This window comes from Falco rusticolus, chromosome 5 (assembly GCF_015220075.1).
Source record: "Falco rusticolus isolate bFalRus1 chromosome 5, bFalRus1.pri, whole genome shotgun sequence".
NCBI lineage: Eukaryota > Metazoa > Chordata > Aves > Falconiformes > Falconidae > Falco > Falco rusticolus.
The window spans coordinates 54,394,490-54,682,847 of NC_051191.1; the positions used below are offsets into that span (position 1 = coordinate 54,394,490).

At 44.6% G+C, this 288,358-nt stretch overlaps 2 protein-coding genes across 2 annotated transcripts; both read right to left on the reverse strand.

The window, feature by feature from the left end:
• Positions 1-19,504: 19,504 nt before the first annotated feature.
• Positions 19,505-34,291, reverse strand: LOC119148381 (glutamate receptor ionotropic, NMDA 2B-like). The gene is made up of 5 exons (XM_037388456.1): positions 34,130-34,291; positions 27,640-27,800; positions 25,273-25,460; positions 23,253-23,491; positions 19,505-21,412 (listed from the first exon to the last, which is right to left on the reverse strand). The coding sequence occupies exons 1-5, from the start codon at positions 34,289-34,291 to the stop codon at positions 19,505-19,507; spliced, it is 2,658 nt and encodes an 885-aa protein (XP_037244353.1).
• A 9,374-nt stretch (positions 34,292-43,665) lies between these two features.
• Positions 43,666-223,805, reverse strand: LOC119148382 (glutamate receptor ionotropic, NMDA 2B). Its single transcript, XM_037388457.1, has 10 exons — positions 223,120-223,805; positions 186,730-187,158; positions 136,889-137,487; positions 95,711-95,825; positions 50,260-50,468; positions 49,769-49,940; positions 48,948-49,101; positions 47,289-47,414; positions 44,022-44,251; positions 43,666-43,704 (listed from the first exon to the last, which is right to left on the reverse strand). Exons 2-10 carry the CDS (start codon positions 187,138-187,140, stop codon positions 43,666-43,668), a joined length of 2,055 nt encoding a protein of 684 aa, XP_037244354.1. The 5' UTR covers positions 187,141-187,158; positions 223,120-223,805.
• Positions 223,806-288,358: the final 64,553 nt, after the last annotated feature.

Genomic DNA, 288,358 nt, shown 5'->3' on the forward strand with positions numbered 1-288,358 from the left:
CATGGCTGCAGGGTATCGGCAAGTAACGGGTGCTAAGAAAAGACCACAAATCCACCTCTGATCCCTGTTCCTCCTTGGTTTTGTTTTCCTGCTGTATCCTGACTTCAACTGCAACCTGCTGGAAAAGTTCTGCTAGACAAGTCAAATATTACATTGCACAAAATGAAGTTTATGCTGCAGATGTGACCCTGCAATTTACACATTATTTGTGTGTATTATAATGTATTAATCAGGAAACACTATGTAAATGTGTGTAAATGCAAACCACGATCTTAAATCAGTTTTGCATAATGAAAGCAAACAAATTAGTCTCCCAATGTACTTGTAAACGTTAATAAAAAATTGACATTAATCATTAAGTTTAGATAATGTTACTGGGTGAGAAAGCAGTGTTGCATGTCATATGTGCCCTTGAAATGCAAATGAGTAAAATTTACATGTCCTAGACATACATGTTCTTGAGAACTCAAATTGCTGTTTGCTGCTAGTCATGTAAGCTTTACTTTTTCTGCCAGCAATTTCATTTTCAAAAACTGCCTCCTCCCTGAAGAGAGTAAACCATCCAAAATTAAATGCATGGAACCCTTGAATATTTGAAGAGTGGCAGCGATGCTGTAAGCAGGAGTATGCATAATTTAAAGGGGTACTTGCAAGGCAGAACTAAAATTTTGGAGCAATTATGAGACTGGAACTTGAATTAAGCTGAACTGTAACCCTAGGATGATTTTATCATCCTAGCTTTTTGAAGACAAAAGGAAGCTAGGTCAGCCTCTGTCCGCTTGCATGTTTGTTTGCACTACAAAGCATCCTGCAAGGTTTGGAAGCAAAGCCCAAGAAGAAGCTGGCCAGGAAGCTCAGTCACTATTCAAACAGATCAGGAGGTCTTGGATGAACTTCATCAAGAGATGCCAAGTTGGATGAGCACTTTGCGTGGTACAAAGAGGCTCTTGATGAAGCCTCTCCAATGTGATAGCCTGAGGTGTTACTGCACACTGGTGGAACCAAAAAAGGAAATTATTTTCTATACAATGTTTTGACAGCCTCCCTGTAAAAGCTGAAAGTTTATAGCAGGCTGACAAAAGCAGCAGAGGAATGTTCAAGACTACTTGTGAGGAGTACACTAAGACCTTGATGTGCAAGTTTCCAAGGAAGGGAAATGAGTTGTATTTTAAATCCTAGCAGAGCCTCCATGATAAGCTCAGAAGAGTCAGGTCAGTGTGGCAGCAGAGGCTGAGGCCCATGCACTGCACACACCCTCAGAGAGCCTGTACAGCCCAGCACCTCTCTGGATCAGATCCCAAGTACTTCTTCATGCTACCTGTAAAAGTGGAACTAATTAAAAATGCACAGAGAAAACTGCCACTATTTGTGGTTCATATTCTCTTTTTCCAAGGCTGGGATGAGGTAGGCTCTGCCCAGTGGAAGAAGTGAAATGAAGCTGGCAAACCAGAGCATTGTCAAAATAGCAAAATTTCTCACCAAACTCACCTGAAGCAAAAGCTGATTGCCCTGGGCATAGCTTTGCCAACAGTTTTCAACCCTTCATGACCTCCAGAGGAGTAAGAAGAAGACAACAACCTGCCAGGTATTGAAGTGGTGACAGGCAAGTCTGGGGTCTGGTGGCCTGCTCCTATATGGATCACAGACTTGCCTCCTCACTGTTCCCTGCCTGTGTAGGAAAATCTTGTCCACTTACCAGATCGGGGGAGCTCAACTGAGTGGTGTTTACACAGTGCTGCAAAGAGGGAGTGTTTCTCAAATCTCAAAAAAAAAAAACCCAGGCTGAGACCCTGACTAGCCCTTCAGGTTGAAGACTCAACATCCCAAATCATGTCTCCCAGCACGAGCTTCCTGCACTACTTCTGACCATATCCCAGAGAGATTCCTACACTACTTTCTCCAAACAGCAACCATAAACACAATATTTTTATGTATGAAAGTGTTGATGCCCTTTTCCTCTGCCCCTGGGCTTTACCACAGTTCAAACAAGCCACATCAAGTCACCTAGCTTCTCATATGTCTGGACGCCTCAATTATTTCCCCTATAAAGTGTACATCTCATTTAATCTCAAGAAAATCAGATGCAAATGCATGCGAGATTTCAGGATATTTGCATAATATATGTAAACTATGGCATCTGTCAATTTACTTGTTAATGTAAATGCTAATATTAACGTATTTCAGTTTAGCATCAAAATTGCAAACTCTTTGAAGTAAGGACTATGGCAGCGCAAAGCTTCAAATGGACAAATCTTGTTTGAAAACAGAACCTAAATGGTTTTGATCAATTTTATGTCAGGGTTTCACCCTGCTGGCAAAGCATTTCACTTTACATGCTGCTTCCCAGATTAATGACTGATACTGACACTGTCCAACTCCACAGCAATAGTGTTGTTTGTTATTAGGAGAGATGGAGTCATTTTGACCAACACAGAATTACCCCTAAAGTCACCAATCACTTCTTGCATTCAATGTGCATCCCCAAGCGTATCTTTCTGATGAAATCCTGCCCAATGTGCTACCTACTCCTGCTTCCTGCTCTGTGGCAGGTGCTATTAAGGAAGGAGCTCCTGCACCCTCTGAAGGTAGCTTTGTATCCTCCGTTCAATCCAGGGCATCTTCCAGGAGTAGTTGCTAGTTAAGATTACTATCACAATATTTTAGGCTCAGGAGAGCTCAACTGGTTTACCTCACTATTAAATAATCTAGACCCTTCATAAAGAGATTTTAAAAAAGAATAAACATTCTTAGCTTTTGTAGCAGAAATTTCTAAAAGCACCTGAGCAGCTAAGCACTACTGGCTTTCAGTGAGATAGGGTTTGTTTTAATAAATCTCTCAGGTGCTTCTAAAAATCCTCTACTTGACGCAAACATGGTACAAGCATTTACTAATTATTTCTTCCTAACACTCAGTGCTGCTGACCCACAGGCATGTCCAGCTATCCAGGGCGTGTAGTAGGGTGACTTGAACAGAACCATGCAAGCACCAAGTGCTTGAGGCTCTGGACTCATGGCTCATCCCTTGAGACCAAGGTGGCCCTGCCCTTTGTAACAGAAACTATGCTATTCCCTCAAGATAGAGGATGTAGAAACACAACCAGAGCCTGTGTCCAGGCACCAGCCAAAGACCTGTCTTATTCTAGCATTGTAAGACAGTACTCTACATGGAGAGACAATAGTCTGAGTTTCAGGGGAGGGAAGAACCTCCCCTTTCCCCTTTTTCAGGAAGTTTTCCCTTGGAACCAGAGGAAATAGACAAGGAGAAAACCAATCTCTTCTTTTCTGCTAGATGCAAGTCTACACACCAGTCATGAAAGAGTGGTGAGTGCATGGTGTAAGTCACTTAGCATTCCAGTGCACATCCCATCTGCTAACAGCGCAGCAGCAACCTGCAGCTGAAGGGTGATTGCTTACCCAAAGCCTAACCTTGTGGCTGGCAGGCCTTGGTCTCTTGCCTCCTCAGTGAGGATAACTAATCAGAGAGCCACAGAGGCAGGTCCAAAACGTCATGCTTCTCCAATTTTAATCTAATGCCTCAGATAAGAAAGCAGCCACAAAGCCCTTACTCTCTGCATATAGAGAAGAGGAAGGTCAGCAGGGACAGCAAACTGGGCTGCCACTGCAGCACAGGGAGAGACCAAAAGTGGCTTGAGGAGCAAAGAGAACATCTGAGCAGTTAGTCTCTAAGCAATATGAAGCTGCAAAGTTGGGAGAAGGGGCTGGTTCATTACAGCTAGCTCTCTTTGGTAACAAAAGGGGTGCTTCCATCTGTATCCTAGTACAGCGAAGTTAAGCTCCCAGAGCTGAAAAGGGAGCATCTGTGTGCAGACAAGGGTCGTAAGAGGTGGTGGAAGTGCTTGTATCACTTGGGAAAGTCCCTATGTGTGGGAGGTCAAAGCCCTGCAGTTGTTTGCTCCAAGAAGTGAAGTCAGCTAATATCCCCTAGGTAGGGGGTATTCATCTTTGCAAATGCCTTGTTCTGTAACTACAATCCTAGTACCTTGTTCAAATGTCAAAAAGCCATATTGAATAGCCCTTCTTCACTGACAGAATCTTGTCTTCCTGATGCACCATGCAAACCATCTGTGAGGGCAAACCAACCCAGTGGCATTCACGTTAACAAAGACACAGAGATGTTTCAAGGAGAGCATCTAGGGCTTGTGTGCTCAAAACCCCCAGACTCCTGCCCTTGCTGTACACATGTACTGGAAGGACTTCTGCCCTTGCTCTGGCCTGGTTGAATGTCTGCCTTGAAAGATCTGAGCACTGAAGTGCAGAGACAAGGTGGGCAAAATGCAAGCTGTTCCACTTCATTGTTAGCTCCCTCTGGCTATGATGAGGCATGATGGCTATGATCTGCTATGATGGCAGATGAGCCTGCCCCTTCACTCCAGGGAAGGGAAGGTGAGTAAGTGCAGAGGATGGAGTAGGAGTAGAAGATTTGCTTCTGGCTAAACTTCCAGATAGCATAAAACATGGCCAAAGCCCCAGTTTGAGACATTATGCTTGGAAATCTGAATTTTCAGAGCATTTGCTAAGTTTCTGCTTTAGCTCTGTTCCCCTCTACTTCCAGGGAGTTGTTTTCAAAATGTACTCCACCCAGACCCATATTTCCAGGCCATGATTTTCCTCCTCCTAACATCCTGTGCAGCAAGGGTATCTGTTCTTCTTGACTACATTCATTCCTCTGCAGACATTTCCTGATGAAAGGTAAAGCCCCCAGAGCTGAGGTTTTAATTGTGACTTTTCTTTGCCTGCTGCCAGAGGCAGCACTTGTGCTGCCAGGTCAGCAGCCTGGGCTCTGATGTGCACCATGCAATTTCAGCACCGAAGCTGAGGTCCCTGCATATGCTCAGACCCTTGCGCTGTCCCCTGCCTCACATCCTCCATGGGGCAACCTGCTGCCCAGGGAAGAGAATGGTGGAGGAGACAAGAATACCTGGGAGTCATAAAGTCACAGTAGTGAGAGCAGCACTGCATTACATGGCCACCCCCATATCACCCTCTCCCTGATTACTTTTCCTACCCTATCTTGCTGCTACTGCTATGATCCTTGACTCTGCTAAAGAGTCACATATAAATAGGAAGCTGCTGGTAGAGCACCAGTCACAGGATGATTGTCCAGGCTAAAGATAAGAGGCTCTTTTTGATTCTCCTTATTGTCTTGAGTGAGCAAAAGCCAACTGGTAACACAAACACAGACCTAGTCCACAGTGGTCACAGATGTGAGATACCATGTTCTTTGTAAGGAAGGGAACTGGAATGTCCAAGTCACTGGAGGAAAGAAAGGTAAGCAATGCCCCTAAGCTGCATGTAGTGAATTTGCAGCCCTCATGGTTCATTGAAGGACACAGAACAGTACTAGCTTCCTCCCATAGGAGAGAAAGGGCCCCTTTTCTTAACATGCAAGGACAGGAGGCCACAGAGAAATACTGTTCCTCACAGCAAGACAATCTTGCTGTCAAGATTTGATGGCAAGACAATGGAACTAGGAGACGGAGCAAGTGGGAAGAAGGATAAATAGCCAGATACTCACTGGAGGAACAACATGGATTTGTAATTAATAATGGCAAAAGCTTTACAAGGCAGAGGAAAGTCACTCTCTGCTTTCCTGTAGGAATCAAAAAGCAATAAAAGATAGTGCATTGTATAGAGATTGGCAACAGCCAGAGACAGGCTAACTCAGACCTGGATAAGCCAAGAAGTTGCTTCAGGATTTGGACTCTCCTATGCTAAAAGGACCCCGTCTCTCTTTCCTCAACCAAGAGGTAATGCTCCCATGGATCTTCTTTCATACCTATATCTGGTGGTCAGAATTCAAGAACCCACCAGTCAAGTTGGTCTACACCACCGCTGCCTCCTGGTCCTCCCTGTCTACTGTACCCAAGCCTATCCTGACTTGAGCAGGAGATAAGACTTTGACCCAGGTGACTTTCTCTGCACACTGTCAGAGAAGTAGTGTAGGCTAATATTGAGTCTTTACTGATTTTCATTCTTCTCAGTCAGTGCTGAACCCATACTTCAAGCTACATAGTGTGCTATCTGTCACCTCCCTTTCAGCCTATGATGTAGAAGACACTCGGATGGCAAGGACAGGAGCAACAGAGAAAGTCCCCTGCTAGCTGATGGGACAGTGTTTTAATGATTGTGTGGGAGATGAGAGCATGAGGGAGGAAAGATGAAGTTCATATGTAGGAGGTCTGATTCACTCAGGCACAAGGAATATTTTCAAGACAGAATGGACAGAGCAACCTACCAGCTTCCCTGGGACACTCCAGAAATAAGCATCTCCTTTCCTCTGACAATTCAAAGGAGGAACACCTTGATCCACAGCAGGGTGGGTCGGGTGCTACCGCCTCCTCAAAGGCAATCTAGTGCTCCAGCACCTAAAGTCAGAGCCCCCAAAAGAAGCAAAGAGCAATGAAACCCCACTTCCTTCGGGGGAGCAGAGAATCACCATCTCTCCAGAGGGTCTGGAGTGCTGAGAGGATATTTTGTCTGAAATTGGGAGAGGCAGTCTGCTTCCTTTAAGAAACCTGTAATTTTCTTTTCTTTCTTTCTTTCTTTCTTTTTTTTTTTTTAAGGAAGAGTGATGCCAATATACCCTGCAAAAGGACACTACCTTGTTCCCTTACTCATGAGGAAATATGAAGAGACCCTGGTTTAACTCCTGTGCCTCACGTAACAAAACACAGAACTTTGTCAGCCCTTTGTTAATGTCTTACCTCCTTCACACCTGCCTCCCCTATACTGCAACTTCAATTACTCAAAAATCATAAATCAGGTAGAAAAAATTCATGATAGCTGTTATCGTTTAAAAGCAATTCATGGCCATTTTCAGTTTGCCTTTTATTTTTTGAATCTTTGGGATTAATTTTGTTCTTATTTTCAAGGTTTTCTCCACAGCAATCAGAGATAAAAACATCTTTTCGTAGAAGATGAAAATGAGTTGTGTTATTTTCCTTTTTTTTTTTTTAACATAATCACAAGAATCCAGTTACCAAGACTGAAGAAAAACATAATGTATTGTAAAACTCACAGTAAAAGCCATGGCAATAGCATCCCTCTCTCATACATCACTGCTTCTCTGTTCCTTCTTTTTCCTCAACAACTAAACAAAAACACCCTCTGCACAGCTTTTATTCTTGATCATTTTATTTTGGTGGTTTTCATGCTACATAAAAATTAGGTTTTATATCAAAAAATTATTCACAATATTTCCAAAATAGTTCAAGGGTTTTTTTTTCTTTTTTGTGTTTTTTAAATATTTTTAATGTATTTTTATTTATTTTTTTTTTTTACTGCAGCTAGGGTTACAAAACATCCCATTTCCTCTCGCCACCACCAATTCACTGTCGGTTCCCGTTTACATTTGCATATGTAAAAAAAAAAAAAAAAGAAAAAGAACAAAACTTTTTTATCATTTACTTGAGAAATAAAAAGTCGTTTGGCACTCATGTCTCTGTGGCTCTGATTTTCACCAGTGGAGTGGCTGGAGGTGGGCACATGTGTGTGTGTGTGCATAAAGGGAATGATGAGGAGGCAAAATTTAGGCAAAGATGGTTTCAGAAGCAGATAGGATATATCTGCTGTGTGCAACAGCCTGATGGGTGGCCAGGTTCACCACAAGATACCAACAGCTCAAGAGAAGAGGAGGTAGCAGTGTTGGGCAGTAGAAGACTTGCACGAGAGGTGAGTATTTCTTTTTCTTTTGGTTGATAGATTGAGCCCATCAAACATGCTCTTCAAAGTAAATGTACATTAGTTAGAAAGCAAATACAGCTGAAGCTGACCTGTGCCAGCTCTAGAGATGCTACCTGCCCCAACCCTAGTAGACACGACAGTCCTCCACTACTACTCTCAGCCACTTCCAAGTGCCAAAGGATGAAGGTATTGGGCTTTCCCTTGTGTGTCATGACATTAAGAGCTGGCCAGATACCCATGCACCACCCTTAACCCCTACTTCATGGTCTGTGAGGCTCTGCTCAGCCTTGAATGACATTGTCAGAGTCGAGGGTCAGCCCTACTCACTGGCAAATAGCTCAGGAGAGGCAAGGCTGAACCCCTCTGGCCTGTTTAGGGTCATTCATTTGTCCCTGTTGCGAACCGATGTGCCCTGCTCCTGCTCCCGCATGGGAAGGGCTGAGCAAGGGTCAGTGAGCCATCTTCCCCTGCTTGTCCTCCAGCCTGATCCATGTGCTGATCCTTAGCACAAGCCAGAGGAGATCTCCTGAGGATGCTCATTCTCTTTGGGTCAGGTCCCTCAGCAGCCACAGGGTCCCTGTCCCACGAATGGCCATGGAAACTGCCAAAAAGGACCTTTCTCCTTCCTCTCCCAGGCAATCCTGCATGGCTTCAGGAAGGCAGGACCCAGGGGTCAGACACCCTTCCCTGCCTCCTACCCACCTCACAGAAGCCTTTGGGGCAACGGCCAAAACTTGCTGGAGAATCTTTTTTTTCTTTTTTTTTTACAGGGAAAAAAGAGAGAAACAAAAAAAAAGGAAGGAAAAGACGGGGAGTACCAAAAAAAACAACCCCAAAACCCACCAGTGCAACAGTTAAATAGTTTGCTTTCTGTGACTTCGCAGAGAAGTCGGTGGAAAGCTACTTCCCAAAAGGCTGCTGCCTCCTCTATATACTAGCCCTTGCCTCCAGTTACAGATGGTGCTTTGGTCACTGGCAAAGAGACGTTTCAAGATAGCCCTGCCATTCAGGAAAAACACATACAAAGGAAAGACCCCAAACACAGCTAAACCGTACAAACAGTAACTGCACAGAACTGAGGTCTCGGAAAGTTGTATTGCTGAAAACACCTCCCTGCTCCCACTAAAAGGACTGTATAAACAAACAAACAAACAAACTAAATCAACAAACATTTTTCCCCCCATGTTAGAAATTTTGAAAATGCAAAGCTAAAAAGAGCAGTTTGCTGCATTTCTGAACACATGTGAGAGAGAGCCTGCTCCAAATATAAGAAAAGCAACCAGACAGGCAAAGAGGCCTCCAAAGCTAGCAGCTTTCTGTGCTAACCTCCTCACTAGCTGCTGTCTAGTGGGAAGGTCATTTCCTACAGCACCTCTTGAAGGCTCCAGCTGGCTAGGAGCTTTTAGGTGTCTAGCATGTTGATAATAGTAATAATACTTAACATACACACACATGTGTACACGCACTCACACACATATATCTTCTCTTCCATAAAAGACAAGCCTGGCAGAGCACAGGATACAATTTGATGGAAAGGAAAGAGCAGCTGAACATGGAAGAAAGCAGAGGAGGTGGATGGATGTGGTCTGATAGGAGTTGTCACTGGAGGCCACAGATTATTCTGTTACATTTTATATATATATAAAAAAAGAAACCATCAAACAGGTCCAGTGACATCAGCACTAAAGGGCTGGTTAAGCAGACTTGGTATAGATGATGAGGGCCCTAGCCCCCGAGTGTTGCTCCTTCCTTATCTGACTAGTCATGGCATCTCTTCATCAGGTCCTGATTGTCTTTTCTGGCTACTGATAGACAACATCAGTGTCTTGTTCAGCAGTTTGCCCAGTTAAAGTGCTGTGCTGGCTGGCACTGTAAGGCCTTCCCAGCAGGTCATCCTCTCTGGTGCTAACAGTGTAATGATCTCTCCCAGAAATGAATGGGACAGAGAACAGCTGCAGAAAGTTCACTCCCTCCCACCCCTGACTGATCTCTCCCTGACCTCCCTTTTACTAATCCCTCTGAAGACACTGGACCACTCCAAATCTTGGGATTTGCAAGCTCTGTACCCAGCTCCAAGCAACAATGGTGAGGTTCTTCCAAATAGCAGGAATAGGAGATCAGTGCACCACAGCTCAGCTTTTGCCAGTGTCTATCTCACACAGGAGCAAGGAAGGACAGGCTAGTGTTCGCTTGCAAGTGGAATTTTGGTGCTTGCATTGCCCTAGGAGGCAGTGGAAAGAAAAGCAAGGGAGCCTCTTGTTTTAATCACAGGACAGATTGACCAGATCTCTCCCAAAAGATCTTAACAATCAGTGCGCGATTGTCTTCCTGCTCCACCTACTAGTTAAGGCCAAACTAGGCAACGAGTGTCACCCAATGGTTTGTAAATATGGCACAGCAGATTCAGCACAGAAGTGAATGAACGCATGGAATGGGTTTCTGGTGCTGTATTCAAACCATCTCCAGGAGAAGCCTGTGTCCCAGCCTTGTCATTGATTCAGAGCTGGTCCCCCAGAGTCCAAACAAAGCAGCCATGCCAGGGCTTACCAGGTAAGCAAAAGCAACAACAGGGTTGCCAAGGTACCTACAGGTACTTATCACCTGGCTTTAGCAGCATACAGCTTCAAAGACTTTTCTCTCCGCTCAAACACATGCGTACAAACACCTCAGCACACATACAGACTATGGCACCACATGTACAAATGTGTGCAGGCTGCATAAATACACATACCAATATGAGCCCACCCCTGCCCCCCACAAGTAGACACGTGCAAGAAATACAGACAAGTAGCAACAGGCATGCAACATACAATGGTGATCCCAAGCAGAGGGAGCCCCTTTAAGCTATTTTCAGGCACGGTGAGTTCCTGGGAGATGAATCCTGGCAAAATGCATTGCAGGAAGAGGCCCACCCAAAGAAAAGAATCCATAAAAGGCATTCTAGGCATCTGAAACCCCTAAGCAGCTGTTTCAAAAGGTCCTTGAATGTCACAGTTTAGCTGCCTGTGTCAATGGATCTGGTTTCAAGTCCTGGAAGGAAAGCAGAGGGAGAAAGCACAAAACTTTCATCTCACCCCGTAACTGGTTTTGACTGTTCAGGGACAGGTGCAATCTTTCCCCAGCTGAGATGGGACTTAGCAGCCAGTGCCCATGGGCCTAGATAGAAGTCTCGTGTGAGAGACATGTTCTCTCTGGACACCCTGAAATGTTGCCTGTATGTTGTGCTTATGGCACATTGAATAAGCAAAGGAAACACAGTAAGGACGCTGGTAATGCTGAAAAGGTAACTCACTATTTTGGCCAAAAGCTAATCTATGGCATCTGCTCCCAAGGAGTACAATGCCCACATCTTTGGGGTAGCACCAAATGGGCCAGCAGTTTCCAACTTCACTTATTTTTGGAGTTCTGCCAGGAGTCACTCAAATGCACATACACCTCCTCCCACACTAACATGTATCTGCAGCCAGGTATTCACAAGTACACAGGCCACTGTGGACCACTCTGGGACAGCCATGTCAAGGTCATAGCTAAGGTACATGAGAGGGATGTCTACCCTGCTCACGCCTTTGAGCAGAGCTCCATTCCCATGTGGCTGTAGTGGTTTATCCCACCCAGAAGTCATAGATGCAGGCCTGCAATGGCAGGTTGAGCAAGAGTTAGCTGCAGCTGTGGGAAGACTGCTGCTCTAGAAGACTTCTAGTCATGCTGACCCCTTCCATTGCTCCCTGCACTGCCCATATGCTTTCATACAGTACAACTCAAACCTTCAAAGACCATGGCACATGGCAACACACATGCACACTGTGTTTCTCAGGCTGTTACCAGCAGACCCAGATGTCTTCAGGGATGAGCAGCCAGTGCCATGGCTGTGGAGGATGGTAGGTTGATGGGTTCATTAAGGAGCAATGCAAGTTGTCCAAAAGGGAAGGAGGGAGGTGTCTTAGCATCTGCCTAGAGCCCCCATCAGTTTTGCACTGGCTCTGTCTTTGCTTATCCACCATGTCAGACCCTGTCACTCTTCTCCCTTACTGACTTGACACTAGACCACAAACCCTAGGCAGCTAGTGCCTAGCACAGGTTATAATGACTTGTCAGACAGAAAGGGACCAAGTACTACCAGGCATTCACTCCCAGGTTTGCAACACAACAGAACATCATGTAGGTGTTTACAAGCCAATGGCCTTTAGGCAATAAAGGAAGCTAGCCCTGTGCTTCTAAAAGACAGCATACTTCTCTCCAGCAGCCTTGCCTTATCCACATAGAATAAAAGCAAAGAAACTCTGCCAACCCTGATGCAAGTCAACCTAGACTGGATAAAAACTGTATCTGCCCCTGCTCTAAATTCATCAGTCAAACACCAAGAATGAAAAATATGTTCTTTCTCTTGACTTTCTCAGAAAAGACAATTTCGCTGCTTCCTTGCACTGGCTAATTTGCCAGACTGATCATTCCTTATTTCTTGCCCATTGATGAGTGGGCAAGAGCAGATCACCTCAGTGAAAGTGACGCAGAAGTCAAAAAAGGCTACCAAGTATGATCTAAAAATCTGGTCAATGCTAGAATTTTCCAGGAGAAGAGAAGTAGAGGCCTGCCTTTCACTGATTTTCTGCACAGCATTGCACAGTTTGATGAAGACAACAGAGCAACAAGACAGTAATAAGAGGAGCAGAGTGGGCAAACAGCCAGTGTAAGTCATTCTGAGGGAAGAGGCGTAGAGATGAAATTGAAGAACTAGTGTGAGTAAGATGGGAAATAAGTAGATAGGAGGCCAGGGAGATGAGGCAGTAAACTGCTGGAGAGATCAAAACACCTGAAAATGAGTTTCTTCTTAGAGGATGGAGAAAGAGGGTCTAAAGGAGAGGAAGCAAAGTAGACAAGAATGGCACAGAGGGTCTGAGACTATGCCGCCTCCTCCCACACTGGTACTGGGAAGGCCACAAAAAGAGGGAGATGGAAGAGCTGGTCAGGAGATAAAGGCCCAGAGAGAGATCCCTGTAATCCACAGTAACAAATGTACTCTGCTGACGTCCCAGGGAGAAGACAATGGGGACCAGGGAACAGAAAGTCATCAAAGAGCAAAGCACATAGAGAAGGAAACAGCCCTGTGCCTCACACAAACAGTCCCTAGCAATCAACACGGCTTTTATTACAGGAAATTATTAACACCCTCTGCTACCCACCACCCCTTACCAATCCCAAACCTCCCCTGTTTGGGGACCCTTTCTTGGCACACACATATAACATCCAGATAAACTTTCCGAACCAGCAAAAGCAACCACTGAAACAACTTCAAACACCACAGACCAATAAAACCACAATTTAGAAGTTAACTTTCCCAGCCCCCCCCATGCCATTATTTAATAAGGAAATACTGTACAGATATAAAACCCACCCTTTTCCCAACCTGAATATAATTGCTTGAGTTAGTCTCTGTACATATATACACACATATTTACACAGTAATGCTGCAGTCAAGAAAGCAGATGATGTAAAAGTCACAAAATGAATACATAAATTAAATATCTACCAGCAGAACATTAGGAAAGGTCACGTTGTTCCTACTTGGCAAAAATGCATTGTGGGACAGAGTCATTAAGCGTACTGCAATGTACTGTGTGTGTCTGTGTGTGTGTGCGTGCGTGCAGGCACGCAAGCCTCACAGCTTCCTGCTGTGTCAGGTTTGTACATGTGTGTTTCACTTCCCCAGTATGTCTCATGTGTGTGTGTGTGCCCAGAGGAACCCCGTTCCACAGTGTGGAATATTTTTCTGACCTGTTGGAGTGTATATCGGTGCTTGCTGTGAACCTTTAACGGCAGGAGGCCAGCAGGTTAAGAGATCTGTAACGCATCACAGAGATCCTCCTTTACATCAGCACCCAGGCGACTGTACCCTTGGCATTGGCCGACATGAGTCCTGCTCTCTGTATTACGGCTTCATTGCCTTATTCTATACACAAGCAGATTCATGCCGTGTCAGTTTTGTTGTCAGCAATGACAGAAGGGTGCCAGAATTCACTCAAATGGCATGGCTAGGAAAGGAATTTGGGGATGCTGAAGAAATTAAGAAAGAACTCAAAGCCAATTGCAAAGTGGGTTTTGTTGTTGCTGTTGTTGCCATTCTAAAGGCAGACACCCAGGTCTGTCTGCAGTCAGCCACAGGGAGGTCCAGAGAGCCCATGGTGAAGATGAAGCAATAGTATTCATATTGCCAGTGAGAAAGTCAGCGCCCCAGTTTGCCTTTGACAGGGGAGGAGGGAGGGAGCCACAGGAAAGTGTAGGTGGGTGAATGCAGCGAGGGTCTATGGCTTGGAAATCTATTTGGCTGCAAATTGAAAATAAGCCCTTGTGGGGACAACAATCAGGTCCCACTAGTTACTATCTCAATGTGCCCTGCAGCATCCAGCAGCATGGTAGGTGTGTTCCAGGTGGACACGCCAGGTGTGTTCAGCAGCAGGGAAGCACTTATGGGAAAGAGTGGGTGCAGACGGGGATCGTGGCATAGAGTCCGTCCCCATTTGTTGCCAGTAATCCAGTTCCTTTCTTGCACATGGCTGCCAAGGGCTCCTGTGGTGAGCCAGGCACACACCAAGGAGAGGCAGTATAATTGGACCCTACTCTTTGCCAGCTTGCATTAAGCAGACAGGGTGAAGTGTAATTCCTTAGAGCAATGGTGCAGAGTCAGCACAAAGTCCCTTCAACACTCCTCATCTTTATCCCCTCTCCTTTTTCTTTTCTTCTTGGCAACCATAAATATGTGGGGAAATGCAACCTCCCACCCTTCTCCATGGGAAGGGCTCATCAAAGGTTGCTTGACTGGAGTGGAGGATGTGTGAAAGGCCTAAGTCTGATCATTGGCTGTGTTCCCAGGCTTGCTTCCATCTGTTGATAAGCAATGGAGGCGGGAGGATATGCCACATTTGATAGAAAGCTCTAAAGCAAAGACTTGCCTATAAAGATCCCTGAGGTATCTCTGATCACTCTAACCTGTCACCACCATCATATTCATTCTCTGTCTCCCCCTCTCTCTTTTGCTGGCAATGATGCTGTGAGAAACAACCCTGATTTGAAGGTAAAAGGGGCTTTATTCAAGATGGATGTTAGTGTCTTCTTGGAGTGAGGAGTTCAACATCAGCATGCATTGCTGCAAAGTCAGAAACAAAGAGGCCCATCCTGGCAACTCTTAACTCTTCCACCAAGTCCTTCAGGACATAACAAAGGAACCTTCCTCCCACCATGCACTGGAAATTGAAATATCAATTCCCTAAAGGGCAAAGTTCATACTTGCATATTGCTGAGCATTTTGAACCCACTAGGGTTCTTGCCTGGAGAGTTCTGACAACATGTGCTGGATTTCAGAGAGAACAGGATGGTTTTTTGCTGAGGAGATGGGGCCAGTGTGCTTCACTGTCTCAACTGACAAGTCCTGACTGCAGCTTTTCTTTCCTGTTTCTGATGTGACACGGCAAGTTCTGACACTGCCCTCACTGGGAGGAGTGATGGGAGACAGAGAACTGCTGCACCAGCCTGTGTTGTGTTGCACTACAGTATAAAGCTAGTGTGAATACTCCAACAAGGTTTATGATGTGATCCACAGCTGCAAGTTCTACCTGCCAGCTGCTTTCCACTGTGCATGGCACATCTCTGATATTTTTTGAATATTCCCTCCATCTCCTTCATACATATCCTCCTTCAGCTGAGTACATACTTCAGTACCACTTCAGAAGATCATGGCACATGAAAATACCTCTCAGAGAGACATGCCTGGGGCTAGAGTGAGGAGACAAATGTCAGAAACATTGCCAAAGGCGCCTAATCTTTCCCTGGAGGCTGGCTGCAATTATGTACAGTAGAGGTCACCAAACTGTAGAGGACACAATGGTTTTTGCTTGGTATTCTTGGGTGCAGAAACTTTCAGAAAGGGGAAATGTTCCCAGACACTGCCCCAGAAAATTCTGGTGTTCCTACAGGAGAGAGAGAGAAATGGCAAGGGAGGGGATGTGGAGTTTTGTCAGGCTCTGGTATGAAATCCCGTTCTTTTCTGGACAGGTAATAAACAGCACAGTGGTGGTTTTCTAGTATAGGCAACACCTGCTGCTAACATTACCTGATTGATTCACTTGAATACTTAGAATGAAAATACACCAAATCTAAAATTCTAAATATATAATCAGAGTTTAATAACATCATTGATTTATTTTCTGGATTATGAATTATGCCCTCCCACCTCCCACCCCCTCCCCTTCATCTCTGTCCCAAAACTTGTTGACCTGTCAGAACTAAAATAAAACAAAGCAACCAGAAAAGATCGCTTATAGGAGAAAGGATTAACCTGATGGACACGTGGCCTAATCTATTATGGGAGAAGGCAAAATACCAGGCTCCTGTGGTTAGACCAGTGGTTCAGTCCAGAATTTCCAGTTCTTCTTTTCTGGTTGCCCTAGAGCATTCATTTGAGTGGTTTGTGGCACAGTTAATATTTGCAGAGCACTCAGAGTGTTAACAGTGCTACAACAGTATCAACACTAGATAATGATATTGGCAAACTATCATTTGCCAATCAGTGGAACAAGGGACAGACCAGTTCAGAGAAAATACGAACCAACTTTCACCCCAGAACACAAAAATCAGAACCTTTAAGAAGAGATTTGAAAAAAGTTCCATTAACTTCTTTTTGGTTTGTTTTCGTCTTAATTTCCCTGCAGAGCCACCCTCCAGGTTTCCTCGTTCCAGGTGGGGAGGGACGGAAAAGTACTGAGATAACCACCAAAGAGATTAGCTGCCCTCTCCAGCTGTCAAGCTGCCCCCCAAGCCCTTAGGAAATACCAGAAATTATCACGAGCTTTCCCAGGTCCAAGATTTCTAAACCAAAGTAGCATTGGAGAAGTCTCTTAACGTCAAAGTGATGGTCCAACCTGAGCAGCCAACTTGATGGTTCACCCCACCACTATCAAGACAGCGTAGTGCCTTGAGGCCCAAACTCCACAGAGAGATGCTGGTACAGAGAGTTTATATGCAAAAAGGAATTGGGGGTGTTCCCATCAAAACATGAAACCCTGCTGGCAAGGCTTGAAGTGACGTTCCGGCGTCTTCCATTCATGAAGATAAAGGTGACAGGGCAATACGGGGGGCCTCAGGGGAACACAACACACATGGGTTTCTCTTTCTCTCTCTCTCTCTCTCTCTCTCTCTCCCTCATTCATACGGCCTCGACCCGCGTAAACCGCTTCCAAAAACACAGCCTGAAAAGTTGTAAAAAACAAACAGAACGGAAACAAACTTCCCAACCCTCCCACCCCACGACCTGAATATCACGAGAAGAGAAACACCAATTTATACAAAAACGCAATAAAAAAGAAATATTTACAAATGAAAGGAACGTCTTCTCAGTGGCTGCTGTCAGAGGCATCTGACAAGCTGCTATGTGTTCTGGATTGCAGATCGCTCTGTTAATTTGTTTGGTTTCTTTTTTTTTTTTTCTTTTCCTTTTTGTCCTTGTAATGAGATAAGAAGGAAAGAGTAAGAAGCTCCCTTACCCTGAAGACTAAGGGGTGGCATTACAAAGACTCTCCCCATCTTCCCTCCTTAATTTCCTCAGTGAAATGTAAGAAAATAATTCCCCTCACCAACCCTGCTCACCCTCTCCTCACATTCTTTGTTTTTACAGGCAACTCCCACCCTCCCCCCACCCCAGCTTTAAAAAATAAATAAAATAAATAGGCAAATAAATAAAAGGCCTTCTGTTGGCTTAAAAAGAGAAAGATAAAATCAACCAGGGTGTGGTGAGGAATGTGAGAGGTGGCTTTCAGCTCCAAGAAATGTGGCTCATAAAGATGGGGCTGCCATCCCCTTCCCAAGTCAGTCCCCAGCAGTGTCCCCATGCCCTAAGCACAAGGCTCTCTCAACCCTTCCCCTGGTGAGCCACAGTCATCAAGACACTGTCACAGACCCAGGATAAGCAGGAGAGACTTTGCCATATCTCTCAGGACAGTAAAGGTTGGCCCACACACCCACCTCAGGGGAAAGAAGACATATGAAAGGGGAAAGCTTCTCACTTCTACCATTGCTCCCTTCACTTTAGTTTAACTTGCATCTAAAATGAGACAATGGAAAAAAACACCCCACTTTTATCGATACTAGTTGCACCAGGAAAGCTGTCACTACAACTGCAGGGATGGGAAACCCTAGGCTATTCCAGCTTTGCACCTGTGCTAGTATCAATCTCTCTTGCACACAGAGGCACACGTACATGTACACACACATCTCAGCCTTGCACATTCTTGTCTTCAGCCCTCAGCACATGTTTCTGTGCTCTCTGGCATTTATTCAAGCACACCCTTTCCCAGGAAGACAAGCTGTGTACTTCCCCTGTACATTCAATAGTAAATATACATATGTGTTTCCCATGGGTGCATACACACTCCTCCCATTTCCACACGTGCAAGGAGGCATTGAAACAGTCCACCAGAACCACCACCACCACACACACCCTTTCAAGGCATTTTTTTTCCTCTCCAGCACCATGCCACCATTGGCAGAGGACACCCTATTCTGTTTGTTCCAACCTGCTGGCCAAGGGTAGGGAGGACAGAAGGACAAAAACCCTTTTTCCCCTGCCCTCCTTGCTGAAAGGAGATGCCAAAACAGGCTTGTTGTCCCCTGAAGTGACAGTGACAAAACTCCCCACTTTTTCTTATTCTTTAGTTCTGTTCCACTGTGTCTGTTTCCAGACACTTTATAGGATTGTGGGTTCATTTTGCTTTCTCCACAGATATTTCAAGTATAAAGTTATTGTATATACTCGCATATAGGCTAACCCATACTACACACTGCTCCCACCCTTGAAGTATGTCACAATTAGTAAGCAATTCACAGCTAATGAACCAACCCTGTGCCCCTTCCCCCAAACTCCTCTCATTTCAGTGCAAACCAGCATCCTCTGTCAGAGATCCCAGCAAGCCTCCCTGACTCCAGGGCTGCTTTCCCAAACTCAGACCCTGCTTCCTTTCCATCTCTTCCACTGGTCTGCCACAGATTCAATGGCTGTAATAGCCATAGTGAAACCATTAGCCAGACCTGCAGACAAGCCTTCTCTCCCTCCCCCCACAACCCCCAGCAGACAATCCAAAATTTTAGCATAAAATCTCTCAGCATATACGCAAATATATATATATATATTTCAGCCCTAAACCCCCATAGTCTTCACAAAATAATGTAACGAGAACCTCAGTATAACTAACATATAAGTGCATCGTCAAGTTAGTTGTGTTATTCCCCCTTCCCTTTCTCCACATCTTCAAACACTACTCTTTGCTAGGCAGTTTTAGGAAGAGTTGCCTGAGCAAGCGTATTTTCCTGCATGTCCATTACACTGCTTCTGCTGTCTTCTCCTGCCATGTGTGTGTGCACATGCCTTTCTCTGCCAGGAGCCAGCAAAAGTGAAACAGTAGAGTCACTGCCACTCTCCCTCAACCCACCCCTTCCCTGCCTTTTTCTCCACTTCCTGAAATCACGAGCAAGGATATCCAACTCCAACGTCACTGTAAAGTGCAATGGCCAGGAATGGAGGAGAATGGAAGGAGCGAGAACATGGAAAAAAGATAAAAGGGGAGGGGTGGGAAAGAGGAGGAGGAAGAGGGGAAACCAAAGAGGTGGCACTTGTCACCAGTGCTGCACTACTCAGAACTCCAGTATCCCACTAACTAAGGATGACCCAGGAGAGTAGCCAACGGGATTGATCCCACCCCACCCTCCCACACTCCACATACACCCCCAGTCCCTCCCCGCGTTCTTCCCCTCTCACTCAAACGTCAGACTCAATACTGGAGAGTTTCTCATAAACATGCCCGTTGCTGGAGCCATTGAAAGCCCTGGGGTTTTTGTTGTTAGGCACACAGGGGTTGGACTGGTTCCCTATACAGATGTCCTTCTGGAAACGGGCTGGCACAGCCCCGTGAAGGGCTGAGACCACCGGCTTGTTGGTGGTGACAATGGCTCGGAAGTCTGGCCTGGCTTTGGGCCCTCCTGCCACCACAGGCTGCCTGAAGAAATAAGATTTGCTGCCGTGGAGCAAGCATTGGTCATCCCCAAAAGTGGGGATGAAAGGGTTTTGGGTGACCCGGTCGGGGTAGAGCGACTTGCTGAGCATGTAGCCCCCGCTGCTGCCGGGGTTGTTGTGGTGGTGGTAGCTGGTGGCGGGCACTGAGGACTTGTTGTTGGCAAAGGTGGTCTCACTGGCTGGCATCTCAAACATGTGGGCGTAGGGGCTACCCTCCAAAAAGCGGCCCTTGTCCTTGAGGCTGACGCTGCGGGGGGCCAGGGCTGAGTCATCCTTCTGCAGGTCCACAAAAGTGTCATAGGAGTGCTGCCGGCGGAGCTTGTTGCGGTTCTTCTTCTGTACCTTGGAGGCAGAATTGGAAGGGCTCTGAGGATATTTGGAGGAGGAAGTGGCGCTGGTGGCCATGGGCACGGGGGCAGGTGGCTGATCCAGCTCTTGGAGAGAGTTGTCCTCACTGATGTCATACAAGTTGCCTGCTTTCTTGCAGGCCTCACAGCGGATGCAGGCCTGGCGGGTGGAGTTCTGCCCCACCACTGATGGCGTGTAGTTGTGCAGCTTAGAAGGGCAACCACGGCAGAAATTAGCCCCAGGCCGGTCCTCCCAGTCTAGATTGGTCAGGTTCTTCTCCCACGGTGCTGGGACCCCACTCACAACGCCATGCTTGTGCTCGTTGCCTCCACCAAACTCGCCTGAGCTGTGCTTGTGGTGGGCCCTGTTGGTGCAGGATCCACCTCCACCTCCTCCTGTGTCACGCTTAAAATCATCTCCCCGTTCTTTGTAGATATCCGTCAGATCCACATGTTCCCAGTGCGGTGAGTTCTCTTTTGCCCGAAACTGGTCTAGGTAGAAGTCCCGTAGCCCTTCCTTGTCCCTGAAGTAGCGCTTGTGGTCGGGTGAGCGGGGCGGACGCCGGCGGTAGGCCAGCTCTATCTCATCAAACTCCCTCCGGGACTTGGCGGAAGCCGGGCGCTTCTTCAGGCTGTCCTTGTACTGCTGCTTCCGCCGCTTGGCTGCATTGCCTTCAATGTTGCCATAGGTGACCGTGTGAGTGGAAATGTCAGAGACATCTGAGCGGATCAGGTCGTCGTGGGCCCCACTGCCCCCATAGCGGTCACTCTTGAAGGAGAACTTGCCATAAAGGTCACCCAACTGGCTGTGCTTGGCAGGGGGTAACCCCAGGTCCAAGGGTTTCTTCCCAATGGACCGTGACTGGGCATTGAAGGGTGGATTGTCACAATCATAAAGCCCGTCGATGGAGCTGGTGCTGCCAATGCTGTGAGGGCGGTGGTGGTGGTGGTAGTGGTCCTGATACACATTGCTGTCCTTCAGCTGGAGGTTGCCAAAGGTCCTTTCCACCTCACTAATATAATCACTAAAGAGGTTCTCCTCACAGGGGGGGTTGTTGTAGGACTTGCAGTCTGAGTGAGTGAAGCTACGGCGGTGCTCAGAGATATCATAGACCGATGACTCACGGCGGATAAAGTCCAGGGCACTCTGTGGTGAGCCATTGACCCCTGACAGGTTGGCCATGTTCTTGGCTGTCCGAAGCAGGCGGAGGATGTTGGAATGGGTGTTGTTCATAGTCGCCGTGGGGGAGTTCATAGCTGACTGGCGTTCCTCGATGGCCACGCCATGGATGCAGCTGTAGATACCCTGAAATTAGAAAAAGCAGGAAGGTGAGTGGTCCTGCAAAGAATACATGAAAGAGGACCTGGCCTGGAAGCCAGGAAGCACCCTGTGCAGCAGTAGCATGTTCCTCTAGGACAGAAGGCCTGTCAGCCTTCCATCATGATGTACAATCAAATCAAATTAAATCAGACCTGCCCTACAAACCCTTGCTGTTTTGCCCCTCTTTCTCACCTGTCACACATTTCCTTCCCCCTCATTCCTCTTCCTCTGCTTTGCCTCATGTTATATCTGTAGGATGCAGGAATACCTGTTTGCATCTCTAAGAGTTACTCAGATCTAGTAGGTGTAACAGAATTGCTAATGGGGACAATAATATCCTTGGGAAGAAAAGCATCAAGACAGATGATTCTGTGTGGATGAGAGGAAGAAAGTCTGTTTTGGCCCTTGAAATTCATCTGGACATCAGTGAATCAACAAGACAGGAGCTATCTTAAAAAGGGAACAGCTTCATTTGTCATAAACCGAGTTACATTAATCACCAGTACAGATTAGAAAGGGAAACAGAGAAAGAGCAAGACTGCCGAATAGGTATTTAGGTCTTTTGCATCTGGTTGAGTGAGGTACAATAGAATTTTTAATTGCATGCTGTTAAATTTAACAGTGATAACAGCCTCCAAATTGACATCCCAGATGAAAGCGTAAAGTCCTCTATTCAACCTCAAATCAGCCAGCAGAAGTGCTTGGTTCCTTCACATTCTCCACTAGCTCATTTCATCCATGACACAGACTGTTTGCGAGGGCTACCCCTAGGAGCAGAAGGAAAGGGGCTCGTTCATTCCCTGGCCTGCTGAATGGCGCCTGCTTAATAATGTCAATTGTAAAATGAACACCATCACATCATGTTACCATGGTTTCTCAGCAGCTAGAAGATGATTAACACTTTTCATACTTTTCACCAACCTGGTCCAGGTCTAACATAACCCTAGCTGAGGATCACCAACCACAATTCCGCACTGCATCTCCAGAATAAACCAGGTTAGAAATTAACAATATAGAAGAGAGGCTGTGCCCCTGCCTTCAAAAGGCTTTGTCATTTCTCTTCAACGATATGATATGTGACAATTATATACTCCTTTCATAATCAAAGTTAATTCTGTTACGTTGGACACTGAAGTAAAAAATGCTGAGATTTGACCTCACTTCAGAATGGATCAGGGGAAGGGACCAGTGGCTTAAAAGAAGATAAAAAACCTCCAAATGGAATACTGTTACAATAATATCAGAAAGATGACTCAGAAATGACTAGAACCTGCTTTAAATGTAAATATTATACCCTAAGGCAGATGTGCATAAAGCAATTGCTAAGTTTATGCGGTCATCCTCTCTGGAAGGATTTCTGCATGGTTTAGGGTATGGCTTTTGGTTAGGGACTTATGACTGTCCATAACAGCACACTTTTAGTTAACATAAGGTCAAGTGAAAAGCTGGAATACAGAGGACAATGAAAAACTCCTGAATTTCTAACCATGTTATCCACCGTTACTTGACTTACTCTCCCCAAATCTGGCCTTCTTGCAACTCACTTTGGAGGAGCAGACAGTTACACTTTACTTCTCTTTATACTGCATTTTCATTTCCATGGTAAATTTTCATTTACATGACCATAATCCAGCAGAAACCAAAGGTGTCACAGAAAACCATCAGATGTTCTTGCAACATTAATGGTGAAAAGACACCAGCCTTTATCGTGCAGACCACTACTCTATGCTGTGTGTTAGACAGTCTTGGTGGATTTCCCCTTCTCCAGTACCTAGGACTGTCTGAATAAAGCCTCTGTTCATCCCCACTAGCCAATGACACTCACCCTGCTGATGGAGAAGACTACACCGGGCTTGCCAGAGCAGACGCCCATGAAGCAGTGGCGGAATTGCCAGTAGAAGAGATGCTCACAGATGAAGGTGATGAGACTGAGAGCCATGGCTGCTCCCAGCATGTAGAAGACACCTGCCATGTTATCTATATCCAGCTGGCTGCTCATAACCTCGTTCTTCTCATTGTGACAAATCCCAGTGAGCCACAGTGCTTCCAGCTCCTCCATCTCCCCTAGAAAGACAGAAAGAAGGAAAGAAACAGGTTAGATAGACAGCTCTGCAATGGTTAAAGAACTCAAGCCAGGGCAGACTGAAAGCAAGAAGCTGATCTAAGGTCATTTCCAGTGGCCATGCTTTTTTTCCACTTCTATTACATCCATGAAATACCCTGACTGCCCTTCTGATAGGGGCAAGTGCAATTTGTCACAGGGAAGGCAACAGTATTTTTCCACAGCCACAAAACCCGTACCACAGGACACAGCTATCACATTTGCCAAATGTCTACAGTGAGATCCTGAAAAAGTTATCCACCAGATGACTGAAAACTTGGCCTCAGAAATTTCCACTTTCATATTAGGTCAATGAAGGGGAAAATCAGTGACTGATACTGGTAGACAAAAATTAATCACCTCTAAATAAAAACATTGTATGTTTCCAATTCAAAATTCAAAATGTTCATTTTTTTAAATGATTTTGAATTTGTTCCCATCATATCCATAGCTCATTAAAACTAGGTGCAATACTCCCAAAATATTTGTGCATTTTTACATGGTTTTCTTCCCTTCAATTTTGTTCAAATTCAACACTTCCAAGCCCTTTGACCAATCAAAAATATTACTAATCTGTATCAGTGCAGAACAAATGTTCTGTAGTCTAATTTCATACCCCACTTACTCCCATTATATTATTTTCATGAGGAGGGAGAGAGATAAACACTCTCACACACACACACAGAGACATACACTGAGATATTCAGAAACAAACTAATTTTGCAGGTTGGCAATTCTTTTCATGTTGTTAGGAAATCTAGTTTTTCACTTTTTCAACTTCCAATCCAATGACAAGGAGGAAAAAATCTGTATATTTATGTGGTGCTATAGCACAGTCTTTAAAACTTTATGGAGAACTTACGTTTCTTTCTGAAATAATACATATTAGGCTGTTTAGATGACAGAACGCCCTATCCATCAGGTGGCCAATTTTCTGCTGAAGTATGTCAGAGCTACGTTCTTTTCATATTTCTTATACCATATGTTATTTTCAGATTTCAGATAAAAAGAAATACTTATAAATAAAATAGCCTGTGAATTTTATGTATTCAGAAAAAGGGCACAGCAAGATATAATATGGAATGGAAAGGGAAAGCCAGGAAAATATTTTCTAAAAAGGAATCCCTTATCCCATGAATAATTTTTTTAATAATAGCAATTTCTCTGTGAAGGCTAATATTGAACTAGGTAACTATAATGTTCTGATTAAAAACTCACTTCCAAATATGTTTCTGAGTCTCAAGTGTTTCCTTGGGGGTTTTTTTTTATGTTTTGGGAAATCTGTGTTAACTTTTTCATACATAAATATTTATTCTTTAAGTCTGTAAACTCTGCATGACTTGATCCTGGCTAGAACTCTAACACATGTGATGACCACAGAAAGTCCAGTGTAATTAGTGGGTTTGGTCATAGCAAAACCTCAAAGGTAGTGCAAGTTCACAACAGAAATCTTGTTTTTACAAGACATTCTTCGCACAAGATATTTTTCAAACACACGTGAGCTGGTCCTATGAAACCTTTAGTGCTTTTGACATTGCCTTTGATGATACTTCTACCCTGCATCAACAACATAAAACAAGTGACACCCTTACATTTTTGGTGTAATGTCTCTAATGAACCCTTCTTAATAATTTCCTGTTCTCAACTGAAATCTGACATGCCAATGCCAGGAACTTCTATTTCATACATGCAAAACTTGGAATTTCTTAGGAAAACCCCAACTCCTCTTTTTCTTGTCACTTACCATCTCCAAAAAGCTGTAGAATGGCAAGATCCACCTGGCGCTTCCAGCCTGAGTCCTTTTGGATGGCAATGCCATAGCCAGTGGAAGCAAACACTTTCCCACTCCCAATCGTCACCAGCTTGCAGCCTTCATCTCTGCCAGCCATGTAGTTTAGCACTGCTGCATCATAAATGAAAGCATCCAACTTCCTGCACAGGTGCAAGAAACAAGAGGGGTATAGTACAGAAAAGACAGAATCTGTATAAGTTCAATGGTGTTCTTGGGTAATTAAGGCAGAAACAAACTTCCTTCAGACAGACAATAGGTTGCACCTTCACCTTTATCAGTTAACTAAAATCTGAGCCTAGAACCTGTTTATAGGTAAAGTTAGATTATAAATGAGAACTATTTCTTTCTGACTCTTTGATAATCATAATTTCTGATCTGAAAGAAAATTTGGAATACAAACATACTGCAAGATAAAGATGAATGAAGAGGAAGTCAAGGGGATCTATAGTCCTAAGAATAGCCTGTATTTCTGTACTGACTTTCTTCTCAAAGGAATCTAAAGATGCTTTATAAAATCATAGAATCGTTTAGGTTGGAAAAGACCTTTAAGATCATTATGGAGTCTGACTGTTAAGCCAACACTGCCAACGTATCAATATTAGATAGTAAAGTAGGGGCTGAAGTAAGGAAAATATCTCAAATTCAAACTGCTGGCATGACTTAGCTGAGCAAAATGCAATTGTTTTCAAATTAATATAGTCAGGGCGTCGTGTTTAACACCTCAGTTACTGTGAAAAGCACTACTGGATCTTTCCCAGTGTTCAAGGGGACATGACAGCAGTTTCATGGTTTACCATGCTGAGTAGCTCTTTGGTAAAGAGTGCTTAGAGGAAAACCAGAAGAAAAAATCTTTTTCAACACAGAGAAATCTCCATTATTGGCTGGGATGGGTAGACAGCACAACAGACTAATGAAAGCCTTCCTCTCAATGCAACAAATTGATTTGGATGTGGGGGACAGTCTCAGGGGGCTGCATCTTCCACATAACCAAAGACAGCGGATGAGTAAATCTTCCCACTAGATCTGAAAAGAAGCACTTTCCGATAAAAGACTGAAGACCTTCCACCTTGCACATTCTCACACCCACGCTATCTTTTCAATCCACCTCCTGCACATGTATTTCCAGTACGGTGATTATCTCAGTTCAAGTGTGTATCTGTGGGGAAGTCTGTCCAAGGGTGGATTTGAAGCCAGGATGACATCTACCACAAGTGATGAGCTCTATTTCATCCATATATTTCCAGGACAGAGCATATTTATTTCCTGGATTATGACTATCCTGGCAAACGTACCTTCCCAGGATACCATCCAACAATGGTACAATCATTTATAATGGGCTGTGTGCCTTTGAACCTGGCAATCAGGTTTAGGAATATTCAGTCAATCTAGTAATTAAATTGGCTGAACATCTTCATTCGTGCTTTGGAATGAACTTTCTCGTAAGGATGCAATAGGAGTGTAAGCAAGCGTGTTTTTTTTTCACTGGGCCTGGGCTATGACAATCAAAATGGTCAGCTCTGGGGCAAGGTCTTTACCTGGGAAGATAAAGGACAAAAGCTTGCAATATGGTGTTTTAAGTTAGCTCCTCTGCAGATTCACTGATATTAAAATAGGATGAGCTGTTCAAACATACATTTTGCTAATGATTTTTCCCACATTTCCCAAATTACCCAAATAAATGCTCCCATTTTATATACTTCTTTATTATTCAAACATTTTTTTCAGTCCTTGACACTAAAACATTCCAGAGAGAAGGGCTACTTCCAAACTATTTGCTTCAAGCACGCCTTCCATAACAGTATATTAGCTGGTGATACACTGGGGTGGGATTGGTCTGGCAAGGATTGTTTCAGCTTCCTGATTAACGTAATCTTTTATAACCAGAAACAACAGCAACAAAGGGAAAACAAAGGAATTTCGAGGTGACAGTATAAATGCTCTGAAAAAAAAACTTTGTCTACAGAGGTCTGTGAGCTTTTCCTGCGTATGCATAAGGACCCATCAGCATGAAACACCTTGATGAAGCAAGGACTAATATACACTAATACATACTAATATACACAAGGCTAGCATACACAAGGATATGGAAGATCCTCTTTCTCTTAAATAGTCTTATAAACACAGCAAAACCAGAAACTCTTATACAGATGTCAATAGAAAAACCTAGCTAAGAGAACCACAGAATTATTCTCTTGTGCTGTTTGTGGTCTTAATCATGGAACGATAATGGAGGCTCATTTTCCAAACCCTACAAAAAATTTTTCAGACAAACATGCAAAGAAAGTTTCTGTGGTGAGCAAGCATGAAAGAAAGCCTTACCCAGTCTTCAGTGAGAACAGTGCATCATCCACCCCCCTCTGATTGAATTTCACCATGTAGCTGTGCATTTCAGGGTAGTTGTTGCGAATGTTCCTTTCTGTGCTGCCATTGGGAACTGTCCCGAAGCGGAAAGGAGGTGAGAAGTCATTGGGTTTCTGGAACTGGAGAGACAGAAAAAGAACATTTCTCACAATCTTTCAGCAAGAAGCAGTCATCTGAATGGAAGAACACGTTCTCCTCAGAAGATAGTTCTGATTTTATTTTACTATCATGTAGAAAATAATACTGAGAAGATACTATATTTCACCGTTTTCAAACACAAACATCTCCTGTTAGTACCTAAGAACCAAGAAGTGAATCTGAGCAATGTGGTCTTTCTGTCCCCTCTGGATTAAGTGCAAAAAATAGCCAGTGATCAAAGATTAACAGGAGGATAGATAAAAAGAAAAAGGAAAAAGGGAAGGGAAAATGTAACGGCAGCTTTGGAACACAATCAAGAGAAGATTTTCAATAAAATCTATGTGCATTTTATCTACAAAGTGTCATTTATTTTCTAAGAAGTATCTTTTTCAGCTCTGTGGATGTCTTTGCACTTCCTGATTCTGTCTGAAGTGGAAAAGTAATTAATGGTGAGAGATGCCTCTCAGAACACCTCACACCGACTTCACCAAAGGAATGATCACCTTTCAAACTTTTGGGCAAATGTCCCAAATGAAATGCTGTTAGTGGCTCAAGTCACTAGTAACATTTGATGCCCTGAACAGAGCTGGCAGAATACTCCAAACCTTTTGCTGCTCCCAAGAAATACATTCATCATAACATTCCCCTACGGCTGAAAGGCTGTGAGATTTTATATGCCACTTGCTTAACTCAAGTCATAATCAATGCTCTCTGGTGTTTTATGAGCAGTAAAATTTAGACTGTAAATTATCGAGACTGCTTAAAACCCCTAGAACTAGCAGACAGGAAGGAGCACGGAATTGTAAGCCAGGAACTGAATAAGCAGTAAAGAAAAAGGTGCAAAAGTAGGTTAAATGGAGAGAAGCTTCCTCCTCTCTCGATTTATCAAGCAGTAGCTTGCCTGGTGTTAATTCTTGACTCCCACCTGTGACTGTTTATTTGGATGATCCCGAGAAGCATGCTAAGAACATGCTAACCATCAAACCAAACCCATTTAACAGCAACAGTTCACCTGTACATGAACATATGCAGTCATATACTGCGACCTTCTATAGTAGAAATGTGGCTGCAGTCTACAGCTATAGCTTAAAAAATATGCAGATGAGCCTTGTTCTTGAGTTCTGCTCAAAGCCAGTTTGGAACCCGGTCAACTCAGCTGAGGAGGCCAAAGCCACTAAAGCAGTGTATCTCATTCACATCATCTCAGCAATAAGGCCAACCAGGAGTTCTGTCTGTGGATGGGTGAATACACCGTTTACATCACCCGTTTCTACATACTAGTCAACACATCCAGCTGTGCAAGAAAACATCTCTCCAGTTTGGATGGTGAGATGGGCTGCCTTGTATGTGCACACATGAGTGTGTGAGAGAGAACACGTTCTACTGCTTTAAGCCAATAGAAAACAGCAGGCCTGTTTTTTGAAACACAGGTTAGCACATCACCAAAAAGAAGAGGTTTCACACAGGATGAAACAAGCAGTAAGGTGGCTCTTAGAACCCCGTCACACACCCTAGGGAGGAAGACAAACTCATAGCTATCAAAACCTGTAATGAAAGAAAACTTTAATGGGAGAAAGATCACTGCAACATGCTAAAATTATGCTTTTTCTCCAAGCTGACTGTAGCAGCAACTTAGGGGACCCATCACAGGAGTCTGCAAAGTGGACAGCTTGTTTTCCCAGCCTTGAGGCCGAGGCACCCTCCATCCCCAATAGAACCCTCCAACAGAGTAAAGTTAGCAGAGCAAACAGCAGCAGGCCTGACCAGCATCGGTGTGACCTCAGCTTCAGCATGTCCTTTGGAGAAGCAGCAGCTATGAGACCCTCTCTGGGCCCAAAGAGTGTTAAGAGAAAAAAAGACCCATCCAATGTCTATTTTACACTTCCACTCTCCATTTGCAGTGACACAATTTCTAATTTTGTCTGCTTCCATCACTGCACCTATGAACCAGAGCAAGAAGGATTACAGAGTTAAGCAGCGCTGTGATAACCACCCACCTCTGAACTATCTACTGTCCCCACTGTGTTCAAGGGACCATCTTAGCAGTCAGAGATAAAAGGTTCCATATTTAATTTTTATTTTATTTTATTAATTGAATTTTTAACCTCCTGAGAAATCAACAAATAAATGAAAACATTCCTCCAGAAGGAAATTATTGTTTTCAGCAACTGGAGGAGCATGTTTCTAGAGAAGGAAGCCAGGCTGATGCCTTCTACAAAACCACATACTGCACATTCACTCATCATCCCTTACCCCCTGCTCATTCCTCAGTCAGAACAGATCTGTAAATGCAAATTGTTCTCCACACACCCACATGTGCACACACTTCAACCACAGTCTGGTGGACAACAAGATGAGAAACAGTCTGAAAGGATCCATAAGGGACTCACACCAGAGATCCTTAGATTGAATGCCTAAGAGGAACATGCATCCCCAGCCACCTGGTTTGGTGTTTGCAAAGCTGGAGCCAGAGATAAGCAGCTAACTTCTCCACATTTTAGAAATAACAGGGGTACACAGACACAGCCTTCTTACAGGAGATGGCATCTGAAACCCCCCTGTGTTTGTTACTTGGCAGTATATGAGCATAGCTCAGTCCAGGGATGAAGGGATACCTAAAGAGCTCTCCAGAGCCAAAACCAGCTGCACCTTTATGAGCTCACTTCTGTCCTACACAGTTCATACTGAAGGAACAAGAAGACATACAAGCCTTCCCAGAAAATATATGGGACAGATGGGGAGAGTGTGTCCTCTCCTGGCAACGTGGTGGAGGAACATGCGTGGAGAAACTGGACAAGATCTATAAGAAGCAAAGTTAATTGACACTGTCATGTTTAACCCCAGCCAGCAACTAAGTACCCCAAAGCCACTTGCTCACTCCCCCCTGCCCTGTGGGATGGGGAGGAGAATTGGGAAAAGGTAAAACCTGTGGGTTGAGCTAAGAACAGTTTAATAATTGAAATAAAGTAAATATTAATAACAACAACAACAACAATAATGGAAAAGAGAGAAAGGAATAAAACCCAAGAAAGACAAGTGATGCACAATACAATTACTCACTGCCTGCTGACCAATGCCCAGCCAGTCCCTGAGCAGTGATCAGCCCCTCCTGGCCAACATTCCCCAGTGTATATACCAAGCATGACATTCTATGGTATGGAATATCCCCTTGGCTAGTTCAGGCCAGCTGTCCCTGCCAGGCTCCCTCCTGGCTTCTTGTGCACCTGCTCACTGGTAGAGCATGGGAAACTGAAAAGTCCTTGGTTCAGAGTAAGCAACAACTAAACCATCAGTGTGCTATCAACATTATTTTCATATTCAATCCAAAACACAGCACTGTACTAGCTATGAGGAAGAAAATTAACTCTATCCCAGCCAAAACCAGAACAGACAAAGAGTTCAGTAAGGAAAGGCAGTTGTTTGGCTTTTGCCAAATGCTGGAAGACTGGTCCTGGATCAGAATTGTCAGTCTCAGGGGAACAAGGCACTCTGGCAGGCTTGTCTAGAAGGAGTCTGAGAGACATGTGGCAGGAGCTGAGGCACAGTGCAGGGGCCATTACATGGAGGCAGCCTGCACAAAGATAATCTCGATGCCTCAGTAAATATCGACAAAGTAATTAACCACAGATATTGACAGAAATGGTCAAAATTTAGATTAATGAGAGAACTGTCCCACCATTTCATGTAAATGTTTCTCCTGTCAGAGCCCCAAGTCACTACTCTACCCCAAGCATGTGCCAAGAGGAGCCTTGTGAGGCTTTGGCAAAATGTATGGTGATAACAGGGGAAGGGAAGATTAACAACTGCACCGGTTGCTGAGCAAACCCAGCTGCAAAGTCACAGGGAGCCGAGCCACAAACAGGGCTGTACAGGGTCCGCACTTGCAGCAGGCCCATCTCACATTTCCCTGCATCAGGATCCCTCTCCTGCTGCCCAGCTCTGCCTAACTCGAGGGGTGCCTGGGAGGGAACCCACAGTGCATGGCTACAACCCAGCACCCAAAGAGCCCTGGGCAGAGGTGTAGCCCATCTGCGGTGTCATACTTGCTCACCATGGGGCTTCAGCCATGAGAAGGTCCCCTTGTACCCAAAGTGATGTGACATGCTCTCACCCATGAAAGAAATCCCTTACGGAGCTGGCTTCACATCAAATGTAGGGAGGAGGTGGATGCTAGAGATGGGGGTAGAAGCAAACACCAAGAAGCATGCCTGAAGGGCTGGGGTAGCTTTGGGACATGAGATGTCTGTGCTCAGAGCCCAGCGGCTGCCCACTTCTTCAACCCCTTACTTCACAAATTAAAATCAAGAAACATTAGGTTGAAATCAGACCATGGCTTTGGGAAAGTAACCTCTCAGAATCAGACAGCAGAAATCTTCCTGCTCTGGAGAGCGATAAACACACAGGCTGGAAGCTATTAGCACATTCAGAGTGGAGAGACCCTTTCCCACTCCCCCCTGCAACTCACCATGAGAGCTGTCAGCAGCAGCAGCAAGAGAGGGTTTAAGTGACTTGTCTGGCAGAGCTGTTTCATTAGCAATTTGGAGCCCTGCCGTGCAGAAAGCAGCATTGTTCTCAGATGTTCGAATATCAATCTGCATAATGAAACAGGTGATAGGAGCTCTTCCCATTCAGGCAGTTGCTGTTGGAGGGGATTCAGGGATGAGGGAAGGGGTTGTGTCTAATTGGCCACAATTAATTTGATGAGATTTTTTTTTTCAATATATTGTCTATCACCAAATGGTTCCTGCAGAAAAGCACATCTGCACTTATTTATCTGCCTGATGTAGGCCCTGTTTACACTGTAAAGTGTTTGCCAGTAGCATTGAAAGCGGTTTCCCAAGCTCAGCAAGCTCTCACAACAAAAAGGCTCTTTTATCAGTCAATCTACTTTTACATTGCTTTTAAAAAAATAATCCCCTGCTGGATAACATAATGAGCTGGCAAAACTTGGTGTGTGTGTGTGTACGTGTGTACATGTGTAGTACCTTACCCTTACACAGATTCTCTGGGAGGGCTCCTTTCACTTTGTAAGGCCCAGACACTCAGTTTAAATTTTCTATCGCAGGAAGCGCCACAGTCCTGACCCACCAAAATAAAGTCCACATGTACAGCTCCTCTGTTAGCTGCAAGTCCAAAAAAAGCTTAAGACCATGTTAGATACTCTGGGTTCAATTCATTTGCCCAAGTGTTAAGTGTCAAGTTGAGATGCTGAGGGAATTTCACCCTGGCAACAGTTGTCTCCTAGGCCCTGTGTCAGATTTGCCAGCCACCCAAGTATCTTCGATATACTAGTGCACCTAAATTGGCTCTAGACATCTACATTTGTACAGCTGAATCTAGCCACTGGACCATTTGGCCCTCAGGACAGTTTCTCCCACCAAAAGCACAGGAAGCCAGCTGCTGTGGGTAGCAGACAGCCCAAAGTGCCCACCACTCTCTTGAACTTGCCCATTAGGGCATCAGTCACAACCTTTCGCGTAGGCACCTATAAGCAGCACTCTGCCTGCTCTTTGGCAACCATACAACCCACAGATAGCTGTTGCGGCACGGGCCAAATATCTCTAAAAAAGATGGCATCTATGAGTGAGCTGCAATGTAAGATTTAGTGATATCAGGCTAGAAAAGTGAAGTCCATGCTCAGGTGCACAATTTTAGCACAACCTCTCTGCATTGCCCAAACATCTTTGATTATCCCCTCTTGCTCTGATTCAATTGCATGTCACTACAGCCAGCTTGCACCTTCCTTCATTGCCTGAGAATCCAGTCAGGCTGTTTGCACAGAAACTTCATCCAGAACTTGTAAAAAATTGTAGAGCAGATCAGTGGTTTTCAGGTCTAACTCTGAGGTAGTTCTATCCCTACACTTAAGCCTTGATAGACTACACATGTCCATAGCAACATGGCTTGCCCTAGTTGCCTTGCTTTTGTATCCTCTGCTTCATCCAGGAAATTAACTCCTTCACAGCTAATAGATAGCTTTCAAAGAGAAGAGGCTTGTCCTTTTCATACCACCAAAAATTATGCCATTTTTGTCCCCAAGTTGCACCATGAACTATGCCACAGAATCATAAACCTGGATCTGGCCCCAGTAAGATATCTGCTCTGCCCCTCTCTCCCTGGTGGGTGTCTGCTAGACATCACTGTTCCTGACAGCTCTTCATTCAGACGGCTGTGGAAGATGCCAGGTGCTAGAGATCCCCCCCATTCCCTGAATAATCAAGACCAGGGCTTTACTATTGGAAAGTTCCTCCAAGTGTCTGAACTAAAGCCTTCCTGTTGCAATCCAACTACAATAATTTGTTATCTTCACCATGGACATGGGAATCAGAATAGTTTCTTCTTCTCTGAAAGTGCATTTTATGTTTTTGAAGACCGCCAAGCTGTTGCTTCTCCGTGTTATTGCATTGGGGATAAAGAGGCCCAGTTTCCTCGGTCTTTCTTTGCAAGCTGTATTATCTAAACCTGTAACCATTCTTGCTGCTGTCCTTTGGCTGTATCCAGTAGGTCCTTCCTTGACTTGCCTTTGGTTTGTAGACATGCTTTCTACCATACCAAGAACAATCTGATCAGGACCCCAAGATGCTGAGAGAACAACACATTAAAAAAGCCTTCAGCAAGACAATAAAAACATTGCTAGTGAGAGTAATGCTCATTATTACTTTCCTCAGTGCCTATGTTATATCTTTTTCCCCTCTGTCCTTTAGTCTTGCAAGTTCTTCAAAGCTGTAACTCTGTCCTGATTTGCATTCAGGTGGTGACCAGTTTGTTTCAGGAATGTCAATTGTCACTCCCAGCACTGTCTTAGGGCTTTTACTGTATTCTTTTCTTCATCCAGCTTGATTATGCACATAGGCACATCCACACCACTGTGCCTCATCACTGGTTCTGGTAGAGGAAGTGCACTACAGATTCCCAGTGTACAGCCTGCTTTATTGGTATGTTGGTTCAGGGCATTTTTACATTGCTACAATAGCATCCCAGCTAGAGGCATGCCAGCCCAACAGTACAGGTAGAAAATCGTGCTGCAAATCTAAATCATAGCACTGATACAATAATCTGTGAGGAGAGAAGACTAAAGAGACTGTGCTTGTCATTCCTCTATTACTCATGAATCTCTTGTACAAATACTTCTCAAGCTTCATTCCTAAAGCATCTTTCTCCCCTCTGCACCAGCACCTAGTTTTGACATTTCAGACATTTTTTTCTTCCAAAGTGGAACTCATACCATTTCTAAGTGACTACAGGTTTTCAGACCCTCCTTTTACCCTAGTTCAAATTTCCTCTCTTCTTCTGTATTCTTTCATAACATCATCCTCCCCCTCCCCAGCAGTGGCTGGGACTCTTCACAGCTCAGAATGGAGTCACCACATCGATTCTTCCTGATTGTTGGGCCCAGTCACAGAGATCAGCCCTAAGATTGCAGTGGCAAAAACCTAGTTTCTTGTCTTCACCAGTCAAACAATACATTGCTTGCTTTATTTAACAATAAAATAAAAAAAAAAAGAGGGGGTTGGGGGTGGGTAATGAACAACATCAAATCCAATATAAAGTCAGTTCTGGAGGAGCATAAAAATACCTTGTGCTCTCTCAGACTTTGACTTTGTGGTTAATCTTATTATTCAATACCCAGTGATGTTTCAAATTCTCTGGTCTTGCTTTGCATACTGCTTTCACCCATGAATTCCTCTAGATAAGTCTGAGAAAGGAGTTATCAGTTAGTGCAGCTGACTGCAGTAAAGTTGGCAAAGAATTAGATTAAAGTCACTTTTAAAGGAAAATGTAGGGTGGGTCAGACCCACAAACAAGAAAAATATCTATGTATGTCTGGTGGTGAAACAGGGACATGTGTGGGTCAGGGAAGGGAACAGAGCAACCTAGTGACAATGCAGAGGTGAGGGGGGGGGAGGTGAAAGCAAAAGAAAGAAGTTCAAATATAGCAACTTCAAAAATAGTTGCCCTTGTAAAATAACAGATTAAAGCAGAGATCCAATTGGTGGAAGAAGCTGCCATCACATGCAGTTACTGCCAGAGCAATGCACACAGTAGGGCTGTGCAGCCTCTTTGCAAGCTGGATTGCTATGTGCAAACTGCTCTGTGCCACTTCTGCACAGAGCAGAAAACCGAAAACCTTAAGCAGCACAGCATTGCCCCAGACAGATGGCATTTCAGGGGTCCCACATCTTCCATAGCCAGACCTACATGTGCATGCTGGGACCACACTGCCTTTCTGCTGACCCAGGCGTTATGGATACACCAGGCCTGTGGGCCACTCCAGGATGAGACCATCACATGTGGAAAGATTCCAGCCACCACGAACAAACCAGGTGTCTTCTGGGCCTGCCAAATATGTAAGCATTATGGACTCAGTGCAGCTTCTCCACCCAAAAGGTAACACTAAAGCTTTGAAACTTCCTTGGGACACATTTGGCAGGCTATTAGGTTCAAGTCAGTCACACTGCTAGGTTGTCTCTCAAACTTGATCAGAGAATAATGTCTGCAGTGGAATCACTGAGCTTCACCAGTCAGAGACAAAAGCTCCTTGCACAGCCCTCGTATTAGTAGGTGTGGTATCAGATGAATACAGTATATCTATTGCAATTGAGCTATGCGATCTTAGCTACAGCGCATTCAACTTTTGCTTGCATGCATGTAGAGGATGGAGATCATCTGTTTATCTCAGTATCAAATCATGCCATGTATTCCATCCTGGGAAGTCAGCTTCATTGGGGCAAAAGGCACCTACTGAATAATCCCAGGCAAGCAGAAAACAGAAATTAGTGAGGCACAAAGACGCCAGTTAGTACACTCATGTTAATATCATTAGCAGTGTAGATGTTCATTCAGAGGGAGAAAATTAACTGATGAAAAAGAACTTGAGAGAAGAAGTGGCAGCTGAGTACTGAGGAGTTTGAAATCTACTTTTTTTGCACATGAAGCAGGTAGTTAACAAATCACGAAACACTGAGAAATTCAGAAGATATAGTTTGGTGGAGGAGCAATTCTATTTTTCATCCATTTTCACTAAAAAAGGCAGCTCAGAGCCTCCTGTCTTCAGAACACTAATAGTAGCCAACCTGCTTCAGCACCTTGTATGTGGATACCAGCCACTGGGCAGTAGGGTGAGATGCTGCACACGTCTGACAAACCTCCCAAAGACTTCACTGGGGCCAGAATATTCATTCAAGTAATTAGAAAATACTAGTCATCGCATTAGTGCAACTTCTTAGGCACCCCTGTAGGCAGGGAGGCAAAGCAAAAAGCAGGGCACTTGAGGCAGGGCAGCTGGGGCATCCCAGCACCATCCCAGAGGTGGGAAATAATGTCTTCCTTTGGCTTACTGCAGAAAGCTGCCTCCCATCTGCAAGTGCATGATAGCGCAGGAAGGAAAATCGTATCATTCCCTTGTGAGTACTAGTGCACTGGAACAGGTAGACCCAAGCAAGCCTTCTGGACCACCAAGACTCAGGAGAAGCCTGACCTTGAGTAGCCAAAGGCCTGGGAGAAGCAGAGCTCCTTTCCAACAGGTGAAGTGAAAATGTCTCTGAAAATACAACCTGCCAAATATTTATCAGACATATATATGTATATGTAACTTCAAATGTCACAGTCACTAGGCAGAAGCAGTGAAGGGGGGGGAGGTGCAGGGGGCAGGCTGTTGTTTAGGCTTTTTTAATCTTGTAGATCTCATCCTCCCGTTTCCTTTCCACTAGTAATTCAGCCCTGATCATTCAGATGAAGGAGTCCAGCTCTCACCTCTTAGGCTGCCAAATCCTGGTGGCAGGGCCATAGTCTTTTATTTGATTCCAGAGTGCCAAGTACATTTATGGCACCATATAAATAATACATAAAAATATTCATTGCTTGCCTCTCCACTGACTTAAAGTGATGTGAGAAGCAGGACAATCCTTTGCTCCCCCTCTCCCTTTCCTCTTATGTAACTCTGTGAAGATGGCTTTTTCCAGACGGCCAAGCAATTAGCATGGAAGCGACCAAACTTGCCCAGAGCCTCCAAAGGGTCAGCTCCAAGAGCTAGTTAAAAGGAAGATTAAAAGGAAGGGTCAGTGGTGGCCAAGGCCTGGGAAAAGCCAGGATGGCGCAGCAAGGGGAATGCAAAAGCTGCAAGCCAAGAATTGTGCCACAGTCCCATCGCTGACATCTCTCCTTCAGTGACTCCCATCCATGCTGCCAGCAAAGCCCTAGGGATTGCATCTCTCCTTTTCCAGCAAGGATTAATTAAGCCTATGGTCTGACTCATGAGTATCCCCTTCCCTTGTATCTTACCTGCTTAAGTTCCCAACTAAACTGACTTTTAACTGGCACTAATCTTGAAGAGTCCCATTACAAGTTTTTAACTGCCATTAAATCCCTCCAAATCAACAGAAAAGAGAGAATCCTGAGAGTCAAGGCTAAAGCATATCACAGCCTCCTCACCACTATGCAGCACTGAGCTTAAAAAAAGAGGGTGAATGACAAAGAAACTAGGACTGAAGTGGAGGGAGAAAAAGCATGCTTGAAAACCCACTGACTTTAAACATTTATAGCCTTAAAACTACTGAATCACTTTTTAGCACACAGACGCAGAGGTTTGTTCCAAGAATCTCAGAAAGCACAAAAATTGTGCCAATCCAAAGAGTGCAGAATGACTAAATATACAATAAATGTACCCATTTACAACTGCAAAAAATTATCTGAGATCATATTTATGTACACAATAAAATGTAAGTCACCAGTTAGATCTATTACTAACATACGATATGCTGTAGCTGTTTTAATAGCTATTTGTTAATATGAAGACTTTAGCATAATATATAATTACACAGATATGTACTGCACTATGTAGTATTTGTAAATAGTTCATACTATACTAACATAATTTACAAAGAGGTCCAGAGAAATCATCAGATTATAAGGCATAAAATTTCAGATTATCAGGGCTCTGAGTTTTCCACACTTCACTATGAATTAATGTTTGTTATATTAAACACCAGTTAGTAGTACTAAGTTTATATATAAAGGTCATATTTAAGCAAAAAACCTGAACACAGTTCAATTTATTTACAGGAGGATGTCCCCCCAGAGAAGAACAGTGGAAAGAAATTTAATTCCACCCCACGACATAAGGTTTGGGGGTTTGGGGACTTCCTTATTTTTTTTGTTGTTTGGTCGAGGAAGGTACACCAGACTACACATTTTGGAAAAGGTTGTGATTTATCACAAGAGGACAGAGTTGGAAGTAGCATGGTCTAACTTCTGTCTAGCTAGCTCATATCTCCACAAAGGTCTCCTGACATTAAACATCACACTGCTGATGAAAGGACTGCATATTTTCTGCTTCTGGACATGACCATATAAAACTTATTTTGTACCATGCAGAAACATGTGGAAGTACCACAAATATCTGTTGACAGTAAATGCACAGTCCCGTGGAAGTTCTGTACTGCCTCCAAGCCATCCAGTTAGAAAATCTTCCCCTTACAGATCTTACAAGGTACAAGACTGACCCTGTTGTTTTTCCCTTGGAAAATCTGTAGCTGACAGATACGCTCTGAATTTTTCCTGGACTTCTCCAAAACAGATATTTGTTGTACAAAAGCTGCAAGTTCAGAAAAGCATTTAACTTCTATTATGCCCATTGACTTTAATGTTGCCACTCATGAGTGCAAAGTTAAGCACATGCTTAAGTGTTCTGCATATCTGGGATCCTTGTATAATTTAAATTTAATGTGCCGCACAGTGCAATGTGGGAAATAATAATTCATTTTTCAGTTTCATGGCCAAGCATCTATTACTGCAGAAACACAGCAGATACTTTTCTGCAGGTTTTTCAGTGAAACTTTTGCTTCATATCAACCTGAAATGTTTCATTCACCTCAGAATAACATGTGCTGTTTTGTCTTCCAGTTATCTCCTTCTGTCCCCTTCCTTTGTTACAGAAAAAAATCTTTATTTTCCTTTTTTTTTTTTAATGTAGGTCAATTTTATGAGTAGCGCCTTTAGAAAATGAAAAGTCAAAAAAAAATAATACATGTCAGAAATATCAAACCAAGTATTTTGTTTCAAGTAAATTAAAAGGAGCTACTTTGGCAAATACCAGAATTTCATTCTGCCTTCTTGCCCTCTCCTCACATTCCTTTACATTAAAAATATTGGCCAGTTTTAACTCCAAAACTTAATTTTTTTGGAAAAAAAAGCATATCTATTGAAAAAAAAAAATAGCTGACCCCTGATGCATACAAACAGGACTTTTGTCTCAACATTTCATTAACATCTTAAAAAGCAAGTCAGTCAAATATGTGTGAAATTTCAGCAATCTGTATTAATTTGCAGGCATGCAGAAATCCATTTCTCTCCCTTTTATGTCAATTACAAAATTACCATTTTGATACTTTATTAGCTTCTTTGGCATTTCCAACTAATTTATAGGCATGGATACTATTTTTTTTATTATTATTAACCTACTGCATTCTAAATTATTTTATTTAAATGCCCTGCTGGCTGTCCACATTTGGTTTTATTCTATTACTACTGTACATGAATGGAAATTACATATAGCTATTAGATTATTTCACACATTAGTTCATTTTATATAATCTTTCCTGTATTTATTGCCTTCGTTAGTCTGAAATACCTCAGGCACTTGTTTCTTTAATGTGTCTGAAGCTCTCCTGTTAATGGAAATTGGATTATATCTCCTGATTACAGTCAGATGAAATCCAGACCCAGGAGTCGCATGCAGTATTCTGTGACAGGCCATCTTACCGGCAAGGTTTTCACAAGGGGCTGGGGCCGTAGCAGCCCCCTACATGGACCCCAGACAGATGCAGCCCAGAGGCATGTGCAAGGATGCTCCAGCTGGGCTTGCCAGCGCTGCTGCCACCGAGCAGAGCTCCAGCCAGGGAGCTGACCCAGCCAGAATGGCTCTGCCCCCACAGGTCCACATCCAGCTGCTCCACTGCACAAGGTAGACCAGCAGAGACAGCAGGTGCTGGTTTGGCATCTGTGCAGGAGGAGAGCAGCTTGGCATGCTGCAAGCACAGGGAGCTGAAAGGGAGTTGTCAGAGCAGCTCTTTACCTGCAGGACTCACAAAGCCAACACTGCTCTCAGGAAGGAGCAGATCTCTCCTCCCTCAAACTGCCCACAGCTGCACCAGATTTAAGAGTCACAGCTTGACATATGATTTAGCAGCTGCAAGGGTTAACATGGGGGAATTAACAGGCATGGTGAGCTGGGTTCCTGTGTCAGCTCTGGCACCAATTTTGGGCCAGCTGAGCACAGAGGGGTGGCACTCAGCAGGGTGAGTATCACCTGGCTCAGAGAGAGAGTGACAGAGGTCACTAAGCTCAATACAGGGAGCCTCCAGCTGCCCTCAGTCCAACCTAGTACTCTGGCACAGAAGTATCCAACTCAGCCCAGCTCAGACAGCCCTGCTTAAGCATCCACACAGCACAGCAGGGATATGACATTAGTCACTGTCTTGCATGTTATTAGGGAGTAAGTACTGGGGCACAGCCAAGGCACCATCTAAGTCCTTAGACAGCTGGAGCATTTCAGCCCACTTTTCCAGAGAAGCAGCGGGTCAGCAGCTGGAGGCATCTCTTGGAACAGGTCTTTCAAGGTAAAGTCCAAGGAAGAGGGTCCAAGGAGACCCTCAGGGTGGCTCTCGCAGGGTGTAGCCAACCTGACCTTGACTAGCATTCCCCAGCCAGGCACGGTAATGGATTTTGTGAGTGCATCTGGCATTTTGGCTGCTGTACAGTGCCAGTGGGGACACCTTCCCCAGGTACTGTCATGCTACAAAGACATTTGCAAGCATATCTAGGTCTAGGCTAGTAGGAACAATATCACTCGAAATAACTAGCCCTTTGCCTACTGGCTTGGATTACATCCTCTGCCGACTCCTTCTGCTGGACACAGCTGCCCTTGACAGCTGAAGTAGCAAGGCCTGGAGGTTAATGTGCCTCACTTCTGCTGTGGACACCAGATCACACATTGGAGATAAAAGAGACTGGAAGCTATAGTTCGTCCTCTTGGCCACCTGGCATTGGTCAGTGACTGCCTCCCTTGAAAGTCTTAACCAGCTAATTTAAGTAGGCAGGAAAAGGGAGGTACAGCACAGCACACCTCCATCTGCCCTGGATGTGGCTGCTCCTTGCACCCCGGCCAAGTGGGGGATTGCGGGGGTGAGTGAGTTGCAAGCAGTATGTGGGTTTTGGAAGAGGGAAAAGAGGAGATTCAGAAGAGTGAATTCATCCCAAACAAGGGCATCTTGAAGCAGCATGACATATGCCTGAATGGCTGCTCCCAAATTCTGCAGGGCTCTCTGCACATTCAGAAAATGGAAATCCATGAGCCCAGTAGATCAAGCTTATTTACTCACATCTTTTGGATGGAGTTAGTCCCACCTGTCTTTATTCTCCAGCGGCAGCAGCTGGCCTTCAGTTTTTACCAGCCAATTTTCATCTGATTCCAAATGCTCTGGTAGATCATAATTTTACCCAAATGCTGTACTTGCACTAGCAGCTGTGTTTGAGGCACACCACAATGATGTGAGTACGTACTATGGCCTTTCTCTTCCCCAAGAAACAAAGCACATATGTGTTAGGACGGCAAAAGCAAACACAGGTATGTTGGCAAAGAAAAGTAGAAGAAAATTACTGCAATCCAATACACACCGGTGGCCCTACAGAGAAATTGATGAAAATAGGCCCAGAAACTTGTACCCAAAGGCTCTGTGAAGCTCCAGGAGTTACCGCTTTCAACTGATATTTCATGCACATATCTCTGCAGGTATGAAGAATATCTTGAAAAACGTGAGAATGAAAGCCTGGCTCTCTCCATGAGCCTAGGCACAGCCTGAAACAATAGATCACAGGTATGAACTATCCCATTTAGCTCAGACAGCTGAAAACCTAATGATGACAAACTAATGTTAACTTTGATAGGGCTGGCTGGTTTTGAACAGTGTCTTTCAGTCTGAGGGAGTCCACAGCTTTGAAGGAGTCTCCACAATAACCTCCACCTACCAGAAAAGCATCCTCCCCTCCACCCCCTCCTCAACACAGCACACTGAAAATATGGAGACAGCATGAAACAAATTGATGTTGAAATTAAAACAAATAACAGGAGTACTTTGCATGGTTTACATTATTCTGTGTCCTATTTCATTCCAGGAAAAAACAACTAAAGGGAAAAAAAAAACCTTTTAAAAATTAATCCACCACAGAATTTCTAGCCTGCTGCACAGGACACAGTATACACAGGGGGCCTGGCCACAATTTATTTCTGGACTGTTATGGGGGACACAAGAGGCAGTAACTATAACCAATTCAGCAGCAGCAAACTGACATTTGCAGTCCTCTTCTTGCTGCTATCCCCGATAGCAATGTACACGACCTATTGCTATTTGGTTGCCCTGCAATGGCATGATCCCTTAAGCAGCCTCAGTGATTGAGTAACAAATTCAACATGGGCAACCGAGACTGACAACACTTAATTCCTTGTGAGTAACCTTGCCACAAAACAAAAATAAAGCAGTATACAAAGCTTCAGACCCTCATGAACCAGACAGTGCTACCCTGTATGCATGAGAAATCTCCTCAAAATCTTCAGTGCCTAGATCTGAGTAAAAGGAAATGTTCTGCGAGGACAAAATGCAGTGCATGTAAACAAGGCAGCGAAACACATTCTGAACAGGAAACAATTCCTTGTGCTAAGCTTCCAAAGGCCTCAAAAAAATGAAAATATAACTTCAAATGCAAGCAATAGTAAATCCTCAAAGCCATGCTGATTTACCCCCATGGGCAGAACTTGTCCCCAGAATAAACTAACAGATCATATTTGCTAGCCTAATGGCCAGCATTCCCACACAGATAAATTATTTCATCCTGAAAAAACAGGTTACAGCCATTATACACATTGTCTCCAAAGCTCCGTTAATTCATTTCTTGCTGACAATCAAGGTGTGCTTTGGGATCATGCAAGCAAGCACAGTTCAGTTCTGTTTCTAATTCATCCCCGAAATGCTTAAAGCATGTAAAAATGCAACTGAATACCAATTAAGCGCAGTTGTGCTATTTAAACTGGGGGCTAAAGCTATGGCATGACTGCAAAATGCTGAACTCTTTCCCAATAAACGAAAAGAGAGGGTAGAGCAGCCTCTTTGTGGAAAAGGCTGCTTTGGGGGGTTGGGTGGATCCATTACCTTTTTGTCGCTCAAGCCAGACACCTGGTCCACGTATTCCTCTTGGATCATGAAGGCAGCCAGGTTGGCAGTGTAGCTGGCCAGAAAGATGACAGCGAAGAAGGCCCACACTGACACCATGATCTTGCTAGTGGTACCCTTGGGATTCTGCACTGGCACAGAGTTGTTGAACACCAGCCCCCACAGCAACCAGATAGCTTTGCCAATGGTGAAAGAGGGACCTCCTGGCTCTAGAGTGATTGAGAAACATGATCCCACAGTAAGCATCTTAGAGTAAGTGGTCTGCATTTCTCTTCACATATGCATCTTGACTTCAGAGTTAAAAGCAGTACCTATTCCCACATTTGAGATGAATATCCACAGCTGTGCTTCCCTATGCTCATGACAATATATCTCAGCAAAGTGCAAACCAGAAAAATTATTTTTTTAAAACGTCCTCAGACTTCAATATTTATTTTGTCTCAAAGATTTCTGCTGAAACCTTATACAAAGGTGTTTTGTTTTTTGGTTTTTTTTTTTTTTTTTAATCTGATTGGAGCATCTAAAAGCCCAAACATTCCACTTTGGTTCAAGTGTTGCCACCAAAAATAGTTTGCTCAAAGAAATTCTATCCTAATTTCTAGCTGTTCAACAGTGATGATGTCCTTGAACTCCCAGCATACACCTGTGCAAAAAAATGGCCTTCACTGTAGTTGTGCAGGTGTAAGGAAGAGCACCATCTGAAATAACAGGGCTCTAACAAATACTTCTGCAAGAGGGTTTAATTACCCAGTCTGCTGAAGACACACAAGCCAGCGAAAATGACAACTCCCTCTCCCCATGTTCTGTGTCTAAGGTACATAACAGTGACATATATTCTGGTCTATCTTGGGAAAATCAGCAGTTCTGCCCCAGACAGTACAGAAGCAGATCCAATGTTTTAAAAGCTGCTATTTTCCTCTTATTCACTTTTCAGTGTGGAAGCTCACACATACCCCAAAAGTCATGTGTGCTCATGAAGCACTAGGCCTGAAAACTTGTGAAATCCTGCCTTGTCTCCCAGCAGTCTCATATCCCTGGCATATGCTTGTTCCATTAGTGGGAACCCAAATGAAAATTTGCTCAACTTGAGCACAAGAGCAGCTGTCAGGGAGACTGCAAATGCAATTACTCCAAGGATCCTGCTTCAGACACCAGGAAGACCCTCTTAGGATGAGAGCACTCTGGCACAGTTCAGGGGTCTGTCTCTTTTCCAATGGTGCCAGCCTGCTTTGCAACCTTTTGGGTTAGTATCTTGTGTTTTATCTCCTCCCTTGGGTATGCTGACTAGTGCCCAGTGCTGCTGCCTGTGGTTAAGGTTGGCTCCAGCTCCAGAGGAACAAAAGGGAAGAAAGTTTTGATGCTCCTCTCCAAGCCCCTGAGCAGCAAATATCATAGATCATCTGAAGGCACTGTGTTACTGTAAATACAACTGAAAGGTGCAAGGGCTCATTTTGCACTCTGGGAACTACACACCAAATTCAAAGCAGAATCATCATCTGGCAAAACTGGAGCCTTTAGATGCCAGGGAGACAAAGCTGCTATAAGAAACATGATTTGGCAGTCCTTGTCTTTTTACATTCTGGAGTGGTAGCTTTATATCCCTCTCTATCTAACATGCCCTAAGACACACAGGTGCAAGGCCTGCAAATCATCAGTGGGAAACGTAAGGTGTAAGGAAATTTTGAGAAGTTCCCTCCTAAAGCCTTCCTTTCTCCACTGATCACCCCATGTGCTTTCACAGTTACTTTGTCAGCCACAAACCAAGACAGCAATGAGAGCCTCTGATCCAAACCAGGGACCCAGAATCCTTCTGAGATCTCCAACTTGAGTGCCCCAACAACAGCGCAACGTCATTTAGGGGCCAGATTAGGGCATGCCCACCTGACCCTGGAGAGAAAAACTTGATATCCGTAAAGAGAAAATAGAGGGGTGGGAGGCAGGAGTATACTGTCGTAGACTAGTTCAAATGCAGCCAAAGTAACATTAGCCAGAGTGTTCATTACCAAACATTACCAAACAAGCATTGCAGTCTCTGCAGCAGATTTCTACATCTTCACATTACATCTGTCAGGGATAATATCTGCCTGATCATGCAGTACCGTTCATAATTGCTCAGAAATATTGATACTTGCAGCTGTAGTTCAGCTAAATTAATAACTGCACAACTGCACACCTGTACTAAGAACTGCTTCTAGTTCTACATCTGTATTAATATATCTCAAGGGACTCACAGGTTTAACAGTATTTACTTGTGTACACAGATGCATGTGGTTACAATCAGTCGCCATATAAAGGCCCTCCACAGCTCCATGTTAAGAGATAAGTTCTCCACTTCTCTGTATTTGTGGCTCTGCTGCGTTCTCATTAACACATATTTTTTTTTTTTTACTCTTCTCTATTTTGATAGCATAAATTTACTCAGAGTACTAGATCGGGGAGTGAGTGCATTTACCAATAACTGTGTCTCTCCCACTATCCTGAATGGACCAATAAACCCAGAAAGGTCTGAAGGGCTGATTCATCAGGAGATGAAGATAAGGAGATGATGGAAGGCTCGACTTGCTAACTTGCTAACTGTCATGACAATAAGAAAAAAAGGATGTCTCTTAGGCTGCTGTGCATCTTCTCTTTAACTCATTGGGCTGTCTTCTGAAGATTAGAACCACAACAATGTGTCCTCACTTGTTCCCATCTTTCCTGCTGCCCTTGCAAAACTTCCATCACCCACTACCAGGAAAATGAGCTTCCCACTTTCTCAGTCAGCCTTAGCAAGTCGAAGAGCCACGTGGGGGAGGGACATGCCCAGCTGACAGATGTGGAGTCTGGAGGACACAGCAGTGTGCAGGGAGGCCAGCAGAGTGGCTTGCTCTTTGGGAAGATGCATCACTGAAGGATGGATAGACAGCGCTGAGCACTCTGATTGCCTCAGAGAGTGCAGCACTATAGGCACTGCCAGCACTGGCTACCAGGACCCATTTTCCCTCAGTGAGAAACGAGTGGGAGCTGGTGCATGCTTTAGAGATGAAAGGCGACACAGCTCCGTCTCCCAAGCCAAGCAAATTACCCATTATACACATTTGCTCTCTTCAGAGCCTTTTTTCTGCCTCCATCCCTGCTCTTTTTAGGCTGAACACAGACCTCAGAGCAGGCTAGACCCATATTGTGTTCAAGGCAAAGGAGACACCCTGACAAAGGAGCTCGGATTGGAAGCAAGAGAGGATCATAGCAAGGAGGGACTCCCCTTACCTCTGCCATCAGCAAGGCACCGATTATAGCCCACAGGGCTGAAGTACTCAAAGACGAAGACAGCCACCGCAGAGATGATAAGCAGCATCACAAACATCATCACCCATACATCAGCACTGAAAGGCTCTGGAGAGGAAAACAAAAGCATGGTGAAAGACCTGATACACCACCTCACACCTCCTTCACCTCCTTTGCTCTCCAGAACACCCCAGTGAGAGTGTGGGGCAAACTGGGCTGGGGAAAAATAGAGTTACAACAAAGCCTCCAGCCCCAGTCTGAAAAACATCTTGAATTGAGACAAATGTTTCTGTCTCTGTAATGACTGCATTCCTTCTTACTGTTATATTTCTGACACATGGCTCCATCTGGAACTAAATGTAGCCATTGTGGCATGCATTGATAAAATAAAATGCATTGATAAAATACTGTTCCCAGGAAGTCCTCCAGCACCATCTGGAGAGAGTGGGGAAAATCAAGCAGAACTGGCAGAGTTTCAGACAAGCATTCCACTTTCAAGATGCTATCGAGCCAAAGAGCATCTCCAAATTTCTGAGGTTCAGCCATAATGATAGTAGTTTTTTCAGCTATTCCTTTCCTGTAGCAATGGGAACGCTGGCTCATTCTAGAAACGTTACTGTTCATGTTCTGTAAGTGTTTGATCTCTGCCAGGTTTTCTATTTCTCCAAGCCTGAACACATAAAGATGGGACTGAACAGATCAAAGAAGCTTAGAACTTTGCTCCAGACTATAGCCTGTTTTAAATTGCAATTTAAAATCTTGGAGTAAACTTTATCATTGCTTTTACATACCCCAGCAATATTGATGGACTTGGCCAAAGGCAAAAACTCCTGAAGAGTGAGTAGTCATGAAACTCCTACTTAAAGAGGTTTAGAAAATATTTTTTACCCATATAAAGTTATTTCTGTTTGTAAATATTCTCAGGGTACTGGCAAAGACCAGACAGTAATTATATAAAACATACACTGCATTTGCTGCATCATAAAACATTTCATGAAGCCAAATAGTAGATACTAGGAAGACATGGAAGTCTTAGGGAAATGCAGTATCATTTCTGCATTCTCTGATCACCCTCCACCACCAAAGGACATTAGAAATCACTTTACTGGAAGACAGTGTCAGCACAGAACCGATGGCTCTACTCTTCTTGAAAAGCTCTATTAGATCTCTAACTTCTACCAGTTGTTCTGTCAAGGGAAGGCAAGTTAATACCTTCTTTACAGAAAATTTCTCGCAAAGTGCAACAATTTATTGCTAATTGTTATTACTAAGTACTATGGCATACCAGCTACAAGGTTTGAATCATTTTTCTTCTGGCCTACACTCCTAAAACATGCTATTAGCTGAGTCACTGGGAAACCATGTGCTGCAGAGTAGATGACAACTCTAAGTGAACCCAGACTTTGCTGGGATTAGGCACACAATTGCTGAGGCATGCCTTGGACCTCCTAACAGTGCCTGTTAGCATTTACCTGGATTTTGCTTGCTTGGGATTTAGAACTAAAACATCAGAGTTTATTTTTATACCCCTGTCCCACAGGTACTCCCAAAAAGGAACTTTCAGGCTAAGAATCACGAGCAACCTTCACCTAATTTTTGATGAACACTAGGTGAAATGTTAATTTTAGATTAAAATGATACCTAAGAAGGCAGAAGGTGAGACAGTTCCATTGCTACGTGACACCATGACGCTGATTCCTGTCTCAATGAAGGGCACAGAGAAATCTACTACTTCTGAACGCTCCTCATTAATGGTGAGGGATCCTACAGCCATATAGGCCCGTTTGGTGACAACCTGGAGGAAGGAAAGGAAGAGATCACACACAGACCTGAGGCACCTCTCAAGCATCACAGCCAAACCCCTTCTCACTTTTCTGCCTTTCCGTACAATCCTTTTATTCTTGTAATCCCATTCCCTATATTGTTTCTATCATCCCTCCTTTCTAATCTTTCATCAGGACACCTTCTTTCAGGAAATCAACAGACATTAATCTTCCCCTCAAAGCTGGTATGTGTATAAAAAATAAATCTGCAGAGGTCTTAGGATAAACACATCATCCATTGAGAAGACGTCTTATCTCATTTTTCTGTCCTTGCTTTCTCCTCCCTCTAACACTGCAAAGTCTTATTTCATTCTTTATGCACCTTATATATGATCTAAGCATAATACAGGTTGCAGCCTCTCTGGTGCATGGATATCACCCTCTTTCTTTGACTGTGAAGGCCAAATATGTGACACTATAGAGAATAATAATTAATCGTCACATAGGAAAGGTAGACAAGGTCAGAGTGTCAGAGCCGATTAATTCACCTGGTGCCCAGAAAGAATCCAGGTCAATCATTTCTATGGAGCCACCTCTGTCCCTGCCATGGAAGGTGACCCAATAATGACAGCAGACCAGACCTGACCCATGTCACCCAGCAGAGGGATGAAGCCCACCATGCCCCCCTTTGTTGCTGACCTCTCCAATCATTCCATTCCATGTCCCATTGATCTTTTTCCCATGCTTGCCATTAGTCACCAAGTAGAGGTCATAGGTGAACTTGACAGACTTTGAGATTTTCTTGAGGATGTCAATGCAGAACCCCTTGCAACATTTCTTCATGTAATCTGGCTCCTCATCAGTTTTGTTCCTGAACCATCACAACAACAAGGGGTTAAAACACTAGGGAAAACTCCCTTAATTCCCTTCTTGTGTCAATATGCCCTCCCCCTTACATAATCAGATGTGGAGAATTTAACTTGTGCAGTCTGTGCTGGAGGGTGAGGGGGCATACTACAATGATTTGCCGAAAGGAGCCGGTCATGAATGGACACAGGCTAGGTGGGGCAAAGAGAAGTGGCTTTTCTAGGAAGGATTATCAGGGTATGATGGTATTGGTCTAAGAGACTTTCTACATTCTGCTGTGAAGGGAAAGCCCAATAGGAGCAGAAAAACTCAGGGGTGCATACTCAGTCACTATGCGTTTCTGGCAAGGGACGGTGTTCCTCATGCATGTGCCACTTAGGGGGTCCACATTTTCCACAATGACGAACGGTGCCTCTTCCAAGGTCACGATACTCAGGTGATCATCCTCGCGTTCCTCAGAGTCGGGATACAGCTCAAAGCGGGGCCACACATAATACTTCATCTGCAACTTTTTTTCCTTCCATTTCCCCACCTGTGGAGACATAAACCACAGAATACAGACTTTTAGGTGCCCCATCCCTCTGCATTAACCACAGCTCACACAGGCCTGGGCAGGAGGACCACTCTGGAGTACCCAAGCTCATGGCTCAGTTAAATTAAGGACATTCCTGGGGAGAAGGCTCTGAGTAAGTGGGTTCAAACCAGAGGGATGTAGAGAACAAGAAAGATGTCTGGGTTGTCTCATCTCTGTGATACTTTCACCCTCTGGGAGAATGAGTGGATGACCAGGGGGACACCACTACTATGGTCAAACAGACATGGTGTCTTTCAATTTTCTCAGCCAAAAAACAGAAACAGAGCTTGTTTGTCTCCTTGAAATGTTGACTTCAGCCTAGCCACAATAATAATTCTTTCCTGCTAAAAAAGAGGAAAAATATATTTAAATGGTGAAAAAAATGTAATTTTGAAACAGAAATTGAAATACTTCACTTGAAAAAGTCAAAACAGAACTTCTTTATTTTGTAAAAAATTTTGTCTTTATTTGTTTTCAGTGAAATTCATTAAACAGATTCATTTTAGTCAAACTTCATTTTGTCCAGCAATAACTCTTTGTTCTAGAAAAAGGTTGCCCATTCCTAGTCAGGACTGAGTTCTTCCAAGGGAGGCAACTGAAGAGGGAGATGTTTTACATTTTCAGGACAGTCTTCAAATGTGAAGAACACCGACAGAGATGCTTGCTAGCTGTAGTTCTTGCTATCCCCTGCTAAGGCCTTACTGAAATAACGGCTCTTGTCATTTCACAATGACTTGGTTACGTACCTTTACTGGAAACAAGGAAATGCTCTGTGTCTCTGACATACGAAAAATAAAGTCAAAAAGCATCTATGATTTTTCACTCTTGCTGTTTTTGCTTAATTATATATTGCAATTTTAGACCTTCTTGGTTTCCATTTTTTAAGCAAAGAGAGATCATATCTTCAGTGGTCAGAAAAGGGGGTTGGGATTCAGTTGCCTTATACCTACTGCCACAAATAAGAGCTGTTTTGAAGCCACTCCAGTCCCTGAAGAAATGATACGTGTAGCACAGCCACTGCCCATGGTAAACCATTCCTTGCAAATATTCCAGGAAAAGAAAAAAACTCTGAACATCAACTATGCTTTCAACTATCAAAGTCTTGCCTTTGTTCTCAATTTCCCCCATCACAGTTGACACTAATTAGCACCTTGGCTGGCAGCTGAAGCTGAGAGGGCAAGAAACTAAATGGGCTTTAGAAGGAATTTTCCTGCACAATCCTCAAAGAAAGCCCTCCAAGCCAGGGCTGAGATACGCTGACTTGATGGCAGAGGCAGTGTGAGTGTGTGGGAAGCTTGCACGATTGCTCTTAGTGGTGTACCTGCTTGGTGGGTAAATAGAAAAGCTTCATTCCACTGCAATCCAACACCCCTCCCACCACCCCCAAATTTCAGTAATTTATTTATTTAAATGACAGGAAGGGAGGGAGAAGCACTTATTAGAGGCTCATTAGGTGTCAGCGGTTATTCTGTGAAACTCAAAGCCCAGCTGGGGTTTGGCATTTGAGACCAGCTAGAATTCACATAAAACACTTGTCACCTTCAAAACAAACAAGCAAATGCTTCATCTGGCCATGAAAGAAAAATCCACTCTGGAGGCTTGTGGACAGAGAGGAAAGGCAGAAGAACTCACCCAGAGACGGTAGATTCCCCATCCATCCCTACAGTGTAAACACAGCACCCTCATACTGCTTGGACCAGCAAGCAGGGTACATAGCTATTTTCTCCTTTCTCTATTTTTTTGTTTTGTTTTGTTTTTTTGTTTAGTTGGGTTGGGTTTTTTTTGAGGGAGGTGTCTGTTTTTGTTGTATTGTTGTTACTTGAGTGGGCAGGTAGAAGTTGTTTTAATTTTAAAATACCTTTTGAGCAGCAGGTGAAAGCTGGCTGGCTGGGAGCCCCGTGAACTGGTGGCCCCTTTTGTCTGCAGAAGACAGGCAGTGCTGTCTGGGGCAGCAGATGGCCTGTACTCATGCTAATATCTAAGCCTGGATGTGAAGAGTGCATTTCTGAGGGAATAAAGAGCATACACTCACATGCCTACCCAGGGTCTGCTCAGACCTAGATTTCCCACTCGTTGACCAAGCAGGTCAATTTATCATCATCTGAGCCAGAGATTTCTGCAGTACAACTTTAGCCCTCAAGTAACTGACCTTAAATCCCCAAAACCAGTTCAGTGAAGCCACCAGACAAGCAGAATAACTGCACACATGGAGCTCAGTAGGGACCAGTGATTAAGATGCTGCACAGAACAGCCCAGACTTCAGCTCAGTAACATTAACTTATCATAGAAATAAGTGGTTGATGAAAGAGACATCTTGCAGAATCTCAGCAGCACTTAGATATCACAGTAATAGGCATGATATAAACCCCTAAGTGATAAATTAGATCAGATAGGCAAACCCAATTCATAATTACCCAGAAGTTCTCTGGGACAGAAAGGGGAGTTCATAAGGCTGCGTGCCAGGCACGTTTCACAGTGTTGTACTACATGGCCAACATTATGAAATTAGGATAACAATGACAGTCTTGCCACAGCCTCCCTCGTCCTGAAGGACTTAACCTGCAAATACAGTTGTCCATATAAAATCATTCTAAATTGCCCATAAGGAAGAAAAACAGGATGTAAGGGAATGTTCTGACCTAAATTTTCAAATTAACTATGGAGTGTCTCAAAAATACGTGCAAATACTATGTTTCATTGCTAACCTGAACAATCAGGCATGCCATATACCTGCAGACATGTACAGATATGAATAAGCAAAGTCAGAAAAGGTTTGTGAATTAAGAGGTGGCAGACTTCTTTAGATGCTCATGGAAGCAAAGGTCAAATGTGTATGCACTTAGTTAGAAGAGCAGGCTTAAGCAGCATGTGGGCAAGGACAGTAAGGATAATAAGAAACACCACATGTGCAGAGGATGGAGGCAATGCAAGAGTGAGAAAATACAAATGTGCATCATATGCTAGATAATCTGCCATGAGAGGAAAGGAGCAATTCGCTGTGGGGACAGAGGTTAGCCACAACAGAATTAAATGTCACAGATTTGTCCAGGTAATGAAGCCTACTCTTAAAGAATATAACCTGTCAAGCTGTGCAGAGCAGAGCAAGGCACTCCTGAAGTCTCAGGGTATTTGGTATTAACAGCTTGTGAACTGTTATTACTTAGGTTTTGCCCAGTGCTTGCCTCAGCAAAAAGAAGAAAAATAAACCATCCCAGGCATCCTACGTATTGGTCACCCTGCAGTTTCAAGATCCACTGGGTGTTCTCCAGTCAGAGTCGTCATCCAGACTCCCACCGGGAGCCCTGGAGGGTCACAGAATCAGCAAAAGTAAGGATGCTAGGGATATTTAAAATCCCCTTTCTAATCATATTCTCCAGTCTCTAGGTATGCTCCTGTATGGCAGGGCAGGTCTACTAAGAGTCAGATTTTCACCTTAACTTCCCTTTGCTCTGTACCACATGTGATCTGGAAAGCTATTTCAGTTGGGATTAATTTGGAGGTGTTGAGAGAGGATAGCAGCTAACTTTTACCTTAAATATAAGATCCTACTTTGGAAAACAAGCTGTTGGAAGTAGAAGTCCAGTAAATTTGCAAAGTATGAAAGTGAGAGCTATTGTAGAACAAAATGTTAATCATATACACTATTGGTTTGCCAAAGTATATAAGCTATCCAATGCAGACAAAAGGTAAGATTGCCTATGCCAGGGGAAAATGAGAGCCTTTCAAAAGCCTTCCAGCAGGCTGGTAAATTGCCTTAACCATGGTATAATGCACCCAGAATAAGTGTTCTGCAGTATGTTAACGTGCATCTTTAATGAAAGGTATATCATATTAGTTCCCTGAAACTAATTCTTAACAGAGGCTTTTCTCTCCTCCCAAGGGAAGCTAAGGCTTGTAACAGCCATTTGTGGCAGATGTTTGTCTAACCTGTCCTTACACTGACAGAGAGCCCAGAGTCTCCACGGGCAGTCTATTCCAGTGCTTAACTATCCTTCCCATTAAAAAGTTGGTGTTTTTTTTTCCTGATGTCTAACCTAAATCTTCTTGCTGCAATTTATACCAGGAGAGTGTATTTCCTTATTCTTCTACATGTGCTCTTTTCAGTGTTATCAGGTCAATAAGATATTTATAACACAGAGGAGCTGGTAGTCTCATTCAGTGGATAACTTACATCCTACACTGGCAAAAGCAACTGCGTGTTCAAATGACCAGCACCCAGTCTCACCATTTACAAAATCCTTACCCAGATGGGTAGTACAGACAAGTGCAAGCTGCTCACATGAACTTCCAAAATTGTATGTTCCAGCCAGAGCAGAAGCCAGTCTCTAAGCTCCTCCTAGCATGCAGGACTTCAAAGCACAGGAGCATCTGGAGAAACCTCTAACTAATGTCAACAGATGGAAAACCAAAACCTCCTAGAAATTTGGCTTTCAAGGACTAGGCCACAGAAGACAGTTCTGGATAAAACCAGAAATGTTCAGATATATTTCTCAGGCAAGATGCTCAGAAGCATTACATTCATATTTGGGGTGAAGATTCAGGGGAAGGCCTGACCCTTCAGGTGCTTGCTTTTCACCAGGCTGCAGGAGAACTATGTCTGGGCAAAGTCTTTTGATAGTTTTTATTTCATTCAGGCTCCCATTTGCACCATGCCCTGAGCTACAATCTTTTAATTTAAAATCTTCTCTCAATTCCTGCCATTCCGGGTATAGAAGAAATACAAAAGGAACAAAAAGGATTTGGTTTCATTTACAGAATAAAAGAAAGACCATCCCAAACTCTCTTAGGACCTGAACTGCTTTCTACATTTCCCCAAAAGTTCTATGTTTCCTCCCTTATTACGTGTTTTTTTTTCCAGAAGCTGAGGGGCTTGTTCATTCTAGTGGGGAAACACTAAGGCAACAACACAGAGCATGGATTAGAAGGCAGAAATTCCCTATTCCACCAAGGACCTTTGGAATCTGATCTGCACCCTTGTGCCTCCACTCCACATTATGTAAAATGGAGATAGTGGTATTTTTTCACCTCTGGGGTGCACTGGGGACATAAACACAGAAAAGGCCATGGGGCTTACAGATAGTATGGAAATGAGGAGACACACACATGTGTCTAGAGCTAGATGAGAGAACATATACAGCATGTATCTGTGAATGGTGTAAATATGAAACTTCCTGTCTTTTATATTTGCTGTCAGATAGTTAATTGGGAAAAACTTACATAACTTTTACACCTGATTTTAATACATGAAAAAGGGAAGATCAAATATAGAAAAAGTAAAGGTAAGATGCTGGGCAGCAGGCAGAAAATAGCAGTGTTATTGGTAATGAAGCTGATGGAAAAGCATACTTAACCCCTCTGGGAAGCAGGGAGAGTCCAGGGAGAAATAAGAGTCTTGTCAGTACAATTCGTACAGGTCCTGAATGAGGACATGGGAAAACCAGAACAACTGGGCAGGACCAGAAAAGGGCTACTGTAGGAATAATAGCACCATAGAAATAGCAATTATAACTGGGACACTGCCAATGGAAGTATGCACTGCTCAGGGTACATAAAAGTAAAGGTAAACCTGGGCAATGCTGTTTTAACCTTAATGTTGCAGTAGACTGTGAAGAAATAAATCATGCATGAATAAAGTGGAATCATTTGGGACTGAGATAAGTTTTTGGAAGGCTGGTGCAAGATATTCCACCAGGACTGAACTACAGAGATCTACTGTAGCTCCACAAGCTTGACTTTCAGTCTGGATAGAGATGATGTCATTAATGTTATTAAAGAGAAATTATATCAGGAACTAAGTCATTATGGGAGACTAGCTTTAAAGAGAAAAGGCGGAGAACAAATGCAAATTTTAACAGCAGTACCCTGATGTCTTTTTCTCTGGATTTGATAGCTGACATACTTCTTCAACCCAAAATTACTCAACAGGTAATAGGTCATGCTGGTTTACACTAGGTTTAGGCAAAGCAGTGAGGAACCTTACAGAAAAGCTAGTTATCGGAAATAACCTTGGATTGAGCGATTAGGGGAACAGAGAGCCTGCCTTAAAAAAGAAGATTAAAAAACTTGTTTAACCTAGATAAATGAAAGCCAAGAGGGAATATGACTGCTCCTTATAAATAAAGGGGAGACAGATAGACAAGCGAGGAAGAAAGGGGGGTTTTAAGAAGAAAAACGCTGTTGGTACAAGAACAACTGGTTGTGAGGAAATTTGCCTTGAAAATAAGATGTATTTTAACCATCAAAGAAGGGAAGTTCTGGAACAGCTGTCCAAAAGGAGCTGTGAAAACAACTAAAATGGAGTCAAGAATAAACACAACTGGTTTGTGTAGGGCTATATGATATTGCTGTCTAGAGCAGCAGGGATGGGACCAGATGAGCCTTTCCAGTTCAGTGGCCTTGAGTAAACAGAAGCAAGAGGAGGAGTTCTTCTATGGATAACCTCTTTTCCTTGACTTTTCAGCCTGCAGATGTCAAAACTCAGGCTTAATCATTATATCTCTGTCCCTCAGGTAATCTACATGAATACAAAGATTCTTGGTATCTCCACCTCCTAGGATCATACTTCTCTCATTCAGCAGCAAAAATTTCTCCAGTGCCCTGAGAATAGAATATTCCTCTTAGCCTTCACCCAAGCTGGTTGAGTCTTGACTCTCACATGTACAGTGCTGACATCACAGCCATTACCAAAAGTATAATTCCTGTGATGCTACAGGTCTGTATCCTCACATAGGCTGGTCTACAGCAGGTGGAGAAGGGATGCCACAGAGAGCAAAAATCTCCTGTTTACAGACACTTAAGGTGATTAATTAGCCACATCAGCCAAAGCAGACAAGAAATAGTTGTAAATGCTCCACATGCAAAATTAATTAACGCAGAAACAACATTCCTTCCTGAACCTCAAGTTCACCTTCCACAACCACCTGGGGAAGGCTGCTTTCTTCACTGCACCTGCAGAAGCAGGAATTGCTTCAAACAGCCTGTCAATTACATGTGTAGGCTGCAGGAGATGGTGGAATTTTCTTCCTTCTATATTTATACAGCACCTAGCATATGCTGGAGAGAGGTTCTGCTTAGAATACAGGCAGGGTGAAGTACTTGCTTTTGCCTTGCAACTCATTCTGGGAATAAAAGCTCTTTGCAGAAACACAGTCAACCAGCTCACTGAGGTCTGGCATTTACACAGCTCTTGCCATTTTTGCTGAAACATTTCTTTCCTGGTGCATTTATGTTTTTCGTAATTGCTGAGGTCCTGTCCCCTGCCATGATTAGCCTGAGAAGGTTAATGAGATATACTTTGAGTGCTTCTGACTTCTGCAAAATCAGTGAACTATGGAGCTCCACTGGTGTCACAGAAAGGTCAGAGCTGTGAGAATGCCAGAGTGTTTGTCTTGGTAATCATTCTTCCAAACCAGAAGGTACCAAGAGCTCACTACAGGCATAAAACCAGTGAGGATCACCTGATAGCTCTCTCTGGGAGATGGTGTTGTTCTTGGTAGTAGTGTTAACTTGGTAGTCCAGGAAGTGGTTCATCCAGGCAAAGCTGACTCATGCAGAAGCAGCATGGTTTCCAGAGGGACATACTTGTTTGAGGTCCTCAGTGCTATCTGATGTACACATAACCGTGATTTATGGAAATGCAGGCTGCAATCAGCACAGGCATAATTAGGAGACATGAGGGAGAGGTTACAGGAAGATGTTGATGGCAGTGTGGGTAGTGATCTGAGTAGGCTGGAGGATGTAACTCAGCAAAGCCATAGCTTCTAGAGGGGGGCAGATCAGGTGTTAGGATTTTGGAAGAAGAATTAGGAAAAAATGCATATCTTAACAAACACTGCAGATTGACTGTACCATCCAACATAACCCACCTCCAGCTAACAGGCAGTGACAGCACCTGACTCAGGCTCTTCAATAATGTTGCATCCTTTAGAGCTGTCATGCCCTTCTGAAATTACTCTGAGGAAAGGTAAGTTTAGTACAATGTCCTAAACACCAGCAAGATCAGTCTATTCTGATTCTGGTCTGAGAAATAAAATCCAAAGACAGGGAGCTCACACTGCCCCTAACATTTCTCATCTAAGGTGAAAGAAGATTTCACTTTGAGCATCTCTACTGCTCTGCTCTGCAGAACCATGGAGCAGGGGAAAATATTTCAGGGATACTGGTAAGCTTGCAGTTTTTCTGTCACGGGGGGGTTCAGAAATCACAAAGGTTTAAAAACCCCTGTATTTTTATGTGCATGTAGAGACATCTGAATGGTTTATGAAAGCATTTCACGGTCTCTAGGAGTGCTTCCGCATTGTGCAGGTGTGTGTCTGCATCCAGTACGTGTCCATGCATGTAATGCCCTATCTAATGATTTTTCCCCTTGGCTTTCCCTGTTGAGCGCTGGGCTTGGGTTTGCATTTTGCTGAGCTTTCATTTCTTTCACTCAGACTTTTTTTTCTTAAAACATGTTACACAGAGGGAGGGATGGGCTTGCCGATTCACACTGTAGCCTGGGAGATGGTTTAGAGCTTCAGCTGGTAAGTGGGTCCCATACAGCAGTGTACAAAACCCCAACATGTGTTCCCCTGTGCAGTGACACCTACTTTTTACACAGAGTATCTCTCCCAGCATCTCTTGTGATCTGAGGCTGAAGGAATGTTTGAAAATGCAGATCTAGAGGAAGGACAAAAACATTTCCTTGTGATGAGAAAAGCTTAATGTTGAAACAGGACCTGGCACGGTTAGGAGAGGAGGCAACATGAAGAGAGGGGGTGGGTTGTCTAAAACTCATGGTTTTCTGAGTTGTGCAAGCCAGACCAAGGGCACCAATTTGAAAAGCATCTCCAAGAATATCAGCAAGATCCTTTAACCTTCACTGGGGGATGCTGCAGCAGGTGAAACCTCCCCATCCTGAATACACCAGCCAGAGCACCTGCCTTCTGCACAGCAGCCCCACATTGCCCCCATATAGAGATGCACACCTGTGGAGGGAGGCACAGGCAGGCACGGCTGCATGCACACTCCTGCACAGAGAGACACAAGGTGCTTAGCTCCTCTCTTGCTGGTGAAAAGGGTTGGAACATGCCTCCTCTGGAGGAATTACTGCATATGTGAGGAGCAAGACTCAGAAGAGGCAGCTACAGAACTGCATGTCCCTGTTTCTTTCCTCTCCCACCAAGAGCTCGGGCAGCTGATTGCAAATGCTGTCCCTGCCTGCCGCACACCCTCTGTCTGGATCCTGGCCCTGCATTCACACTGGCATAGCCACTAGCAAGCCCCACACCTCCACACCTTAGAGTGCATGTCTGCATGCCCCCCCACCCCCAAACTGGCACATGGTGGGGACCCTCATGCACTGCACTGGGGCCATCCCAAGGGACAGCCAACTAAGCTGCTGCTCAAAGTTGCCAGTGGATCTCCAAATTGAGTTCTGCTCTGCACTCTGGTTCTCTGCCAGGTCTCTTCACTCAGCTTTGCAAAGGCACCAGATGGGAAGCAAGGCTGTGGGATAGGGGCAACCAGGGACACTCTTGCTCAGGGGTCCTCAAACTTTTTAACCAGGGGGCCGGCACGCAGATGCAGTGGCAGGCAGTCATCTGCGGCTGCTTGGTTCCCCCCCCCCCAACCCCCGGCGGGGGAGGGGTGGGGGGGTTCTCTAAATATCGGGGGCGGACTGAGGACCCTGGGGGGCTGTATCCAGCCCGCGGGCCATAGTTTGAGGACCCCTGCTGAGTCTTGCTGCTTTCCTTCTATGCCATGTGTGGTTAAGGGGGCTGCTCTCTGGCATCCTTGCACCTTTTCTTAACTACAGTCTCCTTTGCCTGTCTCTACGGAGAAGGCATGGAATAACCTCATGCTCTGACTCAGTTTCTTCCTCCCTCCTTCTTTCTTTTATTCATTCAGGTGCTCCCCAACAAACACAGGAGATAGGGGATGCGAGTGGGGGAAGTAGAGGCAACAGACATCCCATGTCTCACCTGTGTGAGCAGAAAGGGACGGTGGTCCCTCATGCCCAGGCTCATCAGCACCCTTGTTCCCACCTACCCACAGTCCTGTTCCCCATCATTGCTGTGCACCCATGGACATTGTCCCCACTGCACAGACCTGTCTCCTCATGTGCTGACTTCATCATATCTTCAGTCTGCTACCCTGATGCCCCCATGGCAGGATTTGCCACAAGAACGAGACCAGTGCAAGCAGTAGAGAAACCTGCAGGGATGAGATGTTATTTCCCCCCGCTGGCTTAGCTCCCAGTGACTTAGACCTGGGCTGGGTGGTTTGTCCCCGCCCCAGCAGTGCCCAAACCATAGCCTCACCTTTGTCTTGAAATGAAGTGCTGGCCCAAACCACACCAGTGCCAGTACTGCACATTTCTGCCAGCAGTGAGCATTGCCAGGGTACTTCTGTCCATGCTGCTGCAGACCAACCCCTCGTGCAGGAGAGGCTGCCAGGCCAGTCAGGGCTCCCAGGAGTTGGTGTGGGCTCTGCTCCCCATCTGGAAACTCCTTCTTTAGGAGCACATGTTTCAGCCTCTCTGGTGGAAGAGGACTCCAGAAGCAGAGCCCATGAGCTGCAGGACCCCCACCTGACCCACTGCTACAGCCAAGCACTGGGCTTTGCTTGAAAACCGTGGCACTCTGCCAAGTTTCAGCAGAGCATTAGACAAGACCCGCCAGCTCTACCTACACCCTACAGAGAAGACCTGATCCTTGGATGGAGCCCATCAGTGGGACATCTGGTTCACTGCACACGTGTGTATTACTGTCATGCTGGCTGGAGCCACTGAGCGCTCTATGAGCAGCAGGGAGCAGATCTGCCAAAGATCTTGCTGCTTCCCCATTTTATACACAGGTGCAGACACACACACAGAGGTACCCCCAGAAGCAGTTATCCTAAGCCGATCTGGGCTTGGAGTCCAGGCAGAACTGCCAAGGGCCCAGCTGAGGCCATCTGGGCTGCGAGTTATCTCTGTGCAAAAGGAGTACCATCAGACCTGAGTATGGACAGAAAGAGAGGTAACCTTGAAATCAGCAATTTGGGAAGGAGAGAGAAAGCTGTGTATTTGCCAACCCCATCTAGCAAAGACGGGTTAAGCCAAGGACTGCTTTCCTGGGAACACGGCTTTAGGAAGATAAAATCTTCCCTTCTCTTAGCCCCTGTGGACCTCAGGTGCACGTGCTTTTCAAAGATTTGTCTGTCATTTTGTGCCTAAACATGTCAACACAAAGCAGATCTTGTGCCATTCCCTTTCTGCAGCCTAAAAGTAGAAGAACAGGCATGACAGAGGCAGTCTTGGAGGCACAAGATAAATCTAAGGCTCTCAGCAGGTTGCAAAAGGTCTTTTGTGGCACATGTAAGTCCACACATGGAATGACTTCTTGCAGTCTGGAGTTAGCTGGATGACTTCAAATGCGTATTTAAATGTGTATGTACTGTATAGTTACCTCTGTTATAAGGGGAGCAAGTAGTAAGCCTGCAATTAGGTTCTCTGACACTTTCCATTACAAGAGTCTTCAGGCCAGTTCCCTGAGAAAAGCCAACATGTCCACGTTTTACAACAGGCATTTGAAAGTCAGCAGGGGAAAAGCCCTGAGGCTAAGGACATGATTTTTACTTTGGCCCATCAAATTCACTCTGGACTGCATTGTAAACTGTTAAATAATCATAATTTCTTTTCTGTCATTTTCTTACAGAAATCCTGGCAGACAGCCCAAACAGCATCTGAGCATAAACATTTTAAGAGCTAAGTCCATCAACCCGGTAAATCAGTGGGGACATCCCCACCAGTATCACAGCCAGTACAAGGAACACCTCAGCTTTGGCAGAGCAAGGGAGAGGCAAAAGCCTGATCAGGCTGCCCACTAAATGTGGACAAACCATCCAGGTTCTCCTCTCTCTTTTAAATGCACCTCACTGTCAAAAGGTCACTTGGACTCCACCACTTAGGATGCAGAAGAAAGGAAAACCAGTCTGAGCAGCCATGACTCTCTGTGGAACAAGTACAGGTTAGTCACTAGGCTGAAAAGTCAGACTCAGTGCCAAAGGCTCAGTATGCATGAGAATGAACAATACATTTCTACAGAAAATATTTTGGGTTTTCCCCTTAAAAACAAAACAAAACACACACACACAAAAAACATAAAGCAAACTACACTAAAGGAACCTTACTGAGGTTGAAATATTAGGAAATGACAGGTTTACAGTTTCTTTTTCAGCCTTTCTTTCATCCCACTTGTGTGTGGACATTTTGATTCAAGTTTTAATTAATAAGTGCATGAAACTCCCTCCATGGGATCCCTGCCTCAATCATTGTACTGCTCCTTCAAGTTTCTTTGCAGAATTAAGGTGGCCTGGGAAACAAGACTGGCATTTCCTAGCTTGAAATCACAACCTAAAAATGAAATCACTGTTCTTTCATTTTCTATATGTAATTGCTTATACAGCTTGAATGTGCAAAAGCTCTTACAAAACCAATAAACAGGCCAAGAAAGTATCAGTGAAGATGAAGAAAGAGCTGTCCATGAATCACCAAGCAGTGGCAGAGGAGAGAGGAATAGAGACGGTGGTGGACAGCAAACCAATCAACCACTGTAGAGATTATGCAATCCCGTTTTATGACAATATAAGCAGCACTGACCTTGCCGAGGGGTTGAACAAGGCAAAGAAAGTAGAAGCCAATTGAAAAGGAGCACTGGAGAGAGGTAGAAGAGGGTGAAGCTGGCAGGTCCCTCATGGTCATGGTGCCCAGAAGGTGAGAGGAAAGGAAGGCACTAATCAGGCAGATTATGCTGCAGGCAGGTTTCTCATGTTGCAGCACTATGCTTGTAACAGGCTAAAGGAGAGAGAGGGCTGGTCTGCACGGCAGGTATGGACAGGACCAAGCTGGTCTAGCCTGTGTAACCTTCGAGTAGAGGCATGAGGGTGGGGGTATATGGCACAGAGACACCAAGCCACTTACTGTCCAGATGCTGTCTAGCTATGTTAGCTCAGCAGGGCTAAATTGAGAGCCGAGGCATCTTGCCAGGCTCACGCAGCTGCCTTGCACCATGCCGAGCTGCTGCGTCCCTGTGGCGCTGCTCTGCATGTTGTGGATTTACTATCGCAACCCTATGCCAGCACAGGCATCGCGTAGCTGAGTTTCACAGGGCAAACTTGCCCTAAGCAGCTGCAGCAGCTGTGCAGAGCACAGATGCTTTCTCCCCAAATGCCCAGGAGTGAAGGGACCCAAGTGCTGGCTGTAATCTTGTCCTGTGCTTACTCTGTGACCTTAAGCAAGCCACTGAAGCTTTCTGAAACTCAATTTTCCCTCTATTAAAGGGTTTTAATAATCCAGCCCACATTGCAAGGGGCATGAACAGGGTCCTAACAGCTGGGAGCAATGACAGAAGTCAGTATAGTAAGGAGATGCCTCAGCTTATCCATCCCGCAGGAAACTGTGCAGCTCAGGGCTGCACCTACAACACCCTCATGCCCCACACCAGAGGAAGGAGCTTTGCCATAGAAGAGTAATAGTTACTGTAGAGCAGGTGACCACAAGGCAGTCAGCAGTGGAAATCTTGCTGGTTAATGACAGAGCAGCAGTACAGCAGGTCAAGCATGTGGATCAACAGCTGTAAAAGGAACAGCGGGATTATATATGGTACTTGCTAAGGACTAGTTTGGGATCACGAGATTAACTAAAGCTCAAGAGCACATTCTTGGTCCTCTCCAGCTGCCCTGAAAGCTGAAATGGCACAAGTGACCAGGCAGTTGTCTTTCCTGGCTCTCTCAAGATACCTTTCCTGGAAGAAAGAGCACAGCAACATTTGAGCTAGCACAGCATCACACATCCCTGCCCCTTCCAGCCTCCAGGAAGCAGAGCCATCTCACCACCTACGCTCAACACATAAAGCTCTATCAGCTGAGGGCCCAGGCCACAGCTCTACCTCGTGGTTCTGAGGCAGCCTCTCTATCTTGGGATAGACCCCATGCAGTAGGTCTCCACACACATAGGTGAGATGTGGGTGGGAAGGAGGCTGCAACCTCTTCAGAGGGCAGAATCACTTCTCCTGTCCTGCCCTCCTCAGACCCTTACTCCAGGGATGTTCCCCAGCTGTGGCTCACAGCTGTGGTTCACCAATGCAGTGCTGTCTTGTACAAGGAAATGGAGGTAGGCTCCAAGACCTGGGCAGGAGAAATGTCCTTAAGAGAAGGACCAACTGATCAGCAGTTCTCAGTGATGAGACAGGCACTGTGGTGGGGTGGCCTGCCAGGTGCAGAGCAGCGCCATGGCCAGGCTGAGGCACATACAAGTGCAGATTTGCCTCAGTGCCAACTTTAGCCCTGCCTGCTTTTGTGCTGTGTCAAGAATATCCAGCAAGCCAGGCCTTACCGTTCTTGCAACAGAAAAGATCGTGCTTACGACTGAACATTTATCCCTTCCAGTCTGCTGAGTATTTCACCAGGCAACCTTAACATTCCATTAATATCAGTCTTTGTGGAGCTAAATATATACACTAAGCACATATACAAATACATATAAATACATCTCTATCTAGCAGAGAATCCAATTAAGTGAATATGTTACGCCTTTGCAATTAATGAATTCAACAAGCTGAGCTTCCTCTTGCATATGATTAAAGTTCAAGCAATATCAATGACAACAGCAAAAATATTCCCAATTTTCCTATGTGCTATCTACAAAGTGATTGTTAACACTTGAATCAATGGGCAAATTCAAATGTGTTTGCAAACCTGCGAAACTCATCTTTCCAATGAGATACAGCCTGTCCTTCAACTCATGGTAGCCTTCTTGCATGCAGCATCTCACACTATTCCTACCCTTTCATATATCTTTCTGCAGCATTTTCTGGATGGCAGGTCTGTAAAAATGCTGGTGTCCTATGGGTCAAAAGAACGCAGATTCCATGACTGAACGGGGCTGTCTCTAACCATTTGACTGGTGGAAATGCTTGCTTTCTCTTGTGTTCAGTGAATTTTTTTTGGTGTTTATATGTTCGTAAGTTTGTGCTTTTGTGCACACGTGTGTGTTCTTTTGTACATCGATCTTTTTGCAAGACAAGGGGGTTTTGTGCAGTTTCTGCCTCAGCCATGGACAATACTAAGCCCTCTAGGGACTGCTCATTCCCTCCTTCTCTCACAGTACCCCTCCTCTACATTCGTAAGACATTCTTCAGGGGCAAATTCGACATAAACAAATATTTAAGTAGCCACTAAACCACAGAAGATGCAGAAAAGCACAAGGAACTTGGCTGCAGTATTCAAGGCACAGAGGGGAAAGAAGAGAGGCATGGCTTGGAGGACTAGGAGAAGACAAATGATGATGAGAGTTTGAACTGGAAACACAACAACCCCTTCTCTTCCCTGACCCAGCCAGCACAGGAGGTTGTTTTCACCCTGAGATCAGAGCTGATAATAATACAGGTCTGTGTTAGTACAGTTGCACAAATCCAAACACCAAGAAGGTGACTTATTGGGAGGCTAGTAGAGGAAAGAGCCTTGAACTGAAACACCAAAGACACAGCTAAATAACTGTACTAATGCTGAGTCTTTTTTATTTTAGCAGCTCCATTGTTCTCCTTGTTTGATGTCACGCTCCAGAAAGAGGCCTTGAATGCTCAGGAGCAGGCTGAAGTGTCCTTTCTGGGGAATGACTGGTTCTGTCACAGATAAAGACCAGGCCTGAGATCCAGTCCTGGTTGCTCCTTTGCCCCCCTAAGCTGGGTACCAGGGGAGACAGCTGGCCACACTCCAAAACCCTACAGTCACTCACCCACCTTCATCTCTGCTATGTGGCTAGGCAGAGGCTGTTACCATATTGATGGCTTCTTCCAGGCTCACCAGCTTGTAGACCCTATACTCATGCAGAATTATTTGTGTCTACGCCCACAGCACTACAGATTTCACAAGTCTCTATGAGATATCAAAGAATAAAGTTTGGATCTTTTCTAGACCACTTGAGAAACACTGGTTTGAAATTGGGTATTATAGGTAATAGGATATAAAATTGGCCACTTATGTCATCCATGTAAGATGGGTTTGAGGGGTAATAGCCATATAAAATATGCCATACCCCAGGAAACCACACACTATTTGTATACTTCCCAACATATCCAGAAGAGCTAAAAAACCCTCAGAAAATCCAGTCAAAAGCCAGTTTCTGGCAGAGCTGTGGGAGCACACTCTGGCATACACAAAGAGCCCACAGCAGGAACCGGCAGAGTTGAAGGACCACTTATATGGTCAGAGTAGGACATTTTTTGTGCACTGGCATGCAGCTATCAGAGGGTGATGCTTCAGAGCGATTTGGAGATCTTTCCTTCAGGAGTATGTCCCAGATTTTTCACTTCCCCAGAGCCAAAAAGGTCAAGGAAGGCCCCCTTTCAAGTTCACTAATTTTATTTTCTCCTCTAGGTACAAAGATGCTGGCTACTATTCGAGTTGTGGTAGGAAGCAAGCTGTCACTGAGAGATTTGGGTCCAAAGTGAATGCAACCCGCCAAACCCACTTCTTCCCTGTTTCAGCAAGTTCTGCAACTTTTCCTCTGCCTCAGCAGAGTGTTTTTATCACTATTTTACCCTGTTGCACATCAGTGTCCTTTGGGGAAGGGAGACACTTTGGGGAAAAAGTTCCTTATTGATAATGAGAAAATAACATACTCACTCTGCACATAGACATCAAAAAACCCAGCCTTTGCACATACACAAAAAAATGTGTCCAACAGGAATGAGAGAGGGGATGGGGCCTGAACTCTATGTAATAAGTACAATGAAATGTACCTCCACCCCTGGGCAGACTTCTTGCATTACAGGGAGAAGCACCCTGTCTTAGAAATTTGAAGAGTGAGAAGGGCCGCCAGTATCCACCAGAACAGGAGATGGAGGTGCTCTGTCAGTGTGGTGTGTACCACTGAACATGAGAGACTGGTCTGTTCCTTCCACCTATTCCCTATTCTCTGTAAGCAGAGTGGAAAATAAAAACACCCTTCCCACAAATAGTCATCCACATGTCAAAGCATAACTGCAGTTGCGCAGTTGGGATCCCTTGGGATTTTTCACCCCACACAGCCATCACAGCTGATGGTTCCCCAGAGTGGCTGCTGTATTGTCAAGCTCCTTGCAGTCTGCTTTCTCTGTGGCATCAAGCCCTTTCCACCCATCACGTTCCCCCTGTTCATGATTACCACTGCCTGTCAGCACTGCAGTAAATATGTGTATATTTCCGGGCCTCTAATTTCTCACTTTACAGAGATCTGTCTCCTAAAAAACGCAGACTTTCTGATCAGAGCAGACACTAACACAGAGAACAAACAGGAATTTTTGACAAGCTCACCTGCTCCACTCACTATGCATGAAATTACCTGCATCATTTTTCTGCTTCCTGCAGGAGGTTACTGCACTTCTGCAACTGGTGACATTGTAAAGCTGTTGTCATAGGTGTCCATGATCATATAGGTTAAGAAAAAGTCAGGTTTCGTATGACAGCTGGACAAGATATCTCCAAAAAACAGAAGTCTGATGATATTCAGCAAGCAGTGCAGCAGGACTGAGTGAAGAGGAGCTATGTGCTCCAACTCCTGGGTGTGGGAAAGCAAACCCTGCTGCTGGACAGACTGATTCCTTGGAGGGGAACACGGCCAGGTTCCTGACTCCTCTTTGTTATCAGCAATGCAGGTCTGAGGTATGGCATTAAGACCCGGGACTGTTGACCTTTGCAGACTATCATGGTCCTGCTCTCTCCCTTACCCTAACATTTTTGTTAGGGTAACTCTCAGACCCCCACACCCTGCACATCCACTCAAAAGGTTGTTTCAGAGATCATTTACCTGACATCATTTTTCCTCATTATTTTCAGTTTTCCCTTGCCTCCCTTCTCAGCTGCAAGTGCCTCTTTTCCAAGCCACTTGATGCCTCTAATCCCTCAGTCAATAACAAGATGTGAATGCTGACCTTCACTTTCTTCAGTAGCTTTTCAGAGACCCATGTAGCTTTCTTCAATTTTGGCCACCTTCTTGAGGGAGGTACCATGAATACCAGTGATGTCATTGCTTTTCTTTACACCCTACCCTACGTCTCTCTTTTGCCCAGATAGCTGGAGATAATTTGCAGCAGTCAGGCTGCTGATATGCTAGGTTTATAGTCCACAAAGCTTAGAAATCCTCACCCATTTTTCCCCTCATACCGCACTAGCAGATCAATGCAAAAATGTTCACTGCTATCAGTGGGTAAAATATGCTATCCCTTTACAGACTTTCCCTAAAGTATGCACAGCAAGAAAATCCCAGATATTTACTTCTGTTCTTAACTTATCTGCACTCCCTGTGCGTTGACTCTCTCATCTGTCTATGTGAGCATGTTTTCTCAGCTGATACTTACACAGTAAGTGTCTAGTGGCTACAGCCATCATCTTGGTCTCTCTGTGCAGCTCCCAGCACAATGGGGCACTGGTTAATGGCAGGCCTTGTCAGAGACTACAGTAATACAAATAATCAAAATAATCATAATCTTGTTCTGCAAGTTCATGAATCAAACTAACCAGGGCCACTTTTTTGCAAGACAGAGAATGATAGCCATATTGCAGCCCGAGTGCTATTCATTACAGTCTTTGTCTCTCTAATTACCCCTCCATTTTCACCTGTTTCCTAAACTGCCAGTTAGAATGGCTTTGCACAAACAGCTGCTGCATCTCATCCCAAGGAGGTACGGCTGCATATCTACAGAGGGCAAAGCATCTCTGCGGACAGAGCTCATTCACAGAGAGCTCAGGGACCCCCCTAGGCTAAGGGAAAACAGGAGGTCTGCAGTGTCACAGATTTGCCTTTGCCTGAACACTGCAAGATCATAGAGATGTGGAAAGTCCATCTTGAATTTATGCAAGTTATTTATATGTATTTAAACACAAAAGTAAAAATGGCAGAAACTCAAGAAATGGATTTCTATTTTCTCCACTTATACCTCAAAAGCCTCTATCCCCACCCCTCCTTCCCCCTATCCCAGCACAAAACACACCCATTAAGCCACTAGCTGCTCACTCCATGCATTTGACAGACTCTGATTAAACTCCCAAATAATAACCTTGCAAGGCAGAGCCAAACTTGCGGCAGTACAGGGTGTACTCATCACTGGCTCCCAAAAATAGTTCCTTGCCAATAAAAGTCAATCGGTTCAGGCTTTGCCAACCTGCACTTCTACTGTCTCCCCCCATCCCAGGGGCTGCTGACACAACTTGTCTCCTCCAGAAGGGTTGTGAGGCTCTAAATACAGCCAAGAGTTGTGTACTGGTTGCTGAAAATACCTCAGGTTTGCAGTATGAATGTAAACCAGGCTTCCACGGGGCCTCCCTGTCTCCACTCCCCTCCACAAAGGAGATACAGGAGTCCTGGATTGCAATAGCTGTGAGACAGCACTTACGGACTTTGGTCTACATCTTCTACAACCTCCTAAGACCTAGGAGCAATGATTACCCTAGGATAGCTATTTTAACTTTGTCTCAACAACACTGGCTGCAAGGACTCAGCACAACTGGCTGCAAAGAGGGAGCAGAGGGTTGGGAACGTGCAACTTAAGGGAGTGTGCAGGTGCAGACAAATATATCTAAACAGATTTGAAAGGAAGATGACGGGCAGGAGAGAAGAAGGTCCCAGGACAGCAGCAAACAGAAAAGGGGGCTGTTAATATGCAAGGATGGAGTGCAGCACTGTCAATAAGCCAAATCGAGCCCAAGAATGGGTCATTTTGGGGACAAAAACTACTCCATTATGCCTTAGTATTTTGATATCTACACTGAAAAAAATTTTACCCCTGTTGTCAAGCAGTGAACCTACTCTGAAGTCAATGGAATTGCAGCCACTTATGCCAGAGGTGAATTTGGCTGCCAAAGGACTTTTCTATGCAACAATATAGATAATGACCCTTCAAAGCTTATGTTGCAGCCATAGCATGAGAGAGGGAGAAAAAGGGCCAAGAAAGGCTGCAACAGAATAGCTATCTGTCATACCCAAGTCTAGAGCTCAGCTAACCCGGAGGGCATAAAATCAGGGCAATAAATAGTGGAAGTTAATGAGCACTCCTGGAGGAAATCTTACACCCATCTTACACCCAGTATGAAACAGTACAAATGTTTCATACAGGTGCCTTCATGGAAACTGCATCCCAGAATATTTTGCGAAGTTAAATACAAGCCAGCAAATGGCATGCGGCATAAAGAATAGCTGGTGCACTGAGCAATCAAGAGGCAGTGCAAATGGCCATATAATTTTGCCTTTTAAAAGCAACTGCATAAAAGCTCATTCATCCATAAAAATGCTGCGTTTCTGTTTTCTGCCTTCTTAGGAGCTTTCTTGCCTGTACCCTTTATCGCCAACTATAGACTTCAGATCTTCTCAAAAGAGTAAGAACAAACACCTGTCCTTCCATGCCCAAATATTGCCTCCACATTTCAAGGCTGTTTTATATAGCTCCTAAGTATTATGAGACAGGGCTAGTCAAAGAGTTCACAGAGCCTTAGACTCCTAAATTTTAAAAGTACTGCACATGACAACATGCTATGAATATACCCAACAAAAAAAGTGCATGTCAAGGCGCTACATGGTGAATACATTTGGAATTTAAAAATCAGGAATCAGTGGGATATGGTTTCAGGTATGGAAGGATAAATCTGTTTCCCAGTTCCTTTGAGAAGGCAGAATCTGGCACTCTGGTCTCCAATGAAATCTAGACACCATTTTAAACACGATGAGATTCAGCCTTCAAACTTTCTTCAGCCATGATGTCTGCAAGAATTGCCATCCCAGTTTACAGCAAGCTAGTCAGACAGCAAGTTACAAGCACCATTCATTATGCTGTAAATACAGGTATTTCACTTCCTCATTGCCCCCAAAATCTCCCACTCTCCATATGCATGTTTAGTTTATCTACTCATCATGTGCAACATCTCCTTTAAACACTTGGAGAGACTGACCACTGGAAAGTGTTCTTTCAGTGCCTAATACAAGACACCGTAATACTAATATGGAAGATGAGAGAGTTGAGATCTGGAAGTCCAAGGGGATTACAGTACCCCAGATGGAAGAAGACGGAAGACATATACAAGAACTCCAGGAGAGGGGGAGCTGGGGCAGTATCCCAGACAGACAAACTAAATCACTGTGGATGTACACTGGTGATAGACAGGCAGATAGATAGACAGGCAGATGTATACATATAGAAGGTGCAAATGAAAGAAAAAAGCAAGATCAGTGATAAGGCCAAGTAAGGCAATAAAGAGCAAAGCCTGTCTTAAGGAAAGAAATAGAAGAGATAATATGAAGCCTGTATCCCTCTTCCAGGGTTACAGATGCTGTGCAGAAGATGGCCTGCCAAACTTTCAACCTCACCTTGAAGAGTTCAGCTGGCATGCAGCACACATTGTGAATGGTTCTAACAACACTTGGGCCCAAGTGACCCCTTGGCTTAGGGGCACCCACTTGTTTCAAGGGGGAGAGATTCCTTGTGAGCCTTGCTCACTTGCTCCTTTCCCCCTTCTCTCCCAGGACAGCCTCCAGTGCCATTGTGTTGATCATGGTCCAAAGGAACGGTTCAAACAGACGGGAAACACCTGAACTTCCAACCACACAAATCCCATCACAGAAATGCTTCCTCCACCAGGGACCAGGTAAGAGCACTGACACAATCACTGATGCTGTCACTTGGTGCTGTCAAAGCGATTGCTGCAAATAGGGAAGTTCCGAGATACAAAGTTCATTGCCTGTTGTCCAGTCTCTCCCTCTTTCTCCCAGCCCTCTCGGTTTACAACTAAACAATCCCAATACATCAAATCACTGCTTGTATGTCTTTGTTTTCTGCACCCCTGATTATTCTTACTGCTTCCCCTGGACTAGTTCCAGATTATCCAGATCTTTCTTGAAGTGCTATCCATAGAACTGCACAGAGTTTTTCTGGTTTACCATCACCCAGCAGAGCAGAGAGATTACATCATGCGCCTTGCAGGCTAAACTCCTATTTATATATCCAAGTACAGCATTTGCCTCTTTCTCAACAACACACAATCATGTTCAGCTTGTGATCCTCTTATCCTCCCCCCAATCCTTTTCTGCAGAACTGTGATCTAGTTGATCTTTCTCTGCATTGTATTTATGTAGTCCATTATTCCTGCCAAGGTACAATAGTTTGTGCTTGTCTTTATTGAATTACATCCCACTTTGCCAAGATCATTATGAATTCTAACCCTGTTCTGCAACAAATTCACAGTCCCCCCAGCTTTCTGTCATCTTCAGATCTGATATGCAAATTTTCCACCCATCACCAAGTCTGTTAAAGAAAACATTGAACTGAACTGAGCACAGGACAGACCCTCACAGAACCCCAGTCCATGCTCCCTTCCATTGTGACATTCTTACTCATTTTGCATGCATTTGTTATTAGCTCTTCTTGAGACCTTTCTCCTCTAGACTGCTAACAAAGTGTGATGAGAGAGATGGTAAAAACCTTACTGGAGTCAAAACAGATGACACCTTCAGTTTCACCTCTGTCCACAATGCCTGTTACCCTGTCACAGAAAGATATGAGATTGGTCTGACATGACTTGTTCTCAACAAATACTGGTGGACTTTTACACGTCCCCTGTTATAGTCCACGTGCTGACAAGAAGTTTGGTTGATAATTAATTTGGGGTTTTTTTTCTGAGGATCAGGGTTAAACAACAGTAATTCCATAAATCTGCAATTCCCAAGCTCTTTTCCCCTCTGCCCCCACCCAGCTCTTTTTTTAAAGGCAGGCATTCATGTTTCTCTGGTATCTGGCAGATACTACCTGGGTCAGCTTTACCAGTTACAGATCCAATGCAGTGCATTCACAAAACACTCTTACTGTAAACTTCCTTCAGAAAAAGGGACAGGCTGGGTATGTAATGTGTTGCTGCAACAGGAGAAAGGACGTTGTTACCTTGTCTGGGGAGACATGCACCCTTGCCCTTGTGCAAGTCCCCCTTGTCACACTGACAGCAGAATAGAGATTGGTATTAACATGCACCAGATTGTCACTCCTACAGCTCTGGCCTGTGGCACATCCTGCCATTTCCACTGTTGACAGCAATAAGCAGTTCAGCCAGTGCACCTTAGACCCCATCCATAGCACCTCAACTGTTTTAGTCCTTCCTCCCATTCCACACTTAGTTTTGTCAACTCTGTCCTGCTCAGCAGCAGCCCCAGCTACTCAGTCCTGCTTAGCCTATCCTGCCCATGTGCACAGCAGACTGATGTTAAGCTAATGGCCTGCACCTTCCCTGACATGACAGTTCTCACCCACTTTTCCTCCTTCTCCAACTCCCCTGAGACATTTCAACCCTGACTTCACACTCCCTCCTGCACCTGCAGCTGTGGCAGTGCATCTTCCATCTCAATAAACAGCAGTTAATCCCAGGCAGGCAACAGCTTGTGCAAGGTTTCAGGATGATAATCCAGGCCATGGAAACCCAGGAGATGACGTGAGGCCTGCTGCACTTGTTTCATTTGTAGCAGAGGACAGTCTAGACAGCAGTGGTCAAAAATTAACCCACTGGAGGAAGAAGGAGTCTGAACCATGCCAAGTGGAAGTCAACAGCCATGATAGGACCACGCACAAGCTCTAGGCTGGAAGAAGTCAAGCAGCTGAGACCATTGGAGAAAGGAATTTCCTCTACAACTACTGAAAGAACAATTAACTGGTGTCCTGGGGAAACGGTGCTGTTCCAGAGATGAGCTCTGATGGGCAAAATTGCTTTTCCATGTACTAAATGCCATGTGCACTCTCCAGTGCAGACGAGGACCCAGGTGCTCATCAATTATTGAGCTTACTTGAACAAGCATTTAGGAGAGTGTGCAAGAGGCCAGTCTGCAACTCTACCTCAGTCCCAGCTGGTCTGCTCTTAGAAACTCAGCCAGTGAGAAGGGAAGAGAAAGAGGGGATTGGAAAAAAAAAAAGAAAAAAAAAAGGAGGAAATTGCAGGGCAGGGGGGAAAGAGAGAGAAAGGAAAACTCAAGTAGAGACTTCCCCTTGCGAAAGGAAATAATTAATGGTACAGGAAAAGCCTCCTTGCTGCCTTGTAATATCATTCCTGCAGTATCACCCTCACCCTCTTCCTTCCTACTTTCTGGGATGAACACAGCATGTCCTTTTTTCCTCAGGGTGCAGCCCACACCCTCTGAGGCCAGCTCTTAGACTGCACAGAAGACCTTGCATCCAAGTCTGGTCAAGACAAGAATGCACTGCTGCTCCAGCAGCACTGTTACCATTTCCTGACCACTCTACTGCTTCAGACCTCAACGAACTTTACTGCTTTATTAAGAGCTGCCATATTTACCCAGTTCAATGGACTATGAAACAACCTAGGCTTTTCTGTGTCCACTCCCACTTAGGGAAAAATCCAGCTCACCCCGAATCAGCTGCCAACATTCAAACTCCCACCTATCAACACACATCTTCACATGGATCTGCAACAGAAGACTGTCTCCTGAACAGAACAAGTCCATGCATTCACTGCGATTCACCACGTTATGTTTGCCATAGCCAGCATTTTAATCTTCATTATTGCTTTGGAGATGAAACATAACTTTCCAGAAAATCACATGGGTAGGTGCAACTCTCTCAGGAGACCCACAGCTGAAATGCATTCAAAATGAGAAAATGAGAAGAAATCTCAAGGAGCAGCTGCAATCTCAAGGAATATTCACTCACAATCACTCCTAACTTTTCTATTTCTGAGCTAGATTCCCTCAGATGTGAAAAGTCATTTATGCCATTGAACAAGCATGAAGCTAAAATCTGACCAACCATAGAGTTCTCCTAGGACTAAAAAATGTGTCTTCTTATTAAAAAGAGGTAGGTTTATTCTTCACAATAATACAACTTGAAAAATACTTAGTAAGGACAAATTCTAAGCGCTTTTTTGTTTGAGATTTTTGTTCTAACTTTGAGCTTTTGAAGAAACCTTAGGCTAAGCACATAACAAAATAAGAGTATCACGATCCCCAGAAGGCAGAGCTTTCTAAACTACAGACTTGTGCAGGACTAGGTACAATTACAGCAGGCAATATAAAATGTCTGCAGAGTCAAATTGCTTACAATCCCAGAAAGAAAGAAAGTCTTATTTTTTTTAATCCAGAGCCTTTAAAAAGTAGCTAGAAGTTTCTTTTTTTCATTAGTGCCTTTCATTTAGGATCATATGCATATGCTTTTGGGACCTAGGAAATACTTTTCCACACTCTGGAGCATCAGGTTATGGAACTTGCTGTCATAGCACAACAGTGGGGGCTATGGCTTGATGCCAATGAAGTAAGGACTGAGCATTCCCAGAATCAGGAACCATTCACAAAGTTGCAATGGCGATAAATTAGAAAGAAGCAAACATGAAGAAACGTGGAGTTATGGGAGTGGTAAAAACTCTCATGATATGAGCTATAAATCAAGACTGAAAGACAAGAAGGTGACAATAGGGAGTGCACACACACACATAGAGAAGGAGGCAGAGCTCCACACACACTGCAAGGACCAGTATCTCTAACTCCCATGTAGAAATACATGCAGGACCAGTACATGTCCACAAGTACCCTGTTAAGCACAAGTACCCATATGCACATCTACAGCTTTCTGCAGGCACCAAACACCACTCACCTGTCTCTGTCACTGAATAATATGTGCAAAGTTTTGTCTGCCCTGCAGGCACTTCACTGAAGCATGCATCTCCTGGAAACACTGGGGAAACAAGTCTAGATTCCCACCCAGTACCACCTGCTGTGTGGTCACAGTTATGTTGAGGGGTTTTTCTGTTTCTGGGCTTATATTTGATGTATTGGGTGCAGCAGGACACAAAAGCTAGAGGCTAAGCTGCATGGTGAGAAGAGTCAAGTAGGACACAAGATTGCTGCATCAGACTTTGAGACCTGATGTTTTGGTTGCCTGAGATCTTTGGACATTGAACAGAAGTCCCAGACAGCAGCCAAAACCAGATAATAAAGAGGCTGGAAAAAAGCACCACCCCAAAACTAAAAATTTGGTCTATTTTCCCTAAAGACAGAATATTAATGGGAGGCTAGCCTATATAACTATGTGTAAGCAATTCCACAAGTAAATCTGCCTCTGCTGACTGTCCTGGCCTAAGGGAAACTCTGAAAGAAGAGAGCTTTCACCACAAAATTCTGCCAGAAAACTGCTTGCCTCTAGCAAAGTTTTCTTTCTTTTCCTGGTCCCCAGGGGATCACACACTTAAAATATCCAAGGGACAAGGCCTTATCCTCTGAGTCCAAATCACTGGGCACTTAAATAACTCCACCAGCATTTTTAACTGTTCTCAGCATCTGTGGAGGAGCCTGGAATGACAGCCTGGAGATCAAATTCACTTTGCTTTCCAGAGAGCATAAGCAAAAGTAGTCCTACCTTGTTACTGAGAAAATGGAACATTATGTCTTGAACCACTCTGGAGTCTCCCACATCATTTACTATCAATATTAAAACACAATTAACTCAACCTGCTATGGAGATGCTACACTCCTAGCCATGGACAGAAAAGCCTGTAGCACAGAGCTAAGGTTTCTTAGCAGCTGCAAAAAAACCCCACTATTTCTGATCACCAGTGAAAGCCTCCTGATCTGTGTTCAGCATGAAATTAAGTGGCAGAGGTGCTGGACTGAAGCAGATCTTTAGGATTTAACATGTTCTTTTGAAAAGTACTTCTCTTTACCACCTCCTTCTACTGACACAGTTAAATTTCAGCTTCCATTTCTCCAAGTGCCTCTTTCTCAGCAGCCAGGAAAGCTGGCTTCTGGGTCCCATGTAAAGGGGATGGAAAGGAAATTGTCACAAGGACAGCTCCACCTCTCCTCCCTCAGCTTCTCATGAGGAGTTTGTGCACAGATTAAAGATGAAGGAGGAGTGAATTGATCTGTTCCACATGCCACCCATCACAGACTGCAGGGGTACTACCAGAAGGACCTAGAGCAATGAAGCATCATCTTTGCAGAGGCAGCTGCACCTTACAATGTTGCATTAAAAACCGCTGCTGCAAAACACATAACAAGCAAAGGACACTTGCCCAAGGCCACAGGTCAGAAGGTCATTGATACCATGGCTTCAGGACAGATAACTACAAAATGTCAAGGCTTGCCTTTTCTCAAGTAAATAAATTTGTTGGGAATGGGGTACGAAGGAAATTTTCATCTTGAACAATAAATCTTGAACTGTTTTATCCCAGAAATACAACCCTTTATAAACTGTATTGTCAAAAGACTGAGGGTGGAAATCAAAGTAAATAAAATTTTGTCCCCTTCAGGTGGATTTATAAAAAGGATCATCAAAGAAAGTTTTAGTGAACTGCATCAAAACAATTTAGGGACTTCCTCAGGATATGGCAAACTGCAAGAAGGTAAGGGACATCATTGTGAGCTTTGGTCCAAACTCTTCTTCCATAGCCATGGCTACACAACTGCAAGTATCTCCAGATTACTATAACATAAACAAGAAGGAACGTGTTGTCTCCACAACATGAAGCACTCCTTTCAACAAGTGCTTATAAAAGCACTCTGTGTAGATCAGTCCATCCACAAGCAGAAGGTTCCTCTTTCTGCATCTGCACCAGCAGAAAGAGGAAACATGACCTCATGCACTGCTGCAGTGCAAGGGCTTGAGGACCTACCTAGGCTTCTCCCTTATTGATCAAGTCCCATGTCATGGGACTTCTGGAATAAGCTGTCCACAGACCATCAATCACCATGCTAAGGAAATTAGAGGCATTGTCCTAACCCAGATGAAGGTCAGTTTTTCTGATTGAGCTCCCCTCTTTTGACTTCCTGATTAACAAAGGAGTCAACAAATCTCTCAACTTTGATCTGTCACTTCATACATTCCACATTTCACAGTTCCCTACCTCATTGCATTCCCTCCAGTCAATCTCCCCTGTTCAGTGCCCTGCCTCTGCTGCTCACTATGTGCAGGAGAGATATCCTGTGAGAACACTTTCTCCAGAAGATAAGCCAGAGAAAGAAGGACAAATAGTTTATTAGCCAACTAGGAGGCTCCAGGCATCACAGACGTAAGATTTGCCAAACCCCATAAGATCATTGGTTTTATTTATTTCCCTTTCCGTATTGTATATTATTTCAATCTCTCCAAGTGCAATAGCAATAAAATTGAAAAACATCCCTGGAAACACTTCCAATTAACACAAGGTCAGAAAATGACATTAGAGACCTCCACAGCCCATAAAGAAGAAATACACCCAACACCTCCCTATACTACCATTCTCCTCAGAAACAGCCTTAAACAGGAAGGCAGTGCAACTTGTCTTAAAGGTCATCAACCTTCACCTGCATTTTAACAAGGGCATGGAAGAGAGTATCAGTATGTAGCACCCTGTGCCAAGATCACACCACTGGTAAGCTACATGTACAAATCCACAGATTTTTAGCTCAATTAACCTAGCTCATTTCAATCCAGGCTGAAGCATAAAGCGACAAAATACTCAGGATGCAATCTCACAGAGGGTTCCGAAGAACAAATTCAGTACCTTCAGCTGCACCACAAATACAAAAAAAAGTAGGCCCACCACTGAAAAAGATGTATTGTAGGACCAGTGCATAAGCATTATTCAATTAAATGTCTTAACCTCACTATGACTTAGTCACAGGCTCCTGTACAGTGCTCTGTGGCACCCAGTAGCAGGAGAGATGACTGCAGCAAGAAGGGCACAAAACACAATAAGTAAAACCAAAACATATATTTTTAAACAGCTAGGGTACTATTCCTTGTCCACATGTCCAACTCAAAATAGATGGACACGCTGGTACCTGGAGGTCAGCTGTCCAGGCTCCATTCATAGGCAAATTGTAACATTGTCTAGTGCTTTTCTGAGCCCTTGTGGCCTCTTCCAGCCAAGTTTCAGCCTCCAAAATTACCAAAAAGATGCCTCTCACACTCACACAGAGGTCTTATTCCCCAGACCAAGACCCCTTGTGTAGATAAGCAATTACCTCAAACTACCCTGTAGCTGAAGGGAGCAGAATGGAGGTGTTAATAGAAGGCATGTCTGACTCAGCAACTGAATACTCATTATTACAGCCTTCACTGACTCCTTATTCCCAGACTAGGCTGAAAAGGTGAAGAAAAGAAGAGGTCTTCAGATCTGCTTCTGGACAGGCAACTCAGGAACAACCTTCCCCTGCAAGGAAGTCCTCTGGCAGGCACGCAGACAGGAAGAGCTCATCTACTTTGAAAGATAGCTGTTTACAGTATCTTAGAGTTGCTCACAGAAGGCTGGTAACCTGTCTCCTCCTCTTTCTACAGAGGTCAGGGTGATGAGAAAATCCTTGAAGCTGGTTCTGGTTTCCAGCGCTGTCAGTATTAGGCTGCAGGTAAGATAGTTGCCTGGCCATGTATGCACACCTCACTTGAAGAATAAGGCATGGTCTGCCATCCCAATCCACCAGAGTACAAATGCTGCTCAGGTCCCAGAAAGAGGGGCTGGGTCAGGAACTGCAGTACCATTTTCACAGTATCAATATAACTCAGAATAGTCTGGTTTGCAGCAACAGAGCAGCTTCTGGAGTAAGGAAGTTGGGAGAGGGAGAGGGTTCAAGGCAGCAAGGAAAAGACACAGCTTTCCATGACGCTATAGAAGATGCTGTCTAGGTGGCCTGTGAGAAAGGCCTTTTAAGAACAGAACATCTATTTTTTGCTTTAATTTGTAGAAACCATCTTGCAAATTTGTGATGCTGTCTAAATATCATTAATTCTTATACCTCATTCCAATACTTTCTGTGGTTTTCCTGCCACACATCTGTGCCCATGCTCACCATACTCTTCATAAGCCCTCAACAGGGAAAGAGATCACAGCTTCAGATTTGTCCGGAATCTTGACCTTCAACTAGTATCCATCCCTAGCTGTTTCCTCAGAGATCAAGGTTCGGTTATTCCCTCAGTATCTGCACAGCTTTGCATTTATCATTGCAGAACTTTCTGGAGCAGAGAGAGATGCTAATTTCCTCTGAAGGAGGTACACTGGCTAAGAGTATGTTCTTTTTTTAATACCAGAATCATCTGGTTTGTGTTTCTGGCTTCCTGAAACACACAGAAATATCCATTTGAATATCAATGAGAGGAGGTCCCTGACATTGCTTCTTTTGCTAAAAAATTTGAAATAGTATTCAAAATTTGAGAACAAAAAGCCAAAATCAATTTGTACTCATTTGTAGTAGTAGAAGACTCTGGAGTGTCTCTTTTCAAACTTCCCAGCCTTCTCACAACAAGTTGAAGTGTCTCAAGGAAAACAAGCACCTCATATGAAAAAAAGTATTTTAACTGAAATAATTTTCCACCAAAAAAACCCAGAGTATTTTCTGCAAGTTAACTCAGCATTACATGTTTTTAGGCAGTCACTCAAACTGGTATGTTTGTATATGAAGGCCTTCCCCAAGGCCTACACTAAAGTATTGTAACATGTCAGTACCAACAGCTCTTCAGATTGCGTATCACTGAGACAATCCCCAATGAGCATGATAGACAAATGAGTCTTAATCAGTGTTTCTTCTAGGATAAGTCACAATTTCATAATATGAATATCTTCATTATATCCCTTTTGGTGCATTTCTCTAAATGAAATTATACAAAGAGCTTGCCTTCAGGGGACAACTTACCAGTAGAGGCTATACCAATTGACAAGTCCTCAGCTTGAAGTCTCTTGCTGACCTTCCATCCTCCCTTTAGGAGGGAAATCTCCACTGCCCTTCAATTCACCTTTGCACAGCTGTAATTGTCTCAGAGCCAGCAACTGAGGTGGGACACAGCACCCAGCACAAGGGAAGAAAGGTAGCATGCCAACATCTCTGGGGCTTGAGACATGGACTTCATCATCTCTTTGCATCCTTGTCTATCTACTGTGACACTGGCTGCATTGCAGGCCAAATCAAACACCAACCCTCCATAACATCCTTCTGCTGTTGGGCTCTACAGAAAGGCTCAATAGTCCCCAAAGCTCCCTATCCTGAGTGCCTCCTCCCTGATGCTAGAACTGACATCTAATGTCCCCAAAACCTATTTTTGCCCACTGCTCCCCAGTTCTGCCCTGTGTGGTTCTCACTGTGCTCCTTCACATGTGCCACTTAGCCTCTCAGGGCTTCTCCTAAACCATGTTCTGACCTCCACGTGGGTCCTACTACCTGCAGGGCCCTTGAGCCTTTTCTTAAGGCCCCCCTGTGGTGCCCTCTCCACTGCCCCCAAGGAATGTGCTCACTTCTTGGGGGACAGGTCATCACTGCAGCTGGCTCTGTGCAGCCCAGGAGGAGTCTTGCCTGTGAAGACACACAGCATACGCAGGACCTCTGGACTGCAGTGCCAACAGAGCGACAGCACTTCTGAAGCAGAGGGAACCTGCTGGGATCCAGGCTTGTCATCACTTAAGCCAGCTGAGGTTAGTCTTTGCAGGCTCCCTCTGTATCAGAGGAAGCACAGGTGCTCTTGAGCAGGGGTCTGACTTTCAGTCACTCTGGATTGCCTCCTGGAACAGTCAGTCTCACCACTGGTCACAGATCCAACCTTATCTATTCCCCCTCCCTTTCCCCTGTGGTCCCAGGCTCTGAGCCTGCTCAACAGAATTAGGGCCAAGGAACACCCCAGCTGCCAGTGAGACTTTGTGCTAAGCTCCCCCTATCCTGTGAGTCTCTGCTTGGAGGTCCTGTCTTCCCTAGCTTCCCTCATCATCCTCCACATCCTCTTCCTCCTCCTACAGCCAATGCACAAAAAAAGGAAAGGTCCCCCTTTCTGGAGCAGGACTTGAAAACACTTAACCCTCCATTCACATTTCCTTAATTTCAGATCCTAAATGAAATCACAGAGGACTTTTTTCTCTCTTACCTACCCCTCTCAGTGCTCTCTGTCAGAATTATTCAGCTTTCTGAAGCATTACCAGATACACTCTAAAGGAAAGACACAGCAGAAGCAATTAAATAGCGTTGTTAGGTATCTATAATTACTCCAAGTAATTTTTTCCACAGTGCAGCAATTCCAAATCTCTACAACACTCTCTTTGGAAACCAGATGTTGACCATGTCAGCTGTGTGCTAAGAATGCATTTTCATGAGTTGCGTTTCTTGGAGTTTGCAAAGTAATGATGGTAGTGGAAGGGGATGCTCCTGGAAAATTCCACCCATACAGGTGCAGGGTGGGCAGCACAGAGACCTGCTGGGGTCCTCAGGGTGCAGGGGGCTTCTCAGCCCTCTCCCTTGGCCACAGTATAAACTGAACACCCTCCCCTCACACAGAAGGCAAGGGAACTTTCTTCCACACTCTTGCTCATAGGAAGGTAGACAGGGCCGGTGGGGGGAGAGCATATCTGGGAAAGGAAGAATTTGTCCTGGGAGTGCTGTGCTGCTCACCTTCCACAGCAACACACAGACAGACATGGAACAATGGAAATAAAACATTTGGTTGATGCTTCTCCAGTCAGTTCCTCTCCACTTCCCCCCAAATTGGTCTGTCTCATCCCATAGTCAACAGCTGCAGCAACCAAGCTCCCAGCATGTTCATCAGACAACTGTTTTGCAACTTCTAAAAGAATCCACTGATCTATGATATTCAATGTAAACGCACTTTTGCTCTACCTCCTGCCTCCCCATTACTCTTCCATTGCACTCACTTGGATTGTCCTAAAGAACTCCTTCCTTTCCTTATTGATTACTTCCTTCAAACACATGCAGAAAATTATTATACTCCCTATCTGTCAAAAGATAGATATTTGGGGAAAATCTATCCTCAGCAACCAGGCAAAGGTCCGGTAAGACACAGGCTAAGCAGAGAAAGCAGGTTTTAACTAAAGTTCAAGTAACATTGCACAGTGAACCCTGGGAATACTTCAAAGTGTTTATTTGAGACAGGGGACTTCTTAATGGAGAAAGTCCTCAGTGCAGATTTCACTAGACTGTACTCTTTTAATCTTTATTTGTAAGACAGTGTCTCCATTAGTCCCAGGCTGGAGCAAGGTGTCTGGGCAATGAGCAGGAAAATATATACACACACAGGACTTACTCTGGGACCAAACACAGAAGACAGAGCATAGATGAGAACAACTGTTCAAATACAGACACACACAGCTCTCTATGGGTCTGTTTCTCAGCCATCCTGAAAGCCAAGACCTCAAATAGCAGTCATCTATAAGAAAAGGGACAAGGCATGAAGCTGGTGGAAATTACAAATGCAGGCTGATCTATACACGGGAGAGCTCAAGGAAAGCAGCTATCCACAGGTAGCCCCTGACAGAGACAGAAAAGCTACAGGAATGAGATGCTGCCATAATCCCAGCAGTCTTCACAAAGCAAATATAATTAAATGCAGCAATATAAAGAACTCTGGCCTTGGTGAAAATGAGCACACATCTAAGAAAGAAAGCAAATAGATCCCACTTCTAAAAAACAAAAGTATAGCACTGGCCTGAAAGAAGTGACCTGAACAATCCTGAATTCTTAAAACACCCTGATGATTCGTGGAGGAAACACTGAAACTCGGCATGCAGGAGCTGTTCTCAGGCAGCAGACTGCAGAAAAAAGGACTCTTTCTATTATTCCCAGATCTCCCAACCTGGATGGTGAGACTGTTGTATGAAACTGCTTAGACTGGAAAACTTGCAGCACAACTCTGCTGTCCAGTGCTGCACCCAATGCAAGTTGATTTACCAGCAAACACAATTTCTTCTCAAAACCCACAGGATTACATAATACCAGAGTGGATCTACTGGGAGAACAAAAGGATCTGCAGCACCTATTAGTATTAACATTGCAGTGTGCACCCTGTGTCAGGTGGTGGGTGGCAAGCTGCCCTGTTGCAGAGTTTCCCCAGTCTTGTAAGGACTGGCCCTGAATGCTCCAACACTAACCAAAATGGTGTTCTGATTAAGCTGAGCAAAAAATGATATTTCAAAGCAAGGTCTGAACAATACAGGAAAAAAAAAATCAATCTAAATCCAGGTCAGTTTGCTTTTTTGAATTTTCTGCTAATCAAACTCATCCATTCAACACACACACAAAAATCATGTTCTTTATCAGACATGATTAATAAAAGTGATGGAAATTTGGATCCAAACAAACAACTGCAAAGACACTTTAGGTACTCACTGGCAAAGGAGTTTCAAATAACACACACACAAAAACAAAAAAACACCAAACCAAACCAAAAATTTTAAAAAATCCTAGTCTCAAGGGCCAGACCTCTCTCCTGAGGGGTGATGGATACTGCAGTTTAAACCTCCATTCTGAGTCAGGCAGAAGGGATTTATTAGAATACAGTTTTCCCATTGTCTAGGAATCTGTCCTCACTTTCTGGCTAACAAGGCTCTGGGATCTGGGGGAAGATGCTGCCATTTCCTCCTCCACTTTTGTGAATGGTATCTAAAGGCTTTTGCGAGTCTACACCAAAATGAAAACACCAAAATGTCAGTTTTAATTTACAACACTAAAACTTCTAAAATCAATCCTCCATATCTGACCAAAATTAATTAGTATTTTCATTGATCCCAAACTATGTTTTTTCACAAACTTGCTTGTTGCTCCCAACATATTTCTGGGGGTAAGGCATTATCATCTGGAAAGGGAAGGACAGAGGACTTGTAACTCCTGGTAATTAATGAACCATGTTATTTTTCCCCAAAAACAGACTTTGGGGACAAAATTGGCCAGAGCCCAGTTAAAAATTCCTCACCTCCTTCTGTTTAAGACTTTTCTTTCTTACCCTACATGGCTGTGCAGTGCTGTTTTGCATCATTAAACAGCCTAACCCCATTTCACCACACGAGCAGCTGAACGTTACTCATAGTGAAATGTTGCCTGTATGTTAATTTTGCAAAGTGCTTAGGATCCTTCTCGAAGGAAGGAACAATAGAAATGTAAGTCATTATCATGTACAGGAACCGAGGAAATAAACCTAAGGGAAACAAGCACCAGAAACTGTCACACAAAATGCAGACCAAGTTGAAAACTTAAACAGGAACAAGAAAAAGGCTGTCAAACAATCTTCCAGGCTTGGCATGGTGGAAGACATTGCAGAATGCAGCTAGCCTGGCAGAAGGAAATTAAATAAGCCTGGAAAACTGTTGACTCAGCAGAAGACAGCACAACCCCCAGCACATTTCAGAAATAAACCCAGGTCAGTAAATGCCAGAGCCTTTCACAAGGAAGAAACGCCAAAGGATAGTGGCAGAAACTCAAGACACCACTACGAGGCAATGAAAGAGTGAGTGCCAGGATATAACATTACCAAAGGCAGTCTGAAAAAATTACAGACTCGGGAAAAACACAGTTCAGGCACAGGGAAAACAAACGATGCTGAACATATTGTACACTCAAATCAATGACACTAAACGCATGCCAGAGTTCATGAGCAGTGAAAGTAACTCAAGCACACAGTATCTCCACTGATAACCACAGTTTTAACACTGAGGTACCTCTGAAAAGCAGCAGAGAAGTTAACACATAACAGTGCAGAGAAAACCACAGGGGAAAAGATTGTCCTGGTCCAGTAGAAAATACTGCCAAGATGCAGGTCAGCATCAAGCCAAGTCAACCACACACAATCAGGATTTAAACCCAAAGCATGAGAGCCAAGCACAGAAACACTGGCCAGAACCAACACCAGAGAAGAGAAACGAAGCCAAAGACACAACAAACAAGCTACACATTACTGAAAAATAGTCAGAGCAATTTCATATTAAGAAAAGTTCATTTCAAATGCATTCAGAAGCAAATGTGGCCAGCATTCTACTCCAGGAAAAGCAAACTGCTAAAACCCTAGCAAAAAAAAAAAAAGGGGGGGGGGGAAGAGGAGAAGGAAGAAAAAGAAAACCAAAAACAACTGGAAAAGGTAAAAGAAAGAAAAATATAGGGTCCTATGAATATGCAGATGAGGGCAAATCATCACCTCCCTTCCTTCTCTCAAGCTCCATGGAAGGAAAACAGAGCCTCCAGTTAATAACATTCAGGAAATGTAAAAGCAGAAAAAGCAAAGGATTCACAGGCCAAGCAAAGACATTGTTGTCATGAGACAGAGTCTCAAGCAAATGCAACCGAACAGATGAAAACACACCCTCAGGCACCAGGGGCATGTTCACTCATTGTAAGCCTCCTTCAGCAGAAGCTATGCTAGCACTTTTTCCAGACTTAGTTTGGTTGGCTGCTTCATCTCTGCCCTCATCTCTTCGGGAATCTCAAATCTTAAAGCCGCCAAAATTCCCCTGCTTTCCTCAGCCATCTTCATGTTGCATAGTCTGGCCCCCAAAAGCAACAGGAAATAAACTACCTCTTCTAACGTCACTGGTGCAACCTGTGTGGTTTCTGCCCTCTGCAGACTCCCTGAAGTGATTTCCAGTATGTGGCTGGAGACAAAGCAGGGCAAAGGGAAGCTTGCTGTGCTGTGCTGTGTATCCATCCAGTATTGCAGGACACACAACCTGCCCATGTCACTCCCGAGTGGGGTACAGCTGGAGCAATTACTGTTGGGTTGATAAACAGTCATTTCACTCATAAATGCAGTTTGGGGAAAAAGTAATTCCTTTTTTTTTTTAATCCTCAGATTGAAATTAGAGAAGAGTGTTGGCCTGAAGAGAGGGCAAGGCAGGAGATTCTTAGAATGTCAGCATACATCACTTAGAGGTTTCACAATTACATGCTTTCCTTAAAAAGTGGCAATGCACAAAATGAAAGCTTTAGAACATTTCCTTTTCACATGGCATTTTTTTATCAAAACTGCTCAAATTTACAAAATGTTTTTACTACATTTATATGACCTGAAATTTTTCTTTGAGTGGACTCAAGAAGAAACATGAATTTGTTTTCATTCACCAAAAAAATACAAAACAACAGCTATGTATTTTCCTTTCATTTATAACCAAATCAAACCCCCCTTCCTTTTTTTGAGGATGATTCTTTTTTTTTGAAGATTGATCAGGGGTGATAGGATGGATCCTTGATACTGTGTTGTGATAAGTATTTAATTACTGTAACCATGCTTGAAAGCTCATCTTCCCACAGCAGCTCAGCTATCACCTGAACGAAGATATGGCTGTTTATTGTCAATACGCTGGGATAACACATACCCACAATCAATGAAATGCTCACAGTTAAAGGGACACAGATACACAGCAGCACCTGACATGCTGTGGAAACCTCCAAGCTGGTGGCAAACGGGGTTTTTGACTAGAAGCAATGTGGCTCTGGCACTAGCATACCAGCCCTGCACTGAGAGGTCATGCTGCATTGTAAGACATAGCCTTACCACAAATTGTTTTGGTTCTCTGTAAAGTTAGGATTATCCCCTTGGATGTTAAGAAGACTGGAAATTTTCCAGCAGCACCAGGTATTTTTGAGTTGTTGCACCTTCTCAGATGCAGCTTTCCAAGTATGCAAAAGCACCTTTACTGATTTTTTCCATCTGCCCTTCACACTCTCAATAAGGCCTCCATAAGTCTGCACAAAGCCAGTTATAATTCTTTGCTGCCTATCAAAGCCTTCACTAGAGCTAGGCAGTTGGTGTGTAAAGACTGCTGCCTACCATGCTGACTAATGTTGTCTGATTGTTCCCTTGTACTCCCCCGTTGGTCCATCTGTACCCATCTGTTGCCTTTTGTCTTCTAATTAAAGTGTAACTACTTTGGGGTAGAAGCCACCTTTCTCGTTAGCATTCATACAGGTCCCTGCAGAGCAGAGTCCCAAGTCCATAACTGGGTGCTGGGGACAGCCATAATGACATGCAAAAGGTGACTGCCCATACACGTGGCAAGGGGGAACAGTGACTTCCCTCACTGTGTGGCATGGGCAAGTCAGCTGGAAGAAAGCCCCAGAATACAGCTTTTATCCAGAATGCAACCAAGGCAAAAGCAGTCTTCTCCTGTGCCTGGACAGTGTTACCCCATTAGTACACTAGACACAGTCCTCAGGGTTGCCCTGTCCAAGCAGTCAGGTTGGCAACCCCAGTAAAGGTCAGATGGCTACTATCACCCTCATCAGCTACACCAGCATGGAAATGGTAGGAGGCATTCTAACTACAGCCTGAGCTTAATAAAGATCTCCAGATTTTCCAATATCTGATTTGCATTAGAGGACAAGGTCTCTCCAAGAAGCTGTCATTGTTTCAATGTAAGAATTCCCTCCAGTAGCCAAGGATTAGGGCCTGGTGGAGAAGAGCCAGAATATTTTTCTGCAGGCTCATGAATCATACAAATATACTCCAAAATTCAAGCAAAGTCAGGAACCACTTCAGCAAGAGGCAAAGAGAGCAAACAGCTTATACTGCCATAATACACGGCGGTTAGGAGGAGATACCAACTAATGTCCTCTTTGGTAGAAGAGATGGACTAGCTCATTATGGCAGGATGCAGTAATCTAATCTAATGGTCTGATATGATCAGTCAGCAAAGATACCATTTGATCAGTGTGTCCACAAGATCTATGTAGGAGGTTTTTTCAGAAAGATTGTTCCATTTATCATCTGATAAGGAAAGCTTCGTGTGGCACTTGCATCTGCCCTTCTCCTTAGGAGTCAATGTACGATTAACATGGCCATAATTAGCTGCACATACATACAGTTACATCCTGGACAACTGTGAGAAGCAAGGCCAAATCCTGGCAGTGTGTGCAGCATAGGTGCACAAATAAAGCCATCTGGTTGTCTGATTGAATCAGGGTCATCAACAGACTATCAGATGTGACCTAGATCAGGTATCTAAGGGATACTCACTTGGGAGTGGGGTATCCATAAAATATGTATTCTTTGATGCAAGTCTGCTGTCTAATGAGAAGCAAGGGATTCAGCAAATTGCAGTCACTTAGAGAAATGTCCAGAAAGAACACATTACAAATAAGGGGGGAGATGTACATACAGACTCCCTTTCTCGTTTCAGCCACATGTGCTTAAATCCAGAAGTGTCCATCCACCCTAATTGAAGCTATATCCTTCTAAACACAGGTTCTATGGGAACAAAATCAGTCACTAACTCTGGGTAGGTTTAAACAAACTCCTATGCCATTTATCCTCAGGGACAATGAGTCATAAATCCCCATGTACACAGGGAAATTAGCAAAACAAGACTGATTGGTAAAAATAATCCAATCTTGTCTCACCATAAAAGGAGTCAGTGGAATAAAAAACATTTCCTCTCTGAAGTCCCTGGACATGCTGGCAAGATGCCAAAACTTCACACACAGAGCAGAACCTGACCCAGGGAGGCAAGCATACCTGTGTAAGTGATCAGAAAGGCTTGCTCAGGTGGGCACCAGACAACACAAGGAGGAAACTGTCTCAAACAATCTAGTCATCTTTCCAAAGGCAAAGGAGAGCCTTCAGAGGCAATGCTTGGATTTGTACAGCTGCAATTCTCACCTTACAACCCTACGTTCTTGTTCCTCTCTAATTTTTAAAGAGCCTTCTTCAGAAAATAAAATTAAAAAATCTAAATAATTTCTTCTGCTAGGCAACATAACAATTACATGATTCATATTGGTTCTTCATGGAGTGGCCAGTACCATCAGACCCTTACTAAAAGCCAAGAACACTGATCAGATTTTCCGTTCTCTTCCCCTCTCACCTGTTATTTCTGCCACTGGGACATTGAAGCACACAAAGAAATGACAGTGAATATTTCTTTTAATGCACTGAAAGACTTGAGACCAGGCCTGAAGGCTGCATCATCATCAAAAGCTACAGCCTCTTCAGCGTCTCTGTGGTTCATCAGCTCTTCAAAGCTGCAGACTGCAGGAGGTGACAAGTGCCTCCATAAGGGCTTTTGTTTGCAGTCACCTACAATAGCCTTCACACGCCAACTGCCTGCTCATACAAAAGGTACATGGTAGAAGCTTGCAGGAATGATGTCTTCACTGGACCACACTTGAAGTTTTTGCTGATCAGCTTGTCCATAACCCAGTTTTTCTTTCCTATCAAATAAGTGGCCTCTTGTGAGACACTCTTCAGATTCATCTTGTTAATCTAATCACAGAAATGTAGGCTGGCAGAGAACCACAAGAGATCACTTACTGCATCCACCAGCTCTGAGGCAGGACAAGATAGATTCAGACCCTGTGCTGTTGGATATTTTTCTATGTGTCCTCCAGCAAATGAGCCTCACCAGCAAATGAGCCTCACCATGTCAACAATTGGACTGTTCCTACATATCTAGCTGAAATGTTTCTGCTTGAAAATTTAGCAAGATGTCATCTTTTTTCTGCTTACTGTGGACATGAAAAGCAACTGACCATAATGTTCTTTTTTCAACTAATTTGGGTATCCAAAGGCTTATTTTGTTCTCCTTCCTCTTTTTTTTTTTCATAAAACAAAAATGGTTTTCCCATTTTCTTTTCTAAATCCTTCTTTTTTTTTTTTTTCTGTATCTCCCTCCCACACTCCAAAGGAACCCTTCCTAAGAATAGATGGGCACAGCACTGCTCTGTCCCAAGCAGGGTACAGGGTCACACAAGTTCACAAACTCACCTTACGTGGACTGTGATTGAGGCTGAACATGACTCTGGAAAGCCCATTCAGCAGAGAGTTGTGGGAGCGTTTTTCAACCTATTGCAGCATTAGGAAATACTGGAAGTCCACAGTCACTGAGGCAGCTGACAGCATGTCACAGCAAATGGCCCTGTGCCCACGGAGCACTAATGTATGCAATGGTGTAGAGGAACAAGCTAAGAGCAGCCTGTCCATGAATTTGTAGTCATGGGCACACGGGTGGCTAAAGGAAGCAGAACAGTTGCTGCTAATTGATTTTCAAGAGTTCAAAAGTCAAACACTGATAATTATAGAAGCAGCAGCAGCCAAACATTTTATCTGCTGAGGGGGGTGAGGGTTGACAGGGGCAGAGGATTAGCACATGCAGCGGAGAGAATGAATCTTTTAGCTTAAGTTTCTTCTTTGTCCTTCTCTAAAATGTCCTGTAGTGGCACCTTGACCCAGCCCATCACCTGGGGCTTTGCTCATCCAGCTAGAAGCAGGAGTTACTGAAGCATGCATGGTAAGAGATGCCCCAGGGAGCCTGCGAATCAAAGGACTCTGCAGGGTTGCACAAGAGGTTGCTGTCATGAGCTGCATGGAAAGGTGCTCTGAACCCCTGGTGACACACCTAAGGAAAGAGGCGAGAAGCATCAGCAAAAGGGAGAGGCTGAGAACAACCTAGTGATACAAGTGATGCAAAAGTCACTAGAAATTAGAGAAAGAATCCCAAAGATGGCCCCAGAGACAGTAACTGTGCCATCCCCAGGTTCGTTGGGGGAAGTGAGGCAGCAAACAGGAGCACAGAGCTGATGGGGCAGGACTGCTGTGCCCTGCCTCAGCAGTGAAGGGGATGTGATCAAGAGCTGGACAGCAGCACTTGCCAGCTCTCACAAAGGTATCATGAATCCAGAAATAAGTCCTGATCAGATGTGGGATTATATGAGAGCAGAGGAGAAAGGCCACTAGATAAAATATCTGGGTGAAAACTTTCCACACAAAACATCACAACCTACAGACACAAGCCCTAGTGTAGTACTGAGCCTGTGGCTCACCTTGCAAGACCTCTGGCACCAGCTCATGGCTACATTGAGGCAGGGCCTTTCATGGGGTGTAAGGGTGGACCTCCTTCATCACCTCCATCTGCATACCTACCCCTCTATAATACATACAACAGGGGCATCTAGGCACCCAAAACACATCTAGGCTGTCTGGCCTGTGAAGCAAAGATCTCCACTAACTAGCTACTTAAAAGGTAGTGAAGGAAGACATTCAGCCTTGTCCCCCTAAGGAGCAGAGAACAGAGAAGTGAACGAAATGCAGCACATTTGCTTATTACAAAAGCAATTGGTACTCATGGCTACAAGAACAGAAGAGCTCAGGTTACTTCCCCTTTCCAGAAACTGGTTGCTCTGCATGTTCTTTCATGTCAGCCCTATGAGGCTTCAGTCTGTCTGAAGAACGTAGGAGGAGATTTATCATCATCAGAGTCTGGGGACAGCTGTAGCTCTTCTGGAAAATTAATTCCTGTTCTGAAATAACTGGTGAGGGTTTGAAGATATTTCTTCCCAAATTGGGATGAAAAATCAAAATCTCAAAAAATTTCACAGAGCTGAAATCCTGAAACAGTTTAGTCACTGTCTGCATCTTTGCTGCTCAGAAAATGGAAGGCTTCACACCTGTTTTTAAAACATTTCTTTATATATGTATACCCTAAGACACATACTCCTTATAATCTATTTGCCATCTTTCAAGAATCAACTGCACCAAGCTGTACCAAGCAGCAAACTGTTACTAAATCCAGAGGAGAGTAATGAAAATGATCAGAAGACTAGAAAACATGACCTACCACCAGGAGAGACTGAACAAATTCTTGTTTAATCTACAGCAGAGGTGACTGGGAGAAAACATGATAGAAGCCTTCAAACATACATAGGGAAGATAAAAAAAGGAAGAGAATAAACAATTCTCTGTGTCCACTAGGGAGATGCCAAGTAGTAATGGGCTTAAACTGCAGTCAGGGAAATCTAGGTTAGACATTAGAAAAACTTTCTAGAGTAAGGAGAAAGAAGCTGTGGGAAGAGGTTGCCTCAGGATTTCATGGAGTTTCTAGCATGGAAGGACTCTCAGAACAGGTGAGACAAACATCTGTCAGGAATAACTTCCATCTAGTTGATCCCTCCCTTGGGCACAGGAAGGGACTAAATGACCTTTTGATGTTCCTTCCAGGCACAGCATCTGATCATGCATAAAAGTGCAGAGATGTAGTTAAAGACTGAGCTATAATGAACGCACACAAGTGGACTGAATCAGTGTTTCCCATGCAGTCTTCCATCTTCCATCTCCTACTGCCCGAGTGTTTGACTTGGAAACCCTCCTGTGCTATGTGCAGATTCTTCTAGAAGTTGCCTAGAAGTTGGGAGGTCAAAGCATGTTGCTAATTTAGCAAAAATTATTGAGAGTTTGGATGATTTTACACTGCAAAGCAATGCACTTACAAAGGTATTGGGATTCTGTACTAATAATATATTAATAATTTCTGGCCTGCCTGGTAGCTCTGTTAAGGGCCAGCACTCTGCTTTGCCTGACCCTCTGCAAACACAGAACAAAACTATGATCTTTGTCACAAACAGCTCTGTTTCACCCTTACATTTTAATGTTTGCATTTCAACTGAATGGAGAAAATTAAGAAAAAGACTATGAGGTTCCAGGTATGAAAGGTATTTGTCTGTGATCAGAGCATGTTGGAGATGACATCTGTTTTTTCCAGGAAGAACCTGCCAGCATAAAATTCGAACGGCTCAGAGTTTGATTATAATAATCTGAGCAAGACACCCACTTCAGGGTAAAACATTTGTGTTGAGGAAGCACTATGGGCTTTTCATACTACTAATACCATAGTTCTTCATAGTCACATTTCAATCCAGCCCCAGGTCTTATGAACTGAAGAACTGTTCTGGTTTAATGGACGCCAAGTAGTCACCACAGTCAGCAAGGCTTGGCAAGTCCCAGGTTTAATCCCAACAGTTCAGCTCACCAGTATCCCTTCCACTATTTGTCTGGTTCATCTGAGAGACCATGGATATACCCTCAGAGACTGAACAACCTCTCTTACCACTCATAGAAGCCCCCCCATCTCTCACAGAGGATGCAATAGGGATAATGCATGTGGCAAGCAGGAAAAAACAGACCTGCATTTAGCTGTGCCTCCCGAGAGCCTACAAAGCATTCCAGCAACAGATTCCCCCAACCAGCCCTGCTAATAATCCCTAGCAGGATTCACACTGCTCCTGCCTCGTTTTCCTGCTCTGACAATGGAGTTATCCTCTGTGAGAACAAATTTAATGCCAGCTAGGAATCTTCCTGCACTTTGCCTGGTGGGCTTTAGTGAAGCTGTGTGATGGACAGAGCCTGACGTGAGGTCTCTGCAGGCTGAGCCTTGCCTGCCCACCCCCTGTGCAATATCCAGCCAGCCTGCCTCCAAACATGTCCAAGAATTGTCCACATGCTGATGCCATGCCATATGTTTCCTCACACTCCTGTTTCACTGAGACCTCTGCTGTCTCTCCCAGACCATACCTTCCCATCTGGTCTACACAGTGCCAAGACTATGAGACAGAAGGTCTTCCTGGAAGTCATGCACAAGCTGGGGCCTTTCACCCTCTTCCCAAACTGCAACTACTGGGAGAGCTTAGTGCCTGCCAGGCAATAATGAGGTGGCACTCCTGCCTCCTTCAAAAGTTGTTCCTCCAGCCCTCTTCTGAATGCATCGCTCCTGACAGCTCCCTATTTCATTCTCGTTTCCCCATTAATTTCTTCCTGAGTTTCACCACAGAGGCCACTTGCAAGTCCATGCAGACCATGCAGAGAACAAGCAGCTGAGGAAAAAAGGCTTTCTGTGCCTGGTGGGGCAAAGGGGCATTTTTCTAAGCCATACACATGATCACATCCAGACCAAGCTCTGCTTCATACCTATTGAGTGTCCTGCTAAATTCTCCTTGCTTTCATTCTGCCTTCTCAACCCCATCACTTTTTTATACCTTATTTTCTTAGCCATCAAACTACCCCCTCTACTTCAATTCAAACCCTTTGGGAGTGCTTGTTTCAAGCCTGGACCACTGACATTTATGTGGGAGGTGAAATGAACCAAACCTTTGCACTAACACAGAAATCCACACCATTTCTAAAATGCTGCTTTGGGTTACATGCAAATTAGTCAGAAGTATGTAAATTTGGATCTTTGAACAACTTGATATGATTTCACTTACACATCCTACTTAAGGCACCATCCCATTGCAAATGACACTGGCCAGATATATCAAGCACAGTTAACACTGGCGTATATTACTAAGTGTAGCTGTAGCTCATTCACAGCAATTTAGCGTACAGAACTTGACTGCCTCCAAGCCATGCAGGGAAATACTTTTTGTCTCTGCCATTGAAACCCATGGCACTGAGGAGGTCTCTTCTCTGAAAGGCAGGAAAACTTGTATTCAGAGGTTACAGAAGGGAAGCTGATGAATTTTTTATGCACGCTAATGGAAGAATGTAATGGCATCCTGCATGGAAAAGACAGCAGCCTGTGTATCGGAGATACCCGTGGTCCAGGATGCAAGGAGGAGACTGCCAGCCCTTGATAAGAAGTACAGAAAGGCCTGGGAGGTTATTTGCCTAGAGCCTTCCTCCATCCTCCTCCCTGATGCAGTTTGAGAATTACCAAACATTTCCTACCCTCTCCCACTTCCTCTCCTTGGTCAGAAGGATGATCACCAGCTTGGGATGCATCTGATATCCGTCCTCACTGAACGACAAATTCCTGCCTTCAAATGTAACATTGATCAGGTACCTGCAGGAGAGAGAAAAGAGCAACGAGAATGTTAACACTGGGGAACCAAACCCAAACCCCAAAAAGCCTGCCTCTCCCCTGCAACTTACACCAGAAGGGTAGGAGCACAATGCAAACAATGGAAAATCTAAGAGGAAGGGAGTGGGAGAAAGAACAATTACTCCAGGAACTGGGGCAATCAGGCAAGGCAAGACAATTGCCCCCTTTTTGTGACTGGGATAGGGAAGCAATGTCCTATGTTGGCTCTCAATGAATTTCTGAAAACACACCTAAGAGTCGCATGCACACATGTGTGCCCACAGTCCCTGATTTCCCCTTACCACAAAGAGCAAAAAGATCCATAGCAATTAGCCATGTAAACATACTCCACAGCCTACACTTTGCTCACTCTTCAAAAGGGATTTCACATGTCATTTGAGGACAGTGATGGCCTACAGGTGAAACAGTGGAGATAGCCTCCCTCCAGCCCAAACATCAAGACAATGATACAGGAACCTACAGAGAGCCGAGGAAGGAGCAACACACCTGCAAGAAGCTCCATCCCCATCAGAGTCAGCACACCTCGTGGGGCCCAAATGATCCTCTGAAGCAGCTTAGGAAAAGGGACAGGGGATGCTGAGATAGCCCAGTGAAAGTCCTTTTCCCTAGAGACATAGTCATACTTTGTACCTGGCAAGATCAAACTAAAGGGTGATCAGCCCTGCAAATCCACGCAGCCAACATTATTGATTCTCTTTGTCTGGAAAGGCCCCATCACTTCTGTGTGAGGCACTCCCCTCAGGGGCATCTCATGTCAGCTGTACAAATGGACTATTAAACAGCCCAGGCTTCGATCTTATTTATCCTAAGGCCTCTTTGCTCAGCTCTGGCAAGGTCTGGGAAGACCTTTAAGTGGGCTGAGATTATAGCTACACTCATTTCAAGGCCTTGCTGCATTGTGAGAGCATGTTAAAGTGGTGTTGCTGTAAATGAGAATTAGGTCTATTGTTTTCTTAACTGTCAGACCATCCAGAATGAGCCTGTGGGGAAGAGGAGGAGGCAAATATACATTTCACAGTTCAGTGGCTTATATGACTTCTTTGTGGCTCTCTGACAGTTTCTCCTGTTCATATATTTCACTTCAATTCACAATCCTGTTGCATGAAGTAGATTTTGCCTTTATACACCTGCTCTGTCACAGTAGCACCACACCACCGTGAGAGGCAGAGGTGACCAAGCTGCCTGCCAGGCTAGCCCCAGGACTCTGCCCTCCCGTGTTCTGCCCAGTTCTCCTATAAATTACACAAGCAACATTTCCATAACAAACATGAGAGGTTCTTCTGCTCTATTACACCATGACAGCAGGAAACATTTCCTGATATTTAGCTTCTGTTTATCCCTTCCGAACTCAATTTGAACCAATGTCAAGAAAAAAAGAGGGAAAAAAAATATTTTCTTTCAGTGGGTTCAGGCTTTCCCACTACCTGCACACAGGGAAGTGTCTGCTAATCTAATGAAAGCATTGGTAACAGGGAAACTTCTTCAAATAAATAAAAAAGCAAGTCATGATTTCACCTTCTTCCATTCCCAAACTTTTTTGTCTTAAATCAACTAAATTCATCCACTAATTCCCCATTACCAAGTGCAATCAGCAGTTATGTTTATTTCTAAAGGAAATTCCAGACTTGCTCCATGTTGTGACCTTCAAGGGATGCGCACAGAGTAGGAAACACAGCCATAAGGGAGCCCAGCATGAAACATTTGCAGCAGGATGATTTTCAAAGGCAAACTATTGGTTATTTTCTGAAAGGCAGACCCATTCAGCACCCAAACACTGACAGAACCCCAGAACACCAGCCACATGGAAAATCTTAGCCATGCCATTGTTTGTAATGGTGTAAAATATCCCATGTCAGGACCAAATATGCTCTTTTTCTGGCATTTATTTTCCAGCTCTTTGCATTGCTCTGATACCGAGGGATGCCAGGCACAGACCGTCACCAGGTTTGTGCAACCTACCAGACCTAGTTGAGGCTCTGGTTGTGGGAAAAACCCTCCAGTGGACCAAGATTACAATTTCATGACTTCTCTGCACTGGCCACCAGAGTAAACACAAAGCAAGTCTCTGAGAAGATGAAGATGCCATTAGCCTGATGGGAGTTGTAGCTTTATATGTCAGTAGTTAGAAAGAAGTGCCAATATCTAATTAAACAAACAGCAATATTAAACAGTTCGTAGCCCTCTTTCCCCTCCCATCTGAGAATGATGCCATTATGGGAATCTCCCTTGCACAGCCTGACAAGAAGATTTCACAGAAATCAGCAACAGGTATGACACAAGAGGGTGTAATTTCTCTTCATTTTCCACCAGAAAGATTAAACCAAATAATAATAATCAAGGAGGGACCATCAGTGATTCTGATCCTTGGAGCTGCCTTGAGATTCACACTTAAAACAGTACTAAAATCCCTCACTTCACACCTTAATGACTGAAATTAGTCTCCAAATTTGGCACAATAACTCTTCAGAGGATTTTCTTTTGAACCCATTAGCAACATGTTTACAAAAGTTTTCAGGAGGAGTGCAGAAGGAGCAGCTACTCCCCCCCCCCCCTCCCCAGCTTTCCCTGCACTTCTGTGGCTTGCTGGGTCCTGTCACCTACACAGGGATGCAGGGTAAAAGCAGCACACAGGGAGCTGCAGGGCTTGCTCGGGTGTGCTGAGCAAGGGGATGCCTGCGTGACAAAGCATCAGGGCTTGAAGGACTCCCTGGCAGGCCAAGTCAGCAGTGTGGTGCAAGGCAGCCACACTCGACTGGCTCTGCCCTCCATCACTACTGCAGCAAGAGTCATCCCCTTCAGCAGCAGTGCTGCCCAGGTATGCCAGCACTACTGCTGCCTGCTCTGGCCAGGGGGATTTCTTTCCTCCCTACAGCCTACACTCACTCCAGTACCCCACAGGCAATCAAGGGGCTGGGAGACTCCCTGGCATGTCTGCACTGAGCCACCAGCTGCAATGCGAGGGCAGCAGGCTGTGCATACAGGTAAGGCAACCTAAGATGAAACTGTGCCTGTAAAGGGTTTAATCCATAATTCCCTGGATGTTTTGGACTCCAGGATGAAGAAAAAGGAGGGCGTAGGGGGGAAGACACAAGCAATTTAATTCAATTTAATTTGCTAGAAACATCTTTCAGCAAACAATTTTGCTTATATGTGCATTTCTGGAGCTGCTTGATGCCAGCATGGAAGGGTCAAGCCCTTCCCCAGTCCAGTGGAGATGCAGTGGCTGCAATGCCCAAACTCATCTGGTAGGAGCGAAATACACACAACACTGTGGAAACAGTCTGACATTGTGAGCCCCGTGGTATGGACAAGCAGGCAGGAACAAAGAAGGAAGGGATGTGTCCTTGGGCACAAAGCAAATCAGTCTCAGGGGGACCTGACTTCCCATCCCGTGCTCTGACCATTAGGTGACATCACCCACCCTAGATGTGTGGCTGTCAGCCCTGAGGCTAATGGAGAGTGTTTCAAAGGCTGCTTGACACAGGAAATAGAGCATTAAAACCACATCAGATGACCAATTTAGGACCAGCAGAGAGATGATACTTTAAACGGTTTGAGCTGGTGATGGAGAAAGCCTGGAGAGACAAGTGTGGCAGGCAGAGGGGGCTTGGGGGTAGACAGGGAGGGTGTTAACTAATTTTTTCTCTGCTCTAGAGACAGCTCTGAAGGAGATGCATTTGAAATCAGCATTAACCACTCCTACTCCTGCTTCCAAGTGCCTTGGCGGGAATCGGCTCCTCCTGAACCTGCTGGCTGGGTGGGAAAATTTGGACATTGCCTTGCTTTTCAGTCCATCACACTCCCTGCCTCACACATAAGTGCGTGCATGCACACACACACACACACCCTTGTGCCCTGTCAGTGCTTGTTACGCTCCAATGAGACACACAGTCTGTTTGAAATTGCATGATTATTCTAACATCGACCACTTCCCTGAATAAGACAGGCCATATAAATAAAACAGCCTCTCCAACATTAGCATCTGGGAGTCATCTCAGCAGTCCAACACACAAGGGAAAAACAGCATGTAGGTGGAGGGTGGGGAAAGAAAGGCTATGTGATACCTCTGACAGAGACAATTTGTAGAGTAAAAGGCAGGTGGAATGCGATGCAGACAAGGGGATGGGGATGCAGACCACCATCAGCCTCTTTGGAAACTCACTGTAATGTGAAAACACCAAGGCCAAACATAACAGCAGTGAGGTGAAGACAGTGAAAGGCCTTTACCCTGCAGAATCTGCATGATGAAATAGCCTTTCTCCTTCCACTAGAGACAACACCAAAAACCCATCAGCCAGAGGTACCAGGGACAGGCATAGCTGCCTGCCCAGACGTACTTCGTGCCCAGGAAAGAGCAAAGACGAGCTCAATACTGCATTTCAGCACAAGGTCCACAGCTCCAAACCATGTTCCCTTGCTCAGCACTAGCAAGACCTACCCAGCCTGGGTTGATGCAAAAAGCTTTGGCAGAGTGCATTAGTCCCTTCCCTGCAGCAGGTCCTGCCCGCTCTGCACGCCTGCTCCTGGATGAGGATGGACAGACAGAAAGGTGGGCGGACTCAAAGGACAGGGAAAAGGGAGTTTAGGATCAGTTCATTTATCTACAAATAAGAATTCTGACCTTCAAGTGGCAAGTGATTGACAAAGATTTAACCAGCACTAACTATGCTGTTAATAGCTTCTGCTCTCATCTGAGAGACTGAAATAGTGTAGGTTGGGTTTTTTTTTAATGAGAAAACTGCAACTGACCCCTTCGACTTCTGATTTAAACCATGATTCTCCATGGATTCTCCAAACCCATGGAAAGCTTAAAATAATACAGATTTTTTTTCTTCATATCATCGCTCAACATTTCTGTGGCTGACTCTGCCTCAGAGGACAGTCAATACATGCACAACAGCCACCCAGATCCAGCTATGAGTGCATGAGGTGTTCTTGAGATAAAGCAGTCTCCACAGGATATCAAACCCAACTGCTCATCCCCAAGAACATGAGAATGGGTTCTGCCTAGGCCAATGATCTTAAAGGTCTTTTCCAACCTAAACAACTCTATGATTCGATCAAAATTCCCATGGCTGGTACTGACCCTGGCTGAGCGTTTCAGAGGCTCTCCCATCGCTCACTGCCCTGCGCTGTCCCAGTCACCTGCACTGCTTCCCACTGCTGTGGTGCCCGTGGCTTGTGGAGTTGTGAAAGGCAGACACATCTGGCTGTGTCTGTGTAACATCTGTCTGGTGTCAGGTACAATTTACAGTGAAGGGATTTCACATAAAGGGCACGAGCACAGCTGATTTTATGTAACAAGGGGCATGGACTCTTCTTTCTGCTATTACGAAGAACCAAAACAAGATAGGAAAAAAACAGAAGCAACCATTTGCTAGAAAAAATAAATCTTAAAGTAACAGTATCTCACTTTTCCTCATTTGCTCCTTTCTGTCTCACTGTCAGTGTTACCATTGAATCCAGGGAGATGCACTGCAGGAAAGAAAGCAAGTGTAGAAAAGAGACCAACCAAATTCCAAATTGTGCAGGCATCCTGCACCAGAAAATCTGTCCAGGCTACAGCCATTTTATACTATTGAGAACCATCCTGTCCAGCAGACTTAGAGAAATGCCCAGAGCTCAAGACTGTTTTCATTAAGCAAAGAGGTTAGGAGAGCATCTAGATTAGTAAATATCCCTAGGGCTACAAGATAACAGAGATATAAGAGATTAATTTGGTTTCTCCCTGCTGTCCACACCTTTTTAAAAGACAAGGAGGCAGATACTGGGCTGGAATAAATCAGTGATATTCAGCTGACATCTAGGGAGTGATGCTGTTGATCTGCTGAGATTCTAGCCCCTCACCTCTAGGAAGATGGATTTTCTTGGTGTTTGATCTGACCTGTGAAATCACCATTTCCAGTGGAAGACCAATTTCTACTGCTCTATCCTTGCTGCTTCTCCATCATACTCAGCAAAGTTGTTTTGAAAACGAGGTACCTGTGCTTAGACTTCCAAGTGACAGCTCCTATATACAGTGGAAGAATGAATCTTTTCCACCACTTCCTGTCTTAATCATAAAAAAAATAGTACTTCCACATTATTTCCCATTTCTTTTATTTATCTACCATGAATTTGTCATTTGAAAAAGACTCAACTGACAGTTCCTGGGGATCAAGGATATATCTATCCTTAGAGTACACAGGGAGCCAGAGCAATGGCAGGGCTGCTTTGCTACATGCATTGCTTAATCCTAATGAGACGGGACCATTCTTGAGAAAGAGAAGCGAAGCTCACTTTACACAGTCTGTGCAGTCTCCAGCCTCCCTCCTGAAAATGCAAGAGGAGGCTCAGGCACAGCAGCACAGCGTTTTGCAGAATGCACCAATGTCCATCAGGAAACGAACAGAGCAGGGACTCTGTGCAGGGTCACCAAGTTACTTCCCAATGGGGAACATGGGGTCAGCTCCAACCTGGAGCAGAAATGATAGTAATGAAACCTAGGTGAAAGGCTGTTTGTCCAACTACTTCAGTGAACTTCAGAGTTTCCACAGTATTTTTTTCTTCCATGTACCTAATACCATCTAGGGCCTGATCTCCCATTTGCTTTTCATCCTATGCAGTCATTGCCTTTGATAGAAAGGGAGAAAGAGATGGTGCCATTCAGGTCTAGTGGCATTTCACACTCCCTTTGCCAGGGTGCTGCTGACAGTACCAAGCCCAGACTGTGAGAGCTAGGTCATTTGTAGGAAACACAGGCATACATTACGATAAGGTGACCTGTTTATGTAAAAAAAGGCAAGATAAATCTTCATTTTGCCCCATCTACTATGTCGGTCACAGCAATGTTTTGAAACCTAACCAAAGCCAAATTTTTCTCACACACATCCTGACTGACCTATTTTCACAAATGCCAGAGCCAGAAAAAATCACCTATCAAAACCACTTTTTAAATGGGAAAGGGGGATAAGAACTTGGCAACAACATTTTCTCATGAGGAGATCAACATTTTGTCAGAAAGAAAGAGAACCGTAAGATCTGAAAACTGTAATAACATTGGACAGAAAATGAAGCTTCTGGCACAGTTATGCTCCCACACAGTCTGGTCCATTGCATGACACCTTCTGCCCTTTCTTTTATGGACAAGAGCCCCAGTTAAAACACATCTGTAATGTGCCATCCTGAAAGAGTCCTACAAGGAACGGCATCACCTCAACGGGGGAAGGGATATCACTGGAGATTTATTCTGTCCAAGTTTCATGAAGGGGAAAGAGGAATATAAGATTCCCATGCTCCTCACAAGAGACAGCAAACAGGATTTACATGTCAAAATATTTCATTTTAAACTCAAAATATTTAATTTACAACTCTTCTTCCGAAATTATCTTTTTTTGCTGGGAAAATGACACAGTCCTCAGTAGCTTGAGAATATACCTCTACACCTTCTGGCCTCACTGGAAATAAGACAGGAATAAAGAAAAATGTTTTAAGAGCATGCTCTGGTTAAAGTTGGAAATATATATAAATCTCATAGGAAATCAGTCTATTCTCAGAAAGATTTTTTTATCCAAAATGCTTTGATAAAAACAAATATACTTCTGAATTGATTCACCAAACCTTTAAGTAACAGAAAATAGCTAATAGAAAAATAGCTTTAAGGTCAAAATTGTTACAGTGACTGGATCAAATAAAAACTAAATGTTCAGCCCAAAATTGGAACAAGCTGCAAAGCTTTACTGAGTCAATAAATTCCTGCCAATTACTTTTTTGAAGTATTATTTATTACTGCTACGTCTTTCCATGCTTCCTTATTCATTAGGAACAGATAACATCACTTTTCTCCCAAGTAAAATAAGTCTTCAAGGTATTTCTCCCATTTGAAAGGACTAAAAATCTGTTTATATGGGGCAGTAAAAACACAGAAAATTACATTTGTCAGAACAGCCAACCGTGGGTCATAATTATGTCTTGGCATCTACCTAACAGGTCACTGACAGAAGCTATACCATAGGAACAGACAAATACTGAAAGGTTAAGTGATGTCCTTCAGATCTGTTTATCTGTCTTAGGACACAGTTATACAAACATTGATAGGACAAGCAGTCAGAACTTGCTTGTCCTATCAGACAAGAGAACAGAAGTCAAATGAGGCTTTCCACAATGATTTTTCACCCAGGATGATGTTTTTCAAGCTTTGTCAATTTGCAGAGCCGTAAAAAATATTCCAGTTGAACTCTGTCCTCGTACAGTGAATTTAATCCCACTGACAGCAGCCCTACTTTTCTTTATCATTTTAGCATGTCCCTAGAGAATCTCCCATAGACCCACATGGCTGTGGACCACAGCTTAAAACAACTGGCCAAGTAGATGTGCATGTCAACAGCCCCTTTGGTCTTCTGAAGGTGGCCAGTGTGCTGGGAATCAATCATCAGGGTATCTTGGTATTTACCCAGAGCTCATCCCAGTTTCTGTTCAGGGAGTCAAGACCAGAAAGCAGGTGTGCACATCAACTTTCCTCTAGAGCTTTTGGGACTTTCTGGCTTGCGGAAAACCACTCAAATCTGCCAGAGTAGTCCTCGTCACTGCTGCCAGAAGCCAGACAAGGCTAAACTAGCTGGAGAGATTGAAATAAACCCCTTCTTTACATTCTCTGAAACAGCAGACTAACTTGACTTCTTTGACCCACTAAGAAAGCACAAGTGATTGGGGGGGTAGGGGGTTGTTCAACGTTTATCAAGTGTTGAAAGCATTCACACATTTGCAATGGCAGCAAATTCACAGCGTTTGCAGAAGCAGAGTCATTGCCCACAAGGAGGCTGAGTCCAAAAAGTGTGACTGGATTTTCCTGGGTCTGTAGCAGTTCGGTGAAGATGGCACCCTATCACTTTCTTCCCTATCACATCTCTAAGGAGGAATCGATTAAAACAAACAAACAAATAATCACTCCTGTCAGTGACTGTGTGGAGGTCTGGAGACTGCTCATCCTTTGCCAGAAGAGTTACTCTCTCTCCAGTGCGGCTCCCTCTCCCTTCTCCCTCTTTTCTCCCTCCGTGGGTTGATGTTTCCATGGAAACTTGTTCTTTAGTGCCGCTGAAATTACATTGCATTTAAAGCATTAACCCTTCCCTGGGCTGAGGAAGGTCTCAGAACAATTAGGGGGTTTGAGGTTGGTTTGGTGGGGGTTTTTTTTGTTCTCCCCCCGCCCCCCCCCCTCACCCACCCCACCCACCCCACCCACCCCAATTTCCTTGTGATTTTTTTCTTTGTAGCATTAGGACAACCTCATTCTTCCTGAGAAGACCTCCGAGCTAGCATTTGCCTGACAAGGGGCAGAGGATGCATCACCAGTGGGGTGGTGTCTAAGATTTCCTTTTTTTTCTTTTTCTTTTCTTTTTTTTTTTTTTCTACACAAAAACATAATGCATTTTTTTCCACGCTACATGCAAACAGGGAAAATGCTGCAGTAGCAAAGAAAGTGAAGAGACAGAAGGGGAAGCAAGCAAGCCACAAGCTGGCATATGTGGAGAATGCAGCTTCAGTTAATACCAGAGCTGAACCCCTTGTAGCTCTGCACTGAGCAGCAGCTTCTCCATAACAAAATGCCAAAATCACAGGCTTCATCACTTCTCCTTGAGCCTCCCTCCTCTTCCTCTTCATTATCATGCCTGTAATTAGCCACCCTTGTCTTCACTTGCGATTAGCACTCCAATGCTACTGTAACACTTGCTGCAATCAGTACCCTCCTCACCACCAGCACCCTTCCCTGTGCCACAGCTTCTCCACCCAAACTGCCACCTATGCCATCCTTCCCATAGGCTCTCTACTGCCAGCCATCACCTTCATCAGCACTTCCAACACAGCCATTGCTGGGGCACTGCTCAAAAATTACCCTGCAAATCCTCAGCCCCCAGCCTTTGCTCATCCCCACTCTGATCACAGCCGGAACACCTCTGTGCCCTTCTTCCACTGACATCATCCTTTTTTCAAACATTGGGAAAACATAAAAGGGAGATAAATATCAAGAATCTCCTTCCAGTCTTTTGCCTGAGTTCCTACAATCAGGCAAGCCTCCTTTCTGTCCCAAAGTCCCATGAGTTGACAGCTTGCAAACCTTTTTTATTACTTCTACCTGCATAGCTGCAGTGTCCATATTCTCTCGCACCATCTATTTTGGGTTTCCCAACACACACTGAATGTGAATAGGCTTCAAACCTATCTTACCATTCTCAACTACTGCCCCAAAAGTCAGAGTGTGAAGCCTCCTGCTTTGAGTTGAGTGCATACGTAGTGCCATGAGGATGGATCAGTGTGGGAGGAAGATGCTATTCTGAAATGAATGATAAATATGGATAATAAACTCAACCTAAGTCTTTTTTGCCTGTCTCTAGTGGGTTCCCAATATGGGAGATAGAAATATCATGGGTACATTTTGAACACAGCTGGGAACACTGCCAAAGTCCTACTCAGTGTTCACACATTTACATCATTTATATCACATCCGACTTCTGCCTTGTATTATTAACTTTGTAGAGTGTTTTGTGATGTAGTTTGTAGTCCAGGCTTTGTTAAATGAAGTTACACGCCCTCTCTCTCTTCCTTTCGGCAAGAGAGTGGTGTCCGGGGCTACACAAGGTCTTGAGAAGCACAAGGAAGGTGACTGTATCTGTTGATACGGTCAGTGCACTTCAGCATTCTCACACAGTGCTCCAGAAAACCTTTTGGGATCCATTCCTAGGGCCTGAAAGGTGCAAAAAGAAAATAAGTATTTGCCTTCTGGTCAACAGTTCAACGCCTAGACCCGATTGGTAGTGACTGAAGATTTTTTTCTCTGCTGCTGGATGTTCAGGAGCCTCTGTGAAACATACAAATGGGGTCCACCTAGGAGGTGCCCAATATGGCACTGCAACTACTCAGGCTTATTCCTCAGCAGTGTTGGCAATGAGGTTGAAGACAGAAGGAGAAAAACAACCCAGGGCATGGCACTGAAGAAATTATGTTTCTCTAGAACAGAGTAAAGGCATATCAACAAGGGAAGAGGTAGAGCATTGCTGATAGATCAGGCTTTTTGCTTTCTGTGGGACAGACTGAAGCATGCAGCAGCTGAAAAACCATCACTTTCCAGGAATTAATGCAAAAGAAGTGGAGCTACAATGACCCAGCACTGTGACTTTATGGTTTTGTAAATCAGTAATTTCTCCAACAGCCTGAGAAGACTCCGGGTTATACTCCATCACTTACTCCACATGCCCAATTTAGACACTGACTATTATGGCATCTGAGGCCAGGCAAGCGGCAAGTGACTCAGATGTCTGATATACACAGACAATGGGGAGAGGTAACCATAATGCATAGGTTAGGTCCCTGCAGCAGGCCACTGGAAGGTAGTTGCCTATATAAAAAAGAAATAAAATTTGTACCCTCAGTGTTTCCTGAACAAGAAAAGTGAGAGAAAGAGTGAGCTTCAGCCTGTGTTGCTGCATCTCCAGTGAAGTAAATGTGTCATTTTACTCTAGACCTGCATTTGATCTTGAATTACTCCTCTGCTTCTTCTCAGAGAAAAGGTCAGTTTAAAAAAGCCTCAGGCATGATGCTAACATCATGCCCAATAAAAGAGTGTCAGGAGGTCTGAAATAAGTACAAGGTCCAAATTTGGGATATATTATATGAATCCTTTCCCTTCTCTCTCCTGAAGAGAGTGGGAAATCTCCCAAGAATATTTCTTCCCTCAGGAGACTTCCAGGACTCCTTGGACCTAGAAATACTGTGAATAAGGTTTTCCAACATGCGTCTGAGGATCCCAGGCCACAGTGCCCACTGCAGGAAGCCTGAACATAGCACAGATGGAAACAGCAAGCGTGCTGGGAGTGAGACCATTTCCATGGAGAGTGCAGCAGAAGATCAATTCCCACATCTATTACCATATCACAGCTCCCTCCAGTTCAACCAGCTCTGCTACCCAGAGCCGCAAGGCTTTTCAGATAAGACCTAGGCAAGTTTATTTAATTTGAGCAGAAACTTAACTGATTTCACCTTTAATTGGTGCTTAAGCTAACAAACTAAAACATAACGTAAAAACCTCACACACAAGTCCTGATAGAGTGCAGACACACCCTGAAAGCTTGGGAATTAGCATGAGCACCAGGTGGGATAATGTGGGCTCTAGTTCTGGTCTCATTCAGTACCTTCAGCTGCATCATTTCCGCAGCTCTTGCTGTGCACATATTGTGGCAGCATATGAGTTGTCTGCACCCTTTTCTGTTGGCAGCAGTCACTATGATCACTTCAGAAAAAGCAGCCTCCAGAGAAGGCACCTTTCAGAAATCTCTCACTCCTCCTTTTTCTCCAACACATCTTGGGTGCTTAAACGTCATTGACTCAGACTCCAGACACCAAATGACACAGTCCCTTCAAAAAAAAAAGTCATAACCTCCAGTGTCACATAAGCACTTTTCAAAGCCATAACCCTTCTGGGATGCCTATCAGCTGGAGCTCCCCTCTGCAACTTCCCATCACCTTCCCTCAAGGAGAACCTTCAAGTGCAAGAGAGAGACTTCACTCTTGCCCAAGGACAAGGTTTCAAAGAGGCAGATGGGCCTCCCCTACCCACACATTAAACTGAAAAGCAAACTTTTAACACCAAAAAAAAAAACCCACCAACGGGTAGGGGGGGATTTGAAATTCTTTGTGGATTGTGACTTTTCCATGGCAACAGGATTGAGAAACAGGAGGGCTGGGGAGGGGGGCGAGGAGAGGGAGAGGGAGGGAAAGGAAGGCAGAGAGCCGAGGAGGGAGCAAGCAGCACTGGTACATTGCCATGGAAACCCTCTTGCATTGGCAGCCAACTGCCAAAGTCAGTCAGGATCCCAGAAATGGGCTTGGATGGGGGGCTGGGGTTGGGAGCCATCACTGGCCAGTCCCGAGGGCACCCCATCCTTGCAATCCCCAGCCCCACTCCCCTCCCACCATGACATTCTGGTGCCCTCTCCTCTGCCAGACAGAGCCAAATTTGGCCCATCTGAAGAGTGGGAGGAAATAAGGATTGGCAAATGAAACAACTGGGGTGGGCAGGAAGGAGTAAGGCAGAGAGGGATAGTTTTTCTAATAGCCATTGCTTCGCTTTCCACCTTTCTGGATCGATTTGGACCACACAAATATATTTGTTTTCACACTCCAGATGGCTGTAGAAAGAGAATGTCACTCCTAATCACTGAAATAAAGATGGAAATGTTACTTTCCTGCAGACTTAGCTACTGATGCAAGAAGGGCTGTGTCTGACTAAAAGTTGCTGGGTCCACATCTGCATAGGGCCACATCCCTTTCGACTGTGTCTATCCCACTCAGTGCAGCAAATGTCCCAACCTATCTCTAAGATATGACAGATCGTGTCATGTTACAGCCAAGTGAAAAACTAGAGGAAATTCTGCTAATGGAAATGAAGCATACTGTGAAAATGGGTTAATACTGCCTTCTGACCCTCTCCTGCAACACTCAGAAGGCAGGCAGCTCAGAGAAATGAACGATCAGCTATTCACATCCCTTTGCGTGCTGTATTTCATCAGAAGCCTTTTACTGCTGTAAGAAGCGGTCAAAGACAGATTTTGGAGAAAGAACTTTAAAAAGGATGGCAAATTCTGTGAACCCTTGCTAGTATTTATAGTTGTACCCCTAGGACGGTAAGGAATGGATGAGTCGTTTCAGGCTGCAGACGGCTGCAGACGGCAGGAAGGAATTGACTCCTACTCCAACCACACAACTGGCTAAGCAAATTGTGGAGGAAGATTCCCTTCTCCTGAAGCATCTGTTATCACCCATCTGATTGCACAATGAATCAGTAGTATAAGGACAGGCTGCTGTGAGGGTGGGGGAAGAAGGAAAGAAAGACTGCAAATCAGACAGTTATAAAGCAAGAAAATGTCAGTTTCTACCTTGCCACAGGAAAGGACATGGACCTAACAGAAAGGGCCTGGTTTGTATACTTTTAAGCTATGTGTTCGGATTACTACTGATAGTGCAGCACCGATGGAGTAGCTTAACTTCTAATACAATAGTAGCTTAGTTTTCCCACATACCTTTCAGAGCAGGGGATTCTGAAGTGCTCTGCATTCTGACCATTCACATCTCTAAATTATCTGCACTGATGAAGTTAAGCAGCCAGCCTGCACTGACAATGCTGCAGCAGAAGCAAAATCCTTACCCATGTGCTCCATGCACAGAGCCCAACCACAGCTCTGCTGGACCACCAACTGATTCATTGCACTGCTCTGTCTATTGTTGAGATTGGAGCCCAAGCCCAGACCACTTTTAAGATATTCTCACCACTAGTCATGTTACCTGGGATAAAGGGAATGAGCATAGGTAGTGGCAGAATTTTTCCCAGCTTTCCTGATGAGGGAAGAGCAGCTGACTGGCTCTTCTTTGCTCCATAACTTCCTAGATGACTGACAGAAAGCTACCCCAATGATGCCTTCATGAGCTCAGCATCAGGGGGAAAATTGTCAGGCTTCTGCCTGGACTCTTAGTGGGACCTGAAACCAGTCTGCATTTTGGAGGAAGAAAAAAAGAAATTATAATAATGACCTGTTATGGACTTAAGCAGTAAACTGGTCAATGTGGAAAAGTCAGCACACGATTGTTTTTTTCACATGGATTTTGCTTGGGCAGCAACCAATAAATTAAGTCCAACTCAGTGCTGATTTCCAGATCTGACGAGATCTGATAAAAAGCTTAACATGACCTAGCAATATATGCTTGCAGCCCAGAAAGCCAACCATATCCTGGGCTGCATCAAAAGAAGCGTAAGACCTCACCTGGAGTACACCATTCAGCTCTGGGGCTCCTTATATAAGAAGTACATGAACCTGTTAGAGCAGGTCCAGAGGAGGCCACAGAGATGATCAGAGGGCTGGAGCACCTCTCCTATGAAAACAGGCTGAGAGTTGGCCTTGTTCAGCCTGGAGAAGAGAAGACTCTGGGGAGACCTTATAGCAGCCTTCCAGTACCTAAAGGGGGCTTATAAAAAAGAAGGGGACAAACTTCTTAGCAGGGCCTGTTGTGACAGGACAAGGAGTAATGGCTTTAAACTGTAAGAGGGTAGATATTAGATAGAAAGAACAAACTCTTTACTGTGAGGGTGAGACATAGGAACAGGCTGCCCAGAGAAGCTGTGGATGCCCCATCTCTGGCAGTGTTCAAGGCCAGGTGGGATGGGGCTTTGAGCAACCTGGTCTAGTGGAAGGTATCCCTACCCATGGCAGAGGGGGTTGGAACTAGATGATCTTTAAAGGTTCCTTCTAAGCCAAACCATTCTATTATTCTATGAATCCAACCCAAACCACTCTATGAGTCTATGATACCATGATCTATATTGAGAAGATCCTGGTAAGCCTGTTCAGTTGGGATCAGCTTCCAACAGGTGAGCTCACAAGGGATGTTTCTATTCAGGCTGGGCCCCTTTAAAATCTTGAAGTAAGTTGATGGGTGTCATTCTGTAGGCCAATATGAGGGATGATACAGGGCAAGTTAGTAGGCCCAGACGATTTCAAGTTTGGGTCACAGCGAGATGAGGTCTGATTCAGAGCCTTGACAAGCTACCATGCCCCATGGGCAGGAGAAAGCTGTGAGGACTCCCTGTCTGCCCTAATTCTGACCCACTAGTTGAGACAACACTGTGATCCCGACCCCAAGGGCACAAGTTCCCTTCTGCAGCAAAGCTACACCTTCAGCTTCATCAAAGGTGAGGGCAGTACCCAAAGGACTCTGCCCTCCTGAAAGAACAGATCTCAGCCCAGACCCCTTCACTGTGCATTCAGCTAACCATGCACCAATGAAAGGAGTGAATTTCCAATTTTTCTTCCTAACCTCATTATCACAATTACTCTTCAGTCCTCTGCAATACAGGATGCATGAGTCAAAAGGGGAAAGAATGATTTCTTGTGGCCTCAAGTCTGGTTCTCAAAAGTTCAAGAGAACTTCTACTTCTGAGCTCAGTGGGGGCTCTCTGCCAGCCCACCCCCAATTATTTACTGGTTAGAGACAGCACTAAACAGGAGCCTGCCCCTGGAAGCTGGATTCCTATGGGCTACTTTGTGCGTGGCACTGAATCTTTTTTATCCCTGTACCCCCTGCACCTGCAGCTGCCTTCACAGAAATGGATAGGCTATTAAATATGGACTTGTATCACTTACAAGAGCTTTGCTGCCCATCTGTAAAATTGCTCTCTGTCTCTTGAAGGCATGAGCAAGAGGCGTTCTCTTTCCCCCCACCTCATCCTCCATCGACAGATCGGGTCTGTCAGCTTGTCAGCTCTCATTGGGCACTGGTTGACATCAGTCCACACTGGGGCAGTGAAAATCTGTTTGCAGTCAGCTCTTCCAATAGCTTGTGTGGAAGAGGGGAGGCTGACCCACTCCAAAACATGCTGCTTCAGCTGGCTACGAAACGGCCACGGATGTTAGTGGTGTTAGAAAATAGCTTGAGCCAGGGTGGCAGTGCTACAGGTTTCTTTAGGGTCTGCTGGGCAGGGCAGGCTGAGAGCTGGGATGGGAACTTCAGGGCTCCTGGATCCCACACGCAAACATTGCCACCATGACCAGTAGCTGGTGACTGAAGAGGAAGTTTGCATGGTGGAGGTTGTGCAGGGATGCAGCTCAGTGGCATGGGCCCTGGAATAATGTTCTGAGCACCCCTGGCCTCTTGAGTTGCAAATGTCACCTGTCAATTCCAGGCTCAGTCCTTACAGAGCAGTTCTGACAGAGGTAGCTGAGAAGGGACATAAGAAACTAGCTAGGCCTCCAGTGCCTCCAGAGGGCCAGTTGCCATGGTATATCAAGTAGCCAGTCATTCAAGCAGGATTTCTTGACCCTGCTTTCTTAACGTCTAAAAAAATTACAGTGTTTGATATCCCTCAAAGTCCTTCTCAAGAGTCGTTATGGAAAACCAGAATCAAGTCTACTGTGGCTATCACAGTGTCTTGGAAGGAAAATATTAAATCATTAGGAACAATGAAGTTGCCATCACAAACCCCTTCTCTCAGATTCATTTTATTCTGACATGGGAAAAACCATGTGAGAATAGCTGGGTTTCTAGGAAAAAGCTGAGGTGCTATGATAGGCAGTTCAGAGCCCATCTTCTTTAGTAAGAAGACCGAGTGAAGCCCACAGAGATTCTCAAAGTAAACCATTCTGACAGGAAAAGAGGGAACTCTGCTGAAAGATGAACTTATGGGTCCAGTTTCAGCCTTGCAGTTTCAATTCCAGCTGCAAGCCATCATTTAGCAAACACTCCAAAAAGGTAAAGACTTTGACCCCATTTGGCATTGCAGCCTTTGATTGGCGCAACACTTCTACAGATGAGCTCTTCAAATTGTTTGTGCTCTCCTGCAAAGTAAGATTTGTTTAGGCTGTAAAAGGAGAAACACTTGATTGGATTTCTGTGCCTAGACAACAAGATTCTAGATACTGTCCAGTTCCACCATGTCATGCACTGTAAGACAAACAAATAAAAACACACCTCAGGATGAAAATACCACTACAGCAAACAAGATTTTTAGACTTACAGAGAAATTCAGGTTAGAAGGAACCTCTGGAGGTGACCTGGTACAGTCCTCCACTCAAAGGACAGACAGCTTAGGTAATTTTTGCACATCTATTTTCCGATGAAATAACCAAACATCAAACTACGATCTATTGTTTCATGTCACAGTCACCCATTCTTACACACCTGCACAACACACAGTTTTTCAGTTCCACCTTCAAATAAGTGTGAACAGAAGCAGTAGGTCTTTCCAGTTACTCTAACAAATAGCATAATAGAAAACAACTAAACAAAAACATTAAATCACCCTGCCATCAGGTATGACAGGTAAAGAGTAGGAAGGAGGCTGGACAAAGGAAGGAAAGAGTAAAGGGCAAAAAATGTGGCTGTAGAAAGGGGTGGATGGAGAGGTAGTGTCGTGGCAAGGTGAAACTCTGGATCTGTTTTAGCAGTAGTGAGAAACATTAACAATCTCACAAGCAAGGTTTAGTTTTTCTGATTTTTCTAGCCCAGCACTTCAGAGCCAATGCATATGGACAGTTGAGCTAAGTAGCCATGTTTTAGATACTGAAGAGAACCTTCTTGCTTCAGAGTCTCCTTCCCACAGAGTGCCAGCTGTCCGTTGTAGTCCCTGACCACAGTATTTGCTCTCTCACCACTTCAGTCAGGAGCTATCCTAGGTGTAGGCAGAAGGACCCATGGTAGAAATGGCTCAGGTGCACAACTATAGGGTGAAAGAAAGCTGATGATGACATTGGAGAGGGAGCTGCAGTTCCCTTTCTTGCACCACAATACACAGTAGAAAACAAAGAGGAATGAAAGTCCCAGAGTGAGCGGTAAGCATATGGCCAGGCTGAGTCACTTAAAGATGAGCCTGCTCTCCATCCTGCAGCCCTGCCCTGTGCCTCAGTTTCATCATTATCCATTACAATGGTGACAGAGGATTCCCACCCTGGAACAGAGCTATGAAAGCATCTACATGTCCCTCCCATCACTGACCAAATGAACTTCTTCCTGTCCCTGCAGAATTGATGCATGAGCCTTTATTGCTCCTACCAAGCCCTGTGTAATAGCTGGGGCTAGTCCTAATTTAGAAAGCTGGCTAATCCATTCTGGTATCTTTTTAAGCTATCTTCCATAATATTCCCTTAAAGCAGCTATTTCCATACTTTAATTAGACACTGTAGTTTTAAGTCTTCTCCTTTTAGCCTTTTACCTTTCACGCATTTTACATTTGATGTATCTTAACCCCAGGAAAGACTATTTGTTCTTGAAATATTGAAGAAGGTATAGGAGGGTCACGCAAGGAAGTCTCAAGAAATTAGTACTGAGATGGAAGAAATATGAGCAATCTCTCTCGAAGATAAAGATGGAGGCAGCTGAAGGACTTCAAAATACATGTCAGAGAAACAACACCTTGAGAGCACCCTGCAAAAGGCATCATTGGGGGGGGGGGGGAGTGGAATAGGTGAAAGAAAGGATGCATCTCTTGGTGCATGCTCTGGTCAGTGTCACATGACAGGGAGACACATTCCCAATGCACCCATGACAGTCCTGGGCTAGGCTTGGCAGGGGTGTGGTTTTCCCAATTCCCTTTAGTAACAGGGCCCTCTTACCCATGAATTTTTGCGAGGTTCTTCTAGAGTCATCAGTATGGCAGCTGACTACCTGAAGGAATTTCCTATAAACCACAAATGCAGAGTTTGCTTTTTACTCCTGCCTTCCAGTCATTGATGATGATGTTGAATAAAGGGAGCTGGGGTGGGAGCGGGCTGTGAGACCCCATGCACAATGCAGGGTACCCCAACTCCAACTGGCTCTTCAGGGGTGAGCAGCATGCCTGAAGAGCCAGCTTGCTATTTCAGACAAGAGCTCCAGGCAACAGCAAGCCCTGCAGTGAAGGGCTTGGCACTCACTTGGGACTAAAAACAGAGCACTTCTTATTAAGGAGGCTGATCTAAAGCCCAGAGCAGGGGGGGCCGGGAGGGATGATGCACGAAGGGAGGGCATGTGATATTCATTCAGTAAAAGAAACCCAACAGCTAAAGAATGCACAAGGTTAGTATCAGCTGGGTTTCCTGACTTAGAGCCTCTTGGTGCTTGGAAGCCCAATTGTCTGTGGTCTTTTCTTCACACCCACACCCATCCCCCAGAAACACCACACACTCCATTAGTCGTAGCCTCTCACAGCTGGAAAGAGGAGCACATATCCAAACCATAGACTAAGGAGAAGAGCTTTTCAGGGAGAACACTTAACTCAGAGCCTAAATGGTCTTAGCCCAGAAATCATCACCCCCTCTAGCTGCAGGGCTGGAGGCAGCTTTCCTAATGGCAACCATCTCCAGCCCCTGAGCAAGCATGCAACCCACTGCAAGCTGGAGAGAAGCCACAGCCCCCATGGGAAGCACATACAGGGCAGAAACACCCACATCTTCCCCATCTCTCTCTCTCTCTCTCCTTGTTATTCCCCCTCTAACCTTCTGGCTTTCCCACTCTCTCTTGGTGCTGGAGGCTCTTCCACTACAACAGCCTCTGTGATTCAAGAGACTGAGGATGGCACAGCCTCTAGCTCCTGTGGTCCAGCACAGCAACCTCACTCATGACAAGGGCCAAAAGAAGAACACTCTCCAGTTCAGGACAGCTGCAAATCTCCACCCTGTGTAGCTCTGAGTCTGGTCACCAGCATGCATGCTTGGAGCTATCTCCACTGCTTTCTGCCTGGTTTATACCCTGCTTTCAGGTGCTTCTTGTTATAAATTGGTCCTGCTCTGCCTTTCCCTCTCCCCAAGGAACAGGGCAGCCTCTTTGCATGGTCGTACATGGCCCAGAATCCAAGATCACTGTTAACCACATTTGAAAGGAAGAATCAATAGGGGAAACAAGAAAGTCCATTTTAGCTTCAAGTGACAGCCAGGGAGAGCTAACGAAGACAAAGCAGCAAGGGTGGCCAAATAAGACAGGTGGACAGACAAGGAAGAGGGTGCAAAATTTATATTTTCTATTACCCAGATGTAAATGGATTTGTTGCCCTGCAGCAATTTACAATAGCTGGAAACTGGTCCACAAAGCCCCAGAGGGAATTAGAGTGCTGTATTGTTTCAGAAAGCTGAAAAGGTGGATTCAATGCTGAGCTATTGCTCACTGGGAGTTCTAGATTCACAGTCCAGTCAAAACACTGGTCTCATACCATGACCAGAAGGGCAGAAGAAATCTGATCCACTGACCACCTTCTTCTCACAACCTGACTCAGCCACGTGCACAGCAGACTAATAATTCAGTCATGCATGTTCACCACGCCCTCATTGTAGCCCACATGCTCACCCACCTGCTGCCAGAATAGGCACCCCTCCATTGCCAGAGTCAGTCAGGCATGCTTCTTCTCCCACTCATGCAGTCCCACTCAGCTCCATCCACACCCCGACTGCCTGCCTTGAACAACCATCTCCAGCTCTAGGAAGGAGCACTGCAGATTTCCATCCCAGCTTTCCCTCTGACTGCTCATTTGTTGCATCACAGAACATGCCCTGAGCTGGAATGAAATTTTGCCCTTTGCATATCCTTGCTTATTTACACTTGCTGCCCATGCTGGTTGCCTAAGGGCTGGGAAGGAGGCAGGAGGCTATTAACAAGCTCTTTAACATGATACCTCTTAGAAATAGAATTGCTGCTGCTATCTGTATCACTATCTTTCGCTTGAATGAAAATCAGGCAACGGACCTACTCAGGACTCCAGTCCTGGCTATTTTTCCATGCCCACATGGTGCCATATGGCACAGCAGGAATTTGGGCTCAGCTGCTGGCCCATAATTTCTAAAAGCTAATGCTCACACACTAGGCTCAATTTTTATAAGGTGTGAGACAGAAAGTGGCTTCAGACACTCTTGAGAGCTCAAGAGAAGGTGATGCTCTTGTTGAGACAGAGCCTTTTACAATTCACATCCATTCTTTCACATCATTATTCACAGGGTTTTGGATGCAAATGTCCTCTGCCCTTTCCACTGCCTTCCTCAAGTCAGTCACCAAGATCTTCCTTTCCCGTCCAAAGAGCCCAGTGGTTAAGGCACAGGGACCTCAAGTCCTAAATGCCTGATTGTTCAGATAAGAATGTCAACCGAAGTCTCCCTGGGAAGGCCCCCTAAATTTGAAGTTGTCATATATATTGATATAGAAGAATTTCTCTAAATACCATCTTCTGAAGTAATTTTATATCATAGAAAATACTTAGATCTTCTTTGAAACCTGACTGTGGTATGCAGAGTACCCTCGCTGTGGGGCATAGTGCCAGCCCCAGCCTCACAAAGGATGTATGTATCTGTACTAATAATGAAATACATGTGCCACACCTACAGCGGTTGCTCCTTGAGGTCACAGAAATACCAAGTAGGAATTCTTCCCTAATGCAAGCATTTTATGTGCATAAGTAATACCAGTCAGTGGGAACAAATAAATCTCTTCTCCCCCAAGCTCTTCAATCCTTTTTCACTGGTGTGCAGCCCGGGCTACTCAGGAAAGGGGGGGGGGGGGGGGGGGAACAACAACCCAACCAAAAAAAACCATGCTCCAGCTTTTTTTTTCCCTGGGTGCTGGTTCATGACTGTCATACTGAGGAACCAGCCAGCTCACTGAGTTCCTCTTTCCCCTGCTAAAGCCATAGAGCCAGGTTTTATCTCAGCTGTGCAGGTAAACTACTGTGACTCCATTCAGTTTTCTCTGCTAGCCAGTTCTTCTGTGGCACTCAGTCTTCCTCATTTTGGACACTGGTATTACAGATTTATATCATGATAATTAAGGGTAGAGCCTGAGTCTGACTCCACTAAGACAGGTTTGCTGTAAAAGTGCACAGGGAATTGTACTTCATAGGGCAAATAGATTCTGCGTCCCTGAAGGATTCCACCTGAGACAGAAGCTGTGTTTCCAATTCATCTGATTGCTATAGTTAAATGTTCATATCACTCCATCACACACATCTTAATTAATCCACTGATTGTTCCCATACTCTCTCAGATTAGGATAACCTCTCCTAGAAAACATTAGCTTGTTAACCCCAGTCACTCCTTCTAAAGTAGTCCCAGAACAGAACGTTGCCTCCTCACTAAATGCCAAGGTATTCATAATGTTCTGATTTACCAAGAGGCATTGCAAAATCTCTCAGAAGTATTTGAGTGGAGGAATAACACACAGGCTCTTTCAAAAGCATCATTAAAACCAGACAAACCTTTCAATCCATTTAGCGGAGTGCCTGAAGGTTGCCTTTTCAGAGAAGGGAAACAGAAGTAAATACAGCACACTGAAATTGAATACATGCAGTGCCACAGGCACCAGCCTTCTCGCACATCATTTGAGATGCTGATTTTTTTTTTTATTTCCTCCTTTTCTGCAATCTGTACTCAGTACATTTCAGGCTCATGTGAGGAGGGCATCATAATAGCCCTGGAGACTTTTATTTATCCCTGAGAAAGGTATAAAGTGGGCAGCAGCCAGGGAAGCTCCCTGCGCTGTCTGCTGAATGCCAGCCAGGATCACTTACCTGCCCGGAGAAGGAAGTTCATAATTCAGCCCCACTCAAGCCCCTGCCCTTCTGCTGCAGATGACACTCACAAGAACTATCTGACAAGGGGACCGGCTCAGGAGAGCAATATGGCTCTGAACCTTGTTCATCTCACAGTTTCTACCACGTTGCCGTTAGTGGGCATGAATATTAGTCGGCACTGGTGATGAGGTTCATGGCTGTGCCACCCAGTCTGAAATCCCCTCCCCAGAGCATGGAATGCCTGTCCTGGAGTCCACAGAAGTGATGCTTTCCACTAGGCTTTCTCCAAGGAGAGGCCAAGGGAGGATGCATCAAGTGTCAGAAGATGCTTGGCTGTTGAAACAAATTGCCAAATCTCTCTCAGCATCCTGATCCAAACTTGTCCCCTCTTCCAGTCTGCCATGCTCTGTAGCACATAGCCAGAGCTCTCAAGGGGAACCTGTAACCTCACGGTGCCATTAGGCTCCTAGAAATTTTGTACAAAGAGTCTGGCATTGGTTTCTTCCCATCAAGACTTCCCATGTTTGGGGACAATTAATGAGCTGCATGAGTTAACACACTTTGGTGAAGTCAGGACTGCAAAATACAGCCTCGTAGCTGAACACCCGTGGCTGAAGCAAGGAGGGAGAGAGAGGAGAAGAACGAGAAAGATGGCCTGTGGAGGACTGGATTTTTTCCACTCTTTTGCTTGTTTGTTCTAACTGCTTGGCTGGTTGGTTTTAGTTCCACGCTGGGGACTGGCACGGATTTTCCTTCATTGTGTGACATGCATTTTTAAATAAGTCTTAAAGGTGCTGAAAGCCTGGGCTAGGCACAGTTTTTTTAAGAAACATTGTTTTTAATTCAAATGGAAATAAAGCAAATCATTTCTCTGCTTGCTGACAGAGCCCTAGGTTTAAGCCCCTACAAGGACATGTTCAGCCAGTGAACAGACCTTCCCTGATCTAAAAGTGCTCCAGAAGCCCACAGATAGAGGTGATCTGCACTGCTGGAGCTAGTACCACTGTCTCTTCAGGCTGCCCTCTGCTTCCTACCATAAAGCCTTCCTTGCACGTTCCTCTAGCTACACCAAATTTTATCTTTCAGATTGACATTTTCCATACCATATGCTTATGCCAGGTTTGATATTTGAGGAAAGTGGAAGCAAAAGTGGTCCATTCATTTCCAAAACCAGGCTAGAGGAAAGAAACTATTTCACCGACATTAAGAAAAAAATAGTGATCTTTTTAAAAAGCTCCAGCAAGTTCTCTGCTTTCAAGGGACTTGAATTTTGAAATTCAGGTTTCAAAGGGAAGAAAAGGTTCCTTTCATGTTTGTGCTGATTTTTTGTCGTACTTGTGAAAACCTAGACAGGTCACAAGCCTCTGGAAAAACTGCAATTTACACTTCTTCAACAGAGACTTAATAGACCTTTAAAAAAAACCCTCTTTCTAAAATCCTCTCCTCACTGGGCCTTCTGTAGTTTACAGAACTTTCTCTGTGCATGAGCTCAAGGAAAGCCTATCTCTGAACTGGGGAAGCAAGAGGAGGAGGACTGCACCTCTTCGGTTTGCATCTCCCGTGATCCTGCCTGCTCCCTGCACACAGGGATTGCTGGAAAAGGAGGCTGACTAACTCCAAAGCAGTGGGAAAGAGCCAGGAAGGTGATCAGGATACACTGACTTGCAACACTGGGAGAAGTATGGGACTGAAACGTTACATGGGGGAGGAAAACTGGGACATGCAACACCTGGACCATTTGGGCAAAGAGACGGGGACTTCTCGGAGCTGAGGGTAGGGGACGACAGATGGGGCAAGAAGCCAGAACATGAGATAAGTGGAAATGGATAGAAACAAGGGCTACAGAGTACAGAAGTGGAAGCTGGATTTTTCTAGATCCAGGGTCCAGAGCTTAGATTAGACATCCGTAAGGCAGATCCTAGCTTTGCTAGGTAAGAACCAGACTGGAACTAGGAGCCAGAAGGAGAGAAAAGACAAGGCAAGCTGGAGGGGACAAGACAAAAGAGGTCAGTGGTAGAGAGAAAAGCTGAAAAGTTCATGACCACTAAAACATGCACATTGGCAAGGTCTGGGCTTACTCATTACACAAAGTGAAGCACTGCAAAATGGGGAAACATCAGCATTACAGTTGTTCAGGCAACCTGAATGCAGCCTGTTTTGCATAACCACTACAAATCAGTCCTGAATGATATAATCAACAACAATTTTTCTTGTAGAACCCCTGTTTCATTCAGTGCATCAGATGGATTAAACTGGGAATCAAACTCAGCTGTTTGGAAAGTGGGCAGTAATCGGGGGGTAAAGAATGGCTGGGATAAACAAGACAATCATATGGCTAAGCCAACTGAAAGCTGTACAGCAAGGCTGGATTTGTCCCTACCTCTGCACATGGGTTGTGGTGATGCCAGTAGAATAGCATAGCATAGCATAGCATAGCGTATTTCAGTTGGAAGTAACCTACAATGACAATTTTGTGCAACTGCCTGACCTATTCAGGGCTGATCAAAAGCCTCTTAAACACTGACAGGTTTGGGACGTCAACCACCTCTCTAGGAAGCATGTTCCAGTGTTTGACCACCCTCCCAGTGAAGAAATGCTTCTTAATGCCCAGTCTAAACCTCCCTGGCTCAGCTTTGAACCATTCCTATGCATCCTACCACTGGATACCAGGGAGAAGAGGTCAGTAAAATTCTTTTAAAGCAGATTTTTTGCAAGCAGTCATTAAATCTGTGCACCTTATTTTCTGGATGCTTGACAAAAGCTGGACAAACCCTCTGGCTCTTTTTTTGGTCTGGTGGCAATTTCAAACAAAAATAAGTACTGTGTTGAGAGCCCAATTTTGGCAAATCAGTAAGTATATAGAGTCTTGACTTTGTGGAAACAAAACACAGTTCAGCCTGCCCTCTTCTGAATCTGAACATTTTCAAATATTTTTTCAAATAAAAGACACATATTGAAATTATAAACTAATTTGAATAAGAAATTAAATGTTTAATCTAAAATATATTGAAAGAAATAATTCAAATTAAAATTAGAAAAGGAAAACAGTTTGGAGACTGTTTTGTTTTTCTCCTGGGTTCAAGTTGATTTCCGCAAAGCAAACAATTAAACAGGGTACAAACAAACAGCCCATATAACTTGCATGTCACCAATTCCATTTCTACATTAATAAAAAATCACTGAAAAATGGTTCTCAGTCCTAGTCAAGATTTGGCAGGGGGCAATTTAAGGAACTTCTGAGTTGAAGCCAAAGAGAAATTTGCTTTGAACACAGAAAGCATTCTGTAATGATCAGTGCTTTGAATAACAAGATTCTAGGTGTCTCAGATGGGCCATGAAAAATTAATAGACATTTTTGACCTTAATCTTGCTGCATCTCAGTTCTCCACTATACAATGGATTTACATAAAGCAGCTTGTATCCTCTCATCTCACAGGAGTAGGATGAAAATCCATGAACTTCATGATGCACTGCGATACTGTCCTAACGGGTGCCACAGATAGCACCTTGAGACAAAGAATCGTCACTTCTCAGCAGCCTGTGAAAGCAGTCACAATGCAAAGCTTAAAGATACACATTAAACAAAGCAAAGAAACAAAATACTGAATCACTGCTCAGTTAGGAAATGTCATCCATCCTGCATACCGAAGCAGGCAGGGGTCCTGTCCTGAAAGATAGCATGCAGTCTTGAAACCACTGCTCTATAATGCAGAGACACAAGAGTGCCGTATTAAAATTGCAGACTTAATTCTGGCAACTTCTTCTGTTTGAAGTGCTTGCCTTTGCAACCTAAATAATATTCGTCTGACACAGTTGTGTGTATGTAATATATGAAAGGCTCTTGGCTCAGGGGCCTTGGACTTCACAGAACATTGCAGCAGTCCCCCTGAGTTTTCCTCCCCAGTTATTTTGCTTCCAGCTCATACCGGTTTAGCAGCACTGTATTAGAGCCTGTCTTTTCCTGTCTTCCTCCTTTACCATGTGCCCTTCCTCAGACCTGCTTTCTCACCTCCAGCCACCCACCCAGCCAACTCCCCTACATTGACTTTCATTGCTGCATTGTTAATTATTTGCTTGGGCAATGATGATTATAGAACTCCAAGCACAGACAGAGGTCTTGCTATGTTAGATATACAGCAGCAAATACAATAGTTAGAGGTTTCCTAATTTCAGGGCAGAATTGCAATAGTGCTGCCTTTCTGCAGCCTTCCCGGACCTGGTCCATGCTGCAGAGGTGCCTGCCTCCATCGCTCCTTTGCAACCTTCCACCTCATCACTGTGCTGGTGGGAGGCAAAAAGAAATCCTTGACTCATCACACCTGTCTATAATTGCAGTTCTTATGCTCCTTCTGGCCCCAGATTCCTTAACATTTTCACTGTTATATAGCTTCTGTGCTCTTATAATCTTTATCCATATCTCTTTATGTGAACAGAAGCTGAACTTCTCTGCTGAAGAAGACAAAAACTCTGTAAACTTCTGTTGGGTAAAACCCCCTTCAGAGAACTTCTGGTATGGTTTTGTTCATCCTGCAAGATGTGCCCAAAGCCTTATGTAAAGACTATGCAGGCAATGTGTTTGCATCAGGTGAAACAAAACGCACCATATTAGGGTGAGAGGAAGGGCTGATGTTTAAAAAAATTCTATGCAGAGGGAAAAATAATTTGGAAATTGCTAAAAAGGAACTACTTAAAACCCCCAACATTTAGGCCTTTTTTATTTTGAACTTCTTTTTCTATTAGGAATATGTTTCAGAAGTTGAAAATATCAAAACAATAGAAAAAGACCAATCCAGTCCAAAGCGTGGATAATCCTCCCTGGCATCATGATACCAGTTAGTGCAAGATTCCTCCTCCACTGGCATCCCTTGTCCTGTCCTGTTGTAAATTAACTATCCTCCTCCATTTTCTTATTCCCTCTCTCTCTCCCTCTGCCCTGGCTCTCCCTGGTGAACAGTGAGTGCAAGAAGCATTCCTGGGCTAGAAATTAACATATTAATGAACAAAGAGCCTTGAAGAAGGGTTGAGAGATGGGGAGAAAACAGAGAGACAAGGCAGGCAGAACAAAATAACAAAGGGAAGATATAACGAAGAAGGGACACAGAGCCAAAGCACAAAGGGAGAAAAAAACCCCTCCCTTCTCAGGAACTTGTGCTACTTCAAACACTTCCATGGGAGGAAAAGATGAAAGAGAAGAAAGAAAGGGGGTGGGGAAAATGGAGTGGTTCTTCTGTTTTAAACCAAGATTTAATAATTCTATAGAAAAGAATCACTTATTGCAGGAAGGATGAAAAAGATGGAGGATGAGAGCAAGGGAAGGACACAGGGGACATGACAAGAACAGTGGGTAGATGCCTGGCTGTTTGCAGATCACCATGAACATGGAGGTATGGATATGTCAGTGCAATTTTAGGGTTTTGCCTACGGGTTATTGCCTCCCCTGCAACCCTCCTGTTCTCTCCTTCCTCAAAGTACTCCCGCGAGCCTGCCCCAAAATTATGTCAAAGCAGGAGAAAATGTCAATTAGCAAAGACTACTGTTGATCTGGCAAGCTCACAAGAGTCCCACTCCCAACCCCTCTCAGCACTGTCTCAGGCAAACAGTGGGAAACCCATTAGGATCAGTGGGTTGAGGAGGAAGTAAAAAAATTGTTAGTTCAAACATCTATGTACTTGTTCAATCTTCTGTTCCTTTATTTGACTGCCCACCATTTACGTCCTTGGTTAGATGCACTGCAGAAGAACATATTCTGAAGACTGCAGAAGAATATATCCTAAATTTACACTTGCACCCACTGGCCAAAATAAGCCCATCACTCCCATGTCTACTAACAAGACCAAAGATTCCTGGTCTGAAGAAGAAACATAAAGAAACAGCATCTTTAGTGGTGAAATACACAGCAGACATTGCAAAACTAAGAGCCATAAGGACTTGACTAGGAAAATGAGCTTTTTGCCATAGGTCTACATCTATGAAGGTGCAAGTTGTTACCAGAGGGCTACTCCTGTACAACAGACCTCCCTTAGTTTATCACCATCTTTCACAGTCCCACCATCATGTGCTACCAGAAAAGAACTTGTTCAACAGCACCCTGCTGGTACCAAACTGGCCCCCTGGCACCTCACCAGAGCACTGCTGTACCGACAGCACCCGCAACACCTTGAATGCTGAGGGCTCATGGTCTTCTGCAGCACCCTGCTGGAGGTGTAACAATTAAGTAAATAGCCACAGGCACAACAGCATTTGTCTCCTTGAAGAACCCCACATCTCCTTTCTTCTGTAATGGTGAGGGAAGTGGACTGAGGACTGTTTCTCACTCAGCCATCTCCAAATGAGACCTCTAGGTGCTACCACACAGCTTTCTTTTCCGAGTCATAAAAAAACTTCCAGCATGAGCCTCTGTCACAAATGTGACAAATTTATATGGCTGCTTTCCCTTGACTTCTTAGACGACAACAGAAGGCTGTGGGAATTCACTGGTGTAGGAGTCCCTGCTGCCCAGCTTCAGCAAAATGGCCACAACCAAGGTCACAGCAACCATGCAGCTTTCCAGCTTTCAGCACTGCTGTTCTGACCTGTGACAACCGAAAAGGTAAGCTATGAACCACATGGAGAAATAAAGGTCAGTGCTACCCAAGGCCCTCCCACTTGGGGAACTGGCTGTGTGCCGAGCTCAGCAGTAGCCTGCATGCCTTTCACAGCGACTGCTGTAAAATCAAGCCCAGTGATGCTTTTTATTTCCCCAAGTGCTCCTCCTTCTGCACCGCATCCCCATGCTCCTTCGCTGCCTTTCTGTCAGTGCCGTTCTCTGGGGACCTGTTTTCACACTGCCAACTGACGGCTGTGACAAAAGTTTCAAAGCTGCCACAGCTGAGCACCAAGAGCAGGACCCCTTCTCCAGGCTTCATGAAGATCCAGAAGTGGGTGGCAAAAAAAGAAGCAACCAGCAACAGCACAAACCAGCCTGATCCCCAATGGAAAGTGGTGGATGCTTCTTACCTGAGCAGGTCTCCACTCCCCTGTGGCTAATTCTACCCCTCTGTACTGGCCTACATGTTATGTCCAGCGCCACCCACTATTGGGAGTGCCATGCTCTTCTCATTTGGCTTCTTTGCTCTGCCAAACTTTCTTGTTAAGCAATTTCATGGAACTATAATAAACTATTCCAAATCAATTTCACACCATTGCTAAGCTTGTGCCTTCATCAATTCAAACCTGAGCTTTCCATGAAAAATTGCTTGGAGAAAAAAATGCAAATCAGTAAATGGAGCAAACTTCTCACTCCAGCCAGTCAAACTGGGGCCTCTTCTAGAACTAGCATCTTTCCAGAGCCACCAGAGAAACTGTGACTTGGCACCATCTCCAAGGTACTTGTTTGATCTGACCAGTAGTCTCACACTGGCAAAAAACAAGACCTCCTCCTCCTCGTCACAACTACATTAAAACCAAAATAGATCTGCAAGTAGAGCTCTCCCAGTATCTCAACTACATGCCTGCAAGGAAAGAGAAGGAAAAGGAAACTGAGATGAGGAGAGCAGAACATGCAGAACCCTGAAAGATCGGTCCTGCTATACCTCCTGGATCTCACCAAGTCAAATGCTGAAAAGCCCAACATCCCACACTCCCTCCCAGAACAGCTATTTGACATGAATACAAATACATACTAGCCATACTGAAGAGCAACTGCTAGATGTTCAGATTTATTCAGAGGCTGCAAGCATCTGTACTTTGCACCTCAAAGTCTTCACAGTCCCTTGGTGATGCTGAAGAGCATTTTGTCATGGCCTAAGTTCCAGCTTTTCTAAGATCTCACCATGCCACACATCACCACTCAGATGCAGAAGGGCAGTGTCAGCATCTTGGAAAGCATTTCTTGCAGCAGTCTGTGTTTGAGGTACCTCATGTCACTCATAGGGCTTAATCTGCCAATAATGCATTATTTTAAAGGGGAAGAAAGCTATGAAAAACATCCTTTTAGGGGGACCATCTTTTATTGATGTCCTATTACCCGTGTGGCTGCAACCTCCCAGAGCTTCATTGTAATTAACCCTTTTGTTCCCCATCCAGTTCTGGTTTTCACTTGTCTATACCCAGTGGCGGGTATACAGCAGTCTTGTTGGACGTCTTCCCCTGCCCAGGGCTGAGTTTCCAGGGGAAATAAGCACATAATGAGTGTAAAATCTAGATACATCTGCCCAAAACATGTCATGGTCTTGTGATGAAAGAGGTCTCAGAAAGCAGGTGTCATCTGCTGGTGAAGTCTGCATGCTGGAAAAGCTGCCAACCTCCCTCCTGAAATTACTTCTGGAACTGCTGGCTGCCTGCTTCACACAAGCACATGAGAGGCATGTGTGGCACTGCCACTAATCTCTTGTGCTTGTTAAACAGCCCCAATGTCTTGGCAAAAATCCACCTCTAGCAATTTCATTCTGCCAGCTGAAATTCCTTGTGCAGCTCCAGTGAGGTGTGGCATTCATCTCTGCTTCGTACTATGTGCTGTTAAACAGTTGCTCTATTTCACCCCAGAGATGGCTGAATTTTACCGGTGAATTAAGCCATCCTTTTTTACTTTGTAAAGTGCTTTGGAATTACAGATAAAAGATACTACAGCCTGTCATAAATAAATGTAAGATGCTGACACTGCTACTGGAGGTAGCCATCTTGCTGAAAAATGATTTCATTTGTGACACTAATAATACAGGGAAGAACGCTGGGCAAGACACTGAAAACTCATTTCCATCTCGTTTTAATACAGCTTCAAACACCAGAAAAAAAGTCAGTGTCGAGTCAGCATTTGTGCGTTTTTAACCACTGTCAGGCCACAAAAATTCACAGGTTTTCAGTCGAGTGTGGCAGCTCTCTTTCACCCTGACCATACCAGCAGTGGGTGAATTCTTCATTCGATTACCTGCTGTCTCTCCAGATCCTTCACAAAGACCAACCGTAAGTTCACAAAATCTGTTTTTCAAGTATTTCTCACGGTGGGTTACTGCAGAGGGGAGCTCTAATCACTTTGCAGTCTTTACTCAATCAAGACAGGTGTGGAGACCTGTTTATACTGTGATACAGCAAGCTCGGAAATCTCTCCACAGGGGTGGAAAGGAGCTTTCTTTGTAAGAAGACAGCTGGCAGCATTGAGTCTGATTGATTATTTCGAGTGTGTGATGGTTACATTTTAATATTCATTTTATATTAAGGTGCTTGCAGGCTCGAGTAGGGACATTTTTGTTACCTAAATCAGAAGAGAATACACTGCAGGAATGATAGAGCAGGTAGTGGACTGGACAAGATGACAGCTCTCTGCCATTTCTATTTTCCTTGTTATTATTTCACTCACATTTAAGCATTTTAAACACCACATTTCTAAATTATCTATCATTCAAATACTTCAAGAAATATAGTGCCCAGTGAATATACAATAAAAATTTAAAAAGACACTAAAGTAACAGATACCACCTTCAAATGTTCGTATTCAGTTCAAAAATTCTCTAACCTTAACAAAGTAAGCATCCCTTGTCTAACACTGTAAACCAATTTTTGAAGTTTGAAGTGAAGCTAGCTTTGAGTTGTTTGACCACACCAACAGAAACCCCCCTGCTGGATAATTATTTGAAAGCAGAACAAATGCATTCATTTCACACTCTCATAACTCAAAATTGGATGAACAGGATTTTTTGCTCAGGTTTTTCCAAAATGTTCACCTTTGCTCTGAGAATGAAAATAAAGTTTGCAACATGAAACAAAATGTACTTTAAAAATCATAGTTATTTAAAAATAGGCCAGTGGAGAGGTCTGTGAGCTGCAGAGGGAGGTCTGGATTCTGCACAGGTAACAGGTGTTCAAAGCCGCAGTACGGTTTGGTCCCTTTGAGGTAAGTATTCAGCTGCCCCACAGATATGCAGATCCACATTTTCCCAAAATTTGAATGCAAGACTTGAGTACACTCTTAAAGCAATGACTTTGAGGGAATTTCATTAGCAGCATCTAATCAGGAGTGCTCTAAGCAAAGCACTTAACCATGAGCTTAGCCTGAAATGTGCACCACAGCCTCTTAGACGAAGCATATATGGAAAAGACCACTGAATGGCAGGTGCCTCTGGAGGGAAACAGACCAGCGTTTGGCAGGGCTCAGATTCATCACACGTGGGTGTAGAACAGAAAATGGAAAAGAACATCCTATCAAAAGTTAAACTACAGAAACGGCATTAAGACTGCAGAACGTAACAAAAAAGCCTCATGCTGGATGCACCAGGGTTAATGCCTCGACTCTTTGCCAAGAAAGGCCATCTGATCGTTTGGGCTTTTTTTTTTTTTTCTTTTTATTCATGAATTTCTGTCAACGGTGAAGGCTGCCGCGGTCCCCCCGCCCCCCCGGGAGGGAGCCACTAGGCGGCGAGCTGGGCTGGTGTCTTGTCAAACCGCATCGTGAACCTGAATTGCATCAAAGAGAAGAGAAAGCTGCTCCAGAGTAGCACAGGGAGCCATAGCAACGCAGCATTCCTATTTTTAAAAACTTGAAAGATAGTAAGAACATTAAGTCTGAGGGGAGGGGGAAAAAAAAAACAAACCAAACCACACCACATTTCTATCAGGGAAAAAAAAAAAAATAAAGCACGTGTTCCTTACAGGCTCTAGTGATCAAATCTTATATGGCTAACCATTGATTAGCAGGTGTGCAAGTCACAAAGTATCTACAGCCCCATCAAGCCAGTCCCTGAAGGAAAGAAGCTATTTCTCACCTTCCCTCTGCTGATCTGTTAAAGCAAGTTTTGAAATTCCACAGGGCACCTTAAAACCCACAGGACCCCAACTGTATTTTGTGATCAGGGAAAGATGCCGCTGTAGCCAATGCTAAACTGTAGCCAGAGCTGGGTTTGCAATTTCACACTGCTTCCTTCAGCTCCACCACAGAAGGAGGATTTTGATTCGCTTTTCATGAAGAGTGGAGTGAGCCTGAATGCACAAGTTAAAGCATATTGTCACCAGCAATTGAAGTTGCCACAGTATTAGCACTAATTGGACTTGGCGGTGGAGCAGGAGGTGTCTCAGAGGGCTGGAAGCAGAACATGGACATTTTCCCATCTGGAAACTGATGGTGCATACCAAAATTCATTCCCAGCTGGTATATTTTGGAGGCCTTTATGAAAGGGTCTGTCCTCTAATCAGAAGATAACCCTTGCCAAAAATCCATCCTTCACTTGAACCCTCCCATCCTATTTTAATTGCAAAGAGGATGAAAAATGCAGCTGTCCACACAGAGCAGTGCCTCCTCTCCCCCTCTGACAAAGCCCTGCTCTGCAGCACCAAGGCATCCCATGGCACCTGCTGAGGAACCAAGACTTTTGCTGTCCCCCTATATATGCTCCCTTTGAGAAGCCAGGGGTCTGCAGTATCCTACCAGCGTGCTGAGCTGGTTTGCTGTTAGACCTTCACCTGCAAGACAGCGGTGCCTCCCGCTGCCCAAGCAGCACTGCTTAAGGGCTGGGCAAAGTAAGGAGGACAGCCAGGCACAGACAACGCCCTTTTGCATTAGGCACCCTTAGCAGCCCACCTGTATGGGGGAGGTTTGGGTCCAGAGCATGTTACAAAGCCGCTTTCAGCGTCCCCTTCCAGGACAGAGAAAAAAGAAGTGAGAGGAAGCCAACACTGGCCCTGAGATGTGGTGGCACACGGATAAATGCTGCCCCCCACCCCACCCCCCTCCCCATCCCCCTCCTGAGCCGTTGGTGTGACTAATCAGTAGTCCAGGGTAAGGAACACAGCACCTTTCACCAGCAGTGAACCACCAGACAGTGAACAATGTGTGCAGGGCAAATGAAATGCAACAAGAGATGCAAGGCACACAGGTAAAAAAAAAGAAAGCAATGGCTGTATGCAAGCAGCAGAGTTAGGTGATGTACAGCAAGGGGTGCAGGAAGGCAGAGGGACCCCGACAAAGGCAGGAGGTGTGGGCCAGCCCTGACCTCCAGCTGCTGCTGGAGCGGTGACAGGAACAAGCAGATTTCAGCAGCAGGCATCTCTAATCCATCAGCAGCGCTCATGCCACGTGCTGCCAGCTAGCACCAGCCTGACAGTGGCTGGACACACCGATCAGTGGGAACATAACGAGCCGCTAACAAGACACCAGCTTAAAGCTCCAAAAGGTCAAAACTTACATATGCTCCCTTACCCTCCAAGTATCTGAAAAGGGCAATCTCTGCATCCGTGGGAACATGCCACTTACACCTTCTCCCCCCTCCTCCCTGGAGTTAAGAAGCAAGTCCCAGCACTGCACCTTCCTCGGCTGGAGCAGCGCTGGATTTAAGTGTTGGCGTAGGGCTTTCCAGCCAGCTGCCAAGCAGATAGATGCAGCCCCACTGAAGCCAGTGAGACCTCAGTGCTGACCAATGCTCCTGTCTCTTAGCACAAGATTAACTCAACCGTTGTATGAATGGAGAAAGGGCAACAGAAATGGTCCTTTCTCTGTTCCTGCTCTCAAATCCCTCGCTGCCCTGTGTGAAGGTGTGTGGCTCACTTGGCTAGGAGACAACACCGAGTGATTCCATGGCAGTACCTGGAAATGACACATGCCTGTGTCCAACATGGCAGACGATAGCTGCCATGACTGGAGATGAGAGGGAAGGAGGGTGGGTTGGGAGAGGCCCAGGAAACAAGCAAAGGTGCTGCCTGGGCACTGTCCTTGGCACTGACCTGGGGAACGAAGGTTCAGGATGCTATGGGCACAACACCCTGAAGGGGTACTGCACCTTCCCAGGGATACACATAGCACCTATGGTCTTGAACCTCAAGGGGACTGATATATTTGTACAATCCTATTGCAAGTACTTTCTATGCTCACTGACTCACTGTTCAGCCATCTAAGCCCCAGTAATTCCTAGTTCTCACTAGGGGAATGTAGCCATGTGAGAACAGAGCTTGCCCTGGGTGTTCCAGGGAAAATAGTCTCCAACCATTCATCAAGGGCTCTTTTGCATTTCTCAACTGGTTGGCAAGGAGAGCTCCAGATGAAAGTTAGTATTTCCCCCTAAGTGGAAGTATCATGTCCAAACAATGCACCAAGCTAGCTTGCCAGCTGTTTTCATATTTGAGGAATCTGAGGCACAGAATCAAGCCTACCTTTGTTCCCCTCTTAAAGTATTTATTTGTAAAGGCAGTATAATTCCACATTTGTATTTTCACTCCAAAGCAAATGCTTCACTGCACTTTTTATTAAAATGAAATCTGGTGTGTGCAGCCTGGTGTTAAATGAGAGACTATTAAAGACAATCAGTGGAGAACTCATTAGTAACCCTACAACAACAAACTAGTAGTTATGGCCCAGCATTCACAAGCAGCCATGACAACCAGTAGGAAGAACCCAGGTCCCATTGAAGGCTATAATAAAAACACAACTTATGTAGCCCAACGACTGTGAATATCTATGCAGAACAGCTGAGCTTCTATTCCTCAAATATGTGCCAGAAATCATATCCTTTTCTCATGACTCATACCTGAATTCCACTCCCAAGAATGCTCCTGTCATTTAGTTATTTCTTCCCATTTCTAAAATGTAATGAGAAGCACCAATCCCAAATTCAAGGAAATCTGTTCCATCAATTAAAATAATGAAATAAGCAGGAGGCTGTCTATAAACACATCCACCTCTGCCCACTCACTCCTTAGCAGTCATGGTGAAGGGAGAATAAATGAGCTTTGCAGAATGCCTAGAAGGTTAGCAACTCTCCTTGGAAGGGCCAAGAGAGAACTCCACATTTGAGCATCTCTCCAGAGGAAAACCCTGTTAGAAACTCCTTCCCAACCTTTGTAATCTCATCCAGTACAAGAGAGCAGAGCACACAGTGGTTTCCTGGGTGTCCAGCAGAAGACCAGCCATAGAGATAACTATAAACTTGGTAGACTGAAATACTCAAACCAGATTTCTTTCTGTGACAAAGAACGAATAAATTAGCAGGTGCTTATTACAAACCAAACAAAGAATGAAAGAGTGTAATAGAACTGGAAAACAGCATTTGGATATTTGGATCTAAGCCTATTATCAGCATAAATTGAGATAAATCCCTCACTACAGAAAAACTTCCTCAAGAATCATTCAAAAGGAAAACTAACAATTTTTTTCTTAAGGTATCATTTTTCTACTAGTTAGTGGAGTTAGCTCACCAGTGGGCTCATTTTTTGGACAGAATCTGCAATGTTCAATGGTAGTGAACTTCTGCAGTTCCAGTCTAATACAAAGGAGAAGCGGTTTCAAGACAGACAAGAAACTGTTGCTATGAGACCATTATTAATAAAAGAAGTTGCAGAACAAACACCTACATTGGCAAGAAATGGCATTTAGATAACAGTCCATCTTGTTTCTCTTTATGCTTGCAGCATACTTCAAACAAAACTTTGTTTGGACAAGCTCTTGCAAAAACGAACAACTGTCAATATAAGAAGGGGGAAAGACATGGAGAAACTGAGCTTTCTTTCTAAATCTGAGCAAAATTCAGTTCATTTCCTCCTTACTCTGTTATACGCCCAGATCAACCACCAAGACCACGCTGAGCAAGACCATTTTATTTTAGCTGCATTCAGAACTACTGCACTTTCAGAAAGGGGGGGGGGGGGGGGGGGGCGGGGGGGGAAGTAAGAAATGATCAGAGTTCAAAGGCAGATCTCGGGAAATGACTAATTCACAGTCTTAGTGTATAATGTGCCCCAGCTGAACTAAATTATCACATTTTTTTAGTTTGATGTGTCACTCTCCAAAGAATAAAATGGGAAAATTCCTTTATCACACTGCCTCCCAGCTATGGGTTTGAAGCAAATTGGACCACTTTGGATTAGCTTCAAGAGTTTCTGAAACACCAGCTACATGGTGATGTATTTATCTGAGGTCACATACACATTGCAATCTCCCCAGACATCAAGCCCACGTACATACATTTCTCTATTCTGTGTAGGCATGCACAGTGGGAACTGTAAGTTGCAGGTGGCTGAATATAGTATTGCTGGGTCCAGGGCAAGACTAAAATTAAGTTTTCCAGAACCTTCAGTCCAGTCCAAAGTGAGCCAGACCACATCTCAGACATGCAGATATTGTTGCTGCCTGGTGCACACTGCACAAGTGCTACAGGATCTTAGGTGGAAGGGGTTACGGAAGGTATGAAGCAGCCAGGTCTGTAGAATCTGTAATACCCCAGACAGACAAAGCACTTCAGGAGAGATGTAAAGACCTCAGATAGACAAAATATATCAGGAGAGGTTTAAAGCTTAGCACAGAATAAATTCTAACAAATTTAATGGGACTTGAAGGTACAAACACAGATTACAGCCATTAATCTCTGTGGGCTTTTGTTCAGTGAAGTGAACTCGTATCTCCACATCTGCTTCTTTCCACATCTTGTCCCTCTCCTCTACCTTTCCTCCTGCCCAGAGGTCCATGCCCAGGCCATGAGGCTGAGCTTGAAGCTATCACATTTCTATTGAACCTCTGGATTTGTTAAAGCAATGGCTTATTTTGGACACTACTAGCATTTAGACATCGAAAGATGCCTGAAATTAATTTCACTTGAACAGAAAACTAAGCACCCAACTCACTGAAGTCAAACTCTTTAACCACCTCACTTGGAAGCACAGAGAGGATGGAAACATTTGCAGGGGGCAGAACCCTCAGACTGGCAGAGCACAGGCCAGCACCGTGTGAGGCAAAGCAAATATTTGCACTGTGATCACAGAAGCAAACACGGTGTAATTATTTCTGAGCTAGCTCAGGTGCCTGCAGCAATTTAGGCAGTGGCAGAACAGAGCTTGGCATGGACTAATTGACTCAGCTTCTCAGCGAGAGTGATACCAGTACCCAAACTAAGCTGGGTATATCTACATGTATCTGCAGTCACTCCTGTGAATGTGGTGCCCAAAGCAGACAAGGGAGAAAGAACAGCATAATTTGGACCATGAAGGCAAGAAGAAAGCTAGTATCTTCAAAAATGACAGGAACTGATTTCATGTGGGGTGCCCAGGCTCCAGGGCATATCTATACTGCACAACAGTACTGTCATATGAAGATAGTCAAGACTCAAGAGTCTCTGAGCTGGTGAATTCTATGCAATGCAAAGAAGTGCTATGCAGAGAGATTATGTTGGGTATTCAAAGCAGTGTAGCTATAAGGGTATGATGTTATGCACCGGCTAATATAATGTCAACAGAACTAATTAGCAGAAGGTCTCTGCAGAGCAGAGGACAATGTTTTGTTTTCTTGAAAACTGCTGAAAAGACACAATACAGTTCCCCCCCAAAATCCCTATTCATTTGGAAAGGTAGAACAATAGCCTGCCTTGATGTTACTTCTGATGACTTTGTACATATTAAATATATTTCCCTGCTATCTCATTTCAGGGATCATTCAAAAAAGCAGCACAAAATACCTCTTACCCCTAATCCTAGCTGGGAGGGAAACTGACAAAAGCTTTGGGCACCTTTGCTGGTCTCCAAGCCTTGCAAACAGCAAAAAGCCAGTATAGGGAAGAAGCAAAGGCAGTAAGACCTGGTAATATTCCAATGGAACACAGAGACAAACAACAAATAGTAGATAACATTATGGATAATACAATGGGCCAAAGAATAGACATTTCTTTCAGTCCCCAACTTTCAGGCAAAACAAAATCTGCTTTCTTGTCCACCAGTCCCTCTATCTGCCTAGTACAGTTGACAGTGAGGGGTCACAGCATGCAAACCAATCCATCACATTTACACTGTTCCATGATTCATTGTGACAAATGAACAAAGATGTAGAGCTCTGTGTGGCCACCCCTCCTGATAGCCACTGCCTGGATTCCCCTTGTCCTACCACAAAGGTACCAAACCTGCCCAAGGACTTCATATGTGAAACACTGGAGAATGACAGCTGAGCAGGTCAGGGGGCATCTGGCTAATTGCAGATCCCATGTATAATTATCTGGGTTGCTTAGCGACACACTAAAACTCCAGCTGGGACAAAAAGCAAGATCTAGTAATGAGTGCTGTTCTAGAGGTTGTTCCACCACAGGCTTCCTCTATGACCTTAAACAGGCATCTTGGCACAGTTTCTTAAGAAAATCTAAATCTGGATCAAAAGAAGATACTTATTCAGGTATTCAGATAGGGTTTTCCATATTTTTAAATGCCTTTTTCCATCTAGAAATACTTGCTGTTCTGATGGAGGTGCCTAGGCTCTCTGCATAATGTGCACAAGACAGAATAGGACCCAAAAGACCCAGCAGACAATGGCTAATAAGGTGCCAATGAGCAGGGTGATAGCACAAGTCTTTCTGTTTGAGGTAAATTCTATCCTTAAGACACCCAAATGCTTTAAAGGATTTGAGCATAAAGCAGGAGCTAAGCAGCGTTGTTGACTCTTAACTTTTTTTTTTTTTTGCAGCTCTCATTGTCCACGTCTCTCTGCACTTTCTTCTCTCCTTTATTTCAGGGCTCATGGACAGCAGGACACTTAGTCCTCAGATAACAGGTGCCATGAAACTATTCCAGGCAGGTTATACATCCATCACCTATAAAGGGCACCTGTTTGCATACTGCTGATGCCTGAAACAGAACCTGGTGCCTTCTAGATTTCGATACAAACACCACCACTGCCTGCAGCAAGAACCCACCTGGGAGTTACAGACCTATTCGTGCGAAGACACTCCAAGTGAAGTTCGGTGCTGTTATAAAAGCAAAAATTTGTGCATTGAGAGGCACACTCAGATTTTTGCCCTGTGCCTTCATTATTCCTTTTTCTTATGCTGGCTTGTCCCCTGTGTTGTGTGGAGGCTTTCTAAAGCAGTGGCAGTACTAACATTCATGACGCACAACACAGGTCTCACCATCAGCACACCTCCCCTTGTCCAGGTTCTGGACAGCACTGCCCACTGCCCCAAAGCACCACGTGCCCTAGCAGAATTATTCTGGTCTCAGAGGTCCTCTCTGACCCCCTCTTTTGTAAGGCTGGTCCACTCCCTTCCCTTACCTGTTGAGCATGTTGGACTGGTAAATCCTTTTCTCCTGGGTGTTGTAACAGCTGCTCTTGGGCTCAGGGATGAAGCTGTGTTCAGACAGCATATCAGAAGCAGCCGTGGTGATTATGGCTATTCCATCCCTCACTCTGGCAGGAAGACCATAGTCCCATTCATCATATGAGACAGAGATGAGCCCAGTGGGGAACTCGGATGGCACTGTGTCTGTATCCCCTGCCACCAGGCTGGGCACGATCCACGTGTAACCATAGCCTGTCAGACCCACAGAGTTGGCCACCTCAAAAATGTAGGTGGCCTCTTCCTTTGTGCAGTAGAGGAGGATAACAGGGCTTTGGAGCTTCTTGAGCTGGTTCTGGATCTTTGAGTCCCCATCGTCCAGGGACATGTCCAACAGGAGGACCTCCTCCAGTTCCCAACCCACAAAGCTGTGCTCAATGGTACTGCGGATCTTGTTCACAAAGTCCTGGTAACCAGGGAAGTAAGTAGTGACAATGGAGAAGATGTACCAGTCATATTCTTCCATGATGTTGAGCATGACAGAGGCTTGCTGTTCTATTGATGGGCCAAACTGGAAAAACATGGATGACTCATCCTAGAATAAAAAGTCAAAGAGAAGAAGAGAGAGAAAAAGAAAACAAGAATAGGTCAAAGGAAATAAACAGCATTTCTAGTCAACCCATTGAGCATGGAGCGGGAGGCACACAGTCAGAACCTTACTCCATGTCTTGGCCAAAGGTTAAGGATTTATAACTTTTAAAAATTTAAAATTTAAGTGAAGCATGGGAGAAGAAAGTAAAAGCCTTCTTATGACCAGCTGTCCTTACTTAAATTTTAAAGGCAGGTTGCTGAAATTACTTAAAATTTTCAAGTGTCAGGCATGATTCTAACAGACAGGGGAACAAGTGGTACACAAGTGGGGACACAGAAAAAGAATAGGTACAAAATATTCCATGGCTGCAGAAATTAAGAGCTTTAATCCTGGGATTATCATAACCTTATATGTAGTATAAACAGGATACACAACAGCTTTGATATTGACTTAGTTTGGGACAGTCACTCTAGTTTGAGTATCCACACTGAAGTACTAGAGCAGGCAAAACCATTAGACACAAATAACTATGAGAACCTCCACTGCAAGTTCCTTTCAAATCAAGCAGTAGCAGAGTGCTACAACTGTGAAGCCTCAGTCTCAGACATACTAAAATAATATGTCTTATGACATACTAAAATGGAAAAACTAAAATTCTAAACTATTATGGGTTTTGTTTATACCATGCTTTAGAGAAATGTCAGCTCAATATGTCTCTTGGTGTTGCTTCCATATCCTTCTACCATACCAAATTCATCTTCACAAGAATCAGAACTTGCACTGTTTTATAACCTCCAAGACTCCAAGGGAGTTTTGTATGGATCTCAGTTCTCCAATGGTGTAGTGCAAGCCTTTTTCATCCTGGGATTTCATAAGATACCAGGCTTTCAATTTGTGACAGAACCAGTAAAATCCAAATCCCTGCTTTTGCCCAATTCAGGATGCAAAGGAGTGGAAAAAGCATTTGCCAATATGCTCTCTTATGATCTTATATATTTTAAAATCAACTGCAAACTCCCACTGACTTGTAGAGCAGGATTAGACCGCAAACAAACAAAAAGCAGAATTAAATTATATCTCTCTGCAGAGATTCCTATTACAATAAGAAAGTTTTCCAAATCCAGTCCACTTTTAGGAATAAGATGGCAGTTCCACCTTGTTTCAACAAGCCAGAAGAACTGAACCAGAGATACAAAAGGAGGTAGCCAGGAGTTTTGGACCTGGGGAAATTTATTGTGCAAATACCTTAAGACACTACCTCAGGATACTCACATTTAGAACAGCTTTCTACCAAATTCACTCTCCTACAGCCTGGCAGGTAAAGCTGTTTTTCAGCAAGGATGCTAGTTAATCATCTATCCATCCATCCCTTCCTTAGTCATGGTTTTGATTACTTGTAGCCGTTTTCTCTATTGGCAAAATATGCCATAGCTCAGCAACTCCAGAAAAAAAAAAGCTCTGATACTGCATCCAGCCTTAAGCTGTTTGTTTGTCTTTTCTGAAGTCCCTATGGGTCACATCCTATACAAAAGAGTCCCTCCTCCCAGATCCCCATGCCTCTCCTGTGAGGTTTGGTGATTAAACTCTGTTCACTTCCTCCACACAGCTCACCACCCACTTGTGAAAGTACTCTTAGGGCTGCTCTTTGCTCACTGGAAAACTAAAGGTACACAAAAAGAAAGAGGAGAAGAAGGCAGCAACAAATTGGAGGCAAGTTAAAAAAACAGGAGCAGCAACTGAGCCTCTCAGTCTGTGGAAAACAGCTCATACTTTCTATCACTAAAATATCACTTTCACTCCCTTCTCCCAGAACTGTGGGAAAAGAACTTACTCCTCCAATAAAAAGATATTTTTTGTCTTTGAAGTTTATGGAGAAAATCATTAAAGACAGAGGAAAGATTAAACTATTGTCACAGCATTTGCCAGAGTTTGAAGAAAGCCTGAACAAGCATCTCCAATACCCTTCATTGCACTGTGCCTTTGAAAGCCACCTTATAGCAAACTGAATGCTGGAGCGCAGACTCAGCCTTAGTGTGACATGAGAAGGCAAAACAGCTACACTGATGACTAGTATTTCTTTTTATATTAATTTCAACAAAAGCTTTTCTATACTTTCACATAAGAAGATCTGAACTGACTGCAAATTTCCACAGTTTCTAGCAGAGTCTAAGATCTGAAGACTTGGCTATTACAGAAACATTTGACACACAGCATCTTGAAGACTTGTCTAAAAAAATACTGGGTCCTTTCCTCAGTGAGAAATAGGGGATGTGAGATGGTAAACCCATTAGTATTTCAAGACTGCATACACATACACAGAGAAGTTAGCAGGCCTGATAGCAAGGTACAGGAGGTACTGCCCTCCCAGTGATTTTAAACGGGGTCAGATGCTCCAGCTAAAGTGCCCACTGACAGTTCATTCCACACAAGTGCGCAGCTCAACTGTTGAAGGGAATTCAGCCCCAAAGACTCAGGGAGAAAATTCAGAGCTCCTCACTAACCAGAGTGTATCAGAACATCAAAAATCAATACACCAAATAGCTTTATCATAACCCAGCTAAACAATTCCTCTCCTCTGAGAAATGTAAGCACTGATCCTTAAATCAAACAGCACAGACCACTTGGCTGTGCACGTAATAATTGCTCTTGAGCAACTGCTTGCATTTTTATTACAGAAGCAGCACGAAGAGGCAACTTCCATTCAAAATGAGAGCATTAAGCAGGTGCAAAAGCCAGTCCAGCTCTTGGCTTGCCAGGCTGTCTCTTGGCACTTGATCACCCCAATACCTGGGCTAGCCAAATGTTCTTCATTCTCTAACCGACTCAGCACTCAGGAAAGAGAGAAGTGATGGAGGAAGGACAGACAATAGCACAAAAGAATATGTCCCCCTCATAACAAATCAGGAGAATTGCTTATAGAACTGGATGGGAATCTCAGTGAGTGCCTTTTGGGAAATAAAAAGCAAAATAAGAAAACTGCCTGAGAGCCACAATTTCCTTCCTGTCCTTATTTTTGACCACACCTGATGGAATATCAGGGAAAAAAAGAGAAGGAGCTGAACTGAGAGAGACCCACAGGCTATCAGATAGAGCAGGAATTTGACCTCACTGTGGTGTTACAGTGATAGCTTTTAAATTTGGAGATAGATCTAAAGGGGTGGGTGGGTGGATGGGTGTTACCATTTTTATATACATATAACCCCATAGAATCATTATTGATTTATTACAATCTAAAACCAAAAATTAAAATTTTACCTCTCCAGACATCAGAAGTTTGTACAGAACACTACAAGTTCCTGTTTTTCTCCTGCAGAAACTTCACCCCTCTCTACATCCTTTTTTTTACTTTGTAACAGCCAAAATATGGTTTAACATTGCCACTGGGAGACAAATTTAAGTTTGGGATAGGGATAGGTTGAATTCAGAGCAGAAGTCCCTTACACTGCACATCATCCGGGTGAAATACAATCCCCTAGCTACAGGAAAAAGCTTGTCTTTCTCCTACAGCTCTTTCACCTGCAAGCTCAGCCTTCCCATACCTAACTGCTGCAAGAGACAGCAAGATGCTGCAGAGTGTCCCTTACCCAGTCTGAAAAGAGTAGAAGCTCCATTACAGGATCTCAATGCCTCCAGAGATCCTAGTACTCCCCCACCATCACCCTGCAAGGTCAAGGATCTGTAGTTTGCAGAGCTGAGCTGGAGGTGGAGCTGATCAATTGACACAGCACCACTCCCCAGCTGACAGATGGCTTCCCACAGAAAATCTGCTCTGCATTTACTGCTGCTGGGACAAGTATTGCCTCCTCCTCCTGCACGTTTAACCCCTCAGCTAAGGAGGCTGGATTGCACATGGTGAAGGCACAAAAGCACTCACCATGAAGCCTCCCCTTGGAGATTGGTGGCTGGTGAGTTTCTACATGGATGGAAGAGAGTTTGTGGAGGTGGCACAAGATTTAGAGAGCAACCAAGTATTATTGCCACTACTTCTAAGTTGCCCAGTGCCTCCTGTCCTTCAAGGGCAGGCTCATGCAGATATTGCACAAAGAGAAGGCCCAACCCACACCTTGGCCAAGATGCAGGCCCTTAGCAAGGCTGCAGGTGACTCTCCAAGGAGCCCTCCTGCAGCTGCACCATTTGAAACCAATCACTGCCATTTAATGAACCATTTACCTCAGATGTGGCAGGAGAGGTCCCTGGAGTGCTTTTCTCACAAGTTCCTTCCTAACAGCCTCTCTGGATTCCCTAGGCGAGCAAAAGTAATTACCCTTACAAACAACATCTTACTATCCAGAGCAAAACTGCTTCTCGGCATGGGACAGACTAGAGAGGAATGCAAGATCCTCAAAAACAGTTGCTCTGGGCCAGTCATCTTGAGGAACTAGAGAGCCTTCAACTAAGCCATAGTATAACTGCTGACTTGGGGAGTGAGGAGATCAGCATGCTGCATTTCCTCCATACAGCCTATTTGAATGCAACCTGGTTCTGTGCACCATAGTCTGGTGGCTGGGTCAAGAACAGATTTTTGCTACTGTAGGCAAGTTCCTTTAGCTCCAGTCCAAGTGGAGACCCCACAAGGGCCAGGTACGTCAGGTTATGGACAAGGAATTTAAGTCAAGAGCACATAATTGTTTTGTCAATTTGGAGAAATAAACCATGTTTTTGCAAAACACCCTAGACTGCTATCTCCACATAGGTGCAGGAGAAACACAATCTGTGCTGGTCTGGGAGTAGCCCCTTTTTATTGTGCTTTTGGGAACATCAGTATATCTAACATCATTTGCTGCTTCATTAAGCTTCCTGTGCAGCCATAATTTAACTGGGGTCTGCCCTTCCCTTGCTTTCCAGTTTGCAAAGGGAATCCTAAAATATCCTAAGAACTCAGGCCACTATTACTTTCCAAAGCCCTCTTGTCATTTTCCTGATTTAGAAGAAAAGCTGTTGGTGTGTCTTTAGTACAGTCCTAATTTGCAAAATTCCTCTATAACTTGCAGATAAATCACATAGGGCTGCCTCTTGTTTAGACTTTGGCCCTGCCTACCATGCATTTTGTGGGGGCTAACAGAGGTGAGCAAGCACCAAATAACTTCTGGGAAAACACAGACCTTCATTTCCCTACCTATGTATTTCTTTTCTTCAAAATTGAGACTCTGCTGTGTACCCATTTGTCACAGTCCTGGTGGGAAACCTGATTCACTGGGAGTTTTATTGTTCATGATGGAAAATGCTGCAACAGTTCAAAGTCTTATAATTAAATTTTCTGTATCCATGAGTCCCGTTTTTTACGACAGATCTGACAGGAAATCAGGATCTTTATTGCTTAAGTGTTCATTTACTCCTGTTTACTCTTACCACAAATGCATTGCTGCCTCAGGCTAGCCTGCAGTCAGGATCTTCTGCCTGTTTGTTTTTTCTCCCCGCATTTCATTTTTTTATTTAGTTTTCAACAACTCAATACAATAAAACTTTGTTTTTAATATTGCATGATGTATCATCCAGTGTGAGTCCTTTCCTTGAGTGCTTGCAGTAGGGACTATGAGAACACAGTGATACTACAGCCCTAGCAAAATGTCCTCATGGTGGGACTAGCATCTAGAACAGCATCTCTGCATCTGTCACACATATACATGCACACATTTCCACAAATGCATATTCACAGCAAAACCTACTCAAAGTAAGGTTGGAGCACGTTGGACTGCGTCATTTCTTAATGGCTCTGCCTAATTGATACTATTTAGTAGGGTTTCAAAACTTTCCTGTCTTACTGGAACAGGTTCCCTGGGTTATTACTGATTTTGGCTTGCAGAGCAGATGGAACAGATGACCACTGCAACCCTTTCCCAGAGCTCTGATTCACTGATGAGTGGATCATTCTTGGTGAAAATCCTCTGAGCGGCCCTGGGAACGTGCTGTCGGTGGGAAGTTCAAACTCATTAGATGCAGAAATGTGGCTTATATAACTATATCATTTATAAGTTCCCTCCCTCATTCTCATGACTACTGAACACACTGGCCTTATTTGACAGAAGGATACACAGCTCAGAGATGATCACAGAGTCACAGAATTGTTTAGGTTGGAAAAGAACTTTAAGATGATGGTTACAGAGAAGTGATTACAGAAACTCGTGGATGAGTGAAAGGCAGAGGCCCAGTTCAGTGTATCCACTGATGGAAAGGCAGGCAGGACATAACTGTGATAAATTAGTGGAGGCCTTTAAGAGCCCTCTCTTACAGGAGAGAGCATTGCTGTTCTTCTGGCCCCTTCTAGGCAGAGCATGCAAGTGGCCAACAAAGAAGGCCTTTGGCAATTAGGAGAATAGCTGTTGACTCTCTGGTCTTCTCTGGAAGCCATGATCCTTGTTGGCTACAGAGAATAATTGCAATAACGAATCTAGAGTTGCTAGTGTAGCTCAGTTTTGTTACCCTGGTAAACAGCAACAAATGTACCAAGATTCACATGTATATTAGTCACATTAATTATACACATAAGTATCATCATATACACAGAGTCCAGTCATGGCTTGGACATTACTGCCTCTGTAGCAGTGGAAACATCTGCTGCAGAGCCCTATCCCAGGGGCAACTGTGTAAGTGTTCCAGCACCAAGGAGTTCTTGAGACCTGCAATAGAAAGGTCTCTGATTAAAGATGACTCAAGGGCTGAAAACAGCTAAGTGATTTCCACTTTCCACATAAAGGTCTATAGAAATCATTCGTTCATAACATTTTGTAACAGAGGAAACACAAGATACCTTAGATTCTATGATCTTGCTCTTGGGATTTTTTCATTCCATATCACATGCAGTTAATAAAAAAGATGAGAGTCAAACATACCAGGGCCATTATGTGATGTATACAACTCACAGAAAAACCTCAAAAGTTGTTTGGCTAAGGAGAGGGTGCACCATTTGTGAATTTTATACAAAATTACTAGCCAAAGCAGGCTAGCATATGATGGTATGCCATATCAGCTTCTCAGAGCACCACATATGGATGCCAATGCGTTTCCATGGAAAAAAATGGCAGGTAACAAGCTGCCAGTATAAACAGTTTTCACACTAGGCTTGTTGCATTTCCATTTTCACCTCTGTATGTGGGTGTTCCCTTGTTTGATGAGCTTGGATGGATGGATTGAACCACTGGTCACTCTGGGTACACGAGGTGCCATGCTGGCAATCTGGACAGCCCAGGCCTAGCTCCCCTGTCCCAGCTCAGACAAGCCCTCTAGGCTGGCTTAATATCCTGACATTGCCAGTCCCAAAACAGTTAGAGGAAAGTCAGGCTGCCCCATTACTCATCCATCCAATTACATCATGGTGTTTGCCTGGGGCTTCTTTTCTGGCTGTCTTACCCTCCAGACTAAGGACTGAATTTTGACTGTAAGCTGAGTGGGATGTCATTGGTATAGCCATATTAATCAATAGCAGCAATAAAACTATCCAGCGCTCTTAAAAAAGTCCAGTCACAGTATTTGGCAAGATGTCACTGAATAAATCTCTCAACTGTCCAGGGTAAAATACTATTTCTTTTTATCATTTCTAAATGAACTGCTCCTCCATTTCATCAAGTATGCCTTTGGTCTCTTATTATGAGCAAACCTAATTATGAGCTGAGCCTCCAAAGGTTCAAAGAATCTATTTAGATAAGCCCTGGAAGTTCAGCATTGCATCCAATGTCCTCTGAGCCCCTCAGGAGCTGAAGATCTCCTCCCACTGTGGCCCAGCTGTGGACAGGTCAGAGTATGTATGTGAAGGCCTCTATCTCATGAAGTATTGATACCACTTTCTCTCAAACTCTGCATTGCTTATTTAAGCATTAACCTTCTGCAGGCAAGGCTGTTAGTTGCTCTACATCGTAAGACATGGCACCTGCAGTCCTGGTGATGCCAAGGTCTACTCAGCCTGTATGGACACAGTGCGGCTGGCTGTGCCTATGCTCTGAGCTGGCCAGACCACAGCTGAAGCAAAGTAGTCGTTTTAAGATACTATTGTGCCAGGACTTAATCTTTTCTTAGATGCTGGTCTTATTAACCAGTTTAAGTAATTTTCAGCGCATTGACATAGCTTACATACCCTTTGGATCACAGCTAGCTTCCTTCAGAGTGCAAGCGAGCAAGCAGATGAAAGCAAAGCCTGTGCAGATGCCCTCCACTTTCCTTAAGGCAAGGAGCAATAAAAGGCTTCAGCCTCATCCATTCTGTCTGGCAGTAAATAGGCAATTCTCTTCCTCAAAAGAAAAAAAACTAAAAAAAGCAAAAACCCCACTTACAATGGGAGAGGTCTTGAGCAAGGGGACAAAACCAAGAGCTGAGAACTGACTAGACTGCACAGACCCCAGATTTCCTGCTGCCCCGTACCCGGCTGCCTCTCCTCTAAAACGGTTATAACTGAAGCTCGGCGGGGGCGGCAGGAAGGGAAAAAAAGGTCCGGCCACCGCCGCTGTGGGCCCAGTTCAGCAGCGGTGTTCCCTGGCAACATGTGCACATACAGCAGCCCTGGCCGTAAGCTCCCCGCGCCCGCCGCGGGGCAGGGCCCGCCGCGCTCCCCGCCGCGCAGCGCTCCCCGGCCCGGCCCAGCGCGGCCGCGGGGCTCGGCAGGCGGGGGCCGGCCGGCACTCCCCGCGCACCAGCGGGGGCTGCAGGTGTGCTTGGGAAGAGGCGGGGGGCAGCCAGGCCATCTGCCTGGGCCTGTTGTGCCAAGTAACTAGGGGCAGGCTAGAGTAAAGTCAAGATTTCCCCTCATCCTGCCCGGCCAGGCCTGCTTCTCTAGGGCTGGTTCCTGGCTGCCTCTGTGGCCTGGCGCTGCTTTCCTCTGTGGGGTGAGAGGAAGGTGTGGACCGTTTGTGCTGCTGTCTCTGCTTCTGGCCGTTCATGCACCACTCTTACCTGGGGATTCAGTCCCACAAATACAGCCAGGTTTATTCGGTTAGCCCAGGCCACTGGCTTCCTGTTATGAGGCTGCCCCAAAGCTCATAAAGAAGTGAGCCCACCTTTCCTCCTCCTGAGCCTGGGAGCAAACATTCTGCCATTTCATACTCACAGCTTTCTGAGACCATGAGGATCCACACTACCCTGCGCTGCACCCTCTAAAAGAGAACCTACCACTCTGGAAAGGAGGTGCTGCTTGCTCAGGGTACACCTCCTCCCTGCCCCTAGCTCTCCCAGACCCGACTCCCCCCAGCTCAATCCAACCTGTATTTTACAGCATGGGCTGGGACAGCAGCAATGTCGAATCCTCACTGTGTACCAGGCAAGAAGGCAGCTCTGCATGTTGCATTTTTAAAAGGGATTTTACCACCTTCTTTATGTACCAGAATAGTATAAAATAGCCCAGACATAAAATGAAGAAACAGTACCCTGGTCGATTTGTGTTTGGACACACTGCTGGCAAGCAGCTGCCACATTAGCTCATAATGTGTGTGTCTCCACCAGGCAACAGCAGGCACAGAAACCATGAACTGGCCCTAAAGCATCCATGCATTAGCACTGTGTGGAAACTCCAGCTCGTGTCCAGTAGAGCTGCTGTGTCAGGAAAGCTCACTACTTCAAATCCTACCTGTACTGTCCAGGAGACACTCCTTCTGGTTTCAGATCTAATTGGAGCTCTCTAAGCCTGAGGAGAAGAACCAGAGATGGATTCCTGAACCATTGGACCTAAACTCTGGATTCAGCCCCTGCTTTGGAAAACAATTGTATGACCAAAGTGTGTTACAAGAGTCCTTGACTGGAACAAGCAATAAGGATTTCAATATGCACCCTTGTTTGTCATGCTTGAAAACCTGGTCCCCATCAGAGCTGGCTTTGGTCATAGCTAGTTACCTTTTGTGCTCCAGGATGGATAAAAGCATGGCAGCACCTACCTTCTCTCTATGCAGCTCTCCTTCCTAAACAAACAGTGAGCAGTGCCTCTGTTGGGAAGCTGCTGTCATGCCTGTCTTGCTCATCTAATTGATTCACAAAGTTTTAAATGATTATTGATTCTCCTCTTCCCCACAGTGGAGACTTTGAGACCAATAAAGCACATGGAGTTATTTACACAGATATTAGAAAGGAAAGAAGCTCCCTCCACAAACGTTCTTCTTGAGCTCCCATCTATTAAGTCTTAAAAACTCAATAGGAGATTTCCTACAGCTTTACAGACAAAAACACTCGCAAATATATGAAGTTCCCTGCACACACACATGCCCATCCATTGGCAGGATGTTCTGCCAAATCCACACCTGCTGAATTATTGCTCCCTATTATTTTGTATTGGGATTATAGCTCTTTAGTTCCTTTTTTTTGCCCTGCTGATTAACAGCCATTTGCCGTATCCCTTGCTGCTATGAGACTGAGGCAGAAATTGTGGCAAACTTCCTATTTAAGGAAAAGCCATTCCTGAACTTCAATGAATTGGAAATTGTTCTTGGTAAAAGACTGGACCATAGGAGACTTGCAGAGCTAGAGCTTGCAATCTTCCCTACAGTTCTTGAAATACTTCACATTCATGGTTGCTACAGTGACTGGTGCTGTAAGGACCATTATATCCATCTCCATGATCTAAGCACATGAACATTTACACTCCTCAGGGTTTGATGAAGAGGATTTGGGAGACGAAATCAGTCCATCTGACTTTGCAATAAGGATGCTATGAGTTTCAGTTCTGTACTTCTTTTTGCCTGGGCGATGAAAGTCAACAGGCTCATTTCTAGTCAGCTTAACTCTGTGCCAGAGCACACATAATTGAATTCACTTATTTTTCTATACTTACCTGCACATTAATGGAAGGTGCCATCTATATATTCAATATGCCCTTGACATAACTTAAAAGCAGCAGCATAATAAATAAGATGCTCTTTTTGTACTTGAATTCAAATTTTTCTATCTATATTAGGCTTCGTACTTTTTTAAACAAAACCTGAGGCTGGGACTGAACTGCCATATCTTTTTCAAGATAACACACATACATGAGGCATTGAGGTTTCTATCGAGGATCAGCACAGCAGAGAAAGGAATTGATGGAGCAGCAGAAGAATTCACCTCTGCTGACCATTAATAATAAGAGTAACAAAAGCATCTATGAGAATAAAAACCACAGTGAGGTGTGTAAGGTATAGAAATAGCTCTTCGACTGACTCAAAGGCAAAGCCAAAGTATCTTGTTTTCCTGCATCTCCCATTGTCTGTCCTTTTTCTTAACCACACACTCCAGCACAACAGGGGAGTGGGAGGTAGATGGAAGCATCAGCAGGAGCTACAGCAAGCTGGGGAGAAACGAGCTATTCAGTCTGAACATTGCATAGCCAGGACCCATGACACAAGATGAACAAACAACCATATGAGAGGGGAAAGAAAAAGCCACGTTCAACACTGCACCCCTGCAAGGAAAGAGCCGTTGGCTGTGATGTTTTGTCTTTTCCTTCCACTTTGTATCACTCTGTCTCATTATTTTCTGTCTTCCTGCACATAGATGCCTCCAGGTTCTTCAGTGCATGCAGGTGTGTGTATATATATATATACACATGGGCACATGTATGTGGGCTACTCTACATGCAGGATGGCTCAAAATAGGCAAATTGCCTCATGTCCAATATGCCAGTTCCATTCTAACTCAAGTTGTCAGCACCTAAAGTAGATTAGCATCTGACGATGATCCCTATGAAATGAGGTGATGGTGCTGTCCAGCCTTACTGAATATTAGTGTCTACATCACCACACATGCATTCAGAGCTAATTAAGCCTCTGGTTAGTGCTCTCGGAGAGAAGCCAAGGATTACACAGCCTGCTTCACTACACAGCCCTGGTCACAGCCCAGAGGAAGAGAGCTTGCATGCGTTCAAATTGTGGGTGAAAGCACTGGAGACATAGTTTTAATAGATTTTATTCTTCCTGACAAAGTACAGTCCTTCAGGACTCATCTTTCATGGAGGCAAGCAGTCATCTAATCAATATACACCAAGAGGATCTGGGTTAAAAAAAAACACAAACCAAAATTGTCTTTCTTTTAGGCAGTCAGAAGAAGCAATACTTGTAGAAAGGGAATAGCCACAGAAAGGTTTTTTTCAAGGTGCAGCTAAGGAGAACTAGAGGCTGAGGCAAAAGTCATCGCTCTGGTCATCTAAGCTTCACAATACTTTCTTCTGACAGTAAGAAGTGCCTTTTCTCCTTTTTATGCAAAATTGCTGAATATCTGCCTCCTGAGAAGTACTGGGCTGAAAAAACTTTCCTTCAAGTCTGGTGGCTAGTGCAAGAAGCTTGACCTTTTCTTTATGTCAATGGATGCAGGATGTGTACATTCCCACACTATGCATCCATCTGCACTGCGTAGGAGCCTGCAGCAGTAGCTGTGCACCCTTCATCTCAGAGGATGTTCTTCTCTGTGCTAAGAGTAGAAGAAACAGAGGTTAAGAACTATGTGTGTTCATTAGCTTGGTATCAGTGCTCTTCAAGGCATGCAGCCTTGCAGAGTGGACATGCTTACTGAATGAAGCACACTGCCTGGAAGGTACCAACCCAGTGCTCTGCAGCTCATTTGGTGTCCAGCTGCTCTTGTTATGTTACCCAGTAATTTCTAAGGACTGATAGTAGACAGCTTTCTCCTTTTACTCATCAGGTTAATCCCACTAACTTTAAAGTCACACCATAGTCTTTAGGTGGAAGTGAGAATGTGGTCAGGTTCCTTGTGCATTCAGCAGTAGGCTATGGACACAACCTCTCTATTAATCAGTGGAAAACATGGCCTTTACAGATATCCCTCACTAGTCTTCCTTCCCATGGAATATCTCTTTATAATGGAGCTCTAGGATATCCAAGGAAGGAAAATTATGCAGTATTTTCACATATCTGCACGTTTTACAATGTACGTACTTCATACATACATAAAGGGCTGAGGGATCCTAAATCTCCTTTTTACAGGGAGCTTTCTGAGGGCCATGAGCTCCCCTTCAGATGTCTGCTGTGGGGAATTTTGCACAGCTCATTGATAATTTCTGAATTTCATTGCTATGCAACAAGTAAATTGTTGGGTCCCCAGATTTTCATTGTACTCCATAAGCACCAGCATGTCTGTTTCAGCAGAGATTAATCATACAAGCCCTCCCGGCCTTGGACTCAAACCTTCTCAGGGCTCCTCTAAACAGGGCAGTTTACTTCCTTATACAAGGTCAATTGTGTGTCTTGGACTTCGACAAAGGAAGCCCTCAGTCCTCTGGGCACACCAACAGCAACATTTTAACAGTGCACAGTAATGCTGCCCAGCAGTTTACAGTCTAAACTGAAGATGAACAGCATTTCAGACAGAAACGGCAGGAGGACTTTAAGCAGGCTGGTCATAATCCCTCCTGCTGGGAAGTGGACAGTAGACATAAACTGGTCTCATTCCTGGTGAGTCTTGGTAGGGGATTTTTCAGGACTGAAGTGGGCAACAGCTTCCATCCTACAGCTTGCACCAGACCTCCTCTGCAGAGTTTAACAGCATCTTGCAGTCTTTATGGACTCAAAAGGGAGATTACTGCCTCTTGAAGTGCCAAGAGCTTTTTGCTACAGTTTCTAGGTTTTCCTGAAGTGCTCCCCTCCAGGTACTGAATGAGCTAGGTATTAAAACTGAAAAGATTTTCATTTAGCAAATTTTTCTTCTCAGCTGATGCACTCAGTGCAGAGGGAATACTACAGAGATGTCTTTGTGCACCCGTATCTGCATAAGCTTGTTTTAAGCACAAGGTATATTTGCTTCAGCTTCCCAACAACAGCCTCATTACATCTCCAGGCCTCTCAAAACCATGCCTGGATTGTGTAACGCCACAGCCCATCAGAGATGCCAGAGCTCACCTGGACAACCTAGTAAGCCCACAAGGCGCAAAAACACCTTGCAGCATAATTAGTTTGGATCCCTGAAGCTGAAGAGTGGTTCCGGTACGGTCCCTGAGCTAAATCTGTGATGACACGATTGTACCACTTCTGGAGTGAGCCTGCTGGGTGCTACCTAAGGGTCTACACATCATGCAACGCAGTTATGACCTCCTCAAGACTCACTCCCTTCTGGCAGTGCCTAGGCACCCCAATATCTCAGGGTGCTTCCCATCACAGCTGCCACGAGAGACTTACTCATGCTGTCCGTTCTTTGGGATCCCTTTGTCCCAACTGCCTCAGCAGAGGTTGTTCTCTGCTCCCCAGGGCCGAGGGAACACCTTAAACCTTTTCTTTCAGGCCCACCTTGGACCCTTCTCCTGCACCCCCCAGCCCCACAGGGTCCCTCTGCATGTGCTACCCTCCCACCCACTGGGCACAGGGTGGCCACGACCGTGCTGGGACTGGGGGAGCAGGAGGTGAGGCCAAAAGGACAGCAGACGGTGGCTTCACGTCCACATACACGCGCATCCCGATTAAGGATCCAGCTTTGTTTCCATGGCAACGTGCAGAGCCGCAGCAGCACCACGGTCCCTTCCCGTGCAGCAGTGGCGACCGACTGTGTTCTGCACCGCTAAATCCTCCTGCTGCTCCCAGTGTCTGTCGGCAGTGACCCCTGATGTGCTTTACAAAGCCCAGCAGATTAGGGCTCACAGATTTCCCACTTGTGATGTGCTGCGCAGAAACAGGCAAATAAGGATGCACCAACTAATAGCAGTAACAGAAATAACACCACCCATCACAGTCGAGCTGTAAACTCCTTATAACAGCATTACAGAGAAGTGACTTTTCTTTCCTGGAAGCTGGCAATGATGATCAATGGAGTGCAGTTCACGATTTAAAAGGTGGCATTTTTTTCTTACGTGCAGGTCGCTCCTTAGCACACAGCCAAGCAGCCAGCACTCCCCTGGATCTACTGCCAAATGCTGCTTGCAACCAAAGCCAACTCCACCTTTTGGGACAGGTTGTCCCACGCAGTCCACCTTCCCATGGGACAGTACTAATACTCCTTCCAAACAAGGATGAGCCTGGGCTGTTCAGCCGCTCTGTTCAGCCCCCACAGTAGGGAGGTGAAACACAAGAAGACAGCCAAGACACTAGTTCTGGGAGGTCGTACCCTTCTCAGCCCCTTTCAAGGGAGAGGCGTGCTAGACATGGCCACATGGTTTCCTCAGGCCTTCTGCAGTCAGAAAATCTACTTGCCAGTTAGGAACTGAATCACAAGGAAGACTGAAGTGCTCATGATTTATTGGCCATTTCTACTACATGTCTTAAGGGTTGTCTGCTGAGGAACAATTGGGAAAATTAATCCAAATTAACTAAAGTTGTGAGTTTAGCATGAATTCATTAAATCACATTAGCCTTGAATGGACACAGTTCTTCCAAATTAAAGCAACCCTTAGAAGAAAATTGAACTAAACTGAATTAAGGTCCTTTTAATTCTGAAGAACAGAGTGCCTACATGGGGTTTGATGTAATTAAGGAACAGCAGTCTGAAAGTGATGTCCCAGCCCTGGTCTCCCAGAAAACCTCTCCATATTAGTCTTCTCAGGAACCTATCATGCTCTCACTGAAGAGAGGTTAGGTTTCTTGCTTTCCATGTGGGTTTGGAAGCTGGGGCAGAACCTCACTGTACCAATGCCTTTCTGCTGAAGCCCGTTCCTGGCCTAGTTGCTTTTTACCTTGAAGAGCTCTCCTATTGCTAGGGTATTTTCCCCTCACTCTTGTTTTAATGGAGGGCAGCCTTTCACATTCTCTCAGCCTGCATTTTGCCAAGTTAAATAAGCTACACTGTCTTAGTCTCCTCTTGTAAAATGTGTTCTCCCCTCTCTCTACCAGCCAGATACTTTTCTGACTCCATTTTGCTTTAATTAGCATAACTGGAACTATACACAGAATTGTACACAGAGGAAATTACAGTAGAGCCTTCTACAATGGTACTGATACTTCCCTGCCTTGGCAGGGAATATCCTGCCTGGCACCTAGGAACATAATTGCCTTTTATGCTGATGTCTCATATCAAAGGCTCAGTCATCACATCAGTAAATAATACTCCCACTTTTTCTCTTTTCCATTTGCTTTTAACTGATAATCGTATTGTTTTTAGGATCGATTAGTAGGAGTAACAAAGAACAAAGAATCTTCCCATACAAGCCAGCAGACTGTGCAAAGTCACTCAGACCAGCTAAAAGAAATAGAAATAAGTTAGTGCTGCACTCCCCAAACAATTCCTGCTGCTCAAGTCCTTCAGATTTAGTGTGGGTTCTATGATACGACTCCAAACCAGGTGCTGTTGACTTGTCTATGGACTTCACACTGGTTCAATACACCCTCTTTCTGTACTGCAGTGCTCAAGACTGTCCAGTTGTTTCTGCTTGTTCCCTACTCTACTCTGTGTTGATCACACTACTCACAAGTGTGCACAAATGTCCTCATGAACATGATCCCTCACACTCCTACACCATATACCAGAGCCAGACATTTGGAAACATTTACAGTTCTGTCATCTAAAAAGTTTCAGATTAGCCACACTACATCTCATTTCTGATGTGGGAGGAGGGAGTGAGGTAGACAGGTTAGAAATTAATCACTAGTGGAAGCGAGACAATTGGGTTTCCCATTCAGACAAGCACTACCCATTGCAGGACACAAGTATATTTGCAGCGAATGTCACATGAATACAGCCAGTTTTAAAAAAAGAAAAAAAAGTCTTCATACAATATGTATCCAAACTGGGGACTATATTACTATATGAAATCATTGTAGTGAACAGCAGAAGAAGGCGAAGAGGTAAATTATTAGGTTCTGATTCAACATACTATTATTGCCATTCAAGATGCCATTTACTGAGGACCAGGGTACTTCACTGTAAAATTAGACTTTGTCCTGGTAATTTAGACCCTTTAAAAATTTTAATTCACATTTTTAATGCAAAATCACTTAGACTTTGTCTGCTGTCAATGCACCCGTATAGAGTTCTATCGCCTATTAATGTACGGAAATGTACAAAAACTTGCAGAAGTGTACATCTTCCGTGTTCATATGCAAGTATTCAAGCCAGAAGTTCTTGTGTGCTCATTCAACAAAGGAATAGAAACAATACCAAATAGATCTCTCTGACCAACCATAATTAAGTAATGCAGCCTGTATCAATCCATAGAGTAAATATTTTCCAAGAAGTTCACTGAATAAATTCAAATAAATTTGAGGAAATTATGATCCGCACAATTGATATTCCATGAGTAGAAAAGGAAGCTAAATTCACTGAATAAATTATGTGTTGTGAATTAGTCCCCCAGCTCTAGCAATTACTATGGCTAGATTATAAAAATGGATAATTTAGCATCAATAGTACTATTTTTTGTTCTGGGTACTTGGATAATAATACTTAGGTTTTCTACAGCACTGCTCAAAATAAATTAAATGACAGTCCCTTTTTTTCTTTTTACAGAGGAGGAAAATAAAGTAGAGAAACAACCGTCTTGGTGTCAGTGTGTACCAAACTTCCTGGTATGTACCAGCTCAGCAGACCAGAGGAAACACAACCCATGTCCCTGAACAGCCAGCTAGATCCTCCCTCCAACAGCAGCACAAGACCTAGTTAGGGCACAATCCCTCATGCACAGCCCTCATCCCTCTCTATGAGGAGATGGCTGAATTCCGGATGCAGGAAGAGTAGGGATCCTATTAGCCTAAAGTAACAGGCAACAGTTATGTTTGAAAGTGTCTCACCACATTTAATGGCCTAGTGAGCACTAAATTTGCCCTTTTAGAACAGGTCCTTTGGGAAAATCCATTATTAATTGTGATGTCTTCTGTAGTGTCACTGAACTATGATGTTCAGCAAACCATACACCAGTCTGAGGGGTAAATGACATATTTGGAGAGCTAGAAATAAGGTTGAAATCAGCCTGTTACCACAAAATGATTTTGGAAGTAATCTGCAGAATCTCTGCCTAGATCCCCACCGGTCTCTGTGAAACACCTCCTTCAGCATGACATGAACAACCGCTACTCTGTTGCAGGAAGGCAAAGGGTGGAGGAGGTCTTGAGCTGCCCACTGCCTCCCAGGGGAGCTTTCCTGGAGCAGGGGTAAGAGATGCCCAAACCAGGGGAGATGGGAGGGCTGGCTATGGGGCAGCCTTCCTTTATGCTGTGCCTGAGATGGCAACTAAGAAAATAATTTTGTGCTGCAAAAATCATCAGTTTGGCACCTTGCACCAGCCTCAGAGCTATTCTGGTTAAAAGAAACAGGGCAATTTCCTGATTGTTTCACTAAAAAGAAAATCCTGAGCCCTCCCAGCCCTGATGTAAAGCCATGGGTTAGCGCTTGTCCATTCCTCCCTTCCCCAGGTGCTGTGATGCTGCCACACGCGAGATTAACAAGGAGGTTATATTTAAACTTCCAAGAGGAGCTGCTGTGCGATTATGGGTCTATTTAAAATCCTCCGGGCAGCTGCAGTACATAATAACAAGTCAGCGGGAGGGAGAGAGAGAGGGGAAGGGGGGGGGGGGGGGGGGGGGGGAATGTCAGGAACATCTCGGATTGTCTCCAAAAAATTGATTGCCAGAAGAAGGCAGGGGGTGCAGTGAAGTTAAAAATGCTCCCCGCAGGGAGTGAAAGGGAGAGGGGGGATGTGCAAGAATGGTGCCAGCACCGGAGGAGTGCACTGATGGTGGCAGGGGGATTGGAGAGGCCAGCATGGAAAGCTGCCAGACCTGAAACCTCACTGCCTCGGGCAAGGACGTCATCCCTTAAACCCACTCCGCTTTCTCCGGAGGGTTCTGTCACACGCCACTGGGTGCCTGTCCAGGCTTCCTCAGATCACAGACATTTGAATGAGTAAATAGCTATTATTAGACTGTCCTCTCCAGCCTGCCCACACACACACACCTTACCCTTAGGCCAGTACAAAACTACCCCCAAGAAAACACCCTCCCAGGGCTTTACCCGGTCCTAAGCTTCATTATATCCCTTGGGAATCTGTTCTGCTGTCTAAATTGCAACTAAAGAAGGGTTTCCTCATGAGATCAGAGCAGGGACCCAGCTATTCCTGCCTCACCATAAATCACATTTTATGGGGTTTTTGCCAACCCTTTCACCAGCTGCCTCAACCATCTTTTGTCATCAGGGAACAGACAAGATGGGCTGAGGACCCCTAGGTGCTCATCAACAAATGTTCTCAGCTCACCATGACATTAGAGTTCAGCGACATCATGTCTAGCAAAGTCCTGTGGGCAGAACTGGGGCAGGTGAGGCAATAGCAGCAGTGGCTGGGCAGATGGACAAGAGCCAGGTCCCAGTGCTGCAGGAGGCTGTGCTGGTGCTACCAGCCCTGAGCTGAGCTGAGGAAAGGGGCTCCCAGAACTCCACATCACTGAAGGATGAAGGCTAATTCATTCTTAATCGCAGGAGTGAGACCTTTCAGCCACTGGTGTGTTTTAGTTAAGTCCCACCTGATCAACCACAGACTCCCATCTAATGATTTCCCTTTGGTGGTATCTTAGCCTCCCACCTGCCTGCCCTCTCCTAACCAGTCAAATTTCCATGCCCTTTCAAAGACTCCCTGCAATCCAGCCAAGATGACTGCATTTCAGTGCTGACTGGAGCCTTTGCAATGCAGTCTATAAAACACTTTGGGAGCTTTCCAGAGGAAAGATGCGCGAGAAACATCAGTCATAGCCATCCACACACTTTCTCTGATTCCGTCCTTTGTGACCCTTTCCTAGCCTTCTTTCTTTCCCATCCTTCCATCCCTACACAACCATTTTCAGTACTGAAGCATGGTGCTACCAGGCATGGAAGGAGTGTCTCTCCAGAATGAGATTTGCCTCAATTTCCATCAGCGACAGAGGAGAAAAAAAATGTCCAAATTAAGCTGCTTGATTACTGAAATTAATCTTGTCACTTAGCATCTCTGTTCCACAAAACAGGGCCTTTGATTATCCTCCTTGTTTCAGAATATTACAAGCAGACGTTTATTAAGCAGAAGGCAATTCCTCCACAAGGGGAGAGGGGCAGCTGATTCCCAAGGGAAGGCTGCTCTCAGGATAAGAGATGGCCCCAGCTTCACCGGCATCCCTGGCAAATGAGGGGGTGCTGCTCTGACAACAGAGCCAGTGGTCCCCAAGGATTCTCCAAGATCCTCCCCCCAGCATATGATTAAGGACCATCCTGTGGTTACTGTCATAGGCCTGGTATTTATAAGGCTGACAGCTCTTGTAGCAAGTAATCACTTATTATTACCATCATCCTGACATCCCTGAAAGGTTGTGAGGTGCTATGTCCCCCCTACTGGCTCTTTCTGAGCTCTAAGGAAATGCAGCTGCGTGGGGAGCACTCCCCAGTGCGACCAGCAGAGCAGTGGACCTGCACGTAGGACCTTCTGCACCTGCACTTCTTTCTCCACTTCCTCTCTGGCTCCGTGCAGCACCACAAACTGCACGGCTGTGACTTTGCATGCCCGTGCATCACAGGTGGCTATGTGCTTTTCCACTCCATAGGCCACATGCCCAGAAACCAGTGCCTCACTGTAGGTATGCACTACTATCTCTGACCCCATGTGGTGTGCCATACTTGCTGGGATGGCTGAAGGGAGAGCTTAAAGAGGGTGGTGGGATGCCTCAGGGATGCTCTTACAGCACCCAGGGAATTTCAGGGCCTACCGGGAAGGTGATGCTATCCAGGAGCTCTGGAGCCCAAAACTGCCACTGCTGGTACAGAAGTGGGGTGAGAAAGGGTAGAAGCATCCCAGGCAAATCACTGGCAAATTTTAAGTAGGCTAAATTGATTGCTGGCTTTCAAACTACACTGGTCAAAGTCAGCCAGCACTGAAAGGTTGTAACATCAAAGATCAACCTTTATGCTGTCTTCCTTTTTGTTCCTATGCAAGGGATGTTTTTCGTCCTGCAGGCCTAATGCTCCCAATATTGCTACTGAAATTACTGTGTTCCAGTCTCTGTGCTCTGCTGCATCACAGTGCCAGTGCTCCATCCTGCAGGAGAAATACAGATCAGAGGGAACATGATGGTGAGACCTTTATAAGCTTTAAATACAATTTTCACAGGTTGTTGATCTGGAAGCTGAAAAAAGTAGTTTTCAAACCACTTTCATGAGGGGACCTCGAATTACTTTCCAAACATTAACTAAGCAAGTTTCACAGTAGCCCAAATGCTCCAAGTACTTGCTTGCACTGACTGGTGAAGTCAAACTTGCCCAGCCTATGGCGAAGTATCATTATCATCTCTGTTCTACAGATGGGGAAACTGAGGCCCAGGGAATCCAAGTGATTCAGAGAACGTCGTAAAGATGAACCATGAGCAAAAGATAGGTTTTCTAGCTTTGGGTCTTCCTTAGCCTTCTGCATCCCCACTCTTTGCAATACAACCACTCAGCTTCCAAACTGCATTCAGCAGCCCACATAGAATATCAAAGATCTTAGAGCTAGTCAAACTTGTCTGAACCTCCAAAACTGTTCTGAGGGGCCTAGATGGAGGTGCAGATACAGGTGTATAACAAACTCTAATTTTAGCTGATTTGGGCTTGTTCATCCTTTCCTCCCCTAGGGTGGCAGGCAGGGCATACCAGCTGAATGAGAAACCGTGCTCTGACGAGGCATCTACAGGTTTGGTGTGGTTTTGTTTGTGGGTTTGCTGTTTCTTGGGTACCAAGGCTGCATGAAGCATTGAAATTCCACCCCGAGCAGCAGTGAGCAGCAGAACCTGGTTTCCATAGCACTGCCATGGAAACCGTGCTCTGTGAATCTGTGCCTTCAGGCCCCTCTGCAGCTGAAATATCTCTCTGCTCCTCCCCAGCACCCACCTCCACACTACAAGCCCCCAGACCTCCTTGTATGTCTGGGATGATTAAAGGGTGCAGTACATAGGAAAAGCAGGACCCTGTTTGGCTCCTCCCTGGATAATAATGTGTAAAAGTGTCCTTTGAAGAAAAATACTAATAGCATTCTTCCTTCCCCCTCTTCCATACATAAAAGTAGAAAAACCCACATTTAAAATTCCTCAACTTGAAATTGCACAAGTAAAATTTCATCTGGTGATATATTAAGATGCCAATGCAATATTCTCATGCAATGGGTTCATCTTCCTTTGTCTACCTGGAACACCAGCTTCCAAAAGTGAAGGATTTAATTAACTCTTAGAATGTGGAATAGGCTCCGCTTAATCTTCTCCTGTGGTTTTGTGGGGGTTTTTTGCTTCCCAACCCACGGCTTATGCTAAGAAAACTCATGACAAGGGCTCCATAAAATGGAGGAAGAAGTCAGACAACAAGTGCATTCAAGGTATACCTGAAGTGCACACTACAATGCACATGGAGCTGACATTTTAGCATCTCAAAGAGATACAGCCTATGAGCATTAGCAAGCCATCTCCATCAGCTTGAAGACCACAGGTCCACCTGACATCTTGATAGGTCAGTCCATAACAGCCTTTGTCATCATGAGGAGTTTGAATTGTAGTGCTTAGACCTTTTACCCCAGGAAGAGGGCAGGAAAATGAAGGTCTAAATTTCAGACAGCACCAGAGAAGCAAGTGAGAGTCAAGACCTAACTGACAGGAAGCAAAGAGCAAAAGCTTCTTCTTATGACTCTCCACCACAGGTCTTGAGGGAAGAACCGTATCCAGAGTGAGAGAGAAACCTAGTCTCTCTGCTTTACCCACACCCTTGTCTCTGGTACACTTCTGGAAAATGATATTGTGTTGCCAGAATAGGCCAGAAAATTTTGTTCCAAGTGGGCTGGAAATCACCCACAGCCAATGATCCAGAGATGGCACTTTCATCTGACATGCACGGAGTAAAGTGAGCCCCTGAACGGGAGAAGGACCGGTTCTGACTGGCTTAGGTCAGAGTCCATCAAGGTCACAGACCCTCACATATTCCTTTCCCAAGTAAGTGTCAGAATAACAGCAATCAACAAATATCAACATAATACCAAATTTTGCATATTTATAACCTGTCCACTACCTACTCAAGCAAGCACATTGTGCTACTCTTTGAGGTGACCTGTGCTGTCATGTGAACCACCTCTCCTCCACTTGCAGAACAGTGTTGAGTCTATCAGTTGCGTCGTGACCAGGGCCACATCTCTCACCTGCTGTGACTGTAACTCATCTGCAGCGTTGCTGAGCAAAATGACTGATTCGTTGCATTCCCTTACAGAGTGTGAAGAAGATCACCTCTCTTCCATTATATGTGTCCACCTGACCTGACAGTCTCCTACAAAAATATTTTCCTGTGTCACCAGGCCCACCCTTAGCTTTTCTTTTCCAGTATGTATGTGCATAATATCATTTCAAGAAGAAAGGAAGCTTCTCAGACCCCAAATGTTTTGAGCTTTTTGGTTTGCCTTACTAAGTTAGTTCCTTCATATAACTAACTACAAATCCCAAGTCACTTTGACCCCACTTCTGGACTCCCGTTTTCTGTTAAACAAAAAGCCTGCAGGAGACAACTCTCACTCCACTGATGCCATGCTGTGATTTAAAAGAGCTTAATACAGATCAAACTGTAACTCCTGTCCTTGCCACTCTGTTCTTTATTATTTTAATGAGGTTTTCAACCCATCTGTTAAATCATGGGTGAAGAAAACTAGCAGTTACATGTCAAAATCCACGCAAACTACTTAAAATTTATGCCTACCAAACTGGCCTGTAGTCAGATGTTACTAAGTCAGGTGTACCGTGTCTGGAAAAACAAATTTGGTATGCATGATCACCTACTTAGCCAGAGTGTCTTCTAATAAGGTTAACTCGAGAAAGTGAGAGTAATAGCTTAGGACAAGTACATACTGATTTTTTTTGTCTTTCTATTGTTTTGTTTGTGGTTTTTTTCCAGGCAGCAAGAAAAGACCAGTAGCTACTTTGCTGTAAGGGGCCAGTTTTCCTTGTACCACTAACTCCTTCACTTGAGATGGCCTACATTTTTGGTATATGTGTGAAAAGCTTTGACAGCCTCTTCAATATCACTGCTCTTCTGAGCTCAGGATAAAAACCTCTTTGGCCCCTCTCAAGTTCCTTTTAAATCCCTAAATTACCTTCATATAATCTTCAGTCTCTCATCTCATATTCACTGGAAATCTTGCACAGAAGTGCTGTCAAGACCAGGGCTGCTGAAACTAAATGAGACACTGGTATTTCTTACAAAGATTGTGGTACTTTTTCCTTGTCTGTGGGGCAGTATTGATGATACTGTGATCTACCTGCATTAACAAATCTTCAGAGTATGTCATTTACACTACACTGGTACTGGATCCTCACAAAGCTTCTCAAATCATCTGGTAATTGCTTTATGGTGTTCTAATGCAGCTCAGAATCTCCACTATCTGAATGTTCATGCCTTCAATATCAGAATTCCTCCCCTCACAGTAGCAGAAATGGATCTATTTTTAAAAACTTATTTACTTTTTTAGATCCTTTGCATCCAGCTTTACACACTTCACTTCATCACCTGATGATTTCCAGAGGAGTAAAATCTTTGATTTACTCTAATCTCCACTTATGACCAAAAAGGAATTTTCTAGGGTCATGAATCATGGGATGACTTGGATCATACCACTGTACCCTGTAGCCAGACAGCTTCCTTCACCCCAGGAAAACATCCTTAAATGGTACCTTGAGGAGACCTCAGCTTAGCTGATTTTGAACCCGACAATTCATTACGAATCATTCCTTCTCAAGTTTGTTGGGCTTTTAGCCATATTTTTTATTCAACCACTTCCCTGCAACAGACCAACTCACCCCCATACATTCTGAATTTCCCTACTTTATCTCTTCCTTCCATTAGTTTTTCTTTCAAGGCTAATGCCATTTTTTCTGGCATCAGACTAAATATACTCCCATGCAACTTCAAGAAGTATCCCACTTGCTTTGATGCTGACAACAAAATCATCTGCTATTGCAAAACTGTCCTTTGCAGCTACAAAGAGCTGCCTGGTTTTAATGATGATGTTGGCATCTTCTTTAACTATATTGGGAATGCATTTGCAAAATAAAGCACAGCACTGCAGTTCTTACACCCTTTTCTCAAATGTCGGCACTGTGTTGGTTATTGCTGTTTGCTGCAACATCAGTAGTTCCCTGTGTCATTTTTGGTTGATGCTGACTTTGAAGCAGGAAGGTGGCCAGACCACTTTTTGCAGATTTCTCCTTTTGCAGCATATCAGATTCCTTACCAAACCCAGACTTGCTCTGGAATCAGTGATTCCTCCCCTTGGGAAATTCAGAGTACTCTTCCAGGGTTTACCATAGCAAGCTTTGTGCTCATGTTCTCTTTCTGGCGACCCTTGATGAGTTTTGCCCCCTCCTACCAGCATCCAGTCTTTTATCAGGGACTGGGTTAACCTCTAAGAATTGCCAGATGGTATCTTCATCCTTTCTGCTTTCACAAGCCCTCTCAAGTTTCTTGCCTTCTTTTTAATACTCTGGTTCAAAACCATAGGTTGAGTTTGCAGTGACTGCAGGTTCACTTCATTTACATGCTCCCATTTCAAATGAAACCTTATTTGGCTGAAATCCCCTGAGAAAAGCCCATGCTCCCAGCTACTCATGCTTTTCATTTTGTTTGTAGGTTTAGGGTCAGCTACCATACAAGTGTTCCCATGCATCACCTGCATTTCCAGAGAGATTCAGCTCTGGCAAGGCTTTTGTCTGCTCTGTTCTCTACTCAGCATGTTTTCTTAGCTCATTTTACTCCTGATGCCATGTGCTTTCCAGCAGTCACTCAGCGCCAAGGAGCCAGCTTCATTCAGCATCCATTCACAGGCTGCTCCACAGGGGTAAGGAGAACATCCCTGTAACACAACAGCTGGCTACAGCTGGCTCCTGCCAAAGCATTTTAAAGTTGCATGTCCTCACAAGCCCTGGAAAACGTGTCCTCTGTGCAAGGGCTTGCTCAGACAGCTCAGAAACATCTAGTTAAAAGCCATAAAAATTAAGCACACATTACAAATCAGCATTACTCTTATGTGTGAGATTTGCCCATACATGGCCTGTTTTAAAACACATTTCTGGTGATGGCCAAGACCTTCTTGGAAAGGCCTTGTGATTACTCCATTTTCCAAAGTCTTCTGGTCATGCAGAAACACAAGCAGATGCTATTGGTGAGCAATTGGCCATCCTCGTTACAAACTTTGGAAGCAGATTCAGTGACCCATGCACAGCTGCAGAGTGGACTCACTTTAACAGGCATCTCTGGCTCAGTTATTTTATCAGCCATGCCACTCACAGAGCTGTTATTTCTGCACTCCCATAATCCCTGAGTATTATCCATAGTAATGTAGTTTAGGCTGACATTGCTTTGCAGAATGACCAAGAAGATCTGCAAAGGTCACCCTGCTCACAGATACACAATGCGTCAAATTGCAGATAAGTCCAATTGCAGAAGGTAAAATTATAAGCACCCCAGACAATCACCATACAGAGTTCAAGCAGAGCACCTCTCCTACCCACCATGCTACTCATCAGGACTTGGAAAGAAGCACACAGACAAATATGGGAAAAGGATATAACTCTTTCATAGGTGTGGTTTAGATATCCAGGCCCAGAGAGCAGCATGTCGTAGCAAAGTCAGAAAGCATCCTTTTTTTTATCTAGACTCTCCTGGACATGTATTTGCAGGCACAAGTATACAGACATGACATCTTGGACACACACAAGCTCCCACTGAATGCAGCAGAATAGTATGTTATACGTCAGCACTGAACACTGAGTGCAGCCCCTCCCTGACATACCACGAGCATGTCCTCAGAATGGAAATCTCTTGCTTCTCTGCCTGTTCTGCCCCTTTGTCCTGTCTGCCTTCTCCAGATCTCCAACAGCTTCAGCTTAATGTTTTCTCATTGCCTGTAGCAAACACAGCCTCCTTCTCCCCAATATTGCTTCACAGACTGTATCATCCTGCATTTACAGATCCCTACTGCCACCTCTCCTCCCCTCCCCCGACAAGCCCCACAGACCACCACTAGCCCTCAGAAGAAAGGATACAGGTCCTCAGCAAGGGACGTTGAAATTGATTCAGATGAGCCCCAGACCAAAGGGGGAACTTCCAACAGAGAAAGAAACACCAGGGGAATCATACATACTAATTTCCTGCCACTCCACCCTCCATGCTTTCTGTAGGTAGCGAGCTCTTCTGCTTTGTCCCATCTTACCCTATACCCTACAGGATTGGGAAGCATCGGGGGGGGGGGGGGGGGGGGGGGGGGGGGGGGCGGCGGGGGGAAGGAGGGGGTGGAGTGAGGCCAGGAAGGCTGCAGGCTACCAGGATCGAGAGAGTTTTGATGGTGATGGACCCTGTGTGTTTGGGGGTTTTGCTGATGAGAAAGGCACCAGAGCAACTTAAGGGGCATTCTTAAGTTTTTGTCTGAAGGGGCACATGTGGGTAATTGCACTGCATTTCTTGAGCTGGCAGGAAAACAGAATTGGTAGTTTGTAGCCAGAGGGCAAAAAGTTCTCCCATCATCATGTGCAAAAAGTCAAATATTTGGCATAATTTACAAGAGAAAAACCTGACAAACTCCTTTTTAGGACATCACAAAAAAAAAGATTATTAGGTTTTGTAGACTGTTGCCTACTCAGCTGTTAGGTGAGGGATCTGGAATATCCACACAGCCTCTCTGCAGACCGACCAACCTGCCTCATTTCCATCCACAGCTGTGACAGGCTTGACACATTCCCAGGGGACATTTCAATACTGTGGAATCAACGTTTTCCAGCAGAAAATTGTCCCATTGGAAAACCTTTCAGGCAGTTCTACTATACATTTAGACACATTTCATATATACCAGTATTCTGAACATATATTCACACACTATATACATTCTGTCATCTTCAGATACTTTAAGTGCCCATCCCCAAAGAAAGAACAAAGTAGAACATGCCCCTTAAAAGGCCAATCACAACTCAAATGACAAATGATTAGCATGAGCTTTTGAAAGAGGAACTCATAAGTGGTCTCTAATTTTCATTCTTTCCCAGCATCTCCATCCAAAGGCTCTGGTTCCTTCCTCAGTTTTGGTTAGCAGCATTTAGCTGCTTTGGGCTCTGGTCCCACTGCTGACTGCATAGCAGTTTCTGCCGTGCCTGTGAAGAGCCTCAGTGGAGTTCATAAAGGTCTGCTGAGGAGCTGGAGACATATGCATTATATCAGCACTCAGAATCCAAGTGTGCCATCCCTTTACACTTTCAGCTGTACAGAAGTGTGTGATTATTGCACACACGTACTGGATTGCAGTCTCAGCTTCATCATTTTTTGAAAGCTCTCCTCATCCCCACAAGCTCCCTCCTGTGGGACTCCATGGCTGGGAAAATTAAAATTTTGTTTCCTTCAAATGCTACGTCTCTGTTTTTCCTAGAGGCGGCTACAATTCTTTCTCTGTGATCTGAAATTGCAGCACTAATTATATTTCCTATTTTGTTCACTGTAGTTGACTGTTTTGGCAGTCATCCTGTAGCAGTAATCCACACATAAAGAATCATCTTGCATTTTTCAATTCAATTTAAAGGGAATTGTTTCTCAAGGAAAGCAAGGGGTTGAAAATGTTCCCCTCTGGCACAAACTTGAAGTACTTGGGTATTGCATGCAAAAAATTTACCTACTTGTCCTATTCATCATTGCATTTCACAAGCACTGGTTTAAATCTTTTTGCGCATCTAGGGAGGCCTGAGAGTTTCTTCATGTTGTGTTTCCCTTAGTCCTCCCTCAGTTCTCCCAGCCACTCAGAGTGAGAACATTAGTTCGTTCTTTCCAGGTGATGCTCAGAGCACCAAGTGCTCCTGTTTTGTTCCTGTTTTTTTCTGGGGGTATTTGTTTGTTCTAGACCAGGAGAAAGGATGCAATAGAAATTAAGGCAGAGGTGCAGCAGAAGGCAAGGGAATAATTATTCATTCTTGCCATTAGCTCATTCTCTTGGACTGATTTACACAAGATGCACCAAAGTTTTGCTTCTAATTATTTTTGCTGAAATACCCAGGAGCCTTTAATAATGGCATTTACATGTATAATGTAGCATTATTAATGTTAAACAAAGCTTTTGAAATCCCCTCCATTCTGCAAGCCCCATACCCTTTCAGAACAAATTATTTTCACAGTAACCTCTCCCAGATACAAAACCACACCACGACTATTTTGTTAAGTCCAGATACATTTTCCTGTTCCCCATTCATTTTCAATCTTACTATTCTCTAAGTCATGAACATACAAGAGCAGAACAACAATTAAGATGCTGGGGCCAGAAACAGCTAAGGTCAGGGCAGAAATAAAACAAGGTGACTAGAAATTCAGCCTTCAAATCCTGCACATTCCAACTGCTGAAGCTATCTCTGCATTCCAGACAGGGCAAGCACCTGAAATAATAGCATCACAAGAAAGAAAAGTTTCAGAGTATCTCAGGTACAACTAGAAGAAAGTGTGAAAAGCTTAGGAAGCAGAACTAGTGTTTGGGAAGCATCCCACCTCCACATCCCAGCACATCTGAGTTTTCAGCCATCTTTCCAGCTTGCACCACCAAAACCTGCTCATCACCTGAGGAAGCTTCAGATACATCTGTTGCAATTATAGGAAGTCTTAGGAGTTTTGTTCTGGTTTTTCCAATTGCTGTGTTAATTGGCTTTTCCCTCTCCCAGGCATGCAATGATTCAGGCATCAGTTGTTTCTACATCTCCCCCTGTGACCCAGCCGCTGCTCTGCTCAGCAAACCAAGCTCTCTCCAAGCCATGCCCCACACCCTGCTCTCTGCTAGCGGGGCCCTGCTCAAACATCCCTGTGCAGCTGGGCTGGCAGTGCTGGCATGCCACAGACAGGAGGCTGACAGTAACATCAGCTATTCAGCACGTCACAGCTTCCCAGGGATACAGGATCTGCTCCTGGGTCAGAGCGTGCTAAACACCTACCTGCTCAGCATCACAGCTCAAAAGCTTGCAGTGTGCTTGCTAGAGGAACGCAGCAAAGGGACAAGAACCTAATAGATCAATGCCAATATAAACTGAGAGCTCAGGGGAAAAAAAGGAGTCACAAAGAGTTTTTGTACCATAAAGGCAGTTCTAGAAAGTTTTTGCACCTCAGACTCACAGATCACTTCTGCAGCATCTTAATGCCACTTCATGGCATCACAGAAATGCTGGCAGGACAGGGTCTTGAAGGATCCCCTCGGAATGAGACCATCACCAACACTAAATCTAATCAGCTGTGGCTGACCCTGGGGCCCTCATTCCAGCACTGCACTACCCTCATACTGGAAAATTTTCTTCTAAAGTCCAAAGAGCTACCATGGCCTCTCATTACACTGTCTGACACTACCAAGAACAGTTTGGCTCCATCAGCTTAGTAACTGCCTTTCAAACAGTGATGGGCACTTACACCTCTTACCCAAATCTCAGAGGGCAGAGCCAAAACGATCCCTTGGGACAGCACAGGGTATGTTGTATCCGTGTCAGGGCCAGCTCAGTTAGACGCTGCAAGTAATACCTATGGTACACAGATTTTCCTTGTTTCCACTGAAGAGTGTTTGTTGAATTCCTTCCCCAAAGGGATGCAGAAAAGGCAAAAAAGGTATGAGGCTGGATGACACAACTGGAAAGGTCTTCCTGAGAACCAACTAAATAAATTGCAGTTCTCCTGCAGAAAAGTGACATCTGGGGGGAGTATGGTGAAGACTTCTAAGACTTTTGTTCCGGTAAAAGTATGAGGGGTTATCAAAAGAATGCCAGGTGGCAAATTTCCAACAAAGAAGAACTAATTCAACCCATAAGCCTTTAAATGGTGAAACTCCTTGTCTTTTGGATGCTAAAAATGTGTATAGGTTTGCAAATGCCAAGAATTTGCACATGGGTAAGTGTATGGAAGAAAAACCCCATCCAGTGGTACTAAATACAAAGATACACTGACTAGCTTATAAAGCCCTGAACCATAACTCACAGGGTGCTTGAAGAATATTTGGAGGAAGTATCAGCAACTGATCCTCTTTCAGTTGCTGTTGGATGCAGAACACTGGGCTAAATCAGCTTTTGATCTAAACCAGTTCACACATTGCAAAAAAGTTTCTAAATTAACATTTACTGGACAGCTTTAAGTCTACTGGGACAGTATAGCAAAGTCCCTACCACCATGGGTCAAACCAATTTACAAGTCCACCCACCTCTTTTTATTTAAACAGTGCATCATTAAACAGAATCAAGACTTTTGTCTTCCTGAAGAAAAGGAGTGTGCCTGATCACCCAGTCAGTCCAGCAGGACATTACTGATGTCCCACGGCAGCCAAAAGTGCAGAGCACCTGGGATTGAGCCCAAGGACTTCAGCCATGGCATATCACTCTGCTGTGCTCTTCACTTCACAGCCAACTGCCCCCAGCTCCAGAGCATCTTTTATGAAAAACAGCAATGCCAGGACAGAACAGGCTTTGAGGCCAATCATCTTCTCAAGCAAAATTTACACTTTCATCTCCACTCCAAACATTCACAATACATTATTTTTGCCCTCCCCTGATTTTCTGCCTTCTGCTATACATGAAAGTCCCAAAGTATACCACAAGGCTAAAAACTGGTCTTGGGGTAGTAGCCCGTTTGTCCAGGGGAAGAACGAGCAAGGAAACTTCATCACATCACCTTTTCATTTCTGCCCTGATGTGTAGAAAACACTGGACCATACTGCTCTGCCATGCATCGCCTCACACTGTCATGATGACACTCCTCTGGGACAGCAGATCTGCTCCCAGCCACCGACATTACTCAGCCACCCAGACCTGCCCACTATGGGCATGTCTCCATTTCTGTGAATTTTCTACTGCTTTCTATGCCAAGTCCTTTCTCTTCCTGCTCCCTTGGGTCAGAGGCATAGCCCAGGGAAGACAGTTTGGCTGGGGGCATCCCTGTGTCATACTAATCCCAGCTGCCACAGAGGCCCTGGGAGTCTGACAACAGACAGAATAAACCGAGGTGGGTCTGACTCACGCCAAATCCCAAGCCAGCAAGGGGAATATACAGGTGCAAAAGTGGTATATAGCCACTTGTCTGCTTCAGCACACTGACACGTACCAGGCACAGCTCAGTGTATCCAGGGGACAAGGCCCAGCAGCACAACACCCCAAAGAGACAGATGACTCTTATGGTCTCACTGCAGGTGCCCGCTCCATAGAGGATGGGACCTTGGGGAACCAAGGCTGTCGGACAGATTTGTGCATGACAGCTCATTTATGTTCACCCCAGGTTTATTCCACTACCTTTTCTGGTTCTAAGATATATTTTAAGCTAAGCAGCTCTCACCCCAGCACCCAGCTCCAGACAGCCCCAGCAGCACCCAGGCAGAGATGAGGCAGTGGTGTACGGAGCAGGGTATAAACACGCCATGGTCACACACTGCTGTTGCCCGCTAACCTCACCACCTTTACACCTCTCCTAGCCCTTCCTACCCTGATCCTGCAGCAGGTTCATTGAGGAGCATAAAGTTGGTCCTTGCAGAGGCGGCACACGCCAAGCTGGCACGGGCTTCAGAGGAATTAATTCAGACGGGCAAAGTCTGATCCCTTTCAGGGAGCGAGTGAGAGAGGAGGCAGCACTCAGCACTTCAGACATCAAGGGAGAGTAAGAGAAAAAGAGATGAGAGAAAGCCTCGCATAGAAAAGGCAGCAGGAAAAATGTCCTAATTTGGAGAGACAGGCCTCATTGCCATGGCAACCCAGAATCGCCCCAGAGCGGCCAGATCTGACTGTGTATGTGGTGTTAAACGATTCAACCATTAAGGGAAAATACTAAGGGGAAAATAATAATGGGGCTGTGGAAGGGAAAGTATTTGGCAACAAAGAGTTCCTCTGGGGGTACTTGGGCAACCAAAGTGAACCTTTTGAGTCTTAAGTTGTATTTCCTTCCCCGCCCACCCCCCCACCCCCACCCCCCCATCTTTAGGTGCAGACACATTTTTGTGCATTTGCTTCGTTTCTGGAGAATGAGTCACTCCTCATATGCTGTACTGCCTTCCCTCTCCTGCCTCACCAGCAGTGGGGCCAGATCCTGCCTCTTGGGCAACAGGGGGAGAAAAGGAGAAAAGGCAACTAGAGCCCCCATTCCTTTCTTTAAAGCCCCCTACAAAAACCTCCCAGGACAAGGCAGAAACTGGGAATGCATGGCAAACCACATGGTGACAGCGCAGGGTGGCAGCACATGTCACCAAGGAGGTGGCAACATAATACAGGGTGACAGTAGCCACCAGCAGCTCCAGCCTCTGGTGCATGGGCCTTGAGAAGGCACATACAGGATGTCTGCAAGAGAGCTGAGGGCTGCTGAGCACATCTGGCCATGGGGTAAGTGAGAGAAGTGGCAGGAGAGATACACTCACTGGAAGTTACACAATGCACATATTGCAGGCTGAGAGAGTAAGATGCATCCCTCCAGTCGTTAATTAATTATCTGATTTCACCCTGAGACCTTTCTGCCTACTTCGGTCTACGAATTACTCTGAACATCATGTCAAACCTCCTCTTCCCACACCCTCTTCTCCTTCCACTCTCACTCTTAGGGTACCCTAATTCCTTCCTCCACACTGCTGCCTCTTGTCGAACACCCACATTCAACAGGCCACCTCATCCTTTTCTTACCCTGGCACAGTTCTGCCACCTTTTCTCAGCCCCAAGGAGAAGTCCCACCCATTCTGCAGGGGCTACCCCTCAAAGGATGCAAACACATGGAGGCAGACCAGTATGAAGAATAATAAGGCCACTTAAGTGGCAAGGAAGGAATATCAGAATATGACTTTATCCTCTGGAGGTTCCCTCCTTGTTACTGAAGGAACAAATTCCAGGGGATGAGTTCCCAGAGGACCATGCCCTACAGATTCCTAAGTGCAGATGTAGATTGATTGTCACAACATGATCTTTGCCCCCTCATGTCTAACCTACTCATGTCAGCTCATTTCCCTGTCCAATTTATTCATCAAATGGCAGCAAAACATTTGGCCAAAAGGATTCCTTGATTGCAGGGATGCATGCAGTGTGGAGGAAGACAGGACATGCTTCTGCACGGGCATGTTTACAGAGACACAGCCATACATCTTCCACATGCTGTTGCCCGTTCCCATACAAAAACACTTCTCCCTGGCCACAGAAACCCAAATATGCCAAGCAAGAAAATCCTTTTCCTAGTATTGCAGTCTAGGCTAGACCAGGAGAGGGAGAAATGGAAAAACTAAGCTTACTTCTCTACTACCAAACAAAAAAGCCATCAATGTATGATTCAAGAGATTTGTGTATTTTATAGCAGCAGCATGGCAGGAGCTGCTGGCTGGCTACTGGCACTCTGGAGGCACAAAATGCTTCCCCTCAGCTTGCACTGTATATTACTGAGTATCATTACAGGCACATCTCAAGACATAGAGCAACACACTGCTTGGACCAGTACAGTAACAGGTGAGCAACACTGTCAGATAGAAATGTGGCCCTAAGCGCAGCAGGAGACAAATACCACCCTCAGCCTCCTTTTCTCCTCCTGGTGGTCAGTATCACAGCATGTTTTTGCCAGCCTATTTTGCCTCTGGCAAGAAAGCTGTCAGCCACAGCTTCAGTTTGTAAAAATTAAGCAGATGAAATCTAAAATCCGCATGTGCACGTAAAATCTTCCAAGGGAGCTCAAGCAAGGGCAGAGGGATCAGACAGAAAGAATGGCTGGGACAAGCCCTGGTGAAGATGAGCCCTGTGGCCTCACGCCAGGACATGGAGACAGCGAAGGTTAACGGCAGCATGGCTCATTGCGGGAGAATGGACCATGGGCACAAGGAATGGTGCAGCCCAGTGAGGTCTCCAGCCATTCCCTAAATGAAACTGTTCCACCATCTGCAAGCAAACACACTTTGGTATTAAACATTTTGTATGAAGGCCTAATTAATGGAGCACAAAATGACTTATTAAATCTAAATTAAGGAACCAAATGACTAGCAAAATAATCTGCATCTCTGGCCAGGTAATGACTGCATCAAATACTTGGATGTGCCCAAAGCCCAGCAAAACTCACCTGGCAGATTCCAAATAAGCAAAAGTTTACCAAAAGATAATCAGAGACTTAAAACAAAAGAGAGGGAGGCCACATGACTTTGGGGAGTCTGTCACATGACCAAAAACAGCAGAAAGAGAAGGCTGGCTCGTTCATCCTCTGTCCAGTTCCTCCCTACCTCCTTCCACCTCAGCAGTGCTGTCTCCGGCAGGCATGCGTGTACTCCAAAACTTTGTCAGTCACATCATAAATTATTTTTGTGCTCAAACTGCAACTGCAGGAGATTAGCCCATAGAACCAAGGAGAATTTGCTGCTCAGAGACATGTCGAAAGTTTGCTGTGCACTTCCCTACCCTGCATTAATTTAATAACACCTCTCAGATTTTCACATCTCTCCTCTTCCTAGGGGTTCAGCCCTTTCAGCACACCCCCTCCTCTAGAACAATGGATATTTCATTATTTTCACCTTCAGGGTGGCTCCCTCTTAGCCCACCCAAGGCACCTGCTGGTTAGAGCATGCCCTGATTTCCTTCAGTGCCACCTGAGGAACCCAAACCACTATAACTGGCTGTAGCCTTGCCACAAGTCTAGCCCATAAGGCTAGACAGAAAGATCAGCCAGCCCAAAAGCAGAAAGAAGTGGGGCAGAAAACAGAGAAAACCAAGGTGCAATTCACATTTTAAGTGCAATTTTTAAGACTCTGCATTGAAAATATAGTTAAAGTCATATGCCCTCCTCTTCCACAGAGGATACTAACGGAATAATCCAATTACTGCTACTGTCATCAGGCTAATTTCTTTTCTCAAGAGGTCTGGTTTTGGATAGAAATATTAAAATCTCCAAGCCTTGCACCATGTTCTCCTTCAAAAGCTAAGGATAGGAGTACACAACACTGAGCAAGTGCCTGTTCATGACTATGTCTCATTTGCTGCTGCAATCCAAGCCACCGTGGTGCAGTAGTGTGAGTCACAGAGCGCACACATGTGTGCTGAACACAAGCGTGAACCAAATGTCCAACCTCAAGAGACAGCACCACTTGCATTACATGCTTGTCTATGCGAATCACAGAGCAGGACTACACTGGGGTGAATCAGAGTGAGTCACTGTGGAAGCATGTGGCAGGGAGGGCGAGCACCCTACAAGCATGCTTGGGATGCACTGTGCATGGGTCACTTGTGCGGAAATCACAGCTCCTGAGACAATTCTGATGCAGGGCTTTGCTTACCTTCTGTGTGCATTTTTATCTTGTTTTCTATAGGAAATAAGACTTCTGCAAACCTGGTGTGTGTTTGTTTGTGCATGTGTCAGTCAGGCTTCCCAGTAACTCTTGAACTGGCTGGCCAGTTCCTACCTGGTTTGACAAAGGGGCAGAGGAGTCAAGGAGAATTAAATCCTTAAAGTGCTGTGCAACATACAGCCTGCAACCGCATGTGGTCCTGCATCCTTTGTCTGCCCCCACAGCAGTGCACATGATTCACCCACTCAACTCAAAGGCTCACTAGGCAATCAAACAAACTTCATCCTGACCTGGCAGCATGCCTGCAGTGGGCAGCCCCTATACCCAGAACCCCCGGGGCACCACAGTACATTGCTCTTTTGCCCAGCCAGCAGGTATAAAAGACACAGTGGAAACTGGGAGAAAAGTAACAGAAGACCTGGGGGAATGAGATTATTGTAGGGAGGAGGTGTAGACAGCTCTTGAAAAAATGAAACTGCTATGGGCACACCCACTTATTTGGACTGGACATCAATTGAAACAGGGCAGCAGGTGGAGAAATTAGATCCTTTTAATGCCCCTGGTCCTCACCATTGGGGGAAGGATGAGTTGAGCTCTTCTGAAGTCTCTTTACCCAGCTCAAGTTCTCTCCTCTGTGGACTCTCTGGTGTCTACTAAGGGCTGAGCTCACATTAGTTTTAGTATATAATTGCATTAAAGAGTCAATTAACCATGGGATGTGAATCCACTGAAAACAGGATTCATTCATTTGGGAGCTGACAAAATTACTTGTTCCATTGCCTTTCCACTCACTCTGTCTTCTCAACAAGCTGTTCCAATGTCAGGTCATAAAATTGACTTTCAAGCTTGCCAAATGCTGGGGGGGGGGGGGAGGTGGCGGGGGGGGGGTGGGGGTGGGGAAGGTGGGGTGAAAAAGCCTCTCATGTGGATTTGCAAAAGCAATGAGCAACTCTGGATGTCCATTCAGAGATACAACCTGAAAGGCCCAACTTTCAGAAGATGGAGATGCCCACTATTTTTTCACATTTGGGCTGCCTTAACCTGTCTCATGCTGGATGTCAAAAAAAAAAAAAAAAAGCACCTATAATCACTGTTCGCACTCAAAACGCTTTAACCTACTTCTTCGATTGCCATCGCTTCCTGGGAAGTGGGCAGAGCCCATTCAGATACCAGGTGTCTTGCGCCTGGCAGCTTGGCACTCCACTCTACCAGCCCCGATGCCACCTGTTCCCAACCCTCCCACCACCCACCCAGCCCTGCCATGCCGAGGAACAGGCTGAGCCTGGCCCACAGCCCAGGCCAAGAAGGAGCCCAAATGGAACCACACAGCTTGGAGACACAGAAGGCAGACACTTCTGAGAGATGCTCTCTCCATACACCATTATCTGACAAATGTGCCATTATCCAACAAGAGTCTCTCTCTCCACCTCCCAAGCGACTGACTCCTTTGTTAAGAGTCCATTGACCACTCATTTTTATCTACAGTACCTTCAGACGAGGATTGTCCTCCTTATGTTTCTCCTCAGCTCACTAGGTGGTGGTTTATGGTTTTATTTTTAACAGTCTTTAGTAGATAACTAAAAGGTATCAGTAACCATTGGCTCAGTGTGTCCCCTGAAGCAAAGTACATGCTCCCCTCTCTCAACCTCCTTCCATACTACACCAGCAACAGGAGGTTCCCTACTCCCCACAAGCCTTTGTGAACTGGAAGCAGTGGCAACACTGTATTTCTAATGGGGAGAGTCTCAGAAAGAGGTGGCCATCCCTTTCAGAGGGAAAATTCATTTATTTCAAGAGGGTGAGAGCTACATGCATCCATGTGCAAGCAAGAACATTTCTGGTGATAGTAATTTTACCTCGCACTCAGCCCCATGCAGGGTGGGTGACCTCTATGATTTGGTAGGCTTTAATGGAAGTTAAGACAATAAAACCCTCCTGGATCTCTGACCTTTGATAAATGTGAAGAGCTCATTAATGCAGCACACCAAATATTGAACCTTCAGATCAAGTAGGTTTGTGTTGGAGGCAGCCCCCATCAGCTGGCAGCCATAAACCCTCACCGCACACCACCTCACAGGCAGCTCTGCCCCAGCTGAGGTGACGCCACACAGTTGCCCCTGGCCAGGTCCTCATCCCTTAGCCCAGGGGGAGTAACCAGCAACACACAAGGCTGTCACAAACCTTTCCCAAGCTTCACCTCTCCTTACCCGCTCATCCGTGATGTGGTATAGACAATGCTAGACTGCATGTTCAGCTGCAGTGAGAGGATCACCAGCTCGTCAAGCTGGTGATGTGGAGATCGGTATTAACTGAGTAATTAAATCATTTCTGTAATTACTCTCACACAGCTATAAATAATGTAAGCCCACACGTTCTCTCTGGAAGCCACAATAGTGAGAGAAGAGAGGGTGAGGGATGCAAATGAAAAAGGAGAAATAATAATAAAACCACTTAACATTTGTACAGCACACTGCATTTTGAAAGGACAGTGCAAACAATAATTAAGAAATGGGTAGAGTGACAGGAGAGGGTGAGGGGAAGGGAAGCAAGAGAAGGGAGAGGAGGAGAAGGGTGGCAGGTGTGGAGCAGGATTTGAGACCCAGGAAGGCTGGCAGCTGGGTGGACATGCTGCACAGCCCCACGGCAGGGCTACACCATGTGGCTCTTCAACCCACACCTTTGTACTGCTGCAGCAAGCGAGGACGGGAGGGTAAGGACACAGCTCTGCTTCTGCAGAAAGCAAGCAGCAAAGCAAGCACCCAAGCAGGAGCTGGGACAAAGCACTGCACTGCACAAGCACACACCTGAAGCAGCCAGCAGCTCCATCACAGAGCATCTTCCTAATGATTCCCATCTGGCCCCTCCAGCGCAGAGGCTTGGCAGTGACTACACTGGCCCCAAACCAGGCAGCTAGAAAGGCTGCAGGGGGCCTTCCCCCTCCCCACCAGGCCTGGGGCCCCGGCACAGGGTGTGCTGGTAAGGGGAGGCACAGATGAGCCAGCCCCAGGCATGCTTTGGGAGACCCACTGGCCTTCCCCCGGGAGGAGCACTGATGCCAGTGTCCCCATCCCCCTCAAGGAACCATTTCTGATTCCCTTTGTGGCTCGGTGCAGAGCAGGGAGGGAATATTTCTGTCCAGGTGGAGGGGGAGGCAGTGCTCACAGGTGAAGCTGCCCAGTACCACTACCCTGTGCCCTGCCACAGCCCAGGCCTGCTCTCCTTACCGCATTTCCACCTGACAGGTTTCCCCTCCTGTTTCATGCCCCACATCCTGTTTGCTCAGCAGTTCTGCCACCCCCTGATCCCCAGCTCTTGCTCCCATAGCAAGCCAAGCAGCATCACCTGTGCAGGCATGTCTCCTCCTCTTTCCTCTCTGCCTTTTCCTATGCCATCCCCTGCTTCCCACCTTTTCCCAGCTCCCCACCCATGTCCTTGTTTCAGCATCTCTTCCAGATGCTCTGCCTCTGCATTGCTCCTCATCACACCCTGCATACCCTGCCCACCACCTCACCCACGTGCCAGCCCAGAGCCCCTGCTGCACAGTGCATTTATCCTGCCTAGACCCAACCAGGACCCCAGAGGAGAACTGCAGCCCCAGCATGGCCTGTGCAGCCCCCAGGTCTAGCTGCAGTTCTGAGGCACAGTTTGCAAGACAAGATCTTTTCAAGATGCATAGCAAACAGCTAAAAAGAGTCTGCTGCACATACGCAGTTTCTCATGCTCGTAACAATGCCAGCCTTGGGGCAGCCTGTGCAGTGGTAGCATAAGTACATTTCTAGTTGAAAGTCCTCCCCTGAAAGACACCCCTCCAGGCCTGTGCCTTTGCTCTGAGGACCTGTGGTGGTCAGGCAGAACCTTCGGAGGAAAACATGTCAGTACTTGCAACATGGGTAAATCACATATCTTCCCATGCCCCATTTTCAGAGAGCTGATTTATTTTCCAAATAAATAACGAAATAAATCAATCAGCTTGAGGCATACACCTGGCATAGGAAACTTTGCTCAAACAGTCATAGTCTGGCAAAGTTACAGGAAACCCCCAAGAGGATCTTATAATGGGGAATGCTGGGCAAGCTTACAATAGACAGCACTATCAGCCCTGCATACAATAAGCTCTCCTGCATGCCGCAGCTATTCAGCCACCTCTAATGGGGGTTACAGCTTCTCCTCCTGGAGTCCAGATTCTTACATGAAACATTGTATTTACTTCAGCTAGACAAATCCATTAATTGCTCCCCAGCAATTAGGTAGCCTTTGCCTTTTGTACAGCTCAAAGCACTTTACAAAAGCATTGTTATGGTCTCCTCGCAAAGGGCAAATTGCTGTAGACAGAAGTTGAGTAACTGTCTTAAAGTTATGTTTTATACCAAGCTTCAGTGAGAACTCGGGTCTGCTAGACCTGCTTGATTCTGCCGGCACCCTTTAGATCAGTCCTCCTGACTGTGTCTGCCTGCCTTTTTTGCTTTTTTCCTGCCTGCCGTTAGACTCTCCATGCTCTTCGTTCCTTCTTCCCACCTTCCTCTGAAATGTACATTTATTATTATTATCAGGCACTTCATAGATACACAGCTAGAAGCTACTGCCAAAGCACACAAGAAAAATTGCCTTGACAGAGCCTTTAGGGTATTTTTTTTCAGTCACTCTCAGAACTTACTCCTTTTTCTCTCCTTCTCCCTGCCCTCCCCCCCCAATCCTAGATTCCGAAGACGTTTTCCTGTCTGTCTCTCATCTCGTTCATCTTCTTTCTCCTCCGCTTTAGCTATATAACATTCCCCAGCATTTAGTTCAGTCCCGCTTGAAAACACCTGAAGCAACATGGTTTCTGTGCTCTTCCCTAAGGAGACCAGAGCACATCCTAATAAAATTCAGTGTCTGAACTTTTTTCTTGATACACATATAGATCATTTAATATTATCATTTAACATATCATAATATATAATTTAATATCTTTTTTCAACTTTATCCTGTCGCTCCGACTTACACTTCTGGCAGCTACACCAGACATTATTTTCTCTAATCTTAGTCTACCTCCATTCACTGCATATATAAATCATATCCTGACTCACTGTTCAGCCAATTTACAATACGCACATATAGCTGTTTCAGTCTTTCTTCATACATCAGTTCCTCCAGACCCTTAACAGAGTCACAGGCGACAATTTTATCTTTTTCTGTACCTTGTTTTTTTCCAGCCTGTGTATATGCAATTCCCTTAACTTCCTTCACAATCCACCCTCTCCAAACTTGGTTAATAAGGCAAATAAAAGGCAAAGAGAATAAGAGATTCCCTGGAAAGGATTGTTTCTCTGTGTCCCATGGTTACTGGGGGATGACATGCGGATCTAAAGCAGAAGCATCAGACAATTTCACACTCCATGTTTTCAATTTCGTTTTGAGGCCGGTTTAGGGTAGGGACAAATTTGAGTGTAATTAATTTAGATTTTGTGAGACAAGTAACCGCTTGGGGTTGTAATAAAGGACTGCCTGCTCCAGAATGAAAAAAACTAATCTCCTTGTCCAGCTGGGGATGGCACAAATTGATTTAATACTTTTGTGTTGAGTTTTTGTTTTGAAGAAAAGGGTTATAATAATGATTATAAATAACTGTGGGTCAGATCTCATCAAACTCCCAGATTTTCTCTAAATAAGTGCTCACAGATTTGGAGATCTACCCAAACATCATCACTATGAAAGTCAAGGTTAGAAAGCTAGCAAGGAAGACCTTTTCCACAAAAGCCCTGTCACTTGCCAGGTGCAAGCTGGGTGGAAATCAACCTTTTCCCCACAGATATTTCAATATTTCTATTTCTAGGCAAACAATGGCAACACTGCATTTAAACATTAGTAGGAAAGAGGCTAATTCAGCTTCTCTTTCCCTCAGGTAAGTTGCAGCGGTTACATTTGGAGCTAGGCAAGGAAAGGTCTTCTGTCACTCAAAAAAACCCCATCACTATAACAACAGAAGAAAACAAACACTCAGTACTCCTGGAAGAAGAATTCTATGACCCAAAATAAAGCAGCTTATAAATAGCTACAAGAGGCTGATGTAAAGGAACCAGACTTCAGTATTGCTTGGCATTTGTTGTCTGGGACAACTTTTTCCGAGGGAGTGCACCCGTGCTTCTGTGTAGTTGTCTTCTCCTTCAGCATCCTACCCCTGCCCCAGCACTGCCGCCGCCCAAAAGCACCTTGGCAGGGCATGAGCCTCACCAGAGTCCCTCCAGGTTTTCTTCTTCACAACTCTGTGACACTCAAGCTCAGATGGTTCCTTCAGGCTTCAGGTATCCAAGGCATTGCACTTCCAAGGCTTAGGGCAGATATGAAGTGCATCAGTAGAAATTATTAGGGGGGGAAAAAGCTATGGGGATATTTCAGGGAAAGTTATGTTTATATAACATTTTATATATATATATATATATACACACATATATTATATATATATTTAAGATTTTTTTAATTTAAAATTCTGTAAGATTTAAAAAAAAAAATCTTGCTGGCCTTTTTTTTTTTTAAGTGACACCCTCCATCCCCACCCCCCAAAAAAATAATTACCAAACTCATGGGTTTTTCTTGTGACTCTTGAAAACTATACCCAAAAAAACCTGAAGGCCTTGAAATGGAGTTCCTCCCAAGCAAATGGGAGATAAAGTAGAGGGAAACTTGTAAAATTAAAAAAAGCAGACTGTTTAAATAGGATATTTAGTAAAAGAAACAATACATTTCTTTGAAAAGTCTTTTTTTTTCATTGAAATAATATTGGCAAGAGTACTTGAGGGTCTTGTTTAGAAAATGAGAGTTAACATTGAAGGATTTAATGGCCCTGGGGAGAGGTTAAAGCTCTTAAAAGTTCATTTCCAGGGTTCCTAATATCTAAGGGATTTTAAGTGCTGTAATTCATTTGTAAAGTAATAAAAATTGTTCTAGGGAAATTCTCAGATGCTAATTAAACTCCACAGAAATACACTACCTATATTCCCTTTCATTATATGAAAAAATGTCATTTTGTATGGATGGATTATACACAGATGTAAACATAAATTACAGAACCACCTGGCCTGTTATTACATGTGTATGCTCAAGGGAAAACCAACACTGGCATACCATACCAGCTTTTATTGTTTATAGCTCTGTGACCTACCTTTCTTCTCCCTCTCCAACTTTTGCAGCAGGCTCATAGTTTGAGGACACACAATATTTAGTTCATTATTTGTGAACTACACAGAGCTTTCGTTTGGCAGCAAGAGGAAACAGAGTACCAAAAGCAGAAGTAGTGTATTAATCATGTCCTAAATAAAATTATTAAAAGCTTGAAAGGAAACCACTGGTTATTTCATTTTATTTTTTAAGATTAAACTCATCTTTGCCACTCACTAGATTAGTCTAAGAAATATTTAAACTATTGCTATAATCAAATAGAGTTTCAGAGAAACAAAAATACTTTGTGAAATTACATGAACTGCATATAATTTTCCTTTGGAAGGAAAAAAGGGTTAGAAATCTTCTATCAACATTGAACCATACTCTTTCAATGTCTGCAGATCAAAATATGTCTTTTATCTCCCCCCCTTTCCAAGCAGCATTTTGTTCGGAATTTATTTCACTCCTGTTCATATAATCCATTCAAAGTGAACTTTTTATTTTGGTTTGGTTTTCCCTCCCCCCCCGAATTTCCTTCACACAGGCCTCTAAAATTTGCAGATGTCATCTTTAATGGAAATGAAACAGATTTACATCCAAAAAATGAGGTTTGCATTCACCACGCATCCCTAGTACTTAACCTTTGGAAACCTGAGAGTGAAAGTGCTTTGCTTTTAATTACAGATGTTCTGCTTTTAGCAGCACTGTCCCAGTGTCTTTGACTCTGTCCTGGTTTCAGTGTGTATCTAGGTGCTCAGCTTATCCAACTAGTTTTGGCTTCCCTGTACCTGCAGCATCACTTTGCTACACTCTGACCAGAAGCTTGTTTTCTTCCCTGGTGCTTTACACCTGTAGCCCAAATTTGGACTTGATCCCCTCCAAAATACCAAAGAATATTATTGCTGCAGCAGCATTACCCAGGCATGAAGTGATCACAGCAACCTTCAGCACTGAAAGGAAGAGAGCCAATGTTTTGGAAATCTTGACAATAAAAAAAAAATAATAAAATTTTTTTTAAAAAAAGGGGGGGACAAGGATTTATGAAGTCAGGATGGAAAGTCAGAGAAAAAAATTCAGCTTTGGTGTGAATGGTGGGGAAAAAAACCAAGGTAGTAGAAAGAGTAGCAGAAAAGTCAGCTTTATGCTGTGTGAGAAAAGGAAGAATCTGTCCTAGAACAGATCACAGATTTTAGATTTCAAGTTTTTATTTCAGATATTACTACGGGCACAGCCCAATTTAACAGATCTTCTTTCCTACCCATTTATTTCCAACAGTATAGCTACCCTGCACAAGCAAGCCCTGGAAAAAATAGCAAGGGATGCAGAGAGAAAGGAGAATGATCTTCAGCTGGGAAAACATAATCATCCTGTTCTTCCAGTATTTTTCCTGGGTGCTGCCTGTGCACCATTATGCTACTATAAAGCTGCACAGTACATGAAGCTTTGGCAAAATAATGTCACTGTGGAGAACTAGCAAGGGACATTTCCACCAAAAGTGATGGTCACCAGCTGTGCTATAAGAGAACCCAAGGTATTTTCTGCTCTTACCTTCTCTGCTTTCATTATCCCCAAGTTGACTTTTTCTGTTATTTTAAAAAGTTAAGTAGTCTATCATTACAAAACGGACCAGTCAGCCAAATGGTGAGGTCGTTTTTTAGGCAAGAAGCTAAATCTTTTCCAACACTGTAAGTGTCCTAAATCTGAATAACAATTTGCTGTTCTCTTAAATTGCCTATAAATGTACATTGTTATTGTTATTTCCTTTTCTGTGACTGCTCCTTTACCTTATAGTTTTGGCCAAAAGTGATTTTAGGTAATACTGAAAATATAATGAAGAAAAGCCCAGCCCATTTCCAGTCTCAGGTCTGCAAACACAAGATACTGGCTTGTGTGCTTATCTGAACTGGAGCTTGGTTTGCAGCCTTGAATGTTTCCTTCCACCATCAGTCTCCTAAACAGAGAATCCTCATCTGTCAGCTATTTCCACACCATTATAGGATTGAATTTCTGCTTTCAAAACAACTGGGGAGAAAGGAGAAATTATTTTAAATGCTGGAATGGGAGCAGATGTGTTCACCAGACGCAAGTGTATCGCAGTCCTCTGGACAAAGCAAACTAATGCTTAAGATCAGGCAACACAAAGCTATAAATGTCATTGCAGCAACTTCAGGCAAACTGAAGAGACCAGAGAGCTTCCACAAGCAAAGTTCTTGGATCACAAGCACCTAACATTGGTGGTGATGCACATTTCTCTCCTTTCCATATCACCTATTCTAGATTAATTACAGATCATCAGCGATCTGTGCTGATCCCTTTCGCGTCAGAGGTCCAGATGAGATGACGCTATCCTCCTAGTCCCTTTGCAAGGTGTCAGCACCAAAACAAGAACAGGAACTTCCTTGCAGGGCTGAAGCAGCGCAATCACTCTTCTACCCTGCCCTACAGCTGCAGGGCTTGGACCCCTCAGCCATCACTCCCAGGCCACCCAGCCCCACCAAAACAACTGCGGCAGTTCACGCTGTTTGACATCACTGCTGGCATGTTCATCTGAGACTGAAGGGACTGAACTGGCTATTACAAGACTCTTCTTCGGCAAAGTGGTCTCTCCAGAGCTGGAGTGAGGCACATCATGTGTCTATGCTTCATTTTCCTGGAACTAAACCCAGATTGCAGTGTGCCACAGATCATCTAGTTATTTTCTTCTGATGCCAAATTAGGCAGAGATTAAATGTAACACTGTGTAACAGCTAAACAGGTGGGATTAGAGACGTAAGCACCCAGGAGAGAAGCAGCAAAAACATATGCAAATACCTATATACTTATTTTTCAGAAGAGAAAGGCAAAACACAGGGAAAACAAGTAGATATATACATTATCTACAAAACCTAGTCAAATGCAATATTAAAGAGCATGAGTTTTAACAAAACAATCAGCAGTGCCAGATGTTACACTTTCAGGAACATACCTCCACCTGCTGTGTTATACATAGGGCAGGATTCACAGCATTTTACTTGAGGCATCATGAGGAATCTGGGGTACAGCCTTCTTCAGTAATCAGTGCGGAGACATAGGCCTACCCCATGAGCATGTCACTGCACCCTGAGGTGGGTGGGGTGAGCTGTCCTCCAGTGGTGCCTCCTTCCCCACTGACTGTAATGATACCTAGACCTCCAGCTGGTAGGTAGCAAACTTCCAAATGCATGTGAACTGAGATGAAGTCAGCCTATAATGCATATTATACAATATTTCTGTCTATATATACAAGAAAAAAAAAAATCAGGTTTGAAATCCTCTCTTCTTTTCTTTCTTTTTTTTTTTTTTTGCCTGCCCTTTCATGTCTCAATTTACCAGCTTCACAGTGTATTACAAAACCCTTTTTACACATAGACACAAATTTCCTCCCAGACACACTTATTAAGCCCTCATTGAAGGTGAAACAGAATTTCACATGCTATTCCAGGGAGGGTGGTTTGACTGAGGAGTTTTTCGCATTAACCTCCAGAGAAGAGGGGCTTATCTGTCACACCAAGGCATTAGTGGTTTGTAGCATTCTTTAGGTATTATTGGTGCTACTGATCACAAATGCACATGGAGCATAACGAAGCTATAAGTGCAGGTCTGAACCTGTGAAATGCTGAGCAAGTTCAATCACAGCTGACTGCTGTGGGTGTTGAGGGGATGCTGAAAGAAGTGATCCATGCATGCTTGCAGGATCAAACTCCAGCCACACAAGTCATCTGCAAAGAAATTACTAAGAGTCACTAAAAGCAAAGCATTTGTCAAAGCCCTCAGTGGAAAATAAATCATTTGAGGACTTAGAAGGCTGACTTCAGTATTTTTAGTAGAATATCAATGTATTTACTCTCTACCATATTTTAATTCAATTCATCAAATAAATATTATCCATTAAAGATTATACACCTGTGAATCAGAAGGTATAAAGGTCAGCCTTTCCAATTAATGTTTAAAAAGAAATCTTGCCCTTTCCTAAAACTGCAGATCTGTGTATGTAACCTGCTTCTCTTGTCTGCAAAACTACAAAAAAAGGGAGCTTGATAAAACACGAGTCTCCATTCATAAGGCTTCTGCCTTTGAGATCCCCATGGGCTTCCTGCCCACCAGAATACTCTTCAGAAGCAAGCCAGTGGGGTATACAGGGCAGTTGTGGGAGATGCTGCCTTCCCAAGGTAGAAAGAAAAATTTGCAAAGTTCAATAGGCCAGATCTCTCTTTGAATTATGGCACCGTAAATCTGGTTTAATCCTGCCAAAAGCAATGGGGCTGTGCTGGATTTACACTGCGGGAGTCTGAAATCAGAATTTGGCCTGCCATGTTCAAAGTCACAAGGACCTTTTCCCAGTGCTTAGGAGATCTGGCATCAGTTACACTTACACTTGTTCAAAGAGGATGTAAAATGTCACCATAAGTGTGAAATGCAGCACTCAAGCAATGAGGGCTTCAGAGCTCTTCTGCACAGACATCAATAACTATGCAATGCAGCAGGCAGGAGAGCATCAAGATGCAACGTTGTTGCCTGACTGTCCTCCAAGACAGAAAAGCTTTACTGTCGGTGGCATGGGGCAAAATGACATGACTTTAGCACTTGTGCAACTCTTGAAGGAAAGGGAAAAAAAAAGGCCTGTGGCTATTTTATTCCATGACTACTGCAGTCCAAAGGCTGATATGAGACTATAACACCGCATATTAACTGTATGTTATTTGGCAACTGAACGGTTGGTCAGAGTGAGAAAATAATTCGTGAGTAATTTATTCCCATCTACTCACCTACAATAACCTGCACTGGATTATTTATTTATAAGGTAAATAAAACAGAAAGTGCCTGGGTCTCTCAGCTCACTAAACCATTTTCTGAGGAAAAGCTGCCACGGTGGCCAGTTTAGTTCTTCCCTGTCATTCAATTAGACCCTATTCTGCCTGGTTAAATGTCTCAGATTCAGTTAAAAGTGACCTGTAAAAGAAAAAGGCTGTTGGCTTGTGTCCCTGTTTATTTCTTTGTGATGCACAAAGTGTGGACAAGAGGGTCTTCTCAATAAAGGGCTTGGCCCAGACTCTGGCACCGAGCCTGCAGGGAAAAGGACAGCCCACTCCTCTCAGATATTCCCACTGGCCCACAGCAGCCCAGAGGCCACTGTTAGCCACACCATCTGGCCAAATGCACATTCAGGTGTGAATTGCTGTGTGCCTTGTTTCTCCCAGAGGGGGAGACTTGTATCAGATCCAGCTGCACCCCGTAGAGGCTCCCCTAAGCTGAGAGTTTCAGCTGGCCAAAGATGCTGCTCCCTCTACATCTTGCCCTGTTCAAAACAGTAGCAGGAAGGCTTGTTTGTATAGTAATTCCCCAGAACAGTGGCTGGGGCCTGGGAAAACCGTGAAATGTCAGCGATATGAAGGAATAAAATAGCGCAGGAGGGCGGGGGTGGAAATACTTGGCTGGACTAGTTCAGACTGGTTAGTTGATTTAGCTAACACCTATTTAACTTCAAGAGCTAATGAACACTTCTGAGAGAGGATGGCTTTATTAAAGATTCAATTACTTTCCAATTAAGACGTAAGAGTCATATTAAACGTCCCTGAAAATCCCACAATGTCCTCCAGCTGCATGCAGGAAAAACCCAAGCTAGCATCCTTGACAATTCCAAGGTAAAGCACAGGCAAAAATAAAACCTTAAAAAAAAAGCACAATTATCAGGGGTCTTTACCCTTCCTAAGGAACAAGAAAAGGGCTGATTCTTTCGCAGCTCTCTTCTACGTGCTCCTTTCCCTCCTTGGTTTTTCTCTGTTGCAGATAATTCCACATGATTAATAGGCTCTTCTCAGTGGTGCTACACACAGTTAGCTCTTTTAATCTTTCTTTGAATCTCAGACTCTCTAATCCCCCAACTCTTCAGCCCCATGAGACTACACCTGAGGATCACAGAATAAGATACTACTTTCTGTTTTAAGTTTCAATCTGCGGGTCTGCGACAGAAGGAAGCTCAAATTTACCTTATCTGCCATGATCATAGAGGAGCCTCCATGGATGCCCAGGATGGGAGTGAGGGTCTGGGCAGAGATGAAGTCCAGGATCTGGGCAATGGCTTCCTGGTCGGTGTCATCAGCAAATACCACCCCTTGAATCTTCCGATCTGACATGAGGTCACAGATGCGGGTGATGATGCTTTTGGGATCTGTTTCATTCATGGCCACCAGCTCTACCCGAGGCACCACTGATAGGTGGTGGAAGTCATCTTTCTCGTGGGCATCTTTGATGGCCACTTCGTCTGAGGTCCCCACCAGGATGACTGCAATGCCAATGCTCGGGTGGCTTTTCTGGGCATGGGCCCCACTCCCTGTTGTCGCAAGGACTGCCAGCACCAGCCAAAACCTTGGAGAGTAGCACTCCACCCTGGGCCTCATCTTTGGCACTTACACTCCCTGAGTGAGGAAGAAGGAAAAGAAAAAGAAAAGAAAAAAAAAAAGAAGAAAGGGGAGAAAGTAAGAGAAAGAGAAAGCGATTAATTGACAAGTCAATCATACACTCAGCCTACAAGGCAGATCCATTGATCTTCAACCACTAGCCCTCCACCCACCAGTCCCTCTTGCCTGATACCCAGCCCTTTGGCTACATTCAGGGCTCTGTTAAAGTCGAGGTGGGGCTAGACCAGTCCAGCCTCTACTTCAGCGTTTGGAGTCACTTCAGAGAACAGCTGTCAGCAGAAGATGGGATCATGTCATCTCTCAAGTCCCATGTCACTCTGAGACCCAAGTCAAAAGTGATAGAGAATTGTCCTTTGATGGCTGATTGGCTGTCTTTGTGAAACTAGTCGCTTATGTCAAGTCTATGTCTAAGTGCTCACCCTCAACACAAAGGAATTACTGGTGCTTGTGATCAGTTTGGCCTTCTGCTAGAGGCATAGGCAGGGATGCTGAAGGGACCAGGCAGATAAGGGTTCCCTTTTACTTTTTCAGCATGGTTCCCCCAGGACAAATGGGCAAGGTCATTGGATGCCCATGTATGCTTCCTACCACCAGGACACACACAGCTCCAGTCTGTAGTACAGTCAGCCATATGCCTTTCACCTATACAAGGTTCATTTCTTTTTAAAAAGCCAGGAACACAAAATTTCCTGGCCGGTTATGGCCAAAACTGGATCAGTGCAGTGTGGGGAAGACAATCCCTCCAAGCCCATATAACAAATCCTTTTGCCCAGAAGCAGGAAGACCCACAAAGCTTACAAAGATTCACCCTCAGCTACTACAGCCAGGGATGTTACAGCAATCTTTTCCCTGACCACGTCCACTTTATTTTGTAATCATAACAGTAGAAATGGAAAAACCCAATGAGGTCATCTCTCCAGCCCCTGCCTGAGCAGGACTGTTCCCTGCAGGATTGTTCCTAGCTCTTTCTTTATTCTATCTCTTTTTAATAATAGTTCACATTTCCATAGCACTTTTCATCCTCAAAGCACTTTACAAACACTAAAAAATTAATTCTTTCAGCACCTATGCAGTGTAAATATCAGACATCCCCCCAGTCTGGAGACAACAACAGAGCAGCATCCACCCACCCCTCCCACCACCCCTGTGGGAGGCAGCACTGCTCAGTGTGCCCACCCAGGGCCATGCTGCTGTCCCAAGGAGATTTCAGGCATTTAAAATTAAAGAAGGCTCTTCCTCAGCACAAAAGGTCCTGCTCAGCTATTCATGCCCATAACTCTGTTCTTCAACAGCCAGGCATGCTTGCAATAAATACACCAGCCCTGCGATTGTTGGCACTACACCTCTGGCCTTGGGAGTCCAGGAATGAGACCCTTCAACACTGTTTACTGCTACACATGCCTCTATCAAATGAACAGAAGCCACAGCAGCAGGGAGAAAGCTAGCAAGACTTTGGGGAAGCTGGAAGTCCATGGAACAATCCTACCTGGAACCAGCCACCCACAGGGAAAGGGCACAGGAGGCCTGATCTTGCCTGGTCCAGGAGAACACGTAGGCTCAGCACTTGCTCCCTATTGTCATGCTAAAGCAGAGAGAACGTATCCTGCATTGATATTACTGGATAAATAAGCAGATAATAAAATAGATAATAAATATGCACAGGAGGAACCAAATCCGCTTAGGAGGCTGAAAGGGACCACAAGTGTGAAATACCAATCGATTCTAAACTCTCTGACAGACTCACTTTCTGAGAGATGCTCACAAGGAGAACCAAGAGACTTTGAGAGTTTGGCAAAATGAACAGCTAACTTCATTCCGGCAGGACTGTTATCTTCCAATTACGAGTCACTAAATTAGATTCCTTAACAGTGAAATGCAGTCCCTACTCCTGCAATGCTTTATTAACTTTAATGCACTCTATACGCTCTCTGTCTCTCATTCTCTTGCTCACTCACTTTAATGCTGTATTTGTTCTCTTTAAAATATGTCTCCTGCGATCCCTCTGCATAGAGGCACAGAGTATATTATGCTTGGTTAACCTGGGAGAAGTCTGTGTTTGGGCATAAAGGCAGACACCTGCCATGATCACCTGCATACCTCCTGCATCACTGCTATTTGAGCCCTGGGTTGGAAGGCTCCACAAAGTATTCCTGGTGGGAGAGGGGCTGGGAAAAACCTGCACTCTGCTCCCTGGGCATCACAGCTAGCCATGACAGCTGTCTGCCTTCACGCCCAAACACAGACTTCTCCCACAGGGAAAAACGCCAGCCAAGAAACCCATTCCTTTCTCTTCACCTGCATCAAAGCCATTTACCTCTGTGCAGCAGAAAAGAGCCCAGATCCTGAAGAGCACAGAGGTGCCAGTCTGTTGGGGCATGGGATGTGCCCCCCAGGCAGGTTTCTCCATTCAAAACAAGATGACTGAGTTCCCTGTACAGTGCCAGATCCTCAGGCTTTGGACAGATATGCAGGGAGCAGCCAGGGCTAGGAATATGCTAATGTGAAGTAGAGGTTGTCAGTGCCTCCACAGTCAACCTGATATCTTCAATTTGGATCCTCGGCCATAAGCCCCCTCTGGATCAAGCAGAGCAATGCCTACGTAGCCTCTATTGTGCCACCTGAGACAGGTCTCCCTCCATCTCTCACTCACATCCAACACTTCTGTCATACTCACAATGTTCTTCAGGTGCTCCATAGGCAGTCTGCATGCCAGAGAGCAGTGTGCTTCTGAGGGAATAACAGGTACCATGCCCAAGTTGGGCTCCCTCATGGGATGGGACCCAGGGGTGCAATAAGGCAGGGGAATGCCAATAAATCACACCCAACTCAGGGCTGAGTGGTGGTGGCCACCATTCAGTTCCCACAAGGCAGCAGCAGATTCACGGTGCAGAGCTGAACTGCTCAAGGACCACAACAGGAGTATTCATGGCGTTACAATCCCTTCCCTACCCTCCTTGGGGCTACCTTATGTTCACAAGCAGTAACCACTATCCACCTTTCTGTCCACATGCAAATGCTGGCTGTTGGAGAAAGGGACAAACGTCCTCGCACCGACCCCATCTCTCTGATCTGGCTCACTACAAGCCCCTCTTGAATGTCTGCTAGTACAGGAGAGGCAGGGGTGAACCAGCACAGACTTATTACCAGAAGAAGGTGACCCCAGAGCTATTGTGATAATGTGTTACTGCATACACAGCAGCAAGTTTTATCCATTACTTTCTACACTGTTCAAATGCAAAAGTTTAAAGCACCCAACCAAGGAAGCACTGGAGGCAGCATGCAGAGCTTCTCGAGTGGTGTTCCTGTTTCCAGTGAGGAAGAGAAACTGAGAAATTCACAAATACCTGACAAGGCTGCAGTTGTAAAACAGGGCATTTGCCCTTAGCTGTTTCAAGGAACTTTAATTTTGCTAGAGTATAAATTTACCAATCAAGAACAATTTTTAAAACATGCCAGTATATTTTATTACAAAGTATTTGCAACGCAGTGTTTGGAATCTTTTCTGTGATTTTGTCACTCTGAAACAATTTAGCAAACCCCAAACTCCAGTCTGGTAAGTTAAACCCTTTACACATTACTCCACTCTATTACATTGTCCCTTACTCCCTGTAAAATAGTATATGACAAGGCCATTAGACAAAGTGGTTTTACAGACATATCTGTATTTAGGTATAAACACGCCTGTAAAACCATTATACCTCTATAATCTCATTTTACTCACCAATAAAACATATCCACCATTGTAGAGGAATGCAGCATCTAGTTAGTGCTGCAGAGCAATGTTACACAATCACTGTTAAAATGGGAAGGGAAAGCTAACTTCTCTGACTGGAAATGCAAGAGGAATGTAGGTAGTCAGACAGTAATTATTCAGATTGGAATTTATCCAGGACCAAAGGTTAGATCGCTTAAAAATATCATGAGAACCTTATTTGACACTGCATTTTTATGTGGATCAGACCTAAGTTAAGTATTAATAGAAAATTATTAGGCTACACAGGCAAAATACAGCTCAGCATTTGGAGATATTTCTGGACAATATTTCAAAATACAGAAAGTACACAAATAGGTCACTGTGCATTCAACCAGGCTAACTGTAAATAAAGTACTACTCAGGCGGTGTACAGCAAAGCTAGGCAATCTTCAAGTCAGAGAAGAAACCAAGGCAGAATGCAGGCTGGTCCCAGGAGTTTGAGGGCAGTTCTGTCGCATGCTGGTGCTGGTACCTCCCTCTGCTGCAATTGTGCCAGCTGCGTAGCCTTGCACAATAGTCCCTTGGGAGGGTATTTGCAGGCCCCTAAAACCCTATCTCCAGGCTCAAGACAGCAAGAGGAAAGGAAGTTCTGTAACATTGCAGTCCCAGACAAAAAGCTGTCTCGAAGGCAGCTTTCCTAATTAGGAGGAATACAATACTTGGGACGGGAGGCTGAGCAGTGTGCACCAGTCACCAGCAAAAAAAAATGCAGGGGCATAGACTCTGTACTGGAGAAAGAACAGCATCACCTACCTCCAGCCTCCGCCTCTTGTACTTCCCTGGAGGACCATGGGAAAGTTCATATCCTAGTACTTCTTGGCCTCGGCTCACTGGGAGCTTTGATGGGGTCCCAGCACTGGTTAGAGTTCAAGCCACAGAATCTGAATTCAACAGCTAATTTTGCATCTGCACCAACTGCAGTGCTAATTCCCAGCCCTACTCTCATCCCTGATCACTAGCCCAATTCCAAGACTCACCACCACCCTCAGTCCCACTACTACCTAGAGGCAAATGTCCTGCTGGCCCCACTATTAGCCATCAGCATTACTGTACTGTTCGGTATTTGTTCATCTTTGACAATATCTTAATTCACACTGGCTTCATATCTCAGACAGTTTGAGCAGTATCGGCAATGAATCAAAAGGCAATCCTTGTGTTTCAGGCCCTAGTTGGGAGCAGGAAGAAATCCATCTCACCTGTGAGATACTCTACAAAGCTGGAAGGTGCTTTGTGCCTGGTTTCCAGCACTCCACCAGGGAAGAGCAAGTGCACTAGAAGAAGCTATAGGGAAGTTAACTAAATGTGATACTGGGCTGTCTGGCAAAGAAATACCAGACCAAAGAAGAACACTATTTCTTTGTTTACCAGCTGCAGAAGACTGGTGCATATTTAGTCTTTTTGTCTACTGCCTCCCTTACAGGTAAACTGCAGGAGCTAAGAAGACCCATGGCAAAGAAAGGGACAGGACTGATTGCAGCCTCATAAACTGTTACTCCTAATAGCTGGGGCTTACTATAAATCACACCATGATTTACACCTAAATTTCTCCAGCTCCCTGATTTTTGGCAGCCAAATTTCAGCTTAGAACAGCCTCCCATTCTCAAGGTTACTGCCATCTCCCCAGTCCAGACACACTGCCTATTGCATACCTCTGAAGAAGCATTCCTCACATTCTAATGCTGCTTTAACCATTGCCCTACCACACCTTCAGCCCAGGCTGTTTGTATGCTGACAAGTCTTGTGCTGCTGTTCCCCACATTACTCCTTACCAGCTAGGTGACCTAAGTGCCCATTAATCTTCTTCTGGCTCACAGCCCTGGTGTTCCAGGAATTTTGTCAACAGAGACAAAGAAGAGGGGGATGGATCTGGGGCACGATGGATGTGGCTTGGAAGTGGCTGCACACTTCAGGTGCTGATAAACAGAAGAAATGATGCTGCAGGAAAATCTCCGTACATTTAAGGAAGGAAGACAGCAGAGACTAGAGACAATGGGAAATGCCATACACAGTGATGGATGCAAAAACAACCCAGCACCTAGACCAAAATGGTTCATTATGGTGACCCTGAGTAAACAACCCACAAGAGCATTTCAGTAGTTTTAGATGAAAGCTGGTGCAGTTCAGTTTATTTTAACTACCTTTGAACATCACTTATATTATCATTCTCATATATAAATGTTGCTATACAGTGGTAAAAACATCTCCCGGAGGCCTTTTGGGCAGGTCTTCTTTCTGCTCTTCACAAACACTCCCTCCCCAACATGTACCTTTGTCCATGCCTGTAATAACCCACAGACTCATTTCTACCTAACTTACAAAATAATTCCTCTTTTCCCTTATTTCTCCCAAGTCAATCTTTTTCTTTTGAAGAATACATTACACACCCCCAACCAAAGCTTTCAAAGCCCTCGGAGCTCTCTCATTACCTTGCTGTTAGCTTTCATTCCATGGACACTGGATGGAAAGCAGCACATATGTTTACTTCTATTCCCAATTTTTTTTTCAAGCTTTTCTTTCTTTATTAAACCAGGTACAAACTCCTCCCCGATTTGGGTAGCCTCAGATTCATCCTATATATCATATATTCAATTCCTGCCCATCTCCAACAGCTATTTTGCCTCTGTCTATCCAACAGGTGTATTCAAGGAAAAGGTGAGAAAGTGCTTCCCTTTTTTCTGCCCCATGCAAAGCAGAAGAGTAATTCTCTGCCTACACTTAAGGCAGTACAAAGAATGCTTTGATCACCAATTAGACCCATATCATTCCCAACAGATGAAGAACTATGTCTCATTATTGTAAGCTTGCCCAAGGGTAAGTTCCCAGTGTCCTTCCCACTTCCTCCCACCCACATATTTTACATATTATGGGTGATAGCTGACACAGCCACAGCCTGCGAGCTTCTGTTGAGACCAACGCCAAGTGATTCATAGAAATTACAAATTAAAATCCTCTACTTAATACTCTTGCCCTTCCCCCAGTCACTTCAGGATTGCTGTCTACAGCATATGCCTTAACACACTACCTGCTCTGAAATGACTCAAACAATTAGATTAACACTGCTAGGAGATGGCTTCAAGGCTCACATTTAGAAACATTTCCCTAAACTCAACCTAAATCTTCCCTTTGCTCAGCTATCCTGTTACTTTAATATCTTCTTGATTCAGCCTAAACAATTTCTCCCTCTCGACTCACTATTTCCACCCTGAAAATGCTTGTAGATGGTTATCTGATCACCCCTTGGGACTTCCCTCTGCTGCAGCAGAAGTTCAGCTGTGTTCATCCTTTCTTGTAAATTGAGTCCTTTTGGGTCCTCATCAGGATGAGCAAGGGAGGATGAAGGTAATGGCTGGGCGAGGGAGAGCAGGACTGAGTCTCACCTGCTTTACCCAGGCTGGCACACACATGCAGAACTGCGGGAGTCAGTGTCACACACACAAAAGCCATTAAGTGAGACAGCAGGTCAGTCTGGCATTGCTCAGTGCCAACTTCTAAATGCCAGGGCATAGAGGCTTGGCACGGCCATCACTCCCTGCAAGACTGGCTTGCAGAGCCAGGCTGGAGCCATCATTCCCCTGCCAGTGCCTCACGCCCCCGCAGCATCCCACTTGGACAAGTTTAGAGGGATGAGACAGGCCCTCCCTGCCAGAGACTGAAATATCCTCACCACCTGGAGGGTTCAGTTGGCACAGCTGTCAAATGCATGCTCCATTTGAAACAAGGGTTTCAAATCTTACGAGATGTGCACCGTTTCCCACTTCTGACTGTTGTCTGCCCCGTCTCAGAACCAGGTCCAGGCTCAGAGTGAGATCATCCAAAGCAAGGGACATGTCACTGTGTACACGGGGCCCCTCCAAAGGGATTTCAGCATGGATGAAAGTAGCTTTGCCTCCTGAGGTACAAGACTAGGCTTAAACAGGCAGCTGAACACTGCACCAGAGTAACACTGGTTTTGCCAATTAAATCAAACTGGAACAATTTGGTAATTCATGTGGCAATCCCTTCTTTCCTTTAATTCTTCACTTCCAGTTTTGATTTCCAAGCAGAAACCAACACATTAATAACATGAGGACATTAAAGACTGATTTTCAAAAGCTAGGAATTTAAACACTACTGATTCATTAATATCCACGAAAAACACACATTTAACTTCACTTGGAGAAGCACATCCTTGTCATTTCTCATTATTTGTTGTATTAATTTGAGGGTTTCTATTCAACTTCAATCAAGTCTGCATTTTGTGCATTGGCAGATTGTTATATTGAATCTCAAAATTTAAAAACTGAAGAGAATTTTCACTTCCAGTGGTGGAAGGACTTACTCATTCCCCAGACTCTCTCATGCACCTCACTCAGTTCATTCCCTGCATTGTTTCCTTAAAGGGAAAACACAGAGCAGGCAGATGGAGACTGCACTGTCTCCTGAAGGCAGCTGCTAAACGCCATGCCAGTGCTGGAATCCCATGGGTTACTCAAAGTCTCACATCAAGAGACAGTCTTAAGTTCTTTAGATGCCAGATGTAAACACTGTAAAAGCCAAATCACAAGGTTTCTTAAAACATACCGTAAGTGGGAAAGAAAATACTATTTTTCTTTCTTTAGGCAGAAATTGAGTGAACCCTTCTTTCACAATGCTGAGTATCCTCAATAAGGGCATCTGAACCAGAGTGAGACAGCCTCAGACTGCACCTGCACTTAGGATACAGTCATCCAGTTTGCCACCAGTCTCCTCAGACATAAGTATGACATGGGATAAATCTTTCAAACATAAACCTGCCCATCCCTTAGGAAAGATCTTCATGGGTGCATGTTTCAGTCTTGCCACCCATGCAGCAAGGGCAAGCTAGGAGAAACTATTTGTACCGCCTGTGCTCCTTGTGGCACTGTTACAGCAAACCTTAAAGAGCCCTAAAGCAGAGCTCACCAGACCTGATCAGGCTCTCATAATGGTGTTACAGACAGCAGAAATGGCAGAGAAGGTGGCTCAGTGACGGAAACACCAAGATGTAAGGTGTACAAAGGAGCTGCTAAGTGGAGGCAGCAGGGTAGAGAGAGAGATGAATCCTGTGAGTTGGTCCAGGACAAAGCCACAGTGCTATAGACACTGATGTGCGATGTTTCACAAACTGCCAGCATCCCCAATGAGCATCATGACCTCTTGATTTCCACCGGTATGCAACATTTTGGAAAATGGGGTTTAGTCACCATGAAACCCATGAAAATGCCAGCCTTCCTTGTGAAATGAGACAGGGAATTAATCTGAAAGTGAAAGGTAAAAAGATGTGGGTTTAGCATGGTCAAGAAGGCATGCTACAGCCATCGGAGCCAAGAGGGGTCAAAAGCTGGCTCTGATCAGGCCACTGGAAATGATGGATGAGTACCCAATAAACTTTGTTGTGAGTGACCTTCCTTGTAATTGCCCGTGCTTTGTCACTTCCCTTTTCTTCACTCCAATCCTTGGTAAAGGATTTTCATGTTCCTGTTATCACTACTTATAGAAAAACAAAACAAAATCTACCTAGATATAGTAACAAGGAAAACCTGATACACGACACCAAAAAGAGTGCCATTCAAGATACTTGGAGTTGTACACTCCCAACCTAGAAGTGTACAAATCCTGAAAAACACTTATCCTTTTAGAAAAATGTGAACCTCACAAGAAATACTAATGCTAGGATGAAGAGAGAATTGACAACTGCAAACCAGGTGGGGTTTTCTTGTGGTCTCATTTTTCTTCTCCTTTTCCCTCTTTACTCTCACCACCCAACACTCTCCCCTTTCTCTGTCTTTCTCTCCTTGAGTTCAGTGACCAGCAAGGCACCAGCCATCAAGCTGCTGGATACAATATGCTTTCACAGTACATTAGTGCTGTGCGCTGGACCATGCTGTGCCTGCAATTGTATGACAGGTCAGGGCCAATTCATCTTACCGAGACCTTCAATCAATAGTATCCAGAAAGCTTTCCCAGCTGGAGGGACCCAGCCCAGCAGCCACTGACCTCTCCCTCCACTCAGCACTCGATCATGTTTATAGAGTTTCAACGATGGAAGCATACACAGGCAAAGCCACGTCTGGACTATGGCTAGTCACTGGCTGTTGATGCTTCAGGGACAGAGATGGGAAGGCCCAGTCCAGTGCAAGCAAACAGGTTAGATTTGGCTCAGATGAATGGATGCATTTTTTCCTCTGTTCTCCATTTTCTCTGGCCTCTCAAATTTGTCCATGCTGGCTGCTTCAGCCACCTTTCCCAGTAGCTCACCTAGCTGTTCATTCTTCCATGTGCCAGCCAATGTATATGAGGCATACCAGTTCATATCTCCTCCCAGCCCAGCTCCCCCTTTGGCTTCCTCAGGATGCAGCTCAGCTCCCTTGAGCCACAACCCATTTACACAAAAGTTACTATAACTGACATTTGCAGCAGGGAAAAAAAAGCATTAGTAGCAATGACTTTTGAGAGAATAATGGCCAAGACCTGACAACTGTCAGAATAAAGAATACCCTACCAGTAAATAAAAATTAATACTATGGACAAAGTGTAGCCATGAGTTAGTTATGCTTTAAGGTCAGTTTATAATTTTAAAACAGCATAAGAGGGCTTAGTATAAAAGAAAATTCAGAATTTCAATATTCCCGTGAACTTCCTTCAAACTACAACATATGCTCTAATCTACCACCCTTCTCAGATTTCTCCATTCATCACTTATCTCTAATCCACTTTTGTCCTTCATGGCTCCCACAGTCATACCATTCCTCACTTTAAGCACCGTTATATTTTTGGTCCACCCTTCATACCTCTTAGCTCACTTACATTCATGCTGTTAGGCATCTGGTTTTAAATCTTGAAAGCATGGAGGGAATGAACCACAACAAGTGAAGTCTTGTTCTAATCCCTCATACCACCATCTAAAATCAATAAGCATTTTTTGAAAGTGTAAACAGCATTGTTTTCTTCCTCACCCTTTGCCTTATTCTCCTCATCAGAAAGATGGAGATGCATCTTCTCTGCTTCATACAGTTAGAATGTTTAATTATTTATGGTATTTAAAGTACTTTTGGTTCTCAAGCGATGGAAGCTACAGGAGCTGAGATTGTTATTATTGCTTTCCAGTGCACTTCCCCAAAGGCAGCAATGTCTTCTTGTGAGATCATACCCAACGTTACTCACAGTGTCCCAGGAGAGTGTATTAAAACCTGTATGTCCAAGATCTTCAGGACAATAAATCCTAGTTTAGCTAGGAGCAGAGAGAAAGGAATTGCTGTAATACCATAAATAGTTGTTGGTTTCCAAGCAAAATCCCTGATATTCAATATCGACTTTGCCACATTGACTCAAACTGCAAAATACTGCTGATCAGTACTTTCTGATGAAACAACATGTTGTCAGCAAATGCCGGTTTGTTAAGCTTATTCTTATGAAAATATCTCAGCTCAAAACACATTTTCATCTACTCCAAAGAAGTTTCCTTGCTGGCAAGAAAGAGCAAGAACAATGGAGAGCTTTGGAGAGCAAGGCAAAGCTGCAATGGGTAGCCAGTCTCCAGGGTCTGGGCTGGAGGTGAAGGTCTTCTGAGCACCAGGACGCAGCCAGTCAGCAATTTTAATTCAGACCTAGAAATTTCCTGTTACATCAAGAGATCTGCCCTGTAGGTCTGCCATGGATCCAGGGAGTCTGGTTCCAGCAGCTCTTAGTGGAAACGTAAAGCCCAGCTCCATCTCAATTCACTTGCAGAAACTCAAAATGTTAGATCTCCTAGCCATGAGGCTCAGAAGTGGAGACTCTCAGACCCTGGATTTAAACAGATCTGGGAACGTGGCCATACCAGAGTCACCAGGCTTTTATACCACATTTAGAAAGCCCTGGGAGCTCTGGTTCCCACCTAAACAAAAATCCTGGTCTTACACCACAGAGCCTGGACACCCAAGAATCCTGGCTCGGGGCTACAGTGTCAGAGGTGCCAGAATTCAGGGATTCATTACAGAAGTCATGCCCAGACACAATTCTGAGGGCCCACGGCCTCAGGCCAGCCCATGAATGAAAGCACCTCACAGGTGCAAACCCTACAAGCCCTGTGAGCCAGAGGAGAAAACATACAACTTTGAGAGTTTCACTGCAGTTATTAGGCCCTTTTATCAGTTCCTCTGAACTTGTAGTTTCCCAATATTTGCAGGGAGAGGGAGGGAATTTTGCCATTAATTTCAGACTAAAACAAAGTTTCTACCTCTGAACATCCCCCTGCCTGGAAAACCTGCTTGCAGCCTGTTGCCCTATGATTCTGTTGGACTTGCTGCACTGTGCCTGGTGAACACCTGAGTGAGACCTGTGGAGAAACACAACTGGTTTTGAGGGGTCCTGGCAGCCACAGGGTATCTGTTGTCATTGACAAGTTCACAGAGAGCAACTGCTCTGCTTTGGGGAATTTTTTTAACCAAAGACAGACAACGAAGACTGGACTCAAGAGGAAAGATGTTGTAGTCCACCCCAACTGAGACTCTTCTTCCAGTTCCCATCATTTTCTAGGTTATGATGCCAGAAAGCAATGTTGAAAAACTAGCGCGCTCCCACCGCAGAATTAAGTATAAGGCAAAATGAGGGTGTGTATGGGGTTTTTAATAGATACACACACTGTAGATATATATTTATATATATTTGTTATTATTACTTATTTTTATTGTTTTTTCTCTATATATTATATATGTTTATGTGTATATAAGGAGTACACATGCACTCCATCTCATCTTGGACCAGCAGATGGGACTGCCTTTCTTTGAAGGAAGAAAGCAGGTGGGAGAAGCAGCTCATTTTAGGATAGCCAGTAAACCCTTTCCTGCCAGACCTCAGAAGGTACCAGATCTTAAATGCACTAAATCCCTGAAAATTTCCTGAAAACAGCCCTGGGAAAAAAAAAAAAATGAGGGAAAAAAAAAAGTGGGGACAACATCCCACTTCTATCCCTTTTACCGCTAGGCTGTCCTTGTAGGAAATTCGCTTCCAAGATAGAAACCCCAAACCTTACTGCCACACCAGGGGTCAGCCCCTGGCACAGGGCAACTGCTTTCCCTCCCGAGAGTTGTTTCTGGGGTGGAGGCAGAGGCACCACTCAGCCAGGAGGTGGGGGTTTAGTGGGTATGGTGTCAAGGCTGTTTTCACGGTGCCCATCTTGAAGCACTACAGTAGCGCTGTGGTGCCAGTCCTGTCTTGTGAGGGGCTTTTGTACAATGCTGAGGTTATAGTGCCATATAACCATCACGTTAAAGCATTCAGCTAACGACAGGCCATAGCCTTTAGCTAGGTCTCACCCTTGTTTGTATATGACAGTACCAATATTGACATCCTGAACAGCCAAAGATTATATGCTGCAAATATCACCCGGCCACTAAAATGAAGTGGAAAAAGCAAATCAGATTGCCTATATGAACTGCCTCTCCAAACTTTGCCTTGAGCACACCACTCATCCCCCTGGAACTTCTTGGGGCTCTGCTCACTTTGGGGTTTCCTTGTTTCTCCTTTTCATTGCAGCTTTGACACTTCTCCAGACCAGGTCTGGGCCACAGTGCTGAACTACAGCCCCATGGGGTCACCAGCTTCAATTTGGGGGAAAAAAAAAAAAAATTAATCCTTATCCCTGAGATGCCATGCTGGCTTCTGCAAAGCATCTTTGACACAGCCCCTGCTTTGGTGTCCTGTCAGGATGACTCTGTGACAGGACCTCGTTTCCAAGCCAGGAGACATTTTTCCATGCAGCTGCATTGATTGCTACATACATGAAGATACCCAAGTACAGTAAAATTTCCAGAGGCTTTTGCACTATGCATTTCCACTACCTCTGTGCGAGAGGGGTATAAAGCCCCTCTGCTCTGATGTGGCAGCATTTTAAACCCACTTTGCACAGGTGCTAGCACCTTTGTGAGGGAGTGGGTGTCACTGGAGGGGGCTCATGATCTATAAACACAGCACACATCTAGATAACAGCCTCTTGCCACTCTCCCAGTAATATGTGTCTCAGGAGAGAGGGGGAGAAGCTAGAACAAACAAGACATGTATGCATTATCACCTGACTACATTGCCCGGTGTTGCGCTGGGATTCCCTTCCTCTTGTTTGTACTTTATCTTCTGAGCCTGCAAAGCTTCAGGGACCTGACCATATTCCTAGTACAGCCCTGCCACCACCCCAACCAGAGGCCAGGGATATGTCATCGAGACTAAAAGCAATACCCATTTATCACTCCTCCTTTCCTAATTAAAGGGATCAGAGGACATATCAGATCACAGCTGAGCTCCTGGCCATGAAGCTGAGGTGAGTCGATAGGCAAGCTGTGCAGCCCCTCCAACTAATTCATTTACCCAGGCTGGCCTGGCATGCAGCTAAGGGACCATTCTCTCCAGATCCATCTGTCTTACAGCTTCCCCCACTGTTAACATTGTTATTTATTTATAAAAATCAATTGCCTAAAAGTATACACAAAAAACCAAAACTCAAACCCAAAATATCAGGTACCCTGACATTAGCAAAAGAAAAAGCACTCAGGCAGCACACAAATTACCCAAGGGAGGTGGTCAGGCTTGAGTTGCTGCCAAGATGACACCTGTAGGGAAACAAGCCACTAGATGCAGGGAAATGGACTGGAGGGTCCCAGAGCAAGGGCTGGGGGTGGGTGGAGGGGTAGGCAGGGGAGAGAAATAAAACAAGAAATTAAGCAGGCTGGTTTGCCCATCACTAGTTATTATGCTTTACAGAATTTACAAGTGTCTTTCACTCCTTATCTCTCCTGAAGCAGCTTCCCAAAAGCCCTACCTGCTTCAAACCATCTGGCCTGCCGTACCCCATCCCAGCAGATTCCCAGCCAAAAAGGCTTCAGTACCTACTGCAGCAGAGCAAAAAAAGAGCCTTATTCTCTAGCCACTCTGACCTGATGGATGCACCCTCCTCTTCCCTCTACCTAAAGGGCCCCCACTCCTCTCATAAGCAAAAATAATCTCCTACACAAGCATACACATCATAGCTTTCAAAGCAATGCCCCTTCCCAACCATTCCTTTGGCAGAGACCATGAGAAGACAGTCCCATCTCCCTCACACCCTCATGCCAACACCGGCACAACAGCAGCAGTGGTATGAACAGAGGATATATCCCATGCCAACAAAAATGTGAAATGAAGAGTTTGATGGTTCACCAGGTGGCTTTGGACTTGTCACAGCAGCGAGAGAAAGGTGCTTGAAAACCTGGCACTAATCATCATCTCCTGGCCTGGTAGTACAGGGCTGCTGGAGCAGTTGGGGCTGAGTACCAGATGCAAGGTGACAGGAGTGCGGAGTAGCAATCACACAGGGCAAACATGGAGGCAATGAGAACCACAGGCTTCCTCTGGGACTGCAAGGACATGTTCAAGCAGACAGCACATTTGGAGCAAGAGCAGAGGAAAAAATGCACATACCAAACAGTTAGGGGAGCAAGGTAATGAAGAGAAAAACCATCTGACCACAGATTATAATGAGCAGCATCAAAACATTGCAAGAAATGGGTGAAAGAAGAAAAGTAATTTCTAGAGAGGACTCTGCAGCATAAAACATAGTGCACTAGTCTGCCTACAGAGCTCACCATCCCAGACTTTACCTGCCCCAACACAGTATCAGCCAGAACCACCACTAGCGTCAGTGCTCATCCTTGTTTCACACAGTCCCTCTAAAGCAGGGGTCCTCAAACTACGGCCCGCGGGCCGGATACAGCCCCCCCAGGGTCCTCAATCCGGCCCCCAGTATTTACAGAACCCCCCGCCCCCTCCTCCCCGCCAGGGGTTGGGGGGGGAAACCAAGCAGCCGCAGATGACTGCCTGCCACTTCATCCATGCGCCGGCCCCCTGTTTAAAAAGTTTGAGGACCCCTACTCTAAAGGGCCATCTGCTTAGACATTATGCCTGAAAACTCAGATGACCACCAGACAACTGTACTCCATACAAGTGAAACCTGCTGTTGTCCAGGACACTGAAGGAAGTAGAGGAAGGTCCTTGCCTTTTCTGCACTGCTTGATGTGTCCCAAGAGACAACCTTCTGCCAGTACAGAAAATATCATCCCATACTGCAACCTTGCCTAGAGGTACCCCCTTTGGGTTTTTTCCCCCCAGCCTTCATTGGATTTTTGCCTTTCATTGGCCTTATCGCAGCACTGGGCATGGCAGCTAGTTGTGTGGGCACAGATGTCACAGAAGTCTGCTGCAAGTCTACAATTGGTGGGACACGGGGACCCCATGAAGATGGATGTGACCATGCTTCCAGCTGGATGACTGAGCCCATGCACTCTTCTCCTACAAATGTTTCAGCCAGAAAGGGACTAAAAAGAAAAAGGCTGCCTCAGTTGCAGCCACAAAGCAGCTCACACACGTGCCAAGAGCAAAGCAGATAGTGCTTGCAGATAGATGAGCTGCATCATAAAGAAAGGGACAATACAGGTGCTTTCCCCTTCCTTGGTCTCAGGGTGCTTCCCTGAGTTAAGGTGTACCCACTCCCCAAAAAGGTCATTAGCCTGCACCCTCCTCTAGTTGTACGCACTTTTCTGAGGAGACAGGAATGCTTGGTTAGACGCAGTCAGTGCCTCCACTCCTCCATCACAGGCTGACATCCATTCCAGGTGCAATGTACACAACCACACACCAGTTAACAATGATCAGAGAAAGAGGGGACAAGCTAAGGCAAAGGAAACAGCAAGGCAGAGAAAGTGAGAACAAGAATGAACGTGGAAAGTGAGAGAGATGGTGAAAAGAGGAGATAAGGATGAGAGAGAGAGCAAAGAGGGAGTTACTTTGCAAGCAGTAGCTAAAATCTACCAACGTTTACAGCAAATGATGCATGAAATACACTGTCAGGAATGTGATGCCCAGAACCTACTACTGCTAAATATTTAATCTGATTGGCAGGGAGCCATTAAAACCTCAGTGTTTGGATCTTGGGCTTCTATAGAGCAACAGGTCATTCACTGTAAGTGCCATCACCCTTTCCAACATGCAGCATTGTGCAGGAAAAAAGTTATCAATGGATATTAAAAGCAGCAGAAATGAGCTACAGGAAAGACCCAGCGTATGTACCTTGGCTCCCACTGCAAGCTAGAGACAAGTGGAAGGCAGCTATGCTGAGCATCTTTTCCAGAAATCACAACACACTGCTGCAAAGATCTCATACAATGCAATTTGTGCCTCTCAGGCACTGTAAAGTCACACAGACCTGTGGTACATTGAGGCTGGTGCTTTACTGGCCCACACTTCCCTGCCTGTAATCCCTGAAGTCAATCTGCAAGCAGACCAAAGGCTACTTCCAGCAATCAGTTTCTACCGTCGGCTGAGCATGAAGCAGGTCAGAACATCCTATATATGTGTCTCCTAATGCCAGCATATGAGAGTGCAGCGGGCCTGGTGGGGTGCATGCAGGTATGCAGCCCTTTGGGGCAGGAAACCTCATTAGCCAGTACCGCAGTGCAGTGAGGGGACAAGGGGACAGTCAGCTGCTAGCAGGAGCATATACATGTGTATGTTTGCACATCTAGTGCAGGCTCCCACTTTGCTGACCCTACCCACACAACCTTCAAAGCAGCTGCTGTCCATGTCAGCTCTGGTAGCCCTGAGCTGGCTTTTCTTCTTGGAGCCACTTCTTGGAGCTTTGCAAAGAAGAAGAATTACGTTTGGGCAAAGCTTTTGCAGTTTCAAACTACAACTCGGTTCTGACTTGGAGACAAACCTGGGCACTCAGAGATACTCTGAGTAAAGAGACAGACTTTCTTCTTAATCACTTCTAGAATGAAGGTGGTCGGTGGGCCTATTTATTTATTTACATATAACATAGCATTTTAAATTTTTCAGAGCTAACTTAAAGGTAGAAATATTCTGCTCTGCTGTAGAGAGCTCCAGCTCACATTCCTCACCATCATCCAGTACACCAGCAACAGGAGTGCAGTTCTTCCTAAGGGTTCTACAGGCCCAGGGCATGTGGTTGACTCACTGCACTGTCATTGACAAGTCACAAACTGCATGAGCCCAGCAGCTGCTTTCCAAAAATTAAGAAATAAATAGATAAATAAATGCATAAGTGAATAGTAATGACAGAAATGTAGCGAAAAGCAACATGCCCCATACTTGTTTCACAGAGGACATGGGATTTTACTGTATCCAAAACCCCATATCATGCAAGGACATCTGCAAATCAACACTGGCTGCAGAGCCTTGGAAGTCTGGGATGAGGTCTTCACCAGTAGCATAGCACTGAGATCTTCTCTAGGCATAGACCTTCCAGGACACATCATAGACTGGTATTCACAAGCATAAATCTCCCATCATATCCCTCTTTCTATATTTCTGGCTGCTTCCTTGTTGCAGCTGTTCGAGGAGCTGACTTCATCAGAATATGCTTTGTAAAGCGCTTTTCTGCTCTGTATGATGCTTTTGCTTTATTTCTTTCAGTAAGTGCCAAACCACTGAAGAATGCCAAGGATAGAGCTCTGAAAGTCAAGACCAAGTAAAGAGTAAGTATTTTTCTATGGCATCATCAGCTGAAAAAGTCTCAGGGCACCTCACAAACACAAAAGAAAGTGTGAGTTTTGAATACAGCTGTGTGGTGTGCATGTCCATCATCCCAGCTCACAGATGGAACAAGTGTGCTGAGTGACTTATCCATGGGGCTCTGACAAACCCTGCTATTGTTTAAGATTTGTCCAAGTCCAGCTTGCCATGTTCCTGAGAAGATACTGCCTATAACTGGCAAGGCAGAAGGAGATGTGTGCCTGTGTTTCAGCCATACCGGTCAACAGCCTGACATGCTATCCTCAACCAGCAATGAAGGTGGGTTTGCCAGACCACCAAACTGCTGCAGGAACAAACTGCTGGGACAGGGATGGGAAATGACTTTATCAGCCACAGCTGTTGATAAGCTGAATAAAAGCCAATGCATTGAAAAGTCAGATGAGACCCTGCTGACCTGCTTACTATCTGTACCACAAAATGAATCTTCCCTGTAGCCCAGGACAATGCAGCGCTTCAGCCTTTGCTTTAAAAGGTGCTCTTCAGAGTTTACAGCGAGAACCTGTTCCTCTAATCCTGGGCTCCTGTCACTCTTTGAACTTCCTCTTAAATTGCCCAGGAACTAGCTGTGTCACCATACAGGATACAGTCACTGTCGTGCAGGGAATGAAGCTGAGGCATTTATTTTACAAATGGTCCTCCAAACAGGTATCACAAAAGAATAAATTTAGGATGCATCAAGGTAGACAGAGCCATTCACCAAGAGAGACTGGAGCCACCAGCTGAGATACTGTACCAGTTCATGGCTCTGTTTCTTATTCTCACCTCTTCATTTCACTTGGAAATGTGCTCAGGCTTAAAAGCAGATCAGGAAATTAACATTTCCAGGTATGGAATATTACCCTAGCATCTGAAAAAGGACTTTATATGCAAAAGCTTACAGAATTTCTTAAGTACAACTGGATGACAAACACTGTGATAAGAACTCTTGCTTCATGATATTTTCCTGTGCCTGTCAAAACAAGGAGATACAGTACTGCACAGGGACTTTTTTTTTTTTTTTTTTTTACTAATTAAGCTATTTCATACTTCAAAAAAGATTCACACCAAAAGGGAAAAAAACCCCAGCTAGTCCACACTCTGCTGGAACTAGTGCTTCATTGCATTTTTTATAAGCATGCATTTCATCCATAGTCCCTCCATTGCAAAAGGCAGCATTCAAACAGTTCCATAATCAAAGAAGAAAATACAATTAAACAGAAACATTAACAAACATGTCTTGAACAAATACCCTGCAAGGAAAAAGCACCACAGCACTGGCTCATTTAGAAGCACCCCAGCCTTTTAAAGGCTATGAAATCATACAAGATCTTGCTGAAACAATACTGGTTTCCTGATGCCTGTGTCACCTCCCGATAAGCAAGTCTCTAATGTCATCCCTGGGTGTCTATACCCATGGCAGTTCCCCCACCCCCTCCTAGCCACCTTGCCACCCAACACTTAGGCTTCTCCTTCATATGGAGCCCACTTTTCCCAGCTTCAGCTAAGGGCCAACATTCTTCCAGATCTGCCCTTATTGACTAAAGGGAATAACTGGCCCCTGTTCTCTGTAACAGTCCTTTACAGATTTGCAAGCAGTTAGGTTTCCACCCACAGTTGTCTTTCCTCTAGACTGAACATGTGTGGTGGTCTTAGCATTTCTTACAGGACTTAGTGTCTACTACCATCTACCCCACCCCCTTGCCTGCTCCCCCTCCAGACTGCTAACTATCTTTTTAAAAACACTACACAATCACAGCCAAGAGGCTGGGGGAGAAATGATCTACGGGTCCTGCAAATCGGAGCAGGAGGACTCGTGTGGAAACACTGCATCCTTTCCCTCCTCTCCTGGAGAATTTTGGACGCTCCTTGTAGCAAAGCTCCCAAGGCTACTTCAGTTCAGAGACCACTACTGCTTCCGTGGAAGAGGTACATTAGCCTCTGCCACACTTCACAGCAAGAACCATGCTGTCTTCTCAGTGCTTCCTTTTCTTCAGCTTGTTGCCACTGTTTGGTTATAACTACTTCTCCTTTGGTTCTGGTTAGACTCCTACACAACTCCCCTAGCAGTGCAGACTGGGTGTGTAACCAACAGCTGCTCCTACAGCACTAAACAGTCCCTCGTTTTCTTTCTCTGTCCTTGGTGTTTACATTCTTAAGCACACACTTTAAGGCAGTCATCACATCTCTCTTTTAATTGTCATTTGGCCAAGCTAAATGTAATTAGTTACTTTAATCTTCCCTCTTAGATCAATCCCTCCAGCATCTTAATCATTTTTATTGCTCCACTGAATTTGTTCTAATTTGCTGCCATTTTTGGGGCACAGAGTTCTCCAGAAATGAACTCAATAGCCTAGGTACACTTACACCAGGCACATGAAGAAAACGTGACTAGATACACGTAAAAAACCATTTCCTTGCTCCAAGACACAATAGTTCTGTTTGTGCAATCCAGAAATCACATCAACCTCTTTGCTGCCACGTAGTATTGCAAGCCCATATCTCATTTGCTAACCGGTGTAACCCCAGTGTCATTTCTGGTATTACTGCTTTCCAGGGGTGTACCTCTCATCTCTGCTTTCTTTCCGAGTGCAGTCTGATTTTAACTCCTACTATTCAATTTATTATCCACTCTGCTAATCCCCAAATCCTATTCTGAGGTATGACTGCTTAGCTAGCTATATATCTCAAATCTCTTTGATTTCCAATGGAAATACTCTCACAAACCAAAAGGCACAAGGTTTGTCATCAGAGTAAAGTCAAGGCGCACACGTAAATTCACGGCACACACGTAAATTCACAAAACAATACGGATTTTTCACATGCCTGTCCTCAGCATCGGTCCCTTACTGAAAACTGACAAAGGGTTTTCAAATACTGCAGTTCAGCTTTGGTGGCATACCAATGTTGTGCCACTGTGCAACAGCTTTGCATCAGGCCCTGCTGCTCCCAGAAGAAGCAGTGGCCCCTGGAGACCTGTGCAAGGCCCTGTGAGAACAACTGGGAGCACTGGGCAGGTGCCAATTAAGCTTCACCCGAATGTACCACTACTGGGGTACATTTCTGTACTCGGCCTTTCTCCATACACACCCTCAAAGTGGGCATGGCTTTCCCAATAGCCTGGACACTAGCTTCTTTCAAACCACGGTGTCAAAGGCTCCGCTCCTCCTCCTCCATCTCAAAGGCAGGGGAGGCTTCTTCAAAACCTTTCTGTGAGACATCACAGAGGTGCACCCCAGACACTTCCTGAGCACTGGGTAGTTACAGAAGCAGGACCTGGGTGCAAAGATTTTTTTAGGATGTAGAAGAAACCTTCCCCCTCCTCCAAATCTTGTCCCTCTGAAATCTCCTCCAAAACTCTTCCCCTGCCCCCCACCAGCTCCCCTACAGACACCAGCACCTCCAACAGCTCCCAAACTAGTCTAAAGGCACTAAAACAGGATGGCTTTGCCCCTCCCCCCCCAACCACACCCATCACCTGCAGAGCTGCCCTGACCCTGAGCTGGGGGTCATGGCATCAAAGTCCAGTTGGGCTTGTCCAGCCTGAAGAACAGAAGAGGATGGAGGAGCAAGGGGAACGTGACATGCCATAGGGTCAGTGGTGGATGAAGACCTAGCACCGGGCAGCGTTGATGCATTGCCTCTGCTGTTCTTCAGCTCTGTGGGGGAGATGCTGCTCAGCCCAGTCCTCCTTCCACTAGCCACAAGGCAGCTACAGCTTAGCAGCATCTAAATCAAACAGGTCAGTGGTCCTTGCCACTGTGCCTCTCGCTATGCCTGGTCCCACTCTGCTCTGGTCCCCAGAGGAAAGGGTGGGGCAGGGGGCACATCTAACCACACTGAGCAGGCTGTAGCATCAGTTTCCCTCTCCCCAGAAAACAGAGGAAAATAAAGCACCAGTTTTTCCCCCATACCCTCTCCCATGCACATGTACTGCTAGTGTGGATAAATTTACGAGTCAGCTCTCTCAGTCTTTCATGGTCCAGGCTTTCCCAGGACCAGAATGCAATTTACTGCCAGTGAAAGTCCAATAAGGTATATAAATCTGCCCTCCTGCCACCACCTATTTTCATGACCCATGTCAGCCCACTTCCTCCTCACTAGCAGCAAGAGAAGGTCTTCTGCTTAACTTTCCAGAAAGAAGTGAGGGAAGAGGCTTAGCACAACTCAAGTCACTTGAAAAGCCACAGTGTGTGTGAATTGGCTGGATTTATGACAGTCATTAGCGCCACCACAAAGATCCTTGCTACAAGTAACAGCATCAGTTTGAGCAGAGGGGAAAGAAAAAAAAAAAAAAAAAAAAAAAAAAGACTGAATAGAAGTACAGAACTACAGAGCACCCATCCTTTGGGTTCAGAAAACATGGGATGGCACAGATGTACACATACACCTCTCCCACCTCTACACTTTGCACTTACTTGAAGCCCATGAGTCCCCCTTGCAGGGGACTGGTCTACAAGATCTTGGGATGCTTTTAGCCTGAAAAGAAAGACCAGACCTATGCATACATCTACAGGAATGGAACTCCAGCCAAGCCACCTGACTGTATCTCCTGGCACAGACCAAGGATGGCCACTTTCTGCCAAATGCTGATCAGCATATACTAAACCAGCTCAGGCAGGATGGAGAAGGTCAGCTTGGCTTCAGCCAACTGAGAGCTGACTATAGCCAAGAAAAACCTTAGCATGGCTCTTACCATCTTGCTCTAGCAAGCAATGAGACAATTCTTAATTACATCTTCTCCAAGCCCTCCAGCTTTGCACCAAGGAACTCCATCCATTCAGTGCACTGCAAATGCTGCTCAAGGTTGTATGGCTGTTCCCCAGTATGTTCTTCTATTTACTGGTATGAATGTGTAATGTTCCATTTCCAGTTATATTAAGAGGCACAGCTTAACCCACTGCTTCCAAGTGAAACTTGCCTTCTCTTTACATTGCTATGCTGATCTTCCATTGAACAGACTATCTCTGGATGCTTTCATCCAAGTTCTATATTTCTTTAGCTGGTGTAGTAAGTGTGGCGTTTCAGTAAAGCCAAGGTTCAAGCTGAGCCTTTTGCATATGAAATTCCCTAAACACCCAGGCTTCACCTAAAGAACATGCAGATTTGACATATCCAGGAGGAGCACTGGACCAAACACAGTCTTTCTGCCATCTCCTTTAAGTTCACTAAATATTTAGACATCCTATAATACGGGAAGTTAGGGGTTTAAAAGGGAATTTAGGTCTTCAACACATTGTTTTTTCCTCTCCCTCTGGATCTCTGACAGTAAAACCAAGTTCTATAATTTTTCCATCAAGTTTTCTCCTGCAACTTTTAAACCATCTTTCAAAGTCATTCAGATTATGAGAAAACACCATTAATTTGCTTTAAAAGACTCTGATTCTGTTCAAATGGAAATTTCAGCTATGCCAAATACAGCCATTTTAAGCAGTTCTTACCAGACAGTCATTGATTTTTCTCCTCCAGGCACAGTCCATGATCCATGAGGATTTGGGGGAGGAAACTCGACACAACTTAATCTGATCCCAAAACTGAATGTCAACCAGATTCTATACTTATTTCTGTTTTATACTGCAGGAAAAGCAGTATCTTAGGTGATCAAGAAAACACCTGAAAATTTATACAGCAAAAGAAATTTTGATGAATCTGTTGGTATCCTTAAAATCATGTAATTTAATACTTCAAAACCAAGGAAATATTCAGATACGAAGACAAAAAATAACACCCATTGGATGCAGGTAACATCAAGGATTTATGCAGCATTCATTGCAGTCATCAAACAGCAGCCTAGGCAGTACCCCAATAGCTCTTTAAGATGTTTCTCAGATGACAAAAGTGAACAAATTTATAAACAATAATGCTTTGAAATGAAGTTGATTCAAAGAAATATTGCAAGCCCTTGCATCTTGTACCACAGAGCAGACCCCCTCGATCCAATCCTCACCACAATCAATGCCAAGATTCTACCTGACTTCAAAGGGACACTGGATCCAGGCTCTGGGCTGCAGCTGAACCCGTGTGTAGGTACACATCACAATTTGTGCTGCCATAGTTGCCAAACCACAGTATCACAGGAGACTGTCATGTCAAAAACACATGAATTTCTGTATTACCCTAAGCACTTAAAACAACACAGTTAGACTGCCAGGGCAAGCCTTCTCTCTAATTTTCTGGTTTATTTGATTTTTATGCTTCATCATGCTAGCAATATTTTCTTATGAAAAATCTACCTTGGTGGAGACAGGCAACACTTCTAAATGCATGCAGGCAAAGATGTACAAAGACATATAATTAAATGTCATTCTTACACCAGCTTCCTCCTGGCACACAGTGGTTATAGAACAAGAAAGCCCTAGACATCTCTCCTTAGCCTTCCTGCTGCATCCTGAGAGGCACTACTCTGTGAGGTGCCAAGGACCAGTCCTATGATACGTGGTCAAGTCAAGGGACCTCATGTGCCAGCTTGCCACTCTAGCCTGAAAAAAAGACCTGAGAAGTCCAGAGATCATGGCTGGGCTGAGCTATACAGACACTGCTGTTTCTTGCAAATTCAAATCATGTTTGGGAACTGCTTACATCGGACCCAGACTGAGGGATCTCCAGGCCTTCACATTCAAAAAGAGGTGGGCTATCAGGTAGCCAGTTTTCTTGCAATGGAAAAATACAAGACAGAGGATCAGGGATTAGAAAACGTCAGATTCCTCCTGGACCGTGACTGTTTTCCAAACTGGGTGATGAAGAGGGATAATTTAATACAACTCCTGTCTTTTTCCAGTCCCCAACCCTGTACACCCTTAACATGCATACACACAGAACAAAAAAAGAACTTTAAAAGTTCTTAGGAAACTCACCTATGTAGGCTGCTTTTGTAGTCAATAGTGATTAGCTTCTCCAAAGGGCAAGCTGGAGCATATCCACTGGGCTCCTGCTCTACACTGCCCTTCAAAGGGCCCCCGCTTTCTCTACTGACTCCCTGGAGATCCTCTGGAAAGAAGTCTCCCACAGCTAGTGTTATATTCTGGAAAAACTCCCCTCTCCATTTAAACATCAAACGTCTCACCAAGCTTCTAAAAGCAAATGTAAAATAAATAATGAGGGGGGATATACAAAGGGATACAAACTGCAGGAATGAAAATCCCAAGTATTTTAAAGATCTTGAGACAACTTTAAAGAGCTACCTGCACATTATAAAAAATTATAAAAATTTTCATTGAAGCAGTAACTCTGGTTTCCTGTCTCAGAGCCTCTGAGGTTCTCATCCCTCATCCTTTGTTCAAGAGCATTTGCGTGAGGATCAGGTCTTTGTTCCCTGGGAATTCACCTCCTCCTGTCACTTTTTCTTCCACCTGGAGTCAGCACTGGAGCTGGATGCTAAATGAAACATTTTGTTGTCACTGGGAAACACAAATGCATCCAAAGCAGAACAAGAACAAATCTACACTGCCTGATTTGGAGGGAGAATTGGGTCCAGTCTCCTGTATCTCAGAGGACTCCACAGTCTCTGGGCTATGGAGCCTACTTCTCCGTTTCTTTCCTGCTGAAGTCATTTCCCTTTGGATAAGTAATTACTTATCTATCGGGCCAAAGAAACAAACTACCTCCACAGCCCAGTCGTTAAGAGTATTCTCTCTCCAGCACAATGAATAGGCATTTATATAAATTAGAACAGCTCCAACTGGAAAAGCTCCAACTGAGAAAGCATTACTGCAGAGACCCAGTAGTCTGGGCCCTCTTGTTGGCTAGGACAACTCTGGGGACAAGTCCTCACTCCAAAGTATACAGAATAGAAATGCATTACCCAAAACCCAGTTACTTTTCTGCTTACCAGGCTGCTAGCTATTCTGGGCTTTTCTCTGCTTTTTCATGAAAACACATCAAATGTTCTAATTAATTTCAGTGCAGAACTAGCAAAATCTATGACATGGGGGGTGGGGGGCGTAAACCCTCCGTTACAAACCTCCCCTGTCAAAAACCTTGATCGCCATCTCTAATGTCAAAAGCTGAAGTTGGGGATCTCTCCAACAAACTGTGAACAGGGAACATTATTTCATCTCACTGTCCTAACAAAAAAAAAAAAAAACAAAAAAAAAAGTTTAAGACTATTAGGGTGAGGTATGTCATTAACCAACACTCACCTCCTACTGTGTATCTCCTGGTTTCTGAAAGTTATTACTCCCTCCAGTAAAAGAAAAACCCCAGCATTGCACAGAAAGGGTTGCTCATGTAAGATACCCGCTGTAGGTATCCAGCTTCTGCTTCAGAGAGTGACAAGGCACAGGCATTCAGCTCCTGCAAAGTTCTCAGAGCCCTGAAGTTCAGAGCGCCTTTTAGCCCCTTTGCTCCCCATTGAAATGGTACAAATTAAAAGTGGATAAAGCAGCATCTTTACAGCTCTCTCTGAATCCCTGGCTTGAAAGTTTGTGAACTTTCAAACCAGGAATTCAAAGTGAGCTTTCTGTAAGAGTCACTGTATCTTTCAAGGCAGCCATCCCACAGTTATCCTGTTTTTCTAATCTACTTAGTTTTTATCCGCTCCTGTTTAGAGCACAGGCCCCCCCATCACATAATGAAACAATTGCAATGTCTTTTCTGAGATTCCATTTATGCTTTTGTGGCATTTACTTTGTTACTACCAGATGGAGTCTTAAAAGCTTCCTCCTAGAATACTCAAATATGTGGTACCTCAGACCACATCCAAGCTGCTTTTGTATTTTGACTTTCAACATTTCAGGGCACTATCTTTACAATTTTAATTATATATAATATTCACCTTTTCAGTAATAAATTAGAGGGTGATTTCAAGTTGCATCAAAAACGTGGAGAGCTGTAGAGGAAAGACTGTGAGAACAGATTATGTCATTCTGTCGTTTTCATTAGATTCTCCCTTGGGGATTGTCAGCTGCTGATGTTTCAGCTTGCCTCCGCTGAAACACGTCTGACATGAGGGAATCTCCCCTGAGATACTTAGGCCACTGACTACAGCAGCCAGCAATAACAGAGAACTATAGAAGTGGATAGAGAGGGATGCAGGGATATGCAGAGCTCTCCCGCACGTTTGCCACACAAGCCTATGCCTACGTGCAAGTAGCTGCAAGCTAGTGCGTTGTGTGCTTCCTCTACCACAATGCACTTCAAATGCATTTCTCAGCAGAGTCCCGTGACAGAAATACCCCAGCAATCCAGTCATGTGCAATTAATTAACATCCCATTTTACCTGGCACAAAGAGATGCACAGCAGCGAGCCTTTTGCCATCCTCTTCCTGGAGCAGCTGGCAACATCCCTACACCTTTCCGTACGGCAGTGGAGCCATTCTTCTCACTGCACAGGCTTCAAAACCACCTGCCCCCAGATGCTGTGCAGATTTAGAATTGCCCTTGGAAGCAGAGCCAGTTTTAGGCTTCTAGCAGATCTTCTGCAATTCATTTCAAGACAGTATTCATTTAGGACCTTCATCTTTCACATTGCAAACACCCGCTGTGTATCTCCAGGACCTCATTCCCAGCTGGGGATGCTGGAATAGCAAAAGTCCCTTGTGACAGAGGAAAACCACAGTCCCTCATTATGACAGACTACAACCTCTCACCTACCCGTATCCCCCTGTGTCCCATTCATAGCACACAGCCAGAGGCAATGCACCCCCACTGCTATCTTCAGCTATCATTAGGCTATTATGCCTATCACCTGAAAACAATTTTCTGTTCATTAGGCAATCAGCTGTGATGTAGGACATGGCATTTGTGCTAGTAAATTATCAGTGGGTTCATGACACCAAATATTATCTGTCTCAGCTGGCTCCTAGTAACCATCTCACCTCCCTGTCTGTTTTGAAATGGTGAACTTAGTAAGTTTTACATTTGTTTCCTTTTGCAAAATCCCCCAAATTCTTCAGAGATCATACATGCTAGAAACCACATCCACATGAAAGAGTTTTGTATATTAGCTCCTCAACAGTATGTGGCAACCCTAAGAGATTAGGAAAAGAAGTTAAATAAAAATGTTAAATCCAAGTGTAATATGAAAGAGAGATTATCACGTCATTTCCTCCATTTGAATTTGAGTTTGTCTGGACATCTGTATAGAAATTTCCTGACTCTTACAAAAACCACCAGTGGTCAGGATTACATGCTTGTTGCTCTGCTAAAAAATAGTGTAATCCACCAGCAAGGTTGTACCACAGTCCCCACTTCTGCTGCTGCACAGGAGGATATAAACTGACATAGGTTTTAGGCCACACAGCACATTCCCTATGCTGGCCGAACTCACAGTCTCAAAATGGCACTTTCAGCCCCCTCAGACACCAGCAGGGGTATCTCTACAGACTCAGAGTCAATACCTGACTGGTAGGGTCAGAGTCTCTGAACCCATTAAGAGAGCAGCTCACCCAAACCCTAACAGTGCAGAAGAAGCTCCTCCAACTCAAGAGCACAGAGAGATGCAGCTGTGAAGGCTGGCTAGTGAAGCGATGATTCTCAGAAACCACAATGCTCATGGTTCCTCAAACCCCATTTTATCTTCTGGAAGCAGCAAAGGTGAGCAAACAGAAGGCACCTTTAAACTGTAGTTCGTCTTGCAAGACAAAAGAATGACATCATGAAATAGCAAGGTGCTATTTTCACATCATTCAGTATGTGACAATACACATCTGATCCCCTTGCAGTATCAGGTTTTGGCACACTAGCTATTCAGATGCTGTGATAGTGCAAAACCTTGAAAGCAGTGGCTACAGATGGGTGACGCTTCTTAATGACAGGGGCATAGAACAGCCCAACATCCCAGGATTCCAGAATGGGGCCTGCAAATGTTAAATCATCATTTGCATGGGACAGGTTTGTAAGTCTCTTCTGCACAAATTTCTATAGTGATGCTCTAGCCGTCCCCCAGGACAGGATGTGCTGTCACAACATACCAGAGGTTTTGAAAACCAGACATCTTTGGGGAGTTCCCCATACACCTAAGCTGTGCCACCAGTCAACACCATCATGTTGACTCTTACAGGTACCACATGAGATTTGGAGCACGTTGGGTGGCAGGGAGGGTTTCCTCCAGTGGGACAGTCAGTGCCTCCCTCCTGCACACACAGCAGATCAATCTCGTTATCTTTCTTCCAAAGTTGTTTGGTTAGGCATGCAAATATCATGATTACTGGAGACAGATTTTATTAGATACACAATACTGAAAGTTCAGCACCTACATCTAGCTTTAAATATCTTCAGTCACAGCCGTTCTGCCACGTTTATCAGTATCTTCTACTGTCACTAAACCATTATTGCAGTAAACATTTAATTTGACGTTCAATCTGTATTCTTTCTGCTTCATCTTAAACTAATTTATTTCCTGATCTGTCCTTGGTGACTAATGAGGATAATTGGCCCCTGTCCTCTTTCTGTAACAGTCTTTTATGTATTTGCAGACAGTTAGGTATCCACCCACAGTTGTCTTTTCTCCAGACTGAGCTTGCCTGGCTCTCCCAACCTTTCTTTGCAGGTCTTGTTTTCTCTGATCTGTGATCATTGTCTTTGTTCACTCCCCCACACTGTCCTCAGTCCTTCCCTCTTTTAGAAGTGCAGCCCCCAAACAGAATGCAGTTATCTAAGCAGGGCTTAATCACTGTAAATAGGTGTTAGATATTTCATTTCACTGTTTTGAACAAAAGAGGATTGCAGACGGAGCTCACACATGGGCTGGACAGCAGGTCCAGTGATAGCTAGAGTGATGGTGATGGTGATAGCTGGAGTGATTAATTTTTTTGATCAGTGGTTCAAATCCAGACCAGGAATGTAGTAAGCAAAAACTGTTCCCATTTCACAACTAGATAGCTACACACAGGCAAGTAGTGCAGGCTGACTGCTTTCTTGAGAAGTAATTTACGAGTCTGGCACATGAAGAGTTAACTGGACATGAGCTCCTACATGCCTCCCATGCCAGAGGTGAGAAGGGGAGTGACAGAATAAAGTCTCAAGGATTAGCCAAGTCAGATAAACTGCTGGCCCCACACCTGTTTTGGTGGATGAGCAATTAGCAGAGACAAGCCACCAAACAGACCATGAAGACCAAATTCCTGGTTTTCCCCTAGAAGTATTTGTTCCCTAGAAATGTTTCAGCACAACCATGCACACCAATATTATTGACACACTGTGTTCTCTGGGAATACAGAAACATCTTCAGTACTCAAGAGATGCCTACCTAGCATTTTACCTGAAGCCACTTTCAGTGACTCTCTTTAGTTTTGAACCTTCCTTGTGGATGGGGTTAGAGGTATAGGGAGTCAGTGCTGCAGAGGTCTCAGCTTTGTATCCCTTTCACTTTGAGCCAGTAGCCAGGCTCTCGTTTGTAATTTCTGTTTTTCCCCAGATGCTTGATCAATCCATAGGTGGCCCTGAAACATGGTCTTTGATTGCGTTAGAAAGGGAAGAGAGCCACCCAGCACACTTCACAGTCTGCAAATACCCTCTGTATTAGCAAGTATCAGCTGACAGTCTCAGAACCTGTACCCTTTCCCTCTCCCCTTTTTTAATGGCCCTGAGTACAGAAAAAACAATGTTTGTTCCCTTCCCATTAAGCATATTCACTGTGTGTGTAAAAATTCAAGAAAGATAAGCCAGTCCCTCCTCCTGCCCAGAGCCAGCATTCTCTTCTGCTTCTAAGAAAACACTAAACAAAAAGCAGCCTTGCCTCAAGAGGTCCAAATTAGCCATGGTTTGAATTGATTTGATCGTAGCATGGTTTGCACACTGCCTAGTGCCACTCATTTTTTTCTAAGCGCATAGAGATATTTTTTTCTCTGCAGTTGACCTCAGGCACATGGAGGTATGCTGCCTAATTCGCACAGATCACCACTGTGCACTTGGTCGACTTTTACACACACCAGTTCACATGCCGATGCACAATCCTAGCTGAGAGCTGGTGGTTTGTGGCTTAAGGAAGCCATGAGCTCTTGAACTATAAAGGGTGGGATCATTTGGATATTTTTTTTCCAACGTGGAGGGTAGCTTTGACACTTAACCCAACTGAGTCAGTCTCCTGGTTCCCAGGCAGTTAACACCATGCCATTAATTTTGCCAGAGAAAGCACCAGTCCATACCTGCCAGGAACCTCCTCTCCTGTCTTCAGATGAACTGACAAGCAAGGTGGATAAGTCAGAGGGATGGTGGAACCCCCTTTGTGGTTGGAGAAACGGTCTTTTTAGTTTGTTATGATGCACTTAGCTGAAGCAGAAACACAACGCTCAGAAGAAGAGACAAGGCAGTGGTAGTGGAAGGGCCATGCTTAGCTTTAAATATCTTATTCTTCTCTGCTTCCCCTTCCACATATTTTAGTGCTGCAATCTTCAAACTGCCATTTCGTCTTATGCAGGGAGGCACCCAGGGCAGTAGCTAGCCCATCTGACTGCGGTGAAGCAACAAAATGAGTAAGTTGATTCACTGTGGTTTAAAGAATTCTTGTGGATGGGTGGGTGGAGGACGGATCAGGGTAATAGCAGATAATTTATCAGCCATGTTTCTCCCAACCACTCCCTGCTTTTCCATCAAGTATAAATATATCTCAAAGAAGGCTAATCACAGAATCACAAGAGAGTCAGGCAGTCCTACAGCCCCAGTGTCAGGCAAAGCGGATACTACCAGCAAGCATCCTGTTGTAGATTAGGCAATCACAATACACGGAGCCATCTCTCTCAAAAAGATCATCTAGTCCATCTCTCCTACAAACTAATCCATTTCTTTGTGATAAATTGCAGCTTAACAAAGAAAAGAAAAAAAAAATTAACAAACCCTCTGCATGTTCTCCAGCTGCAAGATAATTCTCTTTCCTCGCTGCCCACCAAGCCATGCTGATGAGTACAGGCAGAGCTGAGCTGTGGCCTTCCTAAAGGCTGAGAAGATTAAACTTCTAGGGGCCAGCCCTCTGTCTGGACTACCACACAGGCAGGTTTTGTGCATCCTAAGGAGCAAAAGATGGGAGCGGGGAATGGAGCCCATTGCAGAGACAAGCAGTGCTGTCTGTACAGCACTCCCATCCTCTGCCAGCTTGGGGGAATGAGAAAACAGCACTGGGAATCAAATCTAGACCTCCCACATGGTACTGCAGAGACACCAATTCCTGGTGCCAGCCCAGGCAATGCGAGTCCAGCGTGGGAATCCAAGCACAGCTCCATGCACTAGCGCAGAATGGCTCTGGCACCAGAGATGAGGTCCACCTGCCCTCTTCTAAAACAAGCACAAGAAACAGCCCCAGCTGAGCTTCCATAATACATGAAACACAGAATCAATGCCACCAGCTTTTCCCCCTGTAGGCAAGGGTTTGGGGATGAGGTGGTGGTTCATAGGTTGATAGAGGTTTTATACAGGGGCACTTGGTAATCCAAAGCGAGGACAAAACAAGTCAAAGCCTAAATCATTATATGGGCATGGAGAGTTGGGATTTTTGCCCATCCTCTGTATTTTCCATCTCTCCACGATTTCTTCATGCTCTTGCATGCACAGGTACAATGTAAAACTCGGCCATCAACGCAGGTATCCTGACAACCCTGCCCAGACCAGGATGGCAGGGGGCTGTTACAGACACTTTCCTTTGCCTGGCTATGGTCTCACTGACAAAGGGATCACAAGAGTCACCAGGACTGGCACAGGCTGAGCTGGGCTGGTACAGCAGGTGTGTGTCACTGGATCAGAGCCCAGGGTCCACAGGAACAGGAGAAGCTTTGACCATGCTTCTTTCCTTTTCCCTGCTGAGATCTGCCCCTGTGTACCAAAGGCAGAGCCAGGAGGAAGCTGAAGTGGGTCTCACCACCCCCAGGCTGTTACCGCACTCTGCCCTCAGCCTGCTCCATCCTGTCCCAACCCTCTGAGACTCCCACCCAGGACTGGGAGACAGGCTGGTGTGGTGGGGGAACAGAGGAAAGCAGGGTATGGGGAGGCAGTAAGAGCTGCTGCTCTGGGGTGACGTGGGTGAGCACTTGAAAACCACCCATACCCACACCTCCCATCTTAGAAAGCACTCTGCCACTCCCTCCAGAGCCGCAGCTGGGGCACACCAAGTGACCCCGCACCAGGATGCTGTGCCCCTGCTTTGCTCTCCAAGGACTTGGGCAGTGGGGAAGCACTGGGGCCCCGTGAGCTGGTGTTGTTGCATATCCAGCCTGCCCTGCCTGCCCAAGGGGCAGCCCAGGGTGGACCAGCTGCCCCCTTGCACTGCTTGCAAGACCTGAGATAGCTGTGCATGATGATGAGGGGGCAATATCAGAGGGCATTTCCTTTTGCCCATGCTGGAGCTGGCAGCGAAGTTGGGGAAAAGTCCCAGGTAAAGGTAGCAGCAAGAGAGACTGGGAGTTAAACGCTTGAGTGATGAGGATGCGGGGCCATGCTCACTGCCCTCATGGCTGAGCATCAAAACCGCAAGACCCCTCCCCAACTCCCATCCACCGTGCTCTGCCTCTGCCCAAACCTGGTGCAGGTCACAGCTGGGAAGGGCCATGGCAGGGATGCGGCACCTGCTTGGGCCTGCTGTGCTGCAGGCCAGGCTGGCAGCTGTGGCAGACACAAGGGCAGGCAGTGCTGGGCACCGCTCCCCAGGGAAGCACACAGTCCAGCCCAGCTGTCGGGGACTGCCACCCTAGCCAGACACCAGAGGCAGCTTCCCCCCTTTCCCTCCGATCTGCCTGCAAAACCCGGGGCGGGGGCAGAGGGGCAGGGACTGAGCCAGGCTTGCCCAGCATCAGCCCTCCTTTCCCCTTGACCTGCATCCCACCCCGGACCCTGCTGGCACACCCACCACCTCCACCCCTGGGGGCTTGTGCTTTTTAGGAGCTCCCACGGGTGAACAGAGCGAGGGGGCTACAATTCCCCACTCCAAGTGGTGCTGGGGTCCCGGCTGGATCTGGGAGCAGCAGGGAGCTGCGGGGCCTAGAGAAATTCCTCCTGAAAACAAGAGAAAGGCTCCCACACGCCCTCCTCCCCGCACAGGTAAACTTTCTACTCCCACTTGCGGAGGCAGCGGGAGGGAAGGAGCACTCTGACAGGGAGGATCCAGGCGCGGATAAACCCTGGGAAGCCTGAGATATTTATAGAAGCACAGCCAGAATATGGCAGGAAAGGTGGCTCTCAACCCCTCGACGGGGAACCGCTCCTGGTTTTTAACAATAGACCGACAAAGCCCCCTCAGAAATGTGGGAAAGAGCCACTGGAAGGATGAAGGTGAGGGAGAGGGTGGGAGAGGCGCGCCCCTGCCGCAGGATGCTCCGGGGGCCTCAAGGGCCGGGGCCCCCGCCGCCGCCGCGATCCTCGGCTCGCCCGGCAGCAGGCTGGGGGCGGCGGCGCCCCCCGCCCCCCTCCTCCTGCTAAGGGGTGAGCCCCTGGCTCTGTACTGCCCTCCCCCGCCCACTGCCAGGCCTCCCGTCGGCTGTAGGGACGAGAGGAAGGGGGAGGTGGGTCGGGGGGGCTCAGGCGCGGGGATGACGGTGAGGATAAGGGTGGGGAGGGTCCGCCCCGGGGGGTGGGGTGTGCGGCAGCTCGCCCCTGCCCCTCTGCCCCCTCTCTCGGCGGGGGGGCACAGCCCCACGCGCGCCGGGCGAAGCGGCGTGGCGGGCACGGGCTGAGGCTTAAAATAACCCCGAGACGTTCAACACCTTGTGCCGGGCGCTGCCGGCGGGGCGCGGCGACCGAGGGCTCCCGCACCCCGCGGCGCTCCGCTCCCTTTGTCTTGCCACCATCTTACGGAAAGACTCACATGTCACGTTACGGTCGGGATGCACCGGTATCTCTCGCGTATCTACAGCCGAGCGGCACGATAGCCATTTTGCATCCCTCCCAAGTGGGCTGGGGAAGGGGCTGCCTGCGTGGGGACGCGGGGTGCAAGGCGCGGGGGTGGGGGGGGTGGGCGGCGGAAAGGGGCCACGATGCCTGCTGACAGCGCCAGGGGGACGGGGATAAATTAAAACCCGTGAAGTTGCCTGAATACAGCGCCTCGTAGGTTCAGGTTAAGTCTCTTGACGTGTTTGGACTTAAAATAGCCCTTTACCTCCACACAAGCAGGCGCACTGGCCCCGGCGCTGGGCGGGCTCCTGCCGCGGTGCCAGGGGCGGCCCCGGCCCCCCCGGGGCCCCGGCCCCCGCGTTAGGCCGCTCACGATCGAGAGGCCGGCGTGGGTTTTAAGTAATGCACCACTCTTCTCGGCAACAAGCAGGTTTCTACGTACTGCTATTCCTAATGTGCTCTATTTTCACATGAAAGCATGACAAGGAGCCGCTGGACCAGTGAAAATAAAGAGGCAATTTGTGGGTGGGTGGATGGATGGATGGATGGATAAGAATTTTCATTTTCATTCCTTTCAAAAGCCGTGTGCCTCCTCCCGTGTTTCCCCCAACCCCACCTCGCCTGCCCACCCCAAAAAAGAATCACAAGAGACTTTCCCCTGGTTCTCAACACAGTAGGTAACTCAAACCATCCCTCTCACATTCTCTTCATGTCCTATTTGATAAACCAAAAGGGAATCAACATGTCTGGTAAAAAATGTTTCTTTTTTTTTTTTTTTTTTTTTTTTTTTTTTCGTTCTGTGTCTGCTGCTGAGAGCAGCATCCCCAAATCTTTTGTTCTACTGTGTGTGGTCTTCCCTGGGCAAACCCATGTACCAAAATGAGCTGCCAGCAAAATCACAGAAACAGGAATTTCCCTACCTTGGTTAGTAGAAGCAGAACCTCTAGACGGACAGATCAAGGGAGAGAGCATGTTGGGAATGTCCAGTCTCCTCTTCTTGCTTGCATATCCACATAAGAAGAATAAGGGTCGGGGGGCAAATGCAGGGGAATGAGTTGAAAGAAAATCCTATTTGGCTTTAAAAAAAAATTAGAGGATTCTTTGTGGCAATCTTGCGTCTTGAAGTGGTGCAAATTCAAAAGCTGGAGAGAATCACTTCAGAGGATATTCAGCGCGAGAGGTGAGGATCATCAAATGCAGGTTCCAGAGTAAGCATTCCTTTTGCCTTTTTAATGATTATTCTTATAATTATTTTTTTTCTTTTTTTTTTCCCTGGAGCCCTAGTGGAGGAGGTTGTGTTTAAAGCAACTGGAGGTCGGTGCCGTTCTTCTGTGAAGCATGATTATCCTCAAAGCGTCCCCTTCCTGAAGGGAAAAATAAGCATCAATTTTGTATTAGAGGGGTCTGAAGGGGATAAAAACCGCTCCCCAACAAAGACATTAATATATTGAGAAAAAAGGGAGGCAAAACGCATTTCCTAACAGTGCACACAAGCGGAATAATAATTAAAAAAATTAAAAAAAACCAAACAGCTGGCACGAGTCTATAAATAATTCAGATACGGGCTGACTACACCATTCCCGGGATAGGCATGCATACGAGACGGGAAAGCGGGCGCGATGTGAATCGCGGAGAGAAAGCGAGCCCCCCCCCCGCCGCGGCCCCCTCCCCACGCACGCACAGCATTTCGCCCACCCCCGGGCCCAGCCCCCGGAGGGCTGGCGAGGGCCGTGCCCACCCCTCTGCAGTGCTGCCGGCACCGCTGCCCGCCCCGTGCGGCTCAATGGGCAGCGTGGGGCGCGCTCCGCGCAGCCGGGCGCACACACACGCACACGCACTGACACGGGGGGGGCTCTCTCACCTGCGACGTGGCCGCTTTGCGCTCCCCTCCCCGCCCCCCATCGCCCCCGGGAACGCAACCCTTGGCTCTCTGGGGTTTGGGTTGGGCTCTTTTTTTTTCCTAGGGGTGGATTCACAGCTGGGGGTCGCCCCCCCCCCGCCCCCGCCTCCAGCACACGCGGACAGGGTTTACAGCTATGCAGGCTTTTATTTAATGAAGTCGCAGGTATTTTTTTCTTTTCCCCTCCCATCTCGCACGGAGAACAATTCACACTTACAGCTGTCATAAAATATAGACCCACATACATACCAACAAATCCTGCTTCAAGCACTCGGGCTGCTCTGAGCAGCTACTGCCCCCCTCTCTCCCTGCAAGGCTGATCCACCTCAGACATGCTCAACTTCTTCAGTCTCTTCTCTGATACTGCCAGGGTAGGAGATACGGGGAGGGGGAAGCGTTCAGAGCATCACCCTAAAAACACATTAAAAAAAAATCCTCTGCATTATAAAAGCTCCGGGAATGCTTCCCGGAGGTGGAGAAAGCACGGGAAGGTGAATTAATAAAGCAGCTTAATGATTAATAATAATGAAATATAGACGCGGAAAATGGTGGGAGGGGGGAAAGCAGGGCTCGGTGGTGGTGGGGAGGGGTGTGCGAGCGAGCAGCGGGGAAAACGCGGGGAGAGGCGGAGGAGGAGGAGGAGAGACCGCGCAGGGAACGGGAGATCAACCCCTCCCCGATGCCGGAGGGGCAGGTCTCACTCAGCCTCCGACGCCCGGCGGGGGCGAAGGGGGAGCCCGTGCCCGGGCGCAGAGCCGCGGGCAGCACCGGTGCCCGCTGCCTGGCCGGCTCCGAGCCGCAGCCGCCGCCGGGGCCAGCACCGCGCAGCTCCGCGGGCAGCGCCCGGGGCTCCGGCGGTCCGGTCCCCCAGGACCGCGACCCGCGTGGTTGGAAGCGATGGAGAGAAGTAACGCTTGGAAAAAAAAATTAACAATAACCATAAAATAGTAATAATAAGAAGAAAGGAACAGGCGCCCAGCCAGCAGGCAGGCAGCAGAATTGGATCTGCAGAAAAGAAAGGAGCGAGAGCAGAGATACTGCTAATATCTAAATTGGATACTCCACAATTAAGTCCGGTGCTTTAATTGCTATTCTCAGAGCCCCCGGAAGCTAAGCAATGTGAAATCAGCCTGAACAGAAAGCGTTTGCACACTCCTCCCTGCCCACAGGCATCTGCACCCTTGCTATCCAGATTGCTCTCAGTGTTGCCCCTGGCAGTGGTCATAGATCCATCCATCCTGTGGTCACAGATCCATCCCTGTCCTCTCCCATGTCTGGGTTTAGCTCTGGGTGGCCTGAGCAGAGCAGAGTGTGCCCAACCTGCCCCCCTTCCCCCCACCTCCCCGCCCCGCAGCCCTGCAAAGCAGCCCTAAGGTAAGTCTGCCCCAAACCAAGGCAAGCCAGAGAGGATAACAAGGCAGAGCCCCTCCAAGTGAACATGCCAAGTGCACCCTTCAGGATATGTAGTCACTCAAGGGTCACAAACACCCATGCTGCCACTGGCTGGGTCTTGGTAGGTTTGGAAGGACTCAGTCAGGCCCTGGTGACCCCCATGAGACCAAAGCAATGAGGAAAGCCCTCCCCATGCTGCCCTGCCATCTACTCTTGTGCTGCAGGAAATCAGACCCCATGCCCAATGTCATGTGCTCTATTTCCGTGCTGATGAGGGCTGAATCATCCAGCCTTTGCATCCCTCTCACTGAAATCTCCCTCCAAGGAAAACACAGTAGCTTGTACCTACCCAGGAATGCTCTGTGTCCAGGAGCGGAAAGGAAGATACCCCTCAAAAGACAGGCAGGGAGGGCTGGATCCCACATGCTGAAGAGTTGTGTTCCAGCGAGCAGCCAAAGCCCTCAGTGCTGGCCCTTTGATGCAAGTATGTATCTCCAGTGCAAAACTTGGATATGGCCAAGGTTCCTGAGGGAAGAAAGCCTCCTGAAAACACCACAGTAGCTCCAGACTCTCTCGCAACCCCAAGGGTCTGCCAGTTTGTATCTCAGAATCCATCCGCATGGTACAAACAGGGTTTGCGGGTTGGTAGGGGAGGTTATGGATGGCAACGTGACTGTAGCATCACATGCATGTATCAGTATGTCATGTGAAGCCTGAATGAATTTCTGTGTCCATGTACGGTGGGTGTACAATGGTATTTCTCATGTAGCTGCAGTGACCATAAGCAGTACCAATCTGTGCTTGAGCTCCTTGCCAAAAGCAGACACCAAGATTTTAATTTCGAAAGCCAGGATCTTCCTGAGGGTGCTGGTAAGGTCTGTTCTGCTAGAAAGATTTTCCTAACATTTTTAGGCATGCTTAAAAAAAGTGACTGTGATCTTTTTCATTCTAATTTCAGTAAAAATGGAAGACATATTAGCCAAAGCCTGAAGTAATCTGAAATTATCTCAGAACAGTTGGAGGAAAGAAATGTAGAGTGATACTTACATACAGAAGTTGCTAATAGCTGAAGAGATTAGTCATTTGACTTTCCCATTCCTTTCACTGATAATAGAGATACAAGAATAGCAGATAGGATTTGGCCAAGGGATGTTTCTCCTTTCTGTATGGCAAGAAGGGATAAACTACGACTATGCAGGTCCTCCTGCATTCTTCTGGATGAAACAAGTGAAGGAGCTTGAAAAAAAAGACGAAATGGTTTTCATGCAGCATATTACTTAGAAACAAAAAATGGGGAATTAAGAAGTATCTTAGGAACAATTTCTGAAAAGGGGCCTATCAATCAGAAAAGAACAGCTGCAATTATTTAAAGCAAGTCAGCAATATTTAAGGTTATCATTTGCTGTGACCTTAAGACAAAGGAATTCATCAGCCACAGGTTTTCTTTCTAAAACTATACAACTCCACAATTCCACAGTACTTGGCAACCTGTGTTATTGGCTCGCTTTTAAGGATAGGGCTAGTTGCTTTTCTACTTAAGAGATGTATATGTATACATTTTACATAAACAAATGTATATTTATAATTCTCTCTTAAATTTAAGTCATAAGGGCCAGGGCTCCTTTAGTGATAAAGGGCCTGAGTGTCCCGTTTGATACCTTTGGCAGAGAAAGGTAGTCCATTCTCTCTGACCAAAGAAATCAGGCTCAATCACAAGTTTGAAATTGGCCACACAAAAATGCCAGTTTCTTCAGAATTATCTTCTTGAGATTCTGAATAGCATCTAACCCCCAAATTACTTTTACATTAAGATGTAATATGTATTGTAAAAATGGGTGTGGAGGTAAGCTCCAAATAAAAATTGTTGCAAAATCTGCAGCAGCATAGTACTATGACAGGGTTTACTCTCACTAGCTGGGGTTGGCTTTTATTTCTCCTGCAATCAACTAAGATGAATGAACTGCATAAAATGAAACAAATAGCATCTCTGACGGGAAATTGGTTTTTCAAACATCTCTTCAATTCAAAAACACTTAAATGTTATTTGTAAGACAAATTGAGGGATTTATTTTAAATGTGTTCATGCTTACTATAAATTAAGGGCCATATTATTCTTGTCCTGCCTAAGATAAAAGAATGTGGATGAAAGTTCTTATATCAAAAGCAACCAGAGCTGGATGTGGCAGCGACAGTGTTGAAGAGGATGCAGAGCAGTAGAGCCATTCTGCCACCACAGAACACCATCTGCCAGCACTGACAGGGACTGAAGACCCTACAGTATCTTTAACCCTTAGTAAATGCCCTACTGACTTCATAGAATCAGAGCCCACTTCCAGTGCAGTATGTCCCAGGGTCTGCAGCTTAAAGGGAAAAGACTGGCAATTCATAGGTCATCTGCACAAGCACAGATGCAGTTGCATCAGTGTAAGAAAAGCCATGTCTATGAAGAGCAATTCCTTATAATCAATTAAATGGATTAATTGCTCTGGATAATTCACACCATAAAAATGTTTTTCATAACAGCATTCCTTTGGGTGTTTGCATATGGGCTGCAGAGCATAGTAACCAAGTCTCTAGTTGCTTTTGTACAGTGCTCTGTGCCCTGTTCCACTCAACCAACCTGATTATAATGTGGCCAAATACCTCTATGCCCATGTCATAGGTCTTTTCAACTATCAGAGACACTGTTGGAAGTCCTGGTGTTCAAGTACTAGGTCTATGACATTTTTAGAAGATCACTATAACATTGGCCACACAGGTCCACAAGCAAGGATGCCACGTCTTGTTGTATAAAGAACAGCATGAAGAAATCTTATCAGATAATTAAGAAGAAAGCAGAGAAATAAGCACACAAATCTGATGGTGTCACAACCACCTGGCTGAAGGGCTCAGCTGAACTTTGGCATGAAACCTTTTATCCTTTCTTTTGCATGTGGCTCAGGACAAAGATACTAAAGCACAACTGAGCCAGAAGCCACTGGAGGGGGGGTTCTAGTCAGTCTCTTGCAAAGACACCTGGACACAAGGACACCACTCACTTTGCTGTCTTGGAGGACACTCATCCTGCCAGCAGCCCTGCAGAAAAGAATCGTGAGCACTGTTGCATTTGCTTTGAAGTGAAATACACGTTCTCTCAGCTGTCATGCCAGGACACTTAGCTGAGCCCTCATCATTGTACACTGCAACAATTGCAGCATCCCCTACTGTCTCTGCTGTGGTCAGTCTGTCCCCAGAAATCTTAAACAACTAACAAACTGGGGGTTTGTCATGCAGAATAAAAAAAAGTGTGAAGTAGATTAAAGTAGAAATAGCTTTCTCCGTGTCTTTATAGACTTGCTTTATTCTTTTGAGTATGGAATGTCAGGTTCACTGAAATTGGTTTTCCTAGATGGTCATTTATATATGAAATACATACACATTAAACTAAGAAACTCTGGAGTTCTTCCTTTCAAATGGAAATGTGTTATTTTTAAACTGCAAAAGCACAGACAAGATTTCAAACTGACACTGTCACTTTTTTAAGATGATATATGGCTCCTCTACCTAAAGCACACCCAGACTGAAGAACTCCGCAGTCAAAAGCCACTGCATTTGATAATAAATAGCAATTATTATCAGATACTGTATTGTATATCAGCAAAGCATGGTACAAATGTTAGCTGTATATGCCATCCCTTCTCACATGCCATTCAGAAGCATGAAGGAAAGGTCCAGGCACTGCCTTGCACCACGCTGAGAAAGAAGCCTTTCTCCTCCACCTCTGGGGTGCAAGAGTATTCCAGTGGCTGCAGATTTTGTCCCACCTCGCTGGTCTTAACAAGGCATGGTTTCTTGACACACTTGAATGAATGGGAAACCATAGCCCTCCAGGCGGTTAACTCCTTCTTGTTCCAACCCTAATGAGACAAACAGATTATCTGGGTTTTTTTCTAAAATCAACTTTCTGCTTGATGAAAACTTTATTGGTTCTCTCCAGATTTACAGTGATGACACTCTTCTCTTTGCTGAAGGAGCTGCAAAATGGATTAGGCAGATTGCCTTCATGGTTTAAAGGAAACTGGAAACCCGTTTTCAGTAAGAGATAAGGTGTAGCTTTTGCCAGCTTATCGTGATGAAAAGCTAAAAAAGAGTCTTCAAGAAAGTGTCTGCATTCACCTATTCTCCATGCAGGGCATACAGCAGCCAGGAAAATCACCCTTATGTCTGAAAGCTGTCTTCAATGTTCTAGCAGAGGATCCATCAGACCATTCAAAACTAAATTAAAATCCCAAGGAGGAATAGGGGATTTAATTCTAGGATTAAGCTTTGAAGTTGCTCCCAGGAAATAAATTATTATTGGATGAGAACCAACACACCAATTATCTAGTTTACTGCTCATGCTACTGAGAGCTGCTACATACACCCTCAGGGATCGGATACCATAGCTCTACCTAGCCAGTCTCATCTTAAACACAATATCCACAGAAAGGTGTAAGCTCAGCTAGTTGCATTCCAAGAAACTTAGCTTCTCAGTTCCAAATATTAACAGGGAAACTGTCCACTACAAAAATATAGGGCAATAAGATACAGTAACTTACACTCCCTGCTTTTCACCTTTTATCTTGCTTTGTTGTAGATAATAGAATAGTTAATAGCATGCTGGATTTTTGCTCTGTATGTTATAGTCAGGTTGAAGTACTACAGTATCAGTGCTACCACAAATAAGCACATTTCTTTTCCTTACACAGAAGGCCTGTATTCTAGTTCAGTAGCAGGCAAACCCTACTCCATTCAAATGGCATCTAGATGAAGCAGTGGGACATATTCAGCTTTTCACTTGCTATTCCACAGATTTCTTCAGGCTACCCTTAATATCTCACCTTCACCAAATTAAGCCTCAAATCCTTAATGCTTGTTCAATGGGACATTGCCACAACGCGAACCACCTCCTGTGGAAGGAATAAGTAAAGTTAAATAGCTCCAAGAATGATAAAAGGATCTGGAGCAAAGAGGAATACAGACATCAGAGCTGATATTTCACTCAAACAAAATGCTACCAGTTAATCACTGCTATTATAAACTCGCTCAGAACATTAAGTTACTGCGGGTAAGAAAAAAATCCTTCCCTCTTAAAAATATACATGTCACCACTGAGGCAAAATCTGGCAGCAGCAGTGTACACAAAAATTTGGTTTTCTCCCAGATAATGCATTTTTTTTGTTTAAACACCTTATGACCTAAAAATACTGCCACGAGAGCATAACTACTTTTTTCTTCCCAAGCACATGGTGGATACCTTTTCTTTATGGATTCCTTTCAGTCCTTAACACAGGGAAATGATGTACGCAAAGCAAAGATGAAATCCCACCCACCTCCCATGTCCTACTTCACCTGAAAGCTCTTTCAGAATTTTTGATACCATTTAACACACACACACACATACATATGGAGTGGGGCATATCCAGCAAGTGGATTCACTTTAAGGGCAACGTGGCAAAGCAGAAGCACTGGTTAGTGTCACCAGCTGGGCTCCCTGCCGGCACAGCAGTTCTGAAAATCCATGTCGCTCACGACCTCCTAACAGACCCAGCTTTTTTCAGAAAAGTTCAGGGTCGATAACAGCACTGAGTCTCTCTCTGTTCCTCTCATTTCTCCTTCAGGTGAAGCAGATGGTATTGCAAATAACTCGCCAAGCGGGTGGGGCGGGGGGGGAGAGATGGTAGTGAAGGAAAATATTACTCGTACTGACAAGGATTCTGAACAAGGAGCTGCATGACATTAGAAAAGTGGATCACTTTTCTAACACAGAGATGTGGGTCTGAAAGCATTCTTTGAAACAGAAGAATGATTTCACCAGTGAGCCAAAAGCCTGTGAGCTGGGGATGTTTCTACAAGTTTTGTGTTAGGTGCTCACTCCAGCATTTATTGTACATTTGTATTGACCATCTAATTTAAGACAAACGTTTTCTGTAGACACATTTTAAAGTGAAAAATTATCTCAGTTAGCATGCAGCTGCGGTCCCTGAGATAGCTCCTTGCCCAGGGGCAAACAGAAGAGAGACAATAATGAGCTTAAAAGTAGCTCTGAAAACCACTGTGCCCATGGTCAGTTGAGAGCCAGCAGGATCAGGGTCACCTGCTCCTATGTCCTTTTATTTAGTACTCTCATTATTTGAAAAGATGGGAAAGCATGTGCTAAACCTGAATATCCACAACTGGGCGGGGTGGGGGGTGGAGAATACCTACCCCCAGCAGCTGAGGTTATCATGCTGCCCCATCACCACTACACCTTCCTGAAAAAAAGATACCTACCCTTGGCAAATTACTTTATGCACATCGAGATAGATTCCCTTTGCCTGAGCTGTTTCCAAGTGAGCCAGCTGACTCAATAGTTCAGCCCTGTAGCTGGAAGAAGCATTAAGATTTCTGTCAGACTGTTCTATATTCTAAAGAAAACTGCCACCTTCTTCTCTCCTTTACTTGGATATCCCCTTACTTAGACATCTAGGAAGAGGCAATAAGAAAAATACCCCTGGTACATCTCAGCTGCCTCTTTTAATCTACCATCAAATTGAAATAGAGGACATTTACCTCAACTGCTCTGAAGCCCAGCAGCCCATTTTTGCTCTCATGTTAGGTCTAACCCAAACTCAAGCCTCAGGCACACACTACCCAATAGTGTCTCATCCTGTGACTATATTTTTGCCACACATCAGCTGTAAACCTGATCCCAAGACCAGGCCTTACTCAAATATGAGTTCTCTTTCACCTCCACAGTGATTACAGACTCAACAGAACAAGGTCTAGCTGCAGCTGACCAGCCTCCATCCTCTAGCAAGCCTGCAAGGTTGCCCTTTCCCCTATGTGTTACTGCAGGGACACAAGTGCTGATTGTGTTTCTGTGGCCTGGCAGTAGGAATATGGAAAATATGAACCCTTCTCATGCACAGGGTATGCCTTTTCCTCATCCCTTACCAAGTACTGAATTCAGAAAAGCACATGCTGTTCTGCCCATCTCTCCTCATCATCTCTAGAAAATGTCCACCTAGAGCTTTGGCCACACTCTGGCAACCTTCCCAGTCCAAGGACAGAGGCCGGGCATTAAAGCAAGGCAACATTTATTTGGAAGGACAGCTCAAAGCAGCTCACAGTGAAAATTTTGGCTTCCTCTGGCACTAGTAAATAGGTTTGCCTGAGAAGGGGGAAATCTGTGATTATATTCTGTGCTCTTTTCATGCCATTCCCCTGTATTTATGCTGTTGTGTTGTTTGGTTTTACAAGGCCATTTGTCCTTTGTTGTGCCCTTTAAACACAAGTACATAAAGCTCCTGCGGAGCTGTGGCTTGTTCCCCTAGCAAAGAGCAGCTGGGCATCTCTGCTCCAGCCCCTATGTCGGTCAGCAGTCAGCACTATGGGCTTGCCATGCTACCAGGCTTTCTTGTGCTGACAAAGGGTGAGCTGCAGGCTGTTGTGTCCTTGCTGATCATGTCCTTATTCTAGGTCAAGGGTAGCCATGTGTTTTCATGCTACCTGAAGGAGTTGTACATTTTTTCTTGTGAACTGATCTGTATCTCTCATGACTCAACTTTCATAGACCGCCATCTTCTTGCCTTTGCCAGCTAACAGCTTTGTTGTCTGCAGAGGACACTGTCTCAGAGGCACAGATGGCACAAGGGACAGTCCATGACCTCATGAAGGAAAAGCATGGGGAAAAGGGTATATCACTAATGCCACTTTTCCCACATACTTTTGTCTTCAGAACCATCAGAGGAGGTCTGTGTCTCAGTGATATTGTTCCTTGTGGCACACCCTGGGATGGTGAGAGAGGGAGAGAGATGCTTGGAGGGAGTAATGAGAATGGTGGAAGGAAGCAGTATTTTGCAAAGCCATTAACTGTTAGTTACAACTATGAATTATGTTATCACATTCCTTTCTGCCATGGACATACGTATTATCAAGAGGGGCCTTTACCTACCAGGAGTCACCCAATGCTGGTGGCTCTGTAGGGCTCAGCAAAGACAGATTTGATTCCAGCAAATTCAGTGCTGATGGAATGGCTCCTTGTTGGCCTTGCTGTCTTGTGTTATCCACAACAGGCTACAGAAATGGCAGCAAACCTTGGGATGCTGTTTCAGTCACCAGCTGAACATACACATTACAGCAATTCAGCAGGAGCTGAAGGCCTAGTGCACTGTCTGTCATGGCCAGGCATGTTTGGAAACAAATATAAGAATTAAGGTAAGCTGCATCACTGGTAATACAGGCTGGTGATAGCGTACTAGAAAAGTTTCTGCCCACAAGCAGAACCCACCCCCTACCCCCCCGACCTGGCCATAGTAAAAAAAACAACTTCTGAAGACGTAGACATCCAACATACATTCAACATTGCCTGTGTTGATGCCTACAGAGTGGGTCAAACATCCTACTCAACCATCCATCAGTTCCTACATTATAATGGCATAGGACCCCTTTTCATTCATTTGGTGAGCCATCATCTCAGGCTGATAGTTTGTAGAGCCACAGGTCCAGCAGCTGGAGAACTCATTTTGAGTAAAACTATTGGTGCTCCCTCTGGGACACTACAAAGGTGTGCAGTGCCACAGGGCACACCATGAAGGGATAAAAAGCGTACAACATGACATTGCCTACCACTCCTATGACAACCTCAGCGATGAACTTTGCCTCAAACTAGTCTGCTACCCACTGACAGAAGCTGATAGCTGTCCCTCTGCACCCTTGGCCTTAAAGGCTGTATGCTGATGGTCTGAGATGTGTGCAAGCTCCCAGCACAGCATGTCAGAAGATCTTCATATGTAGAAAAGTCCCCTGTATGCACTGCTGCTGACCTTCCCAGAGGCAGAGAACAGCATGGTCCTATGGAATATTGGTCCCTGTCTCCCAGAACTGATGCTCTACAGCAGAGGGGCAGGGATCAGCCAGTCAGTTGCAGTCAGGCAAAAATCTAAATAGCTCCCCAAAAACGATGGGGTCAGAACTGCTTTTTATCTGTTTCCAGATATACCGAGTCCCAGAGTTGAAGACAGATATGATCTGGAAAAGGCCTTGCTCCTGATTCAGGTCCTCACAAGAAGAAAAGCCAGCAACCCACATACGTAAGTTCCCTGACAAAAAACATGCAATAGAAGATGATGGGGGTCATGATGGTCATCAGATGCCTAGGTGCACGCATCCAGGCAATGCAAAGTTAGGGGATATGTTTAAGCTCTTCTCTGTTCCTCAGGTGATTTCTAGTGTCTCCTTCAACCTTTATTGCCAAAAATACAAACTGAGTGTTTTTCCTTTCCAAGCATACTAAGGAAAGACTAAGGGACTGTAACTGCCAAAGAGAAAGTTTGGCTTCAACTGCCATTGTTCCAAACACATAAGTCTCCAAAGAAAGAATGAGGAGGACTGCGCAAGCCACTGCAAGAATTCCCATCTGAAATGGCCATATTTGGTATAAGGCACTAGACCCAAGTGGACCATTCTGGTCACCAGGAGCTGGAGGCAGGCTGGTGTTGAGTAGGTCTCTGCTACACAAGATACCACCACTTTGCAACCCGGCGCTCTGAAAGGACAGCTTTCTGAGAGGAACTGGGGCACTTGAACACAATGCCGACATGGAGCAGTTAGGTATCACCTGGCTTCAGGGCTAACTGTTAAGGCAGCCATGGAAATTGTAAGCAAGGAAACTGGCTATTACCATCTGCTTCTACAGGACTTTGGGAAACAAGTCCTTAGGTACACCAGCTGTAAATAAATGAGCTTTTATACAGGATACACTGAGTTGTACAGTCTCTTTGCTTAGTGGAAACAGCATGGCAAGACCACTGATACTGGCTAACATCCAGGGCTACAGAACAGTGACACCAGTCTGGTGACAGCCTCATCCCCCCCCAAACTGTCACCAGGATCTGCATTACTGTGCAGCTACCAGCAGCTGTAGCTCAGCTGAATAGAACTGAAATAACTCATCGCACAATCTCAGGTAATAATGGTAGGCCTCAAGCTCTAAGATTGCAAGCATCTAGTGTATGTACGGATATAAATGTCCCCTGGAGCTACTGCTCAAAAGACCGATTTCAGAGTTTTCATCACAAAGCACTGGCTCCTTAAAAATCTCTTATTTCTTTTGAAGTCCAACAGAGGTCAGAACTGCTTGGTGGCTCAGTGTGCTGCAATGAAAGGAGTGTAATCTCCTTCAAGGAGGCAAAGAGAACAATTGGCTTCACTATTAACTACGTATCTGAGTGTCACTGAACATTTTTCTTTTCAAACTTCTGATGGCCGCAAAGGTTGGAAACTGCAGAGGTGCTGTATTGACCTGAAGTGCTTGGCTCTGTGGGTGTCTTACAGTGCAGTGGCAGAGGAACAGCACCACTCCTCACCATCAGGAAATCGTGGGATTATAGGATAATTCCTGAGGGACTTTAGGAGGCTCTAGTCCAACCTCCTGCTCAAAACAGGGTCAGCTGTGAGATCAGATCAGATTGCTCAGGGCTTTAACCAGCTGGGTCTTGAAAATATTTGAGGACGGCAACTGCACAGGCTATCTGGGCAACATGTCCTATTGCTTTCCTGTCCTCAGTCAACTTCTGCAGGAGTATAGAAGTATGCTCTGCAGGATTTTTGAGCCGTAATTTCTGAGAAAGTCCATGTTGGCTAGAAAGACTACAGCCCTCATGTTTACCAGTGTGCCTTCACAAGGTCATGGGGAGACATGCTCCAGGGTTCCCACACCCTCATGCCCCATATACCTTTTCAAAACCTCAGTCGTATCAAGACAGGGTACCCAGCCATCTTCCTTGTCAACTGCTCTGCTGACATCCCTGTACAGCATCAAGATGCTCACCAGCTCCCTAGCCCCTCCAAAACCATGAAGGACTACACTGACAGCCGTAACCAGACCCAGTACTTGCTCCACCACAAAGCCCTGAACAAAACACCGCAAGTGTGGGCCACTGTGGTTATTGTACTTAGCCTCCTCCCATACATAGATCCCTCTTCCCTTCCCAGTAGCCATGTCCTCCAAAGTGCCCCCTCCTCAGATATCACCCACTGAACTGGGTTGCCAAGCAACACAAATCCTCCAAGCAACCAACCACAACCAACAAATCCTCCAAGCAACTGACCATGGCAGATTGCAGCAACCATCACAGATAAACTCAAAAGCTAGTGGGCTTGCTGCCATTTTGTCTCTCAGCAGCTCTTCCACCCAACTAGCCATAACTAGGATCTACTCGAGCCCATCCTCTTCCTTCCTCAACCAAGAGCACCAGCCCGGACACTCATGCCATTGTCAAGCAGCCAATATGCCCACAACTGATCAACACACGCTCACAGCACACACAAGCACAGAAGCCAAGGAAGTCCAAAAGGAATGGCCTTCATACAGGCACCAAGCACTTCCCTGTCTTGCATGGATCACCAGTCTTCTGTCTTACTTCTTCTCTCTTTCCCCTAGCCTTGGTTGTCACACACTGCAGGCGGTCAGGACACCGCTCCGCATCATCCACACAGAGCTACCCCATCTCTAGAGGGCATGGTGACCAGCCTGCCCTGCACACATGCAGAAGACTCATGAGGGCTACTTGGGATAGCATCCATATATGCCACCCAGGCCTTATACTTACGCCTCCACCCTTACGTCCACCTATCCCCCATTCACTCCCTGGCCTCTCCACATCCTGACAGCTGCCATAGACTGTCCTCCTGTATGTCCAGAGCCAGGGCTGGGACCCAAGGAAGCGGCTTAGCACTAGTCCAAGCCTAGCCCTGTCTCTCTTCCCTTCCCATAACCATACTACGTATCAAAGGTCAGCTCCCCCACATCAGACCAAGACACATGATCCAAGCATCCACTACCTGTTTCATGTTTCCTTCCCCTCAACAGGGCTGTTGCAATGCATGGAGTGTTTCCTCCAGCCTCACCCTAATCTTTCAAAGAGCAGCAAAACAGGTGTTTCTGCCTTCAAAAACACCTGGTCCTTGCAGATCCTCAGCAGATGCAATGGCATGATCATCCTGTAGAGGAGAATGGTTCAACCAGACCCCTCAACCACAAGGTAGTCAGACCCCAGTTTCTCTTTGGCACTTTTGGAACAAGCTCCCCAGGGGATGTAAACCATGATGGCAGGAGACAAACACACAACAGCAAGATCCACAAGTAACTATTTGCTGCAGCGCCTCCCTGCTTTTTCTTCCATCTGTCTCTTGTGCTTTTCTTAAGGAGGCAGTCACAGCACCTCCTGGGACCAGCACCAGTGACTCCCAAACACCAAATCCCTTGTCTAACCATCACTTAGCTTCCTATACAAAAAAGCTGGAGACAGAAGGTCCTGTCTGTGCTTCACTGTCCTGGAGTTTTCAAGCAGATACTGTGAGCAAGTAGAGGCAGTAAACTCTTGGAAGGCATGCATGGCACTCAAGAGAAATTGTATGCTTGTCCCTGCTGCCTGCAATCAGTCGAGTTCAGAGGATGTGGAGATCTCAGGGTGAGTCAAGTGCTGCCTGTACTCAGCACAGCCTGAGAAAGATGCTGCCCAGGCTGCCTTGGGCAATCTCAGAAATCACTCCAGGAGAAGACAGAGATCAGGGGCTCACATGCTAGCACCATTTCTCTGGTATATGTGGTGTACAAGGGCAGCCCAGATAGATAAAGGACTTTTAAGACACACTGTTTTTACCAGGTGTATCACCATTAGGAGCTGGAAGCACCACCATGGTTTGCTCCAAGTTGACTGTCTAAGGACAGAAGACTTAAAGGAAGGTTCTATCCAGTTCAAGGCTGCAAACTCTGAGCACCAGGCACAGTTTTAAAAGGAGCTTTTCAGGAGGGCCAGGGCAGAATGGTCTTTTCTTGGAATTATTTGTCATTTACTTCCTATCACATCACAAATAGCCCAAGTCCCAAACTCCACTAGGAAGACAAAGATCTGCCTGTCTCAAGTATTAAGTGGCACCTGCACAACCAGGGAGGGCAATGAGGTTGCAAAAAGACCAGTTTCTTACCCATAGACAGGAGCAATGAAAGCAAAGGTGTTTCAACCTAATCAAGACGTTGCTTCTTTCCAATGCATATTGCATTGTGTCCTGACTGAGGGACTTAGGGAAAGGCCTTCATCCCCAGACTGAGTGCTAGGCTTTACAGGGCTTGTCTGCACTACTCCGTGATATAGTACACTGGCATTAAAGAATCTTAATTGTGACATATAATGTCATGATGCTAATGTGGCATTGCCTTGCCATTAATCAGCCCAGGTGCTGATATGAGTTCTGGATTTGGTCTGTCCAGCCAGACCTAGCTTACATATATCCACCTCCATTTCCATTGGCTGTACAGACATCCCCTTGTAAGAATACTTTTAACCAAAGCAGACTGAAAGGGTTCAGATTAAGTAAATCAATTCTTCCACATAAAGGCTCTGCATAGACTTAATTAAATTGATAACTGAACCAACCTGGATTAAACTAGTGCAAATTTGGGTATAGACAAGGCTTTCTTTTTCTTATTAAAATCATTAACTAATCCAAGTTTTGATTGCATGGTAACAAATGTGAATCCTCAGTCCAGTCTTCTAGTGTCTGTGTCTCCATCTGACCTCAAATATAACACGTGGAAGAGCTCAGCACACTCCTGATCCTACCCTCAGAATTCATATTTAGTGGGTTCTCACCTGAACCCCAAAAGACCCAGTAAGATTGCTGCTTTTTCCCTAAAAGTAATTTTATGGAAGGATCTATACAACCATTCCTCACAGAGGAATTTGAGCAAGGCTCACTTTTACAGAGAAGCTATGATTTCTGAAGAAGCAGAAGTTAACCAGATCATTGTGTTCCAGCACCTCATCTATGGGCCCTATATAGGGATGATGGTATTATCCTATTTTTCTTTCCCAGCTAGTTAATAGGAAATCCCCTTTCAAAGGCAATTTCCATTTTAAATCACCCACATTAAGAGAGACATGTTTAATACCAATAAATCCGCTTTCTTAAGAGAGACAGAGAAGCCAGGCTCATCAGCTGACTAAATCCTTTCTCCCCACCCCCGTTCCTGCCTTGCAATCTGTAGATCTTGCAGGAGGGCAACCTAAGACAGCTGTAGTTAGCTAGCTACACTTCTAAGCACTAAGCTGCTCCTTGCTTTGTATTCACTCCATGCCAAACCAAGGTCACAGGGACAGGAGGAGCTAAAAGACTTTTCTTGCTGTAATGGAGCAGGAGTCTCAGCCAGAGATACTCAAAGGCTGGGTTTCCACACATGTCCCATGGGAGCCTCTCCCTACACCAGTCTCCCACTGCTAGTCATTGTGGGGTGAGACTATCTAAAGGCTTTGCAGGTGAAATTACTTTCTCTCCTCAAAGCTTCTTTTAGCACACCTAGGAGAACAGCCACTGACTCCCAGCCCCGGGATCCCTGTGCCCAAAACACGTGCCCTGAGGGCTCCTCCCCTGCTGTGGGGACCCTACTCCATCCTCACCATCACTTTCCCTTTCCAGAGGGATTACTAGCCTCACCCCTCTTGCAGACAGTTTTACTACACCTTTGGCAGAGAAGCAGACAGCAGCCTTTCCAAGACTCTTGTGTGCCTAAAGCAGCAGCCAGCAGTGTGGGCAATGCTAAGGCAATGCTCTATCAGAAGCCAGAGGAGGGTGACCTGGAAGGACCCCTCAAGGTCGGGACTGCACCAGCATCAGTGCAGTGGCACAGGTACCTCACTTGCCTGACAGGAAGAGACACAGCTGACTAATGGGGGAGAATGAGGAGCTCTGAAACCTGAATAAACTCCCTCCTGCTTCCCACTGATGTAACAAGGATCAGGTGCAGTAACTACAAAGAGAAGGCTTCAGTTCAGCAGAAAACCTTGGCCTGGCTGCCCTTAGGGCTGACAAAAACAGACCCAAAGTCACCCATCTGATATTCCCTTGCCTCATCATGCAGCTCCAGTAGCCAGACCTTCTTTTGGCAAGTGCGATGCTGTGTCCCTGCAATGGTGTCTCCTGGGAGAGAACAACCAGCTCCCTTCATTGAGCTGAGATCATGACACAGCAGTAGGAATCCTGAAAATTACTTTGAAATCTACCTAAAGCACATGTTGGAGATGGACTATAATGCATGATATGCCTTTTCCAGTTGAAAACCTGAACACCTTTTTGGCAAAACAATTCTTGTTTGACAGCAAATGGGTCCATTTGCTCTGACACATCCCTCTTCCCCTAAGTACCTGGGTTCCAGCCCTGCAAGCACCCCTATAGGTAAGCATAGTTATACATATGCATGCCAGAAACAGCATGACCATCAGGAAGTACTTACATGTGTACATGTATAAGGTAGGGCCTGTCAGAGCAGGAGACTGAACCCAGTGTCCTAAGAGGTCCCTTCAGTGGTGTCTCAGCCCTGCAGCAGGACCCTTACAACCAGATCCTTCCCTTCCAGAAGCACTGCTCAAACAAAGCCTGTTGACAGAGGAACATTTCAAAAAGAAGCTTCTTTCTTTAAGGAGCCTAAAGGTAAGAACACAGGAATCTTATTTTGTGCTTTATTGTTTAAAGAACCTTGGCCTCATTTTGCTCCGTGGATTTGCTCCATGGCTGACTGGGCACCACTCAGCAGCAAGGACAGCTCTTCCGCTGTGGGAAACCGCCCTGCCTTTACTGGAGCAGGAAGCCATCCTCCTCCTCCTCCCTCACAGCGCTCTTTCCAGTCTAGATAGCATGGATAATTATAACTGTTTCCATGCTCTGCTTAACCAAAGTAGTATTTCTTAAACATTCCATAACCACAGACACAAGCACTTTGCTTTCAATCTTGCACTTGTTTTCCACCTGATACTGAGATCCATTTCTTGATCTGAGAGTGAATAAATCTTAAAAAAAAAAATAAAAAAAATCCTGTAGTCAATGGTGAGAAAGGGGAAGGGAAAAAACATGAGTTTGGAGAGCTTCATGGCTTACTGCTCTGCAACTTGTCATAATAGGTCATAGTGTTTAGGTTACATTACAACACAAGACCTATGATACGTAGACCAGCATAAAGCATACAAAGATTAATATAAAATTTATAGAACAACTTGTTCTAAACACTGCTGCTAGGAAAAAACAAGTTAAGAAAAATTACAGGGAGAAGGAGAACACAGTCCTCATTTTCTGTAATTTCGAGATCATTTGAGCCTGTTCAGTGGACAAAACATCTTGCTTGATCAAAATTTTTTGCTTTTTAAAAAAAAGATTAATTGGTATCCTAAGTAACTTCAGCCATGCCCCAGGGCAGAGTTAGGTGCGCGCTAGAATGTTCCTATCTGTCTATATCTGCACTGAACTGTTAAGCAGATGCTCACTGAGGAGAAAATAGACTGCAATAAACTGGCACTGACACAGATCTGAATCACTGGAACTGCCATAGAGATAAAATTCATTTAAGAAATGTGGTTTCCATTTTCTTTTAATAAAAAGCTATCAAAACATTAAAAAATATCTACTATTTCAAATAGCACACTACACACATAAGTAAGAGATGGAACTGAGACTTCATTTCATTGATGTAAAATGTGAATACATTGCAATAATTTGGTTCTTCCATGAGGTCCAGTAAAGTCCCTTCTCATAGCAGGGAGCAGATCCTGTCCTTATCTACACAACTGACTAATACTCAAGGTCTGGTCCATTTTAGAAGCCGTAGTCTATAGATGGGGATCCCCATGGAGCCCAGTACAAGAACTACACAAGGGAAAGAAGAGAGCATGCAGTGCAATACACCTAAGCGAAGATCTCTATGCTATGGTGATAGCGAAATGTCCTTCGCTCCCTCCATGAATCTGCTCTTTGGTCTTACTCTCAGCACTTTATCCCAGCCATTATGCAGTGTGAGCCAATATACCCTAACCACTTTAGCATTGCTCTTCCCAGAGTGGGGCAAGACCCTAAAGCACTGTATTCTTTGATCCTGGTGCAACTTCCTCCAAGTTGTGCCCCAGCTGCTTCAACAGCAAGAAATGAACAAGCTTCTGTCCTGTGCAATAAGCAGTCATGACAAAACCCCAAAGTTACATAAATAAATTAGTTTCTTCTTTCGTGATCCTGAGAAGAGCAATTATTTTGCCAAATCAACCTGCCTCCAAATCAAGCCTTTTGTCTTGTACTCTAGGAAGATTTAAGAAGATGAATTTGAAGTACCCTTGGTACTTGAATGAGATCAGAAGCAGGAGTGGAAAGCTACATGCCTCTCCAATAACCTCTGTAAGAGAGGCTGACAGCTCCTGAGCTTGTGATTAGTCATCACACCAGCCTTCTAGACATATGTAAAACCTGGGCAGATCCAGCACCCTAAATGCCTGACATTATGGACTGAAGAAAAAAATAAGCCATGCCAGCCTAACTGGTGATCAGGTCTTTTTTAACAATGTGAATGAAGATCACCATGGATACTGTAAGTCACTGCACGCTTTCCACTCTAAAGTAAAACAAGGAAAATCTGAAAAGAATTTTAAATTCCATTTTTACTGGCTATGATCCCCACACACTCTACCTTGCATATTTCTTCTGCAAACATTCAGTATCACAGTGTCCCCCTGTACTTGTTGTCCCAGGATGAGACACCTTTCGCCACCCTGCTGTGGGAAAAACATGGTCCAAGGTAGAATATCTTCCATGTCACTGCAGAAAGTTTTCAGGTCACTAGGATAGAAGGACAGCGATTCAGAATTAGCAAAACTGTCAAGATTAGCAGAAAGTTAGTAGGAAGCTCAGTTATACTGAGGTTTCGGTCTCCAGGAAGAAGCCAAGCAGCCATTTCGGTACCTGAACATTCTTGCACTGGCTTAAGGAAAGCCAAAGAAATACCAGCGCTTCTTCCAATAATGCCTTGAAAAATACTTGTGATGAAGAAAAGGTAAGTGCAGCGTTTTGGGGAGGTTACTGAGACAAGACTCAGGCATCTTCCAGGGCCTCTATTTTCCTTCAGGCTCTCACAGAACAGAAGGAACAAGCTGCTCCACAAGGAAAAGCAAGAAAAGTGGGGACTGCAGGACCATACTGTCACTAACACAGGCACAGCCCCACAGCACCTGAGCAAGACCAGTACAGCAATCACCCAACAACCACAAATCAAGCCTGAGGTTAGTCCAGGAAACCCAACCAGATCCACAAAAGCTGAGAGCAGACTTGCTCACTGCACAACTCAGACACAGAGCAAGGCTGAGGCTATATAGTGCTCCCAGGCCAAGGAGCAGGGTGGGTGTCCCAGGTGAGGCTGTTCAGGGCAACTACAGCCCACCAGGGCACTGGGACTTGGCAGCAGCTCACTTCAGGTACTAGGCAATGCTCAGTGTCTCCATTTCCCATGTATGGACCGTGAGTCAGCTTCCATGGCTGCTGCTCTGAGTTTTTCACCTAGCAACAAGACAGACGGACGGATGGGGGATGTTAGGAGAGACATTGAAGCAGAATGAGATGAGAAAGACAGAAACTGAATTGTCAGGGAGATTAAGGGGTGGGTGTGGTGCCTGAAGCTGCTTGAGTTTCTAAAGGACAAAGTCTGCAGGTAGCAGAGGCCTTTCTGCTCTTTAGCCTTCCTGGGAAAATATGACAACCTCTCACGGGGTGAGGGACACATCCAGCTCTCTCTTGAGCCACACCACAGGTCAGCAGGGTCCTGTGCTTTGACCTGTATGTCAGAAGCTCTGCACCAGCTTGGCTGTGACCAAAAGGCTTTGCCATCTGCGGTGCATGAGCTACCCTGAAACTGCCTCTGACCAGGCATGCAATACTCCATCAAAGGGTAGCCACGCAGCAGTCCTCACCATGCCACTGAGGTACAGCAAATGACCCCCACCATACCTGATTTTCAGCTGGCTGAACTGAAGCAGCTGGGAGGACTGAAAAGTGTGACAGCAAATGCTGCCCAGGGAATAACCACTGTCAGGGGCCAGAGCCCTGTACCCTCTTCCGTGCTGCAGCCATTGCTGATGGCAGGCTTAGGATCAGGGGGAAAGGCCAGGCTGCCCCACCACCTCTTCCCAGAGGAGAGGATGCTCTCAGAGACTCAGGGGTCAGCACTGGGGAAGGCTGTGCTTCCTCAAGCTCTAAAAAAAGGACTTTGTCCCCGCTCAACATTTTTTTTAGCCATCTCCACTCTTAGAAAGAGATAACACTATCTCCAGGGAAACAGGCTCTCTGCACTCGCAGGGACTCAGCCAGCTCCCCCTCTTCTTTTGCCATGGGGTCACTTAGCAGTGAGGATGAAGCACACAGGCCCCGTGGGGTGTCAGGCTCATGGGGCCACCCCAGGCCAGGAGCACTGTAAGCACAGGATGTTCCAAGGCAACATGTGCTGGTCCCCATGCTGGAGCCAGGGCCACTACAAGACCTTCATGAGCCTGCCCAGCCCTGGAGAGCTCACACAGGAGTGATTATGGAGATCAACCATGCTCAGAAATCTGTCGTTGCCAAGACTGACTCGTGCAGTCTGCTTTGAATCTTCTTTTCTGCCCAAAATAGCTTCATGTTCTCAGCACCAGTTTTCTTTGCAAACTCACTCACTGCCCTCCCTCCCACCACAGAGAGCCAGACATGTCCTGCTCACAAAAGTCCTCCCCAGCTGCACTACAGCATCCCCGTCCCCACACACAGTCCCCCTCCAGGCTCTCCTCAGATGGCCATTACAAGTCCATTGGATGTTTTGGGCAAGCAGCAGGGCTAAAAAAGCTCAGGAGAGAGGGGGTGACATGACAACAGGCTGAGCACGTTGCAGAGCCCCACAGGCCCCTTTTCCAACTTGCTCAGGCCAGCCATCACTTTCCTTACCTGCCTACCCAACCTCTGGGGCAGTGATTCATGTCACAGCGTAGGAAGGTTTCACCCAGCAGTTCCTGTTTTATCTCTAGGCTCAACCCAAATGTGATCCTCAAGGAAATGCCTACAGCAGCTACATTTTGGGGTAGTCCTTTATTCCCACAAGCCAAACTCCATGAGAGAGATGCTCTGCATTAGCATCTGAGCTGCAAAGGAAACAAGCCCACAAGGGTCTTCTGGGTTACAGTCCCCCATGCATGGGTGGCTATGAGACCTGCCTTATAGTGTCATCCCAGGTAACCCAGACCTTCCCTGCTTTGGGGACCAATTCTCAAATCTGTGACCACTGCTCCTGGGTACATCTTCCTTGCTTGGAGGCAGAGACATCCAAAGCACCCCACATCATGTTGCAGGAGAATTATACCAAAGTTTCGATGCAGCCCTGCTAGCAGGTCTGCCCTGCTGGGACCCCAGTCAAAGAACAGCACATATAGGCAGTGGGTGCGCTGCTTTCTTGCACCCCAGACTTTTGGGCATGGCATGGTGCAGAAGCCCAGCCCTGACACAATGCCCACACAGAGTTCGTTGCAGGATCCGTGCCTTATCTCGCCTCAGCATCTGAAAGCAGAATTTGGCGAAGTCCTACATGCTGCTATTTAAAGTAAGCCAATTTGTATTCATTCTGCTTGCTACATTCACCAGTTGTTCTGAATTGTGTTTGAAGCTGAAGGGAAGAGGAAATGTACAACAAGAAAAAATTATACACTGGTAAATTTTGTTCTAATCCCTTCTCCTCCCATTATTGCTTCCCCTTTTTTCGGTTTCTTTTTTGTTTTCCGTGTTTTATGTATTATTAGCTTTAGCATAATTTTGACTGAGAAAATATGTAGCTGATAGGACAGACTAATTACACTACCTAGAAGAATTAATTACACCATCTGTGACTGACAGTGGAGCCTGACTCGTTGCTTCCTGGTAGATAGAGCTACAACACCAGCTGCCCCAAACCTTTCCCTGCAGAAGGCAAAAGAGGAATTACTGTAGGAAACATCATTTAAAAGCCATTACTTCTCTTTTTGAGCAATTTAACATCATTGGGTGACCTAGTCTGACTGGCCTAGTCAGGGATGAGGTTCATCTGCCTTCTGTTGTGATCTAGAAAGGAAATATTTCTACACCTATCCTGACCCTCTGCTGCTAGCAATCAGCCGGATCAGTCAATCCTAGGAGCTACAATGGACCAGGGCACATTTGCAAGGCAAGTGGCACTGTGTGGCTCATGTCCCTAATAGCTACCCTCCTCTTCTACCCCTTCATACTTCCTGGGACCAGTCCCTGGGCAAAGCTGACCCTGAGCTGGAGCCAGGCTTTGTCTGCAAGTTGGTACAGTCTAAATCTGTGCTAGAGGCTGCACTAACGACATGTTGGTCAAGATGATCACAGGACAGCCAGTGCCCTGGCCCTGCCCGGACTACTCATAGAGACTCCTAAAATCACAATCTGCTGTTGTTTCCCTGCTCCAGCAGAGGTAGGAGGGCAGGCTGCTCTCTCAGCGCTCACTGTGAATGGATGAGAACCACAATGCCCTGGGGGAAGAAGGGTGTTAGAGGCAGTGGGGTTTTGCCTCCCTGGAAAGAGGAGGTTTTCTCATAGGTTCACCCACCGAGTTCCACCAACCTGCTGTGTGGGCTTTGACTGCAGCCCTGAAAGGATGGTGACAGCTTTGGTCTGTGCAGTCAGCTGAAAACCTGTCCTGGTTTCTGTCCTGGCTTACAATGGACCAGCTGAAGATTGTCATGGCTGAATGTGGGTGATAGATCTGTTCAGATGCACAGCCTTGAATGTGTGTTTTCAGCTAAGGGAGGGGAGTGGTGCCCACATGGGTCAGGAAATTTTGAATAGTCATGCTTTAAGGTAACTGTTCCTGCCCTTCTTGCCTCCAGCTCTGCTGCAGTTCTTTTCCTCCCACTCCTCCTTTAAGCCCACTCAACTTACACAGGATAAGCTGTTGTAGTTATGATGTTAGATCAAACCTCTTGGCTGCATAAATACATCCCTAACTAAAATTCAGGACCCTGAGCATACAGTTGTATGTATATATACTCCCTTGCTATTTTTTGTCAGCTGCACATTACATGGAAAAAAAACCCAAAACTGGACTATCCAGCCCTTGATCCCTACCTTTGATAGAGATCTGTTTTCTGTCTGTGCTGAACAACTCAGTGCAGCGATCCTTAGCCTGAGAAACTTGAATTCTTCTCTGGGTAACCAAGGAAGAGCTCAAGATATCCACTGTGATCTGATGTTTGCCTGACGCAGGTTTTGCCTCATGTCTTGAACAGCATCCAAACAATACTTTGGTTAAGCCTCTAGGAAATGTGTGTTTACTAGCAGGACATGGACAGATCCTGGAGAACTCACAGGTGCTCGCAGGGGAGGTGAGCTTTATTGTGGACCTGATATTGGGAAAGGTCCAGGATGGTGAAAAGAGACTGTCAATTCACAAAGATGCTCTGGCCTCATCCTGTAGACAGAGTGCACGGAGCAGCCCACAACTCTTTAAAAGGCTTTTTTTACATCATTAAATTCCTTGATAGAGTCTGAAGTGCCAAAGTACTAGTCCTGCACTGCCAGAGCAAAGACTCATGTCTAGCTCATAGTAAATATTTGCATAGATGCATTTCACGAGAGAAGCTTCCTGAAATCTTCCTCTTCTAGAAAGGAGAGGAGCTACGGAGAGCAACAAAATTTGATGATTTTTCTTTCCTCCTCTCCAGGTTTCCTACTCCTTGTGCCTCTCACTCCCACCAAAAGGAATTTTCCACCTCCAGTTTGGGAAGTGCTTTACCCTGCAGCCTATAGCTGCTCCCAGCTCCAAGGACATGCCACAAGTTTCTCTTGGAATGACCATTTTCTGCATCTTGCCAAGTTCTGTATATGTGGGTGAAGGGTATATGTATATGAAGAGCAGGCTGGAGTAGAGCTGGAGAGCAGAAAGTGATGTGGCAGTGAAGGAAGAGGAACAATAAGCTAGAGAGATCTAAGGAAAGTGTGTCTATATGAAGTAAAAGGACATCTGATAAAGGGGAACAATCACTGGGGAACAACAGGAAAATTTGGGGAACAACAACAGATATGCAATGAGTGAACAAAGTGAGAGAGGAAAAGAGGAGCAGATTCATGGAAAAAAGACAGGGAGATGCAAGTCTGCTGTTTGCAATACTGGAAATGATGGGGTGAAGGATTTGGATCTGGTGCAGGATACTCATGCATACATTTTTCAAGAAGCTGTACCTGCATTTTCAGCTGGGTATTTCTGCAACCTTGAAATGTCACTTTCTTTCTTTATACCATAGCTTGCTTACCTGTCACTTGGAGGTAGTGATAATATTTCCATCACAAGAACATGGGTATGCTTAAACAAAAAGCTTCACGATCACAGGTGGAGGTGCAAAGTATTGTCACATATAGTCAGATTTCACATGCTTAGACGTGCTCAGATGATCACATATATTGATAACTACACATATGTAGATATAAATATATAACAAAGATATGAATCCCTTTTTTATTTATTTAGGCCAAGCTGACATTTCATGGTTGCCTAGTTACCAGAGAACAATAATGAGAGTCTGTTTAGTATATATTTCATGAAGAAGGGAAGGGAGAGGGCAGCTGGGTATCATGTCAGACACAAGCACTTGTCAGGTAGACTAGCCCTTTTGGTGGGAAACGTAGAGAAAGGCAAAAAAGATCAAAGCTGAAAGGAGTACAGGGAGGGAGGCAATGAGCTGGGGAGTGTAGTGTGTGTAGTTCTTGGTGTTCCCACAGCACCTTCGCGAGCATGAATCAAAGCTCAGGTCATCAGGAGTCACGGAGTGTTCATTACTTTTGTGACATATTCCAGCTCTCAAGTTAAACAGACATTAGGAACATCATAAATGGTTACAAAATCTGCCTCTCTTTATACCAAACCTTTACTCTCCTGATCCCCATCCACACCAACACTGGCATCTTTGCTCCAAAACAAATGCCTTTGCTAACTTTAAGGAAGAAAGAGATTCTGCTGGTCAGAGCGAAAAGCACCACAGTAATCAAAAACAACCAAAGAGCACATTATGCCCTTCCAGCTGCTTTTATTCTCTCTAAGATTTGCCTCCACTGCAGCTCCCAAGCATTTCAAAATTTACTTGGCCTGATTTTGTAAACTTATGGAGGAGCCTTAAGGTTCAGGAACTCATTCCACCATTTCACTTCACACTAAAGATAGTCTGGGTAAATTTTGTTGATGGAAAACAGCTTTTCCAGAGTGACATCTTGTCTTGCCAGCTCTCACACAATCCCAGAAAGCTTAAAAAGGGAGCTTGAATTTGCCCCAGGACTCCATGAAAGTGGTTTATAGTTCAACATTCCCTTGGGAATAGAGCTTCTCAACCTTCCCTGAAGGCACTTCCAACAGCAGACAAGGAGATTAAGATATAATGTATTTGCTACAACTCATATACTAAAACTAGAATTGCTAAGCTTAGAGACAGACATAGAGCAATTAAAGAAAACTAGACTTTTACTATAGTTAAGCTTCCAGAAGTTCACTCTCTGCTTCATCTATTTAAAAAAATGTTAGAACACAGTCTTTGTTTCAGGAATCCAAATTTCAGGCAAGACCCTGATCCTGTGTATTGCTCAGACGCATAGTGAATATGTTACTTATCTTAAATATATAGTTCCCTAACAGGGTACCACTGAAAGTTAAGCCTTTTTCCAATTCTCCCCAATCTCCAAGAACTCCCTATGACTCATAACATTAGTATTTAATTAGGGTATTTTAACATTTCTTCCAAATTATTATTGACTGTCCTAACTTTAGAGATGCTGTTGCTGTCCCTTGATCATATCTATGAACAGCTCCTGACAAGACAGTGAAAAAAACCTCTTTGCTGACGAAGTTAAACACCAATGTTTAACTTGGCTCCAAACAAGCTGTTTGCATGTTCTTAAATATTGCTAAGACTTCCAGAGCGTATGTCTGGTACTGGACTCAAAGGGCCACCCAGCCTAGTGCTCTGACTGCAGCAGGAAAGAGCAAAGGCTTAGGCAAAGACAGTGCAAATATACAGGGATCCTTCTCCTGCTGTATTCTGCCAGAAGCCAGATACCTGCAGCTGAGAGTTTCCTGAGCCAAAGATCACATCTGCACCAATGTGTTTAGTAGATCTTAACGACCTTTTTTTTTAACCATAAATGCATCAAGATGCTTTTAGAACTATTTATATTTTTGCCCTCCACACCATCCAGTGAATTCCACAGTTTAAGCACGCACAAGATTAAAAAAAAAAGTGCCTCTTTTTGGTTTTGACTCATAAATTTACTAGGAATTCCTACTTTTCGCATTAAGATACAGTCATTTCCTAACTGTCTCTGTGATCCTTCTAGACCTCAGTCATGTCCTACACAGACATCTCTTTTCCAAGATCAGAAGTCCTAACACCCTATCAAATAAATGGGAGGGTTCAAATCTTGCTGCCTTACGAGCTGAAGCACTGAAAACTGCACAGAAGTGTAAAAAAATATATAGATGCACTATAAAGTAGATATACTTTATACAAACATATTAATGAGAACAGCATGTGCAGTCCATTATCAGTTTTTGATGAAGACTACACAGGATAGCAAACAACCAGCCTTCGGGAGAACAACGTACTTGAGACAAACCATGCCTGCCCCAGTATTGAAGGATGTTGTTACACCAGAGCAGTAAAAGTAAACATTTGTTACTGATTCCAGAATCAGCTGCACTACCACAGAGATCAGATGTCTGCTATATTTCTATCAAGCCCATCACAAAGCCTGTTCCACACGAGGCTGAAAACCATTCAGCAGAAGTGGCTCTGCCTGCCTGAAGTCTGATCTAAATTACAGCTCCAGCAAATTTTAGATCAAGTTTAACTGAGCAGGTTTTTAAAGTACCCTGAATTTTAGAGGCATATTCTCCAAGTCTGGAGTTGTCTTTTTTTCTGTACTCGCGTACCCAGATAAGTACAAAATATTGCTTTTTAATCCCTTCTGCAGGATGTAAGTCCTCTTACTGCCTCACCAACCTACCTTCTGGGCTGTGTCATAAATCATGCTGGGAGCAAAGTGTACAACATGTAGGAGTTAAAGAAACTACGAAAGACAAAGACCTGAAAACATCCACCAGCAAATTATACCTCAAATTTATTCTGCAGCCTATAGCCTCAAAGGTTGTGGCACCTAGAGCCAGATGCTTGTGAGAGAGATTGAAGTGACCCTTGAGTATTACACTGCCTACCTACTTAGCAAGACTTATTTACTTCATGTTCATCATGCAATCTGAAATCATCCAATAATAACTACTCTAAAAAAGTCAACCACGTTTTCATATTTAATGTACATACTGTAGCTAAATAAAACCACTTTTGAGGGGTAAATAATTGCAGAGGAAGAGAAAAATTCAAGAGCGTAGGCTATGAAGATGCACTTTCAGCTGAAATGTTTTAAAAAGCGATTAGTTGAGGCAGAAAAGCAGGAAAACTGTTCTTATATGGCTAAATCAACACTAAAGGAGTGTTTCACACTGTGGCCGATAAACAGAGGAAAGCAAGGTAATACATATGAAGGAAGGGGTGGGAAGCAGGTTATGGTCTAAAAGATACAATAGACAACAGCAAGGAACCTGAATCAGAAAGTTTCATGCCTCACCTTGGGTCTAGAGGCAAGTCCCTTAATCTCCTCTGTTGGACAGCTTTTCCATTTGGGGGGTGGTGGATCTTACAAATGGGGTGTTGTGAGGATTAATAGTGCAAAGAGGTTTAGGAGTGTAAGTCCAGTACAGCCAGCTGCAAGGAATGAAAAAAAAAACCGGAGCTGGACTCTAGAAAAGTCATTCAAGATCTTTTTTTTTTTTTTTTCCTTTGGAAATGCTGCTGTGTTTGAACTACCTTTGGAGCACCCTGTTCCCAGCTCCCCAGCAGGCAACATTCACAGAGTCACCAGTGTTCCCAAGAGCAGATGATGATCATCTCTGCAGTGATTCTGGCCACTCAGCGATGCAGAAAACCCAACTCCTCCCCACAAGCGTTAGTGATTCCCCCCACCCCACAAACCTCCTTATCTACAAGACTAACAGTATATTTATTCACTTCTCAGCCCCACCTTTCCTGCCATCGTCCCAGCCCTTAGGAATTACTTCCCAGTTCTGCCCCTTACTCCCTGGCACACCTCTGCTGAGATTCTTCTTTGCTCTCCTACCCCTACCACAACCTACCATGTAGGTTGCAGTGAAATAAGGTGGAATAGGATGGAGTAAAACAACACAACCACAGCAGCATTCAAGACTTCCTCTTCTTTCTTACCCAGGGGAGAAAAGAGTTTGGAATCTCACTTTTTCCCTTTTCCAAGCCTGGCACTACAATGCTAACAGTGGAGCAAAACCAAGTCAACACATTTTCCACAAACATGACAAGGGACAAGCACCGTGCAGAACATCTGATCCCACCACTGTCCACTGATAGGAGGTCTGTTGTCTTTTCACCAGGTTAAAAACAGTTTTCCAGTCTTTTTCAGAATCTACAGAAAAAATAGGAGCTATCTGCTCAAGTGAAACAAGGGTTATGGCTGAGAGCCATGACCTGGCCAGAAATGTAAAGGCAGCTGTCCTGGTCTCAGCTGAGACGGAGTTAATTTTCTTCTTAGTAGCTGGTGCAGTGCTGCGTTTTGGATTTGGTGTAAGAACAATGTTGATGGCACACGGATGGTTTTGGTTGTTGCTGGGTGATGTTCATACTAAGTCAAGGACTTTTCCGTTTCTTGGGCCCTGCCAGTGGGAGGGCTGGAGGGGCACAGAACATTGGGAGGGGACACAGCCAGGACAGGTGACCTGAGCTAGCCAAAGAGGTACTCCATACCATATGACGTCATGCTGAGTATATAAACTGGGAGAAGTAGAAGGAAGAGGGGAAACTTCCAACAGCATGGCATTTGTCTTCCTGAGTAACCGTTACAGGTGATGGAGCCCGGCTGTCCTGGGGATGGCCGAACACCTGCCTGCCCATGGGAAGTGGTGAATGAATGCCTTGCTTTGCTTTGCTTGCGCAGCTTTTGCTTTACCTACTGAATTGTTCTTATCTCGACCCTTGGGGTTGACATTCCTTTCCAGTTTTCCCCATCTCTCTGGGTGAGGGTGAGTGAGCAAGCGGCTGCGTGGTACTTGGTTGCCAGCTGAGGTTAGCTGGCATGACAGCAGCACAGGCTGGGATTACAGAGAAACAGCACAAAGGTGATGAGGGGACCTTTTCCAAACAGACCAGCCAGGTGGGCAGGCTAGGCAAGGCCAGGAAAGGGTGTGAAATAAGGAAACAATGTGAAAATCAGCTCCTGAGTCACACGGGAATTGCTACATTGAAGAGAAGTGGAGAGCAAACCTGGAGAAAGGTGTTGCGATGGACAAAGAGGATCTGAAGTAAAAATAAGGTCTTTTCTGGAGGTAGAATTGAGACAATTGGTATGTGCAGGTCATACATGTTACACTAGCTGTAATGACACCACCTCGGGGTTTGTCCCTACAGAAGCAGCCTGGCCTAGATTTGGCCAGCAGTGGGACAAGTAGCATGAGAGACGAAGTAGGAGCTGTGTTGGTGGCTCTGCAGACAGTACTCTGCCACCAGAGACAGCTCTGGATGAGCACCTCCCTGAAAGACTGTAGCTGAAGATGCTGTCTGCCAGATGGCCCTGAATTCTTCCCAGAGCTTTGGAGTTTGTCATGATTTCCTTCTTTTTTAGGTCTGTGATGTCCTGCCTCATGCAAAAATGAGGCTTCATCTGCTTTAAGCAGTAGTGAGGCAGACAGCTCGCAGAGCTCTCAGCAGGAGAGACTGCCATTTCTCTCCAGCATTTGCAGGTAGCAGTAACACTGCTCACACCAAAGGCAGCTACTGCACGCCATTGTTTCCAGTGGGGATGAAGCATGTCTCCCCAGGCAGCAAGAAATTTGCCCTGTGGAGAGCAGGCTGCATCAGGAAAACATTCAGTTCAGGAGAAGAGACTAGAAAGCACAAAAGAGTGGTTTATAAAGCCAAAGGGGACTAGGACCATGTCTGATCTGAGATGAAGGGGCCATCACCAAAGCAACATGATGTGCAGGGGACCAAAAGTGGTAAACAGGAAGAAGGAAGAGGAGGAGATCAAGTGGAAAAAGAAGGATGTTGTGGGGCAGAAAAAACGGCAGATGAGAATGCAAGCTGGATAAAGGCTGTTCTGTCCCCCCTCCTTACTGAGCAAAAGCACTTTGAAAATAAGTCATTATTATTATGAACATAAAGAAATAATCCCAGTTTTGCTCTATCATCTGTCTGTTTGGTTGAGAAATGTCAGATGCTTGGGGGGGGGGGGGGGGAGGGAGGAGGAAAGGTTGACATCAGACAACACCCATTTGTAAAATTGTATCTGCCAGTTTCCCAGCAGCTCTGATCTCCAGTTAATATCAGAAGTGAATGTGAAAGGCTAGACAGAGGGGAGCTGGGGGTGGAGGAATTATGATTTTCCATTCTCCCAAGCAATACTTGGCACTAGAGCCAGCACTTGATAATGAATTGACTCAGTCACTAACTCGCATGGGCTCCCTCTCTAGTAATGAACTCCTCTCTCATTAGCAAATACAATTGACAGTAAAAATAAACACACTTGCACCCTCCCCCTCTTATGCTGCTGACACAGCCCTGATTGACAGATCTCACAAGTACATCAATGAAAGGAGAGGACGGTTGCTGTTATCACCCGGCTTGAACACAGGACGGAGCTAATAATAATATCTTACATTTACACAGTGTCTTTCTGTCATGATCCAAAGCACCTTAGAGAACAGAGAGCGGTCTAGCAAGCTCTGAATGGTTTGCAGTAAGTAAATTTGAGAAAAGGCTCTCATTCTAAACTTCTCTGTTCAGTTGCTCAAAGGAGCCATATTTTAAGTTTATTTATTTTCTGCTAGCACTGACAGCGAACAATACCCAGAGTTAACAGCCTAGAAAAGAGAACAACAGAAAGCCGCCAGGCTTTGTTTTGTTTGCAAAGTGAACAAAATCTCAAACAGTTCCTTTGATTTTGAAACACGATTGCAGATACCTGTGCCTCGTCCTAGTGATGAAGTATTCTGGCAAGCCTCAGGAAAAAACTGCAAAGACATTATACCTGAGTTATCTGAGAACGAGAGGGGGAGAAAAGGCAGAAAGCATATTTGCTGCCTTTAAAAAAAAATTAATCAGATCTTTTTGCACTGAAATACACATGTAGTTGAGATAAACACTTTGGTGAGGAATTGTCATTACAATGATCATAATGAAGGAAAAAAATTGTCATTACTATTACTATAATGAAGGAAAAATCTTCATAATTTCAGAAGTATGCCTGGGCTTTAACAATGTACACATGCAGTAACACCAGGACATTATATACAGAACATGCCCAGCAGTCTGCAATGGCAGATGCAGTTTTGTGCAAAAGCAAAGCCTATACTTCCCATCAGAGATCATACATTACAAAAACTTCAGCAAAGAGCCATTATGCACATACTCCACAGTCTGTGTCTGAAGACACTATTTTGAGCAAGAGCCGTATGTAAGTCTTCCAGCACACTGTGCTCTGCATGCATTATCCCACTTCACGTTACTCACTGCACATATCCTCCTGCCTGAACTGTCAGCTGCAATCTCACCGAAAAGGGTAACAGAGTTGAACCCATTCCCCTAGTGTTTAATATTGTGGAGTCCATCCATTTTTCTGGAATTCAGTTTCTCTCCTGTGTGGGAGGGTTTCTGGCAAGGCCCCACATTTTCCACAGCAGCAGGATTTCCTGTGGAATACATTTCCTATCAGAGTATTTATTCTTAAACTGCAGGACTGCATTCTTTGGGGAATAACATTCTGCTTTAAGGTTGTAAAGAAACCTTAAAATACCAAACAGATGTAATCTGGTGCCATGCTGTCTTCCTGAATCCAGGGCCAGCATGCAAGCATCCTTTTCCATTCTTTTCCAGGGAGTTTTTATTCCTGAGCCAGCTCTGTGGCTCTTCAGGACTTCTGAGAAAGGCATAAAACCTTCTGTTTTCCTCACTGGCATCTAATCCTAATTAAAACAAAAATATTAGCTCTATTAGGTGCATCTTAATGGAGAAAACAGCTAAATGAACTTAGGGTTCCTTAGGCCCAGTATGCACAGTGGCTGATTTACCAAACCCCAAGTTACCATCACTTCTCTCATTGCCTTCCCTGTCAGCTGCTTCAGCAGTGAACTGCAACCAGTGCAAAAACACATTCCATGCTGAAAACAGAGATGCTATGCAAAACAAATCCAATGTAACCTCAATATTGTTAATGAAAAGGACACAATATTAACCAGAACATTATCATTCTATACATAAGTGATTTACATTTTTTTAATTCCTCCACAAATTGCACATGCTGTGGAAAGTAGAGAATTTTTACAGCAGCATTAAGACCCAGTCGATGGAAAACCATGAGTTTTGTTTCTAGCAGCTGGGTGGCAAGGCCATCTCAGACCTGGTTCCTGCAAAGAATCTAGCCTGGCCAGTTATTCCCCAGTCACTTCCCTCTTCTTCTTACCCAGCACACCCTATTTACTGGCTTATGTTCTTCACCAATACTTCTAGACAAGAGTTTGTGGATATCAGCTTGTGAACTTAAAGAAAAGCATGTCAAACTCAGATCAGCTGAACTGGCAGTAGTGAGTAGCATTAGGGGCTGGAGGCTACCAAAATCTCAGTCCCTTCGAGGCTGGAAACAGAATTTTCTGCATGGATGAAGGTCCTAGAGGAAGTAGAGAAAAAGTGGAAAGATTTATTTAGGAAGGAGGGAGAAGAAGAAGGAGACACGAGCCAATCCCCACGTTTCCATTCAAACCATCAAGAACACATCTATTCCTCCTGAATGCTCTGAGGCTAAGATGGAAAGCCATCATTTTTCCTTCCCAGTCTAACTGTGGTACCATGTTTCGCACAAAAACCCATCTGTTGTTGATGTTCACTGAGCTCGACAGTTCTCTGTTCCCCTCCACCACAAGCTGTTGCTGTAGGGTTCAGTTCTTCTCATCCCAAATCTCATTTGCTTTCTGCAGCCAACAAGCTGCAGCTCTGAATGACTCCTGAAGAGAACAAAAGACGTGCAGCTTCTGATCTTGCTGATGGAAGTATTTGCTTTGTAACCTGTATCTTTTTATGCTAGCATACAGGAATTCCTCTGTGCACAAAGACCCCTTTATTTTTGTACCCACCTGCCACAGATTTTTGCTCCTCCAACCTCCGGCGTTGCATTCAGCACATCCTGCCTCCTGGGCCAGACCCTTCTGATAACATCAGGTGAATAGAATAGGAGCAGCTCTATAACAGCAAATTACGTTTATTTTAAATCTATATTTGTCATGCCAGTGCGCAACAGAGAAGATTTAATTATCCAGTGAAGCTCGCCTTTGGTATGTTTTCATGAATACGGTAAGTTTTGATGCATGACTTCAGGCTACTACAATAAACAAAGAAAACACACCGTGAAATTAAGAAACATAATAACATACAAGAGAAGACACTTTACTGCTGTTACAAATTTCACCGAGAAATGGGCCACCACCAAACGTGGATCAAGCTGCCTAAATCTGGGGACGTATTTTAATTCAGATCCAAATTTTGCACTACAGTCTCAGTTAAATGCTGGAAAGAAATTAATTGCACGTGACATGACTGTACAGGACCCTGTGCAGAAATGAGAAGAAAGACGGAAGCATGGGTGACTAAATGAATGGCCCTGATGCGACACATGGACAAAACCCCAAGGTTGTTTTGCATTATTTTGACAGCAAGAGCTGCGAAAAGACTGCTGTGCCAACCGGGACAATACCAGAACACAGCGTGACCCTGTCTGTATTTCTGCCATGCTCCCTATTATGGGTCTGTACAACTCTGAAGCGGACCCACCCAGGCGCACAAGTGCTCACACAGCTCTTTAGAGCAGAGATATTTCCTGCCAGTGTCAGTGATGTAGTACAGATGAGTAATATTAAGAGTCAGCATCGAGAGTCAAAGCTGGTCTTTCTATTGACCTCTTTTAAGCAGCCACAAAATGGCATCCTTGGGATAGCCAGATCACATCTCAGTGATGGAGGTCTTCAGATCTGCCCAGGTATACCTTTGATCTAGTCCTAACTGTCACACATCTTGCCTGACCTTCTCTGGTGAGCAGAAGTTAAATGATACAGTTGATTTTGCAGGTATGTTATAAGGATTCATTATATAACATTTACACTTTCCTACACGCACTGCTGGGTGATGCCATTTATTATCTTTCAGTCCTCCATTCATGTTAAGAGGAGGAATTAAACACAAAAAACAAGTTTCAGACCACCAAGAGGAGAACTATCCTAGCAACTGCTTTCAGTTTTACCTGCCATGATTTCCAGCTGATAGGCTTTCTCTTCTGGGTTTCAGAAAGGCTGGTAACCTGCAACTACAACAGCAAGCTTTACAAGGTATGGTTTTGCTGGCAAATTCCTTACAGCTTTACTGTGCTTGCAGCACCCATTAATGCATATTTGTCTTTGCTGCTACTATTTCCACATCGCACCACATGAGAAAGAGAATAGCACCTGTAAGCAGACACATGGTGTTTGCATCCAGGTGTGGGCAGCTGGTTTTTTTTCATTTGACTCAGGTAACAAGGAAGCCACGCTTGCAGCATACAAATGAGGAGCAGTGTGGGAAGGTCTTACCAAAACTGGCTCTGTCACTCCAGGGCTGAAGAGAAGATTTCATTCTCCAAGAGCTGCCAATCTAGTACTTTTTTGCTAGCGATAATATTTTCTAAGTTTAAAAATAAACTTAGTGAAGTATGTGCTACCTAACAATGTATGTCTCTTCAGTCTCCAGGAAAAAAAGAAAAGAAAAAACAGACTGAATATCAGGCACTGCAAACCAGTATCAGGTATAACCAAATCATAGCTTAATATGTTTCAGGTATCCCATTTAGAGCTTCAGATCTTTCAAGGAAATAGGTTTTCCCCACTGAGAAATGTATATGCAGTGAAATTAAAGCAACTTTAGCCCCATGTGAACAAAAAGTAGGTTGGATAGCTATTTCAAATAATCACCCAAATGTTAATTTTTCATGATGGAAGGAGGACCTGAGAGGAGAGGAACATTCTCCTAACCCTTATGTTCCACCTCCCAACTCAAGCCTGGGGTGTAATACAGTAATACATGTAAACATGTAAAACCCTGCTTTCCTCACTATTTGCTGCCTTTAGAGATAGGGAAGGGCACCAGTGGCCTGGAAAGCCCTCTTTGAATATTTGGGGCACTGTCCAAGTGCCGTCTAGCATAAGAGGAAAACACGATGCCAGGGTGAGGGGGAGACTCCCAGCATATGTCCAAGCATTTGATGCCCAAACCATTCTTCTGTCTGACATCCATCCTCCCTCTCCCCTTCCTTGCTTGGGAGGCAGATCCCACAGGAGCACTGGCATCCTAGCTGGCCATGGGGCAGGGAACTGGTTTCGGCTGCAAGTGCAGCTCCTCCAGCTTCCCCTACACTGCCCTTCCACGCACAAGAGGGAAAAAAAATCCGCAGGCAAAGGAGGAAGGCAAGTGCTGCTAAGTGGCTCATTGGTTTCTATGGCAACTGGCTCCACTCTACTCCAGCTGCTTACCCCACAGTCCCTCTGTCACCCTATTTTTAGCTGAAAAATCAAAGAAAGATGAAAAGTGGTGGGGGTTTGGGGAGGAGAGAGTTGGGAGACCTTCTTGGTTTTTGCAGAGAGGAGGTTAATATGGATGCAGCCTTGTCTTGCTTTTAATCACAAGTTAAATCCTTGCCGTGGAGGCTTCCTATGGGATTCCTCGGACTTGATGCAGCGTCAGGTCCCATATTTGACATGACCATGAAGCAGCATGCAAGCAAGGCGGCCCAGTCATCCCCTCATGTGCATGTGAAGCAGCTGAGCTGTGAATTTGGCCTTGGTGTTGAAACCTGAAAGAGCAAGAAGGCTTCTCTCTACTTGGGGAAGAAAACTCTCCCCTCCTACAACTCAACACAATGAATTGAGGGATGTCAGCACACCAACGTTTTTTAACTCTTTGGTCTGAAAAGTTGTTTTCTTTTTTCAAAAAAAAGTTGAGTCTGTCCATGATCTCTTTGTCCTGCATAGTGCAAGGAAATCCTCACAATGGATGCAACATTTTTGGCTCAAATATCTCATCAATGGAAGACCCGGAACCAAATTTACCTGGGGTGTACCAAGCCCATACTTCAGTTAATGGATTTTGGTATTGGATAATTTTATAACTGCTGGTGAGTTTAGAGCAAATATATTGTAGCCTGAAGTTTAGTATGCATAAGAGTGTGTGTTCACAAAAGCATGGGTCCCTTAGTCTCTTCTGGCTAACTACCTGCCTTTCTGGAATGGGTGTACCCAAACACTGTGAGATACAGCTATTTCGACACCTATTTCTAGCTTCATTCACCTCCTTCTCCCTAGAAATTCTAGAAGTTTTATAATGAAATGTTGCCATTATTCTCAAGATAATAATCCTTACACTCCAAACCAAGGCAGATTGATGCCATAAACATCTATATTCACTTTCTTCATTTCAATTTCCATGACATTTGATGCTTGCCTCCAGACTGTTCCTGTTAACAGGGTTGTGGAAGTCTACCTTTGTACTACTCATTTTCATTTGCTGCCATGAGAAGGGATATTGATCTGTGTATCTCTGCTCACACAGCAAGGCTTCCCATTTTGGAGCTGTGATATTGTCGGACTAAGAGGACATGGAAAAGATCAATGATTTCTAACAATGATCACTTTTAAGAGGAAGTGTATTGGTAAAATGACTTACTAGTCCAAGTATCACATTTGCAGTCTCTGCAATCAGTTCTACATCCTGGCAGGCTTTAACACTCTTGCTGTAGATAAGAGCAGTGTATTGGGAGGGAATTGTCCACTTTAAAAATGTTATTGGCTATGTCATGTGATGGTATAGACTGTACAGGGCTTAAGAGAAACCACACAAATGGAGCAGGATGCAGCCGACAGTCTAGCAGTGTCCACACCAAAGAGTATAAGAAGTGTTGGGGCACTGGGAGGGCTGGGGGCTCCTCAGGGGCATTGCACCACCCCAGCCAGGGAGCAGAGCAGCTGGGGAGCACCAGGGGCAGCCCCAGTCCTGGGCATCAGGTACCTCCCTGGTGCAGTGGGGTCCATGGTTAGTCAGGGTACCAGTGCGAGGAGCTAGAGAGCAGCCCTACTGCAGCATCACTGGGGCAGGGACTGATGGCCCTGGGTGGGCTAAAATGGTGTCCTAGGACCTGGGTAGGGTAGAAGGAGCCCCAGGAGATGATGAACAGGGACAGTCAGGGCTGGTGGTGCCCTCGGAGACCTGAAAAGAAGTTGCAGAAGGAGGCTCAAGAAACATTTTAATTCCTAGGAATTTGGAAACTGGCTCACTCTGTAGAGCCACTGGGATTTTTTAATTTAGATTGCGGTCTCCAGAACACCCAGTGGCAACATGCCTTGTGGTTTAATTACCACTGTGTGAAGTACTCAGGTACTGTATTTGCCAATTTTTCTCTGAATGGCCCTTTGTTAGTTTCTGGAGAGACACAAATAAAAGGTGTTCCCAACAGACTTCTTCATATATATATTACTGTAGACACTTCGGTCAAGTCCCTTCTGAATAAATTTCATTTCTTGAAGCCACTACCAAGCTCATCCTCCCAGTGAACCTTGTAAAACCTGTTATCAAAATCTGCCCTAGCAGGAAACAACACGCTCACCTTATAACCCTTCTGCATCTCTGCCTGGTTTGGGGTACTCTCAGGATGAAAACCCACACAACAAACCAGAGAGAGGACTCAGAACTACAAAATTTTCTCTGACAGCCCTGAAAGACAAGACATCACTGAGAACAGTACAAGGACAGTAGGAGAGGTACAGAATACCCAGGCTCTGCAAGGAAATGCTGCAGGAGGCCCCTGGCCAGCCCAGAAGAGATCCTTCGCAGTGAGGGGCACTGGAGGCAGAAGTAGAGGTGACCTGAAAGAAAGCAGCAAGACTCACCTGCAAGACAAGGAGGAAGAGATACAGAGAGAACATACATGCCAGTAAGCACATGTGCGCAGCCAGGGTGGATGGCAGCCTGTGCTGGGTGGTGATGAGTAACCTCATGCCCTGAGCATTAAATGAAAGGGTGAGTGACTCCTTTTAAAAGGGGCAGTCAAGGATGGAAGAGAAAAAATCAAATGTGCATCCTCATTTGCCTCTGTAGGTTAGGTAGAGAGGTGGAAGCTCTGTGACTACCAGACAAGTGAATTTGCTAAGTAACAGTGTCCCATTTGCAGAATTGGAGGTTATGATCCTGGCCTTCCTTATAGAGCATTTTCATATCTACAGATGGAAATCACCAGCTCTGGGTGGTGATGCTGATCATTATTTATTCTGCTATCTGACAAGAGGAGTGTACGAGCACTTCCAGATGAAGTGTGTGTGCACATTTAATATTCATTTATGGCAAGTAGTCATGTGAAGCTTTGACATTTGTTTTCCATGTATACTAGCAACAGGAAAGTCGAGCCTTTGAATGTTTATGAGAAATGAGCACACGTGCAAACAATGCTGACAGAAGATGATCTTTAAAACCTGACTATTTTCACTTCTTTTGCATTTCTTATTTGTCCTTATTCAGCACATTTTAACCTGCAAATGTTATCCTCAAAAGGTCATAGGAAACTCAGATTGTCAAATAAAGCTGAGGTACTGCAAAGATGGTACTTAGTAACGCACACTTACCGAGACTGATAGAGATACATGGAGAGAAATCTTAAAGAGGTCTGACCATAGTGTAAGGTCTGATAAAAGAACCCCCCACTTATCACTGGGGACCCTCAGCTCTATTTCCACCATAAAATAAAAGAACAAGTTAAAAAGAAAAAGCTATAACAACTATCAAATGTGAACCAGCTCCATGGAACAGCCTCTTCTATCTGTACCTTCTGATACTCTATGGCAGCAAGGTGATACAAAATTCTTTAGTCTGGGTGACAGCCTAGAACTCAGGACTGACTTCTTCACTGAAGTACCAGGGCTGTCAACAAACACATGTAGAGCAGCCACAAGGCATCAAAGTCCATTTGTTCTGCAGAGCTCTTGATACAACCACCTGACAGGGGTCCTCAGGATGACTGAGCTACCAGTGACCACTCCAACATCTGCTGTCTCTCCAATGATTTCAAATCACTCAGCTTCAGGAGGAAGCAAGATAAATCTAACACAGTGTCCTGGTCTCAGCTGGGACAGAGTTAATTTTCTCCTTAGTAGCTGGTGCAGTGCTGCGTTTTGGATATGGTGTAAGAACAATGTTGATGGCACACGGATGGTTTTGGTTGTTGCTGGGTAATGTTCATACTAAGTCAAGGACTTTTCCGTTTCTTGGGCCCTGCCAGTGGGAGGGCTGGAGGGGCACAGGACATTGGGAGGGGACACAGCCAGGACAGGTGACCTGAGCTAGCCAAAGAGGTACTCCATACCATATGACGTCATGCTGAGTATATAAACTGGGAGAAGTAGAAGGAAGGGGGGGAACATCCAACAGCATGGCATTTGTCTTCCTGAGTAACCATTACAGGTGATGGAGCCCGGTTGTCCTGGGGATGGCCGAACACCTGCCTGCCCATGGGAAGTGGTGAATGAATGCCTTGCTTTGCTTTGCTTGCGCAGCTTTTGCTCTTCCTATTAAATTGTTCTTACCTCAACCCTTGGGGTTTTACATTACTTTCCAATTCTCCTCCCCATCCCTCCGGGTGAGGGGGAGTGAGCATGAGAGAAATAAGCTTTTTAGAGTGTCCCAACCAGCAGTTTGTGTTCATGGGAGATACTCCAAGGAAGAAAGGAGAATGTTCAAATGAACACCTTTTGCTCCTTTGTAAGGACTGCTAAGCTATTTTGCGTTAGAGAAATGTTCCTTTGTCACAGATAACTCAGTAGCCATCTTAGCAATGTCATGCATAGATGTTTATCACCTGCTGTGTTAGAACTTGTCGAAGCTTGATCCCTTTAATATCAAGCAAGAGCGACTTGTAGCATTTAGCCCAGGTGTTACACCATTTGTGTGCTTTGGGTTCTGGGCACAGAAACATAGAGGAACTGAATTTCAAAGCTGCTTGTTTCCTCATCAGTTGTTTTAACGAAGCTGAATAATTCCATTACTCTATACAGAGGGGACAGGCAGTCTGTCTTGCCCTTCTGAGGTCTGTTTGCTTGTTCATAATTTTCAGTGGTGATCTTGAAAAAGATGGTGTAGTTTACAACCAGGCACTCTTCAGAAAGAAGATACATCACGGAGAATTACTTGTTTAAGCATGCCACTATCCCCATCACCCAGTGCAAAAGCCTGTAAGCTAATTTCCACTGTACCCAATGTCCTAAGTCTGTGTCAGTCTGATGTTCACGGTAAAGGAGTTCATTCAGTTTACTCACATCCTTAGAATTCCAGCTACACCTTGGTATCCAGTGGCCCTGGTTGCCTTGGCTGCAAAGAGATGGCAGGGGCATTTCAGGATCTTGTGCCAGCAAAAGAAGCAGCATTTAGACTGAAACGGGGAGGAGGATGCTGTGTTATACAAGACATCCAGGAAAGAAATTATGCAGGACACCAGCAACAACCTGCAAGACAAGCAGACTTCTAGGTATTGTTTCAGATACCGGCAGTGTCTGAAACATCACAGGATGACTATGCTGTGACTGCTTTTGTGCTTCAGCATCTCTGCCTCATAAGGTGCTTACACTGAAAAGCAGGAAACAGCTGGATGGAAGTTAGGATTTCACAGCAGCCATCGCCCATAAGACTCATCCAACCACTAGGCACAAGTGTGCACTGGAAGCATTTTATACACACATCTTACAAGCAACTGTGGCTCACCCCTCAAAACAGCCTTTCAATCAGATCAATGAAGATTCAGTTCAGAGAAGTGATGAGGTACTACACAGCAGGATACATCCCACTGAGTGAGTCAGACTCTAGACTTCTTTGAGGATATTGCTGCTCCCTGATCTGTCTCTCCTGCCCCGTCTTACACGGGCACATCTTTTACTCCCTAAGGCCTATGTTGGTGGCTCCTCAAGGACTTCTCTCTGGTGTACCTCTTTGAGACACTTTTGTAGCAAATCACACGGCATCATTCAATGAGAGACAAAGGTCAAACAATCAGCTTGGGAGTGGACTAATAACATCATACTGCGTGATTCCTAAAAAGGGGTCTAATAATGAACATAATGTAAGAAACTGCCATAACAGCAATGTGACAATTTCGTGTTGCTATGCAACTTGAGTTGTGAACAGACTTTTGCAGTTGCTTCTTATTTGTCCGTTGAATGCTCAGTGACAGTGTCTGGCAACCTGCCCCCCATCATCACTTTACCTAAAGCAGCAAGAATTCATATGCAGGTTTTATGCCAAGGTGCCCTCTTCCAGCCAGTACTCTGAGCAAACTGGGATGCGAACACCTACAATACTTTTTCCAATCTGAATGAGATTCCTGTTGTGCCACACATACACATGAGCAGCTACATACATTCACACACATTTCTCCTTTCCCTGATTTGTTACACATCTTCCCCTTTTTCCTTCTTTCCTACCCTAAGGTCACCATGTTGTCAAAGAAGAGCACTGTCTTTGAAAGCTTTCCCCTTGCCATGTCTCAACTCTTCTCATGCCAGTTCACACTCTTCTAATTTTGTACATGAGGTTCCTTCAGACCTTGCTATCTTTCTCCCAGCTGTTTTCTCAGACTCATAGAAAGTGGGGCTAGATATGGCTATTTGCTCCAACTTCTTTTGTTCACCTGTTCTGATACTGGCTTGTCCTGTCTCAAAATTTTGACCAGTTTTAAAATCGGCAAGCAATGATGTCTGCAGCCCTTTCCTTGGGATTCTTGACAGCGACAAAACTCAGTGGTTAGGGAAGCTGACCTGCTCATCTCCCTGGTTGAAACCTGACTACTCCTAGTGACATCTCTTCATGCCACCCTCAGAAGCTCCCCCTTGCATGCTGGTATCACCTGAGCATCAAGGTGATGGCTATTCTGCATCACTGTTAACCACTAATTCCTTAAAATCCTTTGTTATCACTACCCAGACAACCTTTGAAGTCCTTGCTCAATTTGTTGCTTTTCCCTGAATTCCTTTGCTTTCCACAATCTGTTTTGCGGTGTTGCTTGTGTGACGTTTAATAGCAACTGGAGCTGGCTAACTTACAGTGGTAGGAAGGGGAACCCAGTGAACTTTGAACTGAAACTCCATATAATGTTGCTAGAGATGAGAACAAGGAGTGCTTGCTATGCACACTATCTTCAGAAAAACATCTTTGCAAATGTATATTTGTGCAGGCATTGTGGAGATAGGGATAACATTATGCAGAGGGAAAGAGAAGCTGACTGACAGTAGAGATTTGCAGTCCATATTGATGTTTCACAATTGTGCATCTGTCTGCAGAACAGCCATGGAGCTCTTGAAGTCATGGCACTAAAACAAACAAAAAAAAAAAATCAATAACTTCACTCACCCTTTTACCACGGCTCAGAGGGTGGAGGAGTAGAGTGTCATAACAGCTCACACTAGTGAGAAAATTTTAATCAAAACAGACTTCAACCAGAAAATACTATTTTGATAAAATCAACATTTTTCACAAAATTATAAGTACAAATGAAAAATCCTTACAGAAAAGGAGGCTCAAACAAAATTTTCAGTATTAGAAGTTTTTCTTTAGGGAAAAAATGCCAGATTGTTCTTTCAAATTAAAATACTAATTTTGAAAGCAATCTACTATTTTTTGTCATGTTCTACTGCTTGTATTGTTTTTACATTCTTCATTAATAATGAGAGACACTGATTGGTTCAATATCCTGCCATCAGCCTGGAATCAGGCTTCTAGGATATTAAAAACAAATGGTCCCTAACTAGTACCCAGAACATCTCTTCTTCAGAGTGTAAAAAGTCGAAATGTTTTATTCAGCACAGACTGATAAAGCTGGTACTGCTTTTGATAGAGAAGTCATTACTTGGTAAAAAAATCATTTGTTTTGAAAATAAAATATCACCTGTACAAAATTATATAACAGAATATTTAATTATGATATTCATGGTATGCTACAGGATATTCATGGTATGCTACAGGATATTCATGGTATACTCGCAGGATTGATCAAGCCCTCATACAAGGCTTGATTTGGCACAACCTAACTCTGCATTACAACTAACATGTGAAATGGTACCAAAATTTAACTAATTTTCCAAACAAAACATCAGTATTTTCCTAAAAGTACCTAATTAATATATTGATAATTTTCAGATCTTAGGAATACACTGAAAACAAATTTTTTATCACTAAGAGTAAAAAGAAGATTTGAAGTCAGAAACTGAAATTTCTCTCAAAATGAACATTTCAGGTTTCATCTGGCTCTACCTTAACCTGTGATTCATTCTTTGCACTAACTCTAAATCTCCCTATTTGGAATAGTTTTAAGACTGAAGCCTTGTCAAAAGCAATCGTCATAAAATACAGCATGCACTTCCTCTGAGCTGGCTCTACCAGCATTTGTTGCTGGATAAATTAGTTCATCAGTACTCACTTTCATCTCAATTTTAATACTTTTTATATGCATTCACGGGGATCTCAAAATTATCCCCATCAGCATATATACATGAGGATGAATAGATCAGGATAAACTAAATCAATCCTGCAACCCAACCACACCCCGGACCTAGGAAGGCTTCAACGCTCCCGCCACAGCCCTGCTCACAAAAATCCTGTTGCAGGGAGGACCTGGCATGGGACAGGCACTTCTCCATTCCTCTGCTCATCCCATTCCGCACCTGGAGAGCTTGGACTTTCGTTTCTAGCGTGTGAGAGCAGCAAGAAAATATCTCCCTTCTAAAAGCACAAGTCCTCTGCTTTTTGTGGTTTCCGCAACCGCGGTGAAACCGCAGCCCAAGGCTGCCACCTAGTGCCCGCTGGCCAGCTCGGCACTGCGCCCCGGCTGAAAATGTGGGACGCCAGCGGGCGCCTGAAGCTTACAGATAAAGAGCAAAGCCCTGGTTTCTTTTCGAGATGGGAATATTTTCTTGACAATACGAAACCGAGTCTCGGCTCATTATGAAGCATCCAAGCCTCATATGCTGTCACCTAGAACTCAAACATTAGATTCTAGTTTACACGTGGAGAATAAGTTTGTGGGTTTAGGGTTTTTTTCTACCATACAGACCATGCTAAAACCCAAGGCTTTAGGAGAATGCAACACAAAGGAGAAGAGAAGCTTGTTGACTTAGGTAGGACTGCTTTCCCATGGCCAAGGATATCTTCTTAACCCTTCTTTGTGGTGCTGCCTTCGTTCCATGGTCAAGCCCCCAGAGAACTGAAGGACTTTCTAACACTTCAATCCCCACTAACTCAGAGGCACTTAAAAATTAGGCCTGGCCTCTACAACAGACACATGATATGCAGGTGCTGTCTTTCCACTTGTGTTGACTCCCTCCTCCACCTTCATTTCACAGACTTGTGTGACTTTAGACAGAAAAAAGTATCAAGGACCCTATCACCACTGGTTTCTGGCCATCCCTTTCTCTACCTCAAAAAAAGATAGTGTGTTTGCTGTTGGATTTTTGTTTCCTCAAGGGTAGCTAAAGCAGTATGATCTTGGTAGCTGTCGAAGCAGCACCCTTTCTGTTCATTGTCACCATCACATACTGGCCTGATATGAAACTGTCCTCTACCATCTCTGACCAAAGTCCAGGTTTTAAAAATCTCTAGTGCAGGTGTTCCCAAGAACTTTCACAAAAGACTGTTTCTTCTCAGTTTTAAAAAGACCTCTCTTGAGCTCTTTACTTCAGCTACCTTGGAACAAGGCTCCTTGTGCTCCCCTGTGTTTTTGTTTATGGGGGCAACAGGCCATGTTCTCCCTTCAACACCTGTTATTAGTCAGTTGGGCAAGTGACTACATCTATTCACCGGAAAATTCTGTTAAGAGGAGCTCAGACCTTACAACATAGCCCCAGAGCTTTTTAGAATGTGGAGTCACACTTGGAAACTGAAGTCACTGAAAGCCATAAAAACTCAAGTCATGAAACCTAATCCAGCTGCCCCAGTGCCCCACTACCCCACTTCTCTCACTTGCAAAAGCCCATCTTCCTGCAGCTTCTCAGCTGCCTAATTTTTTGATATGTACATGAAATGCAGGATATGTTCTATGGGATTTAAAGCCCATTCTAGCTCACTCAGTCTGTGTGCAATGTAAAGGTAAAAGGGAAAGGAAAAGCCACTGTTGGAAGAAATGGTTGGAGCAAATGCAGACACGTTGCCCCTTGGGGATTATGAAGGCATTGTGCAATACAATTGTGCATCCTGGTAGCATAAGACCAGCAGAGTGCTCTGTGGGAGCTCCACCGCTGTACTGGTAGAAGCTATAGGGTAAAGACAGAGTATGTTTTATTGATGTCACTAGCCAGCATTACTTAGAACAGGGCTAAGCACAACTGCAAAAAGAACTGCCTCCAAGCTGTTCTATTTATATTTCTACCAGAGCTACCATTGGTACAGTCATTCTGCTGCTGAAATCCTGACCCTGTCATTGCCAGTGTAGCCACAGACCTAAGAAGACCATTTTGGATCCTTTCAGAATTTGGCATGTCTTAATACCAGCAAAAGTAGCATTGGCAGGGGGCGGAGCGTGCTATTTGCACAAGACCTGCGTCAGGATTGGCATTCAGTGAATAGCAAGACATATGAAGGCATTTTATCCCAATATAGAGAATAACGCATCTTCCTCTGCGTTGCTGGTGGTAACTTTGGCAGTCCGTGGAACAATGGTAATTGCTTGTTACTGTGGCAACAAGACCTCCAGAAATAACACTAATGAGCCAGCAGGGTCGTGGGAGAAACACAAGCATACTGTCTCCTGCAAACACACATGATTTGGCTGCACACAGGAGATGGGGCTCTGGGGAGGGGATCAGTTTACTTGAATGCAACAGGCACCCAGCACAACCTCTGCTCATCCCCCATGCCAGTCTGAGCCTGCAAACAATTTAAGTGACTTGAAAATCTCAGATAACTTTGGAAATCATTGTTTTTCACCTCCCTACTTGCGTTAAATCTTGGGGAAGTTGATAGGGAAATGCTCCCTCCAAAGGGAGCCATTTTGTAGTTTGTGTAACACAACTGATAAAAAGGTGTTTCCAAAAATCTCAGGAGGGGAAAAACATATTCTTACAAATCTTCCTACCCAGTTCTGTGGAGCAAGGGCTATTGGTAATCTGGGCGATGTGTCTATAAGTGCTTGAATGGCGAGGTTCTTTTCCTAATAACAGTCTGTTAGTGATCCACCATTCCACTCAAAACAAGATGAAAGGAGGGAAGTATGCAGCAGAAGATGGTAAGTGGGTAGGAGACAACCAGACAGCTTACACCAGCCTCAGCACACCATGTCTTTTTCCCCTTTCATGATGCATCAAGGGCTTTTTGCCCTTGACAAAGGAGAAGATGGTGTGAAGGAAGCAAAATGGTGGATGGCAACCTGTGATCCCAGCTATTTCATGCTCCACATTCTTCTGCATTGTAAAGTCCCAAGAATGCTGCTTTCTGCTCCCAGGCTGTACTGGCACAGCAGTGTGGTGGGTGGCTGCATATTTATAGTCAGCTCAGCTTCATGTGCTAGGTGCCAAGAAGTGGACCTAGCACTGAAACTGCCCTGAAGGAGACTTCCCTCTGCCTGCCAATGGCTCTGAGGCCTTTAAACTTTTTGACAAATTCTGTTAGATGTTTTACCCTTGAGAAGAGCAGGTAGGAGCTGGCAGCAGAGAACAGTATGTGCCAGCTAATGTTATAGCCTTGATGCTGCATTTGGGTGGCCTTGCAGTAGCCCCACTGCTCACTGAACACTCCTTGCCAGCTCGGAAGGAGCCAAATTATGTTCATCAGCCTCTCTTCAACAGCTATTTCATCTATGTTAAGCAGGTCATGGGGCAAAACACAAGGTAAAAACCATTGAGAAAGGAATTTCTGGTACATGCAAGTGCCCCTTAGGGTTTTACCCCTATTAGGAAGCCACATTCAGATGTGCTTCCTGTGTACTCAAATATACACAATAACCAAGAGCTGATGGGGCCTTAGCAGAAGGTATAAACCAGTCGCTTGGTGGTTTTCTAAAAAAAACAAAACAAATCTACTGAGGAGTGAGATTGTAGCACAGGTCAGCTCCTTGGAGTACCTACTGATGCACAAGCTCTCCCCCAGGATGAATCCAAGATAGTTTTGCTCTTCATAGTTAAGAGTGAAGTACTTCAGATTAGGAGACAGCTACCAAGGAACAAAGATAGGCAGAGAAGCCAGAGCTAGCCCAGGCCAGACAGCACTTGAAATCACAGCCTGCCTTAATATAAAGGAATGTTTTTGATTGCCCCCACCCTACAGGGGAAAGAAAAGAAGGTCTGAATGTCAGTCGCAGGGAGAGCAGATGACAGAGGTTTATTTACTGATGGTTCCTGTGGTGGCCCAGGAGCTTCTTAAAAAGCAACCAAATAGGTAGGGTCACCACTTTGCTTATTATTGCACTCCTTCAAATTGTTTTTATTTATTATTTATTTATTAGCTACACCAAGAAGCTTCAGGTAAAATCAAGGCACTACTACACAGATTAAGAACATCCCTGACACCAGCACTTGCCACGCTGTATACCCACACAAAGAGCAATAGGACAAGAAGAAAGACTGTGTTGTCTTTCTTCTGACCTCGGGCAGAAAGACATGCAATGATTCAGCCATGGTTATTTCAGGAGTTAATAGCAGAACCAGTAGTTCACTAATAGCAACTTCAGTCTACACAGCCTTTGTCCAGAGCTTTACTCATAAACTCTTCCTTTTTCCTGCAACCTAAAAGCCAGAAAGAGAACATGGGCAAGCAGTGGGAAGCAGTTTGACACATAACATGGGAAACAAAAATCAGAAGTTAAATGATCAAGATGGTGACATGTCCTTCAAATAATATTGCATTAACACAATATTGTGGGGGAATGTTCTCTAAGGCTTTAATAACTTTACTTTCAGAACTCTTAATGCACATTTTTCTTAGGTTTTTCCCCTTCAAAAATATATATTAAAAAATCAAACACAACTGAAAAAACAACCTGTTTAAGGCCCCAAATAACTCTCAGACACGTACATCAAAGAAAACAAAACAGAACTATGTGTATAATGAAGAGTGTACTCTCCAGTGCTGAACTGCTGGGACCCCAGTTCAGGATTTTCTGCATTTCCCCAGCAACAGTGGGTGATGCTGCAGGCATCGGAGCAGAGAGCGGTCCATCACCTCCTGGAGAACCTAACTGGCTTGGAGCTGCAACCAGCGAAGGATGGAGCCAGCTGAATAACAGAGGAAATTGCCTCAAACCCTGCTCCTTTCGAAGCAAGAAAACAAAGAGTTTAAATCTGTATGGCCTCCCTCTGATCTGGTTAAATGAGCAGCTGCCCAGTGTTGAAGAACTTCATAGGTGTTAAAGAAAGAGGTGAAATTAAACCCAATTTAGATCACAATTGCTAAGGTTGCAGCCACATATTTGCCTAGAGCACCCCGCCCCTCCAAATTCAGGAGGTTACCATGGTGACAAATTTCAGCTGTAGGTAAGAAGAACAAGTTTCTGTATGAAAGCCATTTTGTAGAAACATAAAACCCAAAGATTAAGCCCCATCGGCACCACGTATAATCTTTGTTGCCATATATTCACAGCTAGATGAGCCTTCTCATCTCAGGAATGGTTAATCACAATGCAAATAAGCTGCTTTTGTTTTAATTCATGTGTTCTGCTAATGGAGTTCATCTCCGTACAGTAAAATAACGCTCTCAAAATTTACCGGAAAATGGGGGTATTCATTTGCTTCCAAACTGAGTGTAAGGGAGTTATTAATACTTTTCATTCTCAGAATATAGACCTATTCCATTCCCTAACTGTGAATTAGAAGAAAATTACCTTAAACCATGCTTGGGATCCGATTCATAGCACTTCAAGTGTGGAGAGACCCCAGCACAGCCCACACCATGAAGGCACAGCAGGGAGCCAAGCGCAGCTTGTATTACAGACTTCCACCCCGCTCACACCCACACACACCCCCACCCCCGGTAACTCAGGGGAGGTTACAGCCCAGTGCTCACACATTCACCAGGCGTGAATCATGTATCAGTTCATGAATGCCACCACTGCAAACTCCCCCTGCTCCCATCCTGGGATCCCGAGGCAATTGGCCTGTATTGAGCTGTCATTTTCTCAGCTGTCCCAGGCTGAGCAGCTCTGCTCCCACTGGTTTAATTTCTCTCAGACTTAGCACACCAGCAGGCATAGCCAGCCACACAGCTTGGACCACACCATATCATCACCTGGAGCCAGGGGCAGAGTGCCGACTCCTAGATGCTCCTGTAAGATTACTGACCTTAACACCACTGAGGATCTGGCTTTGTGGCATTCAACAATGCCTTTCTCTGCAGACTCTTCCTCTCCTCCTGAGTCTCGAATAGACACCAGCATGACTGTGGCTATAAAACAATTCCTCACAGCCACAAGCACAGCCGAGTCCCACTCTGCCTTTAGTAGGGTCAAATGAGCAGCAAGATGGCACTCATGGTGTGGAATAAAACCATGCTTTAATCAATGTATCCTGTTTATGATAATTGAAAAAAAAAATGGCGAGGGGTTGTCACTCCCCACTACTGAGCACAAGTCCATGATGTGATTGACAGTGCACTCCCACCTTTTCTGCCTCCAGTGCAAGAATGAAGGCTTGATCTTTCCTTCTCCTGATGAGCCCTTGCAGCCATGCACTGCTTGACCATCCCCTGCCAGCACACGCAGCCACATCACAAGCATTGCAGGTATTCTCCTTCTGCCTCAAATTGTTTCAAAAGGCCTACATTCTGACATCTCAACATTCTGCTTTATTTAGTCTTCAAATTGCCTTTCAGTAGTCACTGAAATACAGTTATTACAATCCATTTATTCTGTAAGGATCTACAGTGAGTTATGCAAAGTTACTCATGCGCTGAGCTCCACAAATACACAACCGAAGTTCAGCCCTTGCCCAGCTAAGAGAGGCGCTTTCTGGATAATTTATGATGTCCCCTAGTCATGGGATCAGCAGAGGTGGCAACCACTAGCCAGTAAAGCCAGCAGCAGCTCTGAGTCTTTAGCACACAGTAGCAAATGTGCCCTTGTGGCTTCTGATGAGGTGAAGATCCTTGCTGCTTGTCTTTCTTCCTCAGATTGTCATAGAACTGTGAGTAATGTTTGTACAGGAGAGCCCAAGGTAAGCAAAGGTCTGGTCTGGTCAGAGTTGAGATGAGAGCAGGACTGTGTAAGCAGTCATTTCATCTGCTTCCGTAGGACCGGGTATTAAAACCTGCCTCCAGACATCTCCACTCCCTGCATTCTCAGCAGCAGCTGTGCTCAGCTCAGGCACTGGCCCTCCCACTGTCTAACCAGGTGCAGTACCCAAGGTTTCTGCCCTGCACAAATCTCCACCCCACTTCTAGAACTGATGGTTATTATCCTGGCAGCCCAAGATAGTAATTCTCCATGGGAAAATCATACAGAAGAAGGAGGGACATTCTCTTGGGAATCTGGCTTTTCCTGGTGCTGGCAATTGCATCTTTGTGGGTGAAGTAAAAAGCCAAGGTTCTTCCTGCTAATAGTCATTAAATAACTTTTCTGGGTTTTTTTCCTAGTACCATTTCAGTATTATGATCAAGTTCCAGCTTGTTTTAATTACATGCTTTCTATCTGAATTCCTGCCCAAGCTTCATTTAGAGGAATTATTCATTTCCCATCTTCAACATTATTATTATTGTGCTTATTTGCACAATGTGCTTAGCATTCATTGTACACATCTTCATTGCTCTGATGGGCTCATCAGAGTAGTGCTGGTGGGATGGAACAGAAGAGCATTCCTCATCTGCCACCCGCAAAAATCAGCCCTCCTCCCCCTTGTATACGGGCAGTTCTGCACTCCTGCAGATTCAGGAACGGTCACAGCCACATCTCAGGCATGACAAAAACATTACCAGTCCTTACTGGTCCTGAGACACACCTGAATGTTGAACAGTAATGTTATTTAGAAACAAAATCTTTACCTGGTTGCAAATAACAAGACCAAAGGGAAAACGTATATTTCAGACTATTATGTTTTCCAGGACACATCTTTCTAGCAGTGAAGAAAACAAGGAAATGTTGGGTAGGACTGGCAGGAACACATGCCCTGGGAACGCTTTTCATATTTCCTTGTAAGGATAAAAGATCTGACATCTCACATGACTATCTTATGTGAACCTCATGCAGCATGTGGCTTTCTCACATGGTAATACAGAGAATTTCATTTTATGAAACTTAGTCATGTTGAAAGTGATGTTTTCCTTGCCCCGGTGGTTTGTTTGCGAACCAGCTGTTTCCACCGGCTTTTAGATTTCACTTCTCTTCTTCATATCTCTCCTGTAGCCCCCTGGGGTTTACCATACAGAATCAGAAAAGACCTCTTTTTCCTTCTATCCGTCTCCACCAGGCGCTTAGTTTGAAAACCCCTGGAGACTGGCAAGAGAGACCAGCATGACAGCCATTTTGCTGGCTCACTGACAGAAGGGCAGGAGCAGGACAGCCAAAATGCAGGAGTGCATAACCCCACACGTGCACACACACAGCTGTGATCACTTGTAGCAGGTGAGGTCAGGAAAGCATTATTTTAAATTAAAATTAATATAAAATGGATGATCCACAACCAACTGCATTATATACTTATGTTGGGTAATAATATCCCCAGAACAAGACAGCACCTTGCATAAATGTCAGAAATGGAGCAAACACCCAGACAGCCTTTCTTAATACATCAGCTGCACTGCAACTCTTGGGGTTTGCTTGCTTTTTGATGTAGATTAGGATCTGATTCCAAACACAGGACATCAAATTCAAAGAAGCATCAGCATTCAGACAGGGAACCCTGTATGAGACAGCTCCATCTGTATCTAATCATGGATAGACACAGAGCAGTGATGGAGCAGATGACATGTCACTATTCAGTTGGAAATCAGCCTCCTTCCCAATGCTGAGATAAAACCCAAGTTTCAGTGGCTCAGCCTCAGTCTGAAGGGTAAACAAATTTCTGTGAGGTGACACCTGATCCTCTGCTTCTCAACCATGCTCCTTCCTGCACTTACTCTCTTGAGAAAGCACAAAGCCTCGCAGAGGCAGGGAGTTTCAGCGTTAGTAATATCAAGCCACATTACCAGCACCTTTCCAGCCTTGCCTTGGGTTAGACACACATATATTCTACAGACAACTGGAAGAGATTTAAGACATTAGCATTCTTCAGATGCATATCAACCCCATTCTCCTCCCTCCTATCAGTAGGATCCCCATTCCCAAGGCCAGGAGGACAGAAGGTGCAAGTATTCCTCATCCACTGTCAGAACCCATTATCTGAGCTTAAACTGCCAGGGAAGGTGATCCAGCCCTGTACTGTAGCACCCCTCCCATCACACCAGCTCAGCTGGGGAGGCAGATGTCCCCAGCGCTGGGGGAAGCTGAACCATTTGGAATAGGAACATCTTCAACTACCTTACCTAGACCCAGAAAAGAAAGCCTGTCCACATCCTTAAACATTTTGTACATTTTTTAAACTCACTCAAGATTTATCTTCTACTCAACATATGTGAACATGTATATGCCCCACCCCAGCGTTCAAATCCATGTTCCTCACAGCACGCAGGTGTGAATCTCCCCAGTTACACCACCCTGAGTAGTCACACCCAGCACAACTTTTGTGATACCCAATGGCTTTGTGAGTATTTGCAGAGATTGATCAGATAACTACCCTAAAGGCTGAGATTATTTTTTTTAAAGCACATTTCTAGCTTTCATGACAATGTGGCAAACTTGCAAGCAGACAATGAATGTTCCAACACAAGACAGCAAATAAAAGAATCAAAAATGCATTGCTTTAGGTTGTTGTTGGTAGCCATTTAATCTTTGGAGGGGAGGGCTAGCACATAATTTCTCTATGTTTGGGTTGGCAGCATTGTTTCCAATAAGCAAACATTCTGCCATACTAAATACATCCATGTTCAGGGACCAGCTTGTTATGGGTATGTTTATGCAACATATTTCTGGTAGTCACAAGTTTGTGCTGGCTCATAATACACCATATAGACATACCCTGTGATTCCCTGAGGAAAGAGGTCTTTGTTTCAGTCTCTTCGCTTGCTACTGCAGAGACTATCCCAGCTCTCAGTACAGTTTGAGAACTGACTTGTCTGCAGTTTGCTCTGAACATGCTTGGTATTAAAATGTCTCTCTTTCCCCAAGCCATTTGCTACTTGGGCCATCCCATTTCGGGCCTTGCATGACTTGAGGGTGTAGGAAGCTGAGTCAATGGCATTTAAAACAAAAATTACACTTTGTTTTTCTGGTAGATTCTTTCCTCTGTCAGTAGGTTGTTAAAACTGAAGAATCTACATCTCATCTTAACTCTCAGTGCAGTTACCTTTAGTTTGCCAGAGCCATGATGCTGTCCATATCCTGCTTAACTTTCTAGTTCCCTAAACAAGGTCCTATCTAGTTTGGAACTCACTATGGCTCTGGTTGTATTTGGTATCCTATGTACAAACGGTGAATGCTTCCTGCACTGATGGCAGTTCCTTCCCATTTGTGTAGCCTCATCTTTGTCATCATGGAGGTTTCCTATGTGGAAATGAGGGAAATTTTGCATAATCTGACATAATGCAGCATTCAATGCCCTTGTGTAGACATTCCAACTTGGCCTGGGGATGTTTAGACTATGAACCTTTTTTTTTTTTTTAATGTTACATATTTGCTTTATTTAATTCAAGGTCTTATTCAGTCCTATTAATATTGGCTTTATTAAACACTAACTTTTTTTTTTTTTAAGTCCAAAGCCTACATTTGTGTTCTATGCAAAAGGCAGTGTGCTCTGCTAAGGCTGTGGTAGCATGTTGGTCAAAACTAAGTAGACTCCAAGTGGGGATGCAAAAAGGAGTACCAGTAAGTAGCATGGTCACCATTAAAAAATTTCCATTTAAACAAACAAACTATACAACTGAAATACAGACCTCACAAAGATGACCCAGATTTACTCGAGGCAGAAAAAGAGAAAAAGGAAGAAGACCATTAAAGACAACTCTGCAGGTACTTACATTTTAAAAAGTGACCACCAGCTACCCCAATCTTAACCGCAGAAACAGAAAGAAACTCCTCCTTTATGGGAATCTAAAATTCGGTTTCTGGAGGGCTCCAAAAGTGATGGAAGATTTTCTCATCGTTTCTGGGGTGGGGGCCCAGATCAAAAGTCAGCAAAAAATACACTTTGAATGCTAGACAGGGAGGTCACACTGTGCTCTTCAGATGGGATCAGGCATTTTTCAAAGTGGGGAAAGGATGAAGCACTCAGAAAAAAGAACAGCAGTATTACCAAAAATCGTAACCAGGAAAACTCTCCAAACCAAATGATAAGTTTAGAAAGCTGACACTGGTTTACTGCAGCGCTGGGTGCATGGGGGATTTTTACTCCTAATGTGCACACCAAGTGACTTGAGGGTACACATTATATACAGTAGAGTATTTGCATATTCATAGTACATTACATAATCATTTACATTCACGCACAGGATTGGTTACAAGTTTCTCACTTCTAAAGCAAATTAGTGCACATGCCCATCCTCAGACAGCACTGCTGAAGTTTTTTACTAACTACGCATGCTCCCGGGGGAGCTGCCGTGTGAAAGCATCAGCAAGCAGAAAAGGAATAAAAAGCTACCAGGAATCCTTCTAGAGCTACCTAGAAAGCTCATCCATTTTATTAAACCACTCATGATAACAAAGCAGCCTTGGCTCTACTTGCTGTTTCACACAGACACATGCACAGACACACTTTGTTTACTCTCCTTGCTCTCTTCCAAACAAACCAGCTGAAGAAAAAGTGTTTTATTTCTAAAGAGCCCTTAATCAACACCACGACTACCCTGTTCCCAAAGCATGGTGATGCTGAAGCCACGAGGTCACTGGGACCTTCTGAGTAAGAAGCACTAACATACACAGGGGCAGCAGCATACAGCCAGATATCAGTGCAGGATCACAGAAAGACACAGGATGCAACTTTGCAGCAGATCTCAGGACAACGGGATGCCCAGGACTACAGCATGCGCATTCAGAGAATCAGAATGGGAGACAACTGTTGACCACTACTTTAGCCTGTACAAATGCAAATGTTAGTAATGGCCTCAAAAGTATTACCTCAACACCCATCCCAGTCTTGGAAAATTCCACCTCTTTTCCAAATACAAATGGCCCACTTTTCATTTCCCCAGCAAGCTACAGCTTCTCAAAAGCTTTGTTTCTCTGGTGTCTTTATAAACACACACTATGTCTCCTCCACTGCTGCTTCTCTCACACAAAATAAATGTGTGTGGCAGCAGGATTTCATTTGGGGAAGAACAGAAAAGCCATTTCAAACAGAACACATCTTTAGAACACTTCTCTGATCTGATTGCCAGGCCTCTGGCAACCAGCATAGTTGTCTAGGGCTCTGATACTGGCCATAAATTACATAGATGAAAGCACCACAAGCAGAAAGAGTAAAAAAAAAAAAAAATTTAAAAAAAAATGTGAAAACAAAAATAGTTGTCTTCCCTCACCACTAAAATGCCAGAGTAGGAAAGTTACAGAATGACATTACAGTGGGGTTTTCTGAGGGGACAGATGTGAAATTGTGCTGCATATCCAAATATTTCTGAGTTGTCAGTTCTGTTCCAGTTCGGATCAATATTCTATAACATGTAACTTCCGAGTGGTATTGGAAACCTCACACCCGTTCTCATGGAAATGGCATCCTCATTGGAAATGTACCACCTCATATTGAAAGGATGAGGAAAACCAGCAGAAATCCAAATGAAAACTTGCATTTTCTTATCACTAATTTTCATATTTTAAAAAACATTTGTGGAAACAGCTAGACTGGCATAATTGTCTTTACGTACCAAATGCAGTTGCCAAGACAGGGACTATAATCACACCAGCTTGTTTCAGTCTGTCCAAGAGGGAGTATATTTAGAAACAAGGACAAAGTTCATTTTCATCTGGATGCAGAGATTAGATGTGTTGAGAAATGTTATCTTCCATTTAAATTAATATCTAACCATATTAATTTTCAGGATAGATGAAAACATAACTAAAACTGTTACAATTTTTTTTAAATTCAGAAATATTTTTAGTAGGGTTCTACAGAAATACTCTCTCTCAAACATTTCAAAATATTACCTTCCAATTTCAGTGTTTTTAATGTACACTATCTTAAAAATAATTATCATTTTAACCAAAAATCTTAAACTTCCACATTTTAAAACACTGATAAATGGGGAAGGGGGGTGCGGGGAACTTACTTTATTGACCTTATTGTAAAACTTCAGGAAAATATAAACCTATTGGAATCCTTCCTTTTCCATTAATTCATCCAGGTATAAGAAACTGACCTCTTCTGTTGATGTGGAAGGCTCGGACACAACTTATATGACCAATGTGATCAAGTTAGTGCCACTTTATTAAGGGATACACAGCAATTTATACACGAGCACAGAGCACACACATTGCTTCTAGATTGTTAATAGGCTAAAGCTGCTTGTCTATTCAGTCTCCTGCACTCTGTGACTGGTCATGGAGTGGTAACCATGCTCCTCGCCTACATTCTGTTTCGATATTGTTTTCTTATTGTTCAGTCTAACTCCTTTATCTCTTTCCCAGGTACAGTTCCTTAATAGTCCAACTTTCTTATCTTTCTGCCAGTACACAGTTTCTTTGTCTCTCTTGTCCTTGCATATGTCCTTCACAGCAGCTGCAGCTTGTTACAGCTTTGGCCTGCTGGGCCTGCTATTACAACAAAGTTACTTGGTCTGTATTGCTCATAATATGCCTATTGTCTTCTAGCCACTCCACATCTTCCACTGAAAAACTCTCTGGCCAAAGGAAGAAAACTCACCACTAAAACCTCCATACAAGATTATCATTTGGAATCAACAGTTTTGATTGTCCACTGGAAACTAAGCTAAGACCTTATTTTATAGAAAACCCCAAGCAACCATTAGAAAACCCCAAGCAACCATTGCTTAGCAAGAGGAAGTGTGTTTTCAGCTTGCATGAACTCAGAAATAAATTTTGTAGCCTCTACTACCATCACGGCTTCCAGTCACAAAAGAGACCTTTTAGGAATTCACAAAGCATATAGTAATACTGGACAGATCTATTGTTTTCATTCCTTTGATCTCTCTGTTTCTTAGTGTTAATTTTTAATTTGAATGACAGCAATTCAGAACAACTTCAAAGTTCGTGTGACCCAGTCAAGGAAATTACTAAAAATATAAAAGACTGACAGTAGCCTTTTGAGGTAAATTCAGGTATGTGTTTAAGGAGCTTATTTACATAAAAGTTGAGAGGCTTTGGGGGGGGAGGGGGAAGTCATTTCGTAACTACGGGGTTTGGAGGGGTCTCGGTTCTGCATTTAAGAATCCGACCGTTCTCCCATGAATTTTTAAGGTGGCAATACCAATGAAGACCAAGAGATGGCAGCATTGGCAAAGCAGCTCACAGCTCAGCCTCGGGCTCTTTGCTGTACTGGACCAGACTCGTTCAATAGAGTTTCATTAGTGCTAAAACCCCAACCTCAAAAAACGTTCTGATTAAGCATTCCATGAATTGCTGTCCGTTTGCAGATCTTGTTTATGTGTGGTACAAATGTGGATTGGCAAAAAAGAAGTATTAGAAAAGAGGGAGTAACTGCTCTTCTTACTGGAACGCTAGGCCAGCTCTCAGACTGGAACAGCTAGGCATGTTATTGTTACATGTATAATTAAGATTAGTAATTGTCTGCCTTACTGTAGGCCCCCAATGTTCCAATCGAAACTATATCTAATTGTACTGTTGCTGCAAAAGCGTATATTAAAAGGCAGTCCCTGCCAAAGAAATTTACAATGTAGATTGGGACACACAGAATGAAAACCCATTAAATCACTGAAAATGAAAGCAAGAGTGCAAAGATAACACAGAAAAATCATTCCGCATATGATAGTCCACCTTCATACATATGACTTGCAGCGACCTGAAGACATACAGTTTAAAAAAAAAATTAAGAATAATAATATTTTATAAAAAAATATCTCTAGTCATCTCTTCAATGTGTCCAGCATTTTTTTAAAATCTAGCCATCTGAGTCTTACTCAGAACCAGGAAAATGGTTGCACAGTGCAAGACAGTCTGTTTGAATTCAGTAGGACTTCAGTAAACATTCGGTTGGGCTGCGCCTTGGAAGGTGATCTGAAGTTCAATCTGAAAGATAGGTTATGAGATACATACATGAGAGCTAGACCAGAGAAATATTAAGCAAGTTTTCACAGCTTTCACCCCACTACATAAACATATGTTTCTGAGGTGACTGAGGTAACCATGAGATCCACTGGCAAACATTACTGTACAGACCATTTTGTGGTACACCATGTATTCATGACCAGTGTTAGTGTTAGAAATTTAGTTTAAAAAATAGCTTTGAGGGACTTACAGCCACCCAGCTAATGCTGTGGCCACCAAGCTAGACATATTGGCTTTGACGCCATCAATTAAGTGTAACACAGGCACCCAGTCAGAAAGGTGGGAAGGCCCCTGTGACATACTGTTTGTGCCTATGATCCATGGACAGGTATTGGGAAGGGGAACCAGTGGTCTCACTGCAGGGGAAGCCCAGGCACGTACCCACGTGGGGCTAGAGGGAGAGATCAGGGGACCAGGAGCCTAGGCTTCAGGGCAGAAAGGGGTGTTCTTCTTCTGCACTTCTCAGGTTGAGACTTCATAAGACACCTCAGCCAGCCTAAGAGCTTGCTGCCTCCAAAGGGGAGCTCCACTCCTTCCCACGTACCCCCAGCACCTACCTATGCCTTCCATCCCCTACAGCACCCATCTGGCCCTTTGGTCAATCAGTGCAACTTGCTCAAGAGCAGAAAGCAAAACAAACAGTACAGCCACAATAATTTTCCACTATTTCAGCACACGTCCAGCTCACTAAAAGACACCCAAGAGCCCAGGGGACAGAAGCACACATGGGAGCAGGGGAAGGGCAAGCAGGACTCCCCCTCTTGACAGCTGCAAGCTATTTGATCAGCTCCAACTATCATGTGAAACATCATCCTTAATTAATATCTGAGGACTTTAAGCAAGGGACTTTCAAGTAACACAGTCACAACTCTATGCTAGCGATGATGTAAATGCTAGCAGACCTATCAACCCACTTAGACTCAAAATCTCAAAGTAGACTTGCAATGTCATGGTACAAAAATGTTCATTCCAAATACTTCTATCCTTCTCTGCATGTTCAGAAATGCTACAGACTGTTGGGGTCTGCAGCAGGTCTGCAGATGAGTTAGTTGACTTCAAAGACTTAGTCATGTTCCCTTAAGACAGCCACAATGTAAACAGGATGTGAGAAACTGGAACTTGGAACCCTATGGGCACATACAGCAACAGCAAATGGCAAGCAAGAAAAAGACAGAAAGCCTATCAGGGTCTGACACATGTACTATCTAAGATATATAAGCAATATGTAAAAACAATAAACGCCATTTTGGCCGAACCCAGCCAAGTAGATATAGTGTCTCAACTTGCGTTGCCCCAACAGACTGCTTTTCTTTTGTATGAAGAGCATTATCATATACCCATGCTACAGCATTTTAAGAGAATTATTTGTTTTTATCAACACCATCTAATTCCATCAAATCATCTCAACAAATCATCTAACTCCATCAAATTAAGATTATGCTGTATATTCTACACACTATTATATACCTTCCTTTCAAAGCAAGATTCATACATTCATCTTCAGAGAGAAATCTCAGAGATTCATCAAGAGGTAGAAAGTAAGCAGCTTTTGTGAGCTTTGTGAGCTATCTCAGTGCAAGCTAAATAAATTAAAAAAGCATAATAAATATAATGACGGTGACCACTTTTCAAGCCTGTATTTCCCATAACTTCAGCAAAAAAAAAAAAAAAACAGCTAGCAGCTGAAGGTTCACGTTTAACATAATTCAGAAGAAACAAAATCAGGTCATCAGCAGACAACGTGAGCAAGAAATTTTACAGCTATGCTGTTTTACATGTGTCACTGTCTTCCATTTTGTGAACAGTTTCCTAATCTTTGATTAGAAAAGTAGATTTCTTGTTTTTCATAATGACTTTCTCAACAAATCCCAAGGGTAATTGCATAAACAGTGCAGCTAAGAAATGTCTTTCTGAATTTTGTTTGGAATTTGGTTTTCTAACATCTGTAAAATACTAACCCTGCACTTACCTGATTACTGCAGTTGGAACTATAAATTAGTTAGAGGGAAAATTTTTAAAACATCACATGCAGTTATCTCTGGCAAAAAGATTGCTAGGTTCATGCAAAGTTTTTTGAAATTCTGAAATCCTAATCACCCATTATGTGTGATGAGCTTTCAGATTAGCTGCTTTCTCTGCGTAAGACACAAACTTTGTTAACAGACCAACCAGTGTTGAGTTCATTTCAAGCCACTATGACACTGTCCTAATTCCAAAGTGCTCTGCACATTTTATAATAGTATTCTCAACACCTGAGAGTATTTCTAGCTGTAATTATAAACAAATATCCCAAGAATACATGCTATATAGACCTGACTTTTCTTGATCAAAGGCATTAAAGAGGTGTTAACACACAAACTTGATACCCATAATCCATGCCACATTGGACTGACTCCAGAGCAACAAAGGAACTGTTAACTGTCACTTCTTCTGTATTTCTGTTCTCCTGGAAGAACACAAGCCTTTAAAATGTTTTTGACAGTGTGGAGCAGCCACATAGCTGTAACATTGAAGGGTGTTTTCATTAAGAGAGTCTATTTCAATTGTCTGAACTACTTTTCAGGAAAGCCCATAATTTCTGTGAACCTTGAACAGATGATAAAAACCTTCACTTTTTTTTTTTTAGGAGAGAGAACAGATTTCTCTACTAGGTTTTGATAAATAGTTAGAATAAACAGCAGCTGCTCTAAAAATATCCGGTTTTATTCACATAGCAATAAAGAGATATTAACCTTTACATAAATATTCTTTCATATATAAACAATGGAGAGGCACTCTAATGCTAGTGAAAACACAGATTTACTCCTTCTACAATGTAAAAACACAACTTGTGCAGTGTTACTGTTGAATAAAAAAACGTTTTTCCACTTCTCACTTTCAGAAGATTCTTCATTGGTTTTATAACACTTAAAATGGAAATGAATACTGTTATTCCTCAGCAAAAGTGAAAGAAAGCTAATATGGCATTCAAAAAAAGTAGTCTTTCAGTAACTTAATAAAATAAAATAAAAGCTTAATTTTAAAAATGGGTTGAATACTGTATATTTATTAGAATTCTATTTTTTCTATAAGAAAATTTTATCTTCCCTCTACTCCTAGAAGAATGGAATGAAATAGCTTTTCTTTTTTGACTGAAAAGGTAAATATTTAATTATTTAGTTATTTTTCCATATATATATATATATATATATGGAAATCCATATATTATATAACATTAGATTCCTAATGTTAGTGCCCCACTAATATTTTCATAATACTTTAAAATAATGAGGTAATCATGCTTGAACACTTTTACTGTTTAAATGTTAGAAAATGCCAGACCTTTGTTCACATGCACATGTAACTCTTTGAAGAGTGGCATTATTATTGCTATTCACATTTCAAATGATTTTTAATCACATCTTAATTAAATTATAATATGCTGTTTATAATATTTTAAAAAAAACAACTAAATATTAGTTAAGTATTTTTTAAATTTAAATTATACATAGGAACGTTTTTTTCTTTTTATTTTTAACAAAGATCATTTCTTTGTCTATGTGAATATATTTTGCAGCTATAGAAAGATAAGAATCTGCTTCAAAGTAACTGAGATGTACTTATGTGGTGAGTAAAAATTTTTTTTTTCTTAGTGAAGCATCCTTTGGTCTCACAGAAAAGCAGTCACAGATATTCTGAAAGCTGGAAGTTGAACAGGTTAACATGAAACAGTGCAAAATATTATCTGTCAGATAAATTAGTCATAGAAGCAATGCTTCTAGAGACATCCATTGAAATCTTTAATTCAAGAGTGAACATTATTTTGAAACTTTAAGCAGAAATTACTCAGCTTGATTTTAAAAAAGCATTAAGGGCAGTTCTACAGCCTTCTGAAGCAGGAGATCAGAGATATGTTTTTTTCACATCTAGCCTTAAAACATATTATGATAAGGATAATTCTCAAGACTACATATTTTATTTTCTTAATTCAGTCATTTCACCAGTATTTGTGTGGAGAGTAGCATGCTTTTCTTTTCACTTGTTACTCTACTGTTATACTTTAGTAGCACAGTCTTGTAAATAGAGGAATACACAACAATATTAGCCAATCTCCTTCAAAAGCTTATGCCAGCCTCAGAATATCCGCATCCTGCTACACAGACAGAAGAAAATATACCCCAAATTACTAAAATCCTACACAGTATTCTTTCTTCAGTTACAATACAGGAAAGGAAGGCATTAACTGACAAACATAAATGCAGGTGTAGAGGGTCAAAATTCTCAGGAGCACACAAGCCCTCATCTTTTCACACAGGTGGGCAAGGTTTCAACTGTCAAAGTCCTCTGGCAATTATTTCTGCAATAATTCAAATAAGCAGTCCTTAAATTCAAGTATTTTCAAAAGAGCATAATTCATGTCAGGTGACCTGGACCAAGCAAAACTGCATTAGTAGGAGAGGATACAGCTTCAAAAACACACCTGCTATAATGCTTCTAAGAAGGACAGTGAGGGCATAGGAGACACTTGCACACTCAGCAATTTGTGCTATAAATAACAGCTAGCTATCCCCCAAGAAAATTTATTTCCTTTGACTTGTTAGACTAGTTATATTGCAGCTGTTGACCAGAAGAAGAGAATTCTGCATTGTTAAATAAAGTTTCTTTATACTACAAGGACATAATTTCTACTCTAGTATGTTGTTATGCTACATCTTGCTACATCCTATTCCCACTTGTCTACTGCCTCTTAGTACAATCAGTGGTTGTTAGTCCAACCCTGGCCACAGATATCTCAAGAACAAGTCACTTCATTCTCCATCAAAATATTTTTATTTTCATAATATCAAAACCAGGATGCAAAATTGTTGTATCACATCCCTTCCCCCCAAGAGAGAAAATATTGTCTTCAAGAAACTACAAAGTTTCAAACTCCCACTCTTTCAATAACGTTTTTTCATTTTTTAGCTCTAGGGAGGGAACCCACCCTCACATCAAACCTAAAATTCACACACAAAAATATGGGCTTCCTCCTAGCTGCTCAAGGCAGAACTCTCTCTATTCTCCTGTCTTGAGGATGATGGAGCTTTCTGTTCTATTGTTTTTAACTCTTCAGCTTGCTTCTCTTCCCTTTTCTGCCTTACCATTGTACTGCTCTCTTCCACTCATTTCCTCTTTAACTTACAGCCCAATCTCCTGCCACATGTACCCTCAGACTTCTGCCAGCTCCCACGAGGCTCCCTTTCCTCTCACTCTGCCTCCTGTTCCACTCCTATACTTCTCTCACCTACACTTATGTTCCCTTGCCCCCACAAACACGCTTCCCTTCATGCCATGTCCCACAGATGGGGGGCTTTTCCTACTCCTGGAGTCTCCATCCATTTTATCTGCTTTGTCTGCTTGTCCTGCAGCACAGGTGACTCCCGCGGACCCCTCAGTCTGGTTTTGGGTATATAATATATAGCTCTGCTTCCCTTGGTGAGACAATTGCAGAGACTGATGCCCTGGAAGGGTGCAGTGAAAACCTAGGTAAGAAAGCCAGATGCAAAAGGATAGTAAAAGCTCTGTTGCTTCAGGGAGTGTTTTAACACAGAGATCAGCCAGGG

Excerpts from the sequence above, each read along its gene's own strand:
- LOC119148381 (XM_037388456.1), bottom strand. The coding sequence starts at position 34,291 with ATGGTTACAGGTTTAGATAATACAGCTTGCAAAGAAAGACCGAGGAAA. Across the intron at positions 27,801-34,129 it reads TTCTGATTCCCATGTCCATG|TTCCAGAAACCCAATGACTT; the intron begins GTGAAGATAACA and ends CTGTCTCTCCAG. Across the intron at positions 21,413-23,252 it reads TAGTCTTCTCCATCAGCAGG|GGTATCTACAGCTGCATCCA; the intron begins GTGAGTGTCATT and ends TTCTAATTTCAG.
- LOC119148382 (XM_037388457.1), bottom strand. The coding sequence starts at position 187,140 with ATGAGGCCCAGGGTGGAGTGCTACTCTCCAAGGTTTTGGCTGGTGCTG. Across the intron at positions 137,488-186,729 it reads CTATGATCATGGCAGATAAG|GATGAGTCATCCATGTTTTT; the intron begins GTAAATTTGAGC and ends TTTTTATTCTAG. Across the intron at positions 50,469-95,710 it reads AGGAGAGGAAGTGGGAGAGG|GTGGGGAAATGGAAGGAAAA; the intron begins GTAGGAAATGTT and ends ATGTCTCCACAG.